Source organism: Mercenaria mercenaria, chromosome 1, assembly GCF_021730395.1.
Source record: "Mercenaria mercenaria strain notata chromosome 1, MADL_Memer_1, whole genome shotgun sequence".
Lineage (NCBI taxonomy): Eukaryota > Metazoa > Mollusca > Bivalvia > Venerida > Veneridae > Mercenaria > Mercenaria mercenaria.
In genome coordinates this window covers 79,464,026-79,738,741 of record NC_069361.1, presented here as the reverse complement: position 1 = coordinate 79,738,741, position 274,716 = coordinate 79,464,026, and the positions used below count along the sequence as shown (strand labels likewise).

At 35.5% G+C, this 274,716-nt stretch overlaps 5 protein-coding genes and 1 pseudogene across 16 annotated transcripts in view; 2 read left to right on the top strand and 4 right to left on the bottom strand.

Moving 5' to 3' along the window:
- Positions 1-3,356: 3,356 nt before the first annotated feature.
- Positions 3,357-9,653, bottom strand: LOC123545448 (uncharacterized). The gene is made up of 10 exons (XM_045331768.2): positions 9,126-9,653; positions 7,034-7,329; positions 6,698-6,820; positions 6,383-6,491; positions 5,438-5,605; positions 5,063-5,211; positions 4,682-4,822; positions 4,155-4,195; positions 3,858-3,959; positions 3,357-3,514 (listed from the first exon to the last, which is right to left on the bottom strand). The coding sequence occupies exons 1-10, from the start codon at positions 9,237-9,239 to the stop codon at positions 3,357-3,359; spliced, it is 1,401 nt and encodes a 466-aa protein (XP_045187703.2). The 5' UTR covers positions 9,240-9,653.
- A 28,274-nt stretch (positions 9,654-37,927) lies between these two features.
- On the top strand, positions 37,928-40,690 carry LOC123545449 (insulinoma-associated protein 1a-like). The gene has a single exon (XM_045331770.2). The coding sequence runs from the start codon at positions 38,153-38,155 to the stop codon at positions 39,521-39,523; it is 1,371 nt and encodes a 456-aa protein (XP_045187705.1). The 5' UTR covers positions 37,928-38,152; the 3' UTR covers positions 39,524-40,690.
- Positions 40,691-51,730: 11,040 nt separating this feature from the next.
- LOC123532787 (uncharacterized) lies at positions 51,731-55,253 on the bottom strand (annotated as a pseudogene).
- Positions 55,254-63,509: 8,256 nt separating this feature from the next.
- On the bottom strand, positions 63,510-67,545 carry LOC123532791 (uncharacterized). Its single transcript, XM_045314380.2, has 2 exons — positions 67,375-67,545; positions 63,510-66,329 (listed from the first exon to the last, which is right to left on the bottom strand). The coding sequence occupies exons 1-2, from the start codon at positions 67,455-67,457 to the stop codon at positions 63,569-63,571; spliced, it is 2,844 nt and encodes a 947-aa protein (XP_045170315.2). The 5' UTR covers positions 67,458-67,545; the 3' UTR covers positions 63,510-63,568.
- Positions 67,546-74,618: 7,073 nt separating this feature from the next.
- Positions 74,619-269,294, top strand: LOC123532801 (ryanodine receptor-like). Of its 12 annotated transcripts, none has more exons than XM_053552024.1 (118): positions 97,459-97,696; positions 98,934-99,022; positions 106,414-106,536; positions 114,978-115,079; positions 129,017-129,088; positions 129,492-129,567; positions 131,244-131,356; positions 131,938-132,034; positions 134,994-135,087; positions 135,485-135,559; positions 136,010-136,166; positions 136,654-136,821; positions 137,088-137,209; positions 137,511-137,635; positions 138,123-138,323; positions 140,075-140,295; positions 140,761-140,894; positions 141,313-141,551; positions 141,812-142,001; positions 143,781-143,991; positions 144,935-145,143; positions 145,459-145,545; positions 145,984-146,143; positions 146,587-146,660; positions 147,176-147,273; positions 153,015-153,059; positions 154,704-154,785; positions 155,349-155,469; positions 156,021-156,117; positions 156,491-156,692; positions 157,435-157,539; positions 157,903-158,022; positions 158,825-158,997; positions 160,768-161,016; positions 162,442-162,465; positions 165,632-166,424; positions 166,713-166,899; positions 167,189-167,275; positions 167,642-167,828; positions 168,111-168,192; positions 168,873-168,994; positions 169,659-169,734; positions 169,893-170,072; positions 170,635-170,784; positions 171,508-171,623; positions 172,300-172,358; positions 172,818-172,916; positions 175,341-175,439; positions 175,758-176,031; positions 179,152-179,276; positions 179,546-179,694; positions 181,377-181,587; positions 187,084-187,213; positions 188,426-188,665; positions 189,024-189,249; positions 189,830-190,080; positions 190,328-190,479; positions 190,685-190,905; positions 191,613-191,703; positions 192,066-192,203; positions 192,350-192,513; positions 192,902-192,980; positions 193,556-193,645; positions 195,957-196,091; positions 196,425-196,566; positions 197,184-197,307; positions 200,644-200,884; positions 201,573-201,691; positions 203,542-203,652; positions 203,947-204,185; positions 204,443-204,469; positions 205,882-205,963; positions 206,254-206,313; positions 208,788-208,936; positions 209,272-209,407; positions 209,684-209,725; positions 210,123-210,241; positions 210,568-210,752; positions 211,036-211,194; positions 211,625-211,757; positions 212,386-212,528; positions 213,030-213,086; positions 213,622-213,756; positions 218,048-218,160; positions 218,397-218,490; positions 224,610-224,780; positions 225,328-225,399; positions 229,949-230,048; positions 230,776-230,855; positions 231,777-231,853; positions 235,793-235,947; positions 236,267-236,355; positions 237,349-237,477; positions 238,051-238,155; positions 238,396-238,477; positions 238,716-238,786; positions 239,025-239,090; positions 240,933-241,012; positions 246,748-246,909; positions 247,127-247,283; positions 247,532-247,630; positions 247,938-248,020; positions 248,385-248,585; positions 249,983-250,201; positions 253,883-254,009; positions 254,560-254,618; positions 254,878-254,980; positions 259,403-259,423; positions 261,782-261,868; positions 262,188-262,583; positions 262,923-263,038; positions 263,268-263,328; positions 263,756-263,902; positions 264,171-264,302; positions 264,874-265,030; positions 266,349-266,413; positions 266,886-266,986; positions 267,918-269,294. In XM_053552024.1, the coding sequence occupies exons 2-118, from the start codon at positions 98,963-98,965 to the stop codon at positions 268,078-268,080; spliced, it is 15,882 nt and encodes a 5,293-aa protein (XP_053407999.1). In that variant the 5' UTR covers positions 97,459-97,696; positions 98,934-98,962; the 3' UTR covers positions 268,081-269,294. The 12 variants fall into 12 exon arrangements, with proteins under 12 accessions (XP_053408022.1, XP_053408017.1, XP_053408004.1 ...); XM_053552020.1 differs by having other exon boundaries at positions 98,839-99,022; XM_053552047.1 differs by lacking the exons at positions 97,459-97,696; positions 98,934-99,022 and adding an exon at positions 74,619-74,925 and having other exon boundaries at positions 200,686-200,884.
- A 3,548-nt stretch (positions 269,295-272,842) lies between these two features.
- Positions 272,843-274,716, bottom strand: part of LOC123532810 (zinc finger protein-like 1 homolog) — a 13,020-nt gene continuing 11,146 nt past the window's right edge. Inside the window, exon 6 of the mRNA XM_045314401.2 lies at positions 272,843-274,716. This exon is cut by the window's right edge and continues 1,328 nt beyond it. The gene's annotated coding sequence lies outside the window, so the exon portion shown is untranslated.

Here is a 274,716-nt window from a genome sequence, read left to right as displayed (position 1 = left end):
CACAAATTGGAAAGGATTGAAACTTCACACACTTGTTCACTGTCGTGATATGACATGCAGTACAGAGGTTCAATACCTCTACTTTGCATTTTACAAAATTATGCCCCTTTTTCAACTTTTGTATTCATTCAATTGACAAGGCTGTTGAATAGTCGAGCGTCGCTGTCCTCCGACAGCTCTTGTTCTTTGATGTCATTCATTCCGTAAGGCTTTTAGGCTATTTTTCTCTTACGTGGCTAAAAGAACAATAGTGAGAACAAAAGAGTAGCCACATAAGTATCCATATGTAGGAACTTCCATCCGTCCGTCCTTCTGTCCGTTAACAATTTCTCGTTATTGCACCTCCTCCAAAACTACCAGGGGGATTTTGACCATACTTTGTCAGAATGATGTATTGGTACCCTAGTTGTGTCCCCCTGAAAATCAGACTTGTTCAACAATTTTTAGTGAGTTATGGCCCTTTGTTTATTTCTATAATTTACATAGATTTATATAGGGAAAAATTTGGTATGAAGCATCATCTAGTGGTCCTCTACCAAGATGATTCAAATTATTTCCCTGGGAACTAATATGGCCCCGCCCCAAGGGTCACATGGTTTATATAGACTTATAGGGAAAAACTTTGAAAAACCTCTTGTTCAAAACCACAGGGCCAAGGGCTTTGATATTTTGTATGTGACATCATCTAGTGGTCTTCTACTAAGATTGTTCAAATTATCCCCCTAGGGTCAAATATGGCCCCGTCACGGAGGTCACATGGTTTACATCGACTTATATAGGGAAAAACTTTGAAAATCTTCTTGTCCAAACCACAAAGCCTAGGGCTTTGGCATTTGTAATGTAGCATCATTTAGTGGTTCTCTACCAAATTTGTTCAAACTATCCCCCTAGGGTCAAATATGGCCCCGCCCTGGGGGTCACATGGTTCATATAGACTTATATAGGGAAAAGCTTTTAAAATCTTCTTGTCAATAACTTACAAAATTCAAATTTGGACCACATGTATGGTTTTGAGTGGCAAGATGAACCATGACATGAGTTGACCTTGATTTTGACCTAGTGACCTACTTTCACATTTCTGTAGCTACAGCCTTCAAATTTGGACCACATGCATAGTTTTGTGCACTGAAAAAAACTTTGACCTTGACATTGACCTAGTGACCTACTTTCACATTTTTTAAGGTACAGGCTTCAAATTTGGACCACATGCATAGTTTTGTGTTCCGAAATGAAATTTGACCTTGATTTTGACCTAGTGACCTACTGTCACATTTCTCGAGCTACAGCCTTAAAATTTGGACCACATGCATAGTTTTATGTACCAAAACAAACTTTGACCTTTACATTGACCTAGTGACCTACTTTCACATTTTTGAAGGAGGTTAAATTGGCATTCAATTTAGGGGACCCACATGGCATAATTCTAGTGTTTCGAAATAAAATTTGACCTTGATTTTGTACTAGTGACCTACTTTCACATTTCTCGAGCTACAGCCTACAAATTTGGACCACTTGCATAGCTTTGTATACCGAAATGAACTTTGACCTTAAGATTGACCTAGTGACCTACTTTCACATTTCTGTAGCTACAGGCTTCAAATTTAGACCACATGCATAGGATTGTGTACTGAAACAGACTTTGACCTTGACATTGACCTAGTGACCTACTTTCACATTTTTGAAGGTACAGGCTTTAAATTTGGACCACATGCATAGATTTGTGTTCTGAAGTGTAATTTGACCTTGATTTTGACCTAGTGACCTACTTTCACATTTCTCAAGCTACAGCCTTCAAATTTGGACCACTTGCATAGTTTTGTGTACCAAAATAAACTTTGACCTTAAGATTGACCTAGTGACCTACTTTCAAATTTCTCAAACTACAGCCTTCAAACTTGATGCACATGCATAGTTTTGTGTACAAAGAACTTTGTCCTTGAAATTGATCTAGTGACCTACTTTCACATTTCTCAAGCTACAGCTTTTGAATTTGGACCACATGCACAGTGTTGTGTACGGAAATGAAATTTGATCTTGAGCTAGTCAATAAGTGAAATTTGGAACACTCAAAAATGGCACATTGGTGGGCGCCAAGATCACTCTGTGATCTCTTGTAAATTTATGTAATAAAGAAAATTACCATGTTGTTTTTATTCATGTGATAAAATTTCAGGCTAAGAGAAAGGATTCCACTTGTCAGATGAAGTGAAAACTTTGGTAGTTGAAAACATGTTTGTTCTACCGAAAGAGACACGACTGCCATATATTTCAATATATTGCTAACATTATTTGTAAAAAGTGTCAGATATTGGTTACTATCAGCTGACTCAGTGTCTTAGGTTGTAAGACTTAGTTTGTGGACCAATCTCTAAACTCCAATATCTGATTGACTGAGCATCATTTTTAAATTGACCAATGACAGGGCTGCATTGTGAGGCTGGTCACCAATCTAATTTTATGGCTGTGGAATTTGGAACTAAAACTTGAGTGATACAGTCAAAAAAAATAAACAGCAAACTGATGCTGGTAAAAGAACTTCTTTTTTGTTTGTTTGTTTTTTCAAAAGTATTTAAACTTTCAATATAGTATGACAGACAATCTAGACGTTAAATTTAAAATATTTTTCTTTTGATGTTTTCACTGGCTGAGCCAGTAAAATTCTGCTTTGATTAAGTACAAACAAAACAAAATTTCAGTCCTATCAGTTCAATTTGTTTATTATCAATTTTGATCATTTATTTTATTGCCATTTCTTACCAAAATTTGTTAAATTGATTAGTTTAAACATATTTATCCCCAAGATTACATAACATAGATTTGTACACTTACATCAACAAATAAATATGATATTTAAAAAAATGATAAGAATGAAAAACATGTCTTTAATTCTTCTCCTTTAACTGATTCAAGTATTAATAATCATAAAAAATCAAATCTATTGAACCGAAATTTCAACATTTTCCTTAAAATATATGAGATTTGTTATGCTCTCTACAACTCTCTGAATCATTCTTATTCTACAATTTTCATCCATTATTACAAGTTTAACCCTTACCCTGCTGAATTTATATAATGGACTTGTCTATCTTTCAATCTGGACAGTACCATTAACTGTTAAAAGGGGTGCTTACCAAAAACAAATACTGACTGAATGGCGAACAGTGTAGATCATGATCAGACTGCATGGATGTGCAGGCTCATTAAGATCTACACTGGTCGCAAAGGCAGAATCAATCCTGTCCAGCATGATAAGGGTTAATACACAAATGAAGTACTTCTTATTTATCATAAATCTGTAAGCATGTCCATTTTAGACTCTTTTAGTACAGAGTGTAATAAAGATTTTTTAATGTATTCTATTTTATTTCCTTATGTTTTTCACTTAAATCTGTCACTTTTGTCTTTTTCTTTTTAATGTACCTAAGGTATAAACATATCCCAGTTACTATGGCAGCAAGAAGAATCACTGATCCGACTGCCGCACCCACAATCAGCCCGAGGTTTAACTTTTGATCTGAAATGCAAAAATAAACTGCATAAACATTTCATAAGAAATTATGTTATGTTATAATTTCATAATAAACTTGGATGGCAAGAAATCATTTCACAACTTTAGTGTTTGAAGCCAACAAAAGTAACTTTTACAAAGTTATGAAAATAAACTTGAATTATCTTGTAAGTTTGGACAGCCAACGTATAGCATATTACTTCGTGAAAAATAGTCATAATTTCAGCATGAAAACGTTTTGTATTACAGACTATTTAAGAAATAAACGGAAAAGTCCGATTTGACTCCTGGCTGATTTGACTGGTCTGAAGTCGCTACATGAAAGTTGTTATAAGGAGCAGGGACATACCATTGCAAGTATCATATGAGCACGTGTAATATTGCCAGTAATCCTTGCAGTGTCTACATGATTTATCCGTGCACGTGTCATTTCGTGCACAGTCGTCAGTATCTGAAAATATCAATGCACTTTTTAGTGTTTTTTTTTTTTTTTACTTTTTGGCGACGTACTAGGAAATTAGCAATTATTTGCAGAATTATTTAATCTGATGACGCTTTTTACAAAATCTAATGAGAATTGCTCCGGCTGTTATCTAATGACAATATGAACATACAGTGTAGTTGTTTTATATCAGAAAATGCTAACCTCCTGTCAGCAAAGTGTCGCATATCGTATCTCCCGGCACCCTGAAAAAGTATAGGTAGTTTATAGGGTAACAATATTAATATATATGAAAATTGATTGAAATGAATATAAATGCACGGACCGGCAAATTATGATTGCATAGAAAAGACAGCTTGAGATAGAAATCTAAGTTGTCAGAATTATTTTATTGTTTAACCATACTTGCAGAAAGTGACTGCATATATGATATCAGTAGATTTAGTTTCATCTTAGTATACTGTCAATTTTGTGAAATTTATTTTAGACCAATGTCTGCCGACAATTCTCCTGAGGTGCAAGAAATATTACGAAGGGGTAATTGGGGTCTTCCTACACTTACTAAATTAAGGCTCGTAAGTTGTCATATGGCTATTAGACTAAAAACTCGACAAAACAAAACTACATGCCCAGGTTAAGCCATCTTTTTAGACGATGTTTACACAAAATGTGACTTTTCTGATATCATTTTTTGAAACGGTAAATATTTTCAGAACACCTGCAAAAATTACCCATTACTATTATACACCATGAAACAGGTTTTATATACGCCTGTGTCATTTCCGGTGATGGTCCAGTCTGAAGTTACTTCTGTGCCAGAACTGGTTGCAGTATTGTGAAACACAGTGCCTTGATGTCCTACTGTAAGAATTCTGCAAAATAGTAAATAATGCCATTTGCATTTATAGTTTATTTGCAAAGTTTTGGCTACACGTGTTATTCATTCCTAAGGTTTAATATGTCCAAAATGGTCCATCAGTTATGTATATACATAAACGCATTCTTTCTAAATGAAACGTAAAAGTACAACTTCAGAAAGCATCGTATTATTAAAAGACGGTTTATAGAACTACTCTGTTTGCATACAAATCAAAATACTTCAAGATACTTACGTTACATTTTTCTCGGTCGTTGTTAATTTTGTGGAGTAATTAGTAAGCGGGAGATATGACCGAGTGGCTGAGGCATGATTGGGCTCAAACCGGGGTTTAGACAAGCAGTTGCTCGGGGCTGACAGAGCGTTACTGACGTATACAGTGAACTGAAAAATGAAAATGTTTAAATATCTTACTTGACATTAAGACAACGTGCATATTAAGAAACAGTGGGTGTCGTATGTATATATAAAGATTCTGGCTTGCCTGTACCTAAGACATTAAACTTAGTTTGTTCTTTGAAGAAAAATGAGGTGTAACTGAATAGAAATGGCTTTTTTCCGGGAGTAACTAGGACTCGCTGGAACTAGAAGAGTAAAGTACAATACTCACAATGACCGGGGCGCTACTGAAGGGACCGGATGTGACGGAACTGTTGCCGTTTCTGGAAATATTTACTGGTACAGAAGAATAATCTTCGAGGTACACAGACCCCTTGTACTGCTGACCTGCTCGGTACCCAGTAGATGACGTTGCATGAACTGCTATTTTGCACGAAGTCTAAAATGAAAGGAAAATAAACATACTGGGATACGTTTATAATATTCATTTTATTACATGTGAAAGAAACGTGACAAAAATAGCCAACATTATTACTATCCATTATGTTTCTTTCTTTCGGTAATCAAACATTGTCTTGTTCTAGCATATGATTGCTGTTTTTTGTCGTTTTCAAGGGGCGTTTTAAGGGACTAAATAAATGTTAAAAAGGAAAACACGCGATGTTGATACATTTTTTTTTATCTCGCATACCGGTAAACCAAAGTTTTTAAGTGCTCGTCAAGTTTTAAACTGGAATACTTGGGTCAAAAACAAGCAAAAACAAAAACAAAAACTAGCACTCGTAAGTTCACATTTTGTACCAATCTTCATGGCACTTGGTTAGAATGTTTGTCAATTTAAAATCTAGGGTAAATTTGTAACTGGGACCCTTGTTCAGTTATCTGGACTGGGGATGATAGCATAATATTAAAACCCAATATCAAGGTACTATTCCCACAACCAAAGTTGTAAAAATCGGATGAGCAATATAAGGACATCATGGCCCTCTTGTTAATATGCACGTTCTGTGGCGGAACGTCAATATATTACGGCCTTACCACGCATAACTTACACAAATTTGACAGCAAATGAATGTTTTTAACAAGAATTACGTTTGATGTATGTTTCTTTCCTGTTAAACTTTCATCTGCAACATCCCAAGGAAAATACATTGGTGCATTCGCCTTGAAGAGCTCGGTCACCAACCAATCTCTTGGGATTCTGCAGCTTTCTTACATTATCTAGGCTGGCGGACGGTAAGATGTTATTCCATCTACATGTGGTGTAATCTCCATCCCCGTCATAGGGAAACAGGTCGATCTCTACAGAGCAGCCAAGAGGAACCCTGAATAACGGTTATAAAATAAGTATGTATGTTGTAGGCTCATAATTTCATTGGCATAATATTTCATAGTTAGGCTAAAACAGCTGATTCATAGGGACATGGAATGTTAAACATTATTTCGTTGACTTTGACAACCTTAGATATAGTTCCACTACGAGTAAAACTGAGTTTAAAGTAGTTTAACCAAGTCTATGTGATATGCTTACCTATATATTGGCAAAACAGCTGTGGACGGACTCATATTGGGCCTTTTTGTGTCACTTCTTATTCCAAGATTCAAATGCGCGTCCTCGACTACTTCAGAGTGTGTCCCGTTTGAAAACTGAAATCTTAAAAAAAAATCAGAAAGCATCAGTTAAGCTTTCTTAAAGGGAGAGAAGAGTTTGTAGACCTTTTCATTCAAACTGTTTAAGAAATGTGTATTGTGTATGCATTTGAAATTCGATACGCCTGTTAAGGAACTAGCAGCAAAATAAAAAGAGAAAAGTGAATGTACTTGGCAAATTTGAGTAAAAAAAGAAGACAAATTTAATGAACTTCACCTAATTGTTATATCGTCGGCGTCGGCGGCATTGAACGTATGGATGACTGTTTCTTCTCCAGCTTCCCATTTAAGACCACCGAAGCTGGTAACTTCCGTAAACATTAGGGACGACAGGTCTGAAATAACATTTTTGCTTGCACAACCCCGATAACACCACCACTGAAAACCGGTAAATCTTCCGAAAAATTGGGCGGTTTTATTCGTCAGTTTATAAACTTTTAAGCAAACAGGTGTCACACATGTTCCCGCTGCCAGACCCTGTTCTTTCCATGAAAAATGATAGTGAAGTTGAATCTGAAAAGGATATGAGAAAGTATGTCGAAAAATCTTCCAGAACATAACAAGGTAAAAAAAAACCTTTTAAATCAAAGAAAACACTCCATGGCCAAGTCTTGGAAACAGTTCCTGATGCAAAGTACCTTGGGGTCACTATATCCTCAGATCTAAATTGGAATAAACACATCAATTTAGTCACGCTCACAGCTACCCGAACACTAAACTTCATTAAACGAAACATCCCATGCAAGAACCCAAAAGTTCGAGAAGTAGCTTATAAATCTCTAGTCAGGCCACAGCTAGAATATGCTAGCTGTGTTTGGAACCCTTACACCCAACAAAAAAAAACATCCACCAGATCGAAATGATTCAGAGGAGGGCAGCGCGATGGGTAAATCATGACTACTCCCCTTACAGCAGTGTCACAAACATGCTATGTCAGCTGAGATGACGTACCCTTGAAGATAGGAGATCTGATTCACGCCTCCCTATGTTCTACAAGATAGTGAATGGTTTGGTACACCAGCCAGCATGACTATACCGGCCCGATATAGGTATAATGTCGGAATGTCGGCAAAATGTGCCGATGTAGGGCCGACGTCGGGCCGTTTTGAGTGAGTGAGTGAGTTAGGTTTTACGGCGAATCGACACAAAATGATCATATATCGCCGAGATCGGACCGTTGAACTGCCGCAAAATATTGAAATCGGTAGATCGACATCAATCAGTGTAACTATTTCGTAAGTCGGATTGACATCGGGTCGATATTGGATTCTCTAATATAGCTATATTTTTCAAAATATTATTGATAAACGTGAAAAAGTAATCTAATTGTTTATGTGTGCTAATTTATTAAGCAAATATGATGTATGCCAGAATTAATCAAACTAGGTTCCAAACAAAATTTGTAGACTGTATTTATCAAAATTTTATATGTAATAAAGGGAGGTTATAATTAAGATGCATTTTTATTTTATGTAGAATGCCGCCGTAGAAATATTTATATTTACAAAAAAATGAAAATATAAATATGTTTAAAATTCTAATTGAACAATTTTAATAGTGTTAAGAATATACAGAAAACTTACGTAACTGTATAAAACATATAGTATATAGTTGTGAAAGAAATTATATCAATAAAATCATACACATGATGCGAGACACATCTGTTCTCAAGTAAATTACTCTGAGAATTTATAAAGTGTATATTAGAAGAAAACTTTGAAGAAGCACTGTTTGTCACACTTTTTCGCGACAACGATATGATCTGCCAATATCGGGGCTATATCATTTTGATGTTGGCAAAATATCGTTTGCCAATGTCGGACCGATGTCATTATGATGTTGACCCGATATCGTCTGCCGACGTCGGGCCGACATCATTCCTATTTGCAGCCGATATTGGGCCGTTATAGACAACGACGTCGGTTTGATATCGAGCCGATATAGAATGCTGGCTGGGGTTGCTGTGCCACTTCCCCCCCCCCCCCCCCCCCCCCAGCCCCCCCCCCATCCCGTCTAACAAGACATGCATCCCCACTCCTATACTCAGATCCTCGTTCCCTGTAATTACTATAAGTACCCTTTCTTCCCAGCCACCGTAGTACTTTGGAATGCCCTTCCAGTACAACTTGTGCAAGCCCCCACCCTGATATTTTAGAAACATGCATGATATGCCATAATGCCTTCTGGAAATACTTAACGTTGTATAAAAAAATGATTAAAAAAAAGTATTCGATTTAATATCTGCCATTTCGATACCTCCTGTGGAAATAGCAAGTAAACAAAATGTCAGCTTTGACAGCAAGAGTTACCTGATCTTTAATGCTGGTTGGTGTAACGTGTAGAAATGAACTATAAAGTTGCTGTGCCCCCGTCAGGTAAACGTCCGCAATAAATATTGCCGATATGACCTTAAACATTTCCATTTCGCACTTAGATGTGGCCAGATCAGTATCGAATTATTGTTCCCATTGTTTTTTGTTGTTTTTTTTTTTTTTTTTGTTTTTTGTTTTTTGTTTTTTTACCACGTGCTGATATGTTTTCAGTTTTGTAACTTTATCGACAATCTGAAAGGGAATCGGGAATCCTTTTCATACACGAACTTGTCACTGGAGAATTATTATAGCACCGCACTTCGAGATGTATGTAAAGATGTCGAAATTTTAATCAAACCTATAAAACATATAGGTTAATAAAACAGTATCACTCAGATATACTTTACACAATATTTTAAATTGCTTTCATACGAAAGTGGTGTTTCAATTTAAATACGAAGCATATCTTGTAATAAGCTGCTTAAAGCACTATCCATAGTTGTTACTTCAATTTCTTCGCGCTTTCAATCCAACGTCGTCCTTTATATAAGAGCAAGTAATCCCTTTTACACAGAGTCCAAATTCTCTTTTTTTCATTACTTAAGTCAGAAACAAACTTTCAAATTAGGACCTTTTTACTCAGCTTGACCCGAATAAATATCTTAATCTACGTTGGTATACAGATAGATAGGTGTCGTGCGTGTTTATTAGTTCCAACGACTCTTGAAGTTATAGCCAACTTTTTATTCAAGTACTTTGTATCTCGGTGATAGAATTTGCTTATTACATACTTCCAAACAAAGAATTTAAATAAGACATCTCTTCTACATCGTTGTAGAAGATTGCGAATGAAAAAAAAAGTATTAAAGTGTTGTTCTTAAAAATATTTGTAGAAACTGACATGTTTTGTAAGAAAAAATAAGCCTGTTTGACAATTTAACTTCTATAACGGAAGTTGACTGATGCGCAAGCTTTACTTGCATAATTTATAAACTCTTTGTGTGTGTTTGTGTGTGTGTTTTGTTTTCGTAAAAAGAACTGTCATAGATAAGGGAATTTTTAAATTATTTTTATCCAATTGTCAGTTTTCAAAGATCCTACCTAAATATCTGTTTACATTACAGAGTTTCGAAAGCTTCATGTTGAAATTTTCAATTTGAAAAATAAGAGCTGATGCTATAACTGTCTTGCATGCGTATCACCCCATAATAATATTATTATGAAACATTTGTGTTTAAGCAAGATTCCAAGGGTTTCGAATCAATTTTATTTATTTATTTATACATTTTTTTCAAGCGTTCGGTATACACTGTCTAACTAAAACAACTATTAACTTTAGAAATCAAGGGCTGAGCGCGAAACTATTGTATCTTATTCTTTATTTATTTACAGTTACAATAGTTTCGCGCTCAGCTCACGAAATGTATATAAACCTAATTTAACTTTTAATTTGCGCTATTGAACATTGATATTGACCTAATTTTTCAAAGTTGAAGATAGTATTATTTAACTGTGACAGATTTCTCTGTGTGCTCTGTCACAAATGTTTGGAAGAAAATATTAATGACTTTCTTTGAGTGCTTTCGAAATTCATTTTTTGAAATAATTTTTGATAACCCTGTGTCAGACCAGTCGCTCTAATCTAACAGAAGGAATTTTTGTTTTGTGTTCGTAAATGATTTGTTTTGTTTTATTGTCAATATTATACACTTATTCAATGACCTGTAGGTCAATAGTAAATACTATTGCCTTAGGTCCGCATAAGAGAGAGAGACTATAGTTTTGACTATTGACCGACAAGCCACTCATTAAATGTTTTGTATGACACTGGAATTTACTTTTCACCGTTTTATTTCTAATAGTTTACTTATAATCCGAGTGACTGACTTCAATAGAGGTGGTCAAATAGCACACATTTTAGACCGGCGATTTATTTAAGGAGTACACATGTAAATAGTTCCTACAACGCATTATTAATTCTATACAAAGTTTATTATCTATATATTTTTGTTTCCCAGCAAGGGAAACAACCCATTTATATAAAGTAATGATTTGTACTGAATTTTTCTCCCTTTAAACGATACCGATAAAAAGGTGTGCGCGAGCTGACGGATCCATGGGCCAAATTTTTTTACTATTGACGGGCAAGATATTTAGTGTTTTATTACATAACATCAGAATTTTTGGGGGGGTTTTTAAAGTCTTTATTCAAGGTTTGACTTATGTCCAATTGATCTCTAGACCCGTCAACAGCACACAAACTAAGTCATGTAATATTATTTGGTATATTAAGGCATACAGCGGGATGTCAATACTATCTGATGTTGTAAGAGCACCCAAATGTTTTTAGGAAAACGGTTATAAGACACTTTTAAACACCACATATGTCTACGGTCATGCTGTAGGAGTAAGCAATTGTTCGAAATAAATGAAATTTCGGCTTTTGTTCTAGTCGATTTTCTTTAATAATATGGGGATTTTTTTACTCGGAAATGGATATTTTAAGCCGATGGAAGTGTCACGCAATGTGGTCAACATCGCCCTCTGCACTCACCTGCAGACAAGCAGATATTAATGGTTAATTTTACAATAATACTGACTGCCATTGAAAATTAAAGTTTATAACATTTAACGTAACATATTAATTTATGCGAACATATTTATATATTCGAGACTATCTTAAACTAGCCGATTCTATGTGACTGGTCTATTCTACCAGCTTATTTAGCTTGGTTCTTAGAAACTGAAAAATGCCTTTTCTGTTTATCTTTGCCTTTTTTATTTTTTATATCATTTATTTTCAGGGGGAAAAACGCCTGACATTTCGTAACAGGAGTTGTAAGGAGTACATGATTTTTTTTCACATATTCTGTTATCACAAAGTAAACAATGTCAAAGCAATCAGTCTAGATGTAGGGCTTACCTGAATCATGATGTGCACTCATTTTCATTTTCTGTTGTGTGGTTAAACAAATGCTTTGAATTGGTGAAACCGAATTAAATTTTGAGAGCCGTATTATTAAACAAAAACCGCTGTTGAAGTTAAATGACCCTTCAAAAGTTTGTTATACATGACAAGTTATATTTACAAAACTTGGTGACAGATCGCGGCCGGTCCCCTTGGACCTACATTGATTACTCAGTGTACTAGAATGAACTGTTTGAGAATTAATCCAAATATGGAAATTCTTGTTTGAACATCAATGATGGTCCATCGCCATTTCATCAAATTTGCTTTTACTTTGTTTTCAATTCGAAAGCAGACGGCCTGATCGATTTTTCATAGCGTCCTTTCTGAAATTCCACCTGCTTCTGCTACAGCGCGTGCTTGTCTATAGCCGGAAAGAAAGCGCGTGCATTGTTTGAAACTGGCGCCGCATCTGCGTATTGGTTATTTTGGAACTCTAGTGGTTTACTTGAACTCCGATTCCAATACAGTACCCAATAGGCGCGCGCTATGAGGCTGAAACAATACTGCGACAGACGACAAATTCCCGGGCTCGTCTGACTGCGTGACCTCGAACTATATTAGGATTTTCAATCCAATAAAGATCAATTCTAACTGAGATTCCCTTGTAATTATTCCCTATTTGGGATATTAAAGGGTCAGCAACTGAGAATTAAATCTAAAGAAGCAGACGATATGAATCATATTTCACTTTGTCTCGGAGTGATTAACGAGAAATCAGTCATATGCCATCTTCATCTAAAGTTCATTTTAAAAATGATATAGAATTTAAACATGCAAATAATTAAAGTAATGCACAATTTAGCTGAATGCCAGATTGCGCTGAATATTTCATTTTGCACTCCGTAATCACAGCTTAGAATAATAATGATTTAAAATTTAAATTTTATATTTTGACTAATTATGCAGTATCTTTTACAATAAAAATTTGCCGCCTTTTCTCTCTTGAAGTCTTATCACTAATAAAATCAGACTTTTAGCAATAAACACTACATCTCTGTAAATATTAAAAGATCGTTTAAGTTTTATGACAAATTTAATATAAATTTCTCCTCTTTTGTCAAAACGCACTTCGAACACATGGTGCCATTAACTTAACGGAGGTAACGGTTTTAAACGCGCGCTTTACCGTTCGAGAAAAAAAAAACATCTGCTCCTCGAATGGTTGAATGCCCCGCTCTTTTCCGATATAGTAACAGGCGTCTATATTGAACACTTTCATTTGTTCTTTTGAACTTTCCAGCGTTGGTTTTCGTCTTACTTTCAAGCAGATTGCCAGATTCTGTAAATGCAGAGGTCTGAAGATAATTAAAAGCACAAAGAAAAGAAGCTAAACTTGCATTTTTATTAGTTATGGTGCTCTCAACTGAGGGAGAAGAATTCATACAGTAACTAGCACTATGCTGAAAAGAAAAATTTCGCACAAAAAAAGTGATATTTCATATAACGGCATTTGTGTATGGAAGTCCACCCCAGATGTCGCTGTTCAAATCCTGCTCGGGTCACGATTTCATCAACTTATGCTATAGTATACGACGCAAGTACTACATGTAGCTTCTAATTCTTATACTAAATGACCTCTTTTACCAAATAAAGCTTACCGCAGTGATGTATTCAATCAGATAACACTTTATTGCGGTTAAATTTCAAAATCAAAAGCGCAGTGTAAAGATACTAAAAATATGTTAGTCGTTTCAAAATAGATTAAGATATCAAAAATGTTGATTTTAAGTGCAACTGCCACACCTACATTTTTTCCTTAAGAAACAAATGTCTTGTTATACACACCATACAGAAAAATGAAATGAAAATGGAAATAAAGTTATACATCATGAAAATATCTACACTCTTTACTATAAAAAGGTCAGGTGTTTGATTTACTGATCATTGAGATAGTGTTCCTTTCGCGTGCCTAGTGTAATACAAGCTGAGATGAAGGGATGAGATAAAATTAATGTCGTATGACGGTATCATTGATACTGACTATCGTATTTTAAGTATCAAAATGTGTAGTTTGAATGAATTAACAGTTAAACGATATAATTTAACAAAAAGAGGTTTAATTAATTCTTTTGTTGGTACAACAACGAAATAGAAATAAAATTTTGAGAATGCTTACCAACAAAATTAAACAAAATACAAGAAAGTTGAGTTTATGTTATTACCTAATTTGTATATCTCTAATGTGACGTACCATATAGTTACTGTCATTGAACATTGCAAACGAAAGTATTAAATACCGTTAAAATGCTTTAAATTAATTTGTGAAGCACTCCTGCATGCAATTTGAGGAAGAAGCATTTATTGACTATAGGATCCTCACAGAGTCATCGGACATTCCCTTCTTTATAGCACTAGTCTTCTTCTTACGGTAGCGTATTAAAGCAAAACGTGGGAAATAAACGCCGGTAAATACGAAAGACGTAATGACGTGTCAAAGACAAACATTTCCGTTGAGTTCCTGTTTTGCTTTATTACATGCAGCATAATGTTGGTTTTTTTTCTCGTCAGTAACGTTTTATCAACTGAATAATATACTTTACGGAAAGAGGAAGTATCAAGGTATTTGACTTCCATCCGGTTTTACGTTAACAAATAAAATGAAACTACTTTATAGATGTATATCTTCATACTTCGTTTACAACATGAGAGTCATGTTGCATGCTGAAAAAAAAACCCGATATGCAAGAAAATGACAGTCACGTCTACATTGTTAGGAACTATATCATGCGCACATCAACGGACGTTGTATATGCGGATGCCAGAGTGAATGAAATCTGAAACCAGAGATACACTACACCAATCTATCAACAATACTTACTAAACATCCTGGCCCAGTGCACTTCAGCATGGCAGACCTGGAGAAACTCCATGTGGTGCAAAACATCGTAGACAATAGAATCTTTAAAATATGAGAAGCTAAAATTATTGAGGTCGTAAGGACATTCGGTCTTAGTGTCCGTAGCCTCAAACGACAATCGACGCCATGACGTCGTTTCCGGTGCTTCGCTTTTCATCTTGTAAATAAACGAAGTAGCCTGGTTAATAAACGCAGCTGAAGTTGAGGCAACCACAAACCTCTAGAGTATTTATTTTGTACATCAAGGAAGTCCTTTATATTTATTGGGTACCAAAAATGTTCGAATTAAGCAGCGGACATACTGTGCAATATTACTCCGCGAAAGAAAGAGTGCATATGGGCTATAATTCTCGATGCAGATCTAATAAACTTTCCATTACTTACGCATCTACACTTGTAATTATTGTAACAAAGATATTACTTGTAAACTTGAACATTTTGTCGTTAAGGAGCATTTTACGTGACGAAACACACGGACCTGACGTCACGCATCCGAATATGAGATTGAAACGTCAATATAGAGAAATATTAACGCATGTGCTTTCGTTGTATCTTTACGGAATTCAAATTGAGCATGTAGCAATATTAGATTATTAAATATATTGTTCTTTAATGTACGGTGGTATAATGAGTACCTATACCTAATAGACATATTGGACAGGCGACATACCAGTCTCACACAATGAAAAAGCAATACTTCAACTATATATTAAACGTATGTACAGAAAATATTAAAAGATAAGAGAAGACTGTCTGGAGCCACGGAGACACAACAAACAAAGACACAGCCTCACATCACAGTTTGTTTAAGGAGTCAATGTATAATCAACTTGAGAATTTAGTCATGCGCAGTGTCAGTTTACGTAGTTTAGTGAAGATTAATCGAGTCAAGCGTTTATTTATGTTGTATTTCATACATTCACTTTGGTTATATAGTTTGTGATTAACATGGAGATTCGGACCAAAGCTGTTGCGTCGTCAGATTGTGGAATACTGTATCCAGTGTGAAAATACAGATGACGACCACGTGGTACAAATGAGAATCGTTTACTGGAAGATAAAAATAGGTCTAGAGATAATATCCACAAGGCATGAACACACTATTTAAAAAGCTGGCCTTCTTTATTCAATACAAAATTGAGAAAGTTCCAATGGCTACAGCACCGTCACACCATGCATGATCCATTTTGAATGTCTGTAACTTATATTTTCTCTAAGAATATTGTCAGTGCTGATTAAGAATAATAAGAAATGTAAAGGTTATTTTGGTCAAGAAATTTTTTTTCTGTCCAACAAAATAATACCCTGTAAAATAATCTTAAAATCAGACCCCAAAATGTAGTAGTGGTGTATGACCTTAGTTTCAATAACAAATTCAGCAGTGCTATAATCTCATTATGAAAATGCTATCTGTCATTGGATTTCAGGGGGGAAATGCAAAGAAAATAAGGGACATAGCTCTTCAGAGCAAAAAGAAAGAAAAAAAAAGAAAACCTGAGAACTATTGGCATCCGATCTAGTAGAGACACCGGGCTCGACTTATGTGTACAAGCTAACCGGGCGAGCTGTTTTCCCGCTAATTACCTGATGACTATCTATTATAATAGTATTTTTTTCTGTTTTATGATGAAACGCAATAAAATAAAATCACATAACATTCACTTAAAGGTTGCTTAATTACAATCACTTAAAGTTCATTACATAAATTCCCCCCAAAATACATATAAAACGTAATTTATTTGCTTAAATCGTCATGCCCGCGAACACGGTACCGATCACGTGTCGGAATCCTCAAGATAAAATGTAAGATAAAAGTAACATCTTAATGACAAAAGCGTGCTCCCTGGCCGCTGATGTTTCGGGGCTCCATTGCTATATAGATGACAAAGACATTTATAAAGATTGATGCGTAGTTTATTTGTAATAAATGATTGAACTGATGCTATGATAGCTACTCATACTAATTTTCTCGCCTTTTTTTTAAAGAATAAAAAGATCATAACTAATGATGTTGTTCGTCAATTTGATTAATGTCACTTCAATTAAAAAAAATAGATGGATTGAGTTTTGATGTTAATGTTTTTTATGTGTGTTTTGCTATTTTTAAAGAGCAATGCGCGGGAGTCAGTAAACTTAGGATCGATGTCACATTTTGACTGACCTTGACCACAAACAGTATGGTGTCAGGACCGCCCGCCGCCGCCTCCCCAGCCCCACTTTCGATTTCCATCGCCTCTGCTATAGTCAATATCTTTTTAGCATTTTATAGGTGGCGGTAACAGAATAATTATGTTTTGTTAAAATTTCGGCATATTCAAAAAAAATACTTTCTATCATTAAAAATTTAATGCTCTTTATATAAACTGCGAAAATATATTCACACTAACGGCTGACAGGGGCGGAGAAGGATACAAAGGGCATATACATACCTTGATACTACGTTACAGATAAAAAGTGTTGAGTTACAGATGTTATTTAATGAAATGCAAATGAAAAAAATGGTATTAATATCAGCTGTTAATATGTAAAACTTTTTACAACTTACAACCAAAAACATTTTGCACGCGTTAATACTATAGCTTTCAGTGGACACCGTACTTAAAAATCGTTTCACGAAATCTCGTGCCTGAATGTGCTCCTGGAATTACAGATATTCTGATAAAATCTTGGAGGTACTTAAATACAGCCATGTCTAATCGCTGGTAGATTAAATAAGATATTAGAACAACAACATTATAATAGCACGAAAAAGCGCTTGTCTACCATTTCACACCATTATGCTATGCTAAATGACAAGAAAATGTTATTCTCCGTTGATTAGCCCTATTTAATCGGTATTTCAACAGACTTCGCATTACATTACACCGATAACGGAGCGTCAGGAAACCGCTGGAACGGGGAAAACAATCCGCTATAAAATGAAACCTTAAACGTGGAGCGATTCAGGAAATTATAACAGAAATCCTAGCTGTAATAAGCGATTAATCAATAGCAACCCATGCTATCAAATCTGCACTAGGTGAATAAAATTACGATATCATACCAGCGAAAGTTTCAGCGGCAAGATAAAACGGGTTTAATGATTGCCATTTAAGTGGTTTAATTAGACAATAGAATTCCTAGGACACTTTGAAGCATTTTGCAATCTCTTTTATGATCCAATATCATTCAAAGACTTTGTCTTGAAAAGGGGCTTTGTTCTAAATTGAAGTCATAAGGTTTCATGATGGTAGTGCAATTGAAAGTTCTACATCTGTAAAAGATGAAGGAAACGGGCATTCCGGTGTAAAATTTCTGTAAATATCTTTAAGAGAAAAGCATCATAAATGGTGTTTTTGAAAAGGAACGCATGCGCGAACAAGCGTACACACAGACACATCTATGCATAAACTGTTACACACTAAATAACCTAAACGTACCTAAAGCTGTGGATTCAAATACTGTTGCTTTTAGAGACAGACGGAAACCAGCGTAAAATCCCCGATCCTGCGAACACCACCTGGATTACTTTTTGATATGACATAAACTCGATAGAATTTTGTTAAAACAATTGGAAGCACATAAAAATGGTTTGAAAAGACATTCGTTATGTATTGATTCTAAAATTAAAAACAAATATGTTACTAAAGTTAAAAAAGAACAAAATGTGTTGCAGTTTTAGATATTGTTTGCCATTTTATGACATGTGGCCCAGTAATAAAAATTAGCAGACAGTCGGTCGGGACTTTCTTTGCATATCTTTCTAAATATTGTTTGTTCTGACAATATCATGAATATGTTTCTTTCAACCTCAAACCATCATGTTCACAGCTGTGACTCTCTTTGTCACAATTTTAATGCTCATTATAGAACGTGGATCCAAAACAAATCGAAGCATGAATAAGAGTTGGAATGTGTATCAACTACACTGTTCCCTTGTTCACTTCATCCTGTAAATTTTGCAAAAAAATGAATATGACAATCAAGCACAGCAAATAGTTACGCTTTTTACACCAGCACCAACCAACCGAGACGTCTGTTTGATATTCATATTGTAAATTTTCCGGTAGCTTTTATTAATTTAGAGCAACCAAACAGTTACAGTTTTAATTCACCCCGCTCTCAACTTACTGCACAGAACATTTATAATAAAATTAGAAAGTTTTGTTCTTCTTTTTGTTGTTGTTATAACAATAATAATTATATGTCGATTACAGCAGAAATCAAACTATCAAGGAGCGTGTCTCCCTTTACTCGCCAGAAAGCACATGCCTATATTTTTTCTCAGTTTCGTCTTATGTATAACGAAATACTTTGCAGTTGTTGCAGTATCGTCTGTCATTCAGCATAGTAAGTTTTGTACTCATATGTTTAAAGTACGTATTCATCTAACATGAGACAGTTCTGACGTTCCATAATAAGACAGTTCTGACGTTCCATAATAAGACAGTTATGACGTTCCATAATGAGACAGTTCTGGCGTTCCATAATAAGACAGTTCTGACGTTTCATAATGAGACAGTTCTGACGTTCCATAATGAGACAGTTCTGGCGTTCCATGATAAGACAGTTCTGACATTCCATAATAAGACAGTTCGGACGTTCCATAATGATACAGTTCTGACCTTCCATAATGAGACAGTTCTGGCGTTCCAAAATAAGACAGTTCTGACGTTCCATAATGAGACAGTTCTGACGTTCCATATTATAGCAGTTCAAACATTGTTAAAAGTTACTTATATGACAGCCTTTATCACACAGAACTGTTCTAGGATTGATGGAGGAATCTACAGCAAATTACCCAAGTATCCAAAAGTCGATTGTGTTCCTTCTCCAAAACTTTCTATTTCTCAAGAGAAAAAGTTCTAACACAAGTATTGCAGAGTGTTGTTCTTGTTTAAGGAAACCTTTTAAGTGAAAACCAGATGGCCGATAGTATTTTCAGACTACCTTTCAATGGGATGGGAGAGGAGGGGGACGTTTCCTTTACTTCAAGCTTATGTTAACTCTCGTTGGTGTCATCATTTTTTTTTTTAAATTTTACAATAAAAAAAACTTAAAAGTGGCTGTTTTCAATAAATTATTTTGCTTGCAACTGAAATAGATGGGGGTGGTGGTGACAAAGCAATATATTGGCTCGATCTAATCTACACATACAACCGCAAAGGAACAAAAAAAAATGAATACTATGCGTTCAAAATTTGTTTTTTGTCGAGCGTTCTAATTTATATCAAGTGACAATAGCCCCGGGACAGGCGACAATTAAAAGCAACGTAACAGCATGTTTAACCATCATTGTACGGTACTGTTCATGGAGTTGTGTGCAGATGTTGCGTTTAAAACTGTTTGCTTTTTGCAACGAAAATCGATTTCTTTGTTTGATTTTTTTTTGTCTTTTTCATATCTGTCAATTTTCAATAAGTGTCCTTTAACTCTATAGAAATGTAAAATTTAAGAGACACTGTAGGATCGATAAGGTACACAACCAGCGCGAGAGACAACGCGGTGACACGTGCATCTTGACTGAATCATAGACAAGCGCCGTGTGTGCGTCTCTGTAAAAGTAAGGTCACACCAACATTTGTAATTAATAATTTATAAGAGAATCAAATGTTTCCCACGAGAAATGTATGGAAATTCGCATGCGCGTCTCAGACACTGATACTATCTTCTTGGCCTTGGTTCTTTGAAAAGTGCATGAACATTCGCTCGTGCGGCTTCAATGTCGAGTCTGGACGAGTTCTGTTGATGCAGTCAATTTGATGGACGTCAGCATGCACAGCTTAGATGACAGTATAATTCAATATGTCTTTGCAAGATCTCTTGTATATTTTTTTTTTCTAAAATGTAAATGAGTTTGCTTCTGTTGCTCTGGTATTGATCGTCTGCTCATTTTGAAGGAATTGGCATTTAAGCTGGTGAACTGGAAAGGTTTAAACAAATATATGAGCTGTGCCATGAGAAAACCAACATAGTGAGTTTGCGACCAGCATGTATCCAGACCAGCCTGCGTATCCGCGCAGTCTGGTCAAGATCCATGCTGTTCGCTTTCAAAGCCTATTGCAATTATAGAAACCATTAGCGAACAGCATGGATCCTGACCAGACTGCGCGGATGCGCAGGCTAGTCTGGATCCATGCTGGTCGCAAACCCATTATGTTGGTTTTCCCATGGCGCGGCTCAATTATATAAATAATATTACAGAATATGTTTTAGTTGTCTGAAATCTTACTTTATTAATAAAAACATTTAACTTATTTCACTTTTTTTAGATTTATATTTTTTTAGCGAGGAATGTAGTTGATAGAGACAGCTGGTTTTTTTTTTTTTTTGTTTTTTGTTTTTTTTTTTTTTTGTTGTTGTTGTTTTGACGGTTTAGTTTTAGTTTTTTGCGCGGGGAATGTATTTGATAGAGACAATTTGTAAAATGTCTATGGAATAAATAGCAGTACCTCACCTCTAGTGGTTTTAAAACAAACTCTTTCTCTCGAAGGGTGTGTAAACCAACGATGACGTGTAATAAAATTTCAATTAAAACTTACAGACAACATCGATATTATTTTTTATTGCTAGAGATAGTGAGAAACCCTGCCATATTGGTCGGACAAGCAACCCATCTTTTAATGAATTTGAATGTAACGCGTGCTTATCTCAATATTTTATCATTATTTACAACAATGACGTAGTCTGCAACTAGCAGGTGAAAACGAAACATTCCCCTAGACACCAATATAAATACCATTGTCATATTGCAAAATGGCCGACGGCAAAATTGTTATGAAACAAAAGCAATTGAAAACGGATTATAGTCACAGTTTAGTTACACGATACTTTAATAAAATAAAATCGAGCCTTCTATCTGCCCACCCAGCCGTCTGGTACGAGCCCAAATATAACCCTCTCCTTTTCTTGAAAATCAGGTAACGCAAAATTGACGAATATGTTGTAAGTTAGTAATAACTGTAGCGTTATATGCATAGACGCTTCTATTAAATATTGAGTACTATAAAATGATCCATCACCATTGAAATACACGCGCAAACCGCATGACAAGACTGCATGTATTATGAAAAATGTATACATGTTTTACATTGCATGACATTTGTATACAAGTTATCACAATTTGACCAATTTTAAAATTTGCATTTTGTAACAGAAATGTTAGTATATTTTATAAAGCAGATAACACTGTATTTACATTTTTACATATGACATTAGTTTATGCAAACAGCAAAATATAAATTGCATATTACTGCAGTATATAAATAGTAAATAAAATCCCCCCAAAAAATTGTAGAATTAAGTACAAAAAAGTACGGCGGCCCTTATAAGACAACATTCATACTATCCCTGATAAAATGTTATTAAAATACAGTTTTCATTGTCTAAATTAATTTATTGTCTAGCGGTTGATTTGTCCGCCTGATTGAGTGCGCAGGTGCAAACTGTAAGGTAACTTCATCCGGGACTTCATTGTAACTAGGCACGTGCGAAAGATCATACGGTGTCACGGTAAACAAAAAAGCATCCAATGGGTATCGCTACAGCAGCCACGAATTCGTAACCGCTTTATCAGGATCAAACGAAATGAAATGAGATTATTATTTTACGAACAATTGGCTTGGAAATTTATTTTAATGTATAGGGTGTTTGATTACTACGGCATCTATCAATAATTTTGGGACACAGACATCATTTACTGCGCGTGCCATATGGGGCCCACTAGCTCCGTTCTATTTTTCTGTTTTAAATGTATTGAATAGTGAACACATGTTAAATAATGATAATGGTTTGTGAAAGTTAATCGTGATTTTTAATTGCGGATCGATCGGTCCTGTCATTCCAGAGCATTTGGCAACAAAGCAAAATAAGGGAGGGTGTGATAAGTCGGCCTACAAGGTAGTCTGATGGTGCTATAGACTGGCGCTCGGTCCAAATATATTGCTTGTCTAGAGGAGCCGGACGTATTTGTAAATTTGTTCACACGTCTCCAACGTTTACAACTGTTTCTTCATGGCTGGCACTGGTAAAATGAACTTTTGAAAATGGACCTATGTTTGTCCAATAGATAGGGTTGTCAACTAAGAGTTTTATTTTGGACAAGAACTCTTCTCCAAACACGGACGAATAAATTTGCACTAACGTAGAAACATCGATTATTAGATATAATTTTACTGCACTCACTTAATTTGTCATAATGATTATGACAAAATAATGCCTGGAAAAAAAACAGCCATATTTATTACATTTTGATTCTTCTCGGCATTGATTTAGAAAAAGACGCATCGCAGAATGCCGCAGTCCAATAAATACCAGTACTTAAGCAAAACTTGATCACATGCATTCAAAGTTGGAGTTACATACAGATGGATATTTGTTGCATTTATACAGAAATGGAACATATGGGACTAAATTCAGAGCGAGGATAAAGAGTCCGTACAAAGACGAACGGACGGACCGACGGACGGATGGACAAACAAATTGACTTCACGATAAAGGAAAGCTCTAAACATAACTGGAAACAAACTTAATTTCAGTTACGCATTCAGTTTTATCTAGCAGAAGGAAAAAATATATATATAGGGAAAGTGTCAAATTAACACTATAATGCATGCTTATCTAAAGCTCCCCTCAAAATCTAACACACTACATATTCGGCAGTTTTCAAGGAATCTCAGGAATTCTAAAAGAAAGAAAATGTTGCTAGCATCCTATACCATACAAAGACATTTCAAATACTTGAGTCATACACATTATCACAGAGCTGAAAATGTGATTCTCGTGTCAGGCACTTGTAATGCTAAAAGAGGCTCTTCAGCCACCGTCATGAGCTGAAATGTCATCGATAGAGCACAAAACGTGGACATAAGTACCCAACAAGTGCCAAATGTCCCAGTCAGCGTCGCCAGAAATGCCCGCTGGTTCCCACGTTATAGCAGACGACAACGCATACGACAATTTGAGATGATTAATGCGCGCTCTTAAACCATCTCTTCACAATCAGGAACGTTCACTATTGAGATATTAGATGATTTGATTAGCTTCCATTAGAACAGATATGAAAATTAATTGGCAAAATAGCTGTTAACATAAAAACGCAGTACTGTTAGAATCTGTATTGACGGGGAGAGTGGCGACATTAGGAGGGCGACAGAATGTTGTATCCCTAGGGAACGCCGCTTTGTCATAATGATTTCAGATAAAGAACAAAACATTTGACAAACGTTCATTTTATAATATCAAATTTGCATAGGGGCAATTAACTGAGCGTGGATTCCGCAGCTGAACGTTCGGAGATGGATGTTTTAATGCCTGTGCTAATTAAATAATGAAGCGACAAAGCGTCATTTCCTCGAATTAAGCCATAATTCTAGACAAACAATCTGAGAGAAGACCGTCCACAGGCCATTCCCAGAAATATCAGTGTCGAATTTCCTTTTGTGAAGCTTTCCTTTGATGTTGGAATGTCGCCGACAAGCGGTCTTTAATCCTTAAAGAATTTCGAATGAAAGAATACCACTGTTTTTTCTGAGTCACTGACTGTTCAAAATAATTAGAATTGATATGAAAACGAATAATTAGAATTTATATTCTTTATAAATTCTTAAGATTGCAAAGTCTGTGCGCCCGCCATTTTATCTCGTAAAATGAAACAAAGCTTCTGACTAATGATTTGGAAAATGATTGAAAAAAAAAATCATAATGTGTGGTGATTTCAACTGGAATAGTTTTGGACTATGGTCTTAATCATACCCATTCCAACGGTATAAATCCCAAGAGCAAATTAACTTCACTGAAGTATTACTGTTATGCTCGTTTTCCTGGGAACTGCATAAACCTCGACAAATTAACGAACCAAACGGTCATTACAAATTCATATTTCAATCAACATTACGATATATAATCACTTTAATCACGACAAATTTGACATTATACGTCTGATTAAAAAGAGCACAGCCGTTTTGATTCCTACATGTACATCCTACATGTGTACACGTAGACTTTTTGTGTATTTTGTTTAACATAGTAGTGAGAAATGTTATTTTTGATATTAATTTACACGGCCCTTAATTCTTAACATAATTGAGCCGCACCATGAGAAAACCAACATAGTGCATTTGCGACCAGCATGGATCCAGACCAGCCTGCGCACAGTCTGGTCAGGATCCATGCTGTTCGCTTTCAAAGCCTATTGCAATTAGAGAAACCGTTAGCGAACAGCATGCATGCTCAGGCTGGTCTGGATCCATGCTGGTCGCAAATACACTATGGTGGTTTTCTCATGGTGTGGCTCTATATATTGTTCTAAGCCAAAATTGCTTAATGCTAGCTATCTTTTCTAAATTAAAAAATATGATCTTTATGTTTTACACGGGCAAATTTTTTGTTTGGATTTCATCGAAGTGTTTAAGGTTTAACACCACTAAATACAGCTTTACTTCATATAAATCCACTCACTGAAATTTCTAAAATAATATATTTTCAGAGACTTAATTATATTCCCATAAAGAACTATAAGGCTACTCATGAAAGAAAAACAAAATTGGGTGTTTACTTTTATATAAAAAAGCAACACTTCATTAAATACAACTCTCTGAATTCAATCCTTTTTCGCTTCTTTCAATGTCTCTTTATACGAAAAGAAGTTTTTATTTGGAGACAATATGCTTTTTATGTGATTCAAATTTTTCAAGAAATAAGGAACTTATTTGCAAAACTGTTATTTGAACCGACCGACTTTCGCGTGTGTAAGATACCGAAAAATCATGTGAGATGATCACCGTTTTATAAACAAAAAATAATAAAATCCAACCCTCTCTTCGTCAGAATAAAATGTTTTCCGATTCTTTATCTTTTTTCATAGTGTCCAGTTTTCAAATAAATCTCATAGCTGGTTGATTTTACAAATGTGCACATGTATTACCACACCTTTTTACCTGCAATTCTCAGATGTATTACCACACTTTTTACCTGCATTTCTGTCTGTTCTGCTATTGATATCGAAGCACAACTTGATCAGGGTGAAAATAAAGAACACTTACGGCGTTTTCCTCAGCATGAAACACGTTTCTGTTACCGATTCTGGAGCAGAGTTTCAATCAAATTCAATATGGTTATAAAGGCTTATTATAATTAATACAAATTATTCATGTATATTATGCTTAGCCATGATAAATTAATGCCACCACCTAAATAAACAAATGATTTTTTAAACTTTCTTTTGATGCTGGATAAACAGATTTTCTGTTCAAATACATGTGTGTAAAATGAATAATAAAAGAAACGGGTTCTCCACTACAATATATATATTTATAATGAATAATACAAGACAGAGTTGTTTTTTTTATTTTAAAGCGAATGTGCCTTCACACATTTTAAGAAGATATTTCTATTCCAGTACAGACGTTTACAACAATGGTGTCTTATTTAAATTCACCTAGAAAGAAACCAACATGGACTCTCTTAAAAAAGATTTATATGGTAACTAGCAACATTTACATATTTATTCTGTCCTTTATCGGGCTTTTTGACACCACAACAAAAAGAGGTGGGAGCCCTTTGTGCTCCCTATTTAGCCCCAGACCCCATAATCCAATGGACACTCAAAACATCGGTGCTTTACAAGACTAAACGTGAATAGCCTAATTTATTACTTTTCAAGTTGTTTTTGTGACAAAAATTGGTATGAAATCGCCCTTCACATAAATCTTGATGCCGAAGAGGTAGGTCCTTTAAAAAAGATTTTAAGGACATCTGTGGATAACTGTTGACGACACATGGCCATGAGACGAATACAATACCACCTTGTCCACTTCGTTGACGGTGAGAAGGTACTAAATGTTTCACTTCTGTATTATATATGATTTTTAACTTTATGCTCTTTTTTTATCTGTATTTGCAGTTTTTCAATGGTTAACTGCCTACAAATCTGACTTTGTTTTTAAAGCCTAACTGTATTCAAAAAGGTGGAAAAAATGAGATAGAGAAGAGGGAGTTGGGATGTAAAGCAGAGACGAATCGTATGCAAGAAAACCATGGGCACTTGACAGAAATGAAATCACCGATATTGCGTTGAAAGACATTCGGAACTACTTACTTTCACATTATTTTTTTTTTATTTTCTTTCTTTCGTTGTTCCTTTAATCCTTATCTTATCTTCTCTCCGTTTCACCTAATTATATGAATATTTCGCTCGCTATTACATACTATTCGTCGATTCGAATACGTAAAACATAACAGTTACTGATGCAATTATGCCCGTCTGTTTTAGCACAGTCATCTCAACACGCATTTCAATGCGTAATAACTGCCATTGATTCTGGGAACACAAAGAATAGGCAAAGATGCTTATTACTGAAAACTGGCAGTCCACTTTGATAGAAGTTTCTTTCTCTGAAAAAAAAAAAAGAAATCTGGCAATAAATTTAGACTGAGAATACATGCCAAAGTTTTTTTATTACAAATTAATTATGTCATGATCAGTTTACAAATGTGACACCTCTATTACATGTTGTGTTACCCATTATATCAGCCTCAAAATACTGTAGAAGGGCTCTATCAAGTGTGCTTTTAAATACAAAAAAACGTCGCCTGAATGTTACAAATGGATGACCTACTCGGCCTTTAACACGGTCGCTCTATTACAAAATTGTCGTTGATGATATTATGTGGGGTTTCTGAAAAAGCCAGGACTAAATTATCAAATCACATGACACACTAGTAAATGAGATAATGGGTACCTTCTGTAACCCCAGCCGTTAGCCTTTAGCTAATTATATTCATGTAGTTACAGAAAGGGCTTTACCGGCTAACAGCGGTGACAAGATGCGCGGAAAAAAGGCCCACTGGTGTGAAAAATGGGTCTGAAAAACGCACCTGCGCCTTATTATGGTCAATCATAACGGAAAATAAATTAACGGTCCTAAATTTGGACCCCGCAATGGGCGGGAATAGCACATGCGTTTGGATACGCGTGATAGATTGCTGCATGTGGTTTTATGATTTATTTTTTTCGAAAATGTGCGGGAACTTTCATACATTTTCATATAAAATGCCAAGTAAAATCTATAAACTAAATTAGTAATGTTAACTCAGATCTGTGAAAATTAACGAACTGTTTCGAATAATGACACCCGGAATAACCGGAGCATTAAGGTGACTGGCCCTAGTTACAGTAACATTTCACCTACAAAACATGCCAGTATATTGCTTTTTGTTCAGTTCATTTCTTTTATCTGTGTAATATATTGTTTAAGTGCCCAGGTGTCTGTTGCTCATAAAGGAAGACAGAATTTACAGTAATTTCGTCCTGTTGTAGCTTTCAAATATTGGAATGAAATTATTTTAACTGTAGCCTTCCATCAAACTACGTAAGGTTTTATCTATAAATTTTCTCTCTCTGTCTTGCAAAGTAAATGGCGTACAGATTTTCCCATACCAGATGTTCAGTCTGGTCCCTGCAGACAAAGTATATATAATGCCTTGCTTTGCTTACACCAAATTTCGAAACAACTTCCTTAGCCTAACTATCATTTCTACACCTGTCCCTAAGACAACACAACGGTGTCCATCAACAATGAAAAAAGTGAAAAGATAGTATCTTAACACAAGTTTTATATCTAGTAAAATCTGTAGAAAGATCCTTTGGAAGCAAAGAATGCAACCAAAAGAATAATAGCAGACTCGGTTTGATTGAGTCTGTTCATGAGAGGTAATGAAAAGTGCAACACCTCTCACGCCCCCTAGCACCGGCTTAAGCGGAACTCTATTACACATTTATTGAATGGACTCCATGATCCCAAAGGACCAGAAAATATAACAACACTGAATCCAAGTACGGGGAGACATTTTACAACCGCCACACGGCACTTAAAGATTGCTGTTGTGATAGTTAATAAAATCTGTAAAAAGATCCTTTGGAAGCAAAGAATGCAACCAAGAAGAATAATAGCAGACTCGGTTTGATTGACTCTGTTCATGAGAGACTTTGCCAAAACAATGTAAGAAGAATACTTCCTTGCAAAAAACAACAATCCAATTTCTTTCCTTCTTTGGAAAGCAGTAAACCGATTTTTATACCTAGTAAAACAACATACTAATTCCTTCCCTTTCAAATACAGCAAACCGATTCCTTCCTTCCTTGCAGAAACAATAAACCGATTTTCCCTTCCTTACAAAAAGCAATAAACCGATCTCTTTCCTTCCTTGCAGAAACAATAAACCGATTTCTTCCCTTCCTTGCAGAAACAATAAACCGATCTCTTTCCTTCCTTGCAGAAACAATAAACCGATCTCTTCCCTTCCTTGCAGAAACAATAAACCGATCTCTTCCCTTCCTTGCAGAAACAATAAACCGATCTCTTCCCTTCCTTGCAGAAACAATAAACCGATCTCTTTCCTGCCTTGCAGAAACAATAAACCGATTTCTTCCCTTCCGTGCAGTAACAATAAACTGATTTCTTCCCTTCCTTGCAGAAACAATAAACTGATCTCTTTCCTTCCTTGCAGAAACAATAAACCGATCTCTTTCCTTCCTTGCAGAAACAATAAACCGATTTCTTCCCTTCCGTGCAGTAACAATAAACCGATCTCTTTCCTTCCTTGCAGAAACAATAAACCGATCTATTTCCTTCCTTGCAGAAACAATAAACCGATTTTTCCCTTCCTTACAAAATCAATAAACCGATTTCTTCTCTTTCGTGCAAAAACAATTAACAGATTTCTTCCCCTCCTTGCAGAAACAACATACCGATTTCTTCCCTTCCGTGCAGAAACAATAAACTGATTTCTTCCCTTCCTTGCAGAAAGAATAAACCGATTTCTTCCCTCCTTACAAAAACCGATTTCTTCCCTTCCTTGCAGAAACAAGAAACCGGTTTCTTCCCTTCCTTGCATAAACAATAAACCGATTTCTTTCCCTCCTTACAAAAACGATAAACCGATTTCTTCCCATCCTTACAAAAACAATAAACCGATTTCTTCCCTTCCTTATAAAAAACTATAAACCGATTTCTTCCCTTCCTTGCAAAAACAATAAATCTATTTCTTCCCTTCCTTACAAAAACAATAAACCGATTTCTTCCCTTCCTTACAAAAACAATGAACCGATTTATTCTCTTTCTTACAAAAACAAAATTCTTCCCTTCCTTACAAAAACCGGTTCCTTTCTTGCAGAAACAATAAATCGATTTCTTCCCTTCCTTGCAGAAACAATTAAGCGATTTCTTCCTTTCCTTACAAAAAAAAATAAACCGATTTCTTCCCTTCCGTGCAGAAACAATAAACCGATTTCTTCCCTTCCTTACAAAAAGCCCTATTTCTTCTCTTCCATGCAGAAACAATAAACAGATTTCTTTCCTTTCTTGAAAAAAAAAAACAAAAACAACATACTGATTTCTTAATTGCTTACGAAACAACACAAACATTTTTTAATCTTTTGCAAAACCAATATTTAAAACCGATTATTTCATTCTCTGCCAAAATAGCAAAGACATACAAAAACCACAGACCTGTCTCTCTTTTCTTCAAAAGCAACGACTTCTCACGATTTACCTGTTTCTTACCTTCCATGCATGTGTGTGAGATTCCACTTATCTCTTCCTTGCAAAAACAACATACATATTTCTTCTACTCCTTGCCAAAACAATAGACATATTTCTTCCCTCCAAGGCAAAAACATAATACTGAGTTCTCTTCTTCCTTTTCAATCAAACAAAACGAATCATTTCCATCCCTGCAAAAAAAAGACACCATAAAGATTTCTACCCTTCCTTGCAAACAAAAAAACTTATTCTCATTTTCTCTTTTACTTGCAAAAACAACTCGTAAAGGTTTCTTACCTTCCTTGCTTACAATAGAAAATACCGATTTCTTCCCTTCCATGCAACAGAAACACAATTTCAACAAAACAAAATGATGGTTACCTCATTGTGGCAGTACAGTTCTGCAATATTTATTTATTTATTTATTTATTTATTATGTAACTGCCAGACAAATAAGAAGAAATAGTTGAATGCGTTAATTGTGATCCATTTGAGTGTTTTCCTTACACTGTCAACGAGCAGCCAGACAAGTATTACATCAGTGTGATTCTAAAAGACAATCATTTGCATATCAACTAGACTATAATGTGGCTTTCTATAAAATTTTGGCTTTTTTTGTTTCTCAATATAACGCAGATTTGCATTTGAAGCAGCACCGCTGACAGTGATAAAGTTTTTTTTTGGAAACCCTGGCGCAGATTTCATTACAATTATAACCATTTTAATTAGAATATAGTTTTTCGTCTTTCCATGTGGATGAATTTTAAACGCAGTGAGAATAAGATAGCATTGAACTGCTAAAATAAGGCCACAATTAAAGGGTTTCACAAATTTTAACAGAAAATTGGAAATTATCTTGCCGTAAATTTAAATATTAATAACTGAAAATCCTACCCGCCATATTGCACGTTCAGCGTTCCATGCAGACGAAAAGCATTTCGCAAAGTAGCCATCTGCCGTGCGCGCCTTTGGAAAAAAAAATAACGGATAATTTTGCAGGCGCCTTTCAAAATGAACGATCTTCTGTTTTGTAGTGCCGAGCAAACGCATTTCGTTGAAAACAATAGAAATCGCGAAACAAAGCGCCAAAACTGACTAAAGCGTTGAAAATCCACTGTGATTCTATCTTTTGTTTTTGTTTCATTTTGTCTGATTTCACCGCCAGATGCAAGCGTCTGTAGTGACTCAATTCCAATGCAGAGTAGACAAGCGCCCAGACACTTTATGGAATCATTTCGGACTATTTTTATCATTACTGTCCTAATATGGAAATTCCGTATAATTGTTCATTTTCTGTCTACATTCGATCATAAGTAAAAGTCACTCAAATTTACTCGCAGATATTTTCTCAGGATGCCGATTCTATTTAAAGGGACTCACATACGCATTCTTTAGTTTTCTTAAAATTAATGATTATGAGAAACTATATTTTCATATAATTTAATGAACATAGAACAACCTTGCAGATCCTTTTTCTTCATATTGTCTAAATAGTGAATCCCGTGCAATTAGAGCTAAAAAGTTTGCCCTGATGCGGATTGTTTCTTTTCACTGTCTATTAATATTTTACTTGCCATGTATTCTTAACCCTATAGTTTCGTAAGAAATGGGAACTCTTTCAAGAAATGTAAACTAATGCACAATTTCAGTTGATAAAACATTTCTACCTGAAATTTATTACACAGTTAAAGGGATATGGCTCCAGATTTACACTGCTGTATTATACCATTTACTTTTTATTATATAGCTATATAAATTCTGTCAAAAAAATACTGCTTGTATTTCACAATGAATTATGAACAGGCAGAAAAAAATCCGTATTGTACCTTCTGTATTGTATGTTGTCAGATATGCATGACTGGACACAGTTCTATAAAAAGCGCACAAAAAACTACACTCAGTTTCTTCTCTCTTGCTCTCGCAGCGTGCACGTCGCGGAGAAGGCATGCGGCTCCACTGGAAGTCTTCATAACTATAATGAGGTCAGCTGATGGAGTCACAACCAATGCGAGAGCAGTGACCTTAGGAAGGGCGGTGCCTCCTCGTACTCCAACAGGACTACGAGAGACGGCATGAAAAGACGCCCGTTGCGACTCTACGATCAGCGACGAAGGCGCAGATATGCTCGCCCATATGGGACTCCCGGCGGCGAGTATAAATAAACTCAACAACAACAACAACAATAACACACTCACTTCTATTTTAACATTATTTCGTGCGATAACAAAACAACAAACAAAAACGTGAAGGTTTATAATAAAAGGATCATTATAACAGTAGCTAGGTCTGGGATTTTGTACTCGGCTCGAGTGGATTTTGCGAGGTCGGATTGCACGCTATACGACCTGGCAAGATCCACTCGAGCCGAATGCAGCATCCCAGATCTAACTACTATTTGTCAACTGTCAAATTTCAACTAATGTATATACCCCCCCCCCATACACACACCAGTAATTTCTCTTTTTTTCCGAGGTGGGGGAGAGGGAGGGATGATGTGGGGTGTTACCCTTGTTCCGAACATTATTTTTACAAACTGAACTGAACAGATGCTGCCGAAGGCTCAAAAAAAATGAAATGATTATATACGAAATCAGCTTTCTAGAAGAATATATATAGAAAAAAAGTACGAAATACATATCCAACAGTACAGTACATTGAACAATCGTCATTCAGCCTATGAAAGCGAAGCTTTAAATCAAATGGGGGAAAGTAAGAGTGTTGCATGTTGTCTATTCATGACGGCTATAGTATGCACCATTTAGAAAATCATTAATTATTGAACACAACAAAACACCAGATGCGTGACGAACAGAATATCTAAATTTAGCGTTTTATCATGCAAAAAATATATAGTCACGCAAAACTAATGTTTCAGAAGCACATCGCTCAACGGAATGCACTGATCAAATTCTCTCAAATGACACCAGGAAATCACTGATGTGTGCACATGCCAACAGTGCTCATATTTTATACATACCGCTACTTTAGGCACAAGTGTAACGGAACGTAACTACTGTGCTTGGCACCTTTCACCTGTCGGTTATTTTAGGAGACAGACAACTATATAACGTCACTTTCCCTTTTTTTAGTGCCGCAATCTCATTTTAGCAGAAGATGCACCATGACGCCTGCAGCACGACTGAGTATGGATCATGTGGACTGGTTTTGGCACTATTCACCTGTCTTTCAAATTGAAATTTTCTGTCAGGGATTTTTCGCTTAATACAAGAACCATTTGCTAATCCAAACTTCCAGCTTATCTATCAATTTATCACTTTTTTTGAAAAATGAGCTCAAGTTTAATTTGACGTGTTTCTATAATTTGATGTACTCGTGTTTTGTTTAAAGATAATTTAAAAACGTATCGTGATCCTATCCCGATAATGATTAAAAACTAACGAAGAGATCGATAAGGCTAAACCAAAAAGAAATATCTATGATCGCAATACTTGCTTTACGGCACTTACAACAGTTAGGATAAGTGACATTTCGGGCCACTATTTATTAAAAACGATCGTAGTTCTGACCAATATTCCTCCTTGACGACTGCAATGCTGACCGCACCATTTTCAACCACAGTACTGATTCATTTTCATTTAAATTCCTTGTTCTGTCCACTTTTATTTACAATCGCTGTACTAATCGTATCATTAATTTAAGATCGCCATACTGATCGTATTGTCCACCATCCAAATACAATGCAATACTAACCACTGCAATGTGGGACACTTTTCATTTACAGTCGCGATACTGACCACCAGCCATATATAACGCAATACTTATCAGTACAATATAGACCGCTATCCACACACAACACAATACTACTGAAAATTGTACCCACCAGTACCCACCAGTTTTCATACACAACGCAATACTGAACTCTGAAATACTGACCTCTATTGATCTATATTTGCAGCACTGACCGCTATCCATATACAATGCAATACTGACCATCGCAATACTGACGGCGATTCATATACAACGTAGTTCTGACCACTACCCATATACAACGTAATACTGACCACTTCAATACTGATAGTACGAAACGATGATACGGACCACTGCAGTCCTGACCATTGTTTATCTACAATGGCATTACTGGCCACGACACATATATAATGCAATACTGAACCTATTCATTTACAATCGCAATATTGAAAACGCAATGCTGACCATTGCAGTACTGACCATTATCCATATATACTCAACGCCTAAATGACCTCTGCAGTACTGACCATTATCTACAATTGCAGTACTGACCACTGTTCATATACAACCCAAAACTGACCAACGCACTACTGAACACTATTCATATACTACGCAATACTGACCTCTGCAATACTGTCCACTGTTGAACCGTTAATTTCACAGAAACGAATTCTTTCCACGTGTGGGGAATTCGTGTGAATCCCTCACATGTGTGAATAATTCGTGCGAATATTTCACAAAAATCGTACGAAAATGTCACAAGTTTGCGAAATTAACGTTTCGCATCTGTACCCCTATTAAAGCAAAAACGTATATATTTCACCTGCCAAAACAAAACAACATAAGGACATAATACACTCAGGCCATAAGTTGAAAGGTCAGGTAATACTTTGTATGGTATCCAGCGTCCTCTTCGATTAAAAGATTTTAAAACAGCCTGGTATAAATGATCACCACGACGAGACAAGGTGCCGCGCGCAAAACCACGAAATGAACTGTCAAGGTACGAATTCCTCACATGTGTGAAGAGTTCGTGCGAATATTTCACAAAAATCATACGAATATGTCCCAAATTTTTAAAATCTGTACCCCTCTTAAATCAAAAACGTATATATGTCACATTTCTGATTTGTGATATTTCGGCCGTATCTGGGGAATTCGCACGAACTCTTCACACATGTGAAGAATTCGTTTGTGTGAAATTTACGTTTCAACACTCCACTATTCGTCTACAGCTGATACTGACCAATGACCATCCACTGAACTACTGCACAACTGACCACTGCAATAATGGTACAGTATAGTATGAAGCGATAACATGAAAGTAATCTAATGTTCACATATATCAAACGCATAAGTATAAAATCACTAGGGGGATATCTCAAAAAATAAAAATACTCACAAAGTCTTTAGAAGATGTATTTATCAACCGTGCAAGTCACGTGGTATTTTAAATGAAATGAAAGGAATTTAGTTTTTTTTTTTAATATACAATTGCAGTCAAATGTTCTGCATTCTCGCATATCAGAGGTTCTACCACGTCTTGGGATTTTACGAATCTCTGTTGACTGAGAATGTATGTTCTACTGCATTTTCTTACTCGAGAATATCGTGCAATAACTGTGTCTTGTTATTCCAACATTCCTGCAGCAGGATAGCCAGAGTCATTGTGTTTTAACATTGCAGAGCGGAAATTACAGTTACCTGCTCGTTAAAATATCACTAGAAAATGAAGTTTTACAAATGACCTAAACGCTCATCACGACATCTGAATATTAATAAAAAAAACAGCACTTATTTAACATCGACAAAGTGTAGAAGTTTTTTCAGACTTTTTTTTAAGTTTTTTTTTTTTTTTTTGTTACATGTATATTGTACGTCATTAAATCAATCGAACACACTGTGGGCTTAGCATTTTTTCTTCATTTCAAATCACATTTTTATGTGTTTTTTTTTTCTTCACCTTCTTCTTTTTTTAGGGGGTGGATGATGAATGGGACGGAGAAGAGAGAGAGAGAATTTTTCTGCTAAAAACAGTATAAATTTGAGGGACTGAACTTAAAACTTAATTCACGATACATTATATCTTATTCTACGTTTAAGAATAAAGGGAATATCGTTCTATTTTCTGATCTGTTTCTTTCGGTGAACTTCTACTGTTGTCAAAATCCGGAGAAGGGGCAATACTTGTTTTTAATTCGTTTAGATCTATTTCAATACGTTTTAAAATAACCTTTGTACTTTTTGGAACTTACATTAGATATAATTTCGATGTTATTAAATTTGCTTAGTTATTTTCATTAAACAAAACATAAATTGGTATTTTTTTTTTTTTTGGTAAAATATTTCCAAAGTAAATATTTGCTTAAATACTTTATAAGTTCCCACTGCATAACATTTCATTCATGTACTTATCAATAATTAAAATATATATCATTTCATTCAAATCTGTTCATTATTTATTTTATTTTTGAATGACGTACTCGTGCAAAATGAAGTAATCACTTCGGTGTTAATGAAGAGAACTTGTTTGTACATATAACAAGTTTTTCTTCTCTGCTTTTCTGAAAGACATTTGTCGCTAGGGTGCGATGACTACTTAATCAAATGTTCCGCTTTATCAGTTGGTGAATCGGAAGAAATCGTCTCATTTGCATATATTAAGAACCGACGCTCATTAAAACATAGAAAAAATGAAAGTTATTAAATACATCATTTGTTTCCAGAGCAACGTGCGGAATCAAGAGGTTTTTTTTTTGTTCTTTGGAATCTCAAAGAGTCAGATCTTCAACAGCAAAGCTAACTAGATGGACATAAAATCAAATATTCTAAAGTTAAAATATACAGCTGTATGCAAATTAGGCGCGCGCCGGTCTCGCGGTTCTACTGAAGCTCGTGGATTTAGTTACTGGCAAATCAAAAGTAAGCTGGGCAAATTTTGGATATGAATATTCAGCATCTGTTAATAGCAGCGAAAAATATTTACTTAATACGACTTAAAATGAAGATTATTTAACTCTTACGAAAGAAAATACATTTTGTGTATGTCTCTGTTAAATATATTTTATATCTGCATAAAAAGAAACTGAAATGAAAGTGCTTTTATAACAAGCAGTTCTGTTTTCCTACACAAAAAATCTAAACTAAAATATTATAAACAAATAAACCTTCTGTTCCGATATTAAACAATTATGGATATTGGCCATAGATCATTCCGTAACGTTATCAGTATTTGACAAGGGCCTAAAATAAATATTCTTTGCGTCATTGATAAAATTCCATAACATCAAATCTATAATACTTTGAAATGTCTTGATACAATTTAATTACACCTTCCATACGCTTTGTTTGCCTTACTCTCAGAAGCAGACGGAACCGCAGAACACAGAATGATAAGACATATAAAAATTAAGTCAAAACAAACGTTAGTAAACGGTCAAAAGAAATTTTATACCTTTACAAACATTTACGTTGCCGATACTGAAAAGATGTACAAAAATGTTTATCGACTTGTCAACAGCATCGCGATTCATATTACCGCAAAAGCAGATAAGTGAATGTAAACAGTAAATAGCTTCGAACCAATTTACTACAAACTGTCGCCGCCATACCGTAACATGAATGTGACAGCTTGCACGCGACAGAGGCGGGGCTTCCGATGAAAGGTGGGGCTTAGCAGATGCGGAAGCTGAGTCGTATAAATACACTAGATTTTGAATTTTTCGTCGGATTTGGTCGTTTTTCGAAGTAAATACATGACAGTGTAATGCTATGTGAGAATTAACTAAGACAAAGGACAAAGCAAAGCAAAGAAAGGAGATATATTTAACTTATGTGACCAAATCCCGTTGTTAAAAAAAATCTTTCGTACCTTTCGCAAAATTGAGCATTACACCTGTGAGGAAAAAGCATCACCGAAAGTGCCTTACAGTGACACTCAGGAAGTTGTGCCTGTGTTCAAATACTTATGAGCAAGATGCCAAAAGGATTTCTTGTTAAAAGGACAAAACATGCAGGAACATTTTCGCACAGAAATCGCCACTTCTCGGACGATGATAGGAGCGAAAGCGGCTCAGATCAAGAGCACGTGCACACTAATTTTGGATCTCCCGATTCTGGTTATTCAGCTTCGCCAGTTTTCGCCAGTTTCCGTGAACGTTACGGAGGACAATGCGTGGACTTCATTGGCTCTAGATCGCCGGTGTCTTCGCCGCTTACTGTAAGTACAAGCACATATCCTTCACCGCTCTACTACTCAACGTTCGACCGTCTGTCCGTCTGCAGTGACACACCTTTAGATCTCAAAATTTCAAGCAAAGAATACGATAGCGATAATCTGAAACCAATTGATTATTCTATTACACCAGCAAAATCAAATGACACTGAATCAAAATCTGAGCAGATTTCAAAACCAACACCCATCAGTCCAAACAAACGGAGAGGAAACAGCGAAAACTCCGAAAATAAGATCAAATCTACAAAAAAGCCAAAAGCTGCTAGAAAAATAAATTTCGACGAAGATAACTCATCTCCTGTGTCTGGAACAATAATTCGTAAACTAACCGACGAAGATAACGGTGCAAGGATAGTGTGTGGTGATATTGACAGTAAGTTTAATTGTGTTGAGGTCACGCCTGAAGCAAAAGCTGAAATTGCAAAGATTGAAAACCGCATCGGGGACTATGTCTGCAGATTGTGCAAGGAACTCTTTGATGACGCCTTTCAGCTCGCTCAGCACCGGTGTTCAATGATTATCAATATTGAATATCGTTGTCCAGAGTGCGATAAAGTTTTTAACTGTCCTGCGAATCTAGCATCCCATCGTAGATGGCACAAGCCGCGCCCAGTGGTCAGCAAGAAAAATAACGAGCCAACAAAAATTCTTCCGGCGGTAACATCCGACGAACTACAAAAAGAAATCAAAACAAAGAACGCCCAGACAACATCCGAGGAGGGTCAGTTTGCCTGCGACAAATGCAACAAAAAGTTTCGACGTCAGGCTTATTTAAGGAAACATCAACAAACGCACGTGATTGACGCCATCTTTGTTTGTCAGTTCTGCAGCAAAATTTATCCAAATGACAATGCACGTGCTAAACATGAAATGACACATACAACAGGGAAGGAGCTCACGTGCACGTTGTGCATGACGTCATTTCCCAACAAAATCGTGCTGGAGAAGCATGTGCGCCAACACGGAAATGACACCTTTAACTGTAAGTACTGTGACAGTTCGTTTTGTAGCTCCCCGGGACTGACCAGACATATCAACAAGTGTCATCCCTCAGAAAACCGCCAGGTCATTTTACTACAGATTCCAGTAAACCGTACCAGTTAGGAACGGATGCCGCTGCATATTCCTGTTGAAATGAATGTCATAGCAATAGTGCCTTGTAGATTGCTTGAAACATGGTGATGGTGCCTTTTGCATGGAAACGTTGTGATAGATTTGTTATACTAATCATTGTGAGATATCGGACTAACAATATGCTACAAAGTATTTGAAAGACAGGCGAAGAAAGTTAGGAAAGAGACGAAATTCTGTGATGAAATGTGCCTTCCCACAGGACAACTGAATAAGACTGGTCAAGAAGAAATAGGGCTTTAGAATTTGATAAGGTTTATATTATACTGTTATTTGATTATATCAAAATATACAATAATGCATGTATTTATTTGAATATAATATAAGAATTTGCATAAGTATTGCCTGTGTACAGGTCTAGTCGATTAAATAAGCCTTATTTTATTGTTATTATTTATTAAGATTTTATTTATTTTTTTTACGGTGCAATTACAGTCGTTTCTTTAGTAAATTTTATTTATGGAGTAACGTGCAATAAGTCCCGTGCAATATTTGTATTACTACGCGTCCTTTCATCGATAATGTGCAATATCTGATTTATTAAATGTTTTATTTATTTTATATTTTTTTTTCATATTTTCATTTAGTTTTTTTTGTGCAATATCCGTCTACTTAGTTTTATTTTTTCTCAGTGCAATTTTTTCGTGCAATATCCGGCACGTGCAATAACATACGTGCAATAACAAAGTGCAATAATTTTTGGGAGTCATGCAATAACATTTTTGTTTTTCCATTTTTTTTATTTCAGTGCAATATTTCGTTTATTTAAATTTATTTTTATGTGTGCAATCTAGTTTTTGTTTTAGTACTTTATATTTATTTACATTCGTTGTGCAATGATTTTTAAAAAGTTATATATTTACATTTAATATCATTTTGAAGGCACATATCCGATCAGAGATATCCAAAATTATGTTATTATAGATACAAAGTTTTATCATTTTACATACAGTCCTGTTTTACCAAATGATCAATACAAATGTATATACATTTTTGATTAATCAAAGCCAAAATATTCAGATACTTTGTATTTTTCTACATATAAAATATTTAATAAGTTTACAATGTCTCTTCTTTGTAAAAATATCAAGATCCATTTATTCCTGACAGATAAATAACATAATAATTCTAAATTCCAAATTTCTATTTTTATTTTTTTTTAATCAACATTCAAATCCATTACGTTGACGGGATTTTTTTTTTTGGGGGGGGGGGGGGGGGGGGGGGGGGGGGAGTGGAGGGGTTGCCAATATTTTCCTTATTTCGAGCTCCTTAAAGTCAGATTTCTGATACATTTATTTTTAATGGTTAAAATGCGTCTTGATATTTTACGTCACAGTTCTTGTTGGAAATAAAGGCAATTTGTTTAATTTCATGGAAAATGCAAGTTAACATTTTTTTCTATTTCTTCCTCTTTTACTCCTAATTACTTCAAATATGGACTTTGGTTTAAATAATATAATGATTGATTGAATTTCTGATTTAAATGTGGTATTGTTATTCTTCATAAAAGAGTTTGTTTTAGGCACTGGGGAGGGAAAAATTCAAGATTCTAGGAGGGGGTAAACTGTTCAATTAATTTGCCTTTATTTCCCGTGGTATTTTACATTAATTCACTATTTGCCTTCGATTGATTGCCTTTTTATTAAGTCACGTTGTTTTATGATGATTAATTGTAAATGTTATCGAATATTTTTTCAATAAAGGATTCGAAATCCCGGAGAGCGTTCTTACTTAAGATTGGCTTCTTATAATACACAGCAGATAAGCTCTTTATATTTCTATACACCCTGATATTATAAAAACTTAAATAAATGCAGAAATCCATGCTTCTATTATCGTAAGATGTCCTTCATTGTTTAACACTGGTTAAAACATATAAAATTTGGATGAAACCTGTAGGTGAGATCAACTCTTCAATAACGCGACCCCTTTTCATAATTTTCACAATCATGAAAAAAAGGGAAAATTATAAATTTTCGTCGCTGCACATCTGTGCTACTTTGTCAACATTAAATTTTTACAATGTTCCGCTCGCGCGCGTTTACCGTTAGCCATACTTTTGACAAGTTTTGATAAATCTCCAAATAATCAAGCGTGTCGTTATAACTGTTTTTCCAAACTCGGGTAGCCAAAACACCGTTTTCAAAATCTTTCTAAGTACGCTAAACAAAGAGATCAATTTAATTCAGTTTAGAAATCAGCGGGTTGAGTCCCGAACACATGCCGTTAACTTCTTTTGTCTAGCTCTCATTTTGTGATGTACAATACCGATCGGCTGTTGAGAAACTATCAAATCTTCCAATACGCCATCTGCTGTGTTCAAATATCAATACTTTTATCAATGTTTGAATAATCTTTCCAAAAACCTGCGACATTCAACATTCGGCGTCCCTCTGATCTCAAAGATGATTGAAATCACCTGGCGGACCCCAATCACCTTCCCTCCTAAAAGTACCGCTATGGATTTTAGAAGTTCCCTTAAATCGTGATTTATTTTCGGATATTTACCCCCGTAAAATGAAAATAATTACCAAATTACAGGTATCCCCTCGTCATGCAGATGATAAACGGAGAGATAAAATTGTTATAACTGTTCGAAACAGAAGAATCGATTTTCTCCAAGGTGATAAACTGTGAGACAAGATTAAAGTAGTTCCCGGGAGGTCTTTGTTGGACGCTGGGTACCAGACCGAAATAACGGTACACCATACAAATTGACTATAAATAACGGACTGCAGATGTCACCAAAATTTTCTGTTTGTGCTAAATGATGAATAGCATGAAATATCAAAAATGAAATTCCTACGCATAAATAAAGTCTGTCACAGAAGTATCAACATTTTTTTTTTTGTTTGTTTTTTTTTTTTTTTTTTTCAGAGAACAAAAGGTTTAAACGAACACCTGGTAAAATTCTCGAAATACGACCCGTTTTGCAAGTATACGGTTTCTATAGTTATTGTTAATGTTTTCAATTGCTCCAAGTACTTCCAACGTCCTTTCTCGACAGAATGCAGTTATGCAGGGATAAAATGACGTCACTTATTTCCTGTTCAAGCTGGGATCAGCTTTACCAAAAGAGCGTTTTGAGCAGTTTCATGTTTTTGTGAGATTGCTACTGTGACTCCTCAGCAGATATGTCCAGCCAAACGATTGCAGAATTTCCCGCCATAAATAAAAAAAAAATATTATAAAAAATGATGTAAGTTTGATCAATTTCATATCCATGTATGCACTTGTTCAGACAATATTTTTTCTTCTATCTGGTAGCGTAATGAGAAGTTATTTTTTCCTAAAATATGATTTAGAAAGTACATGTACATAAAGACTCCTTGATGAAAATACGAACAAAAGTGGATGCGCTGGCAGAGGCAATCACATTTAAATTAATCTTAATATTATAATAGAAAATGAAATTATTAGAGTAGTTTTACAGAAATACTACGCACTTGTTTCTGACGGCTCAACAAGTGTTTGGAGCCAATGACTATAACTATAATATATGTCCAACTAAAACTAGGTTGCCATACCAGGATAGCCGCCTGCCAGTTTTAGACAAAAAAGTCCGGTGTTGGGAAGTTATATCTAATTTCGTCTAAAACTTTTAGAAATAAGCTTTTTTAGTTACCACATACCTGTTGTGTAATACTATACTCGGCCGAAACGATTCCCAGGCTTTCAGATCTTAAATGTCGAAATATTACCGACATGGTATCCCTTTTATTACAACTTCTTCGGAAAATGGATAATTACATATAACATCTTATAACCCTGGGTTTATTTCACAGTGGCTTGTTCTTACGGCATTGTAGGCTGTAAGATCTGACTGGCTGAACCATTTATTAGAGTGAAGTTTTTTTTTGTTTAGCGTGGGCAGACGACAACTTATTTCCAGCCAAGTCCATGACAGGTGTCATATTTACTTCCCCAGTACCCAGTCTAGGCTGATATTGTTAGAAACAGTATCAATTTTTTATAAATCACCCAACACTGAACACTAGTTAAGATATCAGCCACGACCGGGACTCGAACCGGACAGCCATCCTACTTACCATTATTGTGAATGTTTCACGTTGTTACCGAGACTGGGTGTGAACCATTTGTCTCGTAAAGAGTTGAAATATAACGTCTATGAAGTAATAGCAAAAACAATTTGAGAAAAAAAACAACAAATTCAATTACATGAAGCAAGAAATTTTCACGTGACCGGCTATTTCAACTGTATAACCACCAGGAGTCAGGTGACCTGGTATAGTTTCTTATTTTAAACGATCGGACTCTTTGACTGGTCGTTTCTGAGATTGGCCACTGGCAAGGCTACATTCAGACACTGGCCTTTGTACTGCATTTTATAGTCTGAATCTATATTCCAGTACAATAAAATCTTTCTTGTTACAGCTATCTGAGAAAAACAAATGAAATATACATGAATCCCTTTGAATGACATTTTGAAGAAAAACCAAGAAACCCAACATGTCTACGCGATATTCCAAGAAATAAAATTAATTCCTATAAAGCCTCTTCAGAAGTTCCAGCTGATAGCAAAACATAGTTTATGTGAAAATATTCAGTGGGCATGGCCGCTCTGCGATGGAATTGATTATCGCGAACCGATATAACTCGCGTCGTCATCTTGTCTGGAATGATTTATACGCTACCTTAATTGCCGGTAAATAACACAACAGCGATTTCCATCTAGTGTTGGGTGGATTGCAAAGCGTTCACTGTGATGCTCTAAATCAGTATTCCGGTGGCGTAATTAAGATAAAAGTTAGACAAATGAATGAAATATGTATGGGAACAGAGGCAAATGATACAATTCGTGTATTGAATGAAGGAATACCTTTTCTGTCGCGGGAATCGCGAGTATTTAATTAATCACCCGACAATGTTTACACTTCTGCGCACTCCAAGTTGCTCAATTAACGGCTTAGTCATATACCTGGCTCCCTCGGGAGTTGCGACATGCATGTATGATATTACTGTTAAAGGCCCATACCCGATATAAACTTTACTACTTCTTCTGTTGTACTTTTAAATAATTCTAACTTTATTAATGCCTATGTCAATATATCTGTTTTCCCACCATAGTTTAATGTTCACTCGACTCTTTCTAGTCATTCTCTACAAGTGAACGTCGCGATTATAAATACATACTACAACATACCCCTATATGAAGTTATTAGCGTCGCTTAACTCACATATAACAATATGAACATTTTCTCTGATAATAACTGACGAAAACAAATCATGAAAATGAGGATACACAAAATTTAACATATATATATATATATAAAATAAAGAAACGCCAGTCGTTCTGGTAAATGCGAAGTCCACTGTAGTCATTGCTAAATATGGTGATAGTGGAAAATTATGCTACATACATTGTAGGATTTTAATTCAAACTTCAGAAGTTTGATGGAAGATTAAGATAGTATATTTACATTAACCTAAGTGGTCATTTATTGAATTGCCATACATGTATATCCATATAAGGAAACAGCGACGATGTCATTTTGCCCAAACTGTGCTGGTCGTCAGAGTTTTAGCGATAATAACGACAAGAGAGCCTAAATTGTATTCCCTATCATGATCTTCTTTATAAAACTGGCCATTTTTAGAGCTACCAAACATAGCTAGACCCATTTCAGCGAACAAATCCTTACATGATTTTAAAGAATTATGATAAAACTGACATCAAATGAAGAGAAAATTAAACGTCAGAGATTTCCCTTGACACATTTGCCTACTGTAAAATCACATCAAAACCATACTGCTGTGACCTGGTAGTACTAATACTAAAACTGACTTTCACTTCACCAAACATTCTCTCCCATTTTTCCTACCAAAATGTCAAAAAAACATCCACAATGAAATTTAGATAAAACCAGCTTTAATTTTGACCGCCGTGGCCATGCCAAGTAAAAAATTAGTGTTCGGAAACATGTCCACCATTACGCTTTAATCAGGCAATAAGTGCCAAAATGTGTGTTATTTATCAACTCGAAATTTTGAGACACTTACTCGAAATTTCGACTTGCTTACTCGAAATTTCGAGTTACATATCTCGAAGTTTCAATTTACTTTGAGAAAGTAAGTTACGTATCGCGAAATTTCGAGATACATCTGCTGAAATTTCAAGTAATGAGTACATGTAACATGCACCTGGCCCTAATGTTCTTCCGTAGATGAATACAGCACATGTATAACATTCATGTTTACGTTTTAGATTACATATGTTTTGAAATGAGCCGTGCCATGGGAAAACCAACATAGTGGGTTTGCGACCAGCATGGATCCAGACCAGCCTGCGCATCCGCGCAGTCTGGTCAGGCTCCATGCTGTTCGCTTTTAAAGCCTATTGGAATTGGAGAAACTGTTAGCGAACAGCATGGATCCTGACCAGACTGCGCGGATGCGCAGGCTTGTCTGGATCCATGCTGGTCGCATACCCACTATGTTGGTTTTCCCATGGCATGGCTCAAATGTCGACAAATCTTATTTTAAACAATTTAAAACCATATTAATCAAAATTTATATAATTTGTCTTCTTATCTGCTTTAAGCATGAGCTGGTCTCCCGAGGACAAAATCTTCTGCTGACTGAACTAGCGGTTCCTTTCATTTCATAATTTCGCATTTCCTGATCATGTCAGTGTTTCTGTATGGCGTTTTACAACTTTTATCTTTACACATCATTATATCACGGTGTTGAATGTAAATTTGTTTTAACAAGAAGATCTATATGTATTCGTTTATGTTACAAACATCGGTCCGTCTTGTATCTCCATGTTTCGTTGTGAAACAGAAATCGTTATCAAATTAAACTTTAATGTTACAAAATTATAAATTTTCACACTAAAACTTAATATTACGCCTAATGTATATTTTCCGGGAAAAAAAGAAACAATAACAACAACAACAACAAAACATCACACATCTATAAACAATTTGTAAATTCGATGAGTTGCCCAAATATGTTTTTGTTTCTTTTTTGATATATGGCGATTAACTGTTTCAAAAAAAAGATGATCTTGCATTAGACCTAAAGATATGCCATTTCAGTTCAACAGGACTGAAACCGAACCTCAACTCGGTCCGAATCATAGTGCGACCAACACCTTATAGCCCCCAGACAATTACTTCAATTTATGTGATCATGACAAAATGCATTTTCCTCAGTCCCATTGGAAGCAGATGATTTGCGCTCATTTTGTTTGCTATTATTTTAGATAAACATGTAATTGTTCAGAAACGTTTAGAATTCGCCGGTCACATGAGTTTTTTTCCCTTTATCACAATAGACTGAGTGCCGACACAAAATTGTTCATTTTCATTACCGTCAGTGCACATAAAGGAAATAATTATACAACAGAACGTGGAAATGCCATACAGTAAACACTACAACATGAAGTCATTACGTGGAAATCAATGGCAATTAAATGCCTATACAGGATGTTAATATAACGTACTTACGGGTGCGGATGACAGAAACCAAATTGAATATCGAATTCCAATGAAAACCTTCTAATTATCTCACAAAAATCAACAGCAGCAATTAGATCTGGGTAAAACTATCACAAAACCTTTACTGAAAACATATCAAATTCGAATAAAAAAAAAATCTAGCACCTGGCAATAAAGAAAAACTTAAAACTTAAAAAACACAAGTCATACCCGTCATTGCATTTAATTATAGGAATGGAAATGAATATAGTAATTAAAGAACTATGTAATAAAGAAAAAAACATATTTATGCATTAGTTACGATTGTTTAATGTCGATTATAAAACAGTTTTTATCAAGGAAAAATAGATGATAAAAATGTAAACACAGACGATGTTCAAGATTATGTCAAAGTAGCTTTGACAGACTTTAGGTTAAGGTTGTGTGACGACTTTCGTGCTTAAATGGGGCCTCCACGACCAAGCGGTTAATGCCCTTCATCGACGTGGGTTCGAGCCTCACTTTGGGCGTAGAACTCTTCATGTGAGGATGCCATCCAGCTGACTTATGGAAGGTCGGTGGTTCTACCCAGGTGCCCACCCATGACAAAATAATGTCCGGAGGGGCACCTGGGGTCTCTCTCCACCATCAAAAGCTGGAAAGTCTCCATATGATTTATAATGTGTCGGTGTGACGTTTAACCCAACAAAATGAATAAATTCCAAAGGAAGACTGCAAGATAAGTCCCTCTATGTCTGGGTATTACTTCAGGCACGAACGGACGTACAGGAAAATTGACGTAATGTATAGAAAGCTTCTATCTCGCCTTTCTTCACGTCACTCTTAACTCGCACTCTAACACATTAAACCTTCTTTCTGAGAAACAAATCATTTTCAGATTTTTCTTCATGACGGAGAATTCTGTCAAGTGGAATTTAACCCGTCTTATCCGGGACGAACCGGCCTCACTAACGTTTGACACAAGTCATTTATTATTTGCTGTTTTTACAAACTCGCCAAGTGACAGGAGTTTCATTTCTACTGTTACAATACTAATGATTTTTCGCCGATAAAAAATAATCGTAAGATGTATTTTCCGATCTGCTGAAGCCGACGACTATAGTTTTGATCCGCTCAAAAACGCAGCATGTTTCTCACAGCACGTGTATGGCTGTCTACAGTGATACTTTAACTGTTTTAAAACCCGCAATCCGCTACATGCATCAAACACGCACCTGCGCTTTTATAAACAAAAAGAACAGAAAAAAAACGAAGTATGCTTTTAACAAACCTCATAGCGATATCTAACTTGTTTCCTACCCTTTAAATTCTTTAAAAATGTTTTGACTTTTTAATTTAAATATTCAAAGAAGGAGAAATTCAAGTATGATTACAGTGTTGGTGACTAGGTTGGGATGGCGTGCGTATACATTTAACCCTTATTTATAGTTTCAGTGGTTCATTGCAAAACGAACACTTTTTTCTGTTTGTGAACATTTGCAGAATTTCGACGAGATCTAGTGTATGCAGAGTGGATAAATTAAGTAAAGGGAAATAAGTCAAACTGAAGCTCAGTGCTCTTTTCAGTTGGATTTATCTTTCGTTAAATCTACGCTACCATTTTAAGATCGATTTAGGTCAAATGTTGTGTGAGCACCTTATTATCCCCCAACGAAAGTCGAAGGGATATAGTTTTGGCGTCGTCCGTCCGTCCTTCCGTCCGTCCGGAGCCATATCTAGGAAATGGTTGGGAATATTTATTTAAAACTTCATATACATGTTCACCACTATGAGTTCTGTTCTTTCAAGTTCAAATGTACATGTTAAACAGCAACACCTGGTGCCAAACCACCCAAAGATTTCGTTCCAGTTAAATTTCAAGCTCACCTTTCAATTAACTGCATTTAATTTTAAAATCTAATCTTATTACAGTAAGCATATCCCATTCAAAATAAATTCTTTAGTCAGGATCAAAGTATCATACATTTATTATGTACTCTTTAATTAAACATTTGTTTTCTGTTAAATTGATTTTGACTAATGAAATTATTTGCTTCTTATTAACATCCTTAAATTTTTGCCGGACATATTTTTTTGCCATTCCTCACCACAAACCCTTTCGGCGGGGGATACCAATTCATCGAATTTGCTTGTTTAAAATGTCTTTCGCTCACACTTCTATCGTGAAATGTCTTTCATCTTCTATCAATAGGCATTCGGCTCATTTGTTTGGTCAATAATAATGCTATACATGATAAAAATATAAACGATAGACATTCAAGGACATAAAAACCATATATGTATTAAAAAGGGCCTTTTATTCGACAATGCGGTCGTATGAGGCCAAAATCCACATATCAACAATGCTTTTTGAATATATCTTTCAATACCCAGGTAGATCATTCAGATGACAAAAATCATTCTGAGAAAAAATAAGAGATTTTTGTAAAAAATTGACAATTTCGTCGTTTAAATTGCTATATGCGAACGACAACTGGCATGTTTTAGGAGAGAATGATGCGACTGAAATGGGTAGTATATTTTCCCCGTTAGGTATGAAGGTACTTATAGTATACCTAAGGGTAGGATGTAACATATACAAAAGCATTTCCTTTATGGCCTGGGTCCAGCCATTCAAAAGCTTCTCCAAATTAGATACAACCACGTACGTGTACGTACAAACAAATATTAATAATTTACGAAGGCTAGTCTTACTCTAATTTTACTTCGTTTCAAATATTGTTCATTTTGTGTTTTTTGTCGCCATTGCATTAGTTACACCCCTAAGTTTTTCTAATCAAAACAAGAACGTTCCGATTATTATAAAATAAAGGAATGATGAACAAGATTTAAAACGTACGGACGGTTCAAACAAAATATGCCTACCGAGACTTAAACAACAGGGGCATAAAAATTGGGGCTGATTATTATACAGTGTTTGGTTAAAAAAATCTGTCCGTATTAAGGACCGTATGCTGGGTAAAAAAATTCCCAACAATAGAATTTGTTCAAACTTTGTATATGAACAAAGTGTCATGTTAGAAACAGAAAAAAAATTCGAAGGTCGCCATGCATGTCCAGGAGTTATCTGCCCTTGAATATGCAAATTTGAAGAAAAATCCAGTTTTAAGGGCAGATAACTCCTAAACAAGCACGGTGACTTATGATTGGTTTTTGCATTTTTCTGTTTCTAACCTGAAACTGTGTTCATATACAAAGTTTGAAAAATTCTATTATTGGGAAATTTTTGCCCCATCCCTCATACAAGAAACTGCAGCAAGTGTCTTTAAGAACACCTTAGACCGGATGTAGTGGACCGCTGAAAATATGCTAAGGTACCGAGTTCAATATCCCGCTACTCCAATTAATTCCTTTGAATGGATGACATAACTTATTATCTCGATGTCACTGTGGCCTTGACCTTTCTTTGACATATTGACCCCGGAACAACTGGGATCCTCCTCAAGAGGTGTTTAGTCACCATGCAAAATTTTAATACTTTCTGGCTTAGAATTCGGAAACGGCAAATTAATGTTGAAGAACGGACGGACAACTATAATGAGTCCGGTTTTTTTTTCAAACAGATATTGCCTTGGGACAGCAGTATACTTACAGGAACGTGTGCTTCTGATGTAATTCATATTATTATTTAGCCATTTTAACTCCGTTTAGCTGCAATAAAACATCCGTTCCCGTGAAGATGGCGCGTAGCTCGTAGGTCGTAGAACGACAAAAAAATCTACTTTGTTGACCTGGGTCGAAGATCGTAGATCAACCATATCAATTACATTGAAAATTGGTTGACCTGGCTTGTAGATCGTAGATCAACCATCTGATATGCGTTCAGAATTGATTGACCTGGGTCTTAGATCGAATATCAACCATCTAAATTACATGAAAAAGTGGCTGACCTGGGTAGTATAGATCGTAGATCAACCATCTGGAATGCTTTCAAAAATGGTTGACCTTGGTCGTAGATCATAGATGCGTTCCGAATTGGTTGGCCTAGGTCGTAGATCTAGATCAACCATCTAAAATGCGTTCAGAATTGGTTGACCTGGGTCGTAGATCTTAGACCAACCATCTAAATTACATTGAAAATTAGTTGACATGGGTCGTATAGATCGTAGATCAACCATCTGAAATGCGTTCAGAACTGGCTGACCTGGGTCGTAGATGAACCATATCAATTACATTGAAAACTGACCTAGGTCGCAGATCAACCATCGTAAATGTGTTCAGAATTGGTTGACCTCGGTATAATTTTGATGGTCAAAACGTTTACACTGCAAGGTTATTACACTTTATGATAAGACATAAAGCGATTAAAAATGAATAGAAAAAAATATGTTGCGACAAAATGTCATATCAATTATTATACAACTAAAAAGTTGTAACTTGTAACATGAGATAACTTGTCGATACAAATACAGCATCCGTAGTCAAGAGGTCAAGGTCGCTAACTACTCGCCCATTCTGCATTCGAAACCAGTCTTTTTCATGCCAGGAAGCTAACCAATTGGCTTATGAAAGACCGCTGCCCGCCTCTATCATCAAAAGCTTGGGACTAGCAATATTACCTCATTTGTCGGTCTGACTCTAAACTCAACAACAAGAAAACAACAACAACAAACATATGGCAGTTACACACTACCCAGGGAAATTACTCAATTTCAGTATCAGCAATTATGCTCGTAATTGTATTTCACTGCAGAAGAATAAATAAGAGAATGCGTACGTTTTTACATTTTCTTTTAAACTTTAGCAAATACAAAACAATAAAATGTTATATGAGTAAATGTATCAAACGAAGCTCATAACTTGTGTAACAAAGCCTACTTATTGTACACGTCATTCGTTTTTTCATCTACGTAATTGCACATGGTCCATTAAATGGCATGAAGAAAATAACAAATGTTCCTTTATTTAAATCTATATAATATTATATCAGCATGATACGTATATTATGCTTTCATAGATTTAATACATCTGATTAAGCTCTGAAAAGTTTTACGGGTATGAAACCGCACTTCCTTTAACTTTTCTAAAAGAACGTTTGCTTGAACGTTATCGCTGCATAAAAAGAGTTCATAAATAACCGCAGAAAAGCTAGACAGTCTGTAAGAAATGTGTTGGAGAACAAGTCTTCGGTCTGCCGGAAGTTGTTCCGAATTCAGTAAAACGGAAGTGTTTTCGACCACGTGGTTAATTTCTGCATAAAGGTCAACAGTGTTCCTCAAGAAGTATGCAGTTTTGTCAGTCTGTCGACTAAATGATTTGTTTTCAGAATCAAAGTCAAAAGTTACTTTTTCTCCTCTCTTTTCAGCTCTTACAATGTAGAATTGCAACTTCTTGGCCATAGGTTTAATGCATGACTTCATTTTCTGAAGTCTTCCTGCATGTTGGTTGACGCGATGAAGGAGGGCCATCTTATACCATTTCTGACGGTTTTTTCTTTCAAGTGGGTTTACTGCTGCAAACGTTCTTTCGGTAGTGTTATGATAATCTTTGTAGCCATGTTTGTAACATTCGTCACCATGCTCTCGGTCACTCCATAATTGACCACAACCCTAGCAGAAATTGGCCCTGCAAACACAAACCATCGATGGACAGCCACCGTTTTTTTCAATGAATCTGTGACACGAAGGGCAGTTCTTTCCACGTACAACGATTGGATTTCTGAGCTCTGGTGGCTCAATGGCGATGTCCCCAGTGTCTCTCATTTTCTTGTAGTAATTCCTTACAGAATCACAGCTTGCTGGCCAGTGAGGAGGTTGAAGACATTCAAAGCATACTTTTATTCCACAAATGCACTGGGAATTCTTCACATCTTCGCAGTTTCTCTTCAATACTCGATCACATTTTTCATTTGGACACCATCTTGCTGATTTTTGTTGCTCTACCTGTGTGTCATGACAACATTTTGCGTGTCTGATAACATCACGCATATTAATAAGTGACAAGAAGGTGCCCGGGTCCACAATTTTACTGCAATCATATTCAGGACATTGAATGTCAAGTGCACCATTATTTACTTGTGTTTCAATGTATTCTTTCCAACAGCCGTCGCAAAACCAGTGACTACAAGAAATGAGAGCAGTACCCGGATTAGCGTCTTCTAAGGTTGCATAACAAATGCAACAAAAACGATCTTTTGGAGATGCCACATTGTCTGATTCGTCTTCCATACACGCATCAAATCGAGGAACGAGGTTGAATCCCATATCAACCGCTTCCTTCACAACGGGTCGGAGTGATAAAAACGAGTCCATTAAGAAAGAGTTATTTGGACGATATGACTCAACAGACCAATCAGCACATTCTTCTACTGTGCTTCCCTTCGTAGAGGTCTTATAGAAATACGTGTTGTTTTCACATACAATAGATTCTGCTGGAAGAGTTTCAATAAAGAAAAGAGTCCGCTCTACGATTTCCTCCACATTCGTTTCCATGTAATCAAATATTGTTTCAATCTGGACACTGTTCAAATTTTCGCCGAAGTTTGCATTTAGCAGAATTTTGTAGACAGTTTCTTTCAGATTATTAATTTCGTTATCAACATCGTGAACAAAAACAACGCATGCCTCTGTGTGAATCATTTCAGTCTTGCTGTAAGTTTTCAAAGTATCTAATCTCGTGACTTGATCTGAAATGTTCAACACAAATTTGCGGGGGAAACATTCACATTCAATAAAGTCATTTCCAAATTTTTCCAACAGAGTTTGTTGATTTATATCTTCGTCTGCCAAAATGACTCGAACGGGTTGCAAGGTAGTGGTTCTACTTTTTGTTGGGTTTGTTTTCTGTACTTCAGTTGTATCGTGTTGTTCGTCTGTTTCATAACGTTCCATATATACAATGCGGCCCTTTGGAGACAATGATTCATCGTAGTCTAAAGAAGAAGAGCTTGTATTACTGTTGTGCCTAACTTTCCCGCTTGCCAGATTGCTTGCTGCATTTGCATGCTCTAAGATGTCATCTAGCGTAACAACGAAGTCGCATACTACACGTGCATTGTCGTCTGTCTCATGAACGCTGTCCTCCTCCTCTGAGTCCTCGAACGAGTCGTCCATGCACTGCAGCGACTCTTTAATATGACTTTCCATTCGACCTCTTCTCTTACTACGTTGTCGTGGGTCACGGTAACTTGACCACCTTGCCGGTGGATAAGTATCCATGCCAATAGATTTGGCACTATGTGTTTGATAGCTGGCGACAGGACTTGGATAATGAACTTCATAACGCAATTTATTTGTTTCTATGACGTGTTCATTCTCTTCTATATTTTCTTCCGACTGCAGACCACGCCGACGTCTGTCGCGTCTTTTCTTCTTTGAAAGGGCAGCAGCACGTTTAAGAACACTATTTGACTGGAAATAGCCTCCCGAATTTTTCATTTTAAATTTTCTGTCCGTACTGATATCACCGCCTTTAAACACGCCTTCTGTGGAACAGACACTGACGCAGTTTGCCATACGTCTTATTCTATGGCGTTCAACGAGTTGTATCCCATAATCCTCTTCGTTGCTTGTACCAAGGATAATGTTCTCAAGTATCCCTGGGAGATCCCATCTACCTTGTTTGTTCAATGAGTATTCGACACCATCAGTCATACTGTTTCCCTCTCCAAAAGCGCTAGTCTTTCTGAAGCGGTCAATATCATCGTAGTCAGGGGTACCCTGGTGAACGTCACTGATATGTGACCGAATAAGGAAGGCCTGTTTTCTGAACAAAACAATGAAAAGTTTTCAATTATTTATACTTCAATTTTCATATAATGTTAGAAATACAGAGTCGAAGGAAACAAAGACTCTAACTGAGTAAGACATATAGACCTAAAGCTTGTCGACAGGCTTGAGAGAAATTTCACCGACAGCTATTTTATAAACACGATTATATTATCAAAATATGGGTAATGTCTTTAGTACATACATGTATTAGCTAAAATGACAGCTGATGTATGTTCATATAATTCATACGAAACTTTTGTCCGACATAATTTTTGCAATTGCGTTTTAAGTTTACAGTTGCCATAATAGGCCTACTCAGAAATAAAGACACTAAAGTATATATATAACTTACTTGTACTGGCGATAATATCTCGTATTCCATCTTTTAAACGAGTTACCAGTCCTCACCCCGTGTTTCTCCACTTTATAGACCATTTTGGAGTTTTTAACACCCTTGGGGCTGAGACACTTAAAGCTTTTGAGATTACATATAGCACTGTCTGTTTATATATACCCTGTTTTTCATGTATACTTTCGTTTCGTTGTGCAATGTTTACTATCTATTTTAAGAAACGGAAGTCATAATATTGACAATCTATTGGCCGATATTAAAAGATTGTCGTCATAGTTTGAAAATAGTTGTCTTGATCGTTTCCGTAACGGTACGGAGTTTGCCGTAGATTGATTTAGGTATAATGTACATTTTTACCCATTTATATTCCGTAAAAGACTTTCCTACTCATGGATTAGATTCAGGACGACAAAATAGCTACATGATCGGCAAAAGAAAAATCATATATACATCCGTCAGGAAATCGAAACGATAAAGTGTATTACCCTGTAAGTTAGTGGTTCAAAGGGCGGAGCCATGGGGGTCACGGGTCTAAAATCCGCGTAGCATACATCCCCATGTCAAAAGACCCTTTGATTAAGAAAAGTTGCGATCAGTTAGGTTATCGCGGGGAAAAGCAAGCGTTACAAATGACATATTACACTACTGGCACGGTATAGTGCAACATGTCATTAGTAACATAATTTGAGACGTGCAATGAGAAAACCAACATAGTGGGCTTTGCGACCAGCATGGATCCAGACCGGCCTGCACATCCGCGCAGTCTGGTCAGGATCCATGCTGTTCACTTTCAAAGTCTATTGCAATTAGAGAATCCGTTAGCGAACAGCATGTATCCTGACCAGACTGCGCGGATGCGCAGGCTGGTCTGGATCCATGCTGGTCGCAAAGCCACTATGTTGGTTTTTTCAAGGCGCTGTTCATTTATACAACATTATAAGTTACAGGACAACATATATTTTAGAACAGAAAACTTAGATAATTTATTTTTAAGTCATTAAGGAGGAGTATCTGTGCTAAATGCAAATGAATGACTGTTCAATAAGAGATTATTTTATGTTTTCATGAGCCCCTAAAATTAAATTGCGTCACCAAAAGCAGAAAACATTCCAAAAAGCTGCAAAGAAAATATAATGATAAGAGATGATAACATATTTGGCTATAGCCAGTCTGACATATGGTCCTCTAATATATATATATACAATTTCCTGGTATAAAATGTACTAAAATATGAAATTTTATCATACATTTTTATTAGTACAGTGATGTTACTAAGACGTTAAAATCCTTAACTTCATGTAAACCTGAAAGTATTATTAATGTTATTCGCATTATTTTCACAGGTCTGTATATAAAGGGTATCTGGCATTTTTGAAGTCGCTTCTGATTGTACTTTATAATTACAATGTACTGTAATAAAAAAAAATTGTTTATCTGTAACATTATATTTTTCATTATCTATTCTCGTATTGTTTCCCTCATTTGATTGCGTGACTATGTATAATGTATTATTTGTATTTTTCTCATGTAGTTGCACATATGCAAACCAAGAGTATTTGAAATAAATTTTGTACAACTAAATTGTGTTATATATTTTGGTCGTTTTTTTCAAAATGCGGGTCATCACATTGATATTGCTGGATATCAGTATACAATCATCAAAATTTTAATTTTGGTAATTCGAAGGAAGATACTACAGTAGAAGTTCTTCTTTCATATTTAAAATGTTATTTAAATGTTGTATGTTTAGTTAGATATCACAGATTTTTATGCTCCCCGAACAATTTTAGAGTGGGCATGTATAAATTTTATAATATCTTTAAATCTTGAATTCATTTTTGTTGATCTGTATTTTTAGGCCTATTCATAAACTGCAAAAGGAGGAATGCTATGTGCAAGAATTCTGCTTAATCAATTTACCTCGCTATCTCAGGTTCGCATATATATGTGATAATGTTTCAATTATATATTTGAAACTGTTATTGAATAAAACTTAGATATTTAAATACATTAACCGTAGGTGATTTGCAATAATTAAAAGATAACAAAGTTGCTCATCTTCTTTTATTGTTAATCCTTGTTTATTTTATTATTACTTCTGCTTTAGTCGAATTTTTTTTTTCATTCACGTTCCATTACCAATATTTGCATAATATACATATATGTATAGTTTATAAGTTGATAGCTCTCGTTTTAAATATGTAATTGTTTGTACTTTAAATTTAAAAAGCACTTTTGAACGTGTACTATATATACAAGAAAAAAGTGCTGCAATGATAATAATGATAATAATAATAATAACAATATTGTTATTGTTGTCGTTGTTGTTATTATTATTATTATCATTATTATCATAATCGTCATCATCATCATCAATGTTGTTGTTTTGTTATTGTTCTTGTTGCTATGTTGCAAATTACATTATGTGTATGTTGGAGTGCAATATTTAAGTTTAACAATAAGTCATTTTTAGAGCCACAAGTTTGTGTTAGTGGGGCGATATTGTCCATAATTCACCTTGACCAAGATTACCAAATACTGTCCGAATAATTTATATTTGTTTTGTTTTGCTTTGTATTGGATATACCATCGCGCCTCTACCATTCTACTTTCCTGCCATCCTACCATCGCAACTCTACCATTCTTCTTTCCTGTCATCCTACCCTCCACCCTACCATTCTACTATCCTGCCATCCTACCATCGCCACCCTACCATTCTACTTTCTAGCCAGCCTACCATCGCCACCCTACCATTCTACTTTCCTGCCAGCCTACCATCGCCACCCTACCATTCTACTTTCCTGCCAACCTACCATCGCCACCCTACCATTCTACTTTCCTTCCATCCTACCATCGCTACCCTACTTTCCTGCCATCCTACCATCGCCACCCTACCATTCTACTTTCCTGCCATCCTACCATCGCCACTCTACCATTCTGCTTTCCTGCAAACTTACCATCGCCACCCTACCATTCTACTTTCCTGCCATCCTACCATCGCCAATCTACCATTCCACTTTCTGCCATCCTACCATTCTACTTTCCTGCCAGCCTACCATCGCCACCCTACCATTCTACTTTCCTGCCATCCTACCATCGCCACCCTACCATTCTACTTTCCTGCCACCCTATCATTGCACCCTACCATTCTACTTTCCTGCCAGCCTATCATTGCCACCCTACCATTCTACTTTCCTACCATCCTACCATCGCAACCCTACTTTCCTGCCATCCTACCATCGCCACCCTACCATTCTACTTTCCTTCCATCCTATCATCGCCACCCTACCATTCTACTTTCCTGCCAGCCTACCATTGCCACCCTACCATTCTACTTTCCTGCCAGCCTACCATTGCCACCCTACCATTCTACTTTCCAACCATCCTACCATCGCAACCCTATTTTCCTGCCATCCTACCATCGCCACCCTACCATTCTACTTTCCTTCCATCCTATCATCGCCACCCTACCATTCTACTTTCCTGCCAGCCTACCATTGCCACCCTACCATTCTACTTTCCTGCCATCCTACCATCACCACCCTACAATTCTACTTTTCTGCCATCCTATCATCGCCACCCTACCAATCTACTATCCTGCCATCCTATCATTGCCATCCTACCATTCTACTAGTCTGCCATCCTACTATCGCCACCCTACCATTCTACTATCATGCAAACCTACCATCGCCACCCTGTCATTCTACTTTCCTGCCATCCTACCATCGCCACCCAACCATTCTACTTTCCTGCCATCCTTCCATCGCCACCCTACCATTCTACTATCCTGCAAACTTACCATCGCCACCCTACCATTTTACTTTCCTGCCATCCTACCATTCCACTTTCTGCCATCCTATCATTCTAATTTCCTGCCATCCTACCATCGCCACCCAACCATTCTACTTTCCTGCCATCCTTCTATCGCCATCCTCCCATTTTACTATCCTGCCATCGCTACTTTACCATTCTACTATCCTGCCATCCTACAATCGCGACTCTACCATTCTACTTTCCCGCAATCCTACCATCGCCACCCTACCATTCTACTTTCCTGCTATCCTACCATCGCGACCCTACCATTCTACTTTCCTGCCATCCTACCATCGCCACCTATCCTGCCATTCTACCATCGCCACCCTACCATTTTACTATTCTGTCATCCTACCACCGCGACTCTACCATTCTACTTTCCTGCTATCCTACCATCGCGACCCTACCATTCTACTTTCCTTCCATCCTACCATCGCCACCTATCCTGCCATCCTACCATCGCCACCTTACCATTTTACTATTCTGCCATCCTACCACCACGACCCTACCATTCTACTTTTCTGCCATCCTACCATCGCAACCCTACTTTCCTGCAATCCTACCATCGCCATCCTACCATTCTACATTCCTGCCATTCTACCACCGCCACCCTACTTTCCTGCCATCCTACCATCGCGACTCTACATTTCTACTTTCCTGCCATCTTACCATCGCCACCCTACCATTCTACTATCCTGCCATCCTATTATCGCCACCCTACCATTCTACTATCCTGCCATCCTACCATCGCGACTCTACCATTCTACTATCCTGCCATCCTACCATCGCGACTCTACCATTCTACTTTCCTGCCATCGTACCATCGCGACTCTACCATTCTACTTTCCTGCCATCCTACCATCGCGACTCTACCATTCTACTTTCCTGCTATCCTACTATCGCGGCTCTACCATTCTACTTTCCTGCCAGTCACCATCGCGACTCTACCATTCTACTTTCCTGCCATGCTACTATCGCCACCCTACCATTCTACTATCCTGCCATCCTATCATCGCGACTCTACCATTCTACTATCCTGCCATCCTACCATCGCGATTGTACCATTCTACTTTCCTGCCATCCTACCATTGCGTTTTTGGTTGTTAATCAAAAGAAGATGATAGGATATGTACAAAACATTTTTTCCGTAATGTACAAACATACATAAACGGTAAATAATAATAATTTTATTTAAAGAGGATAACATATTAGGCTATATGGTCCTCTTACATAATAACCTTAGTATATAAGATAGCGAAGTAATAGACATGAATTAAAATAACGTATTACACGCCTGGTAAACTACAGAGCTACCTCTTTAAGAGGTATACGGTAAACTGCTCTGTCGCAATTTCCGAGGTAGTGCACGTCGCGATAAAAGTATATCAACAAAGGTGAGTGTCATCATATTTTTTGCATTTTTACAAGCAGTGTATCGAATATCAAAAATCGGGGAATGGTAGGCGATGTAGATATGATTTAACTTTGCAGAGAACTTAAAGTTTGCTAATTCATTCTTAATTTGTGGTCGTGGTGATGTTTACCAACAAACTGATTTAGCAGTAAATTTGGCCATTTCGTCATGAAAGCACTTTCATTGTCAAATATTTACATTTTAACTAATATTAAGAAGCAAACTGAGTAGGCGCGAGATAGCTGTAAAATATACAATGCATTTGGAAATAAAATATGTACCGAAAATGGTTCGGGAGTAATATTATTCACTTTTTATTGTGAGAGATAGCTCTGTAGTGAAGGAGATAGTCATGTCGCTAAGCAGATAGGATAGCTCTGTGTTGCATGAACAGAGCTCTATGTTCATAATTTCAACGTTTTAATATTTACTTTGGGTTGTCTTCATTTGAAATAATATAAAGTTACTGTTCCATTTGATATACATATGTATGAATTTTCCAAGTATTGTTTTGATAAATGTTTTTCATGGGGTTAGAATTGCAAATTTTGAATAGTTGTACATTCTGCGAAACCGCGTACAGTCCGACACCGGGTACACTGACTCTACAGTTACAACCAACCACCACTCATTCATCCATAAGCGAGGTACGCAACGGGGGAAGAAGTTTACTGTCGATTTCTCTAGCGGTGATAAATTACTCAAAACTTTAAGTTAGAATATATCATTTTAGTTTAGGGTAACAAAACTACTAAAAATGTTCCATTTAAAATGTGCCTTCTGATAATCAATGTCATTTAAGACTTAATAAATGGTTTATTTTCTCAGCACGCACCTGTTCCGTGTCCCGATTACTACAGAATCTAGGTCAAAATCCATGCTATTCAGCTAACGCCGAAAAAATATGTTGCAACAAAATTGTCATATGAATTATATACAAATAGATAAGAAGAGAATGAAATGAAACAATGCCACAAAGTACAATTAATTAAGTGACAATCGAAAGAATATGTGTAGAAAATAATGACTATATTTTTGGTTGCGGGTTTATCCCGCTACCAAAGTTAAGTGTATTTCTGACAATCATGTAGCATCTTTATTTGATTCCAAATCACATCCAAAGGATATTCATGTGCTACACAAAGTAGTCCCATTCATGAACAATGCAGATGAACTATCAATGATCAAGCAGTTCTTATTCATCCTCTATCCATTCACACTGGCCATTTAGATTATATAAAATCTGTCGATGATTATGTATTCCAGCCCATGGTTACATCACTGACTTCCAGCTGTTCATGTAAGGTCAGGCAGAGTTTATATTAGATATTAGGCACATTAGTATTTGTTTCTTATACATGTATATTTATAGATTGGCATTTAAAATGAAAATAAATCAAGCAAAACCCGCAACCATCAGACATCTCAAGGCTTTGATTTTGTAAATGTAAATAAGAATGATTTTCATGGCACTTACAATGTCTGGTAACTCATGAATGGACAGAATGAACAGTACACTCCAACATATGATACTGTGGTACAGGTGGTCAGAGAAATGGAATGCACAAATCACAGAGTCAGGAAGCCTAAGTAAGGAAACGAACAGCCGTAACAGCACCCTTCCCACCGAGGTTATCCTACCCTATTGCCGGACACCTGTGCTTAAAGCCTTACAAGGTTAGGTATTGACTGAAGATATTCTTCAACATTTCTATTTTACACACATTATAATCATTACAAACAAAAAATGGTTTGTTTATTATTTTATATCTGACAGACATCAGGCCGTTGTCGGACCTAGCTGCCGATATTCCAACCACTTTCCAATATCTATCCTATAAAGACATGCCCACATGGTATACTCTTGTGTCTAATTAGTATAATTCCGCTCATTTTGATCACTGGCAGACATTGTGAAAATACCCATACTCTCAAAGATTCATTAATCAAATTTATTTTGCATTGGAAGATAACAAACGAAGTGAAATCGTAATAGAAATAGTTGCCAAACATACTAAATGTCCTTTCAAACGTATATATGCTCGAGATACGGTCCTTTTAAAATATATTCAAGATTCTCTAATTCTGCTTTGTCACCAAAACCTCATAATACATGATGTTATACACTTAGTAATCGCTAGTAAGTCAATATTCAGAACTGTTGCACGAGGTTCTAATGACCACCAGTTTTGACTATTCACCGGCAAGCCATTCAAATGTGTTTTATTAGACCTACTGTACATATTATCAGAGGGGCCTCCGTGGCCGAGTGGTTACGGTCGCTGACTTCAAATCACTTGCCCCTCATCGATGTGTGTTCGGGCCTCACTCGGGGCGTTGAATTCTTCATGTGAGGAAACCATCCAGCTGGCTTACGGAAGGTCGGTGGTTCTACCCAGGTGCCCGCTCGTGATGAAATAATGCACGGAGGGGCACCTGGGGTCTTCCTCCACCATTAAAAAAGCTGGAAAGTCGCCATATGACCTATCATGTGTCGGTGCGACGTTAAATCCAACAAAACAAAAACAAACAAAACATATTATCAGATATTATCTGGTGGAATTAATTGTAATTTAAATGTAACCAAAGATTTAATTCAAAGATGGAAGCTAAGGTATATTGTTTGCTGGTTTGAACATGTCGGATGTATACTTGCACCTACGGAGTTTACAGCGAGGAAAATGTTTCTTCCGCATACAAAAAGGCGCAATTCATTTAACTTCCTGAAGGAGCGCGTGTTGTCGAAAGCCGAAAGAAATTGGTAACTTGAGGAAGCAAACCAACTTGCTTACGGAAGATCGCTGCATGTCTTTGATGAAATAATGCTCGGGAGTGGGGGTGGGGGGGGGGCATCTGGGTATTCCTCCCTCATCATAAGCTAGAAACTCGCATATTACCTCATTTAGCGTCGACTCTAAAGCCAACAAAAAACCATATAGCAACTACACATACTGGGAAATACTCAGTACAGTATCTCACATTATCCTCATAATTATGTATCACTTTGGAGATATAAGAGATAGAGACTGCGTACTTTACATTGATTTTTTCAAAACTTACAAATACAAAACAATAAATGTTATACAATGTATTAGTAAATATATCAAACAAAGCTCATAACTTGTGTAACAAAGCCTACTTATTGTACACGTCATTCGTTTTTTCATCTACGTAATTGCACATGGTCCATTAAATGGCATGAAGAAAATAACAAATGTTCCTTTATTTAAATCTATATAATATTATATCAGCATGATACGTATATTATGCTTTCATAGATTTAATACATCTGATTAAGCTCTGGAAAGTTTTACGGGTATGAAACCGCACTTCCTTTAACTTTTCTAAAAGAACGTTTGCTTGAACGTTATCGCTGCATAAAAAGAGTTCATAAATAACCGCAGAAAAGCTAGACAGTCTGTAAGAAATGTGTTGGAGAACAAGTCTGTGGTCTGCCGGAAGTTGTTCCGAATTCAGTAAAACGGAAGTGTTTTCGACCACGTGGTTAATTTCTGCATACAGGTCAACAGTGTTCCTCAAGAAGTATGCAGTCTTGTCAGTCTGCCGACTAAATGATTTGTTTTCAGAATCAAAGTCAAGAGTTACTTTTTCTCCTCTCTTTTCAGCTCTTACAATGTAGAATTGCAACTTCTTGGCCGTAGGTTTAATGCATGACTTCATTTTCTGAAGTCTTCCTGCATGTTGGTTGACGCGATGAAGGAGGGCCATCTTATACCATTTCTGACGATTTTTTATTTGAAGTGGATTAACTGCTTCTAACTTTCTTTTGGTAGTGTTATGATAATCTTTGTAGCCATATTTGTAACATTCGTCACCGTGCACCCGGCTACTCCATAACTGACCACAACCCCAGCAAAAGTGGGCTCTGCAAACACAAACCATCGATGGACAGCCACCGTTTTTCTCAATGAATCTGTGACACGAAGGGCAGTTCTTTCCACGAACAACGACCTGATTATTAAGGTCTGGTGGCTCGATAGCAATGTCACCAGTGTCTCTCATTTTCTTGTAGTAGCTTTTAATAGAATCGCAACTTGCTGGCCAGTGAGGAGGTTGAAGACATTCAAAGCATACATTTATTCCACAAGTGCATTGGGAATTCTTCGCATCTTCGCAGTTTCTCTTCAATACTCGATCACATTTTTCATTTGGACACCATCTTGCTGATTTCTGTTGCTCTACCTGTGTGTCATGACAACATTTTGCGTGTCTGATAACATCACGCATATTAATGAGTGACAAGAAGGTGCCCGGGTCCACAATTTTACTGCAATCATATTCAGGACATTGGATGTCCAGTGCACCATTATTTACTTTTGTTTCAAGGTATTCTTTCCAACAGCCGTCGCAAAACCAATGACTACAAGAAATGAGAGCAGTACCTGGATTAGCGTCTTCTAAGGTTGTATAACAAATGCAACAAAAACGATCTTTTGGAGATGCCACATTTTCTGATCCGTCTTCCGTACAAGCATCAAATCGATGAACGAGTTCAAATCCCATATCCACCGCTTCCTTCACAACGGGTAGGCGTGACAAAAACGAGTCTAGTAAGAAAGAGTTATTTGGACGATAAGACTCAACAGACCAATTAGCACATTTTTCCACTGTGCTTCCCTTCATAGACGTCTTGCAGACGTTCGTGTTGTTTTCACATACAATAGATTCTGCTGGAAGAGTTTCAATAAAGAAAAGAGTCCGCTCAACAATTTCCTCCACATTCGTTTCCATGTAATCAAATATTGTTTCAATCTGGACACTGTTCAAATTTTCTCCGAAGTTTGCATTTAGGAGAACTTTGTAGACAGTTTCTTTCAGATTGTTTATTTCGTTATCAACATCGTGCACAAAAACAATGCATGCCTCTGTGTGAATCATTTCGGTCTTGCTGTAAGTTTTAAATGTATCTAATCTCGTGACTTGATTTGAAATGTTCAACACAAATTTGCACGGGAAACATTCACATTCAATAAAGTCATTTCCAAATTTTTCCAACAGAGTTTGTTGATTTATATCTTCGTCTGCTAAAATGACTCGAACGGGTTGCAATGAAGTGCTTCTTCTTTTTGTTGGAATGGTCTTCTGTATTTCAGTTGTATCGTGTTGTTCGTCTGTTTCATTGCGTTCCATATATACAATGCGGCCTTTTGGAGACAATGACTCGTCGCTGTCTAAGGAAGAAGAGCTTGTATTACTGTTGTGCCCAACTTTCCCGCTTGCCAGATTGCTTGCTGTATTTGCATGTTTCAAGATGTCATCTAGAGTAACAACGAAGTCGCATGCTTCACCTGCATTCTCGTCTGCCTCGTGAACGTCGTCCTCCTCCTCTGAGTCTTCGAACGAGTCGTCCATGCACTGCAGCGACTCTTTAATATGAATTTCCATTCGATCTCTTCTCTTACTACGCTGTCTTTTGTCTTGATAACCATTCCATCGGAATGGTTCATGCGTGTTTATGCCAATACATTTTGCGTTGTGTGTTTGATAGCTGGTAACGGGACTTGGGTAATGAACTTCATAACGTAATTTATTTGTCTCTCTGACGTGTTCGTTCTCTTCTATAATTTCTTCCGTCTGCAGACGACGCCGACGTCTGTCGCGTCTTTTGTTCTTTGAAAGGGCAGGAGCACGTTTAAGAACACTATTCGACTGGAAATAGCCTCCCGAAGTTTTTATTTTGAATTTTCTGTCCGTACTGATATCACCGCCTTTAAACACGCCTTCTGTGGAACAGACACTGACGCAGTTTGCCACACGGCTTATTCTGTGTCGTTCAACGAGTTGTATCCCATAATCCTCTTCGTTGTTTGTACCAAGGATAATGTTTTCAAGTATCCCGGGGAGATCCCATCTACCTTGTTTGTTCAAGGAGTATTCGACACCATCAGTCATACTGTTTCCCTCTCCAAAAGCGCTACTCTTCCTGAAGCGGGCAATATCATCGAAGTCAGGGGTACCCAGGTGAACGTCGCTGATATGTGACCGAATAAGGTAGGCCTGTTTTCTGGAAATAACAATGCAAAATTACAAGTTTTCAATGATTAATACTTGAATTATGATATAATTTTAGAAATACAGAGAGGACTCTAGTTGACTAAGACATATAGACCTAAAGTTTGCCGACAGACTTGAGAGAAAATTTACGGACAGATATTTTTGTAAACACGATTTCATTATTAAAATATGTCTTTAGAAAATGCATATATATGCTAAAATGGCAGCTGATATATGCTCATGTAAATCATGTACAGCCGTTGTCCGACATATAATCTTGGCAATGTGGTATGGAGGATAGCTAACAATCTTTTCTTGCATTCTAATTCAAAGAAAATAAATTTAGAAGTTTTTTTCTATGTACCAAAAGGAAAATGTTTATACTTTTCAAAACGTTCAGTTTTAATACAGAGTCATGTGTTTTTCTCTCCTTTCCATTTTTTTAAAATATGTGTTGATTTAGTGGATACGCGATAGGTTAGGTTATTTTTCAAAACCACATCGAAACTAACTTTCCGTGACTCTTTTTTATAAATCAGGAAAATAATGTGTATCCTTTTCAAAGAGCATTAAGCTTTTTAATTTTCATTCACTGACGGGTTTTTTTCATACACACTGATTTAGTCAGTACATGATAGATTTGATTTTCGAACGATGACCTGCGAAAGATAAAACAGCAAGCAAATGTTTAAAATGTATGTCAAAATGTTTGTCTTCAAGCCAGTAAAAGAGTGAAATGAAAATTCATACAATAGTTAAGTCTAAAATGTAAAAATTAACTATATATCCTCCATACCCTACAGTTCGTTTTCGTGAACATCAGGTTTGTAAACATTAAAACTTGCGTTTTGTAACCTTAACTCAGGGTTCCATATTTTAGTGTGTCTTGTATAAAAAAAACGTGATCTCAAGCTAAAACAAAACGTAGACAAGTCATTTTGTAAGCTGGAAATTTTGGTTTGAAAACGTGTAAACACGTAATGACGTATGACCTAGTAATCGAACTATAAGTTATAGTATAACACCCACTATACCCTAAGCACTGTAGAACTTACTTGTACTGGCGATAATATCTCGTATTCCACCTTTTAAACGAGTTACCAGTCCTCACCCCGTGTTTCTCAACTTTATAGACCATTTTGGAGTTTTAACACCCTTGGGGCTGAGACTTGTAAAGCTTGTTGAAATAACCCGTAGCGGTGTTTGTTTATATATACCCTGGTTCATGTATACTTTCGTTTCGTTGTGCAATGCAATGTTTGCTATCTATTTTAAGAAACGGAAGTCATAATATTGACAATCTATTGGCCGGTATTAAAAATATTGTCGTCATAGTTTGAAAATAATTATTTCGATCGTTTCCGTAACGGTACGGAATTTGCCGTAGATTGATTAATAGTGTCATTGGTAACATAGTTACAGCACAGTCTGATATGCCACTGCTGTTATGGGTTATGCAAAAGTGTCAACAGATATTTTAAAGGAGAATACGCGGAGATAAGTTATATTTTATGTCATAAAGGTGGAGTATCTGTGCTAAATGCAAATGAATGACTGCTCAAGAAAAGATTATTTTATGTTTTCCATAAGTGCCTAAAATTTAATAGTGTCACCAAAACCAGGAACCACTCAAAAAGCTGCAAATAAAACATATACAGTAATAATAATAACTTTTTTTAGAAAGGATAACATGTTAGGCTATAGCCAGTCTGACATTATGGTCCTCTAACATATAGATATATATATAATTTCCTGATGTTGTTGCTAAAATATAAAATGTACTAATATATGCGATTTATATCATACAGTTTTTAGCTCCACTATTCGGAGAATAGGGGGGAGGGAGAGGGGGCTATTCTACTCGCCCTGGCGTTGGTGTCGGTTTTCTTGGTCAAAGTTTTTCGGCAACCTTTGTTTATCTGTCATATCTTTGTTACAATGTATGTGCAGGGGCTGGGCGCATTATACCAAAGGTCAAGGTTTGTTACTATTGCTTATATCGGCAACCTTTGTTTATCTGTCATATCTTTGTTACTATTGCTTATATCTTACTGTAAGTTCACATAAACATTTCCAGCAAACAAGCAAAGTATATGCAGGGGCTGGGCCCATTATACCCAAGGTCAAGGTCACTTAGGTGTTATATTTAGATCTAGGTTATTTTTAAGGTTAAAGTTTTTCGGCAACCTTTGTTTTTGTGTCATATCTTTGTTGCTATTGCTTATATCTTACTGTAAGTTCACATAAACATTGTCCAGCATACAAACAATGTATGTGCAGGGGCTGGGCGCATTATAATAAAGGTCAAGGTTACCAAGCTGTTATACTTAGGTTATTTTTAAGGTTAAAGTTTTTCGGCAACCTTTGTTTTTCTGTAACATCTTTGTTATTATTGCTTATGTCTTACTGTAAGTCCACATAAACATTGTCCAGCATACAAACAATGTACAGGCGCTGGGCCCAGTATACCCAAGGTCAAGGTCACAAAGTTGTTATACTTTGAATTATGCCTCGGTCAATATTCATATATCTCGCGGTGAACATTTTTCATATCACCCTCTCAGGAATGCAATATTTATATATTATATATTATATACGGGCAAGTGAACAAATTGATTAATACGATTATATATGAAACCAGATGGGAAATTTGGAAATATAGAAATAATTATAAATTCAATAACAACAACTATCAGTCAATAAGAAGCTTTTATAAACATCTAGTTAGAAAAATTAAAGAACAAATAAAATGGCACAGTGCTGATAATGAAAAACTACAGTTATTGAAATCTATCGAGACAATGTCGGATACATATATAGACGTATAAGTTTTCACAATGTTGTGTATAATAAAATATTTGTAAGGTTGAAAATAACAAGAAAAAAGAAACTTCGTCAAATTTTACTGATCGTTTTTCGAACAAGTTCTATTTCACTGGCGAAGTAACTATTGTGATCAATATATCACTGAATCTGTTATTCATATGTTTGTATGAATTGGTTTTTAATGTCTTCTTTTATGGCTATTGTTTTGTAAATGTTCATACCTTACAAAAATAAATGGGGTTATCCCAATTGGGAGCCCGAAAAAAAAACAATAAAACTTTTTTTTGAAAAAACCCCATAGACTTTAGGGCTCATATAGATAGAATTTCAGACTCCTGTGGATACACGTGGTGACATGAGGAACAAATTAGAATGTGTTCTATGCCTTGACGAGCAAAAGGTTGATCGCAAAATGATTTAACCTTGAGGATATCACGATTTTCCATAAAGCAGCATCTTGTAACTTTGGATTTTAGGTTTTTTTTTTACTGTAACTCACGATTCAATGAATTTACGTATGATTGAAAACATTCTAACCAAGTTTCATTAAGACTGGGTCAAAAATGTGGCTTCTATATCGTTAAATGTAAAAATGTTATTGACACAGGACGGCGAACACAATAGCTTACCGTGAGCACTTTGTCGTAACATATTAAACTTTAACCCGAACTGACTAAACTTCCAACCCTATACCCTAACCATAAGTCCCTAAATATGTCCTTATTGAACGCACATGATAGCAGGGTGATAAATATGGTCGTTGTTTGTAACATAGAGTGCACATCGCCAAATGAATAAATGTGATAAATAATTATGAATACTGTTAGAAGTTTTCGAATTTCTGCGCATGGTGTATTACGATTATTGTGCCGCAATTGTTACCGTTGTTTGAGAAGGCTTTTGGAGACTGGTTTAAGTTTCTACATTCGAGAAAAGGATGTTTGTGGCCTTGAACATTTGGTAGGTCAGTTACATTCTTGTCACCTATACAAGGGACAGGCCTACATACCACACCCGTAGTTCGAGTCAAATTATGGAGCTATGATTTACATACCGTGCCTTTTTTTCTTTATATGTATGTTGAGATATCATATTTCTTATGCCATGTAACTTTGGATGTTTGGTGCGTTCCATTGACCGGCGGTTATTTTTGCGCTGGCCGTTCCAGTTCCACGTCTCAGTGTATTGCTTTCTTTGTTAATTAGTATCACAGGTCTGATGGTTCTTGAAAAAAAAAACTAGAAGCTTTGGACAAGTTTGATTTTATACATAGGCCTTGGAAGAAGATACAAAGTATATCGGCTAAACATTCAAACGACTTGTAAATTTCTGTCAAAAATCGTTTGAACACAACCTCACCTAGTAAAGTTTTTTCTAATGTCCTGAATTAAGCATAGGATTTGTTTGTTTTGGGTTTAACGCCGTCAAGTGGTTACTGCAATCACTTCTGTTGTGTACAAGAGTAGATTCTATTATCCGTCAGAAATAAAGTCAGTTATGCATCACAAAAAACAATGTAGTTGTGTAGGGTCACGTGTAATTTATACATTTGACAATAGCCCGCCTCATGCGCCCGCAGAGCGCAGATCTACGGAGTTCGATCCTCGGGCGCGCGTATGTTCTCCGAGACATTGTGTCTGATATCACTGTTCACACAAGTTCGTCCTCCACCTCTGATTCAAGTGGGGATGCAGGCAGTTACTTGCGGAGAACAGGTTTGTACTGGTAAAGAATCCAGGAACACTGGTTACGTTACATGAAATACTGTTGAAAAACGGCGTTAAACCCAAAATAAAAAAAAAAAAACAAAACAAACGTGTGACTAAGTGAATGAGGGCAAGTCATTACAAACAAGGTGCTATAATATGTATTTATAATTGTTTCTACAAATAATTACTTCTATGGAATAACTAATATTTTTATGACAGCTTATTAATCAAATATTAGTGTAGTTTATTGAGGACCCGGCCAAAATGCTATAAACATTAGAAACGTAGTTTTACACCATACTGCTTGTTATTTGTTGTTGTTTTTTCGTTTCATAGATTTTTTCTTCTCTTTCTCCCTCGCCTGGTTGAGTTTCAGTGCGTGAACTGGTCGCAAAGTCAAATTTAAATCCGGAATTAATTACAATAAGTCTTCGTTTTTAACCGAGTATTGATAATTAAATTATTAAAATTTGTCTTACAATTTTTACAGCTCAGCTATTTAATAGGTTACATTATTTTTCAAGTTATATATTCTTTTATTTCCACTTTTCAGTGACTGACATAACATAACAACTATTTACATATATACACAGAAAATATTACAAAATATAACCGACTGCTCTTAATTTTTGTGATAATATGGTAGATGGCAGATGCGGGTGTGGTACTGTGTATGACCCTCTCAGGCCCTTTTTCCATTCTACACCTTTCTTTCGGTAGTTTGGGGCACAAGTACTAAGTCTTTTACTTAGTGAACTAGGTTGTCATACACTTGTCACAATACCCGACTGTTAACTATAAATATTTATTTATATAACTACTAATTTTTACTTATATTTATATTTATTTGTTTTTACTCCTACCTCTTTTTATGCATGTATCATATGTATGTTTTATTCCCTTCCTATTTGCTTAGAGGGGGAGTAACCATGTTAATAATATATATCTAATGTTATCTCCGTAAAATTTCTTGTATCTTGTATCAGGAAGGTCTAATACGTATAGTCGTTCCAGCTTGTAGTCTTGTACACTGAAGTGTTGCGGTAAGACCAGGCACGTGTCCAGGTGGGGGGCCAGGGGGCCTGGGCCCCCCCCAGCTGGCTGGCTAGTTATGATTTTTATTACTATGGGCCCCTCAATTAACAAATTTATACACCAGCGCAATTGGCTTGATTTGACAGCAATACACAGGCTAAAGAGCCATAAAACTGTGTCCGGTAGTGGAAATTAGCCCCAGGCATGTTACAGGTAAAAATTTATCTGTACATGCTTCATAGCCTGGGAATCCAGTCTGACAATTTCTAACGCTACATGCTTCATTGATCATGTAGCTTCATTGATCGCTTGCTTTTTAAACGTGGTACTTGATTGGGTAGTGGGTAGTTTTTCATTATACATGTATTTGCTTAGAACATTAGAACACAAGAAATGCAGAAAAAGTTCAAAGAAATATTTTTGTGTTTTTATTTATTTTATTATTAATACTTATTTTTGAACTTAGTAAATCATTTTTCTACAAATCATGTCATTTTGGATATCAGTTTTGAGCAGTTTTTGATAACTTTCTTTTTAGTGAAATTACACATATTATTTTTTTTTTAATTTAATTAGAAAACAGTTTTTTATGCCCCCACTTTGGGGGGGGGGGGGGGGGTGCATATAGATTTGCTCTTGTCCGTCCGTCCTTCCGTCCGTCTGTCCGTCCGTCCGTCCGTCCTTCCGAAAATGTTGTGTCGCGCGTAGCTCTGAAAGTATTTGACGTAGAGTCACAAAACTTTACAAGAATGTTGGTCAGCATGTGTAGTTGTGCACCTGGGGTTTCGCGTCCGGATCCATTCAGTCATGTAGAAGTTATGGCCCCTGACTTTGTAAAAAATGGTCATTTTAATGTTGTGTCGTGCCTAGCTCCAAAAGTATATGACCTAGAGTCACAAAACTTTACAGGCATGTTGGTCAGCATGTGCAGTTGTGCACCTGGGGTTTCGCGTCTGGATTCACCCAGACATATAGGAGTTATGGCCCCTGACTTAGTAAAAAATTTGTCATTTTAATGTTGTGTCACGCATAGCTCCAAAAGTATTTGACCTAGAATCACCAAAGTTTACAGGAATGTTGGTCAGCATGTGTAGTTGTGCACCTGGGGTTTCGCGTCCGGATTCATTCAGTCATGTAGAAGTTATGGCCCCTGACTTTGTAAAAAATGGTCATTTTAATGTTGTGTCGTGCCTAGCTCCAAAAGTATATGACCTAGAGTCACAAAACTTTACAGGCATGTTGGTCAGCATGTGTAGTTGTGCACCTGGGGTTTCGCGTCCGGATTCATCCAGTCATGTAGGAGTTATGGCCCCTGACTTTGTAAAAAATTGGTCATTTTAATGTTGTGTCGTGCATAGCCCCAAAAGTATTTGACCTAGAATCACCAAAGTTTACAGGAATGTTGGTCAGCATGTGTAGTTGTGCACCTGGGGTTTCGCATCCGGATTCATTCAGTATTGTAGGAGTTCTGGCCCCTGACTAATGTCATGTAGTGGGGGCATCTGTGTCCCATGGACACATTTCTAGTTTATATTATGATTGAAAGAAAAGGGTAGAATGAATGAAATTTTATTCATTTGATTAAAATGTAGTATAATTATTGCTGACAATCATATAGTTTGTTTTATTATGATAAATAAAGTTGATTTTCAAACCACTAGCTTCTTTATTACTGGTAGCTGGTTATACGTTGGATTGGTAGATATCAGAGCCAATACACTGAGACCTGGGTATCATACAGAAAAATGAATTCCATACACTGTGACTGTACAATCATACATCATACATTGAAAAGGCTTGATGAAATGATTAAAAAATAGAGTTTTCCTTAATTATATAATACATTCATGCATCCTTAAAGGTGTTACAGGTAGCAGGAAAATGCATCTTTTTCATGTACCATATCAAAAAATTTTCGATATCGGGAGGGGATACCCCTCCCAAACCCATCCCAGGTTGGGCCCTCCCCCCCCCAGCAAAAAAATCCTGGACACGGGCCTGAAGACAAGGGCATCTTCTGGTTCAAAGTAAATTAGTATTTGCCTGTCAGATAACGGCTGTTTATTAAAGTTACGATGTGCACGAGAATATTGTGCACGCGTCATAGTTGCTAACCGTTAAATTTTCTATAATGGTTAGTCATATATGTCGAATCACGAAAATTTGCAATAAGCCATGGCAGTAATGTCAAGTTTATTTGAAATTTATATTATACCAGATAGGGGCATGTGGCTTTCAAATTCCAGGGCTTGTGATAGCCTACAGTATAATTCAGAGAAAATTTTCAATCAACATGTGCTTTATTTCTTCCATCTCGTTGTGCGTTCTAAAGGGTGCCAATCCAACAGAAATGGCGCTTGTGCGTCGTTTTAGCGTGTTGGCGTATTCAAACGCACGCCAACACGCCAGAACGAAATGGCAGATATCTACACAATAATGAATGTAATATTTTATAAGATATTTATGTAGATCTAGGTTCGCAAACGTTCTTTTAAAAATAAGATAGTGGTAGTTTCTCCAAAAATGCCTTAATAGTATCTACAAGGGCAATGTATGGTTCAGTGACCATTGTATGTAAAGAAAACAATATTTTTTCGAATACATAATTAAGGAAAAAAAGATTCATCTTTTCTCCAACATTCTTATATACATGTAGGCCTTGCTATTAGTTTATTAGCTAACATGTGACGTCGATTAGCGTGATTGTTTCTAAAAATAGATATTTTCGGATACAGCGCGCGTGAATCTGACAGCCAGCTTACTGTTGTGGAATTTCTGAGAATTATCGGTGAACAGAACACACCTGCGCCTCAAAAAATGTTTCGATTTTAAGTTCAAAGTTAGTTCAATATATGTTAGGCAGCTTGCATATGAATGGAGAGTTTTCAATATTGTTGTATCGGCTGGAAATCTGCGTTAATTGATACGTAATTGGATTGGAATCAAACACACAGGTAACACGGAGCAACATCCAAAATGGCGGAGCTCGGAGAGGGCGGTGGATCTGAGCAGGATGATATTTTATTTCTTAGAACAGTAAGTATATCAGCAAGAATGTACTTTACGAATATACGCTAACAATCTTTTTAAAACACATATTGATCAATATTAACCTTTTGTGATGCGGTGGCTGCTTTCAAATAGCGATAATTATCGCTCTGTGTTGTGTTCTACCACTGCAGATGTTTGTATTGAATATTGGCATTGAATATATTACAAGTTCGTGAATTACAAACAGGTACAAAGTCTGCTAATATAGAGACTGAGGTGAAGAACCTATAGGAAATCAGACATCATATAGTGCAGAGGTCTTTATTAACTCAGTTTTATGTGTAGTTTTCTTACACATAATTAATACAGTTAGATATTGGGTCTAGTACAGTTATATCTGTTTTGATATAAGTAATATACAAGGACATGAATAAGTCTTTCTTTAGACACTTGCAATGCAATTATATCACTCAGAATAATTGGTTATAAGATATATAGTGTTGTGTTATTGCAACTCAGGCCTTTACTCCTCTTTTTTTCAAAAGAATGGTGATATCTCAATGTACACCTTTTGATTTCTGTTATACATCAAATAATCTGTGGAATCTTTCTGAATCACTTGTTATTCTGTATTAATATATCATTAACCTATTGAGAAACCTACAGACAATGCTTGAAGTAGCATTGTTTATCAGTTGATTTACATGTATTAATGGATCGCGATAATTTTATTTTAACGGTACTTGGCAAATTCAAAAAACAGGTAAAGCAGGTATATTATCCGATAAGTGGTGTTTATTTGTATATTGTAGTATTGTTATCTCTAAATACGATCCGTAATTCCATAACAGATTTGTAGTCTAGTGGATAGCGTGTCGGGCATCTATTTTTTATGTTTGTATGGTATAGGTTTGAGCCCTTCTTTTTTTAAATGATTTTTACTTACTCAGTTTTCACAGGGTTTTTTCTTATATCGTCTTTTGTATTTTTCTTTCATTCTTTTTATTATGTATTTGTTTAATTATCATTGCAATGTTAATAGATTCAATGTGTATTCTTATAAGAGGTCATCTGAAACATGTCAGTAAGTACTCAAAATAAGTGCACGTGAAAATAATGATATAAATAGTTTTACATGAATTCCTTCTGCAGGTAAAAACATGCTGGAAAAATAAAAAAGTAGCTCGTCCTGTATTCGAACCAGCACCGTACGCTTACAAATCATACGTGTTAACCACTAGACCATGTCGCTACTTGCATTGGTTTGGCGGTATAAGATATTTTGTCCTATAATGTGTCCACTTGATTCCCTATTTCATTGTTATGGGTTAATCCGGTATTAGTAAATAAAGGCCACAGTTATCGCGTTTTGTTAATACAAGGACAGAGCATATTCATTAGCTCCAGCTGTTAGATATTCAAACTTCTGAATCATAACCTTAGTAAATCTTCTGAAAGATAACCTTAGTAAATCATAGATATGCAAGCTTCTGAATGATAATCTTAGTAAATCATAGATATATGTTCAAGCTTCTGACTGATAACCATAGTAAACCATAGATATGCAAGCTTCTGAATGATAATTAATCTTAGTAAATCATAGATATATGTTCAAGCTTCTGACTGATAACCTTAGTAAATCATAGATATGCAAGCTTCTGAAAGATAACCTTAGTAAAATCATAGAGCTTCTGAAAGATAACCTTAGTAAATCATAGATATGCAAGCTTCTGAATGATAACCTTAGTAAATCATAGATATGCCAGCTTCTGAATGATAAGTAATAGTTGTAGTATGTGTGAGAGTGTGTTACCAGGATATATCAGAGCTAGGGGTATATCGAGGGTATTTTTCTCTGCACACATCGTCGAGGCCGACAGGCCGAGACAGATATGTGCAGAGAAAAATACGGAGATGTACCCCTAGCTCTGATATATCCTCGTAACACATGAGCATTACATATTACATATATGGTCTGTGCATCAGCAGCTGCTGTTGTTTATTGCAGAATATATATTACTTGACCTTTGTTGAAGTGACAAAAAATGAGCTATATTAGAATGCTAGACAGTCGGGCAGAATTTTAGTGTATGATAAGCAAAATTTTTAAGCAGCCATCTCATATTTACGAACATATTTCAGGTTTCCACAGACACCAAATTATAAATCTTATGTCAAGTTGCAATATATAAATGACTGATATATCCCGAAAAGATGACATATCCTGAAAAGTTGATTGCAAAACAGCATAATGCCCCCCTTAGAAGAAGGAGGGGTATATTGTTTTGCAGATGTCGGTCAGTCGGTTGATCGGTATGCAGACCAATCTGTTTCCGGATGATAACTCAAGCACCATATTAGAAAAAAATAGAGATCTTAGAAGAGATAATATATGAAATTATAATTATATATATAAATAATCATATAAATAATACTATATAATCACATATATGAAATTCTGTTAGTGGAGATTTAGTTTTTATGCAGATGCATTAAGTTTTATGTTGTCAGGCAGTTTTTGCTGTACATAAACTGAAATCTGTACATAAACTGAAATTGGAAAAAAAATTGGTTTAAAAGGGAGGTAATTCAATACTTTAATATTGCAAAAGACTCCACAAAAATATCTCAGTAATATTACAATGAACTGGCAAGTTTTCTGACTTCTTATTATTTCAACAGAATCTTCCTGTAACAGGTATATAAATTTAGGGACTATTTTACAGTTTAGATACAATGAGCAATATATAACTTACAAGTAACCTTTGCCTGCAATTGCTGATTTTGCAGTCTCCATAAAAAAGCAAAAACACTAAAATGATAAAAAAAAATGTAATGAAATATATAGTCCCTGAAATAAATATTTGCAGTTTAAACTGACTGTTAGGAAATTGTAGTTGTAATAGTTTGTGATTTCACAAAATTTGTTAGATATCTCACTGCTTATAGTATTTAAGAGTTATGTAGGATTAATAAATAAAAGAGATGCTGTTTAACTCCAAATTATTTAATCTAAACTTACTGTACTAAATATGTGGGTGGGCATGCCTGATAAAAAAATTCTATTTATACATTTTATTTTTATTGAATGTGAAAATAGTAGTTTCTCATTTAACTAGTAATTTCTCATTTTAACTTCTAACACTGATGAGGTTATACTGTTAAACATTTTAGCTATACTTCAGATTATTAACATTTACAATAATTTACACTCGTAGTAGAGATGATGAAGGCTAGTTATAAAGAATTTTCGTAATTTATGCTCTATGACCAAGTATATGATGCACCTAATCAACTTAAGGTTATTAGGCTAATTGCCTCTTATATTAATTCAATTAACACCTTTTATAACATATATTACATACTTGATTACTACCTTATTATACAATTTTGTCCAACTTGGCCTAGGACCAAGCTAGATTCCTCCATCTTGAACAATATCAAAACCTTGTTTACTCTTTATTAACAATCTAATACAAATTTTCCTTTGGTTTAATTTGAAATATATTCAGAACAATTAACAAAATTGAATAATATCAAATTTTCTCTCAATGTTTCCTTGTCTACTCCATCACCTTTTATTGTTTACCCCCCTCAACCAAGTTCCCCCCATCTGTCCCCCCCCCCCCCCCCCCCCCCCCCCCCGGCCAAAAAAAAATAAAAAATAAATAGATAAAAGGTGTAAATGTAGTCGCAGAAAGTGCCTTTTCATTATAAAGTCTGTCTCTTACTGGGTAACCTAACAACACAATCATTCTGTTCTGGTTTCCCTTGTAACACATCGAGTCCCCTAGTAATACATTTATTTGAGTTTCCCTAGTACCACATCTATTCTGGGTCTCTAGTTATAAATCTATTCTAGGTTCCTTAGTACTGTAATATGTCTATTCCCAGTTCCCAACTAACACATCTAGTTTAGGTTCCCATGTAAATCATCTGTTAGGTTCCATAATACATCTGTTTGAGGTTCCCTAATAATACAGTTTAGACAGTGCAGGATTATGACAAATGTATGTTTCAGTTCCTTAGTTCTTTTTTGTGCCCATGATATCTTGATTTAAAGTCTCATACTCAGAGGATACTGGTAGTAGGGGTTGAACTCGCAGTTCTGTCGGTCACCATGCTAACACATAATCTCATACAAATGTGTTATCACTGCAAGTTATCTCCAGTAAATATTGAGTAACTTCTCCTGTTTCTTCAGCCTGATCACAGTAAATACTGATGTTACCATGTAGATAATGTGATCATGTAAATGCTACCACATGTGATTCACTGCTACTTTGTTCATTATTATCATTCTTACATCCCAATACCTGATGAATAACATAACAAGAGACTTGCAGATAATTGATTAATATTGTATGTTTGTTGGCACACATCCATATTGGCTGTTGTTCCCAGTGTAGGTGATAGAAGCATTTATTGTTTTAATCAAATTATTTTTTACAGCCAAGGACAACAGTGGAAATAATAGTGCAGTTATGAAGTTTCGTTTGGCCTGTTTCCACTGTCATAACATGAATATGAGCTTATTTTATGGTTTGTGACTGGGATCATGAATTTAAAGATGGGTTCAACCGTTGGGGATGCGGGGTTGGGGGTAGGCATAGGAGACTGACCTACCAAACCTATCCACAGTTTTCGGAGAAATACATTCATTGATCATTCTAATTTGATCTAACTTTTTCCTTTCCTAAGCAAAGGGACATGATTGTATACATGTTGTTACTGTATCTTAACCCTTAGCCTTATATTTGCAGAAAAAATTCAAACAACAGCAAATCATAGAAAGAAAGGGTTGTTTAGAATGAAAATTGAACAGCATATAAAACATGTATATCACATATTTACTAAATGATTGTCAGTATACTGATATATACATTGAATATTCTGGAAAAGGGCTGCATAAAGGGGCCATGCTTTCGGACAGTTCAGCATCTTTAAAAACTCACCATTTTCAATGAACTGTAACTTATCTTTGTTTTGATGTGCATTTGCAATAATGTCCCAGTGCTGAAATTTAAAAAAAAATAGGTGGAACATAGTTTAATTTCAGCATTTGTTTATTTTTATTTCTTTTCAAATGACATTCATTTTTAAAGGGGGCCAACTTTTTCAAAACATGTCCATTGTACTGGACAGTACAGCAGAACATGTAATGGTCAGGTAGAAGTTGTTGATAAAGATGTTGTTTGTTATCAAATATTTCTGTGTTTTGATGATATATTTCTAAACCTTAAATTTGAACAGATTCATAGGTCACCTAAGGTCTGAATGTAGACTACAATAACATGTAGATGCAGTCCAGAAGTAAGTTTTATTTGCATTACATGTCTTTATTCGCTGCCAAAACTTCCGTTTTGTCAAAACAGTCATTCACAGGATTCCCTTGCTCTTATATTTGAACTGTAAATGAACCTTCATATAGGAACAGTAGATACTGCTAAAACTGTTGGTTGATATTTTTGGCCATTTATTTTGTCTAGTATAATGGAAAACTGACTCAAGCTCAAATAACAGGAATTGAAATTTCTTTTGATAAGTTCATTGAATTTTATGTATCAAACTGATTTCTTTTCATTAAAAGCTGATGTAGATGTAAGAAATAGGTGGAAGAGAAACCCATCTGTCTTGCAAATCAGTAAATGAGCCGCACCATGAGAAAACCATCGTAGTGCATTTGCGACCAGCATGGATCCAGACCAGCCTGCGCGTCCGCGCAGTCTGGTCAGGATCCATGCTGTTCGCTAACGGTTTCTCTAATTGCAATAGGCTTTGAAAGCGAACAGTATGGATCCTGACCAGACTACGTGGATGCGTCTAGTATAATGGAAAACTGACTCAAGCTCAAATAACAGGAATTGAAATTTCTTTTGATAAGTTCATTGAATTTTATGTATCAAACTGATTTCTTTTCATTAAAAGCTGATGTAGATGTAAGAAATAGGTGGAAGAGAAACCCATCTGTCTTGCAAATCAGTAAATGAGCCGCACCATGAGAAAACCATCGTAGTGCATTTGCGACCAGCATGGATCCAGACCAGCCTGCGCGTCCGCCTATTGCAATTAGAGAAACCGTTAGCGAACAGTATGGATCCTGACCAGACTGCGGGGATGCGCAGGTTGGTCTGGATCCATGCTGGTCGCAGATGCACTATGTTGGTTTTTAGCTCACCTGAGCAATGCTCAGGTGAGTTTTTCTGATCGCTCGATGTCCGGCGTCCGTCGTCCGTCGTCCGTCGTCTGTCGTCTGTCGTCCGTCGTCTGTCAACATTTAGCTTGTGTATGCGATAGAGGCTGTATTTTTCAATTAATCTTCATGAATATTGGTCAGAATGATAACCTTGATGAAATCTAGGCCGAGTTCGAAAATGGGTCATCTCGGGTCAAAAACTAGTTCACTAGGTCAAATCAAAGAAAAACATGTGTATGCGATAGAGGCTGTATTTTTCATTTAATCTCATGAATATTGGTCAAATGATAACTTTGATGAAATCTAGGCCGAGTTCGAAAATGTGTCATCTCGGATCAAAAACTAGGTCACTAGGTCAAAATCAAAGAAAAACCTTGTGTATGCGATACAGGCTGTATTTTCAATTGATCTTCATGAATTTTTGGTCAGAATGATTGCCTTGATGAAATCTAGGCCGAGTTCGAAAATGGTCATCTCGGGTCAAAAATAGGTCACATAGGTCAAATCAAAGAAAAACCTGTGTATGCGATAGAGGCGGTATTTTTCAATTGATCTTCATGATTTTGGTCAGAATGATAACCTTGATGAATCTAGGCCTAGTTCGAAAATGGGTCATCTGGGGTCAAAAACAGGTCACTAGGTCATATCATGTAAAAACCTGTGTATGCGATAGAGGCTGTATTTTTCAATTGATCTTCATGAATTTTAGTCAGAATGATTGCCTTGATGAAATATTAGACCAAGTTCAAAATGGGTCATCTGGGTCAAAAACTAGGTCACTAGGTCCAAATCAAAGAAAAACCTTGTGTATGCAATAGAGGCTGTATTTTTCAACTGATCTTCATGAAATTTAGCCAGAATGATTACCTTATAAAATCTAGGCTGATTTCGAAAATGGATCATCTGGGTCAAAAACTAGGTCACTAGGTCAAATCGAAGAAAAACATTGTGTATGCAATAGAGGATGTATTTTTCAATTGATCTCCATGAAATTTGGTCAGAGTGATTGCCTTGATGAAAACTAGGTCGGTTTTGAATATGGGTTATCTGAGGTCAAAAACTAGGTCACTAGGTCAAATTAAAGAAAAATCTTGTGTATGCGATAGAGACTGTTTTTTTCAGTTGATATTTATGAAATTTGGTCAAGTTGATTGCCTTAATGAAATCTAGGTCGAATTTGAATATGGGTCATCTGAGGTCAAAAACTAGGTCACTTGGTCAAATCAAAGAAAAAACTTCTGTATGTGATAGAGGCTGTATTTTTCAGTTGATCTTCATGAATTTTGGTCAGAATGATTGCCTTGATAAAATCTAGGTCGAGTTTGAACATGGGTCATCTAGGGTCAAAAACTAGGTCATATCTAAGAAAATGCTTGTTTTATCGCAAGAGACCAATTTTTTGGTCCAATCTTAATGAAAATTGGTCAGAATATTTGTTTCCATGAAATCACTAGGTCAAACATGTTTTACACTGTTATGGAGTGTTTCTTAGGTGAGCGACCTAGGGCCATCTTGGCCCTCTTGTTTTATGGTTCAGATTATCTATGTTTTGTTCAGTCTAGGTAGTATTGACTAGGGATGCTTAATCGGTCCATTTTCTTGATCGATCCTCAAAAATAATCAGACGTTGGTTCTCGATGAATTTTCGATTTTTAATGAATTTTTTTTATTACATGAAATGAAAATATATGTAACAGTTACTGCATATGCATATGGCAGCTACATATTTTATAAATAGATACATTTAAGGACGAAAAATGTTGACAATTATTAACATAACAGGCAAATTACAAGCTGCAAGTCAAGATTAGTCTTGACAGGAGGTCTTTCCACCCCAGATTTCTTCCTGTAAACCAAAATATTTCCACACACACATTGCCAGGACATGGAAATATCTTATAATCCAGCGCTGTCAAATTTGTCTGATCTGTCACCATTTTGTGAAACTTCACCACACAAAAGAGTAAGTCATGTCTAGAGAAAATAACAAAAAAAAACAACAGAAAAACATTGTGAGTTCTGCACACTGATTTTAGCAGCATTCGATTACTCAAAAATATAATTGATTGTTCCCGAGTAAGACATTTTTGATAAATTTTTTATTATTATTGATCATCAATTCATCACTAATATCGACATTTTTGAATTGCTTCACAGTGGAGCTGCGGTTGACAGTCAGCTGGCATAACGATGTTGAGACTTTGTACAGTAGGCAGCTGTAGTGTAACATCATGAAGCTGTTCTAGATAGTGTTGTGATGATTGATTTGTTTGTTTGTTTTGGGTTTAACGCTGTTTTTCAACAGTATTTCAGTCATGTAACGGCAGGCAGTTAACCTAACCAGTGTTCCTGGATTCTGTACCAGTACAAACCTGTTCTTCGCAAGTAACTGCCAACTTCCCCACATGAATCAGAGGTTGAGGACTAATGCTTTCAGACACAATGTCGTTTATCAAATAGTCACGGAGAACTTACGCCCCACCCGAGGATCGAACTCACGACCCCGCGATCCGTAGACCAACGCTCTACCTACTGAGCTAAGCGGGCAGGTCTGTGATGATTGAAGCTGAATAGATATATGAAATGCCACAGTCCCATCAGTTGGGCATATTACATGTATAATATGATATGTCAAAAATTGCCAGACAGCGAAGCTGATACAGCTGTTCAGGATATCTAAAATGTCACAGTCCAATCAGCTAGGCATAATACATGTATATGAAATGTCAAAATCTGACAGACAGCGAAGCATAATATCTGAAATGTCACAATCCAGCTGATGCAGCTGTTCAGGATATCTAAAATGTCACAGTGTAATGAAGTCTGATGATGAAACCAGCACACAAGCATACTATCTGAAATGTCACAGTCTGCCAGGATAATTATCTAACATGTCACAGTGTAATGAAGTCTGATGATGAAACCAGCACACAAACATACTATCTAAAATATCACAGTCTGCCAGGATATCTAACATGTCACAGTGTAATGAAGTCTGATGTTGAAACCAAAACACAAGCATACTATCTGAAATGTCTAAGTCTGCCAGGATATCTAACATGTCACAGTGTAATGAAGTCTAATGATGAAACCGGCACACAAGCATACTATCTGAAATGTCACAATCTGCCAGGATATCTAAAATGTCACAGTGTAATGAAGTCTAATGATGAAACCAGCACACGAGCATTACTATCTGAAATGTCACAGTCTGCCAGGATATCTAACATGTTACAGTACGACGAAGTCTGATGATGAAACCGGCACACAAGCATACTATCTGAAATGTCACAATCTGCCAGGATATTTAAAATGTCACAGTGTAATGAAGTCTAATGATGAAACCAGCACACAGCATACTACTGAAATGTCACAGTCTGCCAGGATATCTAACATGTCACAGTACGTAAGAGTCTGATGATGAAACCGGCACACAAGCATACTATCTGAAATGTCACAATCTGCCAGGATATTTAAAATGTCACAGTGTAATGAAGTCTAATGATGAAACCAGCACACGAGCATTACTATCTGAAATGTCACAGTCTGCCAGGATATCTAACATGTTACAGTACGACGAAGTCTGATGATGAAACCGGCACACAAGCATACTATCTGAAATGTCATAATCTGCCAGGATATCTAACATGTCATAGTGTAACAAAGTCTGATGATGAAACCAGCACACAAGCATACTATCTGAAATGTCACAATCTGCCAGGATATTTAAAATGTCACAGTGTAATGAAGTCTGATGATGAAACCAGCACACAAACATACTATCTGAAATGTCATAATCTGCCAGGATATCTAACATGTCACAGTGTAATGAAATCTGATGATGAAACTAGCACATGAGCATTACTATCTGAAATGTCACAATCTGCCAGGATATCTAAAATGTCATAGTGTAACAAAGTCTGATGATGAAACCAGCACACAAGCATACTATCTGAAATGTCACAGTCTGCCAGGATATTTAAAATGTCACAGTGTAATGAAGTCTGATGATGAAACCAGCACACAAGCATTACTATCTGAAATGTCACAGTCTGCCAGGATATCTAACATGTCACAGTGTAATGAAGTCTGATGATGAAACCAGCACACAAACATACTATCTGAAATGTCACAATCTGCCAGGATATCTAACATGTCACAGTGTAATGAAATCTGATGATGAAACCAGCACACAAGCATACTATCTGAAATGTCACAGTCTGCCAGGATATCTAACATGTCACAGTGTAATGAAGTCTGATGATGAAACCAGCACACAAACATACTATCTGAAATGTCACAATCTGCCAGGATATCTAACATGTCACAGTGTAATGAAATCTGATGATGAAACCAGCACACAAGCATACTATCTGAAATGTCACAATCTGCCAGGATATCTAACATGTCACAGTGTAATGAAGTCTGATGATGAAACCAACATACAAACATACTATCTGAAATGTCACAATCTGCCAGGATATCTAACATGTCACAGTGTAATGAAATCTGATGAAACCAGCACACAAGCATACTATCTGAAATGTCACAGTCTGCCAGGATATCTAACATGTCACAGTGTAATGAAATCTGATGGTGAAACCAAAACAAAAGCATACTACCTGAAATGTCACAATCTGCCTATCACAGTTGTTTAGAAGGCTTAAAATGTCAGAGTCTTATTAACTAAGCTTGGTGATGAAAACTGCAGCCAAGCATAATATCTGAAATGTCTAAGTCTGGCTGACACTACTGTCCAGGAAATGTAAAATGTCACAGCCTTATGAAGTCTAATGTTGAGTATATTTACCATACCTTTATTTTCACAATCTGGCTGAAATGGCTGTTTAGGAGGTTAGAATATCACAGTGAAATGAAGTATGATGATGAAGTTGGTAGTCAAACATATATCTGAAAGTTTATAGTTTTCCAGATAGATATTATGCATAATTACATGGTTAGAAAAGTACTACTTTCATTTCTGCATATGAACATTATACAGTCCAGCCATAAAGGGAGGTAATAAAAAATAACGGATTCAGTAGAACTTTCTTCTACATAAATAAATGCTCGAACCGTTGACAAATACTCGAGAAAACAATTTTCAAAAATAGGATTTAAAAAGAAATTATTATAGCTTATGCTCATAACAAAAATGTGGCAGCCACATTTATAAACAAAGGCATTATGAGCCTTTAAGCCATAATAGTGTTCAGTAGTTCTCAGATATTCAGGTTTAGTTGTCATTGAGGACAAGTTCTTTGTGAATAAATACCAAACATCAACATGATTCTGAATTTTGGCATAATTACATGGCAGTTAGACACAAGTGATGTAGTTTTTGTCATCATATGATATTGGCACATTGCCTTGGTGTTTACCTAAACTTGCATGAACCAGCAGTAAGCAGGTGGTACTGGTTTGAAAGCTAAGGAGACCATCCAACTTTTACTTTGCAGTATTACTTGTCAGTCTGACAGTTTTCTTTTTTATGCCCCCGAAGGGAGGCATATAGTTTTTGAACCATCTGTCGGTCTGTCAGTCTGTCCGCAATTTTCGTGTCCGGTCCATATCTTTGTCATCGATGGATGGATTTTCAAATAACTTGGCATGAATGTGTACCACAGTAAGACGACGTGTCCCGCGCAAGACCCAGGTCCGTATCTCAAAGGTCAAGGTCACACTTAGACGTTAAAGGTCATTTCATGATGTGCATTCGTTTCCGGTCCATATCTTTGTCATCCATGGATGGATTTTCAAATAACTGGCATGAATATGTACACAGTAAGACACGTGTTGCACGCAAGACCAGTCTGTGCTCAAGGTCAAGGTCCACTTAGCGTAAAGGTCATTTCATGATAGTGCATTCGTGTCCGGTCCATATCTTTGTCATCCATGGATGGATTTTCAAATAACTTGGCATGAATGTGTACCACAGTAAGACGATGTGTCACGCGCAAGACCCAGGTCCGTAGCTCAAAGGTCAAGGTCACAGACGTTAAAGGTCATATTTCATGATAGTGCATTGATGGGTGTGTCCGGTCCATATCTTTGTCATTCATGCATGGACTTCAAAATTATTGGGCATGAATGTGTACCACAATAAGATGACGTGTCGCGCGCAAGACCCAGGTCCATAGGTCAAAGGTCCTAAACTCTAACATCGGCCATAACTATTCATTCAAAGTGCCATTGGGGGCATGTGTCATCCTATTGAGACAGCTCTTGTTTCTTTCTGCAAATTGACAACTTGGGAAAACCTATTTGAAGACCACAGCACCACCAGTATTACAAATAAAATAATGTGTATGATAAAGGGCAATAACCTCTGAAGTCAGAAGTCCATTGCTGAAAATAGGAGTTGAATTCTCATAAAAAAGACCCATCAGGATCATGTACTGACAAAGGTTTCCAAACCTTTCCAATTCATATACAAATACCTTTTTGTACATCCCATCACCTTTTTCCAGCAAGTAGTGAATGAATTTGAATGTGCTGAAATTTTTTAGATACAAGGGCGTAGGAGCTGGGGCGGCAGAGGAGGCGCCCGCCGCCCCAATATTTCGAGGAGCGGCGAATTGCCAACTCGTAAATTTTTGAAAAGGCTAGAAAATATAATTGAAAATAAATACAGCGGTCTTCCATTTATCATGAAGTGCATCGGCGACTGATATGTACACAGAATCTTGTCATATCGCTGACACCTTGCTAGATCACCTTGGTGACAGGGTATTGTACAAAATCGATAATCCGCAACGACCAAGGTTGCTGTATTTTCACGCCACGCAGACTCGGATTATAGGCAATACATTAATTAATGAAAGTTAATCGTATTTAATTGCTTACTGCCAAACTTGCAATTACCCTTACAGAAGCAAGCCTCTGTGGCGTACATGCTGCGTATATGCCGCGAACACAGTAGTACGCCAGAGGAGTACATTTTACATAACCGCATGCCGCGTACAGCGCGTACTATTTCGACGAGTAACAGCATGTTAGCAGAGGTCACTAAAACACTTCAAGAACGCAACACAGACTCGAAAATTAAGGAGTACACTGCATGTACGCAGGAGGAATTGTACAAGAAAATAGTACACTGCATGTAACCGCAGATACTTCGAAATTTATAACACTTATATTTGTTGCATTAAAGTTGTTTCCCTTGAATGCAGTTACGCCATTCTTCAGATGTTTACCAATTACATGCTTCAAAATGATTTATTTCATTGAAAAGTGGATGAAGAAAAGCATACTTATTTATTTGATAACATCAATCTACATTATTTTGGTAAGGGTAAATACTTATTGATGCATGTCACTTATCTTTTTTCTGTTTTTTTTCTGTCCAAATGATCAGCATTTGCATAAGAAAGTTGGTGGGGTAAGGAATTTACATTATCACAGCAGTTTCGCGACAAGAGTACACAGCATGTATGCAGCAGGAGTACACAGCATGTACGCCGCAGGACTCGGGCCAGGAGTACACAGAATGTACGCCGCAGGAGTACACAGCATGTATGCCGCAGGAGTACACAGCATGTACGCCGCAGGGGTAGTAGACCGCAGGCTCATTTGCATGTGAAAAGTGTACATGCTGCGTACTATTTCCCGCATACTAAATTCCTCCAGCGTACATCCTGTGTACTATGTAGTCCACAGCATGTACGCAGCAAGTAGTACGCGGCAGAGCTCATTTGCATGTCAAAAGTGTACTACAAACGTACTATCGGTGTATGTGCGGTGTATATCCTGCGTACTATTTAAAGCCCTTGATTTCAGTACACATCATGTACGCATCATATACGCAGTATGTACACAGCAAGAGTATGCAGCAGGCCTTTTTCTTCTGTAAGGGAGCTTCTACATAAAAGTATAAAAGGCCAATCAGCCTCGCAGTTTTGCATTTCCAAATCGATCATTTGGTAAAAAGAACCCTGAACTCCGTTCATTCAACCCTCAGTGGTTCAAAGAAAACAGTGAATTGCGTTTTACCTTTATAATGCCATTTAATGACTAAAATGCTATAAGGATTAGATTACCCCTTTAAGTCAGGGTCTTGTGCTCGATCCCCTACATAGACATTACTGGTTTTACCCTGGCAAGACATTGTCCGTATCTAACATCATACCGCCCTTACAGTGTTTAAACATAGTAAACTGTAAATAGGGGTGAAAACTCAAAAAAAAAACCGAGTATGTTCAACAGATACTGAGCAGTCCAAGAAGTCGCCAGATTGCACCATTTACTCTAGCTATATGCAAAATTTTCCCGGGGCCACCCCCGACCCCGTTCATAGGAGGGGGACACCCCCTCCCAAACCCACCCCCTTCCCCGCCCCAATGCTCAAATCGTCCCTACGCCCCTGAGATATCGGAAAATTATTGCTAAATTTCTTAAGAAGGAATTGACAGATAACAAAGTTATGAAAATACATAAGAGTCAGTTGGTTTTACTAACTTTTCCATTAAAAAAAAAAAGCATTTGTAACTGGATAAGTTATAAAGCTTTATATTTCACAATGTTGAGTAGGTATTTCTCCATGGTGTATTGCTTAAGACTGCAGGAAAATGTTTATTGCCATGGCGGCCCTAGTTCGATTCTCGAATCAAGCATGTTTTTTTTCCTTGATTTGGCATTAATTGTAAGATTTAGAAACAGAAACTCATGTTCTAGTTTTTTATAATATGACCAAACTTCAATATTAAAGAAAGATCATTTTTAGCCAAACCTGGAGGTCAGTGCCCTTAAATATCTTCCTAATACAAATTAACCCAGTGATATACCACAATTTTTTGGCGGCATCAAACATGCATATACATCACACATAAAGTAGGCTATTTATACGAAATGTAACGTTTTCATGGTCTTCAACCTTAGACGCCAAATTTTACAATGTGAGATAATTGTGCTGCCAGACTAAGATTCAAACACAGGACCTCATGCAATACTGTTAAGATGCTCTATACCGATTGAGCTGCAAGGCCACTTACACATTTCTGCCTGAACATTATTTACTGATAAACATTGGGGACATGATCTTTTGTTTTTAGCTCACCAGAGCATAAAGTGCTCAAGGTGAGCTATTGTGACCGGTCATTGTTGTGCATCATGTGGTGTGCGTCAACATTTGCCTTGTTAACAATCTAGAGGCCACATTTTTGACCCAATCTTCATGAAACTTGGTCAGAATGTTTGTCTTGATGATCTCTAGGTCAGTTTTGAAACTGGGTCATGTCGGATCAAAAATTAGGTCAGTAGGCCAGATCAAAGGAAAATCTTGTTAACACTCTAGATTCTACAGTTTAAGTTTGAAACTCATGAGAATTTGTCAGAATGTTTGTCTTGATGACCTCTAGGTCGTGTTTGAATCTGGGTCATGTGGGGTCAAAAACTAGGTCACCTGGTCAAATCAAAGGAAAAGCTTGTTAACACTCTATAGGCCACATTTATGACCTTATTTTCATGAAAGTTGGTCAGAATGTTTGTCTTGATGATCTCTAGGACAAGTTCGAAACTGGATCATATGGGATCAAAAACTAGGTAATTAGGTCAGATCAAAGGAAAATCCTGTTAACACTCTAGAATTCACAGTTAAAGTTTGAAACTCATGAGAATTGGTCAGAATGTTTATCTTGAAGACCTCTAGATCCAGTTTGAATCTGGGTCATGTGGGGTCATAAACTAGGTCACCCGGTCAAATCAAAGGAAAAGCTTGTTAACACTTTAGAGGTCCAATCTTTACGAAACATTGTCAGAATGTTCGTTTTCATGAAATTATGGACGGGTTCTAATCTGGGTCATGTTGGGTGAAAAACTAGGTCACTAGGTCAGATCAGAGAAAATGCTTGTTTACACTCAGACCACATTTTTGGTCTAATGTTAATGTAAATTGGTCAGTGTATTTGTCCCCATGAAATTTCGGACTGGTTAAAAATTGGGTCCAGTTGGGTAAAAAACTAGGTCACTAGGCCAAATCGAAGAAAAATCTTGTTTACACTCTAGAGGCCACATTTTTGCTCCAATCTTCATGAAACTTGGTCAGAATGCTTATCTCCTTGAAAACTCGGACAAGTTTGAAACTGGGTCATGTGGTGTCAAAAATTGGGTCACTGGGTCAAACTTGTTTACACTGTTATGGTGTTGTACTCTGGTGAGCGACCTAGGGCCATCTTGGCCCTCTTGTTTGATGTTAGAAAATAAAGTATTAATATTAAGAACAAATTTTTGATATACAAATATAAAATGTCTAAAAATAGTAAAATGGCACCCCATATGGTTTATATAAATTGCAGTTTCTCATGCTGGTGAAGTTTATATAACTTATTTTTAAAATTTTCAACTGTATTACTAAAGGAAGATTTAGCAAACTAGAGTTATTGTTCTTGTGCACTGAACTTCATCTCAGTGGTTTTTGTCATTTTGTGAAGTGTATTGAAGTGCCATATCCTTTCCGTGGCCGTAATGTAATAAAACATATTAGCGTTTGATGGCTCTTTCAAATTCACGCTTCCGTAGAATCAACATTTATTACACGAATTCCATTTTGAAAATATTTCTGAAATGTCTAGGTCTGCAGCTCTCAAATATGGAAATATTTGACATCCGAGTCATATACTGACAGTTTTAGACAACATCAAAAAGGACTTTTTGAACGATTTGATGAAATTCCAGAAAAAAGCCTAGCTCCGTTACGGACCCCTGTGGAATTTGTGTTTATTCCGAGTGCAAATATTTTTTCATGGATAAAAAGCTGACATGTCGTGCTAAAGCCCAGGCATTTTTAAATCGTTAGAAAGTAATGAAAATTGACTCCTCATTAGCAAAAAAAAAAAAGAAGTCCACACACATACATTTAGACAGGGTGACACCTGCGCGTGAACCCTGGCTATTGACCAATGCAAATGTGACTTTCTTTAGAATGTTTAGCCCGTGTACATTTTCTTTACATCCGGGAAAAGCTGAAGGTCATCTGACGTTCATTTTCTGTGTTGTCAAAAACATATGTATGCCTGGTGAGATTGTATAAAAAGGTGCTGGCTGTCCTAAGGATATACATGTACAGTTTTGGAAAAAGGGAGATAATCATGGCTCCCGTTAATATCCTTTATCCTACATTTTCACATTACCCATACATTAAATCACTTATTCTTTGATGCACTAATATCTATGTCCAGGATGCAGCACCGATATGTATATGGAAAAAGTCAAATTACTAGTTAAGTCATAAGATTATAGTATAATACATTCTGTATTCTGTATCTACAAATATAATACGCCCCATGTGGTTCTGGGACGATCTGTGTATGAAAAGAATTGGAACCACTGCCTTACCCTTGCATGATCGTAAGAGGTGACTAATAGGGTCTTAACACTTGGTTTTGCTGTAACTCTGTGATTCCAGCAGGTATGCAAATTTTGATTCCATACCTCATGTTTTTATTTCAATGTAAATGAGATGTGGAACTAAAATTTGTAGTCCTGTTTGGCGCCATATAACCTATACTGTATTGGTGTGCCGTAAAACCCAAATAAAATAAATAAGTATCTACAAGTATATGTCAGTCATTCATTGAAAATACTGGTATCGCAGCTGAATTAGCAGTTAAAACAAAAGGTTGGGTCTTAATGTTACTGCTTAGAGAAACACCAAAATTTTATACATGTATTTATAAATCTTTTTTGAAACTTATTAATGTAAGTTTTAGTAAAAGGGATGCAAATACTTACCATTTCTAGACAGAAAAACATAAATTCAGTAAAAACTGGGATGGTGGATAACACGCAGAAGCACGCACACATTTTGGCTTGAAACTTCACAAGTGTCTGGTAAACACATATAAGTAGTATCGGCAGGGTACACCTCGTGCATACATGTAGTTATTTAATCTTTCCTCCATGAATCTTTCCATAGTGTAGTTGCCGTCAATGTAAAGTAATTTAAAAAAAAAAAGTTATGGTCCAAAATGTTTTTAATGGATTCATATTATTTTTTTTGGTTGTTGTGCTAATAGTTTTGACAGTTGACCAGCTTGTCATTCATTAAGTATTTTATTCTAGTATTGAACATTGATTAGATAATGTGAAATATTAATAGTTCAATGTATTGGATTGAAAGGGGGACAAATCTGTATTGACTAATACTGCTGTTGCAACAAGAGTATAAATTTTGCATATATAATAAATATATGCAAGCATGCCAACAACTGATTGAGCCTTGTTTTTGCCTTAGTATAAACAGTTAGCCTTGAGATCGACACATACAGCTTTAGTGAAAGGTTCTTATATAAGGTGTCAGTCAGCAGTGCCATCTTTTTTCCTGTTTTAAAGCATATTATGTGAAACTATCGTCCAGTCTGTGACTTGGCTAAACTTAATTTTTTATGTTCAGTCTCAAAATGCACCAAGCGACCTGTGTGGGTGACCGAACATTGCCTTCTGTTAATAAGATGGTAATAATTGTACGTCATTAGGGTAGGTTTACCTGATATAAAAATCCATATATATATTATAATTATGATAATAGCTACACATATACATTATGTATACATTATATATTCAGGCTGTAGACTTGAAGTCATTAACTCAAAGGAGAATAGCATTCCTGTACATAAATCATTTCTGAAGTACAGCATAACCTGTCCACATCTCAATTATGCCCTCTCTTGTATAAAGGCTGTCCCCGGATAACAGCCACCCCTGAATAAACACAACAGTATAACCTGCTTGCAAAGGTAGCTGTAACATATTTTTCTTTTCTCAATGTGAAAAGTTCACCATATTAGAACTGGGGTGGTTTATTAATGCTATATATGGCAATCTTACAATTGGGCTATTTATAAATTCACGTACATGTACCGGTATCTATTCTTGAAACTACAGTAGCGAATGAAGCAAAATACAGCTGTTGCAAAAATTTATGAATTTACTGGGTTTATTTTTTGTTGAATAGTAAACAATGTATTTTTTACTATGTTTCAAGAGAACACCAGTCTATTTTCATTTACCAAGGGTGTTCTGTAGAAAGAGGTTAATTAAGTAATAGTTATCAGATGTTTACGAGTGTATTATGTAGACTGAACATTGCAAGGGGCAGCAGCGAGGGGTTTTCGCTGGGGGAAATGTCGAGGCCGTTAGGCTGAGACATTTTTTCCCCTAGCGAAAACACCGAGATGCTGCCCCTTGCAATGTTTAGTCTACATAACACACAAGTAACAAATCTTATAACTGTTTTATCGCCATGGTTGTTATAAACAATAACCATTTTGTATAAAAAAAACCCGTCCTGTACCTCATTAATTATCACGTACATGTGTTCTTCTCTCCAGTTTGTAAACCCCAGGAAAAAATACCCAATCGTGAAAAAAGCGCGAATAAAATACATATTTTCATTGGTACAAACCGATAGCAAGTACTACTCTCATCAGCGTCTTCATTCCAAGAATCATTCCACTGTGCGCGCCCGAACTGCTCATACTGTATGTGTAAAATAGTGCTGGATACAATATAGAATCTACAGGCTTAACAGTAAAAAGTTATGGCGTTTTCCTTAAATGATTTGGATTTTCTCGAGCTAGGGGCGTTTAGTGAGGTCGGTAATAACGAGGAGGACATTTTGCTGTCTCAAGCATTGGACACTTTTGAAAATCAGAACTTTGCTGTAAACTGGTAACACTAAATATGAGACTTGCCTTTTGCCATATTAAATACTTTAACTTTCACCTTGTTTTTTAATTACTAATAAAAGTGTTAACTATACACAAGTTTCTGGTATTACGTCCAGATTTCTACTAGTTGATACTCAATGCCCGTTTTTTACAGTAAAATCAGAAATGTTTGCTAGGTAATTTATTTTTTTAAAATTTTATCGTGAACTTGAATCTTCATACATGTATATACATATATTACTGTGGCTTACATGATTTCGGGGAAATTTATCATTGTCAAATGAACAGAAAATTCCTATTTTTTATGCCCCCGAAGGGAGGCATATAGTTTTTGAACCGTCTGTCAGTCTGTCAGTCTGTCTGTCCGCAATTTTCGTGTCCGGTCCATATCTTTGTCATCGATGGATGGATTTTCAAATAACTTGGCATGAATGTGTACCACAGTAAGACGACGTGTCGCGCGCAAGACCAAGGTCTGTAGCTCAAAGGTCAAGGTCACACTTAGACGTTAAAGGTCATTTTTCATGATACTGCATTCGTGTCCGGTCCATATCTTTGTCATCGATGGATGAATTTTCAAATAACTTGGCATAAATGTGTACCAAAGTAAGACGACGTGTCGCGCGCAAAACCCAGGTCAGTAGCTCAAAGGTCAAGGTCACACTTAGACGTTAAAGGTCATTTTTCATGATACTGCATTCGTGTCCGGTCCATATCTTTGTCATCCATGGATGGATTTTCAAATAACTTGGAATGAATGTGTACCACAGTAAGACGACGTGTCGCGCGCAAGACCCAGGTCCGTAGCTCAAAGGTCAAGGTCACACTTAGACGTTAAAGGTCATATTTCATGATAGTGCATTGATGGGCTTGTCCGGTCCATATCTTTGTCATTCATGCATGGATTGTAAAATTATTGGGCATGAATGTGTACCACAGTAAGACGACATGTCGCGCGCAAGACCCAGGTCCGTAGGTCAAAGGTCCTAATTTTTCGTAACATGGCCATAATTATATACATTCAATAGTGCCATCGGGGAATTTCATCCTATGAAGAATTCTTTTTTTAATTTCAAATTTGCAAATTTTCAGTCCAGCAAAAATATCTGATTTAACTGTAGAATTCTTTGCAAAGGTTGTATGCCATTCACTACTGAGTAGGAATGATTGGTTTTCCATTTAGCTCTGGACAGCGAACCAGTACTGCCTGCAGGATTCAAGAATGCCTAATCGAGCTTTTCCCCAAAATAAAGTGAAATACACATGTTACATGGCTACCACTTCCTTTAAATCTATTGGAGGTGGAAAACTGTGGTGATATATATGGCCACACTTACAACTGTGGTGATATATATCGCCACACTTATCACAAAAGGTCGACATTCAACTGTAAATTACTGGATTTATCATAACAAAAAGATCAAAGGAAAGTTACCGCACCATGCGATAACTGTAGTTATTCATAAAAAGTTCCATGATTATACATGTGAATTTTTTTTTCTTTTGTATGAATTGTATGAATTAAGGTTTTTGTGTAAATTCAGTTGTTATATATGTATACATGAGGCTTATTAAGTGAAACTGTCATTTTATACATTATACACTTTATATGCTACAGCTTATTTACAACCAGCTGTCTCACTATTTTATAAAACATGAAGATTTTCAGTGTATAGTGGAGATAATAAACTGAAACATACATACTAGCTGTTCCTTATGATTTGCAGTTTTTGTTTCTGCAAGTTGTTTAATCATTCAGAAGTGTTTTTTTGCATGATAAAATTGGATAGGTAACAAAGTTATAGACTGGAATATCATTTTCTTCTGTGGTGAAATTGTTTTAAGGAATATAAAAATAGAAGTGATAAGGTTTTAGAAAAACATCATCATACTTTAATTAAGGACTGTGATGAAGTTACATCCTTTGTCTTTGATTATTATCTTTTTTATAAATGAGGCATACTTGTAACAGTGCATGCCTTCCATAATGAAATTTTACATTTGGCGTTAATGAAGTGGATGGCTGAAGTTGCATCCGATATGCGCAGTGCTTTCAGTGATTATGGACATATATTCTTTTGTTTTGAAGATAAACACACTTTTTAATTATCCTGCCATAGCAGCCACCTTTATGAAGTAGTGATAAGCTTTGAGCAACTAGTATGTTAAAAGGCCAAAATTAACATTTTGTTCTAATTTTAGCTTGTCTAAAGCAACCACCTTCCTCTAACAACGAGTTGTACCACTCCTTTGGCTGGCAGCTAATAATACAGATTTGACTGTATTGGCATTCATAAATAAAGACATTTGTTATGAGAGTTAAAATCGAAACAAAGAACGATAAGAAAATTTACAGACAGAGATGCTGTGAAAATCAATTGCGTCAGTTCTGACAAGCCTGAATGATTGCAGTTTAATAAGAAAGCACTTTGAATTTGTAATAAATATGAAATATTAAAATTGTTCGCTGTCGGCGGACGTTCTGGTTTTTCCAGAATCTCAATGATCTGGTTGTTTGTACTGCATTATTGATGTAGACCTGAAGCTGATCATGTAAAAAGCATTTGTTTTTGTTTATTTGATTTTTTTTGATGATAAAGTGGATGCACATTTTCTGTGTCTAAGATGAAAACTTCATGCAATCCAGATGGAATATTGTGAATACTCTCCTTTTTTATCTTTCCATCTTTTGCTGGTGGTTAGATAATCATATTATTCCTTTTATTGGTGGCTGCACTTGATTAGCGGGAACTATCGGAAAAGTTAATATGGTCTCTAGAGGCCCCATGGGGCTGATTCTGGAGATATACTCTTGTTCATAATTGGATATTAATGGATATTACAAGAGAACTGAAAAACAGAGAAATGCATCAGTTAGTCAACACTTGAGTGTGCATGCAGGCTGCATGTTTGTTCTTTCATTTCGGAATATTTCTTCTAAAACAACTGGATTTATGTATAATTACAGTCTAAGTGCACATTACATTATTCTAATAATTATATTTATAATAGAAATAATTGGGAATTTTTCTGTGCTTTCATTTGGGCTTCTCATATTTTTATGTGTGTTCTGAAAATTTGATACCGTCTTGGTATATGGTGCTAAATGATTTAATTAATTTTTATGCAGTTAAGTATTGAGTCAGCTGAAATTATGAAATGGTTAAAGTTATGTTAAGGGAAGACAGAACTATGCGGTAACATTTTTTTAGGAGTTTTTTTCTCTTTAATAATGTCATGAAGAACCTGTGGGTTGGTGAAATATTTAAATTTAAGAACTTTATCCTTAGTATATATTTTTGCTCTAAAATTTTATTGAAAGTATGTTAAAAAAGTTAGTACAACTGGTGTTCTAAATTAGTAATGAGTGTAATTGAAGTAAGTAGGTATTTGTTTTAAATCTACTTTTATTTTTTCATGAAACTCAGTTTTGTGTGTCCAGTTTTGTTCTGACCTGTCAAAATATGAATCATTTACAAAATGGTTGATATTGTAATATTTTCACACTGAGTATGTAATATACATAAACAGAGAAAGAGAATTGTTATTTACCAGTTATTGACTGTACAAACCACAATCAATAAGTATAACTTAAAAGAAAAGGTGGGGACAGCTGCTATGACATGAAAGCTGCCAGCAGAGAGTTTGAGAGACAGTTCATTTAGGTTATTCATTAGGAACATCACAAGTTTCTGCATTACATACATAACTCTGATCACATCTAATAGCTAATCATGATAAATGGTATATCAATGAACAATGAAAATGCTATAATCTTGATAAGAGGATTTCTTGAGGTTCCCAAGTTCTCTGACTTAATTGCATTTTCTGCCATTTCTTACAATGCCTTGTAGCTTTACAAATAGCCAGATATTATTGGAAATCGCCTCATATAATGGAGTTTGTTTTTTTGTGTAAGAGAAATGTCTTTATAAAGGAATGACGAAAAAAATTTCTAGCTGGGAAGGACGTAATTTCAGCTGTACTCTTTTTTTTCTTTGTGATACTAGAGTTAGTTTAAGTTTTAGAAAATAGTATTTTTACTTGTGAGGAATTACAGTGAAAAATTCTTTTATTTTTTTTTTTTATACGGAAAAGGTCAAGTGATATAAAACAATGTTGTATTTCGACTGCATTTGGATTAATTGTTTTCAAGGCCAGTGTATGTGAAAGTCTGTTTTAAACTATTCAAGGATTATAGAAAAAAGGATATAAGAAAAACATGGGCCGTATGAAAGGAGAAGATGAGATTGAATCAGAAGGTGGTGAAACCGTCAGATGTGTAAGTCTTCAATTTTGGATGTTTGTTTTGTATAAGAACAATTTACCATTTATAAAAAACAGATTCAAGTAATGCTGTCGCTGGTTGATAGATTTGAAAAAGTGAAAGAAACAAATACTGTTTAAAGCCCTGCTCCGCAAATACTGTTGTGTGTATGCAACCCATGATTACAACAGGTAACAGTTAAAGGTCACGCACCACACAGCACGAAAAAACACAGGTATTTTATATAGAATGACTACTTTGACAGGCGTCATTTTCGTGCTTTTTCAGTGACAGGTAGGACTGGAGCAGGTCTTTAAAAAGGTATTTCAAAGTCAGAAATGGTTTCCACTGAATAATGAAAGAATACTTGGATTGTCAGTCATCATAGGATGTCTGCCTGTGTCATGTTATTTTAGGCCATTTGACCAAAGGTCAAGGTCAAAGCATACCATATTACATACCAACTTGCCTCCAATAGGCCATAATGGAGGCACATTTGAAATACAAGTATCTCTAGTATTAAACAGTTCCTGACTTTGCCATCATGGATAGGTCCATAATTTGGGGGCCTCCGTGGCCGAGTGGTTATGGTTGGTGACTTCAAATCACTTGCCCCTCATCAATGGTACGTTACGGCAGCCACACTCACGAGGTGTTTTGAATACTCTATTGAGGAGGCGCATTCAGCTTTTCATACAGAAGGCGACGGTGTTTACAAAGATCAAGTCAAAATGTTCATGAATAATGCAGGAGATACTTGGGTATTCTCATCCATCATAGATGCTGGCCAAGTCGCCATTATAGGCCTTGACCAAAGGTCAGGTCAAAGTTATAACTACCAACGCCCAAAGCCAAAAAACAAAAATAAAACAAAAAATATTATAGGTGTCCATAATTTAAAAAAAAGATTCAACAACACCAAATCATAGAAGTTTTTTTATAGAAAAGTAAACAGCATATAAAACAGGTACAGAACTCTACTAAACAATTGTCAATTTACTGATTTATGCATTGAATTCTAGAAAAGGAACAGCATAAATGGGCTGCACTTTTGGACAGTTTAGCGCCTTTAAAACTCACAATTTTCATAGAACAAATACATGTCTTAGTTTTGATGCATTTGAAATAATGTTCCAGTGCTGAAATTTCAAATAACTCGGTTTAACTTAGTTTTCAGCAATTGTTTACTTTGTTTTCTTTGCAAATGACATTCATTTTTAAAGGGGGGCAACTTTTGGAAAATATTTTATGTATCTGCAGTTTTATGGGACAGTACAGTAAAACATGTATTGCACAGGTAGATTGTTGGTAAAGATGTTGTTTGTTCAACAAATAAATCTATGGTTTGGTGATCTATTGTTTAACCTAAAGAATTATACTGGTATATGTGACAAACTATGTAAGTGCAGTCTTGACATTTTCTAGCTTCTGGATCTCAAAAATGCATTTCAAATGGTTTTTCTCTGTGTGTACCAGTTAAATCCCTTGATGGAGCTTTTGTCTGATCAGCCATCATTATCTTGCTGAAAATCATTTCTGTTTTCTTGGTCTGCTCATAACCGACCACTATTTAAATGATGGAGCTGTGTATAATCAATTCTAAAACACTCCATTTAGCTCCCCTTACATAAAGATAGGTTCTAAACACCCCAATCAGACCATTATATAATGATGGATTTAACACCCCAGTCATCCCTGTACATATAAGTAGAGATGGATTCTAAACACCCCAATCAGACCATTATATAATGATGGATATAACACTCCAATCATCCCTGTACATATCAGTAGAGATGGATTCTCAGTACCCCAATCAGACCATTATAAAATGATGGATATAACACTCCAATCATCCCTGTACATATCAGTAGAGATGGATTCTCAACACCCCAATCAGACCATTATATAATGATGGATATAACACTCCAATCATCCCTGTACATATCAGTAGAGATGGATTCTCAATACCCCAATCAGACCATTATATAATGATGGATTTAACACCCCAATCATCCCTTTACAATATCAGTAGAAATGGATTCTAAATGTCCCAATCACCTGTCTAAATAATGAACCCACCTCTATTAATAATGTTCTAAACACACCAGTCACCAATCTTGCATAGTGATATATTCTAAACACTTCAACTGCCCCAGTTCATAATGATGGATTCTAAATACATTCTATGCATGTGCATATTGAAAACACCAAACCACCCCAATACATAATGATATAATCAAAACACTCCAGTTATCACTCTTACATACTCAGGTAATGATAGATTCTAAACTCTTCAACTACCCTAGTACAAAATGAAAGATTCTAAACACACATGCATTATGATAAATTCTAAACACATGCATTATGATAGATTGCATTATGATAGATTCTAAACACATGCAATTGCATAATCATAGATTGTAACAATTTAAACACAAAGATAACTGCATAGTGGTAGATTATTTAAATACCCTTTTATTCCATTATAAATTATAATGACATTTAATTCTAAACACACCAACCATCCCCCAAACATAATGTTAGATTTCTAAACACAAATATAATCCATATATCATACCAGTGTCCCAGTCATCCCTTTTACCCTTTCATTTCACTGGGCAGAACATGTATAAACATGAGGAACAATTTTAGAAGTCATATGTGATATTTCAGAAGTCTGAAATGTATTTTGTAAAACAATGAAACACTCAAGATTGTGAAATGTTATTGATAGAGTGTTGCCATAGTTTACAAGTTTTATATACATAGTAAGTGCATGTTTCCTGTTTTACAGGTAAAACTTGTTTGAGTAATCATTCTATTCTAATTCCCAGGGTAATCCTCCTTATTATATACCTGTATAAAGTTTAATTTACCAATGTATAGATATTGTCCATTTATTAGCTGTATGTTTAAGTACATTAACCTTATGCATTTTATATGTATAATAAAGCTGGCTTAAAATTTCATGATTATGGTCAAAACAGGTATTTGATGGGGACATGAATACATGGATTTTGAATTTTTAAGCTATCCCAACATCCAAGAAAATTTAAGTCATGGGTGAATATAATGTATGTAATTTTCCCTGCAAAGTCACTTCACTAATAAGTGAGATACAAGACACAAAGCACAGCTCCAGTTACATTTTTAATCTACACTAAAGTCATATAATGACTGTGTACAGCAATTGTTTCAAAATGATAAGTTCTTTTTTGAAGTTTTCTTTCCAGATGCTCAAAAAGCCCACAAAACAAGAAAACATTTCCTTTTTTACCGGCAGCTATCTCCCGGATATGGAATATTATCTCATGAATGATAGCATTAGCCATGCCAACTAGGTAGCCTGGAGTTGATATGCATACACACTGACCCTAGCTGACCCTAGCATTCTGCAGAAAGACTACATTTAAATACTCTAACGGAAAGAAAATTTACAATATTTAAAATATTTATAAAAATTACAGCAATACTAATGATTTCACATTATATTGTATGCATAAATGCAGTAGACCACTGTGAAGTGAGCAAAGAAGAAACCAACTACACTGGGACCCCGTTATAACGCTGTCATCGGGGTCCAAGGTTCCAGACCCGCGGATCTAGCGGGGTTAAATTTATAACGCGGATTGATCGTATCAGCGGTAAATGCAATATCCCACCCACCGGTAATGTATTTTGGATGCTGTTTTGTGTTAATAAGAAATAAGAATCGTATAAACGGGACATTTATTTACCTTAAATGCTACTGAAAAATATATTAAAAGAATTATAATGCTGTGTCATCTTCTCATTTTGTCGTGATTCTAAAAGAAAGTTAGAATTGTTTATCCCGGAAGTAAACATGTATAACGCTGTGTGAGGAGTGCGCGGTCATGAGAATTACATACGCAATGCAATTGCACTTGGGGTTTATGTAACTAAAAGAGAAAAAACCGCGGACAGTCTTAAAATTTAATTTTGAATACATGAAGAAAATCGATAAATAAGATAGAAAATTGTTAAATCGCCGTCGTTAATATACGATATTAAAAAGGGAGAACATTCTCAATATGGCTTTCAGTGTGTCGAATCTTCACAAATTCCGATGAACTGAGAATGATGATTATGAAAAACGGCTGCATTTTATTACAAAACTGTGCCTGTTGTTCGATTTTTTATTCACTCAAGTGTTCATGTCATCCGCTTAATTGGTGCAAACTTAAACGGTTTGATAGTTGACTGACCAATTTTACATGCTTGTTATGCAAACAATTTAATTTTGACACGGTACTGATTGCCTAATTGTCACATGTCTTCATGTATTCAAACTTTAACAAAGGCGATACGCAAACAAGTAAGCCAGCAAACAATTATTGATTTTTGACACATGGCAAAGGTGTTTAAGTACAATGTACAGGTACATGTAGTTTTAACGCTGGTTATGATCAAATTAAACAACATCCGCGGACTCGGAATTTTCTGGGGTAAAAAAAAAAAAAATTTTTTTTTTTTTTAACCCAAGAAAATTCCGGAGCCAAGAACCTACCGCGTTATAACGAATACCGTGGTATATCGAGTAGCGTTATAACGGGTTTCGAGTGTATAAGTTTTCTTAATGAATGGCCTCAGCTTTTTTCCCCTTTATATTATAAGAACTCCTTTGATTTCCATCAAGACTAATTTACACTTGTATTAGTTAGAAATTAGTTATTTATCTTTACCAGATTTTGTTCTGATGTGGTAATTTGGCAATTAATAAAGATTACCTTTTGCCTACAAGAAACATGTTACAGTTGATCTGCCAGTTTCTTCAGTTTGCAGCATACCTGTTCATCAAAGTCTTGGGCTGTTCCCATGCCAATATGAATGACAATTACCTGTCAAAATCATAGGTTTCATGGGCAGTTGTTTCATGAGCTTGTAGAAAATAATATTTGGGCTCAAGTCAGGTTTTAGGTTTTTGGATGTCCGCCAAGTCCATAGTTGGTTTGTTTCTACTGTAGCATCTACATTTCTGAAACAATCTTAATAAAACTTGAACTCACAACAAATATTGCCATAAGATTGATTATTGGCCATATCAGACTTTTAAGTCAAGAGTTATTGCCCTTGATTTATAAATAATTCCGTCTGTATCGTGCTAACTGTATAAAGTTTATAAACCCCTTCACTTCAATGTTCCTCATATAATCATATTATGATTATACTAAGGTTTCAACCAATTTGAGTACCAGTATGTCTGGAGTTATACGCCCTTGTTTAAATGTGTATTTTAGTATGGATAATTGGTCAACGCTACTTCAGTTAACATATGAACACGTAATAAAATCTTGGTGTCCATGGCCTAAAAATCTGAGTTTGTAGGCCAGCTTGCCATTGGTCAATTTAAAGAATGAGCTCAAAATCATCCAATCAGATGCTAGACTTTGGGGGCTTGTCTCCACCCGTGATAAGGAAGTTGTCAGTTACTTTTGGACGGTATAAGGCAGCAACAGGAACACTGATTTGGTTAACAATTATGTACTAGCAAGCTAACAAACAAACAAACAAACAAAAACATGCTAATGGAAAAGTGAACTGCGCATCACGGCACTTCTGTAAGAGTAATTATACAGCAGGTATTAGTACTTAACCAGCTGTTGCTTCTCCATCACACAGTACATTCCCCATATCATCCTATATAGTGTATAGGTAAATGAATGTATGCTCTTATAATTGCCAGATCTATTAGATTATTTGCCCTTTTGTCATTACAGTCTTATTACTTTTTCTGAGATTTGGTATATCCACTTACTTTAGGTCTTTTTTGTGTGTGTGAAAGCTTAATGCTGGTGGAAAACCTTTCTTTGGGAAAAAAAGCATTAACCAATGTTAATGTTACTTTCTCATTGACTTAGTTATTCCAGTCTTCAAAAATGTTTTTTTTTATAATCTTTGAGTTAGTCTGTATCCAGACCCTATGTTTTATTCATAAGAGATGACATTTGAAAATATTCAATTTTTTTGTAATTATTATGCCCCGCTTCTTCTCAAGCCTGGATGGAGTTTTGATGAGATAGCAGATTAGTTAAGAAAAACATTTACAAATTTGAAAAAGATTATCCAGTTGGTACCCAGACTATCTTGAGGGATGTAATGGTGCCAATTTATTATTAGGGGTAAATAATATTGTTGTGTGACCTTGATAGTCTCCATACCCTGACAAGATGAATTGCTAACATATTCAGGTGTAGGCTTTTTCTCTGCGTAAACAATGGATGAAAGTAATGAATTATTTTGATAATTGTTAGTTCATGATCAATAACTAGAAAATGCTTGGTCTCAAATAGTCAAGCTTTATGAAATGATTGCCTGTGGTCAGTTGATGAAGCGAGAGTCAGTAAGTTAGAGGTGATAGTGAGACTTAGAAGTAGTTTCCACACAATAACTAAAGGATGCTTTTGGCCTACAGTTGGCAAGTTGCAAAGTATGTTTGCCTGTGGTCAGTAGTTGAATGTATAAATTCAGGGGTCAGTAGGTCGAGGTCACAGTGACCTGTAGAATGAAAACAGGTTCCAGTCAATAATTAAGAACACTATTGCTGCTAGTCTTCATAAGATGGTTGTCTGTAGTCAGTAGATGACCCCTGTTGATTTCAAGGTCATTTAGTGAAGGGCAAGGTTGCAGCGTTAAAATTACATACCCACTTTCCTCTGACAAGCCATCATGGGGCCAGCAGATGTGTTTTATAAAAAGCTGTTGTTGATAATAACAATTAATAGTGAATTGTGCAATAAAAATTACACAGTTATTTGTCTTATAAGTGTTTCATATGATGCACTTGCCAGATACCTTGCCTTACACATGTTTCATGTTATATATATGTAAAATGTGTCTGCCTGTCAATGAAGTAATGATGAAAATCTCCTTATTAATTCATGGGAAATGTGGCCTGAAAAGCATACAGTACTTTTGAATGCTTCAGCAGGGTACAATCCAAGAACCATAATTATGGTTTTATTTAGTTTCTAGTTTTAACTTCCCCCTTTTTCATTGAATTTAACAATAAACTTTCAAAGGAGTAGATGTTTTATATTGGTACTTCTCAGTTTTCACCTTTTTGTATTAACCATCGTACAGACTGTATACCAAAGTATGGTATTTACCGGGTATATGGTATTTACTGGGTATTTGGTATTTCCCAGGTATATCTATTGGGTATATTTACAGACATTACTGTAATTAATATAGTTATATAAACTTAACCCAGGGATGTACCTTTGAAACAGTGTAGTCATTGGACATGCTTCTAGATATATTTTTGCTCCTCCAGTACCTGATACTTCGTGCTAAAATTGTGCTTGGACATTTATTGCAATGTGCACTCGCATTACTCCTGTTCTTGACTGAAATTAATTTGAAAAATCTTCTTTTGTTTCTTTCAGAATGATATGGTATGTCTGAGCTGTGTGATTTCACCATCACGAGACAGCCCCAGCGACCGAGTATGTCTAGCCGCAGAAGGATTTGGAAATCGTATGTGTTTCCTAGAAAACACTTCCATGAAGGTAAATTTAGATTATTTTAATAAACTATATAAAACTTGTAGATTTCCTGGACAGATGGTTTTAAAACTAAGTTGGGAAACCAGTTGCAAAATCCCCAGCATCTGATTGGCTGTTTCTGAGTGCTGTCTCGAAATTGACCAATGGAAAGCTTGTATTACGAGACTGGTTTTTCAAACTTACTTTTATTACTTCCAGTGAGGAGAATATAGATTATGGCGCTATGGTGTTTCAAACCTACAACCTCAGGGGTTGGCTCCAGAACCTAAACGCCTTGCTGATGCTATCAAGAAAGGTAGAGTAGGAACACCTGAATATGTTACTGATTATTGACAGGAGATGAATGTGTCTGCATATTACCTGTTACAACAGGTACATGACCTATTAGTCTATAGAGCCTCCCACTCATTGATAACAAATGCCAATATATATCGAATTCTTGTTAGAATATGACAGAGAGAGATATATTGCTGTAAAGTTATTATTAGCATAATATACCTGTTTTCATGGTTTCTTGCTCAAAGATTTTTTTGAAGAAAACTTGCCATTTATCAGGTTTTAAAATAAAATGGCAAGTCAGATGTTGTTGTTTCATATGTCACAGTGGTTCAGCCAACATTGCATTCTTTTCACTATAGTGGGAGGTACCTACGGGTAGCGTGCTCATTCCTAGTGCACAAGTTATGGCTTAGAACCCAGGTGAGAATAGAATTGGATCCAGGTCTCTGCAGTACAAGTATAGGTTAGAGTACAGGTTAGATGTCCATGAGGCAGTCATCAGCACAGTTATCATATTTTAATCTTTAACATGCTAAATTTCTAAAGTGGGCTGGTCTATAAATTCAAATTTGGCAGTACCACTTATCATTCGAAGGGGTGTTCACTGAAAATTTACAGTCTGAATAGCGAACAGTGCAGACCATGACATCTATGCAGGCAGATCTTGGTCTGCACTGGTCACAAAGGCAGAATAGCATGCCGCCCAGGCTAAATGTTTGTTTTGCCTTTGATAACAAGCAATTACTTTCTTTAGGATTAAGAATAAGCAAATTTAAAAGTTTCATTATGCATCTGAATATCTCTCTTGATTTCATTGTCTATCTACATTCAATGTCTGGCTTGTTTGTCTTTTCTGGTATCAAGTATTTTTTGTATCAAGACACCATAAAAATAAGTGCAAATTTATAACAGGGACATTTCCCATTGATCACATCTGCCTCTTTGATTGCGACTGACTTGACTTTATTGATTTAGCCCAGAAATTCTCTGTCACAAGGATACTTGTCTTCTGTCCTTTTCTGTTGCTGTTTTCCTGAACATTTTGAGGTAAAATGGAAATACTAGAGCAGTAAATACACTAGAGATCTATCAGAGATATTTATGAAGTTATCTGCAATTGTTCCGGGAATTAGAAAAAAAACTTTGATTAGCTAATAAACATACTAATGGTTAGTTTGTCCTTGATTTTCATTAAGAGAAAAATTTACAAATTCAAAACAACCACATTATCTACCAACAAAATGATGGCAATGTTGTACTACAAATGCCCTTAGAAAAATATAAAGTCCAAAAATGGCACTTACTCAAAAACAAAAATGGACATGGAATTCCCAAGTAAATGTGCCTGTCAGCTTCATGTCAATGATGTATACATACCAAGTTCCATTTTATCAGGATGGAAACTAGGAATCAAGTGCACATGGCACTATATTTTAAGGTCCAAAAAATGGTTTAAGTCAAGAAAAAAACAACAGATAATGAAGTCTTAACAATATGTGCATGCCCACTCAATGATTATGATTCATTACAAAGTTTTATCTACTGTATGAGGGGCCAAGTGCACAAGGTTCAAATGAAGCTGTATTTTTTCAGAGTCCAAAAACAGGGCATAACTCAAGAAATGAAAATTGGACTTGAAAGTACCTACAATTTGTGCATGTCCACTTCATGTTGATGATGTATACCAAGTTTCATTTCAGTTGGACATCAGTACACAAGGTTCAAATGATGTTTAAATATTTCAAAGAAAAAGAGCCATAACTCAGGAATGAATTGGATGGAAATTGTAGGAGTAATGTGATAGATGGACTGACAAACCAGCAGCTCAAATACTATATGCACCCACAGACCCTGACATAGGGGGCATAAAAACATGTTAGTCAGTTATGAGAGAATTATGGAAATCTTGGCCTGTTGACTAGTAGATCTTGAAATAAAAAAAAAAAATTGAAATATGTAGTGTCTGAACCTAGATGAAAATGGAATGTAAGTCCTACACTCAGTAATGTGTAACAGGTATGCTCTGAAATTAAATTTGTGGGCATTCAATTTTGTCGTTTCTCCAAAAATGGTTATAAATTTGTGAATATTAAACTTCTGAAATATGGAAATTTTATTTGTTCATTGGGATCATATAATTTTTTGGATTGATGCAGTCATTAGTCCTCCATGCACATAAGCAATTCCTGAGACTGATACAGTGGTGCTCTGCATGGCTGCCATGGTTATTTTGCTGTTGGTTAAGAATTTCTGCATACTCAGCCATTAATATTGGTTAATAAATATATTTAATACTAAGTCTTATCTCCAAGACATTTATATGAAATTATAGATAAGTAGAGTAAAATTACATGATTCTGCTGAAATTCTCATAGTTAATGTATACCCTGTGATACGAATATTGTTCCCCTGTCACATTTATTTGAGCCATGCCATGAGAAAACCAACATAGTGGGTTTGCGACCAGCAAACCATCAGGATCCATGCTGTTTGCTTTTAAAGCCTACTGGAATTGGAGAAACTGTTAACGAACAGCATGGATCCTGACCAGACTGCGCAGATGCGCAGGCTGGTCTGGATCCATGCTGGTCGCAAACCCATTATGTTGCTTTTCTCATGGCACGGCTCATTTTATGATTTTAAGTTCAGAGGCACCACTTTGGATTTAGGTATTCCTACCTCGAGACAGTAACATTTTGAAAGATATTTCTTGGTAATTTGCACAACTGTTTTAAATTTGTGAGATGCACGTTTTGTCAATGTCAGCAAAAATAAAGCAGGGCTTTTTCTGGCCATTTTGGGAAAAAGGCCCCTGTGCTTTTTGGGAATTTTCGACTCGCGAATATTGTCATATTGGGAAATATATGTATCGGTTAAACATCCAAATTAGGAAAGTATTTCCATGAAAATCAGTCTTTTTTTTTTTTTCCTTATGTATATTCCTGTGATTTCTACTGCTAATATTCATAAAAGGAAACTGCTTTATATTCAAATTCAATAAAATCTACAATACTATGGTTGCACCACTATAATTTGCAACAAAATACCTAGATCTAAAAAAAAAAAAAAAATTTTTTTTTTTTTTTTTTTTTTTTTTTTTGCTTTGATTGGGAATTTTTGAACAGCTATTGGGAAAAAATATGCATATTTGCCATTGGGAATGGGGCCGAAATTCGGCCCCGTGGGACACGCTGAAAAAGCCCTGTAAAGTTTTCAGAAGTAGTATCCAGTCTACAGTATTGATGTCTGCTGCTGTACAGGAAATGGCAGGGAAACAATTTCCTGTTGTGCTTAATGGAAATATTTCCTGTAGTTGTCCAATGTTTATTCTAGGCTAGGTGTTGTCACTTTGATGTCTTTTATGGTTCAAAGGCTTAACGTGGAAGACAGGAATTACTTAATCCTTTTAAGTTCAGTGAGTTATGACATTTTGGGTGACTATGTAACACACACACTTTTATGGCTGTCACATAAAACACAAGAGTTATTCCATAACTATTCCATAAATGTTTTTCCTTCTTTTTAAAAAGCAGCCTCGGTAGCCTAGTGGTAGAGTTACTTTGAGTAAGGAAGGTCATTGGTTCACTCCTTGGCCATGTCATACCAAAGACATGAAAAATGGTACTAGTTACTTCCTCGCTTGGTGCTAAAAGGATAGTGTTAGGACTGGTCAGCCCAGTGTTAGTATAATAATAGTATGACTGCATGGGGTATCAGGTCACATGTCTACGGCGTGATATTTCAGTGAGGCAGCACTATAAAGTTTGGGATTGCGCTCAAAAATTGTTGAAAAAAAACCTGCTAAATACGAACACACACATCCTTCTTATTAAAGATGATACTCACTGTCAGATGTGCAGTCAGCCAAAGGGAAGAAGACAATATCAGAAGTTTGTAGACTGGCTACTTATCGCATAATGCTGTTTAATACAGGTGGCCGTTTAGACAAGTTTAACTGTAATATATACATGCAATAGTTCTTTATCTTTAGCCTGCTGTTGGCAAGTGATTCTGCCTTTGCGACCAGTGCAGACCAGGGTCAGCCTGCACGTCCGTGCAGGCTGATCATAGTCTGCACTCAGTAAATTTTCAGTGAAAACACCCCTTTAAATAATGAAAGGTGCTGCCTTGATTGAATGATGAACCAGTCTACTTTAGAAATTTAGCTGGCTAAAGGTTAACCAGTCTTATTAAAAAACATCCTTCATTTTTCAAAAAAGAATCAGGACCCAAAATGTAATGCAAGTAAATATATCAAGCTGTCTTCATAGTCAAGGACATAAAAAACAACTTGAAATCAAATTACTGTGTTTAGCTTAAAATGAAAAGGTCCCTTATGAATAAATATTATTTGTTGCTATGGTACTGAAAGAGACAGGAGTAGAAAGCAGATTTTAGAAATAGACAAATTTAGTGAGATCAGTGAATCGAAGTTCTCTTTAAATACTATTGATACAGCAGAAAGTTTGACATAACATGGATGACGTGTCTTTCCAATTTTACGGATAGAACTGCCAGTATTAAGTTAAAATGTGTGACTACTCTGAGGAGCCCAAGTGTTTCATAAGGATAATTCCATTTCAAATATACACCAAACCAAAAAAAATGGAATGCATTATGATCAATGGTCCATTTCACATGCAGAAACGAAATGGAAAAGTAAATCAAAACAGAATCATGCACCAATTGAAATATAAGTTGGATTACAAAATTTACTCTTAGAAAATGAAAAAGGTAACGTTTTTCCATAGGTCAGTTTGTTTACAAATTTAAGCCCAAGGATTCAGATCAAAAGTGGATGTGATATGTGAAAGGCGTAGGAAATTATAGCATTATTATGTCTCCCACCACAGTGGTGTTGGAGACATATTGGTTTACTCCAGTCTCTGTGTGTGTGTGTGTGTGTGTGTGTGTGTCTGTGTGTGTGTGTGTGTGTGTGTGTGTGTGTGTGTGTGTGTGTGTGTGTGTGTGTGCTGTATGTGTGTCTGTCACAAAGCTTGTCCGAACATTTCTCATCTGATCTTCACCAAACTTCAACAAAATGTGTCTGCCAATAAGTGCTCAGCCAAGTTGGATAACTAGCCAAATCAGCCTAGGCACTTTGGAATTATGGCCCTTGAATTACCGAAAAATGCTCAGATTTTAGGCGCATTCCTGGAGCCAAAAGGACCCCTATACTACTCATGAGTAGTATAGGGGTCCTTTTGGCATGAGAGTACATGGGTCCTTTTGGCTTCAGGAATGCGCATGCAGTCTATAGGAGTCCTTTTGACTTGATGAATGTGCATGCGCTCTAGTAGGGCAAGTTCGATAATGAGCCAAATTGGTCCAGGCACTTCGGAGTTATGGCCCTTGAATTACCGAAAATCGGCCTTTTTACTCTTTTCCGTGCTCTAAGTCGAACATTTCTCATCTGATCATCACCAAACTTTAACAAAATGTGTTTGACCATAGGTCCGCGGCCAAGTTTGATAACTAGCCAAATCGACCCAGGTACTTTGGAATTATGGCTCTTGAATTACCGAAAATTGGCCTTTTTATTCTCGTCCGCGCTATAAGTCCAACATTTCTCACCCGATCTTCACCAAACCTAAACCAAATGTTTTTTACCATAACTCCTTGACCAGGTTCATTAACTAGCCAATCGCCTGAGGCACTCCAGAATTATGGCCCTTGAATTACCCAAAAGTGGCCTTTTTGCTCTTAAGGGTATATTTGTAGTGAGTAAACAGTATATAAAGACTGACTTGCTATTTAGATGATTAGGCAGTTGTGGGAGACATGCGCTTTTCTCAAAAGCAGCTCTAGTTGGTTCAGACTTGGTTTTGATCTGATGTACAAGTCATGTGAAATGGCCTTTAGACCCTTATACCACATTCACCTGTCAAGAGATCTAAATCTTGTTCTACAAAGTTCTGCCTTCAGAAGAATTTCAGACAATTTCTATGCAAGAAAGAAATGGGGCAATTTCCTGCTGATTGCAGATACAAATTGAATAAGAGAGGAAATTGGAATTAAGTACAAACAGAGTGAGAATTTTCCTATACAATGCTTATTGTTTTGCTCTTACTATGGTATTGTCTGGTTTTCATCCCTCTGGAGACAGCCGATCATCCTCTGCAAGATTGAATTATGTTTCAGTCAAGATCTCCCTAGTTTTATTTCTTGTCAGTTGGTCATTTTGTTAGGATCCTGTAGACACTTATTTGTCTGGCCAATTACTCTTGACTGTCAGAGACATCATTTTTCTTTATTTTCTGTTAACATGTAAAGTATTAGAAATGTGATATGTAAGAAATGTTATATATACAAAACAGTGATTTTGTTGTTCAACCATTACCTCCGGCTTAATTTCTAAAATGGACTGGTCCATTATTCAGTGTGAGCAATACCATTTATTATTCAAAGGGGTTATCACTGAAAATTTACTGACTGAATAGCGAACAATGCAGACCATGGTCTGCACTGGTCGCAAAGGCTGAATCTGTTGCCACCAGCAGGCTAAAGGCTAATAAAATCATGGTTTAAGAGTTTAAGTTTAAGAGTTCAGATGCCGAAGAAATTATATAACATAGGCACAGCTTGAGTGATATAATAGTACACGTCTAAAGACACTGATTTTGCGAAAAAGAAAATCACTGTTTGAGATATGATTTCAGTTCTCTCAAGGATTAATATACACACCCTTTATGACATCCACCACATACTTGATTTGTATGGCAATCTTTTTCAGCACCCCATTAAGAATATCATGATGTTGATGCTATGACATAAGTGCAATAACAGCATACTTAACACTTTTTTACTAGGAAAAGAAATTGGGTCGTGCTGGAAAATTAAATTATACTACTACTAAGTAGTATTTTTATGCAAATTGAGATGCAATTCCAAGCTCAAAGATTCTAAAATTTCTAAAGTTTGAGACCAGTCTTAAAATTCAACATTGTTCTTGGTCAATTTGAAGATCATGCCCAGAAACAACCAATCAGATAATGGAGATTTGAAACTGGCCTTCAGATTCAACTTTACCCCTATAGATTGGGACACATGAAGTGTGAATGTATGAAATACAGTTCATGATATTTTGCAGTAAGATACTGAAGAGAACAACTCAGCATAGTTTCACAAGAACAAGAAACGTTGCAGAAATGATGGCCACAATCTGCATATTTTTGCTAGTTATCATTTCAGTTAAAAACCTAGAGAAAAAAAATTCCTGACTCATGTTGTTGTCTTGTTGAACACCCAAACAATTCCAGTAATGTTGTTGTCATTTTGAACACTCAAGCATGTAAACCAATCAATGTCTTTCTTTAAATATTGATGCATTAACTCTATTTTCCATGCTTATGGAGCGAAGTGAATGTGGATGTCATAGTTACGTTTTATTGCTTGCTGAAATGAATAATTTAGTCTTTACTGTCACTTTCTTATAAGATGTTAATCATACTGATGTAGAACAATACTTGTACTGGGGCGTTATTAATTTATAGAAATTGCTGAATTAGATCTGCTCATAGTGCATCGTTGGCCTTCAAGTGATAACAGGTTATTTCAGATATACAGTCAAGAGGAGCAGTGGCCAAGTGGTAAGGATTTTGTCCGCTCATCTCTGAGGTCATCGGTTCAAGGCCCAATTAGGTCACGACCATAGTTTCTCATATTGCACTATAGTTATGGCATTTCCGGGAAGCTGAGTGATTCTAATAATATTCAAACTTCCGTTACAATTATGTTAAAATAAATGTGTTTAAATTTACCCCTGTAAAACAACTTGGCTTTGAAGATAAAAACGTCTTTGTTATACAGAGGTTGTTGCTTAGGAGACGTAAATTTATTGGAAGTCCAGTTGGAAAGGTGCCGTTGAAGTGGTTGCTGGCAGAGGTTAACATATATATCTAATCTAAGTAATGGATAGTGGAGACATTGGTTAGATTCCACTTTCATTTAATTTGATCTATAACCTGCAATTTTGGAGTAAGAATTATTTTACTCTACACTGCTCTTGAAATAAAATATTGATAAAGTATGCATCACACAATCTGACACCCAATGGAAGTCTTTCTAAATCTTACAAAGAGGCTCCTTACAATGGGAAGAATCTTTGCTCTGTGGAATATTAAATGAATAACTTTGAATAATACTTGTCATCTATTTCTTTTCAGGACATACCTCCAGACATATCAGTATGCGTGTTTGTACTGGAGCAAGCACTTTCGGTGAGGGCTTTGCAGGAAATGGTGACGTCGTCCTCCCAGGATTCCACAGTAAGTTGCCTAGCAACCATCCCTGTCAAACACTAGGAGTGCATGGATTCCTTGTTTGTGTGCCAGGCTTTGCAGTGCATTGATGTTGGTGCTATTTAAATTGCTGATAATGTTAACACATCAAATAACTTTTTCCTTCATAAAAAAAAGTTCAATTTCTAGAGAGCATTTCTGTAAGCATAAACAAAATTACTGAAATTGCCATTGAACATTAATTGTTTATCTCCAGTTTGTAATTAATGAAGCACTGAGATCTTGACTGAATAATTTCTGTGATTTTTGAGATAATTAAGTGAATCTTGCTGCCAATTCCTGATTAAATTATAGGTTCTGCACCATCTGTTTTCAGCTTCTTGGATAAAAATCTAACCATGAAAGTGCAAGATGGTTTGGTAAATGTACTGTTACTAAAAAGAATTTCGAATGTTTGATTTTGAAAGGCAGTAATTATGTCTCCCCCAGGAGACATATTGTTTTTGCCCTGTCCGTCCGTCCGTCCTTCCGTCCGTCCGTCCGTACGTCACACTTCATTTCTGAGCAATTACTGGAGAACCATTTGACCTAGAACCTTCAAACTTCATAGGGTTGTAGGGCTGCTGGAGTAGACGACCCCTATTGTTTTTGGGGTCACTCCATCAAAGGTCAAGGTCACAGGGGCCTGAACATTAAAAACCATTTCCGATCAATAACTAGAGAACCACTTGACCCAGAATGTTGAAACTTCATAGGATGATTGGTCATGAAGAGTAGATGACCCCTTATGATTTTGGGGTCACTCCGTCAAAGGTCAAGGTCACAGGGGCCTGAACATTAAAAACCATTTCCGATCAATAACTAGAGAACCACTTGACCCAGAATGTTGAAACTTCATAGGGTGATTGGTCATGAAGAGTAGATGACCCCTATCGATTTTGGGGTCACTCCGTCAAAGGTCAAGGTCACAGGGGCCTGAACATTGAAAACCATTTCCAATCAATAACTAGAGAACCACCTGACCCAGAATGTTGAAACTTGATAGGATAATTGGTCATAAAGAGTAGACGACCCCAATTGTTTTTGGGGTCACTCCGTCAAAGGTCAAGGTCACAGGGGCCTGAACATTGAAAACCATTTCTGATCGTTAACTAGAGAACCGCTTGACCCAGAATGTTGAAACTTCATAGGATGATTGTACATGCAAAGTAGATGACCCCTATCGATTTTGGGGTCACTCCATTAAAGGTCAAGGTCACAGGGGCCTGAACATTGAAAACCATTTCCGGTCAGTAACTTGAGAACCACTTGACCAAGAATGTTGAAACTTAATAGGATGATTGGTCATAAAGAGTAGATGACCCCTAAGAATTTTGTGGTCACTCTGTGAAAGGTCAAGGTCACAGGGACCCGAACATTGAAAACCATTTCTGGTCAGTAACTTGAGAACCACTTGACCCAGAATGATGAAACTTGGTAGGATGATTGGTCATGCAGAGTAGATGAACCCTTACGATTTTAGGGTCACTCTGTTAAAGGTCAAGGCCACAGGGGCCTGAATATGGAAAACCATTTCCAATCAATAACTTGAGAACCTCTCGACCCAGAATGTTGAAACTTCATAGGATGATTGTTCATGCAGAGTAAATGACCCTTATTGTTTTTGGGGTCACTCCGTTAAAGGTCAAGGTCACAGGGGCCTGAACATTGATAACAAGTTCTGATCAATAACTTGAGAACCACTTGACCCAGAATGTTGGAACTTCATAGGATGATTGAACATGCAGAGTAGATGACCCCTATTGATTTTGGGGTCAGTCTAATAAAGGTCAAGGTCACAGTGGCCTGTTCATGTAAAATTATTTTTATATGCCCGTTTGAAAAACAGGACGTATTATGGGAGCGCCCCTGGCGGGCGGGCGGGCGGCGTCCACAGACCTTGTCCGGAGCATATCTTCTACATGCATGGAGGGATTTTGATGAAACTTGGCACTGTTGTTCACCATCATGAGACGGAGTGTCATGCGCAAGAACCAGGTCCCTAGGTCTAAGGTCAAGGTCACACTTAGAGGTCAAAGGTCAAATTCAGGTTTGACTTTGTCCGGAGCATATCTTCTTCATGCATAGAGGGATTTTGATGAAAGTTGGCACAATTGTTTATCATCATGAGACGGAGTGTCATGTGCTAGAACCAGGTCCCTAGGTCTAAGGTCAAGGTCACACTTAGAGGTCAAAGGATACAAGAATGAAAACTTTGTCCGGAGCATATCTTCTTCATGCATAGAGGGATTTTGATGAAAGTTGGCACAATTGTTCATCATCATGAGACGGAGTGTCATGCGCAAGAACCAGGTCCCTAGGTCTAAGGTCAAGGTCACACTTAGAGGTCAAAGGATACAAGAATGAAAACTTTGTCCGGAGCATATCTTCTTCATGCATGGAGGGATTTTGATATAACTTGGCACAAATGTTCACCACCACAAGACGGAGTGTCATGCGCAAGAACCAGGTCCCTAGGTCTAAGGTCAAGGTCACACTTAGAGGCCAAAGGTCAGATACAAGAATGACTGTCCGAAGCATTTCTTCTTCATGCATAGAGGGATTTTGATGTAACTTGGTACAATTATACACCGTCATGAGACGAAGTGTCATGCGCAGTCCCCTACTTTAGAATTACTTCCCTTTGTTGTTACTATAAATAGCTTATATTGTAACTTTTTCATTACTAGACGTAGGGAAAAATCGAGACCACTTTTCTGTAGTACAACATGCATGTTACATCCAATTTTGAGGTGTATTTTGACCAATCTCTACCTGGTAAGAATTTTTGTATGGACTTACAATTTTTTTTTTTTGTATTTTTTTTTTTTTTTTTTTTTTTTTTTTTTTAATATTAACTTCCCTTAGTTGTTACTATAAATAACTTATATTGTAACTTTTTTATAATTGACCGTAGGGAAAAACCAAGACCACTTTTCTGTGGTACAAAATAGTTGTTACTTTCTAATTTTAGGTGTATTTTAAGGTATCTCTACCTGGTAAGGAGTTTTTTTGTGGACTTAGAAAAACAAAAGAATTACAATGATTACTAAACAACCACAAAATTAAAATTACATCTGCAAATACAGGTGCTAGAGTAAAGAAATTTGCTATGACGGGCGTATATTGTGACATTCTGGCACTCTTGTTTGGAAATAACTTGAGAACCACTTGACCTACAATGTTGAAACTTAATAGGATGATTGGACATGCAGAGTAGATGACCCCTATTTATTTTTAGGTCACTTGATCAAAGGTCAAGGTCACAGGAGCCTGAACAGTGACTTGAGAACCACTAGGCCACTAGTGTTGAAATTTAGCGGTATGACTGGACATGCCAAGTAGATGATCCCTATTGCAGCCAACCATCAGTGTCGCTTTGACTTTCACTCCTGACCCCTATTGACTTCGTGCCTATAGGACTTTGCATTGGGGGAGACATGCGCTTTTTTACAAAAGCATTTTCTAGTTTTCTCTTGATAGTGACAACTTTATGTGAGAGAAATTTCAAAATGTTTATAAAATTGTATCTTTGCTCTCTACCAGTATTAATACATTGCTTATTTCATTGAATTTTATCGATAATAGGATCCAAACTGTTAATGATACTATCAAGGTAATGGACTGTCAGTGACAATCGGCAATTTCAGTGCTTTTATGTATTCCCCATATGTGATATTGGCATGCATTAGCCTTGACAATAAGTATTTTTCATATGCCATAAGGAGAATATGTAATCGAACAGAAAATGCTGATTGTAATTATTGGTTTGATACCTCTATATATATGTGTATTAAAAGAAGCCTTCTCTAAAGTGTCAAATTTACCAAGATTAATTACTTAAAACCTGTCTGAACTCAAAAATGTGACCGTCCTATTAGTAGTTTATTGACCACCATACTGTTGGTTCCTGTGTTAGAATTTGACACTCGGACATTTCAGTCTTACATATAGAAGAAGATACCTAGAACTCTTTTGAAAGGAACCTGTAGCAGCCATGAGTTGAGATCTCTACCATATTTGTCAGGATTAAACAAGTCATCAGGGTTTAATATTGATCGTCTCTATATTCAAGATGGCAAACTCACAAAAACAAAATTTCAGAAGTAGCAAATGAAATTTTCAGGAAGAGATGCAAAAAGTAGAAATTGCAATTTCATCTCATGTTTTCCTAATTCCAGTTTATCTGAAACATGCTGCAGTGATAAAATTTTATGGGCATATTTCCTTTTTTCCCCCCTCTTCAATCCTGGTTCGAAATTTGATCATGTGTTCTTATAAGATAAACAATACTGTATGTCATTTTCCAGAAAGAATTATGGAATATTTGCCCATAGTCAGTTAAATGTGCAAAATCTGAAAAACATGCAATTTAGCATTTTAAACACACTCATGGTCATGGATAAGCTCTGGAAATTCTAAGGTGCACAGTTATCAATCAAGGCCTTAGAGTGGTTTGTCCCCTAACTTATTTCAGTTCTGATGTCATGAGGGCATTAGCCTGAGTGGTTAAATAACTAAGCGTCGTGAACCATGGTAAATTAGATGATAAACCACAAGAAGGGGTTGATTATTTTCATTCTTACATGCTCATTCAAATATTTTTATAAAAATATGCTGAACTTCATACTTCCCAGTAAAAATGAAACTGATGTCATGTGACAATTTGATGTCATAATGCTGTCTTGCAAGTCCACACATACACCATTGTGTCTTGCCAAATATACATAACTTGACCTTCTTTCTTTAACTGACAGTCAGATCGAGCAGTATTAGAATATTAATAAATGTTTGGTATGTATAGAATACATGGTACGTTTCTAGGGAAGTGTTGCTGGAACTGAACGAGATGAAAGCTATGAGTCCTATATCTTGGAACTGGTAGGAGTAACACATTGTAGAAATTAGAATAAACAGTGCTTAAATTTTAATGCTTAAATAGGGGTCAGATAGACACTGTCCCCAAGTTCGGCTTTGTCAGAAATTTTTTTGTTTGGTTTATAATTCAGTGATGAAATTTTTTTTACTGAAAGTAAGGGTAGTGGTGTAAAATATTTCAGTTGACGGTACCCGTGTTAAACAGAAATTGAACAGTTACTGTAAATTATTGCTAAAATTAACTAAGTTAATATAGTGCATAAATTATTACTTATATGATTAAATACTTAATTAATGCTTTGGCAAGTTAATTGTTAGTTAGTGTCTGTTCTCCAACAAACATGCCAAACAAGATTTTTCCTTATTCATGTGATATTAGTTGAATTTACATTAATATGAAGATGTTAATAGATTATAACTAATTAGTAATTCAGCACGCTACATATTAAAATACTGGTAGTGCATTTGTTGCTATTTAGCAAACTTATACAGATACTGTGAAATCTGAAATTTTATTCATGGGGGACTAATTTTCGTGCATTAAGTGGTTGTCTTAATTAAAAAATTAAATCCCCAGGAACACATACAGAACTTCCCATTCACATTATTTTCAAAAGTTGAAATCAGTTAATTCATGTCCCCATGAAATAGCTGTTTTGGGCATCTCTGCAAAATTTTATACCGAGAAAATGTAATGGTTTCACAGTAGTTTAGTTATATAGGGCTTTTAAGAGAAGAAATAAAACAATTAAAATTAATTATGTGTAGATACTAATATCTTAGCCTTTTTAAATGTGTTTAATTTCAAAGAATTCTTGTCTAACCAAGAATAGTTCACGGTTCTATTGTAGCCTCTGTATAATGAAAATTGAAAATATCATCCTTTCTGAGATTCCATTTTGCCATTAATGGTAAGACCAATTTCAGTGCAAAAACTGCTCTTAATACTCATTATACTGTTATTACTTATCAACTATGTTTGTGGGGGGTATTTTATGCTTTGATTTAAGCAGAAGGATTTCAGATGCCTCTTCAAAGAACTTGAGATAATAACAATCACTCTGGCTTTTATGTTGATTTATTTATACTTGGTAATTCTGCAAATGCTTTTTTTCATAGCTTGGTGCCAGCTGGTGGAATAATTATTTTGTATTCTGTAGTGTTGTTATAGAGCCATAGATAGTCAGATATTTTGAGCTGATTGCAGTCTGACCTTGTTAGCTTTAAATAGCCAGATCTTAATTAAAGTCTTAATATAGTCCATATTTTGAATTGACAGTTCCTGTAAAATCCTTTAATTTTCATGGGTTTGAAATTTTGTAATTTTGGAAATAAAATTGGGATTTCATTCTATAACAGTGCGTGGGAATTTTATTTTATGTTGGGATTTCATTGATAGATGCCACAAAATCCTCTAAAAGTAGTCCATTTCACAGTTTCTAACCACAATCTGATCTTTTTAGCATTAAATGGACAATCTCTATATAAAGTAGAATAACTGTATATTTTGAACTGACAGTTTTTTTACCTCAATCTGACCTTTTTAGCATTAAATGGCCATCCTCTTTATAAAGGCTCAATAAGCTCCATGTTGTTTAACAGGCCAACCTAGGCTGTTGTTTTTAATAGAAAGACTTTCTGAATATGTGGAAATTTTACAGGGAATTTTTTCTTAAAACATACCACATGTATGAAGTTACATGCACTTCTTTGAAGAGGCATCTGAAAATGTGCTGTAAAGCAGCACATTTTCAGATGCGTCTTCAAAGAACTTGAGATAAGAAGATTCTCCTGGGTTGATTTATTCATCCTTGATAATCCTAGAAAAGCTTCTATGATAGCATGGTGCCAACTGGTGGAATAATAAATGTGATATTTTTAGAAGGTTTAGTAGAATCTGATTGAAAAAAATCAGAAATTGTCCATCCATAAAAGATTTTCTAGTATTTGACTGTTGATTAATCTCATGCTGACCTGCCAAGGGCTTCATATCTAAGATACAGTGCAACCTCTGTAGAGAAACACCCTTTGGGAGATACAAATATTGACTGTTATGTAGAGGTAACCTCTGTAGAGCAACACCCTTTGGGAGATACAAATATTGACTGTTATGTAGAGGTAACCTCTGTAGAGCAACACCCTTTGGGAGATACAAATATTGACTGTTATGTAGAGGTAACCTCTGTAGAGCAACACCTTTTGGGAGATACAAATATTGACTGTTATGTAGAGGTTATTGTTCTGGAGAGGTAAATTTGATAGTATATTTCAGCTTAGGGAAATTTTGATGATGTTGTTATAGAGAGGTTTTTGCTTCAAAGAGAGCCGCTCTGGAGAGGTTGTACTGTACTTGCTATATTCAAGAAATTCGTGTTTAAGTTTCATAAACATGGCACGATGTTCATCCGAGCCAGTACCCTCCGTCTATAGTCCATCTTCGTTTGGACTTGTGTCAACTGTTAAAACAAATGTAACGATATGAAAGCAAGGGTATAAAGTTACGTCTTCTCGTGGTTAGAAGACGTGGTTCTTGTGTTTTTATGCACAAACCTGTGTTCAGGACGACAGTTTAGATTTTCTGAGCTCCCTGACAAAGTGGGGACGTTGGAGTTCATTGTTTACCACATAGAAGCTAGGTCCTGTGTGTGAACAGAGAGGGATCAGTTTTCTCATTTACCACAGAGAAGGATCCAATATGCATACACCCCGTGATCTATGTGCATGTTTGGAAAGAAGAAGGTGGCTGGCTCCATGTGCCTGAAGCTGGCTAGGTTTGCTTATAGAGGGGACTGTTGATCGTACAAACTTGAAGTTGGCAGATGTTTTCACTGAGAGGAAGGAAGATTGTTTGCATGTACAAGCCTGATGCTGGGTGTAAGCAGAAGATAATCGGTTCTATGTGCCTGAAGCTGGCTTGATGTGCTCATTGAACACAAAACTACCATAAAATAGGACTGGAACTGTCTGTGTCACTTTGACAGAAATCAAATGGTCGGAGCCACCTCTGATAAATAAGTCCAGAAATGCTGGATAAGTTACAGAACCTAAAGGATGGCAGACCTGTAGCATACATTTGACTGAATAATATCTAAATGGGCACAGTTGACCTTGCTCAACTTACATGCTAGTTGAAATATTTGTCTGGTTAAGTTCAGAACAAACAAGAAAGAAACTCAAATAATTCTATTTGCGCAAGTATACCAGGGGAATGCAGTAAGTAATGACGTAAGCTCTGAATTCTGGACTGAAAACATGCTTTTTTTACCACTGTTCAATCGAATCTATCTTCACACCTGGATAATTTGCAGGTTTTATAATGAAAGGCATGTGGGAACAATACATAGAGGTCATGAAGTGACTAGTCAGAAAGACAAAAACCTTGATCATGTTGTATGTCTGTTTCTAGTTTTTGTTTGTTTCTTGTTTACCTGGTAGGTCTGCACACTGACAGACTTTATATACTGGTGGCTGGAATCATGTAAATCTTCTTCGGATCTGGAAACACTCAGCTCATTTCTTATGTACTTTATAGCTAAACAAGCATGCCATGGTTCCAGAACAATGCACAGAATGCTGCAGTGGAGGCATTTTAGATATTAAAGGTCCAATACTAAGGAAAGTGAACATTTTAATTTCTTTTAAAAAGCACAGAAACTATTTCGTTTTATTGGAAAATGAAAGATGGTATGTAGAAATTCGAAATAAATCGCAGTATATGTACAATTATTTTTCTATGAAGTATGAAGAAAGTTAAAAAGACCTGGGGGGTCATTCTGTCGATTCATTGAAATTTCAACATAATACACATACATTTCTTTGAGTTCCAAAGACCTTCTGTAAATTTTGACCTGCCAATCTTCATTATTTAGTGTCTTGCAGAAGTCTATGCACTGGCTATGAAAAAAATTGCCAACTCACTTTCCCTTAGTAATGGACCTTTAATTGTTCATGTGTTGACCAGAAATCAGTATGTTGTACCCACATGTTTGCTTGTACAAACTGGCGTTACTTTTTCCAACATATATGTGTACATGTATATTAACTTGATGCCACCAGAGTTTGGTCTGCTGGTTTTCGATGTCATTTCAGTGGGCCTATTTGAGACTATATATAGATAATTAAATACCAAAGTCATGTTACGCGCGCCGCTGCCTCTCCTTCTTTTTGTATTTTACTCGTAGAGAAAAAAAAAAAAACGAAAGAAATCAAGGATCCTTTATTGCTTACCTGACCAGATTGAATATACTTTTACTGTGATACTGGACTTGACAAAACAAACAACATTATTTCTTGCACTAGGAAACACAGATTCATCACTTGAAATTATTATTCAACATAGTACTGGGGGGAAAAGCGTAATATTCTTGAAATTATTTTTTGACCATACTGCAGTTAATCATCTGAAATGCAAACAAGATCAATTTTTCCTCAACTGAAAAGCAGTGTGATATACTGCATCCTTAACCTTTACCCTGCTAAATTTCTAAAATGGACTGGTCCATCATTCAGTTTGGGCAGTACCACTTATTATTCAAAGGGGTGTTCACTGAAAATATACTGACTCATGAATAGCAAACAGTGCAGACCATGGACGTGCAGGCTGATCTTGGTCTGCACTGGTTGCAAAGGCAAAATCGGGAAAGAATACCTTGGCATACAACTCATTACAGTCATGGTTAAAAATTGATAAAACAAGAGTGTGGTCAAATATTTATAAATATTGCTTCTTTGCTCTAATTTTCATACAATATTAAAGTTTGTGAAGCATTCATTCTCATTCAAGGTTCTATTGATTTTGTTTAAATTCTGAAAATTTGTCCCAATAAATGAAAGGCAATTCTCTTTAAAGGTAAATTTTATTTACTATTATCACTTTCAATTTCAGCCCTTTGTACAACTTCATTATTAAGTAGAAGTTAAAATTGATTTTGTTTTACGTTAGTTTCTCATGCTCGTAGCTAGTTACAGAAGAGAACCAATTAAGTCTAGTATACTAAAAAGTAATATAACAAAATTAACATTATTTTTCTTGTTACAAACAAATGAAGAAACCTCTTGCAGATACATGAACTACTAAGATTCTAAGAAAAAATTACCAGTGTTGATACCTCAAGTTTGGTGCCTAGAGCAGGCAATAGTTTGTCATGAAGATTTTACAAGATTATAATTAAAGCTTATCACATTGGTACAGAATCTTATGCCATCAGATTGTATATTTGACACCATATGGTTAAAAAATGCATTAATCAAATGAAAGAGAGGAAACACAGGGAAAAGATCATAACTACTAACAAAAAAAAAAAAAAAAAGACAATTTGAGCCATGCCATGAGAAAACCAACATCTGCGCAGTCTGGTCAGGATCCATGCTGTTCACTAACAGTTTCTCTAATTGCTATAGGCTCTGAAAGCGAACAGCATGGATCCTGACCAGACTGCGCGGATGCGCAGGCTGGTCTGGATCCATGCTGGTCCCAAACCCACTATGTTGGTTTTCTCATGGCACGGCTCATTTTATGAAACAGTATACATATCATGAATAATTCAACAAGCTGTTGACAATTTTAGGTATTTGTGGCTTACTAAAATATTGAATATTTCCCTTGAACACTTCATATAGTTGCTCCAAGATCAGCTATCCCTGTGGAGTAAACTTGCAGTTTCTTATTAATATGTAATTGAGCGATGTTGACAAACACAGCAATATCTGGGAATTACAGGGAATAATAGAGGATCTGGAATTACTGAGATCCTATAGATCAATTTTCATATGTTGAACTGGTAGAATTTGCATCACCCAAGAAATAGAAAAAAAACTGAAGAGAATTGGAAAGAAAATAATGATATTTTGACATATATTGATGTGGTATGCACCAGTAGCAGTCATAAATGAGCCGCACCATGAGAAAACCAACATAGTGCATTTGCGACCAGCATGGATCCAGACCAGCCTGCGCATCCCCGCAGTCTGGTCAGGATCCATACTGTTCGCTAACAGTTTCTCTAATTGCAATAGGGTTTGAAAGCGACCAGCATGGATCCTGACCAGACTGCGTGGGTGTGCAGGCTGGTCTGGATCCATGCTGGTCGCAAATGCATTATGTTGGTTTTCTCATGGTGCGGCTCAAATATAGACTAGCTTCTACATTTTATCATAGTTCACACAGAGCACAGTTTCTACTATAACACCATTTTAGAAGTAGTTGATAAAATTATTTGGGCCTATGATATTAGAAATATATTCCTTGAAAAAAGTAAAAAGCAGTCCTTGAAAAGTACTTGAATTTGTCTCGGATTTTCTGTATGAACCACATAAAGGCACAAAAGTTTCTCTCTGAAAGTCCTGTAACTTTGATCATAGTTAAAAAAATGGCTGAGGGAAAGTCAGCTTGATTTGAAGATCTACAGACTAGAAACCTCCAGACTGGTGCTTCAGCCATTCAGGTTTTCCCTTTTTGCTTGCTTAAATTGGCAGCTGTAATGCTAAATGAAATAAATCCTTGATTTAATGAATGATATCCAAGTTTTATTTCTGAATTTCTCTTTGAAAATTATTCAGACCGGTTTGTGCACTTCATCTCTGTTAGTTTAATTGCTTTAGATTTTCCATAAATACATCTAAAATTAATTTAGTTATATATATTTTTTTTTTGCTTCACATATTATACTGCTATGTAAATGTACAGGATATTACCCTAGATTTTTTTCTGAGATAATTAGTAGATTATTATGACATTTACTAAATTAATGATTTTGTTGTCTTATTAAATGTCATTGCCATTGTCTATGTCCCTTAACTGCTCTTTCTGCAGAAGGACAATAATAATCTCAGACATTTAGAAAGCTTATAAAGATAAGATAATGAGGAAAACTGAGAATGCTGTACTATGCATTTTAACAAGCTGCATAAATGTCAAAGCAAAGTTTTTATAATTATAGCATATTATATCAATATTTTTATCCATTTATGTGAGGACTTGACAAGGTGAAAGTCTGCGGTTCCTAGAATGGAGTAAAATAGTTTTAGTATTGCACTTCAGAAAGTTTGCTGTTCTGACCTTCTAGTTAAATAAGTGCATTATATAATTATCCGTTCTCATATATCTGAGGTTTGTTATAGATCCACCTGTTGGGCTGGGGCTTGAGACACTGTGGTAGTTGCACAGCATCTGCTTTCTTGCTTGAACAGTTCTTATCCAGTGTTCACCAAACTTCATAAGAACTGAATTTGTTTCTCAACAGCATTCAGGAAGTACAAACTTTATGATTGTATAACAGGCACTACTTTAGTTATGTTCTTGCCAATTGGGTTTTACTTTAACTATTTGTTTGGCACACAGTTCCAGTTGCCACTATGCACAGATGCATTTCCCATAAATACAAGCCTGTGCTAAGTTTATGTTACAAATTGATTAATACTTCAGTTCTTGAGTTCTTTGTTGCTGAGCATTCTAACACAACCGGATTCATTTTCTTATTAAACAAAGAAGGCTGAATATTGTGTGTTATTATACAACAATTAATTTTTATGAAGTCACAATTATTACGTCATAGCGTCAAATGGCATAGCGCAAGCTGGAAAAGAAACACAGAAAACAGGCAAATATTTAATGAATGTCGTCAGGGATGTACTTTAAAATCCTACATTTAAGATAAAATTAATATAAAACTGAAGTGATAAGACTATATAATGTTATAATAACAGAAATGAAAAATTCCTTTTGAGGCTATCGCTGTTTTCATGGAAAAGAATGCATTAACACTCAATTATATGAAAAATACTTTCAAATGCATGTAAAAATTGTAATGCAGGACCTCAAAGTTGTGCACAGGTTGTATTCCATGTCAAAGACTAAATCCGCTAGCATCTGAGAAAAAAGCATAACAGTTGTATAATTTGAATTGGCCGAATAGATATCCTTAATGAATTGTTCAGTTATGCAATTGATATGCATGATAACAGAATGAAAGCGCAATTAATGCATGATAACTTGGAAATATTCCAGTAATGTTACCTGCCATATTGGAATGGCAAACTGTCTGTCCATGTAGTCAGAATCATCCCCCCTTGAGTACTTGACATTTCAGTAAGCTGTAAATATTTAATACATGTTGACATAATGTTCAACAAGGGGATTAACTGATAGGCCAACATTGTTGTTAATATGTGTGTATTAATCTAGTATTTGTTTGCCATGTCATCAGACAGTTTTGCTGTTAAAATTAATGTCAAACGTACATGTACAACTTTGCAAAGTTTGATCATGATCAAAGAAGAAGCCATATGTATTGGCTCTACATTAGATTCCAATGTATATGTCGAATTAATTTAACTATTCACTTCTCAGTTGGATAGGGGACTTGCAGAATAAAGTAAAATATTGTTATTTTAGTATGGCTATTGTATATTGTTCAATATATTACTATTATGCTCAACAAATTTGGTACAAACCTTCGGACATATGTTTTTTCCTTAGTTAAAGACTTTTAAAAGACACATATTTGATAGTGTATACTGTAAAATCATTTAATTTCGTGGGCATGAAATTTCGTGGTTTTGGTCAAAACGGCAATTTCGTGGGGATATGAATTTGTGGATTTCAACTTTTGAACATAAAATGAATGGGAATTTTACTTGTTTGTTGGGATTAAAATTCGTGGATTGACTCAACCACGAAATCCACTAAAAATTAGTCCCCCATGAATATTAATGATTTCACAGTAATTTGTATCATTTGAAAAAGTATGATTTATTCGATTTTATAACAAATGTAGCTTATTTTTGTTCAGCTCAGATTTTAAGAATAGCCGAAAAGTTAAAATTAATCAACTTAAAATGATGTTGGTGAAACACCTTACTTCTAACTTCTAACTTTGTCCCAAGTATGAATCAGGCCCCGGAGGAAATGGTTCTTTGTCTGTGATTATGTTGGGAAAATGTTCCAGGAAAAGCTATTTTGAACATCTATTTTTGTATAGCACTGTTGAATTAGTTAGAAGCACATGCATTATAATGACCTTGACCTTTGACCTTTTATCTAATTGCAGGCAGCACAGTCAGGTCATAGAACACTCCTGTATGGACATGCAGTACTTCTTCGTCATCTCCATAGTAACATGGTAAGTTAGCGTAGGAACAAAAACTACATTGTTTAATTACAAAGGCTGTCACATTAGATAAAATGAGAAAAAAAAGAATTGTAGTTGACATTCCATCATTAAAGTAACAGAAATTTCTGTTTTAATTATGTCACATTAAACAGTCATGACCTTGAATAGGGGCTCCAGTATAGCCATGTATCTAGAAAATGATCTTTTGTGGATCAAGCTGCTTACAAGTAAAGAATATATAAAGTTTTAGTTTTCATACATATGAAAGATAGTCTGGAACAACACAAAGAGAGTAAGATTGGTCAGGTTTGATTGTATATCCTCTAAATCTATGCCTGCATTGTACCGGTAACATTATTTACATGTAGAATTAGTTTCTTAGAATCTTTATACATGTGGTTTGTATTTTCAGTATTTATCATGTTTATCAACGAGTTCATCCAATGACAAGTTAGCATTTGATGTGGGACTCAACGAGGCTGCTGAAGGTCAGTATTTTGGTGACATAATAATTTTAAATTACAAGATCCTTAGGAAGAAAGAGGTCAAGGAGTTTTGCAACTTAATATACTAGTGGTGCCAACAGATGACTGTCTATTTGCATTTGCACAACTAGATAGCAAGGTTACAAGAATGTAACAGGGGTGGGGATACGTTGAAGGCTTGCAATGAAAATATTTTCCATAAAATGCCGCACTTCAAAAATCCAACCCCAACAACAAAACTTTTTTTTGCAGGACCCTTGTATATTGGAATGGTTGCTTTTGGAATGAGTTAACATGTGGAATACATTAAATAGGTCAAAGTAAGACAAGAAATACAGAACAACTGGGTTTTCTGTGTTAACCATTTAACTTAATTAAGGTGTAGACACTTCAGACACATTTGTCCCTAGGGTAACAGTTGAGCCATCATTAACCAGAAATTTTCTGTCAGTGGATGTGCAGTTCAGTAGATGTGCCATTTGTCATTAGCAAATCTGTATAGCTCTGCTACAAATGGGGGAAAAAAGGATATCAAAGTTATTAATTGTTAGGTCAGCAGTTGTCTATGCACTCCTGTTTCCATTATTAACTATAAAATCTTTGTTAATGGAAATGCGTATGTCATTAGCAAACCTATCTCTGCAACAAATGGGAAAGAAAAAGATGTCTGGGTTACTAATTACTGTTAGGTCAGCCATTGTCTTTACATTTCTGTTGGAAACTAAGATCAGCTGCAGACTTTACTGTGATTTATTTTTAATACTGACTAAAAGCTTTTAGCACTGAACAGTCTCCATGGCAGTGATTACATCTGTATGAATATTTTGTTAAAGAAGATATGGGTAAAAGATCACTAATGGTTCAAGTTAGACTCACAATTGCAAACAGAAGTTCACACACAAATTCAAAAAACTTGTGGATATTAAGTACAGACCATTCCTGATGTTCTGTGATAAAACACTGTGTTTTATGTGATAATAATACACTGTGTTTTATGCGATAATAATACACTGTGTTTTATGTGTGCAATGGTTAATAGGAAAAGTAAACATTCGAATGTATTGTTTGCACAATAAACAAATGAAAGGTGATAAAAGACTAAGGACAGGATCAGCAATTTCTTATGTATCTTATATATATTGGTGGAGGCTAGTATATAATACGTAACTGTAATATAAAGTATTCTGTCTGTCGAAATCCTATCTCGTTGAAATTTTGTAAATTGACATCACTCTTTCCACCATTATATTTTTCCAAAAAGTGCAAATATAAGAAATAATGTATAAATTATATTACACTGGCAATGACAGTTGGTAAGTACATATCAAGCTTAAAAGAATGTATAAGAATTTGTGGTAAAATTGACCAATTTGTTTACTAGAAAGCTACCACTAACCTAAATCAGTTAATACACCAAGGACCTGGAATTCTTGGAGCAGGTTGATTTCTAAAATATTTCCTTAGATAAAAGTGAAATGATGCAGTAATGAAAATAATCCTGAAACAGGGGATTAGGATGATTTTTCAGGTGACTAAAACTATAAAACCAGGTTCTGATCAAACTAGGTTGATGGGAAAGTTCAGGCAACCTAGAGCTTCTTTGTTTATGTGGTTTACTAGTAAATATGTAACTGCATGATACAGTTTAGTATGTATTGTGAGATACTCTATACACGTAGGTGAAGCCTGTTGGTGGACAATACATCCTGCCAGCAAACAGAGATCAGAGGGAGAGAAAGTTCGAGTTGGTGATGACCTTATCTTGGTCAGCGTTTCCTCAGAAAGATACCTGGTAAATATAATAATCGTTTCTCTTTTTCTTGTATATTTCATACTAACAGGTGCTATTTGATGTATTTAGTCGCCTTGCTTGATTGTGAAAGTAGCTTGGACCCATGATGACAACTGGCAATTTCCATGGGATTATGTATCTTCCGTACGTGGTTTCAGCATTTTTTGGCTATAACAGAAAATTATGTTTCATAGCAACCGGAGAATGTCGAAATCACATAGTGAGATAGGTAAACAAACAGAAATTGCTGCATGTCATTATGGCTGATTTGAATCTGAGTTCAGTTTTGACTCCTTTGGAAAAGATCGGGCTCAAGATTATAAAATTCAGTTTGAATGCTAAAGAACCATTTGTCAATTTCAAAATTTTTGTAACAACCAATCAAATGTTATAATCTGAATAGGTTAGTGCAATAAAGAAAGATCTTAAGTATATACTGTGAAAGCTCACAGATTTACAACACTGATTACCCATACTCCTGGGGATACCATAGATTGCTATATGACTCCCTAAGCATAGAGCCCAGACATTGGATGACAGCTTTATGATACAAGCTTATAATTAGACTTGCTATATTTCAGCATATTGGCAGTGGATCAGAGGTTATTGCATCCTTCCAACAGACACTATGGACAGTTGTTCCAATGAGCTCAGGTGCTATCAGAGTCAAATCTATGGGTATGTCTCTTTCTCTTGCATTTCGTTGTCAGCACAAAGGTGAGATTTTGTGATTGCCCAGTGTCTGTTATCTGTTGTTGTGCGTCAGTATTTGTTAACACTCTGAAAAGTCACTATTTTGTTCCAAATTTAATAAAACTTGGTCAATGTTTACATCAAAAAAATCTGTGACGAGTTTGATACTGGGTCATCTTGGATCAAAAACTAGGTCACTAGAAGCTTGGTTGTCTGAGGTCAAAAACAAAGTCATTAGGTCATATTATAGAAAGAACTTTTTTAATGCCACATTTATTTTCCGATCTTCATTACAACCTTTTCTGAATGTTTGTCTTTATGAAATAAAGGTCAGCTTTGAAACTGAGTCATCTGTGGTAAAAGATCAGGTCATCTTTTGCCTGATTTACTTTAGATATGGTAAAAATGTCTTAATGAAAATCTAGGTCAGATTGATAACAGGGTCATCTGTTGTGGGGAGTGGGGCAGGGGTGAAATCTAGGGAGGTTGAGTGGAAGAGGGCCTTCTTGGCCCTTTTGTTGAAAGTGTTTCAAGTGACAGTGCTTCAAGGATTTCTCTTATAAACAAGAAAGTGATACATCTTAACATGATAGGAGAAAAGTGAATAACCTTTGATAAAAGTTCATCAGTCAGTCAAAAAGTATTGAGGACATTTGTGTCTCAAGGGGGAATCAAACTTAAGTTCTTATATTGGTTCTCCAAAATGATCTTCATTGAGACAGTCATTTTGGCGTCATCTGTATTATAAATGTAGATATAAGTAAAAGGCTTTCACTCCACACATCCTTAGGGATTCTGGGATGTATGCACAATGAATTCTTAATGTGTTTAGTATTTCGGAGACTTAGATAGCCAGGAAATCTTGTTTTATGACAAAAAACTTTTACAGTATCCATTAAAGAAGTATAAAAAGATTTTGAAAGTTTTTTGAAAAGTTTATAATTTACATTTAAATATGTTGGCAGTTTGTAAGTACTTGTAGTTTGGAATCTTCTATTGATTGTTCTCACTAGTCTGTTGATTGTTAGAACTTTGAATGAATTGGTGTCTCAACTTTACAAGAAGGCTTGATGGTGTCATCCAGAGAGATTTTCTTCTTATTCAAGATATATTTCACCTTAAGTTATTGATATATTGGGGATATGTTTTGTAGAGAGTACTTGAGTATTTGTCAGATGTCAAGTACAGTGAAATTATTTCACGGGTATAAAATTTCAATGTTTTGCCCAGAGCAGCTACATTGTAATTCATACAGATATGAATTCATGACTTTCCACTTACCAAAATAAAAAGAATTGGAACTTCCCTTGTTTGTCAGGAGTTAATTTTATGGATTGGCACAATTACGAAATCCATGAAAATAAGTGCACCACGAATAGTAATGATTTCACAGGATATAGAGCCTCTGTGTTACTGTGTCTACTGAAGGAAGTATACAGGCCCGTGTGCAGGATTTTTTTGCTGGGGGGGGCCCAACCTGGGGTGGGTTCGGGAGGGGTATCCCCTCCCGATTGCGAATTTTTTTTTAATATGGCACATGAATAGATGCATTTTCCTGCTACGTGAAACACCTTTAAGGATGCATGAATGTATCATATATTTAAGGAAAAGTCTACTTTTTAATCATTTCATTGAGCCTTTTTCAGTGTATGTATGATTGTACAGTCACAGTGTATGGACTTATTTTCTGTATGATACCCAATTGAAAAAAATGTTGAAGTTTTAAGATGATTATTAAGAAGACTAGCTCCTAGACTATGATATTTTTTTCCCATTTTTATGATTTCATGTAGTGAACTGAGCCAGTCTATATACTATGTCCAATATTACAATTTTAACATCAGTCCTCTTAGAAAATCTGTAGAATAGACTGGCTTTTGTCTCTATGAACATAAAAAAAGAAAAAAAAAATCATAGAAATGTCATAATTATCAGTCCAGTGGCTAGTCTATTTATTAAGGGTATCCTATTTGCAAAATGGCCAAATATTTTTAGATTTCCAACAAAACAAACGAAATATTATGACAATTACTATTTACATCGTAGATTTCAAATGACAATGAACTCTTAACTGTACCAAAGATCTATAAAAATAAATAGACGTGTATTTTATACTTCTTTGACTGTACAAACTATAACATCACAGCACATATTAAGTGATATTTTTATGTATAAAACCCCTCATAAGTAACGAGTTTTAGATGCGTTTTGTGAGATTTACTGAGAAACTACTTTTAAAACTATGAGAGTTTTTAAGTAAGGTTATTGGACCCAAAAGAGTAAAACTGATACAGTAGTTTCAAATTCAAAATTGTTGTAAAATAAAAAGATGAATTTAATAAATTTGGGGAATGTGCCTTAATGTAGAAACAAAATACAACCATCATAATGTTTCAGTTTTCAGATTCATTTTAAGATTTACTTAACAAAACCAACAATGTTCTGATCATTTTATAACAATTCCAAAGAGTAAAAAAACATAATAGTTTCTCCACTACCCAATCAAGTACCGATCAAGCGATCAATGAAGCATGCACAGATAAACTTTTACCTGTGACATGCCTGGGGCTAATTTCCACTACCGGACACGGTTTTATTGCTCTTTAGCCTGTGTATTGCTGTCAAATCAAGCCAGTTGCGCTGGTGTATAAATTTGTTAATTGAGGGGCCCATAGTAATAAAAATCGTAACTAGGCAGCCAGCTGGGGGGGCCCGGGCCCCCTGGCCCCCCACCTGGACACGTGCCTGGTATATACCTGCTCTTAGTTAGCAAAGATAGCATGTGAAATATGCTTTTTAGAACTGATGGTCCTCATAAAAGATAGAACAATAAAGACAGAACAATCTTCAGATTTCAGATATTTAGGTGACATTCAAAGATTAATCCAACATTTTATCATCAAATTAAGAGTGCAATGTTGATATCATTGTTTATGACTTGCAGGCTATGTATTTGGTGGCGATGTATTACGATTGTTCCATGGCCACATGGATGAATGTCTTACAATACCCGAAGCTGGAAGTGACAATGAATTCAAGTAAGTTTCAGATAAATTGTGAATACAGTTCTAGATTTTGTTACTCTGTATGACATTCAGATTTGTAGAGGAGCAATAATTTGGTGGTAAAAGTTTAAGTTGCTCAGTTGCGCATCAGAGAGGTTGTGTATACAAGCCCTGCTTGGCTCATGAGTATACCTGATAATCATACGACTCCAGTACCGGGTTGTCCAGGAAGTGGACTCTCTCTCTAGATATATAGTTACTTGAATAAACCTGTCAATATATATAGTTACTTAGATAAATCTTTCAATATATATAGTTACTTAAATAAACTGAAAGGTGTATCTGCAGTTAAGTGAAACTAAATGCAAACTGAAATAATGCTTATTAGAAAATGTTCTTGTTTATTAAACATTGATATTTGGTATTTCAGTTGTGTGATGTATGAGACAGGAGCAGTTTGTAGTCATGCAAGGTCACTCTGGAGATTGGAATTCAACAAAACTAAGTAAGTTACATATTCAGTCTTTTTATATACAGATCCAAAGCATTTGTAATATAGTGGTGACATATTTTTCTGTTGTTTGAAAAGCTATCCAATTTGTGATTTTCAACAAATATTCAACTTTTTATAGCTTCTTCAATATTACCTGGAGGTAACATTTTGAACTGAATTATTCATATATGGATATATTACTGTGGCAGCCCATTTCCCTACCCAAATTCCTAATGGCCCTAGTTCATTTGTCATATACTATTGAGATAAACAACAACAACAAAAGCACAGACAGTTTGACCGCTTTTGTGATGAAATATTCCATTACCCTAATACAGAAAATGTGATAAATTCAACAAAATACTGACATCAAGATTTTATCGTTGAAATTTCTGTAGAGAAATGTGTTAACACTATTTGTACTACATTTCTAGAAAATATACACCTGTTCTTTTGTTATAGATGGGCAGGAGGATTTATGGGATGGGGTCAGCAAGTGCGTATCCGACATGTGACCTCAGGTCGTTACTTAGGAGTCACCCATGACAACAATGTCATTACTGTACATAGAAACAAGGCAGATGAGGACACATGCTCTTTCTACCTCAGAATGACAAAGGTATATAACAGGATTGGAGAAAAAAATAATCAAACACCTTTAATAATATAGGAATCATGTCTGTAATTCAGTCTCAGTAGGGCAAAACATGACATAACTTGAATGCTTGCAAAGCTTATATTAAAGGAAATTGAATTATTGAGGATGTAGAGTAACAAAGGCCCTATGTTCTGTCTTCATTGATTAGGAGATAGTGTTATTTAATTCTTGATAAATTGTTATCTAAATCTGAACCTGATAACTATTTTTATGGTTGAAACCTTTCAGCATTTATAAGAGATGTGAGAAAGGAAAATTTCAATGTATACTATTAGTATTACCATAATGCCATTATGTATTTCCCAACACTGTTTAGTCTGTCACCTCAAAGTCTGTTAATCTCTAAAACTAGAAATATTCATATTAGTGTCTGTGAATATATGTTTTTTTTCATAGCTTAATCATTACCTCTGAGTAGTAGTTATAGGAAAATTGACCTAACTTTCAGGATGACAAGAAGCTGTCTGAAGGACATGAAGATGAGGGTATGGGTAAATCAGATCTCAAATATGGTGACTCTGTAGCCTTCGTCCAGCACTGTGCCACTGGCCTGTGGCTTTCATATCAAACATTTGAAACAAAGAAACGAGGAGTGGGTCGTGTTGAAGAGAAAAAGGTACACACGTCTCGGATATTTAAATTTAGCAATTTACATCTTGAAAAGGGACATACATTTGTTACTGCATAAACATTAAAGTGATGCATCCACTTTCCTGAGTTTCCAAGGAATGAAAATATTCACTATAGATTTTGAGATTTTATAACAGTGCTAGTATGAAATGAGACTTCTCTCATATATTTTATTTAGTCCCTCTGTAATGTCAAAATTCAGAACAGATTATCAAATTTAGATATTGATTTAACATTTTTACTGAATTGCAGGCAGTGATGTTGGTGGAAGGCCATATGGATGATGGGATCACATTATCTCGAGCTCAGGAGGAGGAGTCACGGTCTGCACGTGTCATCAGAAAGTGCCAGTCTCTCTTTAACAGATTTAACAAGTGTGTAGGATTTTTTATCATTAAATATAATTTTTCTGAAAATAAGATTGCATCTTCCTTCACATCAAAAGCTTGAAATTTGCCATTTGACAGGTAATTGTGTGGGTGTGATGTTTAAACTAGAACAAAAGAATAAGGAAAAAAAGCTATATCTGAATTGACATTTTGTTCTAATTTCAGTCAGCCAAAAGCAGTCGCATTTTATTTCTATCACATCGTGGGTTGTATTCCTAAGAATAACTGAAACAAGTATTTTTGTCAAGTTTACCCTGCTATTGTGTTTTATTGTCCATGTTTTCAGGGCTTTAGACTTACTACGAAGTGAAGGTCGTAACAGTATAGCATGGTCACGGATAAAACTAACGGAAGTTGTGAAGTGCCTTACAGATCTCATAGACTACTTTCAACAGCCAGGAGCGGATGAAGGTAAACATTAATGATTCCCTAAAAGCAGTGAGAAATGTTGGAAGACAAATAGTAAGTTTTACAGCAAAATATGCAGTGATATTTCTCTGAAATCACCAACTAAATGTTGGAAGACCAGTAGGTGTCACAACATAAGTGGAAATAGCAATGATATCATTCATATTCAGAGTATTTCACTCATATCTATAAAAATAGACTACAACTTGCTTTCAAAATGCAACAATACCACAAACAGCGTAATTGTTGATCACTGTCAAAAGGCAAATCACCTGCAAGTCATTCGCCACTGTGACATGATACTTTATAACTCTTTCAAACCTTCATATTATTTTGTGTATTCTATTTATAAAAAAAATCCTGAAGTGAGCAACCTCAAACTAATATGAATTGAGCATGTTGAATCCCACCATAATATATTTGAAAGTTCATTTAGCTCATTACACAACGTTGAAGACATTACAGATGGTTATATAACTCTTTAAAACAGAGCATGAGGAGAAGCAGAACAAGCTGAGAGCATTACGTAATCGTCAGGACCTGTTTCAAGAGGAGGGTATGATAGCTCTCATTCTCGAGACAATCGACAAGTTCGGACAGTACAAGAGCAAGAGACAGTTTGCTCACTACGCTGGCGAGGACTCGGCCAACAAGTATGATGATATCTCCAGTTACCTGTATCTTCTCCTCGGTAAGACAACTTCCTCACTTTGTGTAGATTTTTTCTTACCACCACTAACAGTGTTGAGAAATGTGCAGGGATTTTAGCAAGACAGATTGAAACCTGTTAATTGTCACAGTTTTACAAATATGTTATTGTTGCTTTTCACAAAAATGTGTTGTAACAGTCAGTGAAATGAATTTTTTAGTAATTACCTGAATAAGACAAGATTTCTAACAGTGTTCAATTTGTACGAAATACCGGTGGTGACTTCGAACTTCATACTTCACAGTTCAAACTTCACACTTCATATATATATAATGCTTAATTCACATACAAATAAAAGGAAAGTCTGAAGTGTGAAATGTGAAGTCTGAAGTGTGAAGTCTGAAGTTTGAAATGTGAAGATTGAAGTGTGAAGTTTGAAATGTGAAGTTTGAAGTGTGAAGTTTGAAGTGTGAAGTCTTTTTTGGGCGTTTTTTTCTTCTATTTTTAAAATAACCTGGAATTACCGAGATTGGGCATAATGAAGTAGAATAATGATTATGGCTGAGTTACTTTTGACTCCAGGGGCATAATTTGAATGAATATTGTAGAGTATAATATACTGTACGAGAAGAAGATATTAAAAAGGTTTTCCTTTATAAGTCCGTTTAAAAGTACTGTCCCTCGGATGGGATAATTTTGAATCCAGTGGCATAGTTTGAATACCTTTAATACTAGAAGACCGCTAGGTAATACCACACACCATATATCTAATTTCTATGCCTTTCTGTTTTACACATGAAGATTTTTAAACATATTTTTCCTTTCGTTTACTATGGCAACCACATTTCTGCATTGAATGAAATTATTTTAGCAGTTTGTATGTGCGTTACCCATGTATCATTCCCGTGAGATTGTTTAAAAAATATCCCAATAGTTTTTTTCTCAAGAAGATTTTGAACGGACGGACGACAGACAGTGAATTTCCTCTTATTTTTTGAATATCAACAAGTGATATAATCTAAACTCGAAAAGTCGTTTATTTTCCTAGAACATTCAAAATGTACACAATCAATAAAACTTAAAACTCAAATAAGAAATGGCATACAGTTCGTTTTTGTAAACATCATATTTGTAAACACTAAATATTGCGTTTTGTAAGCTAAATTCAGGGTTCCATATTTTAGTGTGTCTTGTATAAGGAAAACGTGAGCTCAAGCTAAAACAAAACATAATCAAAAAGTAGAAAGGTCATTTTGTAAGTAGAGAAATTTTGGTTTGGAAACATGTAAACACGTATGACCTAGTAATCGAACTGTACACATCTATGCCAATACACAATAAGCAGATGACGTCAAGTCACGTGATGTTTAATCTATAAAGAGCGAAGCGTGCACTGAAGTCTGAAGAATGAAGTTTGAAGTGAGAAGTATGAAGTTTGAAGTGTGAAATATGAGAGTGAAGTCTGAAGTTTGAAGTGTTAAGTTTGAAGTGTGAAGTCACTACCGGTCTTTCATAAATTTGAGCTTTTCTTCTGAAAAGTTTCTAATTTGTTTTAGATGAATCACTGACAGATGAAAACTAGTGCACTGTAATTGTCTTTTATCCAAGAGATGAATACTCTTTCAACAAAACTGTTTGGCATCCAAGAATAGAAAAATTCGAAATTCTTAAATCCTGTTCCAATTTAATAACCTCCCCAAAGGTAAATTTAATGATGTGGAAAAGTTCAATTTATGGGAATAGGAAATCTGACATGCATTACAATTAATATACCATTCTATGTATAATTCCAGCTGCAATGATTCGCGGAAATCGTGCTAACTGTGCTCAGTTTGCCCAGTCTTACAGACTAGACTGGTTAGTACATAGACTGGAGAGCCAGATGTCTTCCAAAGGTGTCCTTGATGTACTTCACTGTGTGCTGATTGACTCCCCTGAAGCCCTAAACATGATCAAAGAAAAACACATCATTACCATCATCTCACTCATTGACAAACATGGCCGTGATCCTAAGGTTTGTACACAGTTTGTGATCATAGAATATTATTCTGCATTTTATCAGTCTGAATACAATCAAACCTGTGTTAGCTCTCACCATTTTTAAGCCGCTACTTGCCTTAAGCAGGGATATTTTAAATGCCACTTTTCTATACACTGTATATAACTACCTCTGTTAAGCAGCCATATTTTAAATACACCTTCACCATATATTCTGTATAAATGAACCTCTATTATGTAGTCATATTTTAAATTTCACTCCATATATTCTGTATAAATGAACCTCCGTTTAGCAGCCATAATTTAGGTACCAGTTTTCCATATATTCTCTACAAATCAAGCACTATAAAGTACCAACATGTAGTAAAAGATCAGTATTTTTTATTGCCCCTTTAAGAGATGCGAGACTGTATGTAAGATTTTCATCCTGACTGTGACTTTAGTTATCAAAGCGAATTAGTAAATCGACCTCAATTTTCAGGTGCTCAATGTGTTGAAGTCTCTGTGTGTTGGAAACAATGTTGCTGTACGAACCAACCAAAACCTCATCTGTGATAATCTTCTTCCCGGCTGTGACTTACTGCTACAAACAAAACTTGTAGACCATGTCTTCAAGTAAGTTTCAGATTTGACCATCAGTGAAACCAGTGATAGATATGTCAAAATGCACACTTTTAAATACTCAGATGAAAATCAAATGTATATATTGACTGAAGTTGTTCCAGAATTATTATTTCTTTCTTGAGTTTATTTGAAATATTGAATTGTGTTCTGATCATATATCCCAGCGGTTGTTTTCAGGGGTGATAACATTCAGGATTTATCTGAAAATCTATATTTGAAGGCTTTTGGCTTTGGTTTTAAGATCGATAAAAATCTGTTGAGTTTTAAACAGTTTTAAAGAATATAGTGTTTTCAAAAAATTGTATCAGAATTTTGCAATATGTTATTAAAATATAAGTGAACAGTATGGTAGAATACTGTTCTGTCAACCTTGAATTTCAGAAAGCTAATAGATATTATCTATTTTCAGCATGAAGCCAAATATCTATGTTGGTCAGTGTGAAGGTTCTTCCATGTATCGAAAATGGTACTTTGAGGTTGTGATAGACCAATTTGAAGAGGCCTCCCATCTTCCACCCTTGTTGAGAATAGGTTGGGCCAATAGTAATGGGTTTGTGCCTTACCCCGGTAGCGGAGAAGGTTGGGGAAGTAATGGGGCTGGCGATGATCTCTTCTCATTTGCCTTTGATGGAGTATCACTGTGGACAGGTTTGACTTTTATTATAAGTTGAAAATTAAGAGGGAATTATAGGTTTTCTTGGATAACACTTCAAGGGTTAGTTAAAAGTCATTTTACAGAGAAACTTAGTACTTTGCCAACATTATGAGAAATGTCTTAGTTGCTAATGTTGCTAGAATCATTGACAAAATTTCCCAAAAAAATGCCATTTTATTGCCTAACTAATTGCGCTTTACTTATTTGTCATTTAGACATTGAAAAACTAAAATCAGATTGTTTATCCATGTAGGTGCCAAGCCTAAACAGGTTCGAGATCTAAGCCTCACATTCAAGAAGGGAGACGTAGTAGGTTGTGCCCTTGATCTCACTGTGCCGCAGATATCGTTTTCAATAAATGGTGTACCAGTAAAAGGCCTCTTTAAGGATTTCAATATGGATGGCCTCTTTTTCCCAGTCGTCAGCATGACTGCATGTGTCAGGTTTGTATTGATATATAGTTTAAACCTATGTCTTTAACATTAATTATAGACAAAAGTCTCATAGTTTATTTAAACAATAGCCTGTAACTGTTTCTAGGATTTTATACCAGCACTGGCAGCTAAGCAAGGCATTGTGAAGATGATGGGTAAATTACACTCTCTCAAGGATTAATAAAATGGTGGCCACTAGATCATGACTCCCCATTCTACTGTGCCTCCTTTATGATACTTTTTATTATAAAATTTCGCTACCATTTACCATTCAAGGTTATGACAGCTTAAGAGATTTTGAAATTTATTTTTCAAAATTTTTAGCAAAATATGTGAAATATTATTTTGAATAAAGAAATAGAAATTTCTTAGAATTTTACTAAAGTTTATTTTTTGTACCAACCGTCAAACAGTTTTCTCTGACTTTTCAAAATGAGGCTGTTCTCAGCACAACTTCCTTCAAATCAAATCCAGTTAAATCAAATCAAAATTTATTTATTGTGGGAAAGATTTTAACAGTATCTTTACAAGCTGAATTTAAAACAGAGCATATTTGATCTTTCTCAAATGTTGATTTTTGCCTTAATTTCTAGCAATATTTGCAGCGAATCGAATTGTATTTTAGTAATCTAAAGTTGGCATCTTTCAGATGTTTTGAGAAACTACTGTATAAAAATTGATATTGGATAATTCTTAGTTGGAAATGTTACTTAAAGTAGATCAAGATTGCAAGGTTACAAGGTTAACTGGTTAATTACTACTCTGCTCAGTCTTAAAATTGACCAATGGCAGATTTGAATTCTGAAACTGGTCTTCAAATTATTTTTTTACAACCTTGAACCTCGATTGTTTTTTCCAGAAATGTCATCATCAGATGAATTCAAAGCTGCATTCCTATTGAGAGTAACCTGCTTTTATTTGGTCTGCAGAAAGTGTGCTATGATTGACAAACGCGTTAGTCTGTGAAAGCCAGATAATATCTTTGCATATAAACTGATATTATCGGAAAAGCTCATGTAACATGCATTTTGTCTCTGGAATTACATAAACAGGATGAATGTTCGCATGTTAGCATGTTAGGTTTGAGATGAGAGTGAAAGAATGATCAGACATATTATTGTTAATGTAAGGGCTGGATCAATAATTTAAGACATAGATTTATAGCTGCAGAAAATTATTATTTGACCCAGTGTTGTGACGAGGTTTTGATTTACTTTTGTTGAAAAGGACAACATTTGAGGACTTTCTGCTGAAATTATTTGAAATTAAGTATTGGAAAACTGTTGTTGAAAAAACAGTAATAGATTTCTCTTCAGAGATGATTGTGCCTTGACTTACAAATTTCTGTATAGTTGAGTTGTAAAGTGATGATTTATTGAGTATTGTACATATATATGAGACTGAATAAATAACAGAAATCCCATGAGAAAGTGCAGATTAAAAGATAAGATGTTCACTGCTGTGAATAATGAGAGGGAACTATCAGCTACACAGCCTATATCTGATTTACTTCCTCCAGTAGCATTTTCTGTCATTATCCTCCACACAGTATTTTAATAAAATGAATATCTGCTTTTTCTATTTGATCTATGTATTAATATGATTTATGTGTCTCATATATATATGCTCTGGCCAGCTAGTGTAGAAGCTTGTGTTTAGTTAAAGTAGTGGTGGTCAGCCATTTTCTCAAAATTCATATGTCATTCAGTAGATACTGTTGATCAAGAGAAAAAAAGAAAACTGGTATACAAAGGGAGAAAATAAAACAACTTTTCATTCCATATACAGTTGTCGTTTTGTGTTGGGAGGTGAGCACGGACGATTGAAGTATGGCCCGCCACAGGGTCACTCTCCAGCAATAGAGTCACTCCTACCTAAGGTGAAACTAAAGATAGAGCCATGTTTCTTCTTTGGGGATATACAGAAGAATGTTATCAGTGGTCCGACAGAGATCCTCGATTATGCACCGTTCGTTCCTGTACCTGTGGAAACTTCAAATGTAAGTATAGTCAAACCTGTAGTCAGCAGCCAGCCAAGAGAGCGATACAATCTAGATGCTTAAACCTTATCCTACTAAATTTCTAAAATGAACTTGTCCATCTTTCAGTTTGGACAGTACCATTAACTGTTAAAAGGGGTGCTTACCTAAAAGATACTGACTGAAGGGCGAACAGTGCAGATCATGATCAGACTGCATGGATGTGCAGGCTGATCATGATCTACAATGGCCGCAAAGGCAAAATCCATTGTGTACAGCATGATATAGATTTAGACAAGTTGAAATTAGAACATATTGTCCATTTAGGAGGTAAATTGAATGGCGGCTTAGTGCAAGTTGCTACATAATACAGGGGATAGTTAAGGCAGGTTTAAATATTCCGTAATATCAGACATTTTTACGTGCCCAAAATTATGCAAAATAGCCTAGTAACATGAAGTTTTTGAGCTTTAACTTTTCCCTATAAAAATACGTAAGTTTTAAGTTTTTGTGAGGAGTAATTTTTGTGAAATTACTAAAACTGTTAAGTTATTGAAAGTTAATCCTTTACAAATGTGTCTGATTTTACAGTACAGATCTGAACAATGTGGATGTTGAGATTTTAATACTTGAATGGGTAGAGGTGTGTCCCCAATATTTTGTAATAGAATGTATTCTTTTTGCCCCAAATTATTTAGATGCCTTGCAGGCTCTGTATAAATTGCTTTTAATTTCAAAATTTTGTTTTTCTCTGGTGCCTCTTGATCATGTTTGATGAAGTAAACATAATGTTGACATTTCTGATACTGATTAAATCTGTACCGTGAAAGGATTTTTCACAATTTTGAATGAAAGTAAAAATTTAGAAATTATATTTATCTATTTAGAAATAACAGTTGTAGTAACATATTAACAATTTCTTTCCACAACGTCCTGAAATTTTTTTGATTTATTTTGTCTGTAGGTACAACTGCCTATTTACATCGAGAGTGTACGTGACAAGTTGGCTGAAAATCTCCATGAGGTCTGGACTATGAACAAAATAGATCAAGGTTGGACATGGGGAGAAACCCGAGATGACCGACGCAAGAAAAACCCCAGTCTCACCAGTTTTGAGAAGATCCCACACTCTGAGAAGAAATATGTTGTCACTGTTTCCTTCGAGACTTTAAGGTTAGATATTGTTACATGTACCTGTTTCATGTTGTTCTATTTAGAGTTTTTATTAATTTGAAAGAAAGAAAATGAAATAAAGAAAAAGCTATCTGCTGAGAAAATGTGTTTTTATTTCAAATTTTCATGTTTGTCGTATTTCTTTATGCAACAGATTTACATCATTTTAGGAGCAAAAGAATAAGGAACGACATCTGAAGTTGATAAAACTTTAAAGAAAAATGTTAACACCCAAAGTTTACATTTGACAGGTTTTCTAAAGATCAATTTAATTATTTAGAAGAGGTCCCTTATAGACTTTTTGAACTACTTCAGGACATTGTTAGCACTTGGCTATCATGTTTCCATGGAAATCAAGGAACAGAAGACTAACAGAATGAAGACAATCAAACTAGGAAACAAGTAAGTCTTTGCTTTCAAACAGGCTTCAGATGAACAGGAATATAACCACAAGGTGTTAGCACAAGTGCTAAAGTATCCAAGCTTCTGAATAATGAAACATGGTATATCAGATGATAAACCACAAGAAAGCTTTGGTTATTTTCATTTGAACATACTTGTAGAAAAAATTATAATATAAAGTTTGTTGATCTATATTCATGGCATGGTGATGAACCTGTCATTGTGGTCTCTCTCTGGATTGAGCATTCAATCCATTTATGTTTGATTTTCTTCTTTGTTAAATTGGCAAGCAAATCAAGCCATGTTAGAATATGACTTTGAATGTCATAGTTGGTTAGAAAAAAGTATGTAATACATCAAGTTGTATTTCTTTTTCTAATACTTATTGTATAATGTATAGTATGTTTGTTTACCCATGTTGTAATGTTTGTTTTCTAGCTATCTGCAAGGGAATGGATACAAGCCGACCCCTCTAGATCTGTCAGGTGTAGAACTTGATGAGAAGATGAATGAACTTGTAGAACTTCTGGCAGAGAATACACACAACGTCTGGGCCAAGGACAGAATCAAACATGGCTGGACGTATGGACTCTACGAGGTATTTAATGCATAAGCTTTTAGAATAGGAGGTCTAACTTCAATATAGTGTTCATTTGTACAGAATATAGTGTTGCTTTGTCCAGAAGACCCTACTTTTTCAAATTCCTACCTTGGAGTCTTCACAGTATCATGCAAGAACTATATAATGGCATTAACATACAGTAATGTGTTGCTTCATCAGTATATGTATACAAACATATCAAACAAACAAAACCTCTCATAAGTAAAGGAATGACTGTATGGAAACTTTAGCTTTCAGTTTTTTGAATAAAAGATGGGACAAACTGTACATGAATACTACTATACCAGTAGAGTTAATGCTCTGTCTTATACTGGAACTTCTACATTTTTATACCTATTACAGGTGCTGGGTATTCTTCAAATTTTTTGCCTAACATTTCCAAAAATCTGTAAATTTGAATTTTTATGCTTGTTTTCCAGGACTCTGTAAACAAGAGAAATCCACATTTAGTGCCTTACAACAAAGTTGAGGAACATATCAAGAGGGCAAATAGGTCAGTTCGGTTTCAGTACATATAATATGCCTTCTTGCTTCATGGTAACATTTCGAAATAAATATCTTATTTTTCTTTAAGTTGGTTCAGGATTCTTCTGCTGTTAGATAGTTGAAAATATTAGGTGGTTGACCTCAAAAGGTACTGTAAAAGTTTAGATTTGACCTTTCAGCTGCCGCTGTTTTGTTAGAATTAAGTGTAATAAGGACTCTAACTCTGCGTGGCCTTTGATGTATTGTAGTCATTATATTTTTTAAGCCATGAAAATCAGCTTTAGGTGGTATATTCATGGTCACTCATTAGTCAGTTGTCCTCAATATTGAGATTCATGCGGAGAAGTTGTCAGTTACTTTTGGAGAACATAATAATACTGGTAAGGAATCTAGGAACACTGGCTTGGTTAACTGGCCAGATTCTGTTGGAAAAAGCATTAACCCAACAAAACACTTGTCTGTTTGTTTAGTTTTAAATAACTTCACCAATTCCTCCATTTTCTCACCGTGATATGTGTACAGGGATTCTGCTGCTCAAACAGTAAAGACAATTTTGGCATACGGTTACAACTTAGAGCCGCCAACGAGTGAACTTGGTGAAACATCCGGACACCTTTCAGGTAAATGCCTTTCGTTCATGTGGAAGCCAAAATCTGTGGTTTGCTAAATTTCTGTGTTTTTAAATGGTTCATTAAAAACTTGCATTAGAACTAAAAAATGATTTTTGTAGGTTGGTTTTTTAACTGTGATCTATTATAACAGACTTTGAACTTTGGCCATCATTATGCATGGCGTGCTTAGTAGAGTAATTATTTTATTTTATCGTATATTTCTTTTGTAATATTTTGTTAGTTCTGTCAGGTGTGTTACTGAACTGTACCATGTATGTATGTTATGTATAATGTCAAGAAAGGCCAAGAACAATTTTATATTCATATCAAATTCATGAGTTTTAATGGGAATTTATTGTTCCTCAAGATGCACAGTTTATTTGGTAGTCACTCCATTGGTCCAACCATCAGTCTGTTATGTTTGCTTGATATCTTCTTAACAGCTGGAAAGATTTTCGTGAAATTGGCATCATTTGGTAACTTGGTCCAGAGGATATGCAGAACTCACAGTTCACATCACTAGGTCCAAAGTCAAAGTCAAAGTTGGAGGTCAAATGTCAAACTGTTTAATTTCTTATCATCTCCATGTAGGCTAAACCCCTTGAAAGATTTTCATGAAACTCAGATCAGGATTTTGTCTCACCAGTATGACAAGCAGAGTGCAAAACCCAGGTCGCTCGGTCTAAGGTCACACTATCAGGTTAAAGATCAAATAACTTTGTGTCCTCTCTATATATCTGCTTAACTTCTAGGAAGTTTTTCATAGAACTAGCATCATATCATAGACCTCATCAAGATGATGTGCAGTGTGCACAGCCCAGGTCACAAAGTTTCAGGTCAAAGACACACTTGAAGTTATAAGTGAAATAGTTTAACTATGTGTCCTTTATATATCTCCTAAACAGCTGGAAAGATTTTTATAAAACTAGCATCAAATGTTGACCCTTTCAAGACAGTTTTCAGAGATCACTGGTGTAACCTCCCAGTTTTTCCCCCAGTCAGTTCTTTTCCTGTGGAAAAAACTGACTAGTCAATTCTTTCCCAGGGGAAAAAATCGACCTTTACACCTGGGTCAACCATGGTCAAAGGTCAGTGTCTCATTTGAGGGTCAAAGGTCAAATAGTTTAACTTTATATACATATTGTCTAAACTGCATGAAAGATTTTCATAAAACCATCATCAGTTGTTTAACTGGTAAAAGTAACATTTAGAGCACATGACCTAGGTCACACAGTTCAAGGTCAATGTCACACTAAAAAGTCAAGATCAAATGTCTGCTCTATGTCATCTAAACCGCAAGAATGAATTTCATATAATTAGTATCCTCATCAAAACAACATGTATCTAGTGCACCACAATATTTTCAAGGTGTTGATCGCTTTTAGAGGTCAAACATCAAATAGCTAAATTTGTGTTTACTTCATTTCTTCTTAACCACTGGAAGGATTTTCATAAAACTAATATCATTTGTTAACCTCTTCAGGACAACTTGCAGAGTGTACAAACCAAGTTACTAGGTTCAAGGTCAAGGCCACATGAAGGTCTAATTTTAAGACCACAGCATTTTACTTTCCTTGTATCAAAGCAGCATCTGCGGGTATAGCCTTTAGGGATAGCTGAAGTTAAATTAAACAATGCTGAGTTGTTTATTTCAAGATTCTAACACAACTCTCATTAATTGCTATATAAATATATAGCAAACAGCCTATATATGAATCTTTGATAAAGTATGATTGGCTGTTACATTTCACCCCCTATGATTGTGACATAAGTAATTCTACTTCTGTTCCATTACATACGAATTATTCCAGGGCAAAACGGTTGTAAACAACATTTCAAAAACAATTTTGCCAAAAAGTCGTACAGACACGTGCAGGGCCGTAAAATACATTTTGATCTCTACGAGCAAATTAGCTCAGTCATGATTCACCAATGATGTCATGGAAGTATGACATAAATAATGACATCATAATGATGTGAGGTCACACAAAAGTTAAGCTCGTAGCACTGGGTCAAATAAAAAAAAAAAGATGATTCTGTTCATAAATAGTTCGCAAACTGTTAGATTATTAGGTTATAAATACTTCTCAAAGTTCTGATATAAAGAAACAATTATCTAAATGTTCTGAAGGCTATGCAACACTTTCTAACAATGGGGGTAAATTGTAACAGCATATGACCCGAATGACGTATTACGCTGAAAATGTAGTACTGTAAAATGCGAATTATTTGCGATGTTAGAATCGAAATAATAAATATGTTCCAATAATTTTATTAATTACTAAAATATGGGCAGTCATTTGGATGCGTATAATTAAATAACTCGTGCTACGCACTCGTGATTTAATTATTATGCATCCAAACTCCTGCCCATATTTTATTAACTGATAAAATATAGGAACAGATTTATTATTTCTTAGATTAATTCCACTTCTTAACATTTCGACTGATCTTTCCAAACAGTGTTTATACCCCCACCAAACATGTTTGAGGGGGGTATATAGGAGTCAGTTTTGTCACGTCGCGTCCCGTCGCGTCCCGAAATCTATTATCTCAGTTATTACCAAATGGATTTGATTCAAACTTAAAATACATGTTCCACCTTATCACCCACATCATTTGACACAAGGTGCTTAACTCTTGACACCAAGTTTTCATGAATTATGTCCCCTTTTACTTAGAATTTAAGGTTAATTTTGTTGTATTTTCTCTGTATCTCAGTTATTACTAAATGGATTTGATTCAAACTTAAAATAGATGTTCCACCTCAGCACCCACATCATGTGACACAAGGTGCATAACTCTGACACCAATTTTTTATGAATTATGCCCCTTTTTACTTAGAATTTAAGGTTGATTTTGATGTATTTTCACTATAACTTAGTTACTACTGAATGGATTTGATTCAAACTTAAAATAGATGTTCCACTTCATCACCCACATCATGTGCCCACATCATGTGACACAAGGTGCATAACTCTGACACCAATTTTTCATGAATTATGTCCCCTTTTACTTAGAATTTAAGGTTAATTTTGTTGTATTTTCACTATATCTCAGTTATTACTAAATGGATTTGATTCAAACTTAAAACAGTTGTTCCACCTCATCACCCAGATCATGTGACATAAGGTGCTTAACTCTGACATAATTTTTTATGAATTATGTCCCCTTTTACTTTAAATTTAAGGTTGATTTTGATGTATTTTCACTATATCTCAGCTATTACAAAATGAATTTGATGCAAACTTAAAGTAGATGTTCCACCTCAACACCCACATCATGTGACACAAGGTGCATAACTCTGACACCAATTTTTTATGAATTATGCCCCTTTTTACTTAGAATTTAAGGTTAATTTTGATGTATTTTCACTATATCTCAGTTACTACTGAATGGATTTGATTCAGACTTAAAATAAATGTTCCACCTCATCACCCACATCATGTGACACAAGGTGCATAACTCTGACACTAATTTTTCTTGAATTGTGTCCCCTTTTACCTAGAATTTAAGATTAATTTTGATGTATTTTCACTATATCTCATTCTGATTGGCTTAGAGCCAAAGGGAAGTAACCTTTTTTTAACTTTTGTACTGAGTTTCGTCCCCTTAAATTCCAGGAATTAGTTTATTTTTAGAAATCCTATTTTAGATTTTCAATATTTTAGGTATTTTTATAACTTTTTTTATTATAAGTCCTATGTAAAAAGTAAATACATTTTTCTGTGGTAACATGGGTCGGTAAGACACTTTTTTGTATTCACTTTTAGTGTATCTCTAATATTAGAGATTTAATATATTTACTAGTATTACTATACTAGTATTATACTAGTATTACTTATATGTGGAAGCCCAGGATGAAGTACTCCAAAGACTAAGTATTTTTAAGATTTCTTATGGTTGCCATTCTTCTGTGACAAGACCGTATGGTGGGGGTATGAGTCACTCCTGTGACAGTTCTAGTTTTTTCTGCTGCATACAGCTGCATTATATTTGTAATAACCATTTGTTTCTGTCTGTGTCTGGTTCCAGTTTGCTAATATGTGTAAATGTAATAAGATAAATATTGTACTGTAAGCAGTTAAGTATTTTCAAACGTCTAAATAATGAGACTGCTGGTTTAATTTGTCGTTAAGAATATTGAATTCTTACATTTATAGGTGTGCATGCTTTAGTAAATGTTTTCTTGTTTGTCATTCTGCCAATAGTGCAAAATTTGAATTTAGAGTAGAATTGCTGTTTTTGCTGTCATGTATTATGCATTCATTTACACTTCATCTTATGTCAGTCATACTTACCTCAGGAAAGATGAAATGGGGAGGATATTGGACCCCTTGTAATCAATTCTACCAGGTCATAAGTCATGAGCCATACTTGTATACTGTGAAATCATTTAAATTTGTGGGCAGATGTTTTTATGGTTTGGGCAAAAACTGACTCTTGTGTCATGGATGTTTGTGCCCCAACTATGAGTGGTGGGACCATATAAATTTGGTCTTTACCGTGTGTGCGTCCATCCGTCCGAAAAAAGATTGTGATGCGCCTAGCTCAAAAAGTATTTGTCAAAATGATATAAATTGATGAAACCTTGCATGAGTCTTTCTCATGATATGAACTTGTGCACCTTCTATTTTTCGTCTGGCTCCACCCTCAATTTAAATAGTTACGGCCCCTGAAATAGTCAGAAATGCACATCTTCACCATGTGATGCAGCTAGCTCAAAAAGTATTTGATATAAATTGATGAAACCTTGCATGAGTCTTTCTCATGATATGAACTTGTGCACCTTCTATTTTTCGTCTGGCTCCACCCTCAATTTCACTAGTTACGGCCCCTGAAATAGTCAGAAATGCACATCTTCACCTTGTGACGCAGCTAGCTCAAAAGTATTTGATATAAATTGATGAAACCTTGCATGAATCTTTATCATGATATAAACTTGCGCATATCCTATATTTCTTCCGGCTCCACCCCTTATTTTCAAAGTTATGGTCCCTGAAGTAGTCAAAAATGCACATTTTACCTAATGACGTGCCTAGCTCAAGAAGTATTTGATGTAAATTCATGAAACCTTGCATTTGTCTTTATCATGATGTAACCTTGCACACTTGGCATTCTTCTTGAGATCTTAATGCTAATTACAGAGTTAAGCCCCTTGAAATAGCCAAAATAGTTGATTTTTTGGTTGTGATGCACATAGCTCAAAAAGTATATGGCCTAGAATAATGAATCCTTTATATAAAATGTTTTTTGAGGCTATACCCCCTTGAGACTGCAAACATTCGAATTTTTGCCCCTTATTTGTGACAAATGTACCAGTGGGGGGCACACTGTGTCCTACAGACATATTCAGTTTATATTAATGATGCAAGTTTTTTTGTTTGTTCATTTGGATTCAGTGTTGTAGATTTAACACAACCTCAAAGAGCTACAAAAATAAGTCTCCCCAAAATGTTTATGATTTTGCTGTTATTGCTAAAAGGGCACCAGTATTTTGATTTCTTAGCTTGCTTTTCTTTAGGTTTTTCCCAGACTGTGCTTTTTTACAAATGTCATTGAAAGGTCGTGCTGCTTTGGGTATAATTGTTGTCTTTTCCAACAGCCTTTGTGGAAGAATTTTTAGTTCTGCAAATGTTGTATAAAATAGTGTGGAAGAGTATTATTTTAGGTGACATTATGACCTGGTTCTAGTAAACATCTGTTGTCTTGCTTAAATCCTATAAGAAGTATTTTTCATTTTTTTCAAGGAAGCAAACTAGAAAACCATTTGGTTATCCATGGCTTAGCTAAAGGTAGGCTTAACTCCTATTTTATTTTGTAATTTTATTGTTTTAACAGTGTTATTAATAATGACTTTTTTTGAATTTTAATATCCCTTTAACCAGTTTCACATTTTGATTTTTTTTCACATAACAATAATAAGGGGGAATCTCATATTTTTGATATGGTAATGATAATATGAAGTATTGATGAAATTAATGGAGAAAAATTATCAGGACATCACAAAGTGAGAAAAAAAAAGAGAAAATTAGTGCATTTGGTTACCTTTCCATCTTGTTTTTTCGCAGAACCTTTCACTGCAAACTTTACCACTGTTTAATACAAATGTACATTTTTTACAGAACATTCTGTCATCAAATTTCATTATTCGCGGGATCAATACTGTATAGGCAGATATTTTGTGAACTCACATCATTTTCAGTATCAGTTATTTCTTGGTTTCAGATCAAGTTTAGAAATTTCAATCATTCAGATTTTGTAGGCTTCAAAATTTTACAAAAAAAATTATAAATCTAGGAACTGGTGCTTTTATTTTTGCAAATATTCATGAAGAGACGAGACTTTGTGAATTCAAACAATATAATCATGTGTTTTAAGCAACATTGTCTTACAAAGAATAGCCATAGATTCTGGACAACATGAATAGTACTGTTGACTATTACTTTTATATCACGAAAAGTACCAAACTTTCAGTTATCACGAAAAGTACCAAACTTTCAGTTATCACAAAAAGTACTAAACCTTCAGTAATCACGAAAAGTACTAAACCTTCAGTAATCACGAAAAGTACCAAACCTTCAGTACGTCACGAAAAGTACTAAACCTTCAGTAATTATGAAAAAAACCAAACCTTCAGTACATCACGAAAAGTACTAAACCTTCAGTAATTATGAAAAGTACCAAACCTTCAGTACGTCACGAAAAGTACCAAACCTTCAGTAATTATGAAAAGTACCAAAATTTCAGTTCATCATGAAAAGTACCAAACTTCAGTAATTACAATATTCAGTAATGTCAGAATTTTTTTCTGCTGTACAGTGGATAATTTGTATATAATTGCTATATTTATCTTACACTCTCATAATTAGAAATCATTCATTTGCTGCCTGTCATGTTTACACATGCAGTTTGATTCATATTATGTTCTTTATGCATCGAGTGAGAATGTGTTTTTTTTTAATAATCCCCATCATTCCTAGCTTGACCCCCTCCTACATAATGCATTAAAACAATAGCTTATACATCATGAAACAATAATGTTTGAGACTTTTAACCCCAAACAAAGGTTGATATAAAACTGTAGACAATTAGTGAATGGTTATCCATCTTTTGCTGGAATACAAGGTCACAATATATTGAAAACTGAGTATCAGTCAAGGCATAATGCATGGCAGGAAATTTTCCTATTGATGATTAAAACTGTAAAATGAAGAAAAAATACAGTTCTGTGTTTAATGTATACTTTTGTCAGAAAAAGAAATTTCTCTTTTAGAAAAGATAGAAAAGATATTGTTGAGTTATATAGCTGCAAGAAAATTTCCTGAAAATTAAAACTGTCTATTATATTAATTCCTTTACACCCAAAATATGCTTTGTATACATTTTACACGTTACTATAATTAACCATGTAATGCGTACGTTGATGCTCCAATCAGCTGACAAGACTAGAGAAGAAATCCTGAAGAAAACACGGACATACAGAGCGCAGCTCAACAACGCTGTCAAGACAGGCAAATGGTGAGATTGACATTTTATTCTATATTTGCATAAAAGCAATTTAGTTTTGCCATCATTCAGCATCTATTTTAGAATTTGTCATCGTCAATCTTTATATCTTTTTGCAAAAAGAAAAAAAGGTGTGATAGAATGCATTTTATTGCAATTTCTTTGTATGCTGTCACATATACTTTGTTACTTGTATGCAGTTAAAGGGCCTTCTTGTCTCACAGCAGGATTTATAGCTAATAGGTCTTAAATTGTTTAATCGGAAAAACCTGCTTTGAAAAATTGTATTTGATCGTGGAATAATTAGATCTGTGTGGAAATCTGGCCATTTCACCCTCAGTTAAGGTCTGGGGTGCTTAACTTCATCTCTGAGCAAGTGATCAATGAAGACATAATTATGCAGATTAATGTTTTTGTTGCATGAAAAAGCTCATATTTAGATTGATATTGTTCTGTTGTTTAATTCAATAAAAAAGATACTTTCGAGAAAATATTTGAATGGATGATTTATAGCTATTATTAATGTAAATTAACAATGCTTCCAATTGACTAATGTTGCCACTGATTGTGTGTAGGTACTATGAGGCTGAAGTGATGACCCCTGGGTATGTCAAGCTTGGCTGGGCAATGGAGTCAGCAGATCCTTCACAGGAGATTGGTCTTGATGGAAGCTCATTCGCATTTGATGGGCTCTGTGTAAGTACATATGTACCTATCCAAAATGTTCTCACCCTGTTTGCTTAAGAGGTTAAGATTTTGATTCCTTGGGATTCATATCTAGATTTACCTGCTTTTCACATTGGTTAATTATTGAAAAGTTGTTACTTCGGATTAATTTTTGTGGGGGTAAAATTTTATGTTTTTTCCCAAAATGGTTAATTTGTTAGTTGTGAATTTGTCGATGTCTGTTAATGAAGAGAAAAGAATGGGAACTTTGCGTATTACTTGGGATAAAAAAAAATTTGATTGATACAACCGTAAGTTCCCCCACAAATATTGAAGATACCACAGTATGTGCAGAAAACATAACAAATTTAGATATTCAAACTGTCACTCATTTCTGATCTGATAATTGTATAGTTAGGGCAGTTTAGGATATTCTTTCTTTCACTTTGTGTTACTGAAAACTGTTTTGTATGTGATTGTTCCTCTTATATCCTATGTTAGCAAGCTGTAAGTTACTTGAAACTTCAGAAGTACTTAGTAGATCTGTAAATTGAACATTCTGTTTCTCTTTTCTGTGATAGGGTCGTAAATGGAACATGGGAGCAGAATTCTATGGTAAGACATGGAAGACAGGAGATGTTGTTGGATGTATGCTGGACCTTCATGACAGAACAATCAGTAAGTCTCTCTAACATCCACTTTTATGTATATACTTTTGAATTATCGGGTTTACCGATGGGGTTGTGGCAATCATTATGATTTTATTAACCTGCTTGTTTGTTTGTTCATGAATTTGAATTTAAAACATATTAAAAATCTTATTACAATATCTGCTGCAAGATGAAAATTACATAATGCAAAAATTTAGTTCAAAATCAATATTACATTTTTTTACATAGGCTTGTGTAGGATGCTTTGGGTAGAATTCTGTAAGGACAAAGAGACACACAGTACTAAGCTTTTTAACCTTGTAAAAATTTTGAATGCATTTGCGACATTAGTTTTTAAAAAATGTTAAGTATGTTCACAAGAGAAGTTATTTTGATTGCAGCATTCTCACTGAATGGAGAGTTGATGATGGATTCCCTCGGACAGGAGATTGCATTCAGAAACATCCAGACAGACGTGGCCTATGTCCCGGCAATAACTGTAGGGGCGTTCCAATTAGTTAAATTTAACTTTGGTCAGGATGTGAACACACTGAAATACTTCACATGCTGTGGTCTACAAGAAGGCTATGAGCCATTCTGTGTGTAAGTTGCATAAAACTGACTTTTGAAGCCAGCATATTAGCTGTAATTATGTCTCCCACTACATAGTGGTGTGGGAGATATATTGATTTACTGCTGTCCTTGTGTCTGTCTGTCTGTCACAAATCTTGTCCGCGCTCTAAGTTGAACAGTTCTCATCCAATCTTCACCAAACTTTAACAAAATGTGTTTGCTAATAAGTCCTCGGCCAAGTTCGATATGGCCCTTGGATTACCGAAAATTAGCCTTTTTACTCTTGTCCGCGCCCTAAGTTGAACAGTTCTCATCCGATCTTTACCAAACTTTAACAAAATGTATTTACCAATAAGTCCTCGGTCAAGTTCGATAACTAGCTGAATTGGCCCAGGCACTTCAGAATTATGGCCCTTGAATTACCGAAAATCACTGTACACAGATGCCAGTGATACATGTATTGGTGCATGGTTGACTCAGATACATAACTATTCAGATGATTAGGCAGTTGTGGGAGACATGCGCTTTTCTCAAAAGCAGCTCTAGTTTCTTTCATTAAATTTGTTTATTATTGTTCTTTACTGAATTTTTATGACATAGACATACACAGGCTACCTTTTTAACTTCTGATATTTCTCATATGTTAACAGTACATGAAGAAATTTCGATAAAAAGATGAAAAAGAACATCTTTTTTGATTGATGTTAAAATTTTTGTAAGAAAACACTAGCTTGAAAAATGCCATTACAAATATGAAATTTTGTTTTTGTAGGAACATGACTCGTCATATGACACTTTGGTACACGAAAGATCAGCCTCAGTTTCAGACAGTTACTCCATCACATTCAAGTGTTTCTGTTGCTAGGATACCAGGAGGGTAAGATTTTCATAAGACACTTTTTTGTTTATAATAAAGGTTTAGATTTTAAAGATGTATGACATAAAAGAGAATCTTAAAGAACAGAATTTAGAGATACATTCATTTAATAAACGATCTGATGCTTCTGTTTCCATCACATCAGAATGAGTGTTTGCAATATTAAAATTACCACTCTGTTAATGCGCTATTTTCTTTTCATGTATCAGTTAGTTTTATGCTGCAGTACTTTAGCAAACATAAAACAATATAATTGCAAATATAGAACAAAGTCTTCAAAGACATGGTTAATTGTAGCCTTTCATTCTCTCCATTTGTTTCTTAGTTACATGTTGATATATATTTTTGATGCTTACCTTGCAGAATTAATGTAGCACCATGCCTAAAGGTCACATCGAAGACATTTGGAACTTTAGATGATGTTAAGCTGGAATATTTACGTCTCAGTCTGCCTGTTAAATGCAAGGATGAATTTGTTCCCAGGTAAGGAAATTGACTTTCCTGTAAATATGTTACCTGTTCCTTTTGTTCTGGCCACATTTCATGAACATGTAACATGAATTGGTGTGTAAGAAATAAATAGGTTGTCTTAGTTTATTTTGGAGAAGCAAAGCACAATCTTTTTGCCTTAGCCCATGCATTCTGACAGTGGTCTATATTTTGTAGTTGCACCATATAAGTAAGGGCTTCTTGGCTTAAGGGTTAATGTTGCTGATGTAGAATCACTTGCCCCTTACTGAAACCTCTCTTGGTGTTAAGAATTCTTTGTGAGAGGAAGCCATGCAACTGACTTGATGAAGGTTGATGGTCCTACCCAGGTGACCAACAGTGCCTGAATCTGCACAGAGGGACATCTGGAGTCCTCCTCCATCAAAAGATGGAAAGGTTGACATATGGCCTAAAAGGTTGCCATACGACCTAAAAGGTTGCCATACAGCCTAAAAGGTTGCCATACGGCCTAAAAGGTTGCCATACGACCTAAATATTGCCATATGACCTAAAAGGTTGCCATACGGCCTAAATTGTGTTGATATAACTTTAAATACAACAAAAACAATGCTTTTTATTTTCATAATCTAACAAAAATTCACCATATAAGTAAAATTAATGTTCAGTGATTGTTTAAATTTTATTTCAGTATTTAATTTCAAATGCTCCTTCTCTTGACGTAAAGAATAATATCACTCCTTTTGCTTTGTATTACTACACGTGTTTGAAATAATGGATTTATGAAACTAATGATAAATATATTTCAAATGTTTCGCTGAAACAATCCTGATTGTAGGCATATGAGTGCCCACATGGCAATGGAGCGACGAATGAACCTTGAAAACATTCGACGTCATGCCATGGACATTGAAGAGGAGCAAGATGGAGGTACAGATGGTGGTACGGAGAACTACAGTGACGCCAATATGAGCGATGCTTCCATAGAACGGGGAAGTAAAGTTATAGCAGGTAAGACCAAATAAAATGTCCTTTTTTGTATAAAAATGCATATAAAATGATGTGACTTTTCAAAATCCTGATACTTGTATAAGGTTGGTCACAAAGTCTTGAAAAATTGTCTAAATAGGATAAGAAATAATTATGAAACACGAAAAAAGATCCATGTTTTGATAAAAAAAGGTCATAGTATTTAAAAGAAAAGTTTGGTTTAAGGCATCTTGATGAGGCCCTGTGTCAAACAGCTGTAACAGTTATTCAAAATTTGTGCTATTATTGTTACTTTTTCCTTTATGAAGGAGGATATTTGATGTGATTGTTTAAGGAATTAGTTTTTACAATTCATGTGGCCACCCTTATATATGTTTGAGTTTGCTGTGCAAATAATATGATCATTTTATAAGTAGAACATCTTCGTAAATATTCCTGATTTTTAAGTATTATTTGACGTCATGTTCTTATACGAGGATAAACCATGGTGAATAGCATGTTTGTCTCTTCTGAATGATGAATGTTTTGCTCATGAAACTAGAGTACAGATAATTTCATGATACAGCCATTGATGTTTACAGTCAAGGTCAGACAATTCGATCAAAAGTCTTAAATAAGACCAGTGATAAATACAAAAGGCAAATAGTGTAGTACAGAATTTTGTATATATTTACATGAACAGGCTTGTTTTCTTTTACATCAAGTTTGATTTTATTCAGTTTTGAACATGGGTACACTATCTTTGCTTTTAACTACATTTCATTTATTGGGTAAAGCTAAGAAAGTAAAGTTAGTCGTGACAGGCTTGTCTCGTTCTCTTGGTAAGATGGAACATACTAATAAATGAAGGAGGTTTAGGTGCTTGATGTAGACCATTTACAGGGTTAAGGTGCTTTTTGTTGTCTCACCTGCCCTTTGTTGGGAGTGAGTTATTAGTATAGGTTGATGGGCTGACATTTATCATCCTACATCAGCATTTTGTATTGGTTAGAATTACACCAATTTTGCATCCTGGCATGGACCTCTCAAGTTTTTTATTGAAATGGTTGTGCTTAGCCCCTTTTAGTGGCAGCCAGAGCTACAAGGAGGAAACCCATTAAACAGTTTTTGCTCTGAAACCACTTGACAGATCTTCACCAAATTTGGTCTGTAGCATCCTTGAACTTTTCGCCAGAAATGTTTAAGGTCTGCCTCGGTTGAGCGACTTCGGCCAAATTGGGCCTTTTGTAAAGGTTTTTAGTTATTGAGGAGCATGTAACTAACAACGGAGTGTAACCTACTAACTGACTTTACTTCAGAACTGCATACATAACACATTCTACATATCTGTCATTTTTATTTCACTAAGTTACAACAAACTGTAAAAGTTTCTTTTAATATAAATGAAATATATATTTAACCATTAATGATGGTTCCTAAATCATAGTTTAAGCTGGATGAAAACAGCTTATACTTATTGAGTCAGAATGGACACGTTTCAGGAAACACTTCCAGGATTGCATGTTCACAACTACAGTTAGATTTGGGCCTACAGCCTCAGGGTTTAAATAGTTCATAGCTAAATTGCCAGTTGCCACTGCCTCATTTTGAGACTCCTGTTCAGTCAGTTAACGTACTGTAATAAATGTTTTAAATGAAATTTGTAAAGTCGGCAAGAAAATACAGTTAATTATGATATCTGAATTTATTGCACTTCTAATAATAACCATGACTTCATTTTACTCAAAGACTTCATTTTTACTTTGAAATGGGGTTATTTGCATGTTGCATGTGACCTATATCTTACCCCAGATGCCTTACGTCGCCTTGTCAACAATACAAGTAACCATGACGACAGTCCTGCGCATGATAATACTCCTACTACCAACTCTACTAACAAAGATTTGAAAACCTCACCATTGTCTTCAACACCTAAAGATAAAAAATCTAAACATAAAGAAATAAAAATCAGTGATGGTCAGTTGTCAAAAGCGTCGCCGGGCAGCAAAGGATCTCACACGGGTAATTCAACGTCTGGTACAAGGTCATCAAAATCAAGTAGTAAGTCAGATTGGTGAACAAGTTCTGTTCACTTTTCTTTTGAAACTTTTGAATTGGTTTTGTGCTGGTGGCTTGTAAAGATATTGTATAATAGAAATGTAGTGCGAAAGGAAAATAGATAATTATTTTTGGGAATTATTTATAAATCAATAGTTATCATTGGTAAGTTACTGCATTTTCTTTTCTGCTTATTCTTACCTTAACCCTTACATTGCTAAATTTCTATAATGAGCTTGTTCATCTTCCAGTTTGGACAGTACTGTTAAAAGGGGTGCTTACAAAAAAGATATTGACTGAATAGCAAACAGTGCAGATCATGATCAGACTGTATGGATGTGCAGGCTGATCATGATCTACACTGGTCACAAAGGCAGAACCAGTCGTGTCCGGCATGGTAAGGGTTATTGTATGTCAGATATAAATTCTCAAGCTTGGAACGATAACCTTTCCTGTTACTTATTTTGTTAGGAAGCAACAGAATATTGTTTAACTTTACCCTGCTATATTTCTAAAATGAACTGGTCTATCATTCAATTTGGACAGTACCATTTATTATTCAAAATGGTGTTCATTGAAAATTTACTGACTGAATAGTGAACAATGCAGACCATGATCAGACTGCATGGATGTTCAGGTTGATCTTTGTCTGCACTGGTAGCAAAGGCAAAATCACTTGATACCAGCAGGCTAAAGGTTAAACTTAAGCAGGGGATATTGATTGTTAATATTTTGTGAAAGTTAAAGCAAGTGGGATGTTTATGTGTGGAGGTGTGGGTAATGTGGTAATAGTTACCCTGAAGTGCATCACACATTTTAACCTTTTAGTAACTATAATAATTATAAAATGCATGAAATCTGTAACACTAATTGAACTAATACAATTTTATTACTTAAATGTTTTCATGTTTTAACAAATTTGATAAAAAAATGAAATGAGCCATGCCATGAGAAAACCAGCATAGTGGCTTTGCGACCAGCATGGATCCAGACCAGCCTGCGCATCCGCACAGTCTGGTCAGGATCCATGCTGTTTGCTAACAGGTTCTCTAATTGCAATAGGCTTTGAAAGCGAACAGCATGGATCCTGACCAGACTGCGTGGATGCTCAGGCTGGTCTTGATCCATGCTGGTCGCAAAGCCACTATGTTGGTTTTCTCATGGCACGGCTCAAATATCATAGCTACATTTACAGTAGCATTTTTGCAAGTGTGTATGTTTTAGAAAATAGTCAATGAACTATTTTAATTTTGCATTCTCTTGCTTCAACCTAAAGCTTATTAATAATGAAGTCTTGTCTTGTATTACTATTAACATTTCAAGCACCATTTATGAATACTGTACACTTATTTTTGATTGGATAATGTCTGGTTCCCATGTTGTGTTGTACATTGCTGTCTATTTTCATGTGTGTTTCCCTGCTTCCAGATGATGACGACCTTTCTCTCACAGGTTGGTACCCGTTCTCATCCTGTATTAGAACTACCTTTGATCAAGCCTTTCAAGCTGTGTGAACAGTTACTGAAATTTTCAATACATCCCACTTAGGCATTTTAGATTTGTGTCTATAGAGAAGGATGTGTGAAAACTGTATTGTGCCACAATTAAAAGGAAAAGTTTGAAAACATTTTGTGTCAGCCTTTTCAGTAACAAGTTTTTCTTTATGTGTTAGTGTTATTCATATTACATATCAATTCAAGGAACTCAAGATTGTTAATAGGAATATTTTAAATTATCTTGTTCAGTTTTGAATTTATTTGCAAAACAGTTGTTTTGATAGGGTATTTTCCCTTTGTGAATTTCAGCTATTCCTGACAGAAAAATAAAATGAAATTTTAATTTTTGACTTTAATCGTGACTGGATTATTATAAAACTTTCAAGATTATGTTGTCAGTATAAATGCAACCTTAACCTGTAAATATTGCATAAATATGTATAAAATTTTTTTAATTTTTCCTTCTGTCAGAATTTTAAATGGGGAAAACTGTTAGGGTGAAGAATTGGCATTAATAAAGATATCTGTAAAATTAAAAAAGTTTTTGCTACCACTTTAGGAGACCTTTAAAATGAGCCGCGCCATGAGAAAACCAACATAGTGCATTTGCGACCAGCATGGATCCAGACGAGCCTGGACATCTGCGCAGTCTGGTCAGGATCCATGATGTTTGCTTTCAAAGCCTATTGCGTGGATAAACAGGCTGGTCTGGATCCATGCTGGTCCCAAAAGTACTATGTTAGTTTTCTCATGGTGCAGCTCAAATAATGTATAACTTACATCTAGATCTTGTAAACTAAGGCTGAACCAAGTCTGCTTGTTATATGTTGCTTGGTTGTGTTCTGTGCTTCCACAAGATCTTTCCACTGACTTTATTACAAAAAATCTTGTTATGGAAAAGGTTGATCAAGCTTTAAGTTATTAGACCATTTTATACTGCCATGACATGACTGAAAATATGACTGAAATTTTTGTTGCCTTCATGTTTTTGGTTCTATGGCTCAAAAGTGAAAATGATAGAATTTTGATTGGTTAAAGCTGCTTGAAAAACACTATTTAACCAGCCTTAGAAATTACCATTTTCTTTTGTGATTTAGGCATTTACAGTGCATTTTAACATTAAAAAAAAGTTTTGCTGTTCTAAGCTTGGTCAACAGATTTGATACAACACTGATATTAGGGAGGCTTGATCAATGTAATATTGTTCCCAGCATGCAGCTATACACATACTAACTGTTGTGACTGTACCAACGCTTAGTAAAGTAGATGGACATAGATAGTTTCTTAGTTCAGGAAAACTGCCTAAAGAGAGTTTAGTAAATACATTTGTATGTAGGTCTGCGTAGTATGCCTGCTTTGTTTCATGGTAAATTCATCATAATTCGTATATTTGTATTAAGTGTAAAATATTCTTTACAATTCTTATACACTACTTTTTTTTTAGCTCACCTGTCACAAAGTGACAAGGTGAGCTTTTGTGATCGTGCGGTGTCTGTCGTGCGTGCGTGCGTCCGTCCGTAAACTTTTTGCTTGTGACCACTCTAGAGGTCACATTTTTCATGGGATCTTTATGAAAGTTGGTCAGAATGTTCATCTTGATGATATCTAGGTCAAGTTCGAAACTGGGTCACGTGCCTTCAAAAACTAGGTCAGTAGATCTAAAAATAGAAAAACCTTGTGACCTCTCTAGAGGCCATATATTTCAAAAGATCTTCATGAAAATTGGTCAGAATGTTCACCTTCATGATATCTAGGTCAAGTTCGAAACTGGGCCACGTGCCATCAAAAACTAGGTCAGTGGGTCTAAAAATAGAAAAACCTTGTGACCTCTCTAGAGGCCATATATTTCACAAGATCTTCATGAAAATTGGTCAGAACGTTCATCTTGATGATATCTAGGTCAAGTTTGAAACTGGGTCACGTGCCATCAAAAACTAGGTCAGTAGGTCAAATAATAGAAAAACCTTGTGACCTCTCTAAAGGCCACATTTTTCATGGGATCTGTGTGAAAGTTGGTCTGAATGTTTTTCTTGATGATATCTAGGTCAAGTTCGAAACTGGGTCACGTGCGGTCAAAAACTAGGTCAGTAGGTCTAAAAATATAAAAACCTTGTGACCTCTCTGGAGGCCATACATTTCATGAGATCTTCATGAAAATTGGTCAGAATGTTCACCTTGATGATATCTAGGTCAAGTTCGAAAGTGGGTCACGTGCCTTCAAAAACTAGGTCAGTAGGTCAAATAATAGAAAAACCTTGTGACCTCTCTAGAGGCCATATTTTTCATGGGATCTGTATGAAAGTTGGTCTGAATGTTCATTTTGATGATATCTAGGTCAGTTTCGAAACAGGGTCACGTGCCTTCAAAAACTAGGTCAGTAGGTCTAAAATTATTAAAATCTTTTGACCTCTCTAGAGGCCATATTTTTCAATGGATCTTCATGAAAATTGATATGAATGTTCACCTTGATGATATCTAGGTCAGTTTCGAAACTGGGTCACATGCAGTCAAAAACTGGGCCAGTAGGAATAAAATAGGAAAACCTTGTGACCTCTCTGGAGGCCATATTTTTCATGACATCTTCATGAAAATTAGTGAGAATGTTCACCTTGATGATATCTAGGTAAAATTCAAAACAGGGTCACGTACCTTCGAAAACTAGGTCAATAGATCAAATAATAGAAAAACCTTGTGACCTCTCTAGAGACCATATTTTTCAATGGATCTTCTTGAAAATTGGTCAGAGTTTTTATCTTAATAATATCTAGGTCAAGTTCAAAACTGGGTCAAATGAGCTCAAAAACTAGGTCACTATGTCAAATAATAGAAAAAACGACGTTATACTCAAAACTTGGTCATGTGGGAGAGGTGAGCGATTCAGGACCATCATGGTCCTCTTGTTTGAGACTTTAAATCTGCATAGCATAAAATGATGATTCCTATGTGGGAACAAAGGTAGGTTTTGGTTTTCGATGAAAAAAAGAAGAAAAGTTTATTACATCAAATGTTTAAAGCAACTGTATCTGTGTTGGTTGATTCTCAAACAAAAGCTTATTTGTAAAATTGTTTTTGGTAACTTGTTAAAGACTGTGATACTTTTACAATAGTAGTAATATTTGCAGGAATGAGTCACAGTTTCACCGACGACACCATTGACAGTCGTCGCTCTAAGTCGAAGGCGAAGTCACTGAATCGGGGTCATTCATTGGAGGAGAATGTCCCAGATGGGGGTGGTCCCCGGCTCAAGGCAGCTGCTAGTGAATCCATGCTTGCAGGGGACCATACTCTTGGTATTCCTATTGATGGCAGAAAGGCATCTTCAAAGTTGTCTCTCCTTGGAGAAAAGGTTAGTGACGCAGCTAGGCTCTTGACAGAAAAAGGTTCAAAGAAGGCTAAGACACCGTTTACAATCTTCAAGAAGAAATCTTCCAGAGATCCATCTCCAAATGATAGAAGTCGAACTAGAAGTCAGGAATATGGAAGTCTTGATAGAAATAAAGTCGGAAGATCTGGAGCTGGGCGATCTCCAAACAGAACATCAACATTACCTCTTACTCGCATTAGTGATGATGCTGATGGAAATGGCACTGTGGGGACACCAATGATAAACATGGAGGCCCCAAGGGGCATGATCCCATATGAATTTCAGGAATCTATGGGAAGAGGTCGGGAGTTCAGCAGTGATGGTTCGGACCCAGATCTCACTGAGACAGATCTAATGGAGATGAATGCTTGGGCAGAACATGTTGATGAATATTACTACTCAGTAAGAATATTCCCAGGCCAGGATCCAAGTCAAGTGTTTGTAGGCTGGATGACCCCCGGCTTCCACTCAATGGACCAACATTTTGATACAAGGAAAGTAAGGCATACAGTGGTATCTGTCCTGGATGATGAATTCAGAATCAAATCAAGGTAAGACATTAACATGAGAAGCAAAATGATTTCCTAAGAGTAAAGAATTATATTCCATTTAGTTTCATATATGCCACTTCAGTTTTTGATTTCACGTTCTTCTAATCTTAGTTATTCACTGTTGGATTTCTGTGGTAACTGTAATTTTTTACACAAGAAATTTAAAAATAGGGCTAATGAAAAATGTAATTTAATACTACGTGTAAAGCTTAGGTCATGCACCTTAAATGCCGATATTTCTATTGAAATAAAATCCTTAGACAACTCCATTCCATTTGCATATTGTAGTGTTGGACGTAAGAATTGTTACATGGTTTGTGCTGGAGATCTGCAGCAACGATATGGTGGGGGTGATAGTCAGGATGTTTCCTCTAAACGAGCCTCACCTGGGCTTCTCATTGGCTGTACAGTAGACACCGCTACAGGTGTCCTCAGTTTCTCTGTCAATGGCAAAGAGGTGGCCAATAAATTCCAGGTATGTTAGTTGTAAAGTTATATATGTTCGTTCATAGATTCTCTCTGTTCCTATGGTGTGAATGTACCTAGGATTGTACCTTTTTCCAGCTTAAGTAAGCGACAAATTTAACATGGTACCAAGTAGTGTTTTCAGCATTTTGTTATCTTACAAGCTGTTTTTGCCTGTATCTTTCAGTTAACATAACAAACCTCTGTTAGGATGTTGTAATTTCAATTTTCCTCAGAAACCTACCGTTAATGGTTCCCAGCTCTGTTCTGTGCTTTCCAGTTTTGTTGTATAATTTCAGGTTGAACCAGGAACCAAGTTGTTCCCAGCTGTGGTCTGTGAACCAACAATAAAGGAAATGTTACAGTTTGAACTCGGTTCAACCAAGGTAAGTGCCTCTTTATCTGGAATTTTTATGTATGAACATGATTCTAGTGCAAGACATACCATATTTATATGTGAAATAGGAATTTTATGCATTTCTTTTAATATTTTCTTGACAACAGGTAGGGAATGAATGCTGTGAAAGTAAGCATATTTTAGTAAAATTCACACATCAGAAATGACATGACCTTTGAAACGTGTTTCTTGTATAATCCATTTCTTTTGTCAGTCGGTATATAATTTAAAATGAAGGTGCTCTCTTTGTTTACAATATGACGTAAATTTTTACATTGGAGTTTTTATTATTAAAGGCTTTCAGGTATTAAAACTTTGAGAACTTGTGTGTACAGTTTATTGTTTTCTTTCACAGAATGCCTTGCCACTGTCAGCAGCAGTATTCCGAGGACCTAAGAGTGTGGTGCCATCCTGTCCTCCGCGACTTGATGTGCAAGCCTTGGTGTCAAGTTGCTGGGCCAGAGTTCCACAGAATACTTCATACATCATGTCACTCAAACTTTCAGCGGCCAGGGGCTGGAGTATGCTGTCTGAAACCTCAGGTAGGCTTTCTTGAATGAGTTGATAGTCGTGTGTGTGGAAATTCAGGAACTGTTGTGTTGTGTTTATGATGTCTTCTGTAAATACGATTCAATGTACACAAAATATCTAAATTTTCAAACAGATTAAAACTTAAATACTCATAACTGGTACTCTTGTTACATTGATGAAGAGCTTGGCAGCAAATTCATTTGACAAGTAAAAAAAATATAAGTTTGAATAAAAGTTTATGCTTATCAAATTTTCATGAAAAATTATGTAAAACTATATATTTGTTATTGCAGTACAAATAATGGCCGTGTACATCCCAGAGGAGGACAGATCTATGGATATTCTAGATCTAATTGAGCATCCACATTTACTCAAGTACATACAATTCAAAGTTTTGATTAACAGTATACTTTGACAGTCAGTACTGTTTTACTTAAGAAAGTAGACTGTAAAGGCAGTCTACAATTTCAGTGTGATAACATTTCAGTACTCAGGTTTATAATGTAGTTCATGCAATCACATGACCTTCTAACAACCAGTGGATGCTATAATGGCATACTTCGAATACATTAGGTGGGCTTGATTCAGACACTGTGCTATCCGGATCAAGGGATCATTATACTGAAATGTGCCATGAAGTTTTGATCGGGCTATTCTGCATGTCCCACAGGTGTACCGAATTGATGCACGCACAACTAGCTCGACTGAAATGAGTGCAAATCTAGAAAAATTGGTGTACTGGATGAAATAGGGATACACAATCGAGCCCACCTATAATTGAATGGATTAGCGAGTTTTCGTTCTGAGTTTACTACAAGGTTATTGTATTGATACAGGGTAGAGAAAAAGTCATTGTGTTATGTGTCACTTGTTTCAAGTGTGATTAGGTGTTCAGGTGAAGCAAAGATCAAAAAAAAATTTAAATAGTGAGGAATGTACATTACATTGCTTCAGAATTATAATGAATGTCTATAGGTTATCCATACATTGTATCATATTGTAACAAATGTAAAAGTGTATTTTAGAGAGTAGACTGGTTTTATTATATATTTCAGTTTCCATGCAGTAACTCTAGAGTTGTACCAGGCTGTGTGTTCCCACGGTAACCACAATGTTGCCAGTATTCTCACAGGACATGTTGACAACCTGCAGCTTTTGTATTGTCTACAGAGTCAATGTATGTCCCACTTTTTTCTACATTCATTTTCTAATAATTACTCTCAGGCATATATGATCTGTGCCATGAGAAAACCAACATAGTGGCTTTGCGACCAGCATGGATCCAGACCAGCCTGCGCATCTGCGCAGTCTGGTCAGGATCCATGCTGTTCGCTAATGGTTTCTCTAATTGCAATAGGCTTTGAAAGCGAACAGCATGGATCCTGACCAGACTGCGCGGATGCGCAGGCTGGTCAGGATCCATGCTGGTCGCAAAGCCACTTTGTTGGTTTTCTCATGGCACGGCTCATTTGGTTGTTTTGTTAAGGTCACTGATTTCAAATCACTTACCTCTCACTGATGTGTTTCAAATCTTCACTTACGTTGTTGAATCTGCCTGGCTTACAGAAGGTCAGTGGTTCTACCCAGGTGCCTACCTACACCTGAAACAAGGCCTAGAGGGACATTGGCACCTGCTTCATCCAAAGCCAGAAAAATTGCTGTATGACTGACATTGTATCAGTGTGTCTCTAAACCCACTGTGAACAAGGTTACAAGATATGTACTTAAGTATTTTATTGCATAGTATATGATGCTATAATAAGTTAAGTGAATAAACAAAATAAATCTTCTCTTGTTTGAGGGAAGCTTGTCTCTCAAACTGTGTTTTGCCTGCATTTCAGATTTGTCAGGTCCACTGAGGGCTGGTTTCCATGACTTACTGATTTCCATGCATCTTGATTCTCACACCAGAGGAAGGTTTGTAATGCATGTTTTAATAGTATCACTTAGCACACACTTAGAAAAAAATGCTAATTCTCTACAAATTCATTTTACTGATAAGGGTCACATGTTGAGAAAAATGTTCAATCTGTCTGGAGCTCTAGATTTGACGAATACTGAATCATATTTTACAGACAATCTACTGAGAAGGAGTACATCATTCCTCTGACAAAGTCCATGCAAGAGTTGAGTCTCTACCGACAACTGAGCCCAAACAGCGACGGCTTCAAGATCAAACATACCATACCAAACATGGATGCCAGTGTTTCTATCAGGCCTAAACTCTGCCTTCTCAAGAAAGATATCGAAGCAAGGTATGGCTAATGTAAATTTTTGGAATTGTAAACATAGAAATTTGGATAAAAGCTCCCTTTTTTTGTAGGTGTTGATGATGGAATATAGTGCATTTAGAAGCTTTGTCTTACCTTTTTACGTGCAGGTTATCGTAGTTTTAATTAAACTTAAACAGCTTTCTGAAATTGAAAGTGAAATAACAAATGCGTCCATGGAACCACTGTGTTGACATCATGATCAGACACCGATCGCGCGTTGCAGGCTCATCTGTTCTTTAAAGCTATTGGAATTAGAATTTGCAAAGATGATCTGACCGACTGCGCGATCGCGTGTCTGATCTAGCTGTCGCACATTGTGTTTATGGACGGCTCAAATGTTTATAATCATAAATTTCAAATTTATTTTCAAAATATGATTCTTCCATTATATTATTAGTATTTTTTATCAAATCATAAATGTAGAATTTTGGTTCTTCTATGACATATACTTCTGGAACTTATATCCGGCACTATATAACTTAGAAGAGATATAGCTCCATGAAAACTGACTGAGTCATTATAATTCCTGTATGTTTCCTTTCAGGAATGAGACAAAGAACAGAGCTGAGACATCACCATTTTTCCCGATGGATCGACTGAAGATGCATATGATGAAGGCCCTTACAGATGCTGTAGAGAAAGGGGCAGCACATATCAGAGATCCTATAGGGGGCAGTAATGCTAACCTCTTTGTGTAAGTAAATGATTCAAATCCTGTTTTGTGGACTGTATTCATGCATAAGTAATAACTGTATTCATACGTAAGCATCATCTTTGTTGTTACTAACCTACGTGTTCACTTTTCAGAATGACTTAAAATATATTTTCTGCAGATGTATATCTTTAAATTTACTTTGACTCCACAACCCAGCCTCTCCAAAGAAGAACGGCGTATATTGTTTTGGCCATACTGGTATGTCTGTTTGTTGGATGGAAAACATTTTGGGTTCCTAAACAGTTTAGGGAATGCCTTAGCCTACAGTGGCCAAACTTCCTAGGATGGCTGCAAATTTTCAGTTGATGGCTGCTATATTTTTTGAAGTCAAAATAGTTTTCAGGTCAGTGTCACAGTGACAGTGACCTTTAGACTGAAAACATTTTCCAGTCAGTTGCTGGAGAATGCTTGTATACAAGTTGTTTTTTTTTTATTGAAATTTTATTATGGAATTTATAATAGTTTTTAAAAAAAGTAAATGTGTACCTTAATGTATTTAAGATTCAAATTTAACTGAAACTTAACTCGGGACCTACAATTTTACAAAAACAAGGCATTACATGGAAATATGTAACATTTTGAGCCAACGTGCACTTATGTGTGAATGATTAAAAAAATTACAAAATGTACATGTTCAGCATTTAAAAGTGTATGATTTTTAGTACATTGGTACAATTATTGTAAGTCTGTTGTCTATTACAGACCGTTGTTGAAGGCAATAGACAACCTGCTAGTGATGGGACTACTCACAGATGATGACATGCATCAGTTACTGTTCTTGATAGATCCAGAAACATTTGATGAAGTCACTTACAGGGGTAATTGACGTTTCTTCATTATACTTTAAAAAGATGAATAAAAAGAGTTTGATTATTGTAGTTTGCTTGCTCAGATTCCATCAGTGTCTTTGGGATGCAGTGGAATAAGCCAGTTCATTTTCTTGGCAAAATTTTTAATATGCAAGGTGCTGCAATTCTAACACTGCATCATCATAATTGAGCTGCACCATGAGAAAACCAGCATAGTGCATTTGCGACCAGCATGGATCCAGACCAGCCAGCGCATCCTCGCAGTCTGGTCAGGATCCATGCTGTTCGCTAACGGTTCCTCTAATTGCAATAGGCTTTGAAAGCGAACAGTATGGATCCTGACCAGACTGCGCAGATGCACTATGTTGGTTTTATCATGGTGCGTCTCATATTGGAAAGATGAGAAAAATTTTCGTAGTTGCAATTTCTTGCTGTTAAATTTATGTTAGATGGGTTGCTTGTTAGGATTGCTATGTATAGATAGTGTGAAATCATTTTATTTCATGGTTTTAAACATTGGGGTTTTGCACAAAATTGCTTTTTCAATGAGATCTGAAGTTATGGGTTTCCACAAAATAGAAGAATGAGAACTGTACATGCACAGCAATTAATATTAATATTGGACTTTTTAAAAATGCTAGTTGGTGGGATATTGCTTATAGTTAAATATATATGTTTTTTTCAGCCAGGGCAAAGGGGAACGGTTTGCTTCACATGAAACTGGATGAACCAGTCAAATTAGAGGTAAACATGTTTTTCTGTAACATTAAATCTGAGAAGAAACAATTTGACAGTCTTTTAGATGTATTTTTAGAGATATTTAAGACAATTTAGCTATTCATTTGAAATTTAAAGATAAAAGTTTCGTATTGAGCATGGATAGATCCCACCTTGAATGGATAGAACAACTCCAGCCAAGTCCATGACAGATGTCATAGTTACCTTCCTGTATCTAGTCCAGGCTGACACTGCTGGATTTTAATTTTAAGTAAATCATCCAACATCTGAACTCTAGTCTGGAAATCAGACACTATCAAAATTCAAACCACTGCACCTCAGACTTAATTATATCTTGTCAGTAAACTAATATGACAAGTTTTTTTTTTCACTAGTAATGTTCTGATTTTAATTTAATGTAGAAGTTTCTTCATTTATTTGACTTTTTAATATGTTAACTGTTTTATTTTGTGAAACTATATTCAGGTGTGCCGTATTCTGCAACATTTATGTGACATCCAGCTAAGACACAGGATAGAGTCTATTATCGCATTTTCTGGAGATTTTGTTGGCTCCTGTCAGAATGTAAGAAAGGATTTGAAATCTTTTCAGTTTTTCTATAAGATAAAATAACATTGTTAATACCTACTTACTTTAGCTTTATTATGAAGACTGCTAGCTTATTTGTATCACTGTATCAATAATTACACCCCCACCAAACATGTTTGGAGCGGGGTATATAGGAGTCAGTTTTGTTGCGTCGTGTCCCGTCCCGAAATCTATTATCTCAGTTATTACTAAATGGATTTGATTCGAACTTAAAATAGATGTTTCTTCTTATCACCCACATCATGTGACACAAGGTGCATAACTCTGATGCCAAGTTTTCATGAATTATGTCCCCTTTTACTTAGAATTTAAGGGTAACTTTGTTGTATTTTCACTATATCTCAGTTATTACTAGATGGATTTGATTCAAACTTAAAATAGTTGTTCCACCTCATTACCCACATCATGTGACATAAGGTGCTTAACTGTGACATCAATTTTTTATGAATTATGCCCCTTTTTACTTTAAATTTAAGGTTGATTTTGATGTATTTTTACTATATCTCAGTTATTACAAAATGGATTTGATTCAAGGTGCATAACTCTGACACCAATTTTTCATGAATTATGTCCCCTTTTACTTAGAATTTAAGGTTAATTTTGATGTATTTTCACTATATCTCATTCTGATTGGCTTAGAGCCAAAGGGAAGTAACCTTTTTTTAAACTTTTGTACTGAGTTTCTTCCCCTTAAATTCCAGGAATTAGTTTATTTTTAAAAATCCTATTTTTAGATTTTCAATATTTTGGTATTTTTCTAACTTTTTTATTATCAGTCCTATGTAAAAAAGTAAATACATTTTTCTGTGGTAACATGGGTCGGTAAGACACTTTTTTGTATTCACTTTTAGTGTATCTCTAATATTAGAGATTTTTTATATTTACCCTCATCCAGGGCACATAATTATACTAGTATTACTTATATGTGGGAGCCCAGGATGAAGTACTCCAAAGACGAGTAAACTTCTTTTTAAGTATTAAGCTTTCTTGACATTTTTATATTATTCTAAGTCTTTTTAGCTCATCTGATTTTTTGAAAAAAAATGATGAGTTATTGTCATCACTTGAGCGGTTGTCGGCGTCGGCGTCGGCGTTGCCTGGTTAAGTTTTATGTTTAGGTCAGCTTTTCTCCTAAACTATCAAAGCTATTGCTTTGAAACTTGGAATACTTGTTCACCATCATAAGCTGACCCTGTATAGCAAGAAACATAACTCCATCTTGCTTTTTGCAAGATTTATGGCCCCTTTTGGACTTAGAAAATATCAGATTTCTTGGTTAAGTTTTATGTTTAGGTTAACTTTTCTCCTAAACTATCAAAGCTATTGCTTTGAAACTTGGAATACTTGTTCACCATCATAAGCTGACCCTGTACATCAAGAAACATAACTCCATCTTGCTTTTTGCAAGATTTATTGCCCCTTTTGGACTTAGAAAATCAGTTTTCTTGGTTAAGTTTTATGTTTAGGTCAGCTTTAATCCTAAACTATCAAAGCTATTGCTTTAAAACTTGCAACACTTGTTCACCATCATAAGTTGACCCTGTACAGCAAGAAACATAACTCCGTCCTGCTTTTTGCAAGATTTATGGCCCCTTTTGGACTTAGAAAATATCAGATTTCTTGGTTAAGTTTTATGTTTAGGTCAACTTTTTCTCTTAAACTATCAAAGATATTGCTTTGAAACTTGCAACACTTGTTCACCATCATAAGCTGACCCTGTACAGCAAGCAACATAACTCCATCCTGCTTTTTGCAATAATTATTGCCCCTTTTGGACTTAGAAAATCATTTTCTTGGTTGAGTATTATGTTTAAGTCAACTTTTCTCATAAACTATCAAAGCTATTGCTTTAAAACTTGCAACAGTTTTTCACCATCATAAGTGGACACTGTACATCAAGAAACATAACTCTATCCTGCTTTTTGCAAGAATGATGGCCCTTTTTAGACTTAGAAAATCATGGGTAGGACAATATTTCTATTACACTAAAAAAAATCAGATGAGCGTCAGCGCCCGCAAGGCGGTGCTCTTGTTAAGATTACTTATGGTTGCCATTCTTCTGTAACAAGACCGTATGGTGGGGGTATGAGTCACTCCTGTGACAGTTCTAGTTGAGTCTGAATCAAGAAAAAGCTTAAACTGATCATGTACAAGCAGCTAGGTTTGGGATTTTTTCAGGATGGTGCCTGATACTCCAATCCATTGAGAGGACATTTCAGGCTTTAGAAAGTGATTTTTCAGGCTTTTAATTTTGACTGAGTCCAAAGCATGAATTATGCTCATCCCTTTTGTATATTATGAACTTACAGCTGATAGATTATGCAGCTAAAAATGTGGTAATTTTGATATTTAAGCAAAATCATTTTTTATTTATCAGCATTATGAATATAAATGTTTTAGGACCAGCTGAGACGTTATGTTGAGATAAAACAAGCCAACTTGCCATCATCTGTTACTGCCAGAAAAACCAGAGAATTCAGATGCCCTCCACATGAACAGGTAAGTTTTGTTACTACTGTGGCAATATTTCTTGGTGATGATAATGTTATAAGTGATGATGCTGTTGATGATAATGTTGATGATTTTGAAGATGACATATATGACGATGATAAGATGATGATGATGGTTATGATTAATACTGAGAACGATGTTAATGTGTGCACATCATTTTATCAGTACAGTCCTTTTTTCTGTCTTCAAGTTTCTATTTTGGTTATGTGATAACAGACTGCATGAATGTTACTTTTATAATTATAGTGAAATTTTCAAGTAGTATATCTGCAATTTGTTTAAAAATGCTTACCTTTATATTGACAGATGAGAAACCTGCTCAGTTTCAAAAATGAAGAGGATGAACTATTTCACAGTTGCCCATGTCGAGAAGATATTCGTGAAATTTTGTGGAACTTCCATCGTAATCTGCTCAAACACTGTGCCATGCCAACAGCGATTGGCGAAGAACTGGAAAAACCAGAGGAAATCGAGAAGGAACCAGAGTCCACGTCTCTTACAGACAAATTGTTACAGTTGGTATGGAAAACTAAAGAAGAGGAAAAACAAGAAACAGAACCTGTACATGAAGGGAAAATAGGTAAATATTGATAGAGTTACCTCCCTCTTTGCTTGTAAAATATATAGTCAACAGTCATAGAATTTTTTTAGTTCTGGATGTTTAAGAAAAAACAAATGTATATAATAAGTTATTTTTCAGTTATTAAGTAAATGTATAGAAAACAGATGTCTTTTAGTTATAAATGTTACAGTCATTGTGTTTAGTATAAATACGTCTGTTTTAGGTATTGTTATTTCACAGTGATTTGGATGCATACAGCTATTTGGTCCCCCTGTTGCATTTTGCATTTGACTAAAGATATGAAGCAACTATTTATATCATAGTGCATTTTGTATGCAATGAAATTAATGAAATTAATAAAATGAGCCACTCCATGAGAAAACCAACATAGTGGGTTTGCGACCAGCATGGATCCAGACCAGCCTGCGCATCTACGCAGTCTGGTCAGGATCCATGCTGTTCTCTAACGGTTTCTGTAATTGCAATAGACTTTGACAGCAAACAGCATGGATCCTGACCAGACTGCGCAGATGCGCAGGCTGGTCTGGATCCATGTTGGTTGCATACGCACTATGTTAGTTTTTTCATGGCGGGGCTCAAATGAAAAATTTCTAAGCGTCATAAGGTGGTGGACCCATAATGACTATAGAAGGAAATTTTCGTTTAATTACATATTTTCCGTAAGTGATTTTTCGTACATTACTGGCATTTTCTGGCATAAAAGGAAAGCCAGGTGCTTGTGTTAGCTATAATATGGTCCGAAGAATACTGAAATGCCATCCAAGATTACGTAAAATTGCAAGGAAATTTCTGGTTGCAATTATGGCTCCACTACTTTAGGGCAGATGAGGGTATTTACCTGTAAGGAGAGCCTAATCAATTCATCGAATGGTGTGAGTGATCCCACTACGCTTTTTGCATATTATCTACACCATGATTATCACCTAAACAAAAGATAATGTTTTTCCCCCCTAACTCTTTAAATTATTTTCTTATAAAACTACTGACTTTAAAAATGCCTCAGTTTTCAGGCTGTTGGCTTTTCCATGTTTTTTTTTTTCTTATTTTTGTGTTAATATCATTGCTATGAAAAGGTTTTAATCCTCCCTCAAAGTCCTGTTACTTTTTAATTGAGCAGAACTCTTTTTCCTGAGTGGTATTTTTTTCTATTTCATGTATCCAAAATCCAAATGACTTATTGCCAAAGTAAAAGAGAGTTATGAAGACTTTTGTGTTTGTAAAAGAGGTCTGTTGTTTAAACTACACTTAAGATACATTACGGTATTTCATATTTAAAATTCTATATTGTCTCTTTTCATCTTGACTTGCAGAAAGAAGTAAGATCAACCTTTTTTTCTAACATTCTCTGTATTTCGTCACTGGATGCTATTATTATAACCGCATGTATCTTGCATTACTAATGTTGGGAAAAGGAACTTTTTGTTATGTTATTCAAATAGATTAAAACTGTTCAGCTTTTTTAAATTAAATTTTAAGAAAATTATTTTTGTTACTTTATATGCACATGTTTACATATTTTGTACACATTTTAAATTTTGAATATTTTGAAATCATTTTTGAACCAGTCAGATTAAAACTACAATGTTTATTGCATGAAATGACAGTTATGTAACAAAATATAGTATTTATTGCTTACTAAATTATCATATATGTATATTGCTTATTGAATTATCATATGTATATTGCTTACTAAGTTATCATATAATATTGCTTATTGAATTATCATATATGTATCTTTGCTTTCAAACAATGAAATAGACATTTTTATTGTGGGCTTCAAAGAAGAATTGCTATATAAATTGTTGAAGTAACCATTTATGTGAAATCTGTTAAAGTGTAAGGCCCGCTTCTATTTAAGTGTATGAAAGGGGAGTCTTAATAACACAGTATCATTCGGTAATGGTTTGGTGTGGCACATATCTGTGTTTGAGTGACATAATGGTGTAGTTCGTATTGTGTTGATAAATGGTGTTGGTATGTTTTCAGAACAACAGTTTCCTCAAGTTAAACTTTTATCATTCTGACATGTTCAACTTCTTTCAAAAATTCTCAGGAGCAAAGTTACAGAATTCTTGCCCATGAATATTTATAGGTTATTAGATTTGTATTGAGAAATATGCATGAGTTCTGCAGCGAAAATATTGTGTGACTTTAGGAGCACAATATTATCCCGCAAAAGAACAAGTGCATATTTCTCGATGTAAATCTAATAATCTTTTTATTACATACGCATTCAAAGTTGTTATTGAGCTCAATTGAAATTGAAAATATCATTGTTAAAAAACTTTTAAACGTGACGGGATACATGAAACTGACGTCACAAATGATGTCACACACCCAATATTAAATTTAAACATCAGTATGGAAAAATATTGACGTTTCAGGTTCCACTGAAACGTAACAGAGTTTTTATATGAGTATGTAATAAATGATATTACAGAATTTGAAGGTATGAATTTGTTTACTTAAGATTCTGTAGTGATATATGGACATTCTGTATTTGTGTATATTATAGCTAAACCCTTTGTTAGCAGTCTGCAGCTTTGCTAACTTTTCATTAATCTAAAATACATGTGCTTTGCAATAACTTTCAGCTTTACTGCAGTTGACATCAACTCATTATGCAGACATAAGCTTTTCTTATTCTTAAAGCTGTCCTACTCAGATGTCCTGTAATGAATAAAAGTTTTCCAGTTGGCTAATTTATAAGTTTTCTGACTCATTTATAAAAAAAAAATAGATTACCATTAGCAACAGGAGATTGTTAAAGGACATCTTTAATCATAATGCTAAGTAGTAGGTACAAGGTCGGTTTGGCATAGTGTATGCAAAGTAGTCCCTTCTCTGGTAAAAAAAAAAAGATAGACATGGGTTTGAGAAAACTTTGATCTTTACAATATAAACAAGTAGTAACAATTTGAAAAAAAGTTCAGTAATTTGTCCCCTGGCTTGCTGTACTTCCGGTGATAAATATTTAATAAAACGGTTTTATAAACAGACTGATAAGTTAGCAACAGAGTAAAAATTGTTTAAAATACATGGAGTTTTAAATGGTCATATCCTGTTTCTTTTCACATTTAAGCATATCTTTAAATGTCTCTCTGTTCTGTAATTCAGATTCTCTGCAGAAACTGATACAGAAAACCATGGTGATGTGGGCTGAGGAATCATTTATTACCTCCCCTGACCTGGTGAGGGAAATGTTCAGCCTTCTACATCGTCAATATAATGGCATTGGAGAGGTAAACACACATACTGCTTTAACACAAACTTTGTTAGAAATGGAGTGATGATATTTGTTGTAACTTTCAATTTATGTACAGTTTTCTGGTATTTGCCGTAATAATGAAAATGTGAAATATCGTACAACAGCAAAACGAAAAAATGAAATGAACTGTATTACTTTGTAATTAATACTACTTGATATGTAAAACAACAGCCAAATATTGGTCTGAAATCTTGAATATCTTTCTATGTAACTGTCATAAAGCAATTATATTATTTATCCCAGTTACTGGAAGGTCTGGAAAAAGCATATGTGATCAGTAGTGCGAGTGAAGATGATATTAACAACCTGTTAAAGGCGCTCGGCAACATCCGTTCACTACTGCTGGTACAGGCGGGACCTGATGAGGAGGAACTGATGAAGAATAGCCTCAAGTATGTTTGTTTAGCATGATATTTCCTTGGGTTTGATAGTGCTCTATTTGCTTCCTTGTTTCTTATCCAGTGTTGTTACAGATACATGTATGCTATTACTGATATAATTTCTTTAAATATTTTAATATTTTTGGCTTAAATTAGAGAGGCACAGTGTTGCGGAGGAGCTAAGGTAAATTGTCAGACTCCTGATCCAGAGGTTGAAGGTTCGAATCTCTGTGAGCATGTAATTCAGCTTAAAAGTCAAGGTCATACGCTGAGGTCAAAGGTTCCACAATCCCTTACCAAGCTGTGAGTACTGGTTGGAAATGCATGAAGCAGTCATCAAGTATAGTTAATACAGCTTATGTGAACTTTCCCAGCAATAACATTTAGATGTTATTAAGATCTTAAGACTTAGCTAGGTGGTGGAGAATTACGACTTTAAGGTTGGAGCAGTTATTCAGAACTTGAGTAATTACTGACAGGTGACTCAATTCTTCTTTTTATTAAATCTACTGTAAAATCTTTTATTTTTGTGAGGTTTCTTTTGTGAGCTTTTATTTTCGTGAGGTTTCTTTTGTGAGTTTTTATTTTCGTGAAACCAGTCAGTTTTTTTTTTTTTTAAGCAAATATAGCAAAAATAGATCCTTGATGAAAAATTCTGATTCTGTAGTACTTGGGTCAATTATTTTTTAAACATTTAAAGTTTATTAGATATATCTATAGTTAATTAGAATGTGTCTGTTAGGTATTGTTTTTCAGCAAAATCATCTGGCATATTAGGCGTAAAAATAAAAAATTGTTTGTTTCCGGTATCCCAACCTACCCTAAATTTTTGGCCCAAACCTAAATGTTTTTATGGCCTTGGAGAATTTTTTTAAAACTTTTTAACAAAAAGTTGCAAAACTGCACTTGTTATGCTTTAAATATGGCCAGCGATGTTAGAAATCAACTTACTGATGCTCTAAAGGCATAACCCCCTTATTTGTATTAATTTTTTGACACAAAAATAATTTCAGAAAAGTCTCCCTTAATAAAAGAAAAATTAAAAAAAAAAAAAAATTCCAACCTACCTACCCTAATTTTTTTGAGCATGTTACCGGAAACAAAGAATTTTTTTTAGGCCTTTTAGGCAGTGTAACTAAAAATACAAACTTCAAGTAGGAACAATCTATTTTATATATATGTGTAGTTAACTGCATCAAAGTATGTAGACTGAAAAAATGATTAAAATATCATTTTCTGAAAAAAAGTTATTTGAGCCAAAAAAAAAAAAAAAAAAAAAAAAAAAAAAAAAAAAAAAAAAAAAAGATCCTGGGCAAAATATTTGGAAAAAATGGAGACAACTCCCCTAAGACTTTATGGTAGGCTTAGGTGGCTATTGGCCTAGAACCTCATGCAAACTATGCACTTTTTACCTCTAGGCAGGGAAAAAGCATGCATAATTGCCACACAGATTAGTAATCTGAATAGAAAACTATGTAAAGATGAAATAAGTTAATGCCCTGGGGAAAATGTGACATTTTCTATGGACAGGATTAGGGTTAACAAACATGTTGAATGTTCTCTCAACAATTTCACTATATAAACAAATTGTTTTCCTTGCTTAAAGAAGGCTTAGGGTTAGTCTCTACATTTTACTGGTAGTAGAGCATTTATTAAAGTTTGATGTAATAACAAATGATGCTGTATTTTAACAGGGATCTCATGGACAACAAGGTATTTTTCCAGCACCCAGATCTCATGAGAGCCCTTTGTCTGCACGAGACTGTCATGCAACTCATGGTGAACACCCTAAACAAGGCACAACAACAACAGTCTGCTGCAGGTGGCGACCTCAATGTCAGTAACCAACGACGACAATCTACAGTGCCAGCTGGTGCCATGGAAAGCGGTTTAGAATCTAGCAAGGTATTCACTATTAAAATGCAAGGGGATAAAGATTTTATGCCTTGCTTTTATGTAAGGTTTTAAAATCTAATGACAGGTCCTAAATTTTTATTTTTAATCAATAAAACTTTTTTTTTAACCTATGTAAGTGTATTGAAGTTTTTTAGGCAGAAAATGTAAATTACAGGTTAAAAATAGAAATATTTATGTACTGTTTGATCCACATTTTCATTTACAAGGTTTTTCCTTTACTTCTCTTGAAATATAAAAAGATACCATTCATATTGTACATCATCCTAATCCTTACCTTGCTAAATTTATATAATGAACTTGTCCATCTTCCAATTTGGACGGTACCATTAACTGTTAAGAGGGGTGCTTACCAAAAAGATACTGGCTGAACAGCGAACAGTGCAGGTCATGATCAGACTGCACGGATGTGCAGGCTGATCATGATCATCACTGGCAGCAAAGGCAGAATCAGTCATGTCCAGCATGATAAGGGCTAAAGACTTCCAAGGGTGGTATAAGGGGAGTTTTGAAATTGTCAAAATATCTTGATTAATTTTGTGTTTATGTTTGATGTGGAAACTTCATCTAGCATTGTGTACAACTAATTTGATTCCTGAGAAGTTTGTCATGGATCTGATGGATCAAACAGTTACTGAAATACTGTTGACAAAACATTGGCCATGAAACTATTAACAAGAAAGAAAACAATTTCCTGATAATTTGGAAGCACAACTGTTTGTTTAATTCTTTGGTCACCGTTAATATGTTCCATTTTGGTCGCCTTAGTGTTTATTTAGCACTTACATTGTATATTTATTTCACTGCACAGTAAGCAATATTTTTACTTAGTTTGGCCTACTTTAGCTTTTCGGCAGAGCATTATTTTTCATGCAAATATGCCAAGTACAGGTGTCAATAGATAAGAGAACATCTGTAACATCTTAATGGTGAGGTTTCTTACCCCCTAACAGGATAATTGTACTTCAAGATAATAAGGTATATGGGGGTTATATTGGAGTCGTGCATGACCGACCTCTCATCTGTTGGTCAAATATAGTAGCTTTATTGTGAATTTTATGGTTTCATATAATTATCTTATGATTTCATAAAAGTGTCACACATGCAGGTTATAAGTCAGATAGCTTGATTTTGTGTTTGTTTTATAATTGTCTTTTAAAATGAAAAGGAGGATTTTGATTAAACGAGCATTGATTGTTTATCTCTTGATGAGGACATTCAGAGAGAGCATGACCTAGGTCCAGCCCCTTTCCTTGTATCAAGGCAACATCTAGGGGTATTAGTAACATTCAGTGATAGCTCTAGTTTTTAACTCGCTTATATTTGATTACTATCACTTTTTGACATATCCACACAGTTGTATAGCTTTCACTTTTTGTACTATTTTTGTTAGAATTGTCCACTAATTTAGCATTTTTAGCTCACCTGTCACAAAGTGACAAGGTGAGCTTTTGTGATCGCGCAGCGTCCGTCGTCCGTCGTCCGTCCGTCCGTCCGTGCGTGCGTCCGTGCGTAAACTTTTGCTTGTGACCACTCTAGAGGTCACATTTTTCATGGGGTCTTTATGAAAATTGGTCAGAATGCTTATCGTGATGATATCTAGGTCAAGTTCGAAACTGGGTCACATGCGGTCCAAAACTAGGTCAGTATTTCTAAAAATAGAAAAACCTTGTGACCTCTCTAGAGGCCATATTTTTCACAAGATCTTCATGAAAATTGGTCAGAATGTTCACCTTGATGATATCTAGGTCAAGTTTGAAACTGGGTCACGTGGGTTCAAAAACTAGGTCAATAGGTCTAAAAATAGAAAAACCTTGTGACCTCTCTAGAGGCCATATTTTTCATGAGATCTTCATGAATATTGGTCAGAATGTTCACCTTGATGATATCTAGGTCAAATTCGAAACTGGGTCACATGCGGTCAAAAACTAGGTCAGTAGGTCTAAAAATAGAAAAACCTTGTGACCTCTCTAGAGGCCATATTTCTCAATGGATCTTCATGAAAGTTGGTCAGAATGTTCACCTTGATGATATCTAGGTCAAGTTTGAAACTGGGTCACGTGGGGTTAAAAACTAGGTCAGTAGTTCTAAAAATAGAAAAACCTTGTGACCTCTCTAGAGGCCATATTTTTCATGAGATCTTCATGAATATTGGTCAGAATGTTCACCTTGATGATATCTAGGTCAAGTTCGAAACTGGGTCACATGGGGTCAAAAACTAGGTCAGTAGGTCTAAAAATAGAAAAACCTTGTGACCTCTCTAGAGGCCATATTTCTCAATGGATCTTCATGAAAATTGGTCAGAATGTTTACCTTGATGATATCTAGGTCAAGTTCGAAACTGGGTCACGTGCGGTCCAAAACTAGGTCAGTAGGTCTAAAAATAGAAAAACCTTGTGACCTCTCTAGAGGCCATATTTCTCAATGGAACTTCATGAAAATTGGTCAGAATATTTACCTTGATGATATCTAGGTCAAGTTCGAAACTGGGTCAAGTGCGGTCAAAAACTAGGTCAGTAGGTCTAAAAATAGAAAAACCTTGTGACCTCTCTAGAGGCCATATTTTTCATGAGATCTTCATGAATATTGGTCAGAATGTTCGCCTTGATGATATCTAGGTCAAGTTCGAAACTGGGTCACGTGGGATCAAAAACTAGGTCAGTAGGTCGAAAAATAGAAAAACCTTGTGACCTCTCTAGAGGCCATATTTTTCATGAGATCTTCATGACAATTGGTGAGAATGTTCACCTTGATGATATCTAGGTCATGTTTAAAAGTGGGTCACGTGCCTTCAAAAACTAGGTCATTAGGTCAAATAATAGAAAAACCTTGTGACCTCTCTAGAGGCCATATTTTTCAATGGATCTTCATGAAAATTGGTCAGAATTTTTTATCTTGATGATATTTAGGTCACATGTGCTCAAAAACTAGGTCACTGTGTCAAATAATAGAAATAACGACGTCATACTCAGTTCAACACTGGGTCATGTGGGGATAGGTGAGCGATTCAGGACCATCATGGTCCTCTTGTTTGTTTAAAGAGATCAGTTGCTTTTAATCTTTAATAACTTATTAAATGATATAGGTCATCTCCATGTCTGGAAGTAACCATTGTAACTTATAAGTAACAAGTGTTACATATACGAGTAATAGTTGTTTTGTATAAAAGTAACAGTTGTAACATGTTCAAGAAACATTTGTAACATATACAAGTACAGTTGTATCATAGTTGTAACATGTACAAGTAACTGCTTTTACATATACAAGTAACAGCTGTAATATGTATGAGTAACAGCTGTAACATGACATCAAAGTAACAGCTGTAACATGTACAAGTAAGAGCTATAACATGTACTACTAACAGCTGTAACCTGTACAAGTAACAGCTGTAACATGTACGAGTAACAGTTGTAACATGTATGAGTAACAGTTGTAACATGTACCGGTAACAGTTGTAACATGTATGAGTAACAGTTGTAACATGTACCAGTAACAGCTGTGACATATACAAGTAGCAGAAATAACATGTACGAGTTAACAGTTGTAACATGTACGAGTAACAGTTGTAACATGTACGAGTAACAGTTGTAACATGTATGAGTAACAGCTGTAACATGTACCAGTAACAGCTGTAACATGTACAAGTAACAGATGTAACATGTATAAGTAACAGTTGTAACATGTACCAGTAACAGCTATAACATATACAAGTAGCAGATGTAACATGTACGAGTTAACAGTTGTAACATGTGTGAGTAACATCTGTGACATATACGAGTAACAGTTGCAACCTGTACAAGTAACAGCTGTAACATATACGAGTAACAGTTTTATTAGTTTTATATGTAATATAAACATTTTTAACATCAGCAGCTTATCAGCTTTGCCTCTAGCTTAATTATCACCTCACCTGTACTAACCGTCCATCTGCCTAAAGTAATGTCATTTATATAACTCATGCTGCTATTGTGGCATACAAGTGTTTGATTGGACAATAAATATTTATATTTGGAAAAATGTATCTTTGATGTTTAAAATGTTATAGATGTTTAGAATACTATCATACATGTAAAAAGATACTCTCTTCATCTTGTAAAAGCTTACACTTAAGGATTTGATAAGTAAGCATGGGTCTATAAAAAACTCTATGGTAAGATTCTAAAAGATTCTGCAAAGTGGCGCCACCTTTCTGTGTTTCTTACCTCCCCCCTTGTTGTATCAGAAATCATACTTTTTGTACGGATTTATTTTTTGCTAGATTTTTTTCAAGTTGAAACAGTTTTATACCAAATCCTCGCTCAGTCATTGGTGTTCTGTTTTTTATGCTTGAGTGAGCTGTTGCATATATTGAAGTAGATTTTGTAGTTATTTTTAAAATATTTGTTTGATTCATATCTTTCATTACCCTAGTGCAACTTTTGTCCATATCTAGACTGGTTCTTGCCTGGTGCAACTTTTGTCCATATCTAGACTGGTTCTTGTCTGACTTCAGTTGAAGGGGTCACAGCATTGCAATATAAGATCAAGGTCACCAGGGTTCAAAAAACAGCATACGACAGGTGTGGCTGTTTTTTGTCCATGAATTTTTCTTTTGCGATTAATTTTGAATTGCATTAAAATCTTGCATAAATTAATGACCATGCTTTTCATGGTGGACAAATAAATAGATTCAGTTTTGCATTAATTTCATCGTACCATGAAAAAATTAAGAATTTAATTATCTGACTTAATTTTTTATTATTTTTTTTAATTGTCAAAAATGATACCGTTGATTCCCATGTGTAATGTACAGTTCCCCTTTGGGACCGCCTCAAATCATCGGTGTATTTATACACAGGTTAATTCAAAAAGTTTTTTCCTAAATCGGGAGTTTGCGTAACACATTGGTACTTACAGTTTTGCCAGAAAGTCTAAAGTAGTTAAGTTGTGTGACAAGATGTCAAGGTTATTGTTTCTGATTGCTGCAGATATGACACATTTTTAGTGAGAAGAAATGAAAAAGGTATCCCTAGTTTTGAAAGATATGAATGAGACAGTTATATGAAACTAATTTATTTGTAGCTATCATTTTCATTTTTGCATTCAACTATGGCATGCTTTTTAGCAAGAATTTATTTTTTTCTCATATTTGTGAAATATGAATATCCATATTTTTAGCTGTTTTAGAAACTGACTTTTCAGTTCAGTTTGGACTTGGATGCATGGATATTTTCTATTTTTATCAAATTTTAAACTTGAAATTTATAACACAGTTGCATGTGTTAAAAATAATCTGAATGCTTTGCATATATCTGTATCAGTAATACTCTGTAAGTCACATTTTTACACTTAAATGCATCAAGATTTTAATAGCGTAGCATTATTATAACCATTTTGTTCATCATTGCAACCTTTCTTTGAAAGTTTCCACAGTACTCTGTGTACTTTGATAATGTATTGCCGTGGTGATGTTGGAGGTGACCAAGCAACCATTCTTATATAATTCAGGATGCCGCTGCGGAGATGGTTGTCATGTGCTGTAGGTTTCTCTGTTATTTCTGTCGTACCAGTGGTCAGAACCAGAGAGCAATGTTTGAACATCTTAGTTATCTACTCGACAACAGTAGCATGTTGCTAGGTAAGTTATTTCCCTGACAACACTAGCTTTTTGCTTGGTAAATTATTTCCATGACAACACCAGCTTGTTGCTTGGTAAGTTATTTCCATGATAACACTAGCTTTGCTTGGTAAATTATTTCCATGACAACACTAGCTTGTTGCTTGGTAAGTTATCTCCTTGACAACACTAGCCTTTTGCTTGGTAAATTATTTCCATGACAACACTAGCTTGTTGCCTGGTAAGTTATCTCCTTGACAACAGTAGCTTGATACAAGGAATGTTATTTCCTTTACTACTGTAGCTTGTTGCTAGGCAAGTTATCTCCTTGACAGCAGTAGAATGTTGCTAAGTAAATTATCTCCTTGACTACTGTAGCTTGTTGCTAAGTAAGTGGTCTTCTTGACAACAGTAGAATGTTGCTAAGTAAGTTATCTCCTTGACTACTGTAGCTTGTTGCTAGGCAAGTTATCTCCTTGACAACAGTAGAATGTTGCTAAGTAAGTTATCTCCTTGACTACTGTAGCTTGTTGCTAGGTAAGTGATCTTCTTGACAACAGTAGCAGGGGCCTCCGTGGCCGAGTGGTTAAGGTCGCTGACTTCAAATCACTTGCCCCTCATCGATGTGGGTTCGAGCCTCACTCGGGGCGTTGAATTCTTCACGTGAGGAAGCCATCCTTGTTCTACCCAGATGCCCGCTCATGATGAAATAATCCACGGAGGGGCACCTGGGGTCTTCCTCCACCATTAGAGCTGGAAAGTCACGATATGACCTATCATGTGTCAGTGCAACGTTAAATAAAAAAAAAAAAAAAAAAAAAAAAAAAAATGACAACAGTAGCATGTTGCTAGGCAAATTTTCACCTTGACAACAGTAGCTTCATGTCAGGAACATTTTCTCTTTGCCAGCTGTAGTTTGTTGCTAAGTCATTTATCTGCTCAACAAGAGTAGCATGATTCTAGGCAAGTTATCTCATTGACAACAGTAGTATGTTGCTAGGCAGATTATCTCCTTCACAACAGTAGCTTGATGCTAGGTACATTATCTCCTTGGCAACAATAGCATGTTGCTAAGCAAGTTATCTCCTTGACAACATTAGTATTATGCTAGGTAATCTATCTCCTAGAGACCAATAGTGTGTTGCTGAGCAAGATATCTCCTTGACAATGGTAGCTTTAACAGATGTTTAGTCATGAACACTAAAGTGACTGTTATGATATAATTATTTTCAGCTCGACCATCACTGAGAGGCTCCTGTCCTCTCGATGTTGCCTATTCCTCCCTGATGGACAACAACGAGTTGGCCCTGGCATTGAGAGAGGCCCACTTGGAGAAGATAGCTATGTACCTATCCAGATGCGGTCTACAGTCCAACTCGGAGCTCCTTGAGAAAGGCTACCCTGATATTGGCTGGGATCCTGTTGAAGGAGAGAGATACCTAGATTTCTTCAGATTCTGTGTCTGGGTTAATGGTAAGTTAATTTTGCATTACATTTATATTTTAAAAATGAAGAAATGATGTACACATCCATATTTAAGTAACAGCAAAATAGTTTTCTGTTGTGGAGGACTTTGCAGCTGAATTCTTTGTAATTTTAGCTTGATAGTTAAAATGTATCTTAACTATAACAGATGTGTTCAAAAGCCTTCTGCTTCATGTGCAATAATGTTGCAGCCTTCATAGTAATACATAGAACATGTTGGATTTTAATCCAAGATTCAGATGGTAAGACTGCAGAGCAAAAGATGCTACAAAATTTATTTGACAGTGTGGAGCTATGCCACTGCCAGGATGCATTTTTTTTTGTACATTTTCACACGTTTTTCCAGGTGAGACAGTTGAAGAGAATGCCAACCTGGTTGTCCGTCTGCTGATCAGACGCCCTGAATGTCTAGGTCCTGCCCTGAGAGGTGAAGGTGGGGGTCTGCTCAAAGCAATGAAGGATGGAATAAAGATGTCTGAGCAGATTGCTGCTGCACGTGATGGGGCCTCATGCATGTTCCTCTCTGCAATGAATGATGATGATGACTCTGATGGAAAATATCTCTTCCAGAGGTAAAGAAATAAATTTTAAAATTTGTTTGTTATAATATAATGCAATTTTAAAGTTATATGTGTTCATTTTAATACATGAGAAATAACTTAATTATATTACAACAGAGTGGATTTTGTGTAGTACTGATAAATAGGAAAAATCATTATGACTTCAAACAAATTACTGTGAAATCATTTTTATTCGCTTAGGGCGAATTTTCGCGTATTTCGCACAAGGACCGATGCACGAATTAAAGATTGCGCTATTATTATTTTTTGATTATATTTTTTCCTTTCTAAAATTGAAAATGCGTGAATTAAAGCCCGTGCGAAACAGTCCTTCTTCACATTTGCGCGAAATTTCATGCCAGCGAATTTAAATGTTTTCACAGTATGACTTATGACTTTATTGACTTAAAAAAAAATTATCTGCTTGTAGCATTGTTGTGTGCAGTATTGCAGTATTTAAGGCTTCCAAGTTATTCTACATCAGTGTTATTGCCACGTAATATTTTATGTATGAATATCCATGTTTCGATGTTCTTGTCCCTAGAGTATTTCCTGATACTAGTCATATCATTGTACTTATCTTTCCTTACAGCAAGTTTGATTTCTCGACATTGCCGCCAGAAGATGATGAGGATTATGTAGACATGGGAGGAGCAATCCTCAACTTTTACGCTAGTCTCGTTGACCTACTGGGTCGATGTGCACCAGACACGGAGTCAATCAAGGCAGGCCGCAGTGACGCACTAAGAGCACGTGCCATTCTCAGGTCTCTTGTCTCCGTGGAGGACCTGGAAGGGGTGCTAGGTCTGAGATTTATACTCCCTGTAGGAGGGGAGGGTGATGGTAAGTATTACTGTTGATGGATTTACAGTAAGAAAACAAGTCAGTGTATGCCAAAATATAGAAGATACTGGCTAAAAGGACTTCTTCTTGCAACAAAAAATATATTAATTCTTTTGATATGAACGGATAATTTTACACTTTCCAACCCTGCATCAAATATTTTCAGTATAAATAACTTTTCTGTGTCTTGCTGTTGAGAGTATACCATACAGTGAAAAGGATACAGAAAATATTCCTTTGTTTTCAGGTGCAATGCCTCCTGGACTGCTTCCATTGCACAAGGCTTCCATTATCATGTTCCTTGAGAGAGTTTATGGAATTGAAGACCAGTCTACATTCTTCCGTCTGCTTGAAGACTGCATCCTGTCAGATTTAAGGGCTGCCACAACACTTGACATGGTAAGTTTGTGTGACATAATGGTAACCTATCCAGATGTTTTACTATACATAAATAAAGGATTTTGAAATTGAATATGTTATTTTCCTTCTCATTTTTTGAAATTCCTCATTTAGTTTGTTCATGCAGAATGATTCTGACATTATGTTGTCTGTAAAACTATGCTTTGTGTGCGACATTCACAGTTCTTGCCCCTTTATTCAACAGGCTGCTTCCTCCGAGAGTGATATGACCTTAGCATTGAATCGCTACCTGTGTGGCTCTGTGCTACCATTGCTGACAAGTCACAGTCATTTCTTCATGGATGCTGACCATGTCTCATCCTTGCTTGAGTCCACACTGAACACAGTATACAGGATGTCCAAGTGTAACTCCCTGACGAAGAATCAGAGAGAGATGGTGTCTGATTTCCTTGTTGCTTTCACCAAGTATGTATCTAGAGTCTGGCCAGTCACTACATTCGTTTTCAGTTGTTTTTGCTAAACTGTTACATCTGCTCCTATACTTATAATAAGTATACATAGTTTTGCATAAGGTAACAGTACGGAAGATTTCTGTTTATAGTTGAACACACAGAATCTGAAAACTTTCAAAAATAGTAATATCAAGTTCATTTTACAGTCAATCCTATTGCTGAAGATCTCCTAGGAACTCCTGTACAGAACACTATTTTCGTCTCGGAATTACATATTTGAGCCGTGCCATGAGAAAACCAACATAGTGGCTTTGTGACCAGCATGGATCCAGACCAGCCTGCACATCCGTGCAGTCTGGTCAGGATCCATGCTGTTTGCTTTCAAAGCCTGTTGCAATTGGAGAAACCGTTAGCGAACAGCATGGATCCTGACCAGACTGTGCGGATGCGCAGGCTGGTCTGGATCCATGTTGGTCGCAAAGCCACTATGTTGGTTTTCCCATGGCGCGGCTCATATTTACTGTGTACTTAACTAGTGTATAAAAATCAGCTGGCTGTCCCCAGTTTGGTGTTGATATACAGGTTTCACTGTACATCATTTGAAACCGTTGATAAAAATACATGTCAAGTTTACCAACCTCTATGGTCATGCATGTTTTAGTTCAGTTATTTGTGAACAGGACAGTCATGCTTTAAACTAATGTATTTTTTGATTAACAGTCAGTTGAGACCCCCAATGATGTCGAAGCTACTGAAGAAGATGGCAGTAGATGTACCAGCTCTCAATGAGAATACAGTGGTACCCTTGAGGGTAATACTAGTCTTTCATATTTTACATAAGTTCTTGCATCCTATCATTGTTAAAGTAAAGTAATTTTGATGATATATGTAAAGTAAGTTAAGATGGTAACATGCTACACTTCATTATTTATTATTGTTTTCATCTTTATGATAAAATCTACATTTTAAGTCAAAGGGAAGTAACTGGTGTATGTCTAATATAGATTATAAATAGCAAGACAAACATTCTGGTTTTCTCTAGAACCACCAATTTCAGTATGTTTCTGCATGCTAAGTACATGAAATTTCCTCTGAAATTGCAATGCTTTTATTTGATATGTCTTTTACTGATACTGAATATGTCTTAATGTTTATATATATGTATACAAACAGGTACTGACAGAATATTACGAGAGATGTGGTCGCTACTACAGTCATGGTGGGTGGGGATCATTTGGTGCTGCCAGCGATGAGGAGAAAAGGCTTACAATGATGCTCTTCTCTGGAATCTTTGATTCTCTTTCCAAAAGGGTATGTGCAGATAAATCCTTTCTTGGTCTGTTTTCCTTTTACATAATATTTAGTTTAATGCACGTTGAATGAAATACTGGTGAAGTAACAGTTAAATTGAAATATATACATACAAAAATATTTCATACTTTCCATGTATCCTTCAGGCATATGATCCAGAACTATTCTCAAAGGCACTTCCTTGCTTGTCAGCGATTGGCTGTGCCCTGTCACCTGATTACACATTAACCAGTCATGATGACAGCTGGTTCCATAGAGCTATGGCAGAATCGGAAGGGGTTTACAACCCCAGTCCTGTAGACACACAGAGGTGAGTAATCTATACTTTTAGTGACTTCTGGAAAAAGTGTACTTTGGTACGAAGGAAAAATATTTTGTAACGTGAGACATGCTAGCTATTTTCTGTCTTAATTAACAGTCTTTTGAAAAGCCTGCTATACCTAAATACATCAAATTTAGTTCCATCAAAACAAATTTAAGCATGTGTGATGAAGTGATATTTATTTTGGAGGATGATGGTGAACTCTGAAATGGATTTATGTACAGATTTTAAAGATCATTCATTGGTTTCTGAAATATTTTTTAGAAGTTTTAAGATATAATCTGACCAAGTGTTAAGCACATTTGCTCATGGATTAAGTACATTGATTGTTTTATCTTCAGATAATGCTGTTTTACCAACAATATCTTATTTTCAGGGTGCACTTGAACCAGTCTCTAGAAACTGCGAGCCTCAAATTTGCTGAACATTTTCATGACAACTGGGCTCTCAAGAAGGTGAAAAGAACTTCTGTCATACTTACAAATTTTCTGCAGCAGATTATTGTATAGCTAAATAGGTTTAGAACATCTTGAACTATCAAATAGCAAAAGAACATTCTGAACAGTATTTTGCTTAAAATTCATGTCCAAATGAAATAGCCAGTTTTTGCCCAAACCTCTAGAAATTAGATTGGTTTCACAGTTTGTAGTATCATTTTTGTTCACAGTTGTAGAGTCAGTGGGATTATCAAAGGTAAGATTACTAAGAAATTTTATAATAATTAAAATGAGAAATTTAGAGATTTAAAAGAGATAAGCATATGAGCCGTGCCATGAGAAAACCAACATAGTGGGTTTGCGACCAGCATGGATCCAGACCAGCCTGCGCATCCGCGCAGTCTGGTCAGGATCCATGCTGTTCGCTAACAGTTTCTCCAATCCCAATAGGCTTTAAAAGCGAACAGCATGGATCCTGACCAGACTGCGCGGATGCGCAGGCTGGTCTGGATCCATGCTGGTCGCATACCCACTATATTGGTTTTCTCATGGCACGGCTCATATTATTTCAAGAATTTGTTTTCATACTACAGCTTGATGAAGGCTGGGCATTTGGTAACAACTTTGATGATGACAGGAAGTTACATCCAGTATTAAAGCCATACAATCTTCTTGGAGAAAGGGTAAGTTTCTTGATAGATTACCTTTCAGTTTTCTAGGTTAACGAACCTTCAACCCCAGTTATCTTAGGGTAACTTAAAACTACTGTCAAACCTTTATATATTTATATGGAGGTAGAAAATGGGCTCTTGATTCAGAAATTTGTTTCAAAATTAATTGCTTTTATATTCTAACTATTCTTTTGTTAGTTTTTATTAGCTCACCTGTCACAAAGTGACAAGGTGAGCTTTTGTGATCGCGCGGTGTCCGTCGTCCGTCCGTCCGTCCGTGCGTCCGTCCGTCCGTAAACTTTTGCTTGTGACCACTCTAGAGGTCACATTTTTTGTGGGATCTTTATGAAAGTTGGTCAGAGTGTTCATCTTGATGATATCTAGGTCAGGTTCAAAACTGGGTCACTTGCCATCAAAAACTAGGTCAATAGGTCTAAAAATAGAAAAACCTTGTGACCTCTCTAGAGGCCATATATATCACAAGATCTTCATGGAAATTGGTCAGAATGTTCATCTTGATGATATCTAGGTCAAGTTCAAAACTGGGTCACGTGCGGTCAAAAACTAGGTCAGTAGGTCTAAAAATAGAAAAACCTTGTGACCTCTGTAGAGGCCATATATTTCACAAGATCTTCATGAAAATTGGCCAGAACGTTCACCTTGATGATATCTAGGTCAAGTTCGAAACTGGGTCAAGTGCCATCAAAAACTAGGTCAGTAGGTCAAATAATAGAAAAACCTTGTGACCTCTCTAGAGACCATATTTTTCATGAGATCTTCATGAAAGTTGGTCTGAATGTTCACCTTGATGATATCTAGGTCAAGTTCGAAAGTGGGTCACGTGCCTTCAAAAACTAGGTCAGTAGGTCAAATAATAGAAAAACCTTGTGACCTCTCTAAAGGCCATATTTTTCATGGGATCTGTATGAAAGTTGGTCAGAATGTTCATCTTGATGATATCTAGGTCAAGTTCGAAACAGGGTCATGTGCGGTCAAAAACTAGGTCAGTAGGTCTAAAAAGAGAAAAATTTTGTGACCTCTCTAGAGGACAGACTTGTGAATGGATCTCCATAAAATTTGGTGAGACTGTTCATCTTGATGATATCTAGGTCAAATTCGAAAGTGGGTCACGTGCCTTCAAAAAGTAGATCAGTAGGTCAAATTAAAAAAACGTTGTGACTTCTCTACAGGCCATATTTTTCATGGGATCTGTATGAAAGTTGGTCTGAATGTTTATCTTGATGATATATAGGTCAAGTTTGAAACTGGGTCAACTGCGATCAAAAACTAGGTCAGTAGGTCTTGAAATAGAAAAACCTTGTGACCTCTCTAGAGGCCATACCCTTGAATGGATCTTCATGAAAATTGATCTGAGTGTTCACCTTGATGATATCTAGGTCAGTTTCGAAACTGGGTCTTGTGCGGTCAAAAACTAGGCCAGTAGGTATAAAAATAGAAAAACCTTGTGACCTCTCTAGAGGCCACATTTTTCATGAGATCTTCATGAAAATTAGTGAGAATGTTCACCTTGATGATATCTAGGTCAAGTTAGAAACTGTGTCACGTGCCTTAAAAAACTAGGTCAGTAGGTCAAATAATAAAAAAACCTTGTGACCTCTGTAGAGGCAATACTTTTCACGGGATCTGTATGAAAGTTGGTCTGAATGTTCATCTTGATGATATCTAGATCAAGTTTGAAACTGGATCAACTGCGGTCAAAAAACTAGGTCAGTAGGTCTAAAATTAGAAAAATCTTTTGACCTCTCTAGAAGCATATTTTTCAATGGTTTCTTCATGAAAATTGATCTGAATGTTCACCTTGATGATATCTAGGCCCAATTTCGAAACTGGGTCACGTGCGGTCAAAAACTAGGCCAGTAGGTTTAAAAATAATAAACCTTATGACCTCTCTAGAGGGCATATTTTTCAAGAGATCTTCATGAAAATTATCGAGAATGTTCACCTTGATCTCATCTAGGTAAAATTCAAAACAGGGTCACGTACCTTCGAAAACTAGGTCAATAGATCAAATAATAGAAAACCTCTCTAAGGACCATATTTTTCAATGGATCTTCATGAAAATAGACAGAATTTTTATCTTGATAATACTAGGTCAAGTTCGAAACTGGGTAACATAGAGCTCAAAAACTAGGTCACTATGTCAATTATAGTAGAAAAATACAATGTCATACTCAAAACTAGGTCATGTGGGAAGAGGTGAGCGATTCAGGACCATCATGGTCCTCTTGTATTCATGTTCTTGTAGTTCTTTGCAGAAATATGTAGCTTTGTTTGGTAGTACAAATTTTCCTGTATTGTATAGGAGAAGGGGAAGTACCTACAGCCAGTGTTAGACTCTGTGAGAACCATTATTGCTTGGGGATGGTCACTGGAACAAGATCAGGCCAGACTGACAGCCAATAGAGAAAGCATGAAGAGAAGAACATCAAAAGATGCTGTAAGATTTTCTGTTAAATTTTATATTGCAAAATAGATTTATATATATTCTGTAAAAATATTTGTAACAGTGTATATTCTTGAAAGATTTGATCTTAGATGGTGTATGTTTTCCAGGAAAATGTTCTAGTTAAGGCTTTCTAGGCTATAGATAAAGTTCAACAATTTCTCACATTTGAAATAAAAGCTTGAAGTTTGACTTCATTTCCATGTCAGAAAATTTAGTTTGGTGATTTAGTTTTTCCAGTGAAGTACTATCAAAATGTTATGCTATGTTTCTTGGAATAGAATATGGAATATATTAAGACTGGTATATATACTTGGACTTTTGCAGTATGACCATGGATACAGTCCACGACCTTATGACCTGAGGAATATGACCTTGACACGTGAAATGCAAACACTAGCAGAGAAATTAGCTGAGAACTCTCATGATTTGTGGGCAAAGAGGAAAAAATTGGAACTTGAAGAAATTGGTTTGTAGTTTTTTACCAGACAGTTTGTAATAATATACTTGCACCTAAATGTACAGTTAAAGTAGAAAAGTTTTTAAACTTCTTTTCATAAACCACAGGATGGATCTCCATTAAAACTTGGTCTATAAGGTCTATAGACATCACTCAAGTTTGTTCAAATGGTTTTGGTTGGCTTCCCTTCTCCAAACTAGATCTCTAGTATCCTTGGATGTACATTTATCAGTTCTTTCCAAGTAGTTCAGCTTGACTACACTAAGGGGCTATCATAGCTTCAAAAGAAGAACCTTTAGCCTGCTGGCATCAAGTGATTCTGCTTTTGCGACTAGTGCAGACCAAGATCAGCCTGCACATCTGTGTAATCTGATCATGGTCTGCACTGTTCGCTATTTTAGAAACATAACAGGGAAAAGGTTAAACAACTTCTCATGCTTGATGGATATGCACTAAACTTGATCAAACTTCTTATTATGAGAGGAAAAGATAGTCATACTTGAACATGAAAACATAAATTCACTGCTGTTGCTTTAAAACAAACTTCAGTTTAAAAAACAAATTTAACATAAATAGACAAATTTTGAAACACTAAATTTGTAAAAACTCTTTTAAAATTATTACAGGAGGTGGGGTACATCCACAGCTGGTACCATATGATGTCCTCACAGAAAAGGAGAAGAAGAAGGACAGAGAACATGCACAAGAACTCCTCAAATTTTTACAATTCCTTGGATTTAGGATCCACAGGTAAGACGAAGTGACCACTGTGTACATGAGATTGTACAAACTTTAATGAGTTGTCACTTTGACAATGAGCATAGCGTCTTAGACGTGCCTATTAAGAAACATCGCTGTTGAAAACCAGGTATTTTGCACTGTAATTCTCAGTTTGATAATGTTAACAACAGAGATTGGTGTGTTTCCCTAATCATTTATCATAATTTCACACTAGACTGCTACTAACAGCTCAGTATTGCTACCTTTGCTGCTTCTTACATTTGCTTTTCTGACTAATTCATACTATGTATAATGTTTGGTGATTTTTATGCCCCTGCTGTTGAAGACCTTGTTTGATCTGTCCATCCATCCATCATTCCATCTGTGCCTCATACTTTCCTGTGTACTCAAACTCCGGCCACTTAATAGGGAGAGCTCAGATCTACAGATCGCGGGGTCGTGAGTTCGATCCCTTGGCGGGGCGTATGTACTCCGTGACGATTTGATAAAAGACATTGTGTCTGATATTGGAAGTCCTCCACATCTGATTGAAGTGGGGAAGTTGGCAGTTACTTGCGGAGAACAGTTTTGTACTGGTACAGAATCCAGGAACACTAGTTAGGTTAACTGCCCGCCGTTACATAACTGAAATACTGTTATAAAACAGTGTTAAACCCAAAACAAACAAACAAACTGTCTTAAAGTTTCCACCCTGTTCAGAAGAAACTTGGTATGCACAATCTACATGAAGGACTTGTATGTAAAATTGTTTTAATTTTGAGTTATGCCCCATTTCTGGACTTGACAGTATTACAGCTGCTCTTGTATGTTGTATACTCAACTTTTCCTACATTTTCCATCCAGTTGAAATAAAACTTGGGATAAGTCATCAACAAACACTTGTGTTAAGAAGATAATTGTCCATATGTTCCCTTTTCTGGACTTCATACTATTTTTCTGTCAAACATTTTGAGGGGTCATGTACCATAAAATGTTTACATCATTTTTGTTTATGCTAAATTGTATTGATGAATTTTGATACTAATATTTAGTTGAATACAGTAGTTTCAGATTGTCAGTGAAGATTACTACTAACAGTTTTACTCAGCTAGATGAATATTATATTCTTTGACTGACACCAAACTTGGTGGTTGATTAAGATACAGGTTTTTCTTCTAGAAGTCAGTTGAATGTGATTAACATTAACAAGCTTGCATAGATTTTATAGTTATTTCTAAAACTATAGCTTTTCAATACATGGCTTGATTTCATCATTTTTAGAGTATGTGCCGTAATTTCAATGCATAGATGTTATTTTTCTTCTTCTCCAATTGTATGAATACCCTGCAGAGTTTTGACTACCTATTTGCTTTGGGTGTTTTTTTTTTTGTTTGAACTGTTTCTTCAGTGCATTTGTATGATTATGTTTTGTTTATGCTCTCTACCTGTAAGTGTTGTGTGAATAATTTGTGAAATTTTTCCTTTGTTGTTTTTTTGACATGTGCAATAAGTTGTAAGAGAATAAAAACAGCGATAAATTCAGTTATGCAAACTAAATTAATTTAATTGAGTCCGTAAATGGTGTGCAGGTAAACTATTTACAAGCATGCAAAACTGAACTTTAGACGAAAATGCAAATGAATAGAAGTTAGTAGTGTGCACAAGGAGTGTATGGTATCATGTAAATGAATGGAAATGAGCAGCATGCAAGTGGAGTGTCTGTTATCTTGTAAATGAATGGAAATTAGCAGCAAGCAAGTGAAGTGTATGGTATGTTGTAAATGTATGGAAATTAGCAGCAAGCAAGTGGAGTGTATGGTATCTTGTAAATGAATGGAAGTTAGCAACATGCAAGTGGAGTGTCTGTTATCTTGTAAATGAATGGAAATTAGCAGCAAGCAAGTGAAGTGTATGGTATCTTGTAAATGTATGGAAGTTAGCAGCATGCAAGTGGAGTGTCTGTTATCTTGTAAATGAATGGAAATTAGCAGCAAGCAAGTGGAGTGTATGGTATCTTGTAAATGAATGGAAGTTAGCAACATGCAAGTGGAGTGTCTGTTATCATGTAAATCAATGGAAATTAGCAGCAAGCAAGTGGAGTGTATGGTATCTTGTAAATGAATTGAAGTTAGCAGCATGCAAGTGGAGTGTCTGTTATCATGTAAATGAATGAAAATTAACAGCAAGCAAGCGGAGTGTATGGTATCATGTAAATGAATGGAAATTAGCAGCATGCAAGTGGAGTGTCTGTTATCTTGTAAATGAATGGAAATTAGCAGCAAGCAAGTGGAGTGTGTGTTATCTTGAAAATGAATGGAAATTAGCAGCAAGCAAGTGGAGTTTATGGTATCATAGAAATTAGCAGCATGCAAGTGGAGTGTCTGTTATCTTGTAAATGAATGGAAATTAGTAGCAAGCAAGTGGAGTGTATGGTATCATAGAAATTAGCAGCATGCAAGTGAAGTGTCTGTTATCTTGTAAATGAATGGAAATTAGCAGCAAGCAAGTGGAGTGTATGGTATCTTGTAAATGAATGGAAGTTAGCAACATGCAAGTGGAGTGTCTGTTATCATGTAAATGAATGGAAATTAGCAGCAAGCAAGTGGAGTGTATGGTATAATCTTGTAAATGAATGGAAGTTAGCAACATGCATGTGGAGTGTCTGTTATCTTGTAAATGAATGGAAATTAGCAGCAAGTAAGTGGAGTGTATGTTATCTTGTAAATGAATGGAAATTAGCAGCAAGTAAGAGGATTGTCTATTATCTTGTAAATGAATGGAAATTAGCAGCAAGTAAGTGGAGTGTATGTTATCATACAACTGCATGGAAGTTAGCAGCATGCAAGTGGGCTGTCTGGTGTCATTTGAATTAATTTAGCAGAGTGCAAGTGGAGAGTATTTTATCAGGTTACAGATGATATGTTAGTATTCAAATTCAGTTGAGAACAAAGAAACGGGGATTCTAGTTTGGTATATACAAGTTGTGATCTTTTATGAAAGTGCAGATTGTTGTGGCTTGAATCCCTTGACAGAGTTCCAGTTATTTTCTCTTCTAATTTTGTGCAGCTATATAATTATGCAGTAGAGCTGAAATAAAAATTTGCATTCAGCAGGTACAGATACTATTTAAAGATGTATAGAGACTACTATATATATAAGTCATCATAATCAATTATATATGGTTTTCAGATTTGATTTTCACTTAATCTTTCAGTATTATTGATTGATGGCATTTTAATTTGATTAATTTTCAGTGTCATTTGTTTTGTTCTTGTTATAATCTAGTATCTCTTATTTTTTTCTTTCTCCTTTTCTAACCTGTGTTTGTTTACTTTAACCTCCCCTTCCCTCCCTCCCCCTCTGCAGCGGTGACCTCAGCATGGGCCAAAGGAAGAAATCTACTTCCAGACCCACGAAGGATACTGAAGGCGAGAGTGGAGTTAACGTGTCGGCGACAGAGAAGAGGTTCGCATACAGTCTGTTAGAAAAGCTGTTGGTATACTTTGATAAAGCTTCTGTCAGTATGACGCAGACACGACCAAGTTCTAAATACTCCAGAAGAGGCAGTTACACAACAGCTACTGAGGATGTAAAATTCTTTGGAAAGGTGATTAATTCATGTAGTCTGAGATAAACTAAACAACCTGTAAACTTCAGCTCTGTTTGTATGATGATTGGTATAAATTCATTATATACTTACATCTTCATATAATATAGTGTTATAAATGATTATAGGCAGGTTTATTTTGTTTTTGATAAACATTTGTTCAGAAGTATCTTTATGTACATGTAATTGAAACTTTCTTTTTTTACCTTGTGATAGTTAATGATAGAAAGTTAAGATTGAATGATATTTTGAGTGCAAGGACTTGGCCCACTGACAAAATTGAAAAGTGGCAAGTTAAAATCATCTGTAATGAAATTTGCCTGTCTAATAAAACACATTTGAGCCATGCCATGAGAAAATCAACATAGTTGGTTTGCGACCAGCATGGATCCAGACCAGCCTGCGCATCCACGCAGTCTGGTCAGGCTCCATGCTGTTCGCTTTTAAAGCCTATTGGAATTGGAGAAACTGTTAGCGAACAGCATGGATCCTGACCAGACTGCGCGGATGCGCAGGCTGGTCTGGATCCATGCTGGTCGCACACCCACTATGTTGGTTTTCTCATGGCATGGCTCATTTATGCTTGTCGAATATGTTCTGTTCACAAAAATATAGTTCTGCTAAGATTAGATATTTTTAAAGTGTAACTTTTTGATACAAATATACATGTATACATATGTAATGACAGGTGGTCTTGCCGTTTGTGGAGAAATATTTCCGTGCACACAGAGAGTACTTTGTGGGAGGTCCAAATGCTCCAAACACAAGCTCCATGGCCTCTGTTAAAGAGAAAGAAATGACAGCCAGGTATGTACAATAAACATTTTTGATATGTTGCTGAAGTTGCTAGTGTCGGCGTTTCTATTTTTCTTATTTACCAGTATGTTACTTGTCATTGCATTTGGTAAATTGTAAAAAATGTAATCATGAAAAAATACTTTCTTACTGTAATTTATGCTTTTATTATCTTGACTTTTAGAGTTAATATCATTTTTAGCTCACCTGTCACATAGTGACAAGGTGAGCTTTTGTGATCACGCAGCGTCCGTCATCCGTCGTCCGTCCGTAAACTTTTGCTTGTGACCACTCTAGAGGTCACATTTTTTGTGGGATCTTTATGAAAGTTGGTCAGAATGTTCATCTTGATGATATCTAGGTCAAGTTCGAAACTGGGTCAAGTGTCATCAAAAACTAGGTCAGTAGGTCTAAAAATAGAAAAACCTTGTGACCTCTCTAGAGGCCATATATTTCACAAGATCTTCATTAAAATTGGTCAGAACGTTCACCTTGATGATATCTAGGTCAAGTTCGAAAGTGGGTTACGTGCCATCAAAAACTAGGTCAGTAGGTCAAATAATAGAAAAACCTTGTGACCTCTCTAAAGGCCATATTTTCATGGGATCTGTATGAATGTTGGTCTGAATGTTCATCTTGATGATATCTAGGTCAAGTTCGAAACTGGGTCACGTGCGATCAAAAACTAGGTCAGTAGGTCTAAAAATAGAAAAACCTTCTGACCTCTCTAGAGGCCCTATATTTCATGAGATCTTCATGAAAATTGGTCAGAATGTTTGCCTTGATGATATCTAGGTCAGTTTCAAAAGTGGGTCAAGTGCCATCAAAAATTAGGTCAGTAGGTCAAATAATAGAAAAACCTTGTGACCTCTCTGGAGGCCATATTTTTCATGGGATATGTATGAAAGGTAGTCTGAATGTTCATCTTGATGATATCTAGGTCAGGTTCGAAAGTGGGTCACATGCCTTCAAAAACTAGGTCAGTAGGTCAAATAATAGAAAAACCTTGTGACCTCTCTAGAGGCCATACTTTTGAATCGATCTCCATAAAAATTGGTCAGAATGTTCATCTTGATGATATCTAGGTCAAGTTTGAAAGTGGGTCACGTGCCTTCAAAAAGTAGGTCAGTAGGTCAAATAATGAAAAAAAGTTGTGACCTCTCTAGAGGCCATACTTTTCACGGGATCTGTATGAAAGTTGGTCTGAATGTTCATCTTGATGATATCTAGGTCAAGTTTGAAACTGGGTCAGCTGTGGTCAAAAACTAGGTCAGTAGGTCTAAAATTAGAAAAATCTTTTGACCTCTCTAGAGGCCATATTTTTCAATGGATCTTCATGAAAATTGATCTGAGTGTTCACCTTGATGATATCTAGGTCAGTTTCGAAACTGGGTCTTGTGCGGTCAAAAACTAGGCCAGTAGGTATAAAAATAGAAAAACCTTGTGACCTCTCTAGAGGCCACATTTTTCATGAGATCTTCATGAAAATTAGTGAGAATGTTCACCTTGATGATATCTAGGTAAAGTTCAAAACAGGCTCATGTACCTTCGAAAACTAGGTCAATAGGTCAAATAATAGAAAAACCTTGTGACCTCTCTAGAGACCATATTTTTCAATGGATCTTCATGAAAATTGGTCAGAATTTTTATCTTGATAATATCTAGGTCAAGTTCAAAACTGAGTCACATGAGCTCAAAAACTAGGTCACTATGTCAAATAACAGAAAAAACGACGTCATACTCAAAACTGGGTCATGTGGGAAGAGGTGAGCGATTCAGGACCATCATGGTCCTCTTGTTGATTTTATGTATAGAGAGAATAGTTTTGTTAATGAATAACATGTTTTTACGTTATTTTTCAGTTTGTTTTCCAAGTTGACGTTCACGTTGCGTACAAAGCTGATGGCATTTGGTCACGATGTTAACATTTCAGTGAGATGTCTGCAGGTCCTGATACAGGCAGTAGATGCTAGGTTTGTATATATTTAAATCATACTTAAAAGAAGCCACATTTCAAACATGAAGTATTCATTACCTGTGCTATCAATACATATTGGATATTATATATACATCTGTTAACTAATAAGACTTTGCTTAGTGTTTGACTGGAAAGCATTGACTGGAACAAGTTTATGTAAGAACTAAAAAGATTTAGTTAGGGCTCCATATTGCCACCATTATAAACCTGAAATAGTACAAACAGGTAGTTAACACAACCTGGAGCAGTGTAAGGTATTCTTATTATGATTGTTTATCTTAATTTATAGAACTGTGGTAAAGAACAGCCCAGAGATAGTACGTTCCTCCCTACTGCCATTCTTCAACAATGCTGCTGACGATCTTGCTAACCTCGTAGATAACCTGCAGAAAGGTCGTTTCAGTCATGTGAAGGGTACCATAACACGTGGCGCTACAAGTCTCAACTATGTACATATGGTTCTGCTGCCAGTCCTGTCCTCACTGTTTGATCACCTTGGCAGGAACAAGTTCGGGCCAGATCTGATTGGTAAATATAAGATCATTTCTAGCTATAAATATATTTTTCATTTGATTAATGTAAGCAACATATTTGCTTAATCCTTATTTGATAGATTAAATTTGCAACAAATTTGAAAACTTAAGGAACAAAAAAAGATCAAAATTTAATAAGTTGAAGTATTCTAAATATCATCTCAAATATGTTTATATTACAAACAATTCTCTATAAAATTCTGCTTGAGTCATCAACATTCTATCTATATAAATTACCTCTTTAATGTTCAGGTAAATTTCGATCTCCTGAGTCTGGTGGTAAGAGATTAGTTATTCTGTTGTTCTCCACCATCACGTTTTCATTATTTATATACTCTGTATTCAGTCACCAAATTCATTGAGCAGGATACAGTGTTGTCTAGAATATATTTCTGCATTCACAATTGAAGACTTACCAGGTTAAATGTCTTGGTTACAAGTTTGGAGACCTGTCTTAGAATGTAACCTTGCCATTGGTCAGTATCAAGATGGTGCTGAGAAACAGCCAATCAGATACTGGGATTGTGAGACTGGTACCCAAGCTTAGCATTACAAGCATGGGTCCAGTATACTAGACCATGAGACTGGTACCCAAACTTAACATTATAACGATGGGTCCAGTATTCTAGACCATGAGCGAAGATGTTGACTAGAAACTTAAATATTTCACCTTTCACTTGCATTATGCAGACCTGACAGTTTACCTCTGGCATACCTACTATATAACCATTTTGCTTTTGAATTTACTTGCTCTGGACTTGTCAAGGACTGGACCTGATTCAGGCTTTCAAAAGCAAAATGAGCCACACCATAAGAAAACAATCATAGTGCATTTGCGACCAGCATGGATCCAGACCAGCCTGCGCATCCACGCAGTCTGGTCAGGATCCATGCTGTTCGCTTTCAAAGCCTATTGCAATTAGTGAAACCATTAGCGAACAGCATGGATCCTGACCAGACTGCGCAGATGCGCAGGCTGGTCTGGATCCAAGCTAGTCGCAAATGCAATATGTTGGTTTCCTCATGGCGCGGCTCAAATGGTTCTTTATTACCTTGTTTATTCATCACAGTTATTTGAATGCAGACCAATGTTTTGTATTGTTAACCTTGCTGTTGAGCAAGTCCAGTACCATGTTATTTTGTCTTGAGAAGGAAATTTGTTTGCATCATTTGTTGCTTGTAAGGCTATTTAGCAAGAATTCTTTTGAAACAGTTTGCATTGATATGCAGTAATTTCGTTAACTTTGAAACTGAGTCGTCCAATAAGTTTGCCTTGAATTTGAGTGGGCCAATATTGAGCAAGAGATTGACTGCTTCTGTAAGCATTATGAATTTCTTACACTGTTCAGATAACTGAACGTTTCAACGTAACTGTCTAATAGACTGGTAGTATGATGGTGTTAGTTCAGTTAAGCTCTTACTTCACTCACATTCAGTGTTTGTTGTCTATAATTGATTTTGGCTTATAGCAATTTCCGGGTTCAGATTTATTACACCTGTTAAATATTTTTTGTTGCAAAGCAATCTGTAGGAGATTGTTGTGTTTCAATAGAATTAATCACAACCTTTTATGAAATATGCATATCTAGCAATATATTTTGCTTTTCCAATCTGGACCTTTTGTATTGAAAACATGTTATTGATACTTTAGTATAAATTTTAAAATTTTATCTGGTTCCCTTGTTTTTCAGTACAAGATGTCCAGATGGCTTGCTACAGAATACTCAATTCTCTGTACATCCTGGGTACCAGCAGCTCCAAGTTCATGAACAGGTATGATATTTTCATTTGCTAGGAATTAAGAAGCTGTTTATTGTATAAGTACCACAGTTACTCATTCATAAGTTGGATTGGTTTTTTTTTTGCAAAAGGTCTGATTTCAAACTTGAAAATTGATGTTTACTATATAGACATATTTTCCAAGATTAGTGAAGAAAGTAAGTCAGTCTCTGTACTGAAAAGTTTCCAAAGTAAAGGTTGTGGTATAAGAAAGTAAATATTGTGTTGAATACACCAGAAGAAACAATTTGAAAAAAAAATGATATCTCCCTGTATGATGTTAGGTTGACAGAAGAGATAAGAATACAAATGGAAAAAGATGGCTTTCTAGCTTCATCTCATGAGCAAGTCTTAATTTTCTATTTTAGAGAACATAATGTTAGAGAGGTTGCGAGTTTACTCTTGTACATGTATGAATATACTTAGTTCATTTATTTACATAAAGTCCTAGTTATACACATTTACTGAATTTGTTTGATTTACTTATTTTAGATTTGTTGCTGGCCAAATCTGTTGTAGGTTTTACATATACATTTTGAATGTGAACGGCCAAGTTGTGGAAAATTATAAATGTTCTGAATTTAGATGTGTCAGGTGCTTGTTGACACAAAGAACAAAATCTACACGTGTTCTGTTACAAGTATCAAATCTCAACCTCTCTGTTAGGCCTAAAAAAATTGTTTGTTTCCATTAACCCGACTGCCCTAAAAATTTGCTGCGACCCTAAATGTTTTTATGGCATTGGAATTTTTTTTTGATATTTTCACTATTTTTTATACTTTTCGCTTTGTATTGCTCTTTCTTCATTGTAAAAAAATCTAAAAATTAAATTTCGTACTTACCTACCCTATTTCCTTTTGGACATGTTACCAGAAACAAACAATATTTTTTAGGCCTTATTTAATCAGAAACATCTACACAGTACAAATGTATATAACAAGAGCCTGACAAAAAATTGTAGCAGCTTTTTCTTTATAAATAAGCATTGTTTTAAGGAGGTGGACCCATACTATAATGAAAAATCAGTTTCTCGCCATGTTTTATTTTTGTATGCTATTTTTGGTATTCTTGGACTTTTGATGCAGCTCATACTAGCAGACACGTTTCCATACCAACTGAGAAATATGGAAATCACACATGGAGAAATTGTACTCCAACCAAATAGGCTGATTTTCATTATGGGTCCATTATTTTCATTACATACTTTAATCTAACTCATTGACTTGTATAGGATCAGGCTTATTTTGAAAATGAGGCTTATATTCATACTGCTTATTTCCAGGGAAACAATAGCATCTGAACTATCCAGGTATCTAGCTTGCAGAAATTTTATTTTCTGTTTGAGCATGTCACCTGCTTTAGTTATCTCCCGAAGAAGACGGAAGGATATTGTTTTGGCATTGTCCGTCCAGCTGTTCATATGTCCGTTCGTCTGAATATGAAAATGCTTATAATTAAAGAAGTATTTTAGCTAGAATCACCTAACCTCATATAATTATTTATTAGTACACAGTCTTTGCTCACGTATAGTATTATCCCCCTTGCCCCAGTAAAAGCATAGTTTTGCACCTTGATTTGGTAAAAAAATTTGAAATGCTTGTAATTCAAAAAGTATTTTAGCTAGAATCACCAAACCTTTACATAATTATTCATTAGCCCCTTAACCCAGTAAAGGAAGAGTTTTCCACCTTGATTTAAAAAAAATGATTGAAAATGCATGTAATTCAAAAAATATTTTTATATTTTTCCCCTTGTTTTGTTAGGAATTAGGAACCAACAAACAACGGCACAGGCCTTTTATAGAAAACTAACTTATATCTAGAAATTAAGTATCTTTCAAAATACAGTCCCCTCATTCACAAAAACAACCTATTCGGTAGGGGATAGAAATTCATGAATTTGCTTGTTTTTCTAGTTGCACTGCAGTATTGTTTAGTGTAAAGTTGAGTTTTTATGCTTCATTATACAATTGCACATGAGCCGTGCCATGAGAAAACCAACATAGTGGCTTTGCGACTAGCATGGATCCAGACCAGCATGCGCATCCGCGCTGTCTGATCAGGATCCACGCCGTTCACTAACAGTTTCTCTAATTGCAGAAGGCTTTAAAAGCGAACAGCATGGATCCTGACCAGACTGCGCGGATGCACAGTCTGGTCTGGATCCATGCTGGTCGCAAACCCACTATGTTGGTTTTCTCATGGCGCGGCTCATATCTTATTTTTCTTATGTATGAAATCATGATATGATAGAACTCTTTTTCTACATTTTACACAGGAATAAGACTGTTGAATGATAAAACTGGCATACCCATTTGATAGAATCTTTACTGTAATAATTTGTTTTTGTTAAATCCAAATTATTCTTTACCCATTTCTGTCCAGACTTTCTTGTTGATTCATTATTTTTTTGTATGTTAAACTCTCAACTTGTTGCTAAGTAAAAAGTGCTTTGCTTGCATCATTTATTCATTCATTTTAGTTAGATCACATTATGCATGTTAAAAAATTACATTTTTGTTATGTAATTAAATGCACTGTTACAGACTGCTGTGAAACATAGTACCATGTATAGTCATGTAATTAACAGTTCAATTTAAAAGACAATAAACCAATTACCTATACTAGTAACTTTAAAAACTTAGAACCGTCGAAATTTAGTATTGTATATTTTTAATAAATTTGATTATCAGCTGGTGAATTAAAAAGGAGTGACAAAATTAACAACAACATTATTGATTTTAGAACATTAAAAAAACAAAAGATATCTTAGTCATCATTAGTTTACATGCACTAATACTTCGGTCATTTTGTAACAGGCATCGTCCAGTCCTGGGAGAATGTTTGAGTTCATTTGCGGGCTGTTTCCCGGTAGCATTCCTTGAACCCAATCTCAACAAGTACAACAAATATTCCATACTATTTGGTCTAGAAGGCAAAATCTCGGAACACTCTTTAGAAGCTCAAGGTAAATAACTGTCTTTTGTTATAGCTAGGGTCTTTGCAGTATTCAGAAAAATTTGCGAATTATTAGAATTTGAATTATGCACACGGAGATGTATTAAGTATAAATATGATGACTCAGAAACTTTCATACAATCAAGTACCTATGCACTAAATTTTCAATTTTTGCCCACCAAAACATTACCTACTAGGTACGTTCAGCTTGAAAGTACTTTATTTGATACTCTGAAGGCAATGTTATTTTGCCATCATGCATATGTGTAGAGGTACATATTTTTGAAAGCTTGAAATTATTGAATGGTTTCTGTATTATGCTATATTCTGTTTTGACTTGAACAGAGGTGATGGACTTGTTAGCTGACACACTACCTCCACTGGAGAAGATCCGAGACGAGATAGATCACCTAGCTGAATCAGGGGGAAAATATATGGAGGCCCCACATGTCATTGAGGTCACATTGCCCATGTTGTGCAGGTAAACATGTAACATTTAAGCAGTTCTTCATCAAAATCATATGAAATACCTGAAATACTGTACTGAACATTCTTGTAAGACTAAAGTGTTCATTTTGTAACATTCAGGTATCGTTTCTGCAAGGCCTGCTACAGAAACTCATTATCTTATGTCTTTTGCTTCATCTCGATTGCTTGTTAAGTTTTAGCCTCACAGTTCTGAAATTGAAGTTTGCCTAAAATTACATGGAAATATTGTAACATATATTCAACTATTGAGTATATTTCTACATTTCAGTTATTTACCTTACTGGCTTCAGAATGGTCCTGCGATTCAAGGGTAGGTTATTACTTAATAATAAATATTTTCTCTCCTTTGTTCTCTTGAATTTCTCAAAATTGTATCAGTTTCTTCCATAATTTAAGTCACTTTTTACAGTTAAGTTACAACAACCAGTAATGTTTAATTATAAGATTGAATTTTCGTCGGTCAGATATTTATTTGGTTGAAATAGAATTTCTTCGCAGGATAGACTTATATCTTCAGATCGCCAATTGTAGGTAACACTGATTGTGTGGCAACATAAATATTTGAAGTCATTATTTTGAGTTATTTTCAGTGTTGTAACTTCCAAAGACAATTTATAATGAAAATCATATATATGAAGAAATACTTTAAACAAATATTTTTGTTTGTTGATTCCTATTACTGAAAAGCTATACATGTGTACTTCCAGTAACCACCCGTGTACAACCGTGACAGTAGACCTAATGAACACCGTGTTGGGTAATGTCCTCAGGTTGATTTATAACAATATTGGTGCTGAAGACGCACCTTGGATGAACAGGATTGCTTGTAAGTTATAACTATAGCCATTCAGTATTGTAAAATTTGTTATTGATAGCTTTTATAGAGCGAGGTCATAGGTTATAGTTCGAGGATCTAATTGGGTATTACTTACTCTGTTACAACAAGTGTTATGTTCGTGATATTTTACCACAAAGGAATATTTTAATTTGATGAAAGTTACTTCATTTTACTATTTTACTATAAAGCATATTATTTATCCTGTTACAACAAGTATTATTCTCAGAAAATTTACAGCAAAGGAACATTTTACATTGATGCATATTACTGTCCTGTTAAAAAATCGTTATTTTCATGGAATTTTCTTGTTACAGCGAGAGTACAGCCTATTATAGGCAGTTCCCAACCAGATATGATATCTGATCATTTCCTGCCTATAGCTATAAAGGTCCGAGATAACGCCAGGATTGTAGAACAGAAAGAGAAACAGCTGGCATTGAGTAAAATGCACCAACAGCACATTGATGATGATTCCGACTTGGAGGCTGATGTCCAGTTGGTCAGTATTGGCTTAATTTCAAAGAATGTAGCTTTAAATTAGCATAAAAAGAACAGTCACCTTTTTGCCTTAGTTGTCCGTTGGACTAAAATGAAAGAGTAGAACAGAATGTCCCTTTCTTATATGATGGTTTTATTTTACAACTTAAACATTTGCAGAAAATATACCCTTGTAAAGATGTTCGTAAGTTTTGCTTTCCAAAACACTTCATATAAGTTTATTGATACAACAAAATTGTAGTTTTACTTGTTTCATATTTATTCATTTTGGTTTATTGTAACAGGCATTTGGTATTCTTGTGCGGGATATATATGCCTTCTATCCCTTGCTCATCAAGTATGTAGACCTACACAGGTCCACCTGGCTGAAGAATCCTACCAGTGCCGCTGAGGAATTGTTCACTTTGATAGCCAACATCTTCCTTCTCTGGTCAAAATCCATTGTAAGTAAGCAAATTTAGATATGAGAAAGTCCATCTGCATAATTATATTTTTGGACAGAATGTTATATATATCTAGTTTTTAAAGTGGTGTATCTAGGCTGAGTTGTCTGTTGTATTTTTCTGAGAATCAGTAAAAATTGTAATGAAAATATTTATGAAGTATCTACATGACACCATTTTAATTTAAATTTTTTACTTTGTGTATCTTCATATCTCAGTGTGAAATTGTTAAACTTGTTAAACTACAATAAGAAAAGTAGATGGTGTTTTTACTCATAGGTGGTTGTGGAATTTGGAAACTGAACACCAGGATTACCTTAATGAACAAAAGCAAGTTTTGGCATAACATTTAAAAAGTGTCTGCATGTCAGAATTAGTTTTGTAAGAATGTGTTAATGGAAGTCTAACAGTACAATGTTATCTATTTCAGTTGTATAAGAGGGAGGAGCAGAATTTTGTGTTATCCAATGAGATTGACAACATGGCTCTGATCATGCCCAGTCAGACTAAACCTGTCAATGTGGCTCTAATTGACCCGGCAACAGAGACCAAAGCTCCAACTGGTAAATTCTACCTTCTCTTTTCAATGCTAGAGCAAAAGTGGGAAATATTTTATCAACGAAAGAAACTGGAATGTCATACCTTTGACTGTACTGCCATCTTACTGATTATAAGGTTTTAATGACAAACACAATTGGTGTAGATACTGGATGACTTCTAATTAAAAGATAAATGCTTGAATTACTCAAAAGAAAAGAATACAGCTGCCATTTCCATAATTCTTAATATGATGGTTAATGCAGATCTTGAGAAAAATGGAAAAGAAGTTATTTGATCAATGAAATTCGTCATACTGTGAAATAAGATCATGGTAATTTTTTTTGTGGGCTTTGTAGAGGGGACAGTAGATTATGGGTTTATGGGCAATTTACTCAGTTGTGATTTAACATGATGGTTAATGCAGATATTGGGAAAAATGGAAAAGAAATAGTTTGATCCATGAAATTCATTGTACTTTGAAATAAGATCATGTTATTTTTTTGTGGGCATTGTAGATTATGGGTTTATGGGTAATTTACTCTGTTGTGATTTAATTTTGTGGATTGACACAACCTAAACCCCCCCTTGAAAATTAGTTCCCTTTCAAACAATAATTATTTTACAAACATGTTTATGATGCATTTGGTATAGGAAAGAAAAGGGAGAAGAGGCGTCTGGAGCCGCACAACAGTTTAAATGTCGCTTGTCTGAAACGTCTGCTGCCCATAGGTCTAAGTTTCTTCAGTGGGCGTGAACAAGAGTTACTACAGATGGTCAAACAGAAACTTATTACAGTAAGCTATTGATAAAGCATTTTGAGTAGATGTCTGTTACAACCATTCTAAAAAGGACACTACTGCAAAAACTAAACTATTATTTGTTCTATAGAGTTTGGTGCTTGTAAGAGGTTAATATTCTGAGAATTTTACCTAATCAGAACAAAGATAAATGCAATTTTTTTGAGTTATTTGTGCTGCAGGGGTGTCAAGACTAGTCATTTTTATGCTTTATTTTTTAAGTTTACCAGTTGTTTTTCTAACATTACATATTGCAATTTTTTTTTAAAAAGGAATGATTTATATGATGTTTAATCAATTGAGGAGATTCTATTAAAGATAATGAAATATGGCAGTAAATTAAAAGGGAATACAAACTAAAGAACTTCTGACCAATGTATAGTTTTGTCAAGGAAGAAAATTCTAAATGGATAGACATATTCAGATGTATTCTTCAAAAATACTAGCAGAAACAGGTGCAAAACAATGAGAAATATGAGTATTTTTTTCTGTTTATAGGACCATGATGCTGATCTGGAAGATTTCTTGATGAAAACACTAGAGGCAGAGGAAGGGGTATGCATTTTATAACTTCAGTTTAGAAATTAAAATTTATTTCACAGGAATATTGCTTGCGGTCTGTTTTGATGTATAGCTAGAATCTGGTATATAATTCAAATGTTCCCCCATTTTGATGTTATAAAACTTATTTGAAGAGTCTTTTCATTACTTAGGATTACTGATGGCATAGTCAAATGGATGCTTTTTGGAAGTGATGGTCAAATTTAACCCTTAGCCTGCTGGCGGCAAGTGATTCTGCCGTTGCGATCAGTGCAGACCAAGATCAGCCTGCACATCCGTGCAGGCTGATCATGGTCTGCATTGTTCGCCATTCAGTCAGTATCTTTTTGGTAAGCACCCCTTTTAACAGCTAATGGTACTGTCCAAATTGAAAGATGAACAAGTTCTCAGGGTAACGGTTAATAATTCTGGGATAAGAATTTCTCTAAAGGTATATTAGGTGACTCGAACAATGGTTAAAGGACAAGTGTCCTTATACAGACAACAGATAAAAACAGGAATTAGCTAACTATTTTCTTCTTATTCTTAGCCTATAGATGACAAGATCAAATGGCAAAAAGTGTTGTACCATAAGATTGGATCTGGAACCAGTTCTAACCTAGACCAACAGCGAGTCATGGACCGTATCATATCCATGGCCAAGGTCATGCATGGACTTCACATGGTAAGACCTTTATTCTTAAATTTATTTTTCTTTCTGTAAATATTTTATTGGAACTGAATGTTTCTTGTGATACAGACTTTGTTGAAAAACCATTGCTTATATTAATGATACAACCTTTGCAAAACCATTCGCAGAATGCAAATTTTTTTTTTCATTATTATTGCTAGCTTCAAATGCTTCTTGTCTGTTGTTGTTACAGTTTGTTGATGCATGAATGTTTTCATTAAAGTTATTTGTTTAAACACTTAGGCCTAAAAAAAAAAGATTGTTTGTTTCCAGTAACATGCTAATAAAAATTAGGGTAGGTAGGTTGGTAATTTTTATTAGTTCACCGTCCGGCGTCCGTCCGTCCGTCTGTCCACACTTTCCTTTAAACAACATCTCCTCCTAAACCAACAGGCCAGTTTTGATGAAACTTCACAGGGATGTTCCTTGGATGGTCTTCTCTAAAAATTGTTCAAAGAATTGAATTCCATGCAGAACTCTGGTTGCCATGGCAACCGGAAGGAAAAACTTTAAAAATCTTCTTCTCAAAAACCAGAAGCCCTAGAGCTTAGATATTTGGCGTGAAGCATTGCCTAGTGAACCTCTACCAAATTTGTTCAAATCATGACCCCGGGGTCAAAATTGACCCCGCCCCAGGGGTCACTTGATTTTACATAGAAAAATCTTAAAAAATCTTCTTCTCGAAAACCAGAAGCCCTAGACCTTAAATATTTGACATGTAGCATTGCCTAATGGACCTCTACTAAAGTTGTTCAAATCATGACCCCGGGGTCAAAATTGACCCCGCCCCAGGGGTCACTTCATTTTACATAGGAAAATCTTCAAAAAATTTCAAAAAAATAAAGCAGAAGGCCTAGGTCTTAGATATTTCACATGTAGCATTGCCTAGTGGACCTCTACAAAATTTTTTCAAATCAGACCCCTGGGGTCAAAATTGACTCCGCCCCAGGGGTCACTTGATTTTGCATAGGAAAACCTTAAAAAATCTTCTTCTCAAAAAGCAGAAGCCCTAGAGCTTAGATATTTGACATGTAGCATTGCCTAGTGGACCTCTACTAAAGTTGTTCAAATCATGACCCCCGGGGTCAAAATTGACCCCGCCCTAGGGGTTGCTTGATTTTACATATGAAAATCTTCAAAAATTTTCTTAAAATAAACCAGAAGGCCTAGAGCTTAGATATTTCACATGTAGCATTGCCTAGTGGTCCTCTACAACATTTATTCAAATCATGACCCCAGGGTCAAAATTGACCCCGCCCCAGGGGTCACTTGATTTTACATAGGAAAATCTTCAAAAAATTTCTAAAAATAAACCAGAAGGCGTAGGTCTTAGATATTTGACATGTAGCATTGCCTAGTAGACCTCTACAAAATTTCTTCAAATCATGACCCCCGGGGTCAAATTGGCCCCGCCCCATGGGGTTACTTGATTGTACATAGAAAAATCTTCAGTATTTTCTAAAAATAAACCAGAAGGCCTAGAGCTTAGATATTCGACATGTAGCATTGCCTAGTGGACCTCTACAAAATTTGTTCAAATCTTGACCCCCCAGGGTCAAATTGACCCAGCCCCAGGGGTTACTTTATTGTACATAGGGAAATCTTCATAAATTTGCTTAAAATTAACCAGAAGGTCTAGATCTTAGATATTCGATATGTAACATTGCCTAGTCGACTTCTACAAACTTTGTTCAAATCATGACCCCCGGGGTAAAATTGGCCCCGCCCCAGGGGTTACTTGATTGTACATCGGAAAATTTTCCAAAAAATTTCTAAAAATCATCAGTTTGACATTTGAAACATATTACTCTGGTGAGCAATCCAGGGTCATCATGACCCTCTTGTTATATTTTTTATTTTATTTTTTTATTAAGTGGGACTTTTTGGAAACTATTTTATGTCAAAAAATGAATACAAATAAAGGGGTAATGCCTTTAGAGCATCAGTATGTTGATTTTTAACAGCACTGACCGTGTTTAAAGCATCAAAAATGCAGTTTTGCAATTTTTTGTTAAAAATATGAAAAATAAATTCTCCAAAGTCATAAAAACATTTAGGGTTGGGCCAAATATTTAGGGTAGGTCGGGATACCGGAAACCAAACAATTTTTTTAAGCCTTATTAAGAATTGATGAAAAGATAAGATTTTGTAAATATATGGTCTCTTGAAGAATTCCCTGTGCATAGTAAGATATGGTAGGTTCTTCTTTCAAATTGAAATAAATATGCATTGTGCATGTAAGTTTTGATGTTCAATCAGATTTTTTCAAAGTTAAAAAGTAAAAAACATTTCATGTATATCTTAAACATCAGTATTAAGGAAATTTCTGTTAATATTCTTCCATCTTTTGCCAAATTAAAAAGACAATGTAATATTTTTCTTAAAAGTAGTTTAATTCAAAGGTTTTGGAAGGAATAATTTTCACGCAATAACATTAGATGCAAAACTTACGGAAAACAAGTCTTGCAAATATATATGATTTTTTAGGAGTTTTGTTATTTAATACTAATACATGTTTGTACTAAATTTGTTTGAATATGTTTTACTGATACAAGTTTTTAAGCTTCTGTTTCAAGTATTATATGTATAGTCTGCCACTCTGTCGTACATGTTTGTCATGTTTCGTTTGTCAGTTTGAAATAGTAGAGTCCGAGTTAGAATGGAGGTCCATGAATAGAAAAGGCAAAAAAGTAAGTTTTCCGCCGGATTTAGGTTTGTTTATTTCATGTCACCTACTGCATTGAAAACCTCTGAAGCCCATATACACCCCAATTTCATTTTCATCCCAAGCCATTATTTTCCTCTTCCTCAAATAAAATTACCTTTAAGTTGATATAAACAAAACAGATTATATCTTTGCAGAAATGAATTTGTCCAGGCAACTTTGCTATTTTGATATAGGTTAGGGGACATTTTTCAAAAGTACTTCTGTCACATACTGGCAGTAAATTTATAAACATTATATTCCAATCTGGATGCTATACCAGTAATAAATCATTACCTGCAGGTAAAGTGATAAGTCCTCAAAAACTGCATTGAATGGAGTGCAAAAGACTTTTGATGCATTGTCTTCTAGTAAATCACTATTGAGAAAATCAGCCTTGCTCGAGGATAAAGTCATAAATTTGGTATCCACCAATTAGCAATTCCATCCGCTACCTACTGAGATTAGTGGTTCCATACACACAGCTGGTCACTTATCATATCTGAACTTATATAAAATACAGTTCACTTAGATGCCTTTTAAACTCAAACATCATCCATTGTCAAAGAGAATTATAACTGTTTTGTATTTCATGTTAAGAATGAAAAGAATATTTCCAGTGTGGTAAACCTACTGGTAATGTGCTTGTGCATGTGTGAAAAAAATCACCTCCATGTATACTAACATTTTGATCACTGTAATTGTGGAAAAAAGTGTGTTAAACATTATTTGGCAAAATACTGTTTTGTGCACAGCTTGTTCTTGAATCTGATATCACAAATATAATTTCAGTTGGTTGTACAATCTGTTCTTCCCATATCACTACACCAGGTTACACATTTTTGAGTCTTATGAAGGAAATGCATGGCTTTCAAAGGAGTTATACCTTTAGGGATTTTGGTATACTTGTGAAAAAGCAGAACCTGTGCTTTACAGCAATTGTAAAGAAAGTTCTTAACTTGGGTTAACAATACTTGATGACTGCTTCATGGATTTTTGCCTGAGTAAAGAATTGTGAAGATTGCGGTCATAATCCTCAGTCTTCGGTGTTTGAACCTAGCACTTCTTTTATAGTATTGTAAAAGTAAACAGGTAAACTAGCACTAGCCATGAATTCACATTCATTTGAGGTCTCAGCACATTCAAATACAGATTTTACTCAGGGAAAATAACTCAGAGCTATATTTTGGAATTTGTTTTGAAAATAAAATGTGATCAAGTAACTTAGTAACAAGTATCAGCTCTCATCACATTGCAAGGAATATGTGTGTAATAATACTTTTTAGGCTTGCAAAATCGTTTTCATAGTCAGAAGTTAAATAAGGCACTGAAGTAAAGTCTTTGAGGAAGGTCTTAGGGCAGTCTTCTACCTAAAATATTTTCATTATTGTGTCACAACAGCCTAAAGCAGCTGCCTCAGTGTGCCTCAGTGAAGCTACACTACAGAAAATGTGTACTAGATATAGCTTCTTTCAATGAACGTCCTGATGACAAAAGTTCTACTGTTAAAACCAATAGGAATGTCTGGTAGTTCTCTGCAATGATTGTAAGTCACAAGTATTTCTCTGTTGATACTTACAGGTAGAACATCCTTCTGCACACCACAAGAATGTTTGGCGTAAAGTTGTGTCTACACAGAGAAAGAGAGCCGTCATGGCATGTTTCAGAATGATACCACTACACAATTTACCCAAGTAAGAGCATAGTACTTGCTTTTAGATTACAATGTATATGTCAAAGTAAAATTTTTACAGCTGCATGGATGTTTTCACAACTACTCTTTAAAAGTAACTCTTTTCTGAAATATATAGATTGTTTGGCAGCATTCTATAACTAGTCTAAATGATTAGCAACAAGTGTCTTAGTAGGCCTTGTGTAAGACTTTTTTGCAGAACCCCAGTTAACTTGACAATCATTTTTCTGTTTATAGACACAGAGCTATCAACTTGTTCTTGAAGTCCTACAGAGTACAATGGTTAGACAACGAAGAATACGAAAAGAAAATTCTTATTGATGATCTCACGGTGAGTGTGTAAATGTTTTTGTAACTTATTGATAATGTCATGGTAAGTGTGTAAATGTTTCTGTAACTTATTTATTGATGATCTCACGGTGAGTATGTAAATGATTGTGTAACTTATTGATGATCTCATTGTTAAGTGTGTAAATGTTTGTGTAACTTATTGAGAATGTCATGGTAAGTGCTTAAATGTTTGTGTAACTTATTGATATCTCATGGTAAATGTGTACATGTAAATGTTTGTGTAACTTATTGATGATCTCATGGTGAGTACTGAAATGTTTGTGTAACTTATTGATGATCTCATGGTGAGTGTGTAAATGTTTGTGTATCTTATTGATGATCTCATGGTGGGTATGTAAATGTTTGTGTAATTTAGATTCTGTTGATCTTAACGAGTTAAAAACCTTGAAATGACTTTAAACTGGCTTGGTCAGATGTACGTATTGCTGGCTTGGTCAGATGTACTTATTGCTGGCTTGGTCAGATGTACTTATTGCTGGCTTGGTCAGATATACTTATTGCTGGCTTGGTCAGATGTACTTATTGAAGAAAGAAGCAAAAGAAACCTTAATCAGACAACAACGTTTCTTTTGAAATCTTGTAGGATATAAGTAGTATGATGGCATAATTTAGGGGCTTTATCCATGTACAGTCAAACTTCGATAGCTCGAACTCGAGGGTCCAGTGGAAATTAGTTCGAGTTTTCTGTTGTTCGAGCCATCCAAATGGAGGCCATTTTGAATTTGGGAATTCGAGGGCATGATGTGTTACAAACCTTACATCGTAATATATTGTCATATTGTACCTAAATGTGTGCATGATACGATGATAAATAAAAAAAACGAACACTGAAATATGCTTTATTATTTATTTTCAAACATGACATAGATACAAAAAACACAGATAGAACACTAATATAATTATAAGAATTTTGATAAAAGACAGCATCAAATAGAAAGACATGAATAGCAAACATTTATGAATCATAGTTAAGTACAAATATTATCAAATATATTGCTTTCCTGCAGCCGACTTAGATATATATATATAGCTATCCACCCGTTTCCGGGTCCTTTACTAAGTTGTTCAGCCATGCGAAAGCAGTATGAAAGTTGACATCGGATCTCCCGATTTTATGCAGAAAAAAATAAAGACAGACATTGCTCAATTATTTTAGATAATTTTATTCGTATAAATCAAAGCCCATTAAAGCATTGCAATGAACGAAAGTCACTTTGTTTAATTTGTTTGTCGTATACCGATGCTAATTACATAAGCGTGTGAAAATTACGCACGCACCGGTTAAAGGGGAAGCTTGGCTAATGTCAGGCAGAGGTGTGAAAAACTTTGTAAACACAAGCCATTCCGGCGACAAATTGTCAGTTCGACAGAATAGGTGTAATTATCATTGTAATAAGCCAAGGGGACCACCAAATGTGTTCGATAGTTCGAATTTTCGAAGTTCGAGTGATCCGAGGTAGAACTATATAGAATAAAGAAGGAAAAAATTCGGGACCGGGCGAAAAGTTCGAGCGATCCCAGGTGTTCGAAAGTTCCGAGTTTGAGCCATTGAAGTTCAACTGTACTTAGTTTTAATTGTTAGGCAAACTTTTTGGAATGTCCACCACTTAATGAAGGCTTTTTATACGCCCGTTTGAAAAACGGTATGTATTATGGGAATGCCCCTGGCGGGTGGGTGGGCGGGCGGTGTCCACAGACTTTGTACGGAGCATATCTTCTTCATGCATGGAGGGATTTTGATGAAACTTTGCACAGTTGTTCACCATCATGAGACGGAGTGTCATGCGCAAGAACTAGGTCTAAGGTCAAGGTCACACTTGGAGGTCAAAGGTCAAATTCAAGAATGACTTTGTCCGGAGCATATCTTCTTCATGCATGGAGGGATTTTGATGAAACTTAGCACAATTGTTTATCATCATGAGATGGAGTGTCATGCACATGAAGCAGGTTCCTAGGTCTAAGGTCAAGGTCACACTTAGAGGTCAAAGGATACAAGAATGAAAACTTTGTCTGGAGCATTTCTTCTTTATGCATGGAGAGATTTTGATATAACTTGGCACAAATGTTCACCACCACGAGTCAGAATGTCGTGCGCAAGAACCAGGTCCCTAGGTCTAAGGTCAGATACAAGAATGACTTTGTCAGAGGCATTTCTTCTTCATGCATGGAGGGATTTTGATGTAACTTGGCACAATTGTACACCATGAGACAAAGTATCATGCGCAGGTCCCTTCTTTAGAATTACTTCCTTTTGTTGTTACTATAAATAGCTTATATTGTAACTTTTTCATTACTAGTCGTAGGGAAAAATCGAGACCACTTTTCTGTAGTACAACATGCATGTTACATCCAATTTTGAGGTGTATTTTGACCTATCTCTACTTGGTAAGGATTTTTGTGTGGACTTACAAATTTTTCTTTTTTGGATTTTTTTTTTTTTAAAGATTAACTTCCCTTAGTTGTTAGTATAAATAACTTATATTGTAACTTTTTTATAATTGACCGTAGGGAAAAGCCAAGACCACTTTTCTGTGGTACAACATAGATATTACTTTCAAATTTTAGGTGTATTTTAAGGTATCTCTACCTGGTAAGGAGTTTTTATCTGGATTTATAAAAACAAGAATTACAGTAATTACTAAACAACCACAAAATTAAAATTCCATTTGCAAATACGAGTGATAGTGTAAAGAAATTTGCTGTGACGGGCGTATATTGTAACATTTTGGCACTCTTGTTCTGATTTTAGAAAGAACACAAAAACAAAACAACATATTATTTGTTATTTTAGGATGTAGATAAAGTAGCATAATTGATATGTAACATTATATGAATTTGTAGCATAGTTGAAACATGTTTTTAAAAGTCTAATTTTGTTCTGTATACTGTACAGTCATGACTGTAACAGGGTTCTGCCGAGGATCAAAAATTATGGGGACACATGTCCCCTTCGTATGAAAAATGAGGGGACATTTTTCAAAATCTTGGGGACAACAACTTTTGATGGTATGTCATTGAAATGAGACAGTAACATTACTAAAATTGAAGTCATTAATTATTGTAGTCCAACCATTGATACTCTTTAAATCAACTCTAATTTGGAGTCACTTTCTTTTTTGGTTTCATCCGAATTTTCTGCACCCCATGTGGTTTGATTTGGTGATGCTTTTTCAGCTTTGTAGACAATTAGTGTGGAATGCTTGTCAGATTTTAAGCAGTCAATTTTAACTTTCAATTTCATCTGCCGAGACAGTGGATGGAGAATGGTAAACAACATCGGGTTTGTGTGGTCTGTGGGGCTTTTATGAAGCGACATGAAGTACTAAGTCATTAATCATTAGACTGAATGATTTCCTTATCTGCAAATACAGAAACGTAGCTTAAAATTGTTTATTGTTGATCAAAATGACGTTTTTGCGGGAAACTCTTCTCTTCAGATTCAGAAGAAAAATGAGCGATTCGTATTCGGTTCTGGCCGTCCCATATGCACATTCGTCCCAGATGCTTCTAGACCAATTTTAGTATGACATTCATAATTTTTACGCGAGATTCCTGCGATATCATGGCCTTGGCAAAAACCTGCTGTAAACTCGAGGATTTTTATGCTTACGCATTTACATTAGTTTAAAATGTTTGATTTTCCCATATTGTCCTATGAACAGGTTCTTTTTGTAGCTGTGATTAAAGTCACAGTTACTATGGTTATCTGGAAAGAATGTTATACAATGTGGTTGGTTTATACCATTGTGTTTACTTAGGAGAAGTTTTACTTCTTTTAGTTTGTCAGACAGTTGCATTATATTGTTTGACTTGTAACCACTCACATAAACTGAGCCCGTATCATCAACGATTATACTGTTTGGTGTTTTAAGGTGGTGCGATATGAATGTATGTTTGATTTCTCCTAGCATTGACATGCTCATTATTGTATGAGTCCAGTTGTCTGCAATGAAAATTGTGTCATTATCGGGGCTGAGTGCTAGTGAACAAGGGGAGGAGAATAGCGGTTCTCCTGCCTCGTCAGTCACAAATGTCTTAAAAACAGCTCCACTTTCTGTCAGAATTTCTACTTTTGAATAAGGAATACCATATGAAACGATGAATTGTTCTCTGCTATAAGCAATTCCCTGGCATTTCATACCAACTTTAATCTCTTTTCCGAGCTTGACTTCATCTTCAGTTGTTACGGATATAAGTTGGATGATCCCAGAGTCAGGAAGAGTTGTTGCTATACTGTTGTCTGTGACTTCGGTCACACCCCAGGGCTCCGCTTGAAGGACAGCTGAGATGACCTTGTCTGTATCTAGGTCAATCAGTTTGACAAAAAATGATTCATTGCCAGCTAAGAATGAATCGCCAAGGACAATTAACTGACCTTTTGTAGTGCTGCATATTGCTTTTGGCGAATAGGTGTCAAGCTTTAATTTGTACCATGTGGGGTGCAACGCGTCAACATCAGACGCTGCAGTGGCTTCCCGTGAAATTTCAGATTCATTGATTACTGATCCTAGGTCTGGTTCAGTAACAATTTGCTCAAGTATACCTCTTGGTTTAAATTGATATCTGCTTATCTTGTTCCGTGCAGAGAGGGAAGACAGGGCTTCTTCCATTGAATCTATTTCTTTATCGTATATTTGCTTAGCCATGAATAATTCATAGTCGGCTCCAGTTTTAAGTTTTTGACGCAAATCAGATTTGATGTTGCATATTTTTGACTTCATTTTTGATTGCTCTTCAGAAACAGAAAGCAGGCAGTTTTGGTCGTCAGCTGCAATAGTTTCTACTTCTTTGTGTAGTGCTGCAAACATTAATTCAAGTTGGATCTTTCTCTTTGAAATATTCTTGATTGCTTCTCTCTTGTATGCTTCAATTTTTTTCTTCCTGACATCTGTGTCTGATTTTATAAACTCCAGCGCTGTTTGTACTCGATCAGTCTGCCTGTTAAATGCATCCCCTGGGTTTTCCAAATTCTGTTTCAGCTCTTGCATCTTCTTATACAAAGGTTCTACTTCTTGTCCACAGCTGTCGTGTTCAGTTTTCTTACACATTTCACACCCAACTTTATTGCAAGAACTGCAGAAGAATTTCAGAAAGTCTTGTGTATGCAACTTGCACTTTTTCAAGCAATGTTCCTTTGGCATTGTATACTCGTCTTCATGAATATGCTGAGGTAAAAAATTCTTGTGATATTGGAGACATGTCTTACACATGTAACAGATACATTCAACACAAAATCCTTCAGCTGGACTGTTATGTTATTTTTATCACACATTTCACAACACATTTCTCGTACTTCATCTGAAAAAGACTGGTCAGAATCATCACCGTCCTTGTTAGAAACATCATTTTCCTTGTCAGAAACATCACTTTCTTCACTTTCTTTGTCAGAAACATCAATATTTTTGTCATTTACATCATGGTTCTTTTCAGTTTCATCTTTGTCTCTGTTATCCATGGTGTTATCAAAAATTGTTATTTTTCCAGTGTAGGTGTTACTGGAATATGTTTTGATCAGTAACTTTAAACTATTTCACTAATAATGTAATTTTAAATTATCCTTGTGAAGTGTCCCTGTGAAGTATAATCTCATACATTGCGCATATTGATAGTGTGATTTTAAGCAATTAAAATGTAGACCTTTTTATTTGCCTGATAATGACACAATAAATGAAATTTGGTCAGCTTCCAAAATAGATTTCTGTTTTCACTATGTACACCTAAAAGGTTTTTAACCATGTTGTTGTCATTCAGGGGTCAAACAGTATTTCAGTCATTAAATGACTAGATTATACCATATATGTCTCTGTCAATATTAAGAAATAGACTTTTGTCAGTATAACCTTATTATTGTCAGATATGGTCACCATTTTGTCAGATATTAATTACCATATTGTCAGATATTACTGCCATATTGTCATGTATTATAATTATACATCCAGATATTAATAACCATATTTTCAGATATTTATAACTATTTTATATAGAAGAATTGGTCCGAGCTGACTAGTTGGTAAATTCACTGAACTCTGGTTAGAGTGCACAAGTTGGTAAATGTACCTTCCTGAAATCTGATGTTATTACCATATTGTTGTCATTTAGAGGTCGGATGAATCTGAAGAAGAAGCTGCAGAGAAGAAAGAGGAAGAAGAAGAGAAACCTGATCCACTTAAACAACTAATCACATGCCTGTCACGTGCAGCAACCAAAGAACAACAAAGCAGCATGCCTGAGGATCCTATCTACATATCATATGCTCAGATCATGAGTCAGGTGCGTAAATGCAATACAGATTAGAAAATAAATTGTTTGATGTAGCATGGTTCAGAGAGGCATAGACTCCATTTATGGAAATATTGAAGCTAAATTAACCTGATAAATTGTCTAATTTAAATGAAAATAGAAAGTCCTCTGCAAAAATGAAATAGAAAATATTCTGTTTTTGGAATCCTTAAAATCAGTTAGAATTTAATGAATAAGAAATTCCATAAATCTCAAATGAAAAAATAAATGAAATTAAGGTTTTGATGTTAAAATGTATCTGGTGAATGCTAAAAGCATTGATAAGTGACAACTTTTGCTTAATCCTGTGAAATGTTTATTAACGGGCATTTTTTTTTTTGAAGCTCATTGAAAATACAAGCAAGTCGGATCATTTACTGTTTATGGTATGTGGGATATGATAAAACATGTTTATGTTTGTTGATGAGCGTTGTGCCCATAGTGAGAAATGTTTGACATGTTTTCTATGTGTGCTATGATTTGTACATGTTTCTGTTATGCAGTATTTAATGATGTGTTACTTTCTTTGACCATGTAGAGTTGTAGTGGTGCTGATGATGACGATGATGATGAAGGTGGTGATGAGGAAGGTCCCGGTTCATCATTCCAGGTAAATATCTCACAACAGCACTTACATTTACCTATTCTCACATGAGTTCTTCTTGAAATATTCCAGTCTCATTTTATTCCAGGGCGCAAGGTCATAAAACATAGTTTGCAGATCAAGCTCAGAACTCCGGTATTTGATTGGTGGATTCTGAGCTCAGGTTTGAAATTGACCAATGGTAAGGTTGCAGACTTATTCAGACTGATCTCCAAACTCTGTTTTATAACCTTGAGCCAAGAAATCTTTTTTTTTTTCTTTATCTCACTATCATATTAAAACTGTGAGGTGCCATTTCTCTGTATATAGTCAGAATTAACTATAGAGAAAAAAGATGGAGCAATGATATATTCAGAGATTTGGTACGGATGTAAATCTTGTAATTTTTTCTAGATCTGGGTTACAATCAAACTTGCTTTGATCTCTGTATATGGTAATTTTAAAATACTTGGGTCTTGTAAGCAAACTGTGTAAGATGAATACTTTAAAGAAAAGATTAGAAGAAATTAAGAGCATAATGTGGTTTGGAGGTGTAAGTTGTTGACTTTGAATCACTTACCGCTATCGCTAGAGGTCTGCTTTCTACCGCTATCGCTACGGATAGAGGTCTGCTTTCTACCGTTATCGCTACGGATAGAGGTCTGCTTTCTACCGCTATCGCTACGGATAGCGGTCTGCTTTCTACCGCTATCGCTACGGATAGCGGTCTGCTTTCTACCGCTATCGCTACGGATAGAGGTCTGCTTTCGGTTTTCTTTCAAGGGAGAAAACTATCAAGGCATTTCCTGACATTGTGGTTTTAGCTGCAGACTTGAATTGCACATGATACAGAGGTTCATGCCAGTTATGATGCCTGCATATTCCAATGGCGTGTATGGTTAAACTTTCCGGAATAGCCACCAGGCCCTGTGCTATGCAGACACTTGCCTTAAGTAGCCAGGCAGCTGACTTCCCTATTTGACAATTTGTTGTAATTTCCACCTGACTTCAACAGCCTTATTGTGTCATTCTATTGTCTGGCTGCTTAATGCAGGTTTGTAGTCTGGAATTGAAAGAGCAAAAAATAAAACTCAGATAGATAGTTGAAATGCAAATGTGAGAGGTCTTTGTTTTTTTTTGTTTTTTGTTGGGTTTTGGGACACACCTATACCATTTAGGTCATACTGCAACTTTAGAACTTTAATGATGGAAGAAGACCCAAGGGGTCCCTTTGGGCATTATTTCTGGGTGAACTTCCTTCCAGTCAGCTGGATGATAGCCTCACATACCAGAGCTTGAACCAATAAAGGGGAGAGACAAGTGATTTCAAGTGGGCAACCTTAACCCTGGTCACGGGGGAGAGATAAAAAGTTGAATTAATTGACCCACAGAAATTGCAGTTTGATTGTAGCCACAATGTTTTTTATAAATATTTTTAAGTATTGAATTATAACATTGTGACATTGTTATAACCCATTTTACCACCAAATTTTTATTTGCTTTATTTATATATTTAATTTTATTTTTGTTAAATTTCTAATGCATATTTTTATTTATGCTTTGTTTACCCTACAGCTTTTAATATGTGTTTGCTCTTTTTTTCTTGCTTCCAACACACCTAATTTAGTATGGAATTGTTTAACACATAAGTTAACAGTTTAAGTCTAATGCACAGTTGTTATAAATGTATTGCACAGAGTGAATTTTCCTTTGGTTTCATCTGCACTAATACTGTTTTCAGTATCTAAATGAAAACAAACTTTTAGCAAAGAAAAAAAGTTATATTAAGGTGCTTTATGGAAAACCATTCTTTTCTACTTCTTCATTCACATACACATAGAATGGTTTTACATCAAGCTATTAGATTATACAATGTAATAAATTGAGTTTGGAAACCAGTCTCAGAGTGCTATTTTACCATTGGTCAGTTTGAAGGCTGTGTTCAGGTGTAACCAGTCAGATGCTGCAGATTTTAGATTGGTTTCAAAATGTAGTTTGTAATCTGATACCCTGTTCTTTAGAAGCTATGAATGATAACCTTTGCCTGCTAGGCCATTTTGAATCTGAGTTTCGTAAAAATGAAATATATGCACATGTTTTGAAATGAAATGGTTGCAAATATTTTTACACAAGTGTCAGATAGTAAACATTCTTACTGAATAATGTGTTTGCTCGCTTAATTACATAAAAAAGTGATTGCTCGCTTGATTAAATAATAAAGTGATTGCTCGCTTGATTACTATTTGCCTAGCTTCACTTGGATATTCTAAAGGTAGCGAACTCCTACTCCGCTTGATACATATTATGTCCCCTTATAGAGCTATAGCCTGTGCAAACTCACATGTCATATTAGATGTATTTTTCAGAATTATTGGGATTTTTCATGGGCATGACCCACCCAGGTCTTCTGAATTGTTGCTGCTTTTCTCAGATCATGTTGAAAGTTCATTTTGCAACTAAGTTCTCATAACATCTGTTATTCACTAAGGAAAGGAAAGGTAGACACATGGTCAGAACGTAAATTTTATAAGTTATATGAATAAATGAATCACAGTTTCTTTGGATCATCTCTTGTTAACCAGTCCTAGAAAATGGATTTTGATTTAAGCCAATAAAACAATGACATGTGACTTTGCCTGTTAGATGATAGTTAGGTGGATATTGTCTGTAGTCATATAAAACCATCAGGATATGGGAGGTTTTTGTTTTTATTGTTTCCAGATGTTAAAGATATGATTTTGTTGGATATAATTATGTCTCCCACCCCACTGTGGTGGGAGACATATTGATTTACTCCTGTCTGTGTGTCTGTCTGTCACAAATCTTGTCAGCGCTCTGAGTCAGACATTTCTCATCCGTTCTTCACAAAAACTTGAACAAAATGTGTTTGCCAATAAGTCCTCGGCCATGTTCAATAACTAGCCAAATCGGCCAAGGCACTTCGGAATTATGGCCTTTGAATTACCAAAAATACCGATGCCAGTAATACAGGTCTTGGTGCATGGTTGACTCAGATATGTAATGGAGAAGAAATGCTAATCTAGATGATTAGGCAGTTGTGGGAGACATGCGCTTTTCTCAAAAGCAGCTCTAGTTTTTTTATATCTTAATACTCTAAAAACAATAGACTGAGTTATTTTTTGAGACTCTTAAGGTAAAACATAATTGTTAAATTGAATTTCAAGTAAAATTATTTATGCTATTTGAAGTGAAACTGTACTTTTATAGCCTTAGACTATCGTATGATATTGAATGCTGAAGATATTCATGAAGTATGACATGTTTATATTGTAAGTAGTCTTTGTATTGTAAAAATGAAACTTTGCCTTTTTTTTTGAAGTGCAGGACCTCTTGCTTAGAGTCTAATGGTTACTTTGCTAGTTGAGGGGTCCCAAGGTTAAAGGGGAAGAGATACCTAACCATAAGTTGATTTCATCATCCAGTCATTCATTATGCTGATAAAACTTTTTAACTGGATCACTATTAAATATGATACTGCAGTTTAAAATTTAAGAGAATGGCCAGCCATGTTAGCAGCCATCTTAGTTGTATGACATTATTTACACACAGCTGAATTCCCTGTTGGTCAGACTCCCCTTTAAATAGATTAATCACTATAATCTTGTTGTTCAAGATGTATATGATAATTTCTTTCATTTTAGTAACAGAAACTGGTTAGAAGTACAAGTCAGACAATGTTTGAGAGTATGTTAAAAGTAGGCCTTTAAAATGGCTGTATAACAAATACCAAGAGTAACAGTTATTTGTTAGAAATCCAAGAAACATTTATAGACCATGTTTAGCTGGGCCTTTACTGGAGCTGGGTAACAATTTCTTGTCAAGAAGTAACAGTTCCTGGATAGAAATCCTAGAAACTTGTATTGGTACCTAACTGGGTAAAAGCAAATATTGTTCAGATTATTTTTGCCTATGAGAGTATTGTGTGTTTGGTACAGCAGACTTGTACAAGTCAGTGTTGTATGTGATTTCCCCATGTTGTATATGTATGGTAAATGTGTAAGGTATATGATAGACCTTTCAACATTAGTCAGTCATTTATGTTGTAAACAAATGTTGGCAATTGTCTGCTGTTTAGATTAGTTATAAATAAAAGGTTCAGATAAAAAATGTTGACACTCTGTGTAGTCTTTATTGGAGGGAAGGCATCTCCCAATTTCTTTTTTCAAAACTGAAGTATTTTATACTTGTGATTTAACTTCTATATAAGACATTACAAAGTAAAAACTTAATGATAAATGTGCATTTTAATGCCTTATAGTAAGTACAAAAACATCAAGATGGTGAAAAAGTATAGCTTTTCATAGTCAATTCTTAACTGTTCCATTGTATTGAGAGATATGTAATTGATTTTTCTCATTAAAGTAAAGATAACTAACATCTGATCATACAGACTGTTTACATCTCTCACTGTATGAATTTAGGATGACCTGGAGCTTATTTGATGGCATTTTTCATCTGTATTATTTCAAGGTATGTCATTTGTTTTGTGATATAAAAATCCCCGCTAGCTAGATATACTATGTGAATGGATAACATATATATGGTGTACTTTCAGGAACAAGAGATGGAGAAACAGCAGCTGTTATCAGAACAAGCTCGACTGGCTGACAGAGGTGCTGCAGAAATGGTTCTGCTCTATATCAGTGCAAGCAGAGGTAAATTACTTATTGATTTGAACATTTACTTCATTTAGTGTTAGTGTTTTTAGGTTCAGAAACTTTTTTAATCCCCTGCCGTGGCGGAGGGATTATAGGAATGGTCTGCGTCCGTCCTTCCGTCCGTAACAAAATCGTGTCTGGTCCATATCTCCTAAACCCCTTGAAGGATTTTCATGAAACTTGGGTCAAATGATCACCTCATCAGGACATTGTGCAGAATTCATGAGTCAGCCATGTCAGTTCAAGGTCAAGGTCACAGCTAAAATCAAAGGTTTACCCTTTCACTATATCCATAGCAGTGGCGGGGGATTTAGCTGTCTTTCAGACTGCCTTGTTTCAGTCTATATTTACTTGTTGTCTGTTGAATTCTGGTTATTATGTCTTTTAGAAGCTATTGCGTTCCATTTTCACTTAGACCTTGTAATAATATTGCCAAGATCATGTACATGTATTTTGCAAAATAAATGAACAGAGGGAGTTTCATATTCTATGATGAAATGTTCATAGTTACTAGATCTATTTGGAGTAACTGATCAGCAAACAGTGCAGTTATTCTGACCAGTAGAAATGAATATTCGTTCGAAAATTATTTTAATTTTTTTTTTTTTTTTTTTTTTTTGGTAAGAGTTGACAGTATACTTGCATACAATTTAACCGTTCAGTATATCTGACCATGGAATAAAATGTTCTAGAGACGCTGAATGATATAATCTGTGTATTACAGGCTGTGTGGGTCCAATGATCTCTGATACAATAGAGACTGGTATATCTCTACTGAGAGGTGGCAACATTGACGTGCAGAAGGTGAGCTGCTCTTCTTTGTGGGAGACTGTAATGTTGAGCTGATGTGTAATAGTTTTTCAGACATATAAAATTAGAAAACGTTCAGTAAAAGTCTACTTAGACAACTGGTAGATGGAACTTCACCAAATGTATTCTGTTTTTATAGGGATCTTATTAATATAAAATATTTTTATGCCCCCAAAGGGAGGCATATAGTTTTTGAACCGTCTGTCGGTCTGTCAGTCTGTCAGTCTGTCCACAATTTTTGTGTCCGGTCCATATCTTTGTCATTGATGGATGGATTTTCAAATAACTTGGCTTGAATGTGTACCACAGTAAGACGACGTGTCGCACGCAAGACCCAGGTCCGTAGCTCAAAGGTCAAGGTCACATTTAGACGTTAAAGGATAGTGCATTGATGGGCGTGTCCGGACCATATCTTTGTCATCGATGTATGGATTTTCAAATAACTTGGCATGAATGTGTGCCATAGTAAGTCGACATGTCACGCGCAAGACCCAGGTCCGTAGCTCAAAGGTCAAGGTCACACTTAGACGTTAAAAGATGCATTGATTGGCGTGTCCGGTCCATATCTTTGTTATTCATGCATGGATTTTAAAATAACTTGGCATGAATGTGTGGCACAGTAAGACGACGTGTCGCGCGCAAGACCCAGCTCCGTAGGTCTTAAACTCTAACATTGGCCATAACTATTCATTCAAAGTGCCATCGGGGGCATGTGTCATCCTATGGGGACAGCTCTTGTTAAAGTCTTAAATCATTTTAATACTGTATTATTTTTTTATGAGGAGATATGCTTCATTGATGCAAAATGCTTTAAATACTGTTTGAAAAGTTTACCTCTGTGTACCTTTTCCTTAGTCCTGTTTGAATATCTGTATTTGAAATTGTTGTTACCATGGAAACACATGTATGTTACAGAGAATGTTGAAGCACCTGAAGGACAAGAAGGACGTGGGATTCTTCACATCTGTTGCTGGTCTCATGCAGCAATGCAGGTACTGGTTCGAGTCGTAAATTCGGCCACTTTTTGCGGTTTTTCATAAATATTTCTTTCTTTATTCCATATTACTCGACATAAAATAAGAACATGTACCATTCTTTGTCTTTTATTTATCTCATTGTTATACTGTTAAATGTTTTAAGATCATATAACACATTATGACGAACAAATGACTTAAAATACTTGATTTCTAAATTAATATATTCTACATCTGCTAAGGTAAATGCATCAACAGATCTGAGAAAACATTGAAAAGTTAAGTTGGCATGTTTTTGGCCGCTCTATCTTCAAGCGAGAGGAGACCAGGCGCAAGCATGAGACAACACGTGATGCGATGACTCCTAAAAACCGCAGACGGCACCCAGCACACGGACCACACCCGAATGTATGACAGCAGACCTCAGCTCACCACGGCTCCGCACCAAAACGATGCCACGAAGCAAGTCAAGAGCTGCTACCAAACACTCGGTGCTAGAAAGCTGTCTGATATATGTCTGTGCTAAAACAAGAATGACAATATTGGCATTATTGTCCACGAAAACGGCACGCGTTAAATATTCATGAGACAGCCCAACTCTTCAGCTAGTAAAACTAAAATACGGACTGACCGGGCCTACCACACAAAACACCAACTGATGCACCCCAGACACACTTCACCTTGCAAGAAGCAACGCAACATAGGCACCACACAACATTATAGTGAAGCATTACAGACAACGAATGCAACCAGGGCCTCACCAGTACCATTGTGATGCATTACAGACACTTCATATCGCAAGAAACAACGCAACATAGGCATTACCAACACTATAGTGAAGCACTTCGGACAACGGAATGCAACTTGGGCCTCACCAGTACCATAGTGATACATTACAGACACAACCTAAGTTTCGCCAATACTGTAATTATTCACTGTAGAAGCTTCACTACGCAAAAAGCAAAGCAACCTAGGCATCACCAGAACCTATAGTGGTGCACTACAACCACTTCACAAGCAAGCAACGCAACGCAACGCAATGCAATCTAGGACTCGCCAGTACTATAAGGACGAAATCCTAGTGACCCGAAGCAACTTCAGGTCAACCAACCTTAAATAGCAAGGTGCATCTTATGCAATGAACAACCTTTGATGCACTGTTTAAGACAATAATGCCCTTGTGATAGGCCCGATAAAGGCAAACATAGTTTCACCAAACTGAGCGGACCGTGTCCATAACTGACAGACGACAACGCTAATTACACTGAACTGTTCCGAATAAAATCATCACACCAAACGCATAGATATATCTCTAGTTCGGCATCAACCGTATAAATCGCCACAAAACAAACACCCAACCGGTTATTGTTTAGCAATCTAATTAACTCGATATCTCGCCTGATCCCCTCAATTCAACATCATTTGAGCGACAGTCCTAACATTTAAGGTATAATTACCGATTCATAAAAATTACATAACACAGAAATAACTGCCAGTGAGCCTTATCTTTTATCTAGAAGCTAAGATATAAATGAAAATACCTAAGCTAAAGTAATACACAAGTTCATGTAATTTCTTTTCCTATATATTCTTTTACAGAAAATGTCTTAAACATTAATTTAATTTCCGATATCCTAAAAAAGCACACAGTTCCAGTTAAAAACATTCTAACGAATGCTGTTATTTATCAACACAATACACCTGAATTCTATAAATCTGGAACTATCCAAAAGTTAATTTCCAGGAAGTATCTACGGTACTTTGAAGTTCCTTCGACTTGGCTTCTATCACAGAACATTCATTCGTAACTTCTTTGAGTATGATTATAATTGGGATATCGGAGACTTCACAGTGTACGTTGCACTAACAGCTCACTGACATCTTCAATAAATGCCATATAAGAAATCGGTACCCTGAAAGTATAATACAAAACGCAGCAAATCTGACACAAAATTTCTCCAAAATGTCAGGTCTTTCACCAAAAACTAAGTTAACCATAAAAAATTACTGCATTAGCAACTTTAGGGGTGTGGCGGGAGGGTAAGTTTATCTTTACTGAACGACATGTAGAAGAACAGTAGATTCTGTCAGTCAGTGTATAATAACGGTCTATTCGCCCTTTCAGACGCAATGTGAGAAATCTGCACGGGCTTTTTGCTTTTATATCGAACAACTGGCTGTGTTCTCGGCTCGCTGAACATGCACATCAGTACTGTATTGATAAAACGAGAACCAGTTCAACTGAATAATAAAGGCCGATTAATCCCGGAACCTTAGCAACTAACAAACATTTTAAGTCTCGAGGAATAAATGAAATTATTTTAAAGAAATAATTTATATTATACAATTGATTTGTACAAAATTCCTAACATATGTGCTTTAATACAAGCAACATTGATTGTTATCATTACCAGCCGTTTACAGTATGGTAAACATTAAAACCGCGCTTGAAATAACGGACAGGTATAGCCTCCACATTTTACCTTCTAGAGGTTGTAAATATTCGGCCACTTTTTAAACATAAAGATGGTTATATTTTCAACATTGTCTTGGAAATAAATCGATGCTACAGCCTAAATCGTTCTTTTTTCAGCAAACTGCAATCAATTTTTATAGCATACCTCGTGGGAAATAATTGTCAACAGATATTTAAAAAACACCTGTCATCCTTCTGGCACCAGCATGACGTAGTTTAAATTTTACGTCAGTGTTCATCACACATTCTAGCATACACCTGCTGTTTTTGTCACTTTTATTTTAACAGGAGAGTAAAGCGATTATCGCAATCACGTGCTGTTATAACACCTTTTCAAATATATGCGAGTTCCATGGCAAAGCATAAACGTATTACGGCCCCGAAACGGATAATTCAAAAGAAAATGACGTCAACGTGAAGAAACAACGTAGACATAGAAATTCAATGACGTTTAGGGACTATATATTCATTAACTTTGTTTCAAACGCGTTTTCTGCTAGTTAGCGCATGTTCTTTTCGTGTTATAAAGTTTAGATTTGAATTAACCCTTGCAGGGCCTCAGCATAAACGAGCACGTGCGATGACGTCATGCGACCCGCGAGACAAAATATTTGCTATTTAGAGTACACAACTTTAGGGAAGGACAACTTTTTTCTACTCACCTCAACTTGTTGTGTTTTGCTGACTTTATTGCTAGTGCAAGTGCTTGTGATGACACTGATGCTTTCTCAAGCATCTTGCTCGAAGAAAAGCTTTAAAGTGGGTGGCCGAATATTTACGACCTGGCCGAATTTACGACTCGAACCAGTAATTCTAGTAATGAGTTTTCCAAAGGAAACAAATGTTGACAGATCATTTTTGTGAATCAAGGAAGATTAAGATGCCTTCTCTGGTTTAAAGCAAGTGAAAGAACTGAAATTTACTTAAGTGTTACTTCTGTACAGACATAATTAAGCCGCACCATGAGGAAACCAACATAGTGCATTTGCGACCAGCATGGATACAGACCAGCCTGAGGCACCCACGCAGTCTAGTTACGATCCATGCTGTTTGCTAACGGTTTCTCTAATTGAAATAGGCTTTGAAAGCGAACAGCAAGGATCCTGACCAGACTGCGCAGATGCGCAGACTGGTCTGGATTCATGCTGGTAGCAAATGCACTATATTGGTTTTCTCATGGTGCGGCTCAATTATTACTCATTAAACTGAAATAACCTGAAGAATATTTTTGAAAATATCTGATGTCTCTGAATTTCTCCATAAGTTTTGATGTTGTAATTATTGAGATTAACAAGAAAAGTTTCAATATGTTAACTTTTTTTTTAAAGCTTTCCTTGAATAAAATTTGCTTTTCTTGAATTTAGTGAAGGCTTTGTTAACACTGAAGCTAAGTTAAAGTTATGTTAAATGAACAATGGCATATAGTGATGAGTATTAAGGATGTATTTGTGAATGTAAATATGTGTCTTGTTCTGTGACAGTGTGTTGGACCTGGATGCATTTGAGAGAACCAACAAGGCTGAGGGTCTGGGTATGAGCTCAGACTCATCACCAGGCGAGAAGAACCTCCATGATGCTGAGTTCATCTGTAAACTATTCAGGTTCCTACAGCTTCTCTGTGAAGGTCACAATCTAGGTAAGATACCTGTCAAACTGTTGTAAGTTTTAAATGTAATTCTGCAAGAATGAAATATTCTGAAAAAGTTGGTGCCAAAAGAAAAATCGCAAAGGAATTTGTCCATATTTACATAAGCAATTTAAGATACATATGTTAAGTCAAGCAGGTGTGTTTCTTAAATGAGAAACTTTAATCATGGTAAGATATGACACTGATTTAGTTTAGAAGAAAATTAGAATTTGTTCCAGCAAATTTTATCTTCTGTGAGTTTGATAAATGTTGTTGCTCTTTATTTTTTCTAGAAATGTTATAAAACAAATCTGTTGCATTTTTGCAGAATTCCAGAACTATTTGCGTACCCAAGCAGGCAACAACACAACTGTGAACATTGTCATCAGTACTGTAGACTATCTTCTCAGGTTACAGGTCAGTGTTTATAAACTACTATAAATTTATTAAGTTTTGTTGGCACAAAAGTTTGTGGTTTTAGCCAAAGCAGCTGTTGCATGGGAACATAAATTTGTGGATTTTGACCTTTGAACATACAATAAATGGAAATTTTACTGCTTTGTTTGGATAAACTTTAGTAAACTGACTCAGACATGAGGTCCACGAAAAATTCATGTCCCATGAGAATTAATTATGTCTCCCATACCACTCTGGTGGGAGACATATTGATTTACTCCTGTCTGTGTGTGTCCGTGTGTCTGTCTGTCACTAATCTTGTCCGCGCTCAAAGTCAAACATTTCTCATCCAATCTTCACAAAACTTGAACAAAATGTGTTTGCCAATAAGTCCTCGGCCAAGTTTGATAACTAGCCAAATCACCCCAGGCACTTAGGAATTATGGCCCTTGAATTACCAAAAATACTGATGCCAGTGATACAGGTCTTGGTGCATGGTTGACTCTGATATCATGATATGTAATGGAGAAGAAATGCCAATCTAGATGATTAGGCAGTTGTGGGAGACATGCGCTTTTCTCAAAAGCAGCTCTAGTTTCACAGTATGTCACTAAAACCATCAAAGGGTGTTTCTTAATGTCTCTAGAATATTAGAGTGACTTAGTGTACAAGACTGGTGAATTAGACAGCAGGTAGATGCAGAGGTGAAGGTTTGAAAGTATTATTGAACATCTGTTGTTTAAAAAAAGTTGTTTTGAATGTTCAACATTTGTCCATTTTATTCCTCACTGGGAATCAAACCTGCAACAGTGGAGTTAGAAATCAAATAGATACAAAAATGGGATGGCAAGCAAAGTTTTACTTCTTTAAGGAATAATTTTGAAAATATATGTGGAAAAGATGTTCCTTCCAGGTACCTGTTTCTCTTGTGGAAATCTCATCATTTAAGGGTGCTGTGTAACTTGTATACTGTACAAAAAAATTACTGTCTGTAATTTGAAATTTAATTTTCAGGAATCTATAATGGACTTTTACTGGCATTACTCTGGTAAGGACACTATAGATGCTGCAGGCAAGGAGAACTTCTGTCGTGCTATCATGGTCTCCAAGCAAGTCCTGGCCTCACTCACTGAATATGTACAGGTATGCTAATCATACAATCTGCATTATTTGACTTGATTAAGTAGGAATGTGGTAGACGACTGTGTGTTTGCCACTTAAAACAGAGGTCATTGTTTTAAACCCAGCTAAGGTGAAGGCCATTTCTCTTCATAACTGGTTATCATGTAGAGTACATACAGTGAAACACCATTGATGAGTCAAGCACGAGGGTTGACAGGTAATTCATGTGGTCCATGGTCATTTTCCTTATATTTTTCTTTGTTTGGATTTCATGAAACCTTGGATATATTATGTACCAGGTTTTTATATAGCACCCTTTTCATGTTAACATGTTCAAAGCTGCTTTACATACAACGATAACTGGAGTATTTTACTAATTCCCTTGAAACTGAGTGATTATTGTTTTACTGCACACAATTTGTAAACTTAATTGTGTTATAATAACATAAGTGAAAAGAAAGTTAATTTTCATATTTCTGTCATTTTTGACTTAGACGTTTTATAGCTGGACTAAGGGAGATTACTCCTGAAATAGGAAAGTTTCAGGTTGGTATAGAGATCTGTAATTACAAATGTCATGTCTGCTATTTCTAGGGTCCATGTTCCCAGAACCAGCTGACGTTGGCACACAGTAGGTTGTGGGATGCTGTAGGAGGATTTCTCTATATTTTTGCCCACATGCAGGAGAAACTGTCAAGGGTATGTATAGTTTGTTTACTGAGAAGTTATTGTGTTTCTGTTCTTACTGTGTACTTTTGGTCTTAATTAAGCTACACAATTCAGAGAAATTGTTACAACTAGATTGCATTGAGCTGTAGTTGTAATTTCTGTTTGAGGCAATTTTATATTTTCATTTCAGTTTTTCTAGTTACCCCTTTATACACTTTATATACCAGTAGAATTAATTGAAGTTGATTATTTCCCTGTTGTGTACCTCAGGATGCTGACCAGCTGGAGTTGCTGAGAGAGTTTATGAAGCTTCAGAAGGAGATGATGATTATGTTACTCTCCATGTTGGAAGGTATGTTTGCTCTTTCTTATTCATAGTATTTTGAGAAAAATCATCAGCATACTACTACTATGTCACCATAATAGATTCTAAAAACATGAAAAGTATTTCAAGTTGAATTTAATTTTCTTTTAAGCTTTTATAAATTTGTCTCAAGTTTTCCAGGTCTTTCCTATATTTAAATGTAGTCATAAAAAGCATAGCTTTGAACCAATAGATATTGAATTTATTTTATGATTGAAAATTTCAGGAAATGTAATGAATGGACCCATTGGTAAACAGATGGTCGACACTTTGGTAGAATCTTCCAGCAATGTTGAGGTAAGAGTTTTTACTTGCTCATTTGCTTATGTTTGCATTGCCTGAAACAAGAGTGCTGTTTGTATATTATTTATTAAAACATTAGGGTGTTACTTTTCTGTTGTAATAAGTCTTATATGTAAATAAAAAAAATGGGTTAAACTTTATCTTTTATTATTATATATTAATCTGATGTTTTACAGCAAAAGTAATTCATGAATTTTTTAAATTATTGAATACACTTTAAAACATTTTTCAGATGATCCTCAAGTTCTTTGATATTTTCCTCAAGATGAAGGACCTGACAACATCAGAAGCTTTCCTGGTAGGTGTTGTTTGTGAATATTACTGGTCCCACTAATTTGAATTACATAATATTGACTGTATATACCCGAGTGTAACCAAAAAGTTTTCATGCGGAAGAATTATATAAAGGTTTCACATGTACATGTCTCGATTACATAAAAGTATTTAAGAAAAACTCATTAGAATACATATTCTATATTTATATCTGAAAGGGAGAGACAGCATTATTATGTCTCCCACCACACAGTGGTGTGGGAGACATGGATTTACTCCAATCTGTGTCTGTGTGTGTCTGTCACAAAGCTTGTCCGCACTCTAAGTCGAACATTTCTCATCCGATTTTCACCAAACTTAAACAAAATGTGTTTGACCATGAGACCTCGGCCAAGTTCGATAACTAGCCAAATCGGTCCAGGCATCTTGGAGTTATGGCCCTTGAATTACCAAAAATCGGCCTTTTTACTCTTGTCCGCACTCTAATTCAAACATTTCTCATCCAGTCCTCACCAAACTTGAACAGAATGTGTTTGACCATGAGACCTCAGCCAGGTTCGATAACTAGCCAAATCGGTCCAGGCATTTTGGAGTTACAGCCCTTGAATTATTGAAAAATCGGCCTTTTTACTCTTGTCCGCATTCTAAGTCGAACATTTCTCATCCAATCTTCACCAAACTTGAACAAAATGTGTTTGACCATGAGACCTCGGCCAAGTTCGATAACTAGCCAAATCGGTCAAGGCATTTTTGAGTTACAGCCCTTGAATTACTGAAAAATCTGCCTTTTTACTCTTGTCCGCTCTCTAAGTCGAACATTTCTCATCCGAACTTCACCAAACTTGAACAAAATATGTTTGGCCATAAGATCTTAGCCAAGTTCAATAACTAGCCAAATCCACCCAGACTTTTTTGATTTATGGCCCTTGAATTACTGATTGGATCCACTCGTCCAGACCATCAAATTGGATCCACTCATCTAAGCCATCTAGATCCACTAGACACTAGACATTTTTCATAGGGGCAGTTGTGGGAGACATGCGCTTTTCTCAAAAGCATCTCTAGTTCTAAGTATTAACATACTTTACAGCTTAACTTCAAGAAACAATAAAAAATATTATATTTGAAACGTATTGCTAAACAAATAATTCAGCTATGGGTATGTAATATGGCTTCAAACTGTCATATCTTTTTCAGTAGTGGACTGATTTTAAAAATTCATTTGAGTTTATGAATGGCTGGTCAATGTCTTTTATTAAAAACCAACTTCTGGTTAGTCATTTCTTCCCCTTTAAGAATATTCCAAAAGCAAAATTTAATATTCATTGACCATTGGTTTTTTGTACAGTGCTGGCCGACAAATTTGGTATGAAAAATGACATAAAACAGTTAGAAAATTCAATAATGGTGACGTTTCTTGTAAAAGTGTTTATTGAATAATATTTAGGATGTAAGCCTAAAAAATAGATTTGGTATAATACAATTTGTTTATGAAAATGACAATATTTCAGTTGCATAAAGATAATACTGTATTCAGATTTCAGGTGCAGAATGATGATTTTGTTATATTGTCTATTGAATATAACTGTGAAATCATTTCTATTTTGTGGGTTCCAGGAGGACTAAAAATTTTTGATTTCCAGATTGTGTAAATCCATGAAAAATGTAATCTGAACCAAAAATGATAATTTCAATTCACATCCCCAAGAAGTAGCCATTTTGGCAAAAAGCATGAAATTTAATTGAAACCAAACTTAATGATTTCACAGTATATTTCAGTTTCAGAGAATTCATAATTTTTCTTAAGAGATAAAGTTACTGAAAAGTTTAACATAATGTTTCAACACTATTTACTGCTGCTATGTAGGAATTTGATACAAACAAGGACGGTTATATATCGGCAAAAGAATTCCGGCGAGCCATGGAGGCCCAGAAGATGTATTCACGGTCGGTTTATTACCAAAACATAATGCATAGCGTATATGCCACTGCCTTTGTAGTGTAGTCACATTTAGCACAAAATATGCACATGTGTATGTCAAAACAGTGTTCAGGCATTAGATAAATATGTTGTCTATTTGTTGTCATGGAAACTTAAAATGTGGAAAGTCTTGAGTGTAACAAATTGCAAGAAGTTGTATTGTCGATACTTAATTCAAGTAACTATGCTTGAACATTGTCACAAATCTGTATTTAACTAAGATTGTACACATGATTTTTCACTGCTTTACTATAGTGTTAGTATTTTTAATTTTATGGGTTATGGTTATGGTTTTTCGGTAATGAAGGACCAGGACATTTTGTTCTTGGTCCATTTTCCTACACCCCACTGTTCCTTGTTTTTGAAATAGTTGGCTATACTTACATGAAATGGAGATTGCATTGGTCTGTTTTCAAAAATCATAGATTCTAACTTACAATAATGTAATTATTATAATGTAATCTAAAGAAAACATTTTAGCAGGTAATAACTGGTAGTTTTTGTACAACATCAATGTCTGTATACTGGTTAGTATAACTGTGAACCATTACATTATTGTAGTACTGTTGCAAAACAGGCAAACAAACAAAAAAGCAAAATATTTATATACATATACAATAGAGAGAATAGCAGTGAAAAATTCATGATGTAATTGTGTTTTTGGTGAGCTTGCTCTGCTATAATGCTATTTGGTGGAAGACAATGTGTAAAAGCTTATTTGATATGGCTGATGTAGGACTTAAAATTATGCTTTCAGAGTTTTCTCAGAGCCTCAGTGTGGCAGCTGCTTTATGCTCTGTTTGATCATTCAAAAGCTTTACCATACACACTGCTTCTGTGCAAGCTATTCTATCATATCTGCTTTTTATGTCACACCACACATTAAGAAAAAAATTTTGGTTCATTTCGGAACTAAAAGGTTGATCATTTATGTTATTTGGGTAATTTCGCTTTCAGTTACAAAAATAGAAGTTAATGAATAGATGATATTAATGGGCATAGATAGATCTTCATATTCTACTGTTACCATAGTGACAAGTTCATCTCTCCAAAAATATTCTATTTCATATCATTAGTCTTAAGCCTATACAAATATGTAGCCATACAAGTCATGTATAATACTAACATTATAACTATGTAGCGACTTCATGTATATGCCTGTCTGAATGCAAGCTGTATAAATCTTGTGTACTGTATGTATTGTATCTCTGTATCTGTACTTTTCTCATAGGAATTTGACTCCAATAAAGATGGCTGTATTTCTACTAAAGAGTTTAGAAATGCTCTTCAAGCACAAAAAAATGTGTTCACGCAGTAAGTGTAACAACCTGGAAAACCGCATTGATACAACTGAAAATTCCTCTGTGTCTGTCTTGTGTCCATGAACCTGTCACTAATGTTTATACATGTGTGTGATCCTTGTTTGGGGGTTTACAGGAAATTGTGTATAATCAGTATTTAATTAAGAACGGAAAGGCCAAACGAGTGAAGTGATAAGTAATTTCCACTTCTGTTCAATACTAATGAAAAAATGTACAAAGTAAAAATTGAAAATAGAGTTACTGTATCACTTTTGAAAAAAAAATTTTGTATGTTAATAGCTTAGAAAATGTCATCTTTATCATAATGATGTGTTTATAGAACTATGAATTCATGAGTTTACTACAGAGGGAAGGTATTAAGTATTTGTCATTATTCTTGAATACTCCCTTGTTATCTAGATACTTTGTCTAAACTGACACTCTTAAGTTTAAAACAAAAGGGGAAGGGCAACAACATACATCCAGAATGAAAAAAACAAAAACAAAAACAAAACAGCGTGAAAAGACTTCTGAACCCCTGTGTCTGTATTATGGTCCTTTCCATCCAAGATCCATCCTGTTCTTTATATTGTATTCTCCTATCCTCCACTGTAACTCTGTTTCTATCTAATGTCTCATTTATTCCTCACATCTTTTACTCATTCATGTGTGCATTTCTTTAAAAGCAAGCTGAGCGCCCATGAGCCTTGCTGCGTTCTAATTTTCTACTGGATTTTTTTCAGCCATGCATGTATGATTTTTCTTGAATTTTGAAATATTGTTTTACAAGTATATTATGTTCATCGTTCATTGACTCGAAAGTTGACGAGGCCTTGGAGTTGAATTTGACGAAGGGACAAATTAGAAACTAGAAACCACCTAATAAAGGATTGTCATTATTTCTGAACTATATACATTTTCTGTTAGGAATTTGACACAAATAAAGATGGCTGTATTTCTCACAAAGAGTTTAAAAATGCTCTTGATACTCAAAAACTCTACACAGCGTAAGTTTACACATCATGGACCCTTTTTTCATGACTAGAACAAACTACATAGCTCATAATATAATTAATCCATATTTGGCTTTGCATAATTTGAGCACTTTTCCACAGGTCAAAATTTGGGGATACATTGTATTGAATAGGGTCATCAAAAATTAGATTTAATATTGACATACTTTTTGTTCATATGAAACCTTCAAAACTACAAAATATACCGTACCTTCTAAATTTATCAGCTTATTAACTGTCTCTGTGGTCATGATTTGAAAACGATCTTCCAGTTGAAACTTTAATTTTTATTGTTCTGTATATTCAGAAACATTGCTGAGTCATGAAAAAAGGATATGGTTGTTTTTTCGCACAGGCTTTACAATGACTAGCTCTAGTTTCAAAGCAGGCACTCTTATTACTCCTACTAGATATGTTTTGCTTCCAACCAGAGTGGATTAACATTTTTCTTAGCACAATTTTGCTTCCTCCCTTTTTTTAACTTTTGTTTTTTTATACATCCAGATACAAAGTATATGTGAGCTGTATTGGAGTCACACATGTCCGTTAGTCTCTCCATCCATCTTTTCAGCTCCATATCTTTTAAACCGCTGGGGAGATTTCCCTAAAACTGGCATTAATTGTTAACCTCATCAAGACGACATGCAGGGTGATAACCCAGGTCACTAGGTCTGAGGTAAAGGTCAAAATAGGTCAAAGTTCCAAAAGCTTAACTTTATGTCTGTTCCAAATTGTCTCAACCATATGGAAGATTTTCAAAAACTAAAAATCAGTTGCTTACCTCAAATAAAATTGGTGTGCAGAGTGCCAAACCCAGGTCACTTTGTGCTAGGTCAAGGTCATACTTGTATGTCAAAAGTCAAATAGGATAACTTTGCATCCACTCAGTATTGTTAGCTCGACTATTCGAAGAATAGTCTAGCTATTCTACTCACCCTGGCGTCGGCGTCGGCGTCACACCTTGGTTAAGTTTTTGCATGCAAGTACATACAGCTATCATTTAAAGGCATATAGCTTTGAACTTATTTATTCTTTTTTCTAGGTCAATTTACCAATCTCACTGGTCAAGTTCCATAACTCTAAACTGAAATTTTGAGCAAATTATGCCCCCTTTGGACTTAGAAAATTTTGGTTAAAGTTTTACTTTGCAAGTTACTATCTCCAAACTAATGCAGATATTGAATTGAAACTTCACATGTGTCTTCGGGGTTTAAAACTAGTTGATAGCACCAAGTTCCCTAACTCTGACCTTCATTTTTGGCCAAATTATGCCCCTTTTTGGACTTAGAAATTTGGGTTTTAAAGTTTTTGCGTGAAAGTACATACAGCTATTACTAAAGGCCATATAGATTTGAAACTTATTTTTTCTTTTTTTTTTAGAATCAATTACCTACCTCACGGGTCAAATCTCATAACTCTGACATGTATTTTGGGCAAATTATGCCCCGTTTTGGACTTAGAAAAATCCTGGTAAAGTTTTACATGCCAAGTTACTTTTCTCCAAAACTAATACAGATATTGTATTGAAACTTCACATGTGTCCTTCGGGGTTATAAAACTGTTGATAAATCAAATCCCATACCTCTGACATGTATTTTGGGCAAATTAGCCCCTTTTGGACTTAAAAAAATCTGGTTAAAGTTTTGCTGTGCAAGAAACATACAGCTATTACCAAAAGGCATATAGCTTTGAATTTATTTATTCCTTTTCTGGGTCAATTTACCAGCCTCACTAGTCAAGTTCCATAACTCTTAACATTTTTTGAACAAATTATGCCCCCTTTTTAGGACTTAGAAATTCTGGTTAAAGTTTACATGCAAGTTACTATCTCCAAAACTATTGCAGATATTAAATTGAAACCTAACATGTTTCTTCGGGGTTATAAAACTAGTTGATAGCATCAAGTCCCATAACTCTGATATGTATTTTGATCAAATTATGTCCCCTTTCGAACTTAAAACTCTTTTGATATTTAACATTTTGGGTAATAATTTCCTGCTTCTGTGACAATATTTCGAATAGTCGAGCTTGGCTGTCTTACGGACAGCTCTTGTCTAAAGTTTAAAACTGCTTTAACGCTTTTCAAAAGACTAGCATCAGTTGTTCGCCTTAACAAGAAAATGTGCAGAGTGTATGACCCAGGTTACTAAGTTCAAGGCCACACTTAGATGTCTAAGATAAAATTGCTTAAATTCATGTTTGCTCCAAATCTTCTTAACCACTGGAAGGATTTTCATACATTTAGGATGAATTAGTAACCTCATCCAGACCACATGTAAAGTGCACAACCCAGGTTACTTGATCCAAAGCCAATGTCACAGTTGAAGGTTGAAGGTCATACCACAACATTTTGCTTCCCTGTATCATAGTGGTGTCTAGGGGTATTAATCACATTGCTCTAGTTTTTCTTGCACAATATTTTATATCTGCTTCTTCTGTTTCCTTATTTATAAATTTCCTTAGCATGTTTTCTGACTTTTGCTTTTTTTTATTGCTTTCTGCTTCTTTCCATTACCTTTGCAAAATTTAAAAACCTTCCCATTCAAATGATGTAGATTTAAACACAAACTAAACCCAGACCTCCAGTAAGTTTTTAGAGTAGGCTTTGTAAATATTAAAAGACCTTTTAACATCTGTCATCCCTTCTAAACCAAAAGAACAAACCCACCAGTGCTGAAGTTGTACAGGTTTTTTGTCACTTGTTGACAAATTAGTCAAAACAGAACATAATTACATGAATGCTTAGATCTGCATTGAATGAACTTTGCTTAAATATATAACATAACCAGCATGGTTTGATCTACAATAGTTATTCATAAAATGTTATTGATAATATCATTGTTATATATATATGAGAGATCTACAAAATAACTTTTACATGAAAAAAAGCTTATCTCATTCTACAATTGTAATATACTTTGTGCTTTGTAGGCATAATTCTGTATCAGAAGACTTAGGGAAAAACTTCAGTAGATTTAGTAAACTTCTTAAGTGCATAATGAATTAAATATTTTTGTACCTATTTTATTTTGTTGATGGGATAGGGTAGAAGAGGAAAAGTTTATAATTATCAAGGAAGAAATGTGACTTTACTGCATCTTTTTAATAGTGATGTTATACTCAAAATCACACTGATCATTTGATTTTAGACATTGATTCTTGGATTCACTCTACCTGTTTATAAGAGAATGATATTCCCTGCAAGAAGACTGTCTTTAGTTTGCAGGGGGAGCCTCTCTTTGATGTCTTTGACATTGGTAAGAAACCCAGAAGCGGAAATAATTTTTTTTGTCACATTGAAAAAAAAAAACAACAGAAAGTAACTGCCCATTAGTTACCGGTATGTGTTCAGTACCATGGTAACAATAGCAACTGTATGTTATATAGGGAGGAGATAGAGTACATCATGATGTGTGTAGACGCCAACCAGGATGGTAAAGTGGACTTCAATGAGTTCACGGACAGATTCCATAACCCAGCCAAGGACATCGGTTTCACTATGGCTGTACTACTAACCAACTTGTCGGAACATATGCCAAATGATCCAAGGTATTGTATAATAGTTGCATACACAAAATAAAATAAAAAAACAAATAACCTGATGTATATGACACCTGGTCAGAATGTTTGTCTTTATATAATACAGGTCAAGTTTTAAAGTCAGAAGTTAGGTTACTAGGTCAGATAAGAGAAAAGTCTTTATAGCATTTTTGAGGCCACAGTTTCGACTTAATTTACATGCAAGTGATTTTGTTATTTTTCACAGATTGGAGAGGTTCCTTGAGAAGGCTCGCTGTGTACTGGACTACTTCCAGCCATATTTGGGCAGAATTGAGATTCTGGGCGGAGCTAACAGGATAGAGAGAGTTTACTTTGAAATCAAACAGTCACACATTGACCAATGGGAGAAACCTCAAATCAAGGTAAACTAACAGTAAATCATTCAAGGTTGAACTATTTTAATAAAATCCATTTTCTGCAGTCAGTGATACTCAGTAAAATCACTCATGAATTCTTTCGAGTAGGTACAAGATGTAAGAAAAAGATATGTCATATTAGTCTTGCTTTAGTTTTAAGTACATGTACTTTAATACATTTTGAAAGTGTTAGAAATGATTGTATTCTGTCCTGCTTGTATTTCTTGTGTTTTAATATTTGGATGATATTTCAGGAATCTAAGAGATCATTCTTACACAGTGTGGTAAACGAGGGAGGTGACAAAGAGAAACTTGAGAGTTTTGTCAACTTCTGTGAGGACACCATCTTTGAGGTTTGTATTTCTGGTCTGCTAGAGTTAGTTTAACTTCTAATGCAGCAGTTAAAATTGCTTTTTCATGCATTCTCGCTGGAAGCATATTTTTATTTGTTAAGAAGGGATACAGTGAAAATATTGAAGAAAGTCCTTGATTCTTTGAAGGATTTTAATTGTGCAGAATATATGTTGCATGTTTAATGTAAACAGGTTAAACTCTGCAACTGTAAAAATGTAAATTTGAAATCCTTAATTAGAAGAGGCAGTTGTCAATAAAGATCAGTAAATGCTGTTTAAAAAAAAATAAATAAATAAAATATTACAGATGCAGCATGCCACCAGTATCAGTGCGGAGGAACAACGTATGGCTGCCCTCCGAAGTGGAAGTTTGGGAGATTCTAGAGGAGGGTGAGTCATAGGATTATACATTCTCTTTAACATGTCCATAGCTATTCTGTTTCAGTTTACCTACATTTGAATTACCGTCAACGAAATCATTGTCCAGATTAAGCTGTGTTAGAAAATTAGGATCAGGCTTTGAAAATTTTCAGGTTCATTTCTTTTTAGCATAAAGTCAATTATTTGATAGAATTTCATGTAGATATTGCAGTATTTAACGGTTTATTGAAGTTTAAATTAAATCAGAAATTTGTGCAGAATTAAATTTCTTAAGTCTAAGGTCCGTGTCAAGCTAAAGTCTCTCAGACTATAGTGGAAGCAAAAACAGTGTTTTAAATGTAGATTTTAACAAAATGATTAATATACTTTTCAGTGTTCTTGAACCAGTAAAGATGGGATACAACTTTATCAAGGAAGGATTTGGATCATTTTTGTCTCTGTTCACGATGTCAAATTTACGTACGTCGTACAGGACTTTCCGCAAGATGACTTACTGGCAATTGTTTGTAGCTTTTATTAAGCTCAACTTCAGAATTGCCTTCCTATTACTGACTGTTCTCTTCCATATTGTTTGGTAAGTGACATGTGGAAGCATTTAATAAACATTTGAAATGGGGGCAGGATATGGGTCTGAGTTGACATATATAAAGAGAATATTAGGTTACTGTCTTATAAATTTTAATTTATTAAGTGAGTCGGATGAAATATAAAAGTCGAGGCTCTGCCAAGACTTTTACTTTTTTGTAGACAAACTTAATAAATTTAAATTTATAAGACAGTATTACCTAATGTTCTATTTATCCTACCTTCTGACCTAAAATCATTCTTTAATCAAAATTTACTACCAACTAGATCTGAGTCTGCCTTGCATAGAAATTTAGAAATTAATACGCCCAACATTACACAAATAGGTCTTTAATATCCAAAATATTATAAAATAAGAGTGAAAAAACAAAGGCTAACCTTGTTTTGCTTTGTGCCAGACCTCTCTGTTCTGCTGAACATTAATGAATAATTTTAGTTTGCTGCCAAATGAAATTTTGTCAGAAGTTCAGTTGCATGTCGGATTACCCATCCTCAGCAAGCAAAGGATAGACATGACTTATACACACGCCATTACGCTGCTTGACAGAACAAATAGGCAGACCATTTCCTCAATGATTTTATTCAATAACACTCCATTCCAGATGCAATATATTCCTAGATTTAAGGCAGAAAGCTAAAATCCTGAACAAACGCTATACATGAGTCACTTTCCATTTTCTGCGAGCATTTCCGTTATAAAAACTTTCTGTCGTAATTGCAAATAAGGTATGCATATGCTATGTCTTTTAGCAGTTATTCTCAAAAACAAGATGGCATTGTTTTAAAAAAAAAAATCCAAAAAGTAGTCCGCCAAGCTTTATTAAGTCACTGACCTGATAAAGCAAAATTTATCATACCCCTTGATTTTTTCTTTATTTTGCATGAAGGTAGGATAAAAGGTTATAACAGGTTGGCTTCTTATGAGGAGGGATGACCAAGTCCAGTACAAAACTTGAGCCTTCTTATTGGTTGGTATGCTGTAATTGTTCATCCTTACCACTTTAAGGGCGAAGAGAAAATATCTGATATTTCATTTCATCTTGAGTCAATATGACAGACATCAAAATTTAATGCACATAATCTGTGATTGCTGACTTCAAATCACTTGCCCCTTACTGACGTGACTTTGAAACCTCGCTTGGAGTATAGAATTCTTCATGTGAGAAAGTCATCTTGCTGGCTTATGGAAGGTCTGTGGTTCTACCCTAGCTGCAGGGTGTGTTGATGTGACTCAAAACCAAACCGGGAAAAAAACAACAAAAAACAAACATAACAGATTTTAAAAGAATGTTTTTCATATCTTTCTTTTAAGTATTTTCTGGTGTAATGTTATTGTCTCTTAAATTACATTTTATCTTAACTGGTATTTGTTAATTTACATTTCAGGACACTCTGTCGTTTTGTTATAAACATGATGATGGGTGAGCGAGATGAGGGCGTTGTTGGCGAAGTTCCTGTTGGGCCCCTGGCCCTGCCTGGCCCGCCAACACCTGGAGAAGTACAGAAACCTCTAGTGGCCCCTGTAGAAATAGAAACCGCTGATCCTATTGTCAATATAGCTTTCGGAGTGGCCATAACAAAAGAAGAAAAGGAAGAGGGCGCAACGTAAGAATACATCTTATTAATTCTGAAAGCATGTAGAATTTTTCCTATTTTATGTTCCTTATATCCATTAAGCAGCAAAAAAGGAGAGAAAAATACCTGAAATTGAAGTTACGTTAGATCCTGGTGTAGACTTTTGTGCACCTAGATTCTGTGGAAACAGCAATACTGATATGGGATTTGTTTGCCAAGAATAAATATTGGGAAATTGTCAGTTAACCACAATAGTAGGTATGTAATGGTTGGAAATGAAGGGTAACTGACTCATTGATAGTTTAAATGTAACCATTTTTAGCTCACCTGTCACAAAGTGACAAGGTGAGCTTTTGTGATCGCGTGGCATCCGTCGTCCGTCCGTGCGTCCGTCCGTGCGTAAACTTTTGCTTGTGACCACTCTAGAGGTCACATTTTCATGGGTGAAAGTTTTCCGTATTATGACGGAATTCCGTATTTTGGACCTTCCCAAAGGTCATTTTTCCAAATCGTGTAAATCCGATGAGATTTTCGGGGGGGCGGGGCGGGGGGGGGCATCAAGTCAACTCGTCCCGTTCCCGTAGCCATTGTTCCAGTGCGGTCGTCTATCAATGGCAAAATAATGGCATTCATATTTTCCAGGATGCTAAAAATAGCGCTGATTGCAACACTTGCATAGTCCTTTTCCGTTAGGAATACCGTATGTAACATTATTCTATAGCCGAAAATAACCGAACGCTGGCGATTATTCATCCAAAAATAGACTGTAGATCGGTTATTTCCGCGGATATGAGTGAAGATTCTATTTGAAATTTCCGTGTGTAACCGTTTGTAACCGATGGTTAACGAACCATTTCAGCACGCGTGATACTTTATGACCTCCTTATACGACAACCAAAAACCTGTTGATTACGGCTAATCGGAGGCAGAAATTTTCGATTGTTCACAATATTGGAGAAAATGACCGATCTGACCATCATGAAGTTTCTACCAACGGATTAAAACACCAAGGAGATTGAGAAACAAGCCAAGAACAAAATTTAACGGCGATGGCAGTTGTCCGAGTTAGATTCTGAGAGGTTGAAATGGTCTGATAGTGAGACCTAGAAGGCTAGATAGATATTTGATGTGTTGCATATTGCACAAACGATTAATTACAAATCCAATGGAAAGAAAGGTATCAGACTTCACTGCGAGGACGGCAAACACCAGAAAAAAAACACTCGAGTTGTGAAAACTGAGGTGAGATGATTTTTCGTTATCTGTTTATAAATGCTTAATCTATATGGAAGAGGTACTAAAACTCACAAGCATCCATGACAAGTATGCCTCAAATTCAAATAAAAATAAGGGTATTAAACATACTCCAAAATACTGAAACACAGTTTTTAACAGTGTTACCTGAACTTCATACATTATTGTATCCTTAATTCAGGCAATTTTGGCATGGATGTGACCCCACCCTCTTCCTTTCTTCTGTCTTCTCCTTGCTTTACTGGCCATATACACTGTTGCTTGCTGGGACTGGTCTGTTAATTCAGAGTAAATATTAGTTTAGCTTTCCCTGAACTTATGAGCCCAGCAGCAAAGTGTCAGTTTAAACCAAAGAAACCAATTTCTTAGGGGAACCCATGCCCAATTTTTTTTTAATATATATATATATTTATATGTCTAAATTTGGGACTGTTCTTGATGTCTTTTATGGCTCTTCTGTATAGTTTTGTATGTCATTTAATATTTGGTCCATTTGTTTACTTTCAGGTTCTGCCGGGTTCTTCTAATGGTACTAAGAACACTGAATCTATGCAAGACAGGGTGGATAAACAACATGCCATAACCAGTGGCACATACGTAAACACACAGCATTGCCAAAAGTTAGAAGGATGACCTAAAGAAAAACCTTAAAGGACAGATCTTATCACTGTATACCAATGAGGCAACAAACAATAACAATGATAAGAATTTGAATGTAATCGCATTGTATATTGTGAAATAATGTGGAAATAATAAAATTACAAATTAATTTTTGAAAAATAAGGTCTTGAATTGTTGTTTGCAGAAGTCTCCAAAACTGAAATACAGAGGACTCTACTTATCAGGAAAAGCTTTGTACAGTACTTGGAAATTGCTGTATTTCAGGAGCTTCCGGGGGCCGCTGGCCCCCTGGACCCCTAGCCAGGGCTTTGCCCTGGACCCACCGGGGGCCCTATCGACCCCCAGGCCCCCAGATATTTCTTTCAGTATTTTCAGTTTTTCTAACTTTCACCCATGCATTTTTCATGGGATCTTTATGAAAATTGGTCAGAATGTTCATCTTGATGATATCTAGGTCAAGTTCGAAACTGGGTCACGTGACATCAAAAACTAGGTCAGTAGGTCTAAAAATAGAAAAACCTTGTGACCTCTCTAGAGGCCATATTTTTCATGAGATCTTCATGAAAATTGGTCAGAATGTTCACCTTGATGATATCTAGGTCAAGTTCGAAACTGGGTCACGTCGGGTCAAAAACTAGGTCAGTACGTCTAAAAATAGAAAAACCTTGTGACCTCTCTAGAGGCCATATTTCTCAATGGATCTTCATGAAAATTGGTCAGAATGTTAACCTTGATGATCTCTAGGTCAGGTTCTTAACTGGGTCACGTTGGTTCAAAAACTAGGTCAGTAGGTCTAAAAATAGAAAAACCTTGTGACCTCTCTAGAGGCCATATTTCTCAAGAGATCTTCATGAAAATTGATCTGAATATTCACCTTGATGATATCTAGGTCAAGTTTGAAACTGGGTCACGGGCGGTCAAAAACTAGGTCAGTAGGTCCAAAAATAGAAAAACTTTGTGACCTCTCTAGAGGCCATATTTTTCATGGGATCTTTATGAAAATTAGTCAGAATGTTCACCTTGATGATATCTAGGTCAAGTTCGAAACTGGGTCATGTGCAGTCAATAACTAGGTCAGTAGATCTAAAAATAGAAAAACATTGTGACCTCTCTAGAGGCCATATTTTTCAAGAGATCTTCATGAAAATTGGTCAGAATGTTCATCTTGATGATATCTAGGTCAAGTTCGAAACTGGGTCACGTGCGGTCAAAAACTAGGTCAGTAGGTCTAAAAATAGAAAAACCTTGTGACGTCTCTAGAGGCCATATTTCTCAATGGATCTTCATGAAAAATGGTGAGAATGTTCAGCTTGATGATACCCAGGTCAAGTTCTTAACTGGGTCATGTGCGGTCAAAAACTAGGTCAGTAGGTCGAAAAATAGAAAAACCTTGTGACCTCTCTAGAGGCCATATTTTTCATGAGATTTTCATGAAAATTGGTGAGAATGTTCACCTTGATGATATCTAGGTCAAGTTCAAAAGTGGGTCACGTGCCTTCAAAAACTAGGTCATTAGGTCAAATAATAGAAAAACCTTGTGACCTCTCTAGAGGTCATATTTTTCAATGGATCTTCATGAAAATTGGTCAGAATTTTTTATCTTGATGATATCTAGGTCACATGTGCTCAAAAACTAGGTCACTGTGTCAAATAATAGAAATAACGACGTCATACTCAGTTCAACACTGGGTCATGTGGGGATAGGTGAGCGATTCAGGACCATCATGGTCCTCTTGTTTTGGGTTAAATTATGATGAATTTTATAAAAAGAGTAGTTAGACACAGTAATAAAGATGTTTATAAGCATATTATCCCATGTTTTATTGTCTGCTGCAGGATCACGCTTGCGGATGCTAAGCCACCAATGTCTGCCCAGTCTAGCATGGAACAGAGTGATGATTCAGCAACACAAGATTATGTAGACCAGTCTACAACCAAAACCACTCAGCCTGCTACAACCCAGGTAACCAGTCTTTACCCTTACCCTGCTAAATTTCTATAATAAACTTTGGACAGTACCATTAACTGTTAAAAGGGGTGCTTACCAAAAAAATACTGACTGAATGGCGAACAGTGCAGATCATGATCAGACTGCACGGATGTGCAGGCTGATCATGATCTACACTGGTCGCAAAGGCAGAAATAGTCGTGTCCAGCATGATAAGGGTTAATACCATTGTAATCTTAGAGTTACGATACAAGAAAGTTATTTTGCCTCAGCAGCCTGGTAAAATATACTGTGTAGTTGTTAATTTTGTGACACAGAAATATTTTCGATTTTGCCAATTAAGATTATTCATGAAATCAGTATGACAGGTTTCAGTGGTCGTATGTTTACAGTATTAAAAAAAGAACATTGCTGTGAAGTAGGCTTATTAGAAAGCTGGTGTTGGGCAGTTAGTAGTTGCATACACAGTAAAATACCTTGAAATAAATCAAATGAAATACTGATATATATTAATAGGAGAATGTTGGCTACATTTTGTGTAAAGTTGTTTATTTGTGTATAACAGGCAGACAAGCCACCAGAGCCGGAACCCAGCATACAAACTCCATTTGGTACACAACATGTGTAAGTACACAAGTTTATGTTTACAATTCATTTAAGTCTACAGAGGTAATTATGATAACATTAATACAAAATATTTCCATCAGTTTTGCCAATCAAGATGTTTACATAAAATGTATCAAGTGTATTCCAGCTAAAGCTCAGTTTGATACAACTTCTCCCAGCTACAGTGTACTAGAATGTTTGAATTTGACACAGTGTAAGTCTAAGCACAGCAAATACTGTTCCATTTACATGTGAAACTTTCATATAACTATTGCAGTGGTCCTATACCAGCTACTCCAGTCGCTAGCCAGCCTAGTACCGATGCTGAAGATGAAATTCCATTTGAAACCAAGAGTTTTGACTATGGAAAATACATCCTGGTAAGTTTAGTTTATCTCCCTCAAATACTCTCGTTGATTTGTAATTATAGCCTCGGGTACAAAGTATATTGTGGCTATATTGCAGTTTCGCATGTTCTTTTGATGGTTCATTAGACCAATCCATCCTGTCTGCTCCATATCTTCTTAAGCACTGGGAAGATTAACCTCATTGAGATGTGCTGAATGCACTACCCAGGTCACTAGGTCACAGGTTAAGGTCAAACTTGAATTTAATGAAAGTCAAATGTAAAATAGCTTAATTTGTGTCTGCTCTTTTGCCTTCTTAACTACTTGGAAGATTTCCATAAAACTAGCATACATTTTTTACATCATCAAGACGATACACTAGGTTCAAGGTCAAATCACACTTGAATGTCAAAGGTTAGTTTATATATAATTTATTTTAGGTCGATTGTGAAGGAAGTTCTACATCTTATATTAATCACTCTCGACACCTCATTCCTGATGGAATCCATCGCCACGAGGGTATGAGAGAAGAGGCCAGTTTCCCTTTTAATGCTGAGCCCCAAGCAAGGGAGCTACTGGTACCATTTTTCACGTCTTTGGTATGACGCGGCTGGGGATTGAACCCACGACCTCCCGCACTCGAAGCGCTCTACCACTAGGCTATTGAGGCGGTTTAATGTCAAAGGTTATGATCACATCATTTTACTTTCCCTGTATTAAAGGGGTTCAAGGTAGAGGTCACATTTGGAGGTCAAAAGTCAAATAGTCTGAATTCATGTCTGCTATGTATCTTCTAAACCACTGGAAAGATTTTCATAAAACTAACATCAGTGATTTGCCTTATGAAGACAATGTAATGAGCACACAAGCCAGGTTGCTAGGTCCAAGGTCAAGATCACACTTCGAGGTCAAAGGTTAAATAACTTAAATGTGTGTCCACTCCTTACTTCAACCACTGAAAGCATTGTTATAAAACTAGCATCTGTTATTAACTTTCATCAGGATGACATGATAATGCACAGCCTATGTCACTAGGTTCAAGGTTGTCACTTTTGAATCTCAAACGTCATGATCACATCTTACTTTCCCTTTCAAAGGGACATCTGGGGGTATTAATCACTGTTAGTGATAGGTCAAGTTTGTTTTAAAATTGATATATAACTCTATTGTAAGACTGTGGATAACACACTATGATATTATAAAGCTGTGTATTGAACAAATATAATGTACTTCATTTCTTGAGTTTGACAAGGAAAATCGTATATGCTACACTATACATTTGATTTCTTATTGACACTGAGTCTGCTCTGCTTTGATTCCCAGGTGAGGTGAATATTCTGTTTTGTGATAATTTGATAGAAGACAGTGTGTCCAAAACATTCACCCTCCACCATTGATTCATGTGATGGAGTTGGCATTTACTTGTGGAGGCCAGGCTAGTACTGGTATACAGTTGAGGCACACTGCATAACTGAAATACTGTTGAATTACTGTGCTATAACTTCCAACTTCTTGACACAGCAATAGAAATATTATGATATATAATATGGATTGTTTTGTTTCTTCCTTTTAGTTGGTTTTTAATTTTTTAATACAACTGATTTTCCTGATCTGTTTTTAAGTTTCGTTTGTTTAACTTATAATTTTGAGGGTTTTTTAGTTTGACTATTCAGAAAATAGGTAGAGCTATTGCACTCACCATTGCATTGCTGTCATTGTCCTGAATAGGTTAAGTTTTTAGCTCACCTGTCACAAAGTGACAAGGTGAGCTTTTGTGGTCGCGCGGCGTCCGTCGTCCGTCCGTGCGTGCGTGCGTCCGTGCGTCCGTAAACTTTTGCTTGTGACCACTCTAGAGGTCACATTTTTCATGGGATCTTTATGAAAGTTGGTCAGAATGTTCACCTTGATGATATCTAGGTCAGGTTCGAAACTGGGTCACTTGCCATCAAAAACTAGGTCAGTAGGTCTAAAAATAGAAAAACCTTGTGACCTCTCTAGAGGCCATATATTTCACAAGATCTTCATGAAAATTGGTCAGAATGTTCACCTTGATGATATCTAGGTCAAGTTCGAAACTGGGTCACGTGGGGTCAAAAACTAGGTCAGTAGGTCTAAAAATAGAAAAACCTTGTGACCTCTCTAGAGGCCATATTTTTCATGAGATCTTCATGAATATTGGTCAGAATGTTCACCTTGATGATATCTAGGTCAAGTTCGAAACTGGGTCACGTGGGGTCAAAAACTAGGTCAGTAGGTCTAAAAATAGAAAAACCTTGTGACCTCTCTAGAGGCCATATTTTTCATGAGATCTTCATGAATATTGGTCAGAATGTTCACCTTGATGATATCTAGGTCAAGTTTCGAAACTGGGTCACATGGGGTCAAAAACTAGGTCATTAGGTCTAATAATAGAAAAACCTTGTGAGCTCTCTAGAGGCCATATTTCTCAATGGATCTTCATGAAAATTGGTCAGAATGTTCAGCTTGATGATATCTAGGTCAACGTCGAAACTGGGTCACATGGGGGTAAAAACTAGGTCAGTAGATCTAAAAATAGAAAAACCTTGTGACCTCTCTAGAGGCCATATTTTTCATGAGATCTTCATGAATATTGGTCAGAATGTTCACCTTGATGATATCTAGGTCAAGTTCGATACTGGGTCATGTGGGATCAAAAACTAGGTCAGTAGGTCTAAAAATAGAAAAAACCTTGTGACCTCTCTAGAGGCCATATTTCTCAATGGATCTTCATGAAAATTGGTCAGAATGTTCACCTTGATGATATCTAGGTCAAGTTCGAAACTGGGTCACGTGCGGTCAAAAACTAGGTCAGTAGGTCTAAAAATAGAAAAAACCTTGTGACCTCTCTAGAGGCCATATTTTTCAATGGATCTTCATGAAAATTGGTCAGAATGTTTACCTTGATGATATCTAGATCAAGTTCGAAACTGGGTCACGTGGGGTTAAAAACTAGGTCAGTAGATCTAAAAATAGAAAAACCTTGTGACCTCTCTAGAGGCCATATTTTTCATGAGATCTTCATGAATATTGGTCAGAAGGTTCAGCTTTATGATATCTAGGTCAGGTTCAAAACTGGGTCACGTGGGGTCAAAAACTAGGTCAGTAGGTCTAAAAATAGAAAAACCTTGTGACCTCTCTAGAGGCCATATTTCTCTATGGATCTTCATGAAAATTGGTGAGAATGTTCAGCTTGATGATATCTAGGTCAGGTTCGTAACTGGGTCATGTGCCGTCAAAAACTAGGTCAGTAGGTCGAAAAATAGAAAAACCTTGTGACCTCTGGAGGCCATATTTTTCACGAGATCTTCATGAAAATTGGTGAGAATGTTCACCTTGATGATATCTAGGTCAAGTTTAAAAGTGGGTCACGTGCCTTCAAAAACTATGTCATTAGGTCAAATAATAGAAAAACCTTGTGACCTCTCTAGAGGCCATATTTTTCAATGGATCTTCATGAAGATTGGTCAGAATTTTTTATCTTGATGATATCTAGGTCACATGTGCTCAAAAACTAGGTCACTTTGTCAAATAATAGAAATAATGACGTCATACTCAGTTCAACACTGGGTCATGTGGGGATAGGTGAGCGATTCAGGACCATCATGGTCCTCTTGTTTGTGTAAGCTGTTATCTCAGTAACTTCTAGTGGGAAAAAATTGAAACTTCATACACTTGTTTGTGGTGATGACGTGATATGCAGTGCTGAGGTCCCATAACTCTGTTTAATTTTTTTAGACAAAGTTATGCCCTTTTTCCGACTTAGCAGTTTTGGCTGTTATCTATTATCTGATTTAACATCATAAGAGGGGGAAGTGCCATGGCTCAGTATTGTTGCCCCTTTTTACCTTGCTTATGTACCAGTATGTGTTTTCAGTACTTTCTTTTGAAATCTTTTCATAATGACAAGAATTTTGAATAGTGGAGTTTTGCTGTCTTCTGACAGCTTTAGTTGTTTTTCCAGAGTTGGTTTACCAAACATCTAATCACGACACTATTTATGATTGGTTCCAAGTGACTTTATTTTGTTTTTATCTAGTTTATACTGTGAAATCATTAATATTTGCCGACGTCTAATTTTCATGGATGCCATGATAGTGTGTAACCAAGAAGTTAAATCACAACGAACATAGAAACTTCTTCTTTATTTCTTTCTTCAAACTTCCAAATCCACAAAATCAAGCCCCATCTAAAAAAGTTGTTTTGACTCAAAGTACGAAATTTTATGGGGCAATTTAATTAATTAATTAAATGATTTCACAGTATATGTTTTATCAAAATATTTTGTATAGTTATTTATTTGTTACTTTATTTACATCAGGTTACTGCACCAAAATTATGTTTATTTGAATAGATGTTGTTTTTTTTTCTTTCTAATTTTAGATATAATTATGTAGATAGTTGCTTTACATTTTGTAAACTTTCTATGATTTTCAGAGGATGTTGAGCAGTATAGGGGTAAACAAGATATTTATTCAGACAGCGAGCTGCCTTTATTATCACTGCTTCCCATTGTTATTTGTCCAACCATGCAATAAATGTGCCGTTTTGTCCCCTTTCAATACAGGATAAGAGTTGAAAAGACTCATATTCTATACTTTTATTACATAGAATCTTAACAACTCCTATCCACCATTGTTCCTTCTTGCACTATAAAACGTTTATAATTTCCTTGAAAAAACATTTTCTCCATGTCATACGGTGTTTGTTAACCATGTTATATATATAGTTTTTAATGTATATATATACATGTATATATACCAGAACAAAGTGTAAAGTTTTGAAAAGATTATTAAATACCATAATATATTACCTCTAGATCTCTTTAACATTTTCCATTGCAATGATAATAGTTATATTTTGAGCAAAGTAGTTTTACATTAGATTGGATATATTTGTTATTTTTTTAATTTCACTGATCACAGTATTAGCGAAAATAATTCTATTGCAAACAATGTCTAATTTACATTTCAAAGCTTGCTTGATTAATTCAGCAGTTTAAATGAGATTTTGTGCTTTTCATTCAAAATTTCTCCTGTAATTTTCACCTTTTATAATTTCTCAAATACTTCTACAAGTGAAGCTGCTTATACCACTTTGAACCAAACTACCGTTTACTCCAAATTACTGGTAAATGTCTTTGGGAATGGGGTGTGGGGATATAGTTTGTCTTTGTAGGCCTAATTTAAATTTTATGTGTAAGTATAAGCTATAAATTTAACCTCTTTTGAATGTTTGTTAACATTTACTACTGTCACAGTTTTGATATTACAAAAACAAATGAAGTGGATATATAGGAGTACACTTATATATGTATATGGTATTGCCTAATTTTTTCCTTACGACTGTGTTTGATTAACAGCTTTTTATTTTCAGTTGCTCATTGTGAATTAATCAAGCAATTGTAGGCACAAGAGTTATAACACAATGAAAATGTTGGAAAAATTAGGGGTTTTAATGACTTTTGAAGAAGATGAAAAAAAAAAATTAAAAAAAAGAAACATGGGCAGAACAAAATTGTTTGGATTTTCCAATAAAAATACTCTTTGAAATATTTCCAACACTAAAGTAAATTCTTTTTAAATGTTATATGTAATTCAAAACAAAGTAGTGCATAAAAATTGCAAAAACCATCAACTCATGATTTTCTCTGTTTGATAGTCAGTTTGAATTGTGATTTTTTTTTTTTTTTAATTTGAGGGCCGGCACTTTTAATTAAAATACTTTTATATATATTTATTAACTGTACATGTTACAAGTCAGTATGATATTGCTTGAATTTACAAAATTGTTAAAAGGGACAGGGACAGGACCAAGAAATTTATATTTTAAGTACTTTAATATAGAATTTCAATTTCACAAGCTAACTGTATCATTCAGCTGATGGTAAAGGTATTATTGATTTAGACATAAGTAAAATAAAGATAAAGGAGCATGAGTACATTGTGTATTATTGTTTTACAAAGTTGCTACATCTTTTTATTTGCTTTAAAACTGTGTTTTCTTTCAGCACCAAGACCATTGCACTTGTTTTATTATCTCACAATGCACTAAATATATCAGGTTCATAGATATGAGGGCCAGTCAGAAAGTCTGTGGACTTTTAAGTCAATCAAAATAACCAAGACTACGACACCAGTGTGGTCACTTAAAACATTGAACCTAGGGGTTCTCTAGCTGTTTTGAAGACCATCCCTGTTAGGACTCTGGCACAACATTTAGATGAAGAAAAAATTAGCACTTAAGAACAACAACACAATTCCTTGAGACGAAATTTCTCAATGTTTCGTAGGAGAAATGAGAAAGTGAGGTGGGGTGGGGGGTAGATTTGCCATACGTTTCAAAACGGTGCTTACCGTCATGGTCGAACCTTGTTTCTGCAGTTATTATTTACCATCCAGATTCACATATGGATAAAGGTACTTTGGACAAAAGAAAGAAGTCATTGAAACTTATAACTTCGTCCTGCCCACAATAACATTCCATCATTCTTCTGAACTGGTTACAAGTATGACAGTTGTAACTGTATTCAGTTAAAGGAGCAGATACAACAGTTTTTGTACTAGGACAGTTTAATAAATGACACCTGTTAGGAGCAAAAACATTAAATGACAGATTGACTGACTCTCATTATAACCAAATTCTGCATGCCATTTCCTGAACTGAAGTGACTATCACAAATTTATATTGATGTTGAAATTCTGAAATTTACTTACATGATGAAATAAAAAATGCATATTTATGAGTGTAAAGGAGTGGTTTGTTTTATTAATGAAATCATTAATATACATAATTTGTGATTTTCTTGTGTTTCAGAGTTTGTTTGCACGTAACTTCTACAACTTCAAGTACCTGGCTCTGTTACTGGCTTTCTTGATTAACTTCATGCTGCTCTTCTACAAGGTAATTATTTATGTGCCATTACATGGGAGAAGGTACCATATGTCTCAGTCACTGGTGTTCTTTAAGTATTTGCTGTCTGCTCTGAAACGAGGCATATGTTTTTGTTTTAAATTCTAATGTTGTTTCCTGTTCATTTGTATTCAAGTACTTTTAATGATTATACATAATCCTGCATAGTTTTATAGATATACTTTTGTGCCTCTGTCGGTTCATTTTTCTGCCCCAGACTGAATATTTAATCCTGCAATTTTGCTGACAATTCTAATAGTATTTATACTAGAAACATGATCTTTTCAAATTGCCATTGGATTTTTTTTAGGTTTCGAGACTTACCGGAGAATTAATGGGAGATGATGAAGCACCCGAAATTGATGCTACAATGAACTTGACAGAATCCGGTGGGGATGAAGAAGAAGAAGACGTAGAAGAGTTAGTTTCGATGTCGGAATCCAGCTACTATCTTGAACACATACTACGAATGCTCGCGATCGGTCACTCACTGGCCGCCTTCTCCATGTTGGTTGCATACTACTGCCTCAAAGTGCCTCTGGTAATTTTCAAACGTGAGAAGGAGATTGCACGCAAACTTGAGTTTGATGGATTATGGATCGCGGAACAACCAGGAGAGGACGATCTGAAGTCACACTGGGATAAACTAGTACTGAGTACATCATCATTCCCTGACAGCTACTGGGACAAGTTTGTCAAGAAAAAGGTACTACTACTCAGATATACCTCAAAATTGGTTTGGTGTTGATTTGCTTATATTAGTAGGCTTGTTTCTGTTTACATCTTATTTCAGTGACTTCTTTACTAAAACAGATTAAAAGCCATTTTTAGATGGGTTAAAGAGTTTAAGAAACAGTTACATCTTTTTTTGCTCAGAAATTCAGTCAAAGATATAATGGTAAGCATAGAGAGTACCTTCGTAATTCATGGTTTTAATCTCCAATCTTTTGTCTCAGCTATTCTGTGTAAATTGTTTATTTTGTGTAAATATTTGAACGTTTAAGTACTCATAGTGTGTTTTAAATAATTTTATGAATGTTTGTAGGTTCGCAATCGTTACGCTGAGCAATACGAGTATGAGGCAATTAGTAACCTTCTAGGAATGGAGAAGAGCGATACAATCACAATAGACAAAGACGAGGGCAGTGGAGTCTTCAAGTAGTAAGTCTTGTTGTTACCCCAAACTTGCTATGGTAATTCACATAAATTTTGTGTTATGATATCAGCACTGCTGGCATTTAGGAGAACTGTCTTTCGATGAATTTTACAAAGAATTTGCTACTACTTGTTTTAATGCCATATAAATCGTTTAAATATTACTTTTTATTTGGTTTTCAATTTAGTGGTATTTTACATTTTTATTACATTATGTTTGTTGTTTTAATTTCAGTTTAAGCACAGTAGATTGGCAATATCAGATCTGGAAGTGGGGTGTTATCTTCACAGACAATGTAAGTTATGTTCAACATATAGATATATCACAGGCGCTTGAAGCTCTATCAATAAATATATGCATTACCATATCCCACCCACCTTATAAGTAAAGTAAGTAATGAAATATAAGTTCATCCAGCCATGAAAATCAAAATGATCATTATCTCCATCAAAATTGTATTTAGATTTTCAGTTTTATTTATTTAAATACAGTCTGCACAATTAGGAAATGAAAAGAGTGGTATTGTTGACAAGTGGTCTCTCAACACAAGTAAAATTACACCATTGTTAAACAGAAAGAGAAAAAGTACCCTTTATAAACAGAATTAATAGTACATATTTCTAGTTGAACTTTAAGCCCAGGTTTGACTATAATAATACATCTTTATGTAGAAAAAGGAAATTTAAAATGATATATTCAATATAAATTTATGTTTATTTCAGTCATTCCTGTATATAGCCTGGTACTTTACTTGGTCTTGTCTCGGCAATCTCAACTATTTCTTCTTTGCGGCTCACTTGCTGGACGTGGCAGTCAGTTTCAACACTCTCAGAACCATCTTACAGTCTGTCACACATAATGGTAAACAGGTATGGAAAATGCATTCTCTTACTGTGTACCGGTATTACACAATTCAAGCTTATAAACTTCATGTTTTGTATTCATTTTTCTGTTTTGATTGCTAAAGATTATTGATAATAAAATGTTGATTAATATGTCCTCCTAATACTTTCTACTTTAGAAATAAGTGGGACATTGGGAAGTTCTCTTTCGAGATGTTTTCCAGATTACAAAGTAAAAGAAAGTGTTCTTCCATTACTCTGTTAGTAATGCTTTTATGTTTATTTATGATTACAGCTTGTGTTGACAGTGATGTTGCTCAGTATTATTGTGTACATCTACACTGTGATAGCCTTCAATTTCTTCCGCAAGTTTTACGTGAAAGAAGAAGATGGTTCTGTAGACTACAAGTGCCATGACATGTTAACTGTAAGTTATAGTTGTTTTTTTTTTTGTTCATAGCAATGCAGATATTCGCATGGCAGATAAGCTGACAGTTTTTTAAAGTCTTTTTAAAAATTTCTTTAACACATATTTGAAGATGTGGAAGCCTGTGTATCTGAAATAACATTACAGTTTGAAAAATGGAGAGATAATAATGTATACAGATGCATCCAATCTTGCCCTGTTAGCTCACCATGGGGAGAATTATTTTACTGATCTAAAGGGCCTTGTTTAGATCCTTAACTGTGGCAAGTTTATACTTCACCCCTGTGAGGAAGTTGTTTGTTGCGGTATTTGAAGGAACAAGTTGTTATAGGTAGGAGATTCTGGAATGCTGGTAGTTATCAGACAGCCATACTGTCAGGGGGGAAAATGCCATAAATCCAACTGAAATGGCAACACTTGCACCCCATTTTTTGTAGGAATCCAGGAAGCACCAGTAATTTCCACCTAGTTTCATGTGACAACCTAGTGATAGAAAGCATTTGGTGTATGTATTCATTGTACTAATAGTATGTTCCTACCTATTTGTACATTGATTTTGTGTGTATTTCAGTGTTTTGTGTACCATTTACACACGGGTGTGAGAGCTGGAGGTGGTATCGGAGATGAGATTGAACCTGCTGATGGCGACGCCTATGAGATTTACAGAATACTCTTTGATATCAGTTTCTTCTTCTTCGTTATTGTTATACTGCTGGCTATTATTCAGGGTAAGTAACTCTTTGTTATACTGTTGGTTATTACTTAGTGTAAGTAACTCTTTCTGACTTCTTACTATCCTATAATAAAAATTGCAAATTTACAAAGAGATAATGTGAACGTTCATCAGACCTCTGGATTAGTTAATGTGAAAAGTCTGTAAATGACACCTCTAAAGAGCAAACACTTTTCTGTAAACAGAGGTATTTTCTTCCCCATTACATGAAGGTCTTACTAAAACTTAAACAACAACCTTTGTACAATTAAATCTTTTTATATGCCCGAAGGGAAGTATAATGTTATGACGCTGGTGTCTGTCTGTCCGTCCGTCTGTCCGTTAGCAATTTCGTGTCCGCTCTGTAACTCTTGAACCCCTTGAAGGATTTCAAGGAAACTTTACACAAATGTTCACCACACCAAGACAATGTGCAGAGCGCATGTTTTGGATGTCTCGCTTCAAAGTCAAAGGTCATATCACTTTGTTTCGTTTCTGCTCTGTAACTCTTGAACCCCTTGAAGGATTTCAGAGAAACTTGACACAAATGTTCACCACACCAAGACGATGCGCAGAGCGCATGTTCCGGATGACTTGCTTCAAGGTCAAGGTCACACTTAGGGGTCAAAAGTCATATCACTTTGTTTCGTGTCCGCTCTGTAACTCTTGAACCCCTTGAAGGATTTCAAAGAAACTTGACACAAATGTTCACCACACCAAGACGATGTGCAGAGCGCATCTTCCGGATGACTCCCTTCAAGGTCGAGGTCACACTTAAGGGTCAAAGGTCATATATGACTTTGCTTTTTGTATATTGCTCTGCATTGCAGTGCACTTGTTTTTATTTGGTAGATCTCTTTATTGTACTTACAATAATTTTTTTTTTGAATTACTTCCCTTTTATGTTACTATAAGTAGCTTATTTTGAAACTTTTTTATTATTGGCCGTAGGGAAAAACCAAGACCACTTTTCTGTGGTACAACATGGATGGTACCTCCAATTTTAAGGTGTATTTTTACATACCTGTACCTGACAAGGATTTTTTTGTAGACTTTGAATATATTTTTTGTGGACTTAGATTTGTTTTTTTGAAGTTATCCTTTTGTTGTTCCAGTCCTTTGGGGCTACAACAGTCAAGTTCTTAAAATTTTGCTCCCATCCTATGATGTAAGCCTTCGGGCATATATTGCCCCGCTTGGCGGCGCTCTTGTTAGTTTTTCAAACAGTTTTCACTCTACAGAAGTTCTGCTGTGTATGTATCTTGGAGTGCAGTTAAATTTGTAGTGGCAGTATGTTGGGTTCCTCCCATGGTTTTATTGTTGAATTATTTCAGGTTTGATTATTGATGCATTTGGTGAGTTGAGAGATCAGTTAGAACAGGTGAAGGAAGACATGGAGGTAAGTGTATCTTATAAATACTGTCCATTGGGCTAGCCTTATTAGGAGACCATCGGATAAGATATTCAAGTCATTACCCTGATTCCTGAAACATTTACGTCAATCAAGACTCATAACTAAACTTTCTTCTATAGTTTTATCTTGCAAAATTTCAATTATTTTAGTACTTTTCAATTAACTGACTTCCATTATGAAATAATGGTTCTGCAGTTTTATTAACACATTGCTTGGACACAAATGGTTATGTACTTCTGCATTATCAAGTCCAAATTTATATTGAAACAAAAGTTGCATGGGTAAATTGTATCCAGTGTTTATCATTTACGTTCGATACTATGGTTTTGAAACCCAGTTCTTCAGCATTGTGTTACATGTAAATTAATCTTGATATAATGTAACTGTTCAGATTTTCTTGAGAAAACAATTTAAATATCAGTCTTCAAAATATGCATGTCTTCCTTTCTCATTTCAGTCCAAATGTTTCATCTGTGGTATTGGCAAGGAGTATTTTGATAAAGTGCCTCATGGCTTTGAGACCCATACTACGAATGAGCACAACTTTGCCAATTACATGTAAGTGAATAGACATATTTGAGCCGTGCCATGAGAAAACCAACATAGTGGCTTTGCGACCAGCATGGATCCAGACCAGCCTGCGCTGTTTGCTTTCAAAGTCTATTACAATTAGAGAAACTGTTAGCGAACAGCATGGATCCTGACCAGACTGCGCGGATGCGCAGGCTGGTCTGGATCTGTGCTGGTCGCAAAGCCACTATGTTGGTTTTCCCATGGCACGGCTCATTTTTTCTTCCTTAATCCTTTAATTTCCTATGTGTTATGACGTCCTGTAAGACTAATTTGTAAACAGTTATCAGTAGTTGAGCACCTAGTCACGACGAAGTATTTGTATTTGAGCAGAGAGTTTTCTAGTCAGATAAGAGTACATGTATGTGTACTTGAGCAGCAAATTTCTGGTCATATGAAAGTATATGTAGTTGAGCAGCAAGTAGATTTATTAAAGTCTTATGGAAGTATGTGAACTTTGAAGCAAGTTTTCTAGTCACATGAAAATATATGTAGTTAAGCAGCAAGTATTTAAGTCTTATGGAAGCAGCAACTTCTTTTGTATGAGCTACATGCAAGTTGTATTGAAAATGCAAATTTTGTCAGAAGAAGAAAGATGCACATTAGGGGGAAAGATATACAAGTATTACATTTGAAACTGGTTATGTGTGCTCATGATTAAGTGAAAACAATATTGAGTTAGAGTTTAAAAATATGTGACTTTGCCTTTTCATTCAGTTTGTTTGATATTAGTTTCGTTCAGTTTGGTTTACAAAAATTCTCATTTTCTCTAAAAAAATTTTAATTTCAGTGTTTAGTTGCATATGTTTAATGGATGTGACGCATGTGACAAGCCTAACAGCCAGATATGGTTTCTTTGATTAATTGAATGCATGTGTTGTGTACAATGTAATCTTACTGGATTATTTGATCATTGCAGGTTCTTCCTTATGCATCTCATTAATAAACCAGACACAGAGTACACAGGTCAGGAGACATACGTCTGGGAACTTTATCAACAAAGATGCTGGGATTTCTTCCCGGTTGGTGACTGTTTCCGGAAACAGTACGAGGATGAAATAGGTGGAGCACAAAAATCATGAGATTAACAGGAACAGGGACTTTCAAATTGATTGCTTTAAAAAGCATGTTAATAAGATGACGATTGTATCAGCATTTAAATATTGGAAAGTTATACCGGACTTTGACTTTAAATATTTCCAGTGTGGTGATATTTTAATTCAAACAGCGGCTACGGAGATATTGTGATGTTAGTGCTATGATTAAAGATCAAAATGTGGGATGACATTTGGAAATATCGCAATTAAATTATTGATATGAGAAAATAGTGGTAGCTAGTCAATCAAAGGAAATAAAGAAATGTGCACATTTAAGATAATTAAAAAACAACCCACACGAACAACGATATGGAATAAGTGCTGTGTATATATGAAAAAATTAGTAGATTCTTGTGTGAATATCTCCCCCCAGTTCTGTGTGTGGTTGACTATGCACACAATTTTACCTACCTTCAAATAGCAATAGCGAATTATATGCTACCCATTTAGGGTATCAATTTTGTTAAATTATTCAATTTTTTTAGAATCTCATCTATTATAAGATAAAATCTGACTCATACTTATATCACAATTTTTGTGTTTTTTGTGAACATTGAAATGTGTGTACCTATTTTTCATATTTCCAACGCTTGGAGGACTATAATGTGCAATAGATAATCAGAATATTTTTTTCTTGATGGGTACTCCATATTTTTTGGTAAATACTCATTACATGTTAATTGTTAAAGAAGTGTTTTTTTTGTTCTTTGTTTTTACCCTTATTTATATATTTATCATAGATTTTTAAATAGCATACTTTATTTATTCCAGTATTATAATAGTTGGATGTAGATGTTTCTGTTTTTTTGTTTGTGAAATCTTTTTTACGTTTTGAAAAAAATTGAAGTTAATGTTTCTTTTACCATGTCATCATTTTTCATCAGTTTTACCAAATTACGTTGAAACAGTGTGGTAGTTTGAGAACTGGTGCTACAATATGATATATTTAATAGATCATGTTTTAACTTTGTAAAAAATCATGTTTTTGGTTCAAGTAACTTGGCTTGCCTTGATTGCAATGTTTGCAGATATATTATTATTCAATTCTTAGGTTAGGGAAGATCGTTATTTCTGGTTTTTACGGTGGATTGGAATTCCATTCTTAACGAAAAACATTTTACACACCTTGTTAATTTCGGAGTGTTTTTAGAAGTTAAAAACTTCATGTTTTTAATAAAACCACCATTACATACATAAAAGCGTTGACTTTGTTTTGATGTACACATCTCTTAACTCATAAAATGGAACAAGAGTGCCAGACTGTCACAAAATATGCCCGTCATCGAACTTGGCCTAATTCAAGGGCCATAATCCTAGAGTGCCTGGGGCGATTTGGGTGGTTATTGACCACTGGCATCAGACCAGAAAGAAAATGCCTCTGTACATGTTATAACCTACCCCTAGGTATTCTGTAAGAACCATGGTCATGAACGGGAAAATATACTAATCCATTTCAATCACGCATTTCATCCCTAAAACACGCAGTTCGGTAAATGTGTACTATGGATATTAAACAAATGGTACTTTATATTCCATTGTGTACCGGTCACATTTCTTCAATACTGCTAATCTAAGAAAAACAACATGTAGTTTATATGTTTTTCAATGTTACACAAAAAAATTGCTTGAAGTTCCGGTCTAGATTACAAAATCGTTCTGATTGGCTGATGGGATAATGTATGTCAGTCGTCATTTTACTACACATGTACGCTAAATGTGTATATGCAACATAAATGTACAAAATGAATTATATAGGCAGAACTGATGTATACCAATGTATGATTTCAAATTCGAATTCATATCCAAGATGAATTTCATTCATCATTTCGAGTTTTATTGTATAACTATGAATATTTTGCATTCTGTTTTTGTTTGTTGACATTTCGCCTAACATGTTCACACTGCTGTGACCTTTAGACCGGATCTTCATTAGGGAGGTTAACGCAAGGTTTTTCTGTAACGTTGACTAAAGCATAAAATAAGTGGAGCATCCTTGCAATATAGAATATTGAGACAATGTAACTGATGCACGATGGAAGATAAATCATCGCTTGTTCAATATACTAGATATCCATAAACCGAACTGCGCATTTTAGGTGAAAAATGTATGATTGAATTGGGTTAGTGCACTTTCCTGTTCATGCCCATGGTTCTTATGGAATACCTAGGGGTAGGGTATAACATATACAGAGGCATTTTCTTTCTGATCTGGTGCCAGTTTTATTGACATTTTCCGCAAGTTTGGTGAATATCGGATGAAAACTTGGAGAGTGGACATGCTTTGGACGCCGACCACCGGCCTGACAAGGGTATTCACAATACGCCCCACTCATTCAGAGACGGTCATATAAAAAGTGGTAGAAATAGGACTGATCAAAAACAGATTTGCCAGACACACCATAACAAATTTATTCTCGGCTTACTCTCTCTCCACTAAACCAGTTCCAGGGTCATAAAAGTGAGTTTTAAAACCAGACACAAAATACAAGTTTGCCATTAGTCAGTATCAAGATGGAGCACAGATTCAATCAATTAGACTATGGATTTGTCTCTAAACTCCATTTAAAGATCAGTTTCCGAATACAGCTTTGCCATTTGTCTACCAGTATTTAAAGATAGTGCCTAGAAAGAGCCAATTAAATCCTCTCTGGTCTCCAAATCTTGGCCTTTAGACCCTTAGAGAAGTCTGAAGTGAGGCCTATTTCAAGACAAAAATTGAACAGTTGCAGCCTAGAAGTAAGGTTTGTCCCTCAGGTCTCTGTCAAAAACGAAAAAATTGAAGAACGGATGCACACCAAAGCCATTCACTATGATTTCATCTGCTATTGGTTTCGACTTGGACCAACAGGCCTGCTATGAATAATGGAGCTGCCATGAATGTTGACTTTTGTACAGCCTGGTCTTCCATGAATGACATTTGCTATGAATATTGACTTTCAGTCTTGCAGGTCTACATTGAATATTGACTTTTGCACCGACAGGCTGCTGTAAATGACTAATCTGCCAAGAGTGTTATCTGAAACCTGCTATGAATGACACAGCTGTTATGAATGTTAACTTTTTGACTGGCAGACCTGCTATGAATGAGGGATCTGCTTTTGAGCAGCAGGCCTGCTGCAAATATTTGATCTGCTAAAGGAGATGTCTATTGGACCAATAGAGACCTGCTATGAAGATTGACTTAACCACCTAGGCTGTTTTGAATGACAGATCTGCTGTGAATGGTGTCTGTTCATCTGACAGGCCAGCTATGAATGAAGAAGCAGCTTTGAATGTTGACATTTAAAATGGCTGTTGGAATACTGTGAGATTATCTTTCTAAGGTAATCTCTGGAAAATTGCAGCAACTTGCAGTGGAGAATCTTGATAATATTGGTCATAAATCTTATTTGTAAATTAGTGAGCCCAGATTTACATATGCCAGATGCATGCAGTTTCAGGAAAGCTACATAATGTTTACAAGCACAGAATAACCCTCATGGGCAACCTTTTATTTTCTGATACAGCTGGGCATTTGTTTTTAACATGACATGTTTCCCTGTGATGATTGCACCAGCATTAGATTTATTGCTGCTCTGTCAACTTTTCTCCATGAACTTTCGCAACAGATTTCTGCAGATTTGAAAAAAGTTGTTATAAAACGTTCCACAATAATCTCGTATCTGACGTGACCTTTAAACAAGCTAAAACTGGGTAAAGATCAAAGGCCTGAAGAACCTGAGTCGGCTAATGATTGATGTACTGACGGTATAGTCTACCAGTTTCAGTTTGTTTTTAGTTTTTTTCTTAATATTTCATAACACAGCTCGATATTTACCCAAAATATTATATCCGGATACGATTACACTTTTCTCCAGTTTCAACAATATATTTTACAAATTGTGATGATACGAAGACATTTAGCAGCAATTGGCAGTATCTGACATTGAAGTTTACGGTTAAATTACCTCTTATTTAAATCTTTTCATAAAAAAGTTGTTTCGTTTCGTGAAAGCAGCCATACATAGACGATCTACTTTCGATTTCAAAAACTACAAGAAAATACAATTTAATGTTTCGCCGATTTGTTTATTTCTCGAAAAATAAGAATTAAAATCATTCTTAATATCAGTAGTAACTAAACAAACCAGTAAGAGCTTCTTCTTCCGATAATTTATCCGTTTACTGACTGCAAAATTCAACTCACGCAAAGTTTATAGAAATCATACGATGCGTGTTCATGTTCAATGTGGGAGAATTAAGGCTGATCGGCTATGTTACCTAATGCATCCAGACAATTCAGATTTTGTTTTTAAAAAAGCATTGTGTGCGTTTCTGTAATTTTATATACGTTTTTATACGCTTAGAAATTATTAGACATGGGTATTTGCATTATTTCTATACGTAATTTACGCTAATACGCATCTTATCTGGAGCCCTGTGGAACTATTTTTTTGTCTTTAGCTGGATGTTACCCAAGCTTTGTAAGCCTGCGCAATTCTTAAAATGCACATTTATACTTAATGAGTTACATTCGAGTATTGCACAATTACAAGTCATAAATATGACAGATTTCATCGTATATTGGTCATAGCAAAAGGAATTGACACAACTTAACTTCATTCATGCAGTGAACTGTTTGAAGTTTGAGAAATCTAATGGAACTACATCCCTTCACGTGTTATTCGGTCCATTTAGAGAATCGCTGAACAGCAAGGACTCGTCAAAAGGCTTTCAGCCTTTAGCCAACTCAAAAAACACAAACAAATTTTAGTAAATTTTTACGTTTATTCTCATTAACAGTATTTACATTAGATAAATAATATTTACTGCAACATGTTCCCAGATTTTCAGCATTAACATTACATACAGAATCTAAAGATGAAGGTCCACGTGTTAACATTTAAAGCTGCATGACTCTAGATCTATGTCAATTTGTTTTCAAATTCAGAAAATGCTTACTTCAGTTTTTATGCAATAGAAAGAAATTATCAACTGGTTCTGTACCAATTAGGGTTTTTCTCTCTCTAATTTTCTTTAACACTCTTTCAGTCAATAAAATGAAGACAACTCTCAAAAGCGGATAATAGTCACTCTATGGAAATTTGTGTAAAATAGAAGGAATTGAGAAGTATCTAGTATCATACACATTAAAATATATCTATCATATAAAGTAAGTCTGGTTTGTCATTTTTAATCTCTAATATCTGTTTCAATTTAACTGCTACTATAAATTTGTTGGTATACTGACACTGACCCAGAGGCATGTCCCTTAAACAATTACACCTTCAACACAAATGCAATTTAGACACCTTTTAACAATAATTGATGACAGTGTTAACAACAGAAAACAGCTGAAAAAAATATAATGTTAAAAATAAGACAAATACCAGTACAAACAAAAAATAGACTTGACTCCTCTCTTTCATTAAACCTTAAGCCTGCTAAATTTCTAAAATGGACTGGTCTGTCATTTAATTTGGGCAGTACCATTTATTATTCGAAAAGGAGCTCACTAAAAATTTACAGACTGAATAGCAACAGTGCAGACCAAGATCAGCCTGCATGGATGTGGGTGTTGATTTGGAAGTTTAGTAGATTAGTTATAAATAAAAGAGTGAAAATGCGTTAATATGGGCATAATTCAGGAAATACTGGAGCAACAGTTGTGGCCCTTGTGTTAAATGATGATAAGGAACAACTATTTTAAGTCTAAAGCAAATCAATCAAGTAATAACAGAGATAAAGTGAAACTGAAAGCTGTGGATACAGATGACAACACAAGAGGAAGTAGGTTAGCTTTCCAATACTTTGCACAGTAGAGCTAAAAATAAGGGTTTAACCCTTGTGAAATTTAATGAATAAGACAGAAGTGTCAATTAAGAGATTTTAATAGATATGAAAATAATCTAGCATTATTAGGTAATATTTCTTGAAAATTGTTGTGACCTGAATACATTACACAGGCTAAGGCAATAATATTTTCAAGTTCAGTGTAGCTGCCAATAAACAAAATATTTTAAAAGCAACATAACTATCCTCATCAATTTTCTAAAACAAAATAACACATCTTATTCAAATTGCACATTCATTCCTTGAATATTTTGTGAAAATTAGCACAGTTTAAAACATTTCTGCCACATTTTCACATACTTATAAACAGTGAATATTATGCATGTATCTTTAAAGTCTACCATATGTTAGTAAAATAGTTTGCTTCATTTTCTGTTTAAACATATGTGCAGGTATTTGCAAAATAACTGAGTTTCTTGTACAACACGGGTTTATAAAGGTGCGCCATACATCACCCTAAAATGAACACTATAACATGTGGAATGCAATGTGTATATGCTTCTAATGGTTAAAGCTGTTACATAAGCTAGCAATCTATAATTTGTAGAGGGAGAAAAAGCACCAAAAGTCCTTAAGTGTCCTATCAGAACTCCAACAGATTGTGACACTGTTTGACTCGCGACTACTTTTTTCATTACAGTAACTGTGAAATTATTCAGTTTTGTAATCATACAATTTTGTGACTGTGACCTCAGCTGCTTAATTTTACTTGTTTGTTGCAATATTTTTTCACTGATTGACTGAAAAATAAAATCCACGAATATAAACAATTTCACAGTATTGCTGCAC

Coding starts and splice junctions, on each gene's coding strand:
- LOC123545448 (XM_045331768.2), bottom strand. CDS start 9,239: ATGGAAATGTTTAAGGTCATATCGGCAATATTTATTGCGGACGTTTAC. Junction 6,821..7,033: donor GCCGACGATATAACAATTAG/GTGAAGTTCATT, acceptor TTTTTTTTTAAG/ATTTCAGTTTTCAAACGGGA. Junction 5,212..5,437: donor TCAGTAGCGCCCCGGTCATT/GTGAGTATTGTA, acceptor TTCATTTTTCAG/TTCACTGTATACGTCAGTAA.
- LOC123545449 (XM_045331770.2), top strand. CDS start 38,153: ATGAGCAAGATGCCAAAAGGATTTCTTGTTAAAAGGACAAAACATGCA.
- LOC123532791 (XM_045314380.2), bottom strand. CDS start 67,457: ATGGTCTATAAAGTTGAGAAACACGGGGTGAGGACTGGTAACTCGTTT. Junction 66,330..67,374: donor AGATATTATCGCCAGTACAA/GTAAGTTCTACA, acceptor TGTTATTTCCAG/AAAACAGGCCTACCTTATTC.
- LOC123532801 (XM_053552029.1), top strand. CDS start 74,866: ATGGCGGAGCTCGGAGAGGGCGGTGGATCTGAGCAGGATGATATTTTA. Junction 157,540..157,902: donor GTTGCTAGGATACCAGGAGG/GTAAGATTTTCA, acceptor CTTACCTTGCAG/AATTAATGTAGCACCATGCC. Junction 248,586..249,982: donor GTTCTCTTCCATATTGTTTG/GTAAGTGACATG, acceptor TTTACATTTCAG/GACACTCTGTCGTTTTGTTA.